Source organism: Oncorhynchus masou, chromosome 13, assembly GCF_036934945.1.
Source record: "Oncorhynchus masou masou isolate Uvic2021 chromosome 13, UVic_Omas_1.1, whole genome shotgun sequence".
NCBI classification, from domain to species: Eukaryota; Metazoa; Chordata; class Actinopteri; order Salmoniformes; family Salmonidae; genus Oncorhynchus; species Oncorhynchus masou.
This window is the reverse complement of record NC_088224.1, coordinates 14670577-14914588: the sequence shown is the minus strand read 5'-3', so window position 1 is coordinate 14914588 and position 244012 is coordinate 14670577. Positions and strand designations below refer to the sequence as shown.

Below are 244012 nucleotides of genomic sequence, written 5' to 3'. Positions count from 1 at the left end.
AGCAATGGACATTAGACCGGTGGAAATCTGTCCTTTATTCTGATGAGTCCAAATTTGTGATTTTTGTTTCCAATGGCCATGTCTTTGTGAGACGCAGAGTAGGTGAACGGATGATCTCCGCATGTGTGGTTCCCACCGTGAAGCATGGAGGGGGAGGTGTGATGGTGCTTTGCTGGTAACACTGTCTGTGATATTTAGAATTCAAGGCACACTTAACAAGCATGGCTACCACAGCATTCTGCGCGATATGCCATCCCATCTGGTTTGCGCTTATGGGATTATCATTTGTTTTTCAACAGGACAATGACCCAACACACCTCCAGGCTGTGTAAGGGCTATTTGACCAAGAAGGAGAGTGATGGAGTGCTGCATCAGATGACCTGGCCTCCACAATTTTCAACCTCAGCCCAATGATGGTTTGGGATGAGTTAGAACGCAGAGTGAAGGAAAAACAGCCAACAAGTGCTCAGCATATGTGGGAACTCCTTCAAGACTGTTGGAGAGAATGCCAAAAGTGTGCAAAGCTGTAATCAAGGCAAAGGGTGTCTACTTTGAAGAAACTAAAATATATTTTGTTTTAACAAACACAGTTTTGGTTACTACATGATTCCATATGAGTTATTTCATAGTTTTGACGTCTTTACTATTATTCTACAATGTAGAAAATAGTAAAAACAAAGAAAAACCCTTGAATGAGTAGGTGTGTCCAAACATTTGACTGGTACTGTATATAAAAATAAACATCATTCTGTTAATGTTTTTGTCAATTTAACATGTGGTATTCCATACACACATTGTAGAATTTAAGTTCAATTTAATAACCTTATGTTAAATGCAAAACATAACATGTATGAGAAGGGCAATAACTTGTTTTATTATTCCAGAAACATAGAGAAATATATATACCAATCTTTATGTTCTAAACCTAGATTTTTCATAAGAAACCTTGATGTTCACAATGGCCACGATGATACTTGGAACTCATTGGAAACGTTGTTTTTTATTTACAGTATCTGTAACTATGGTATGTACAGTTGAGATAGATATGAAAACGTGTATGAAATAAGTATCACACTGGAATACAATAACATTTTGGAACCATATCGGTTGTTATGGGGCGTTTTGAACAGAATTCTTCTTTAAAATGTCTGAATGTCATTGGACAGCCTTTACTTTTCACATCATCGTCAAATAAAGTGAGACTGAAAATAACTCTATAAAAGCTTTGTTTGGGTCAATTCAAAAAGCCTAATAGGGTAAAGACATCCAGATTGTTTCAGTCTGCCCATATTCAGAGGCTAATTTATGTACTGTTGTCTACCCTTAGGCTAGTGCTCTTTACATAGAGTTTTTAAAGAAATAGGAAGTCAAGTAAAGCACAGTTCATGTTTTTGTTATTGTGATCTCAGTTATGTTCATTATAACGGCAATTATAAAACAACTGTTTTATCCACAAGGCAAGGTTGTCGAAGACCTCGATTCAATGTTATGCTGTGTTGGGCGACATCCGCATGTTTTTGCGGTATGAACTGTAAAATCGGTGAGCGGCTGCTCTTCCGTGTCACCAATCACGCCCTTACTATACCTACCATGTTAGAAGTTCATAACGCCGATAGAAAGTGTAGACTCTAGACTCTATTGATGATAGAAATAATGACATGTTTTTATGTTCATTTGGAGCGGAGGAATATTTGGAGCGGAGCCTAATTGAGGTGTAGATAACGGAACATTACGCATTAGAGTTTTTGAACTTCTAACGCAGCTGCGTGGGCTTTGAATATCGGGTGTGGTTTCGTTGCGTCCAATGGCAGTGTCCGCGATAAAGTGACGCAAGCAGCGGCTTGTGGATTTGACAGCTCCAACACAGTTCCACCTCCAAAACAACCGCTATAGGGATGTCAGCTCGCGCAGATCTGATATAATCTTGCCCTGATCATTCATGAGCTGCTTTGCTTTATCACCTCAGAACCCTTCTAGAAGGAGTACAAATGAATGCATTACCACAACGAATGGAGTGCAATTATTTGCTGTCGAAAGGCATTGTGGGGGAAATGGCAGTCATCATGATTCTACAGTAGTCTGGATCTTTGCAAACAGGGCATTTCAAATGTTTATGTTTCTCATACATACATAAAATCACAGAAAAAAATGTTGATTTCCTTTTCTTGCAGTATTTTCTTTCAGATGCATGGGATTAGCAGATTTTTCAATAAAACAATTGCAAAAAATCTGTTGCTTAATAAATTGCTACAGTGATTACATTTTTATTTCCATCACTGATCATCATAAAGAAGAAAAAGAAATTGAAGAAAAACTAAAAAAAAACTAAAATTGGCCGAAAGTGTAAGGCCGAAAGCATACTAAACTATAGCCAACTATGATGTACGGGGTAAAATGGAATCAGGCATAAACAGACCGGGTAGCAGCACATGAGCTCAGCTGTCTACAATCCATACACATTACAGAGAGAGAGAGAGCCAGGAAGGCCAATACATTAGGAATGAATAGATCCATGTGCAGAAGTTGATAAATAATACAACTGTCAAGGCACAATGGCAAACAGGATGTGGAATGTGTGTGGAGTCCTGTGAGTGAGTGTTTGAGAGACAGTGACACAGAGAGAGAGAGAGGCCTTTCCATCGTGCTGTCAAATATTGACCATGTAAGTGCTAGACAGAGGGCTCAGAGGCCCAGAACAATCCTCTATGAGAGGTAGGACTGAGGCTACAGCAAGACAACCTCAAGGCCTACTGTTCTGTACACCTATGGACCTCTGTACACTTCAAGCCAATATGGCATTATGTAGTAATCCGTTTTCTGTTCAGAGGCTCTGCGTTTACATAGCCAGCTCAAGTCTGATCATGTTTTCACTAATTGTTTTTTGACCAATCAGATCAGCTCTGAAAAATATCTGATGTGATTGGTCAATCAGTGAGAAAAAAAAATCTGAATTGAGCTGCCTGTGTAAACACAGCCAAAGTGATCCACTGATTCAAAGGATACTGTATACATAATGCAAATCAACTGTGGGAAAGGGTTTCTGAGCCCAGCTGGCATTGCCCAGTTCTACCACTACTACTGGTATTGTGGAAGAAATAACTTTTAGGTTACTGTATATGACTGGTGTAGAGGGGAAGGGGGTGTTACTGTGCTCTGGAGACATGTGTTTAACCTGAACAGCCTCTGTAAAGGTCACACTGTATAAAGGGAAGATTGCGGGCTAATTAAGTTGACCTGAGTGAGAATACAATGATAGCAGGCATGTACACGTGATAGGCCTTCACATGGTTTTTCAGGTATGGTTGTCCCAATCTGGAAAACAATTGTGGTTATCCAATATGCTGCTGTGTGCTAGTCAAGGTACTACCTACAATAGGAGGTAGAGTGTTGTGAAATTATAATAAAAAAATGTGTAGTGTTACTTCCACATCTTTCCATCATGAATCAATTGTGGCAATATGATTAAAATAATTCGAGTAATTTGTATGGGATATGGCGGTGTTAAAAATCTTTATTTTTTATATATATATTTAACCTTTATTTAAACTAGGAAAGTCAGTTTAGAACAAATTCTTACTTACAATGACCGAACCTGGACGACGCTGGGCAAATTGTGCGCTGACCTATGGGACTCCCAATCACGGCTGGATGTGATGCAGCCTGGATTCGAAACAGGTACTACAGTGATGCCTCTTGCACTGAGATGCAGTGCCTTAGACCGCTGCGCTACTGGTCAAAGTTTTAGAACACCTACTCATTCAAGGGTTTTTCTTTATTTTTACTATTTTCTACATTGTAGAATAATAGTGAAGATGTCAAAACTATGAAATAACACGTTTGAAATCATGTAGTAACCAAAAAAGTGTTAAACAAACAAAACATATTTTATATTTGAGATTCTTAAAATAGCAACCCTTTGCCTTGACAGCTTTGCATTCTCTCAACCAGCTTCACCTGGAATGCTTTTCCAACAGTCTTAAAGGAGTTCCCACATACGCTGGACATGTTGGCTGCTTTTCCTTCACTCCGCAATCCGACACATCCCAAACCATCTCAATTTGGTTAAGGTCAGGGATTGTGGAGGCCAGGTCATCTTTATTTATTTATTTTCATTCATTAAAAATAAATTCATTAAAAATCCTACAATGTGATTTTCTGGGGGTTTTTCTTCTCATTTTGTCTGTCATAGTTGAAGTGTACCTATGATGAAAATTACAGGCCTCATCTTTTGAAGTGGGAGAACTTGCACAATTGGTGGCTGACTAAATACTTTTTTGCCCCACTGTACACATGCAGAGATAATCCGTTCACCCACACCGCATCTCACAATAACACGGCGGTTGGAACCAAAAATCTCAAATTTGGACTCATCAGACCAAAGAACAAATTTCCACCGGTCTAATGTCCATTGCTTGTGTTTCTTGGCCCAAGCAAGTCTCTTCTTATTGGTGTCCTTAATAGTGGTTTATTTGCAGCAATTCGACCATGAAGGCCTGATTCACAGTCTCCTATGAACAGCTAATGTTGAGATGTGTCTGTTACTTGAACACTGTGAAGCATTTATTTGGGCTACAATTTCTGAGGCTGGTAACTAATGAACTTATCCTCTGCAGCAGAGGTAACTCTGGGTCGTCCTTTCCTGTAGCAGTCCTCATGAGAGCCAGTTTCATCAGTGCGACAGCCCATGAAGTAACGTTCAAAGTTCTTGAAATTTACCGGATTGACTGACCTTCATGTCTTAAAGTAATAATGGACTGTTGTTTCTCTTTGCTTATTTGAGCTGTTCTTGCCATAATATGGACTTGGTATTTGACCAAATAGGGCTATCTTCTGTATAGCAACCCTACCTTGTCACAACACAACTGATTGGCTCAAACGCATTGAGGAAAGAAATTCCACAAATGAACTTTTAAGAAGGCACACCTGTTAATTGAAATGCATTCCACTTCATGACTACCTCATGAAGCTGGTTGAGAGAATTCCAAGAGTATGTCAAGCTGTCATCAAGGCAAAGGGTGGCTATTTGAAGGATGTCAAAAAGTATATATATTTAGATTTGTTAAAACATTTTTGGTAACTACATGATTCCATGTGTTATTTCATAGTTTTGATGTCTTCACTATTATTCTACAATGTAGAAAATAGTCAAAATAAAGAAAAACCCTAGAATGAGTAGGTGTTCTAAAACTTTTTACCCGTAGTGTATATTATTAGACAAGGGGCCCCAGATTGAATAATGTCTCCATATACATGCTCTGCCATTAGAGAGAGAGTGAGTTATGGCCTACACTTGCACACTACCGTGAGTATGTTGATGTCCAACACGTAACCATGGCTCCCTCTACGGCATGTACAGTACATCCTAACTGTAGGCAATGATCCTAATGGCAACCTGTTCCCTATATAGTGCACTACTTTTGAACAGAGCCTAATGTGCTCTGCTCAAAAGTAGTGCACTATGTAAGGGAATTGGGAGGTATTTAAGATGCAAATATGGATTTCCTCTGGCTCTCTCCTTGAGAATGATAAATTGTACCCTATTCTACCCTAGTACTCCACTGTATCAAGCATAAGAGAAGGGAATCTACTGCTAAGTTGTGGTCTATATTAAGTTAATTGTATGGTATATCAACAAATGTATACATGTTATATATATATATATATATATATACACACAGTGCCTTGCGAAAGTATTCGGCCCCCTTGAACTTTGCAACCTTTTGCCACATTTCAGGCTTCAAACAAAGATATAAAACTGTAATTTTTTTGTGAAGAATCAACAACAAGTGGGACACAATCATGAAGTGGAACGACATTTATTGGATATTTCAAACTTTTTTAACAAATCAAAAACTGAAAAATTGGACGTGCAAAATTATTCAGCCCACTTAAGTTAATACTTTGCAGCGCCACCTTTTGCTGCGATTACAGCTGTAAGTCGCTTGGGGTATGTCTGGATCTGGATATGTTTTTATTTTTTTTATGTTTATTTTTGAACCATTCCATTGTAGAGTTTTCCATTTATGTTTTGGATCATTGTCTTGTTGGAAGACAAATCTCCGTCCCAGTCTCAGGTCTTTTGCAGACTCCATCAGGTTTTCTTCTAGAATGGTCCTGTATTTGGCTCCATCCATCTTCCCATCAATTTGAACCATCTTCCCTGTCCCTGCTGAAGAAAAGCAGGCCCAAACCATGATGCTGCCACCACCATGTTTGACAGTGGGTATGGTGTATTCAGGGTGATGAGCTGTGTTGCTTTTACGCCAAACATAACATTTTGCATTGTTGCCAAAAAGTTCAATTTTGGTTTCATCTGACCAGAGCACCTTCTTCCACATGTTTGGTGTGTCTCCCAGGTGGCTTGTGGCAAACTTTAAACAACACTTTTTATGGATATCTTTAAGAAATGGCTTTCTTCTTGCCACTCTTCCATAAAGGCCAGATTTGTGCAATATACGACTGATTGTTGTCCTATGGACAGAGTCTCCCACCTCAGCTGTAGATCTCTGCAGTTCATCCAGAGTGATCATGGGCCTCTTGGCTGCATCTCTGATCAGTCTTCTCCTTGTATGAGCTGAAAGTTTAGAGGGACGGCCAGGTCTTGGTAGATTTGCAGTGGTCTGATACGCCTTCCATTTCAATATTATCGCTTGCACAGTGCTCCTTGGGATGTTTAAAGCTTGGGAAATCTTTCTGTATCCAAATCCGGCTTTAAACTTCTTCACAACAGTATCTCTGACCTGCCTGGTGTGTTCCTTGTTCTTCATGATGCTCTCTGCGCTTTTAATGGACCTCTGAGACTATCACAGTGCAGGTGCATTTATACGGAGACTTGATTACACACAGGTGGATTGTATTTATCATCATTAGTCATTTAGGTCAACATTGGATCATTCAGAGATCCTCACTGAACTTCTGGAGAGAGTTTGCTGCACTGAAAGTAAAGGGGCTGAATAATTTTGCACGCTCAATTTTTCAGTTTTTGATTTGTTAAAAAAGTTTGAAATATCCAATAAATGTCGTTCCACTTCATGATTGTGTCCCACTTGTTGTTGATTCTTCACAAAAAAATACAGTTTTATATCTTTATGTTTGAAGCCTGAAATGTGGCAAAAGGTCGCAAAGTTCAAGGGGGCCGAATACTTTCGCAAGGCACTGTATATTGTTTAGGCAAGTCAGTTAAGAACAACTTCTTATTTACAATGACGACCTACCCTGGCCAAACCCGGATGACTCTGCGCCACCCTATTGGACTCCCAATCAAGGCTGGATGTATGCTATTACATTTTTGCTACAGTGGGATGGAAAATGCCAAAGTCATGCAGTCATCATTGCCATTGGGGTCAACTGGTTTTGGTACTAACTCACAGGAATCAATCTATGTATACAAAAAGAGCTTTATTCAGAAATGTATCTTATTTTACATTAAAAGTATCAGCAGTACTGCGTCCTTTTTTTCCAAGGACATTTCAAGCCATCAGAACATGAAGAGACCGCAATACACCACAAAGAAAGAAGATATGGTAATCAAGAAACCAGGGGACTTTCAAACATGACTTGACAGTTACTGAACCCTAACAAATGAATACATTAACATAAAAGTATGTTGAAACGGTGAGCCTAATATCCCTCGTCTCAGACCTTAATAAGAGCATAAATACGGAAGATAAAGACCAGGGCTGCATCGAGAGAGAGAGAAGTCCTGGGCTCGGGGCATCCTGAAAGCAGCCTGGACCCCAGATCACCAGACCTGGCCGTGTGACTATCTTGTCTGAGCTAGCTGGCTGGTTGTCACACAGGGTGAATGGAATGACCCAGTGAACAGCCAGCCCAAGGTCTGATCCACTGGTCTCCAGACAGCCCTGTAGTCTCAGTCAGCAGTGTCAGGACACCACGATGTGATGATGTCAGTGTCTCCGGCCCAACGCTAGCTACACAGCCAGTCTGTTGATGTTGAAGATTTTGACAGAGTGGTCTGCCCCTGCACTGGCTAGCTGTACCCAGGAGCTGCCTGCTGCTGTGATGCTGCCCTCGCCTTCCTCCTCACCCCCCTGGCCGGCTCGGCCCACCCTCGGCCTCCAGCGCAGCCTCTTCACCGTCAGCGAGTGACTCTGACTGGAGGGGGGAAGAGTTGTCAAGGAAACAACAGAGTGGTGAAATACTGTACTACAATCATAGTGTATGATTGTGTTGTGTCTCCATACTGTACTACAATCATAGTGTATGATTGTGTTATGTCTCCATACTGTACTATAGTCAGTGTATCATTGTGTTGTGTCTCCATACTGTACTACAGTCAGTGTATCATTGTGTTGTGTCTCTATACCGTACTACAGTCAGTGTATCATTGTGTTGTGTCTCCATACTGTACTTCAGTCATAGTATCACTGTGTTGTGTCTCCATACTGTACTTCAGTCATAGTGTATCATTGAGTTGTGTCTCCATACTGTACTACAGTCAGTGTATCATTGTGTTGTGTCTCCATACTGTACTATAGTCAGTGTATCATTGTGTTGTGTCTCCATACTGTACTACAGTCAGTGTATCATTGTGTTGTGTCTCTATACCGTACTACAGTCAGTGTATCATTGTGTTGTGTCTCCATACTGTACTAGTCAGTGTATCATTGTGTTGTGTCTCCATACTGTACTAGTCAGTGTATCATTGTGTTGTGTCTCCATACTGTACTAGTCAGTATCAGTGTATTGTGTCTACATACTGTACTACAGTCAGTGTATCATTGTGTTGTGTCATCATACTGTACTTGTCATAGTGTATCACTGTGTTGTGTCTCCATACTGTACTAGTCAGTGTATCATTGTGTTGTGTCTCCATACTGTACTACAGTCAGTGTATCAGTGTTGTGTCTCCATACTGTACTACAGTCAGTGTATCATTGTGTTGTGTCTCCATACTGTACTACAGTCAGTGTATCATTGTGTTGTGTCTCCATACTGTACTACAGTCAGTGTATCATTGTGTTGTGTCTCCATACTGTACTTGTCGTAGTGTATCACTGTGTTGTGTCTCCATACTGTACTAGTCAGTGTATCAGTGTTGTGTCTCCATACTGTACTACAGTCAGTGTATCATTGTGTTGTGTCTCCATACTGTACTACAGTCATAGTGTATCATTGTGTTGTGTCTCCATACTGTACTACAGTCATAGTGTATCATTGTGTTGTGTCTCCATACTGTACTAGTCAGTGTATCATTGTGTTGTGTCTCCATACTGTACTACAGTCATAGTGTATCATTGTGTTGTGTCTCCATACTGTACTACAGTCATAGTGTATCATTGTGTTGTGTCTCCATACTGTACTTGTCATAGTGTATCACTGTGTTGTGTCTCCCTACTGTACTATAGTCAATATCACAGTGTTTTGTCTCCATACTGTACTACAGTCAGTGTATCACTGTGTTGTGTCTCCATACTGTACTTGTCGTAGTGTATCACTGTGTTGTGTCTCCATACTGTACTAGTCAGTGTATCATTGTGTTGTGTCTCCATACTGTACTACAGTCATAGTGTATCATTGTGTTGTGTCTCCATACTGTACTACAGTCATAGTGTATCATTGTGTTGTGTCTCCATACTGTACTTGTCGTAGTGTATCATTGAGTTGTGTCTCCATACTGTACTTGTCGTAGTGTATCACTGTGTTGTGTCTCCATACTGGACTTGTCGTAGTGTATCACTGTGTTGTGTCTCCATACTGTACTACAGTCATAGTATCATTGTGTTGTGTCTCCATACTGTACTACAGTCATAGTGTATCGTTGTGTTGTGTCTCCATATTGTACTACAGTCATAGTATCATTGTGTTGTGTCTCCATACTGTACTTCAGTCATAGTGTATCATTGTGTTGTGTCTCCATACTGTACTACAGTCAGTGTATCATTGAGTTGTGTCTCCATACTGTACTTGTCGTAGTGTATCACTGTGTTGTGTCTCCATACTGTACTTGTCGTAGTGTATCACTGTGTTGTGTCTCCATACTGTACTTGTCGTAGTGTATCACTGTGTTGTGTCTCCATACTGTACTACAGTCATAGTATCATTGTGTTGTGTCTCCATACTGTACTACAGTCATAGTGTATCGTTGTGTTGTGTCTCCATACTGTACTACAGTCAGTGTATCATTGTGTTGTGTCTCCATACTGTACTACAGTCATAGTGTATCATTGTGTTGTGTCTCCATACTGTACTACAGTCAGTGTATCATTGTGTTGTGTCTCCATACTGTACTACAGTCAGTGTATCATTGTGTTGTGTCTCCATACTGTACTACAGTCATAGTGTATCATTGTGTTGTGTCTCCATACTGTACTACAGTCAGTGTATCATTGTGTTGTGTCTCCATACTGTACTACAGTCAGTGTATCATTGTGTTGTGTCTCCATACTGTACTTGTCATAGTGTATCACTGTGTTGTGTCTCCCTACTGTACTATAGTCAATATCACAGTGTTGTGTCTCCATACTGTACTACAGTCAGTGTATCACTGTGTTGTGTCTCCATACTGTACTTGTCGTAGTGTATCACTGTGTTGTGTCTCCATACTGTACTAGTCAGTGTATCATTGTGTTGTGTCTCCATACTGTACTTGTCATAGTGTATCACTGTGTTGTGTCTCCATACTGTACTTGTCATAGTGTATCACTGTGTTGTGTCTCCATACTGTACTACAGTCAGTGTATCATTGTGTTGTGTCTCCATACTGTACTTGTCGTAGTGTATCATTGAGTTGTGTCTCCATACTGTACTTGTCGTAGTGTATCACTGTGTTGTGTCTCCATACTGGACTTGTCGTAGTGTATCACTGTGTTGTGTCTCCATACTGTACTACAGTCATAGTATCATTGTGTTGTGTCTCCATACTGTACTACAGTCATAGTGTATCATTGTGTTGTGTCTCCATACTGTACTACAGTCAGTGTATCACTGTGTTGTGTCTCCATACTGGACTTGTCGTAGTGTATCGTTGTGTTGTGTCTCCATATTGTACTACAGTCATAGTATCATTGTGTTGTGTCTCCATACTGTACTTCAGTCATAGTGTATCATTGTGTTGTGTCTCCATACTGTACTACAGTCAGTGTATCACTGTGTTGTGTCTCCATACTGTACTTGTCGTAGTGTATCATTGAGTTGTGTCTCCATACTGTACTTGTCATAGTGTATCACTGTGTTGTGTCTCCATACTGTACTAGTCAGTGTATCATTGTGTTGTGTCTCCATACTGTACTACAGTCATAGTGTATCATTGTGTTGTGTCTCCATACTGTACTTGTCAGAGTGTATCACTGTGTTGTGTCTCCATACTGTACTACAGTCAGTGTATCATTGTGTTGTGTCTCCATACTGTACTTGTCATAGTGTATCACTGTGTTGTGTCTCCATACTGTACTAGTCAGTGTATCATTGTGTTGTGTCTCCATACTGTACTACAGTCAGTGTATCATTGTGTTGTGTCTCCATACTGTACATTGTGTTGTGTCTCCATCACTAGTGTGTATCATTGTGTTGTGTCTCCATACTGTACTACAGTCAGTGTATCATTGTGTTGTGTCTCCATACTGTACTACAGTCAGTGTATCATTGTGTTGTGTCTCCATACTGTACTTGTCATAGTGTATCATGTGTTGTGTCTCCAGTGTATCAGTGTATCATGTGTTGTGTCTCCATACTGTACTAGTCAGTGTATCATTGTGTTGTGTCTCCATACTGTACTTGTCAGTGTATCATTGTGTTGTGTCTCCATACTGTACTTGTCAGTAGTGTATCATTGTGTTGTGTCTCCATACTGTACTAGTCAGTGTATCATTGTGTTGTGTCTCCATACTGTACTAGTCAGTGTATCATTGTGTTGTGTCTCCATACTCCATACTGTACTACAGTCAGTGTATCATTGTGTTGTGTCTCCATACTGTACTTGTCGTAGTGTATCACTGTGTTGTGTCTCCATACTGTACTAGTCAGTGTATCATTGTGTTGTGTCTCCATACTGTACTTGTCATAGTGTATCACTGTGTTGTGTCTCCATACTGTACTACAGTCAGTGTATCATTGTGTTGTGTCTCCATACTGTACTACAGTCAGTGTATCATTGTGTTGTGTCTCCATACTGTACTACAGTCATAGTGTATCATTGTGTTGTGTCTCCATACTGTACTACAGTCAGTGTATCACTGTGTTGTGTCTCCATACTGTACTATAGTCAATATCACAGTGTTTTGTCTCCATACTGTACTTGTCATAGTGTATCACTGTGTTGTGTCTCCCTACTGTACTAGTCAGTGTATCATTGTGTTGTGTCTCCATACTGTACTACAGTCAGTGTATCGTTGTGTCTCCATACTGTACTAGTCAGTGTATCATTGTGTTGTGTCTCCATACTGTACTACAGTCAGTGTATCACTGTGTTGTGTCTCCATACTGTACTTGTCATAGTGTATCATTGTACTCCATGTGTACTATCAGTGTATCACTGTGTTGTGTCTCCATACTGTACACTGTCAGTCTCCATACTCATCAGTGTATCATTGTGTTGTGTCTCCATACTGTACTACAGTCAGTGTATCATTGTGTTGTGTCTCCATACTGTACTAGTCAGTGTATCATTGTGTTGTGTCTCCATACTGTACTAGTCAGTGTATCATTGTGTTGTGTCTCCATACTGTACTAGTCAGTATCATTGTATTGTGTCTCCATACTGTACTACAGTCAGTATCATTGTGTTGTGTCTCATACTGTACTTGTCGTAGTGTATCACTGTGTTGTGTCTCCATACTGTACTAGTCAGTGTATCATTGTGTTGTGTCTCCATACTGTACTACAGTCAGTGTATCATTGTGTTGTGTCTCCATACTGTACTACAGTCATAGTGTATCACTGTGTTGTGTCTCCATACTGTACTACAGTCATAGTGTATCATTGTGTTGTGTCTCCATACTGTACTACAGTCAGTGTATCATTGTGTTGTGTCTCCATACTGTACTACAGTCATAGTGTATCATTGTGTTGTGTCTCCATACTGTACTACAGTCAGTGTATCATTGTGTTGTGTCTCCATACTGTACTACAGTCATAGTGTATCATTGTGTTGTGTCTCCATACTGTACTACAGTCAGTGTATCATTGTGTTGTGTCTCCATACTGTATTACAGTCATAGTGTATCATTGTGTTGTGTCTCCATACTGTACTACAGTCAGTGTATCATTGTGTTGTGTCTCCTGTATACAGTCATAGTGTATCATTGTGTTGTGTCTCCATACTGTACTACAGTCAGTGTATCATTGTGTTGTGTCTCCATACTGTACTACAGTCATAGTGTATCATTGTGTTGTGTCTCCATACTGTACTACAGTCAGTGTATCATTGTGTTGTGTCTCCATACTGTACTACAGTCATAGTGTATCATTGTGTTGTGTCTCCATACTGTACTACAGTCATAGTGTATCATTGTGTTGTGTCTCCATACTGTACTTGTCATAGTGTATCACTGTGTTGTGTCTCCCTACTGTACTATAGTCAATATCACAGTGTTTTGTCTCCATACTGTACTACAGTCAGTGTATCACTGTGTTGTGTCTTTATACTGTACTTGTCGTAGTGTATCACTGTGTTGTGTCTCCATACTGTACTAGTCAGTGTATCATTGTGTTGTGTCTCCATACTGTACTACAGTCATAGTGTATCATTGTGTTGTGTCTCCATACTGTACTTGTCATAGTGTATCACTGTGTTGTGTCTCCATACTGTACTACAGTCAGTGTATCATTGTGTTGTGTCTCCATACTGTACTTGTCGTAGTGTATCATTGAGTTGTGTCTCCATACTGTACTTGTCGTAGTGTATCACTGTGTTGTGTCTCCATACTGTACTTGTCGTAGTGTATCACTGTGTTGTGTCTCCATACTGTACTACAGTCATAGTATCATTGTGTTGTGTCTCCATACTGTACTACAGTCATAGTATCATTGTGTTGTGTCTCCATACTGTACTACAGTCAGTGTATCATTGAGTTGTGTCTCCATACTGTACTTGTCGTAGTGTATCACTGTGTTGTGTCTCCATACTGTACTACAGTCATAGTATCATTGTGTTGTGTCTCCATACTGTACTACAGTCATAGTGTATCGTTGTGTTGTGTCTCCATACTGTACTACAGTCAGTGTATCATTGTGTTGTGTCTCCATACTGTACTACAGTCATAGTGTATCATTGTGTTGTGTCTCCATACTGTACTTGTCATAGTGTATCACTGTGTTGTGTCTCCCTACTGTACTATAGTCAATATCACAGTGTTTTGTCTCCATACTGTACTACAGTCAGTGTATCAGTGTTGTGTCTCCATACTGTACTACAGTCAGTGTATCAGTGTTGTGTCTCCATACTGTACTAGTCAGTGTATCATTGTGTTGTGTCTCCATACTGTATACTACAGTCATAGTGTATCATTGTGTTGTGTCTCCATACTGTACTACAGTCATAGTGTATCATTGTGTTGTGTCTCCATACTGTACTACAGTCATAGTGTATCATTGTGTTGTGTCTCCATACTGTACTTGTCATAGTGTATCACTGTGTTGTGTCTCCATACTGTACTACAGTCAGTGTATCATTGTGTTGTGTCTCCATACTGTACTTGTCATAGTGTATCATTGTGTTGTGTCTCCATACTGTACTTGTCGTAGTGTATCACTGTGTTGTGTCTCCATACTGTACTACAGTCAGTGTATCACTGTGTTGTGTCATCATACTGTACTTGTCGTAGTGTATCACTGTGTTGTGTCTCCATACTGTACTACAGTCAGTGTATCATTGTGTTGTGTCTCCATACTGTACTACAGTCAGTGTATCATTGTGTTGTGTCTCCATACTGTACTACAGTCAGTGTATCATTGTGTTGTGTCTCCATACTGTACTACAGTCATAGTGTATCATTGTGTTGTGTCTCCATACTGTACTACAGTCAGTGTATCATTGTTGTTGTGTCTCCATACTGTACTTGTCAGTGTATCACTGTGTTGTGTCTCCATACTGTACTACAGTCATAGTATCATTGTGTTGTGTCTCCATACTGTACTACAGTCATAGTGTATCACTGTGTTGTGTCTCCATACTGTACTTGTCAGTGTATCATTGTGTTGTGTCTCCATACTGTACTACAGTCAGTGTATCATTGTGTTGTGTCTCCATACTGTACTACAGTCAGTGTATCATTGTGTTGTGTCTCCATACTGTACTACAGTATGTAAAATAGGTTGTTCCATACTGTACTAGTCAGTGTATCATTGTGTTGTGTCTCCATACTGTACTACAGTCAGTGTATCACTGTGTTGTGTCTCCATACTGTACTTGTCATAGTGTATCACTGTGTTGTGTCTCCATACTGTACTAGTCAGTGTATCATTGTGTTGTGTCTCCATACTGTACTAGTCAGTGTATCATTGTGTTGTGTCTCCATACTGTACTACAGTCAGTATCATTGTGTTGTGTCTCCATACTACTAGTCAGTGTATCATTGTGTTGTGTCTCCATACTGTACTAGTCAGTGTATCATTGTGTTGTGTCTCCATACTGTACTAGTCAGTATCATTGTGTCATACTGTACTACAGTCAGTATCATTGTGTTGTGTCTACATAAATAAAGTGTACATTGTGTTGTGTCATCTACTGTAGTCATAGTGTATCACTGTGTTGTGTCTCCATACTGTACTAGTCAGTGTATCATTGTGTTGTGTCTCCATACTGTACTACAGTCAGTGTATCATTGTGTTGTGTCTCCATACTGTACTACAGTCATAGTGTATCATTGTGTTGTGTCTCCATACTGTACTACAGTCATAGTGTATCATTGTGTTGTGTCTCCGTACTGTACTACAGTCAGTGTATCATTGTGTTGTGTCTCCATACTGTACTACAGTCAGTGTATCATTGTGTTGTGTCTCCATACTGTACTACAGTCAGTGTATCTGTGTCCCATACACTAGTCAGTGTATCATTGTTTGTGTCTCCATACTGTACTACAGTCAGTGTATCACTGTGTTGTGTCTCCATACTGTACTTGTCATAGTGTATCACTGTGTTGTGTCTCCATACTTCAGTCAGTGTATCATTGTGTTGTGTCTCCATACTGAATAATCATTGTGTTGTGTCTCATACTGTACTACAGTCAGTGTATCATTGTGTTGTGTCTCCATACTGTATTACATTGTGTTGTGTCTCCATACATAGTCAGTGTATCATTGTGTTGTGTCTCCATACTGTACTAGTCAGTATCATTGTATTGTGTCTCCATACTGTACTACAGTCAGTCATTGTGTTGTGTCTACATACTGTACTACAGTCAGTGTATCATTGTGTTGTGTCATCATACTGTACTTGTCGTAGTGTATCACTGTGTTGTGTCTCCATACTGTACAGTCAGTTATCATTGTGTTGTGTCTCCATACTGTACTACAGTCAGTGTATCATTGTGTTGTGTCTCCATACTGTACTACAGTCATAGTGTATCATTGTGTTGTGTCTCCATACTGTACTACAGTCATAGTGTATCATTGTGTTGTGTCTCCATACTGTACTACAGTCAGTGTATCATTGTGTTGTGTCTCCATACTGTACTACAGTCATAGTGTATCATTGTGTTGTGTCTCCATACTGTACTACAGTCATAGTGTATCATTGTGTTGTGTCTCCATACTGTACTTGTCATAGTGTATCACTGTGTTGTGTCTCCCTACTGTACTATAGTCAATATCACAGTGTTTTGTCTCCATACTGTACTACAGTCAGTGTATCACTGTGTTGTGTCTCCATACTGTACTTGTCGTAGTGTATCACTGTGTTGTGTCTCCATACTGTACTAGTCAGTGTATCATTGTGTTGTGTCTCCATACTGTACTACAGTCATAGTGTATCATTGTGTTGTGTCTCCATACTGTACTACAGTCATAGTGTATCATTGTGTTGTGTCTCCATACTGTACTTCAGTCATTGAGTATCACTGTGTTGTGTCTCCATACTGTACTACAGTCATAGTGTATCGTTGTGTTGTGTCTCCATACTGTACTACAGTCATAGTGTATCATTGTGTTGTGTCTCCATACTGTACTTGTCGTAGTGTATCACTGTGTTGTGTCTCCATACTGTACTACAGTCATAGTGTATCGTTGTGTTGTGTCTCCATACTGTACTACAGTCATAGTATCATTGTGTTGTGTCTCCATACTGTACTTCAGTCATAGTGTATCATTGTGTTGTGTCTCCATACTGTACTACAGTCAGTGTATCATTGTGTTATGTCTCCATACTGTACTACAGTCATAGTGTATCATTGTCTTGTGTCTCCATACTGTACTACAGTCATAGTGTATCATTGTGTTGTGTCTCCATACTGTACTTGTCATAGTGTATCACTGTGTTGTGTCTCCCTACTGTACTATAGTCAATATCACAGTGTTTTGTCTCCATACTGTACTACAGTCAGTGTATCACTGTGTTGAGTCTCCATACTGTACTTGTCGTAGTGTATCACTGTGTTGTGTCTCCATACTGTACTAGTCAGTGTATCATTGTGTTGTGTCTCCATACTGTACTACAGTCATAGTGTATCATTGTGTTGTGTCTCCATACTGTACTACAGTCATAGTGTATCATTGTGTTGTGTCTCCATACTGTACTACAGTCATAGTGTATCATTGTGTTGTGTCTCCATACTGTACTTGTCATAGTGTATCACTGTGTTGTGTCTCCATACTGTACTACAGTCAGTGTATCATTGTGTTGTGTCTCCATACTGTACTTGTCGTAGTGTATCATTGAGTTGTGTCTCCATACTGTACTTGTCGTAGTGTATCACTGTGTTGTGTCTCCATACTGGACTTGTCGTAGTGTATCACTGTGTTGTGTCTCCATACTGTACTACAGTCAGTGTATCATTGTGTTGTGTCTCCATACTGTACTACAGTCAGTGTATCACTGTGTTGTGTCTCCATACTGTACTACAGTCATAGTGTATCACTGTGTTGTGTCTCCATACTGTACTACAGTCATAGTATCATTGTGTTGTGTCTCCATACTGTACTACAGTCATAGTGTATCGTTGTGTTGTGTCTCCATACTGTACTACAGTCATGTGTATCATTGTGTTGTGTCTCCATACTGTACTACAGTCATAGTGTATCACAGTGTTTTGTCTCCATACTGTACTACAGTCAGTGTATCATTGTGTTGTGTCTCCATACTGTACTACAGTCAGTGTATCATTGTGTTGTGTCTCCATACTGTACTTGTCGTAGTGTATCACTGTGTTGTGTCTCCATACTGTACTAGTCAGTGTATCATTGTGTTGTGTCTCCATACTGTACTACAGTCATAGTGTATCATTGTGTTGTGTCTCCATACTGTACTACAGTCATAGTGTATCACTGTGTTGTGTCTCCATACTGTACTTGTCGTAGTGTATCACTGTGTTGTGTCTCCATACTGTACTAGTCAGTGTATCATTGTGTTGTGTCTCCCTACTGTACTATAGTCAATATCACAGTGTTGTGTCTCCATACTGTACTACAGTCATAGTGTATCATTGTGTTGTGTCTCCATACTGTACTACAGTCATAGTGTATCATTGTGTTGTGTCTCCATACTGTACTTGTCGTAGTGTATCATTGTGTTGTGTCTCCATACTGTACTTGTCGTAGTGTATCACTGTGTTGTGTCTCCATACTGGACTTGTCGTAGTGTATCACTGTGTTGTGTCTCCATACTGTACTACAGTCATAGTGTATCGTTGTGTTGTGTCTCCATACTGTACTACAGTCAGTGTATCATTGTGTTGTGTCTCCATACTGTACTACAGTCATAGTGTATCATTGTGTTGTGTCTCCATACTGTACTACAGTCATAGTGTATCATTGTCTTGTGTCTCCATACTGTACTACAGTCAGTGTATCATTGTGTTGTGTCTCCATACTGTACTACAGTCAGTGTATCATTGTGTTATGTCTCCATACTGTACTACAGTCAGTGTATCATTGTGTTGTGTCTCCATACTGTACTACAGTCAGTGTATCACTGTGTTGTGTCTCCATACTGTACTACAGTCATAGTGTATCATTGTGTTGTGTCTCCATACTGTACTACAGTCATAGTGTATCATTGTGTTGTGTCTCCATACTGTACTACAGTCATAGTGTATCATTGTCTTGTGTCTCCATACTGTACTTCAGTCATAGTGTATCATTGTGTTGTGTCTCCATACTGTACTACAGTCAGTGTATCATTGTGTTGTGTCTCCCACAAGCAGACTATGTAAAATAGGTTGTTAGGCGCATGGTACTATATAAGAATGAATTATATTTCTAGGGTTAGGTCAACCACGGTTCCATGATGAGTATTGTAATATGCCTGAGACCTAAAGACTTGCGTTAGCTCCCTGAGTGTGTCACATACAAATATAACGCACAAAAATAAAACCTGATGAAGGCATAGACGTTCTCATATGAAATTTCCAAAGGTGCTGAATCTGCTAAATGTAGTTTTACACAGTAGTATGTATTTGTTGGCGCCGAATCAGATGCCACTCTGTCCTCAGCTGTTGTTGGCACGTCCATGGTGATACCTCACTTCGTTATCGTTTGTCTTATTCATGTTAATTGTGGTCCATGAATAAACCAAACGTTCACAGATCAGGTAACATTACATTGTTAGAACATTCCTTCAGGCCAGAGATTTCCCTTCCTTCTCTTCATGACTCAGTCGGTGGGGCCTTCACAAAAAGAGCCTGTTGATTGCAATTTCCTCTTCAATAACCCTCCGTTCAATACACAGCCATTCAAACTCACTTGAGGATGTTCTTTCTCTGGCCACCTTCCAGATGCCACCCTATTCCCTATATAGCGCACTACTTTTTTTTCTCCCTATATAGTGCACTACAGGACCCTTAGGGTAGGGAATAGGGTCCACTATGGACGTACTCTAAAAACTCTGGGCAGAGTCATAAAAACTCCTGCCTAAAGAGTCAGAGTACCTTTTGGGGTATTTATCCATTGAGATATGTTATCTTGAGGAGGCTTCAGCGTAGAATAATGGACCTAGTGCTTATAGGACAGCTGGACTAAAGGCCTGTAGTTAGTCAGTGCCAAAAGGTGTGTGCGCAGGGGGGATGGGGGGGGGGGTATTTTAGAAACTGAAATGTGTGATGAAAGCTTGGGATTGTGTGTTTGTGGGGCGTGCATGCATGCATACCGGTGTGTGTGTGTCTAAAGGATACGAGAAGTCTGTTTCTCCATATCTGGTCCAGTCTGATGCTCCAGCAGGCTCCTCACTGAGTTCCCACTTATACAGCAGGACCTGGCCACTCTCCAGCCCCACCGACAGCAGATAGCTGGAGGAACATACATCAATCAATCAAACTTTATTGTCCCAGATGGACATGTGTTTATTGTCAGATGGACAGGCTTACAGCTTACAGACATGTATAATAGTTCAACACATCACACAAAAGGCTAAATAACGCAGAAAAGTCATCAACTTTAGAAGCCAGCTGGGGAAAAAAGTGCATGTGTAATATGGAGTAAAGAGTGGATAAAGCGCACGTGGAGCGCATGTGGAGATAAAGCTGCACGTGGAGATAAAGAGCACGTGGAGATAAAGCGCACGTGGAGCGCCCTACAAATAAAGCGCACGTGGAGATAAAGCGCACAGATAAAGCCTCAGGAGATAAAGCGCACGTGGAAATAAAGCGCACGTGGAGATAATAAAGCGCATGTAAAGCGCAAAATAAGCAGCGTTTTGTCACGTGGAAATAAAGCGAGGAGATAAAGGAAATTAAAGCGCACGTGGAAATAAAGCACGTGGAGATAAAGCGCACGCGCATGTGGAGATAAAGTGCATGTAAAGCTTAGAGATAAAGCGCATTGGAAATAAAGTACATGTGGAGATAAAGTGGAAATAAAGTACATGTGGAAATAAAGAGCATGTGGAAATAAAGTGCATGGAGATAAAGCGAATAAAGTGCATGTGGAAATAAAGTGGAGATAAAGTACATGTGCGAATAAGGTGCATGTGGAAATAAAGTGCATGTGGAAATAAAGTGCATGTGGAAATAAAGTGCATGTGGAAATTCTATGTGTTCTCGCACACCCCGAGAGCTTCTGGTCACACCGTGATCCTCATGTCTCCCAAGTGGTCATTCTCTCTTTCTCCCCTTACCCATCTGTCTATCTGAATTCCATGCTGTCACAGTTACCAGCCCTTTCAAGCTTAACATCCTTATTATTTATCGCCCTCCAGGTTCCCTCGGAGAGTTCATCAATGAGCTTGATGCCTTGATAAGCTGAGGACGGCTCACCTCTCACATCCTGGGCGACTTTAACCTCCTCTCGTCTACCTTTGACTCATTCCTCTCTGCCTTGTTCTTTCCACTTTCCTCTTTTGACCTCACCCTCTCACCTTCCCCCCTACTCACAAGGCAGGCAATTTGTCATCTTTACAGATGCTGTTCTTCCACTACCTCATTGCAACTCCCCTCCAAGTCTCCGATACTGTATCCTTTTCCAGCTCATCAACACTGTCCCACACTGCCCCTACTCGGATGGTATCGCGCCATCCCAACCTTCGTTCTCTCCCCGCTACTCTCTCCTCTTCCATCCTATCATCTCTTCCCATCTGCTCATACCTTCTCCAACCTATCTCCTGATTCTGCCTCCTCAACCCTCCTCTCTTCCCTTTCTGCATCCTTTGACTCTCTCTGTCCCCTATCCTCCAGGCCGGCTCGGTCCTCCCTCCCGCTTGTCCGTGGCTCGACGACTCATTGCGAGCTCACAGAACAGTGCTCCGGGCAGCCGAGCGGAAATGGAGGAAAACTGTGCCTCCCTGCGGACCTGGCATCCTTTCACTCCCTCCTCTCTACATTTTCATCCTCTGTCTCTGCTGCTAAAGCCACTTTCTTCCACTCTAAATTCCAAGCATCTGCCTCTAACCCTAGGAAGCCTTTGCCACCTTCTCCTCCCTCCTGAATCCTCCTCCCCCCCTCCTCCCTCTCTGCAGATGACTTCTTCCATTTTGAAAAGAAGGTCACAAATCCGATCCTAAAGACGTGTCAAACGACACCGCTGGTTCTGATCACACTGCCCTACCCTGTGCTCTGACCTCTTTCTCCCCTCTTTCTCCAGATGAAATCTTTGCCGTCTAGCCCAACAACCTGCCCTCTTGACCCTATCTCCTTCTCTTTCTCCAGACCATTTCAGACCTTCTCCCCTACCTCACCTCGCTCATCAACTCATCCCTGACCGCTGGCTACGTCCCTTCCGTCTTCAAGAGAGCGAGAGTTGCACCCTTCTGAAAAAACCTACACTCGATCCCTCCGATGTCAACAACTACAGACCAGTATCCCTTCTTTCTTTTCTAAGCTCTCCCGCTCTCTCTGAATGACCTTCTTGATCCAAATCAGTCAGGTTTCAAGAATAGATTGCTCTTCTTGTATCACTTGGAGGCGCTCCGCACTGCTAAAGCTAACTCTCTCTCTGCTCTCATCCTTCTAGACCTTGTTGTTTCGACACTGTGAACCATCAGTCCTCCTCTCCATGTTGGGCATCTCCGGTACGCTGATTGCGTCCTACCTGTAGGTCGCTCCTACCAGGTGGCGTGGCGAGAATCTGTCTCCTTCCTGCGCTCACCACTGGTGTCCCCCAGGGCTCTGTTCTAGGCCCCCTCCTAGCTATACACCAAGTCACTTGGCTCTGTCATAACCTCACATGGTCTCTCCTATCATTGCTATGCAGACGACACACAATTAATCTTCTCCTTTCCCCCTTCTGATGACCAGGTGGCACATGTCTGGCAGACAATCAGTGTGGATGACTCACCACCTCAAGCTGAACCTCGGCAAGACGGAGCTGCTCTTCCTCCCAGGGAAGGACTGCCCGTTCCATGATCTCGCCATCACGGTTGACAACTCCATTGTTCCTCCTCCAGAACAGCTAAGACATGGACAACACTGTCGTTCTCAACTAACATCAAGGCGGTGGTCCGTTCCTGTAGGTTCATGCTCTACAACATCCGAGAGTACGCCCCCTGCCTCACACAGGAAGCGGCTCCTAATCCAGGCACTTGTCATCTCCCGTCTGGATTACTGTGTTCTAACTCGCTGTTGGCTGGGTCCCTGCCTGTGCCATTAAACCCCTACAACTCATCCAGAACGCCGCAGCCCGTCTGGTGTTCAACCTTCCCAAGTTCTCTCACGTCACCCCGTATCCGCTCTCTCCACTGGCTTCCAGTTGAAGCTCGCATCCGCAAGACCATGGTGCTTGCCTACGGAGCTGTGAGGGGAACGGCACCGCAGTACCTCCAGGCTCTGATCAGGCCCTACACCCAAACAAGGGGAGACTGCCCACCTCTGGCCTGCTAAGCCTCCCTACCACTGAGGAAGTACAGTTCCCGCTCAGCCCAGTCAAAATTGTTCGCTGTTCTGGCCCCCCACAACAAACTCCCTCACGACTGGACAGCGGAGTCAATCACCACCCGGAGACACCTGAAACCCCATTTCAAGTACCTAGGATAGTTAAAGCAATCCTTCTCACCCCCCTTAAATGATTTAGATGCACTATTGTAAAGTGGCTGTTCCACTGATGTCAGAAGGTGAATTCACCCCATAAGAGAGACTGCTAAATGACTGTAAATGTAATGTAAATGAAATCTGCATGTGTTCCCCTAGGAACTCTTGTTGATCTGAAACGATTGGATAGGATAACGGCTAAAGCTTCCCTCTGCCTTCTGATAGGCTGCGTATACATTTCAACCATGTTGTAATACCTATCCAATTGCAGGCCTACAGCAGTGTCTAGGGTGAAGGGAGCAGTGGTTCAATTGGTATTCAGAAAATAAGCGCTGCCTCAGTATGGTACCTGTTGCCGGGGCACAGGATGGGGCAGAAGGAGACAGCAGTGGCAGTCTCCTACATCTAATATGGAGGAACATTGACTGTTCATCAGGGGTCACAATGGCCTCAGAACTACTGCAGTCACCCCACACTATCACCTGTAGAGACATTAAATTATTCTGGAAAGTCACACTAACATAGAATGTGTGTAGGTCCCAGGTGGTATCCTATAGCCTATGTAGTTCTATGGGTCCTGGTCAAAAGTAGTGCACTGTAAAGGGAAAAGGTTGCATTTGGGATGTAGCCTATGATGAACAGTATTTTACTGTTTCCTTACCATTGTGACCTTTACTTACTGAGGAGCTCATTTGTAGGAACATTTGAAGGCTGATGCTGGTTTGAGATTAGCACATCATTATGTTTCATACCAGTCTTGCATTGACATCAAAGGACTCTTAAGCTGTGGACCAGGGCCTGTTTCAAAAAGGTTCTCAGAGTAGAAGTTCTGCTCTAGGATCGGACCCCACCCACCCTCTTCTTCATCACCATTTAAACGACAAAACTGATCCTTGATCAGTGCTCCTTCTCTGAGAAACTTTGTGAACACACGCTCAGACCGAAGTGAATAGACGTTGAAGTCCGGAGAATACAAGCTACCTCTTACTAGCAACACTAAGGTCTTGCTGGTGTAGAATAATTACCTTCTTGTCTCGACTTGACGTCACAAAGTACTTGTTGTCGGCGCTCCAGTCACATGACCATATGATGCGCGTGTGTACGGCCGTGTCCTTCCTGGTACATGTGTACAGGGAGAAATGGGGCTCTGGATGGGGGAGACACACACAGGCACAATAAATACCCATCTACCTTGCATTAGTATTGAACCACAAAACGTTCTAAAACAGTACATAACTGCTCAGTGGTAACAATGAATCTCTCCACTGACACAAAAATAAACCCAAAGCCTCAGTTCCTCCTCTCTATGATGTCTGTCATTAATGTTGGTTGTGATGCACTGTTCTGTGTCATTCCAGCAGCCTCTAGAGACACACTGCTGTCTGTGTAGTTCCAGCAGCCCCAAGAGAGACATTGATGTCTGTGTAGTTCCAGCAGCCTCTAGAGAGACATTGATGTCTGTGTAGTTCCAGCAGCCCCTAGAGAGACATTGATGTCTGTGTAGTTCCAGCAGCCTCTAGAGAGACATTGATGTCTGTGTAGTTCCACATTGATGTCTGTGTAGTTCCAGCAGCCCCTAGAGAGACATTGATGTCTGTGTAGTTCCAGCAGCCTCTAGAGAGACATTGATGTCTGTGTAGTTCCAGCAGCCTCTAGAGAGACATTGATGTCTGTGTAGTTCCAGCAGCCTCTAGAGAGACATTGATGTCTGTGTAGTTCCAGCAGCCCCTAGAGAGACATTGATGTCTGTGTAGTTCCAGCAGCCCCAAGAGAGACATTGATGTCTGTGTAGTTCCAGCAGCCCCTAGAGAGACATTGATGTCTGTGTAGTTCCAGCAGCCCCAAGAGAGACATTGATGTCTGTGTAGTTCCAGCAGCCCTAGAGAGACATTGATGTCTGTGTAGTTCCAGAGACATTGATGTCAGCCCAGCCCCTAGAGAGACATAGAGACACACTGCTGTCTGTGTAGTTCCAGCAGCCCCTAGAGACACACTGCTGTCTGTGTAGTTCCAGCAGCCCCAAGAGACACACTGCTGTCTGTATAGTTCCAGCAGCCTCTAGAGAGACACTGTTGTTTCACACATGTGTCTAGTCCCACAGTTTGTATAGGCATGTTTCTAGTCCCACAGTTTGTATAGGCATGTTTCTAGTCCCACAGTTTGTATAGGCATGTTTCTAGTCCCACAGTTTGTATAGGCATGTTTCTAGTCCCACAGTTTGTATAGGCATGTTTCTAGTCTCTCAGTTTGTATAGGCATGTTTCTAGTCCCACAGTTTGTATAGGCATGTTTCTAGTCCCACAGTTTGTATAGGCATGTTTCTAGTCCCACAGTTTGTATAGGCATGTTTCTAGTCCCACAGTTTGTATAGGCATGTTTCTAGTCCCACAGTTTGTATAGGCATGTTTCTAGTCCCACAGTTTGTATAGGCATGTTTCTAGTCCCACAGTTTGTATAGGCATGTTTCTAGTCTCAGTTTGTATAGGCATGTTTCTAGTCTCAGTTTGTATAGGCATGTTTCTAGTCTCAGTTTGTATAGGCATGTTTCTAGTCTCAGTTTGTATAGGCATGTTTCTAGTCTCAGTTTGTATAGGCATGTTTCTAGTCTCAGTTTGTATAGGCATGTTTCTAGTCCCAGTTTGTAAAGGCATGTTTCTAGTCCCACAGTTTGTATAGGCATGTTTCTAGTCTCACAGTTTGTATCGGCATGTTTCTAGTCTCAGAGTTTGTATAGGCATGTTTCTAGTCCCACAGTTTGTATAGGCATGTTTCTAGTCCCACAGTTTGTATAGGCATGTTTCTAGTCTCTCAGTTTGTATAGGCATGTTTCTAGTCTCTCAGTTTGTATAGGCATGTTTCTAGTCCCACAGTTTGTATAGGCATGTTTCTAGTCTCACAGTTTGTATAGGCATGTTTCTAGTCCCACAGTTTGTATAGGCATGTTTCTAGTCTCAGTTTGTATAGGCATGTTTCTAGTCCCACAGTTTGTATAGGCATGTTTCTAGTCTCAGTTTGTATAGGCATGTTTCTAGTCCCACAGTTTGTATAGGCATGTTTCTAGTCCCACAGTTTGTATAGGCATGTTTCTAGTCTCAGTTTGTATAGGCATGTTTCTAGTCCCACAGTTTGTATAGGCATGTTTCTAGTCTCTCAGTTTGTTTAGGCATGTTTCTAGTCCCACAGTTTGTATAGGCATGTTTCTAGTCCCACAGTTTGTATAGGCATGTTTCTAGTCTCACAGTTTGTATAGGCATGTTTCTAGTCCCACAGTTTGTATAGGCATGTTTCTAGTCTCAGTTTGTATAGGCATGTTTCTAGTCTCAGTTTGTATAGGCATGTTTCTAGTCCCACAGTTTGTATAGGCATGTTTCTAGTCTCTCAGTTTGTATAGGCATGTTTCTAGTCTCACAGTTTGTATAGGCATGTTTCTAGTCTCACAGTTTGTATAGGCATGTTTCTAGTCCCACAGTTTGTATAGGCATGTTTCTAGTCCCACAGTTTGTATAGGCATGTTTCTAGTCCCACAGTTTGTATAGGCATGTTTCTAGTCTCAGTTTGTATAGGCATGTTTCTAGTCCCAGTTTGTATAGGCATGTTTCTAGTCCCACAGTTTGTATAGGCATGTTTCTAGTCCCACAGTTTGTATAGGCATGTTTCTAGTCTCAGTTTGTATAGGCATGTTTCTAGTCCCACAGTTTGTATAGGCATGTTTCTAGTCCCACAGGTTGTATAGGCATGTTTCTAGTCTCAGTTTGTATAGGCATGTTTCTAGTCTCAGTTTGTATAGGCATGTTTCTAGTCTCACAGTTTGTATAGGCATATTTCTAGTCTCACAGTTTGTATAGGCATGTTTCTAGTCTCACAGTTTGTATAGGCATGTTTCTAGTCCCACAGGTTGTATAGGCATGTTTCTAGTCTCAGTTTGTATAGGCATGTTTCTAGTCTCAGTTTGTATAGGCATGTTTCTAGTCTCAGTTTGTATAGGCATGTTTCTAGTCTCACAGTTTGTATAGGCATGTTTCTAGTCTCAGTTTGTATAGGCATGTTTCTAGTCTCACAGTTTGTATAGGCATGTTTCTAGTCTCAGTTTGTATAGGCATGTTTCTAGTCTCACAGTTTGTATAGGCATGTTTCTAGTCCCACAGGTTGTATAGGCATGTTTCTAGTCCCACAGTTTGTATAGGCATGTTTCTAGTCTCTCAGTTTGTATAGGCATGTTTCTAGTCTCACAGTTTGTATAGGCATGTTTCTAGTCTCAGTTTGTATAGGCATGTTTCTAGTCTCAGTTTGTATAGGCATGTTTCTAGTCTCAGTTTGTATAGGCATGTTTCTAGTCTCACAGTTTGTATAGGCATGTTTCTAGTCTCACAGTTTGTATAGGCATGTTTCTAGTCTCAGTTTGTATAGGCATGTTTCTAGTCTCACAGTTTGTATAGGCATGTTTCTAGTCCCACAGTTTGTATAGGCATGTTTCTAGTCTCACAGTTTGTATAGGCGTGTTTCTAGTCCCACAGTTTGTATAGGCGTGTTTCTAGTCCCACAGTTTGTATAGGCGTGTTTCTAGTCTCACAGTTTGTATAGGCATGTTTCTAGTCTCAGTTTGTATAGGCATGTTTCTAGTCCCACAGTTTGTATAGGCATGTTTCTAGTCTCACAGTTTGTATAGGCATGTTTCTAGTCTCAGTTTGTATAGGCATGTTTCTAGTCTCAGTTTGTATAGGCATGTTTCTAGTCTCACAGTTTGTATAGGCATGTTTCTAGTCCCACAGGTTGTATAGGCATGTTTCTAGTCTCAGTTTGTATAGGCTTGTTTCTAGTCTCACAGTTTGTATAGGCATGTTTCTAGTCTCAGTTTGTATAGGCATGTTTCTAGTCTCAGTTTGTATAGGCATGTTTCTAGTCTCAGTTTGTATAGGCATGTTTCTAGTCTCACAGTTTGTATAGGCATGTTTCTAGTCTCACAGTTTGTATAGGCATGTTTCTAGTCTCAGTTTGTATAGGCATGTTTCTAGTCTCACAGTTTGTATAGGCATGTTTCTAGTCCCACAGTTTGTATAGGCATGTTTCTAGTCTCAGTTTGTATAGGCATGTTTCTAGTCTCACAGTTTGTATAGGCATGTTTCTAGTCTCAGTTTGTATAGGCATGTTTCTAGTCCCACAGTTTGTATAGGCATGTTTCTAGTCTCTCAGTTTGTATAGGCATGTTTCTAGTCTCACAGTTTGTATAGGCATGTTTCTAGTCTCACAGTTTGTATAGGCATGTTTCTAGTCTCACAGTTTGTATAGGCATGTTTCTAGTCTCACAGTTTGTATAGGCATGTTTCTAGTCCCACAGTTTGTATAGGCATGTTTCTAGTCTCTCAGTTTGTTTAGGCATGTTTCTAGTCCCACAGTTTGTTTAGGCATGTTTCTAGTCCCACAGTTTGTATAGGCATGTTTCTAGTCTCAGTTTGTATAGGCATGTTTCTAGTCCCACAGTTTGTATAGGCATGTTTCTAGTCTCTCAGTTTGTATAGGCATGTTTCTAGTCTCACAGTTTGTATAGGCATGTTTCTAGTCTCACAGTTTGTATAGGCATGTTTCTAGTCTCACAGTTTGTATAGGCATGTTTCTAGTCCCACAGTTTGTATAGGCATGTTTCTAGTCTCAGTTTGTATAGGCATGTTTCTAGTCTCAGTTTGTATAGGCATGTTTCTAGTCTCAGTTTGTATAGGCATGTTTCTAGTCTCAGTTTGTATAGGCATGTTTCTAGTCTCACAGTTTGTATAGGCATGTTTCTAGTCTCACAGTTTGTATAGGCATGTTTCTAGTCCCACAGGTTGTATAGGCATGTTTCTAGTCTCAGTTTGTATAGGCATGTTTCTAGTCTCAGTTTGTATAGGCATGTTTCTAGTCTCAGTTTGTATAGGCATGTTTCTAGTCTCAGTTTGTATAGGCATGTTTCTAGTCTCAGTTTGTATAGGCATGTTTCTAGTCTCACAGTTTGTATAGGCATGTTTCTAGTCTCACAGTTTGTATAGGCATGTTTCTAGTCTCAGTTTGTATAGGCATGTTTCTAGTCCCACAGTTTGTATAGGCATGTTTCTAGTCTCACAGTTTGTATAGGCATGTTTCTAGTCTCAGTTTGTATAGGCATGTTTCTAGTCTCAGTTTGTATAGGCATGTTTCTAGTCTCAGTTTGTATAGGCATGTTTCTAGTCCCACAGTTTGTATAGGCATGTTTCTAGTCTCTCAGTTTGTATAGGCATGTTTCTAGTCTCACAGTTTGTATAGGCATGTTTCTAGTCTCACAGTTTGTATAGGCATGTTTCTAGTCTCTCAGTTTGTATAGGCATGTTTCTAGTCTCACAGTTTGTATAGGCATGTTTCTAGTCCCACAGTTTGTATAGGCATGTTTCTAGTCTCTCAGTTTGTATAGGCATGTTTCTAGTCCCACAGTTTGTATAGGCATGTTTCTAGTCCCACAGTTTGTATAGGCATGTTTCTAGTCTCAGTTTGTATAGGCATGTTTCTAGTCTCAGTTTGTATAGGCATGTTTCTAGTCTCTCAGTTTGTATAGGCATGTTTCTAGTCTCACAGTTTGTATAGGCATGTTTCTAGTCTCACAGTTTGTATAGGCATGTTTCTAGTCTCACAGTTTGTATAGGCATGTTTCTAGTCTCACAGTTTGTATAGGCATGTTTCTAGTCCCACAGTTTGTATAGGCATGTTTCTAGTCTCTCAGTTTGTATAGGCATGTTTCTAGTCCCACAGTTTGTATAGGCATGTTTCTAGTCCCACAGTTTGTATAGGCATGTTTCTAGTCCCACAGTTTGTATAGGCATGTTTCTAGTCTCACAGTTTGTATAGGCATGTTTCTAGTCCCACAGTTTGTATAGGCATGTTTCTAGTCCCACAGTTTGTATAGGCATGTTTCTAGTCTCTCAGTTTGTATAGGCATGTTTCTAGTCTCACAGTTTGTATAGGCATGTTTCTAGTCCCACAGTTTGTATAGGCATGTTTCTAGTCTCTCAGTTTGTATAGGCATGTTTCTAGTCTCTCAGTTTGTATAGGCATGTTTCTAGTCCCACAGTTTGTATAGGCATGTTTCTAGTCCCACAGTTTGTATAGGCATGTTTCTAGTCTCTCAGTTTGTATAGGCATGTTTCTAGTCTCACAGTTTGTATAGGCATGTTTCTAGTCTCACAGTTTGTATAGGCATGTTTCTAGTCCCACAGTTTGTATAGGCATGTTTCTAGTCCCACAGTTTGTATAGGCATGTTTCTAGTCCCACAGTTTGTATAGGCATGTTTCTAGTCCCACAGTTTGTATAGGCATGTTTCTAGTCTCACAGTTTGTATAGGCATGTTTCTAGTCCCACAGTTTGTATAGGCATGTTTCTAGTCTCTCAGTTTGTATAGGCATGTTTCTAGTCTCTCAGTTTGTATAGGCATGTTTCTAGTCTCACAGTTTGTATAGGCATGTTTCTAGTCTCAGTTTGTATAGGCATGTTTCTAGTCTCAGTTTGTATAGGCATGTTTCTAGTCTCACAGTTTGTATAGGCATGTTTCTAGTCACAGTTTGTATAGGCATGTTTCTAGTCTCACAGTTTGTATAGGCATGTTTCTAGTCCCACAGTTTGTATAGGCATGTTTCTAGTCTCAGTTTGTATAGGCATGTTTCTAGTCTCACAGTTTGTATAGGCATGTTTCTAGTCCCACAGTTTGTATAGGCATGTTTCTTGTGTGCGAACTCAGCATGTGTGTGTGTGTGTGTGTGTGTGTGTGTGTGTGTAGGGGGGGGGTCAAAACACAATTAAGTGAAACTCTGAGGGGAATTGGACTTTAGGGAGAAGAACTGTGTGATGCTTGGCATGGTTTCTTTCTGTGTTATACCACGCAAATTAGCATTTACAAATGGAACACTAGTGTCAAAACAAATAATAAATACAAAAATTGTGACAAGCCACAAAGCACATTCCACTCAATAGTTGTCACAGTATTTGGGGGAAACAAATGTGATCTATGGTTAAAGAAAGAGTTTTGACTTCCATTTGATTACTAATAACTATTCTGCCTGTATCAGCCGTTCTCCAGATAGACCCATGCTAGTAGCAGTGTACACACACACACACACTCACACACACACAAGGTAAAAAATAAATATATAATAATAAAAATCTGTCTTTCTGACCCTGAGCAAGGCAGTTAACCCACTGTTCCCCAGGTGCAGATGACGTGGATGTCGATTTAGGCATCTCCTCACACCTCTCTGATTCAGAGGGGGTTAAATGTGGAAGACACATTTCAGTTGAATGCATTCAGTTGTACAACTGACTAGATATCCCCCTTTCCCTTCCCTACACGCACACACGTGCTGTCGGAGCTTAGGGAGGCCTGTCTTCTCTCTACCTACAGCTACAGCCACTCTCCATCCCTGTCTTTACTGGCCGGCTGGGCCGTCCTGTACTGTGATTCCAGCCCCTCGATTGGCATGTCTAGACTGGTTAAGGGAGAGAGAGAGAGTGTGTCTGCACGTGTGCGGGCATGTGTGAGACCGTGAGTAATTCAGGGCTCAACTGGAACAGACTGCCAGTTCGCCGGGGAACCCACCAAGGAACCCGCCACAGGAAATAGGAAAAGAAAAACAGTTGCTTCACCGATTAGGGCTGTGTCACTGGTGATTTACCTGACTGGGTTTAAATGGGGATTTGAGACATTGGTTTTATGGCTCCAAACTATCCCTAGGCTAGTAAAACAGGACTAAACTCAAACTAAACTAGCTCTTGGCTGCTTAAAACACCTGACATAAAACCAAACTAACTTCAAAAGCAGGAAGAAAATACTATTAAAAGAAAAAGCATAATACCAGTAAAGCAGACAGACAGGAACCCTCAGCTCACCTGTGTTTGTAGTCGTAGCGGCGGGGTCGTCCCGTTTCCATAGCGACCAGGTCCTGTCCCGGGACACGGCCAATAGGAACAGTCCATTGGGAGAGAAGGCCATCTGGGTGACAGTGAGGCTGTGGCAGGGCAGCGCCTGTAGCTGGCGCCAGGAAGTGGAGCTCCAGAGCAGCACGGCCGCATGCTCAGCCTTAGAGGCCTAGAACCAGAGAAGAGAAGCAGCTGGAGGACCATAGTGAACTAGCTCAGCCTAAGAGGCCTAGAACCAGAGAAGAGAAGCAGCTGGAGGACCATAGTGAACTAGCTTAGCCTAAGAGGCCTAGAACCAGAGAAGAATAGAGGTTGGAGGACCATACTGAACTAGCTTAGCCTATGAGGCCTAGAACCAGAGAAGAGAAGCAGCTGGAGGACCATAGTGAACTAGCTCAGCCTAAGAGGCCTAGAACCAGAGAAGAATAGAGGTTGGAGGACCATACTGAACTAGCTCAGCCTAAGAGGCCTAGAACCAGAGAAGAATAGAGGTTGGAGGACCATACTGAACTAGCTCAGCCTAAGAGGCCTAGAACCAGAGAAGAATAGCGGTTGGAGGACCATACTGAACTAGCTCAGCCTAAGAGGCCTAGAGCCAGAGAAGAGAAGCAGCTGGAGGACCATAGTGAACTAGCTTAGACTAAGAGGCCTAGAACCAGAGAAGAGAAGCAGCTGGAGGACCATAGTGAACTAGCTCAGCCTAAGAGGCCTAGAACCAGAGAAGAATAGAGGTTGGAGGACCATACTGAACTAGCTCAACCTAAGAGGCCTAGAACCAGAGAAGAATAGCGGTTGGAGGACCATACTGAACTAGCTCAGCCTAAGAGGCCTAGAACCAGAGAAGAATAGCGGTTGGAGGACCATACTGAACTAGCTCAGCCTAAGAGGCCTAGAACCAGAGAAGAATAGAGGTTGGAGGACCATACTGCACTAGCTCAGCCTAAGAGGCCTAGAACCAGAGAAGAATAGCGGTTGGAAGACCCCACACACAGCTGACAAGATAATCATAGGACCCTATACCATTCATGCTATGTTAGATACCATACCATTCCAGCCATTAATGCGAGCTTGTCCAAGTGCTGTATAGATTAGCTAATACTATCTCCATTCCTCACCAGGGGGCAAACAGTATACAATTCTCCTCCCTCTGTGTTCGGTAAAGACTAATTTTAAACTTTGACTCAAAGATGTACTAGCAATCCTGGTCTAGTCTATTGAAGTGACTTAAAAAATAGAGGCCTATGTTTGTATTGGCTAAAGGCGAGACAGCAGGAAAGATAGTGGGCCAATTTGGAACCCACAGCAAATATGTCCTGTAGGTGACAGCATAGACTGCGGGACCACCCAGGTCAGGTGACTGCCATCAAATCACATCATTCCAGTTGTGATAGGAATCTGAATGATCCTGATGGCTGCTAATGGACTTCACCTGACAGATAACAGGTTATTTCCCTGAAAAATAGACACTTTCAGATTGATTTTGCTCCGATTAAAAAGCTGACTGTCCACCCACACTGACACGGACCTTTACCAAGTCCAGCACTGTGCTAACGTGTGCATGTCAATCTGTCTGTCTGCGTTTAGTGAGTCTGCCAGATCAGAGGCAGTAGGGGTGACCAGGGATGTTCTCTGTTTAGTGAGTCTGCCAGATCAGAGGCAGTAGGGGTGACCAGGGATGTTCTCTGTTTAGTGAGTCTGCCAGATCAGAAGCAGTAGGGGTGACCAGGGATGTTCTCTTGATAAGTGTGTGAATTGGACCATTCTCCTGTCCTGCTATGCATTTTAAATGTAACGAGTACTTTTGGATGTCAGGGAAAATGTATGGAGTAAAAAGTACATCATTTTCTTTAGGAATGTAGAGAAGTTGAAGTAGTCAAAAATATAAATAGTAAAGTACAGATTGGTTTTTGCCCTAGCACTACACAGCCGATTCAAATAACTAATCAAACTTTGATAATTTGAATCAGCTGTATAGTGTTAGGGTATAGGCTAGTGTATAGTGTTAGGGTATAGTGTATAGTGTTAGGGTATAGGTTAGTGTATAGTGTTAGGGTATAGGCTAGTGTATAGTGTTAGGGACCCCTAACCAAAATGTGCACTGAGTTTGGGAAACCCTGTTGTAACCAGTAAATTACATATTTAACGAGGAGGATCTACAACACATATTTACAAATAAGTTATCATGCAATGTCAACATGATCAAACACAAGATAAACTTTGGTATAAACTCTTCAACTGATATATCACTGTCAAATAACAAGAAATCAAAAAGATCGTTGTGCGCTCAGTTGAGAACAGGGATACTGTCTCTGGCAATTGAAGTAGGTAGATTCAATACCATAGATGAAGAAGAGAGGATAACTCTGTGATTTCAGGGGTTGGCTTAACATTGGTTGGACCAGAGCTAGCTAGTGTGTGTAGAGCAGCACCAATTTTTAATAAAAACACATCTTACGTTTTTGTATACTATCCTAATTAGCATTGATAAAGTTAATCCAGTCATCTCAAAAACAAAAAAAATCCCCCCAATTTCTGAATCATGATCACAACGTCAGTAGCCTACGGTAGACTCGCAACGTCAGTAGCCAACAGGAGACTTGCAACGTTCAGTAACCAACAGGAGACTCGCAACGTCAGTAGCCAACAGGAGACTCGCAACGTCAGTAGCCAACAGGAGACTCGCAACGTTCAGTAGCCTACGGTAGACGCCAGTCGCCAACAGGAGACTCGCACTCAGTAGCCAACATCAGTAGCCTACAGTAGACCCCGCAACGTCAGTAGCCTACAGTAGACTCGCAACGCGTAACCAACAGGAGACTCGCAACGCCAGTAGCCAACAGGAGACTCGCAACATCAGTAGCCTACGGTAGACCCCGCAACGTCAGTAGCCTACGGTAGACTCGCAACGTCAGTAGCCAACAGGAGACTCGCAACGTTCAGTAGCCTACGGTAGACTCGCAACGTCAGTAGCCAACAGGAGACTCGCAACCAACAGGAGACTCGCAACGTCAGTAGCCTACGGTAGACTCGCAACGTCAGTAGCCAACAGGAGACTCGCAGTAGCCAACGGTAGACTCGCAACGCCAGTAGCCAACAGGAGACTCGCAACATCAGTAGCCTACGGTAGACCCCGCAACGTCAGTAGCCTACGGTAGACTCGCAACGTCAGTAGCCAACAGGAGACTAGCCTACGGTAGACTCGCAACGTCAGTAGCCAACAGGAGACTCGCAACGTTCGTAACCAACAGGAGACTAGCCTAGCCAACAGGAGACTCGCAACGTCAGTAGCCAACAGGAGACTCGCAACATTCAGTAGCCTACAGGAGACTCGCAACGTCAGTAGCCAACAGGAGATTCGCAACGTCAGTAGCCTACAGGAGACTCGCAACATCAGTAGCCTACAGGAGACTCGCAACGTCAGTAGCCAACAGGAGACTCGCAACATCAGTAGCCTACAGGAGACTCGCAACGTCAGTAGCCAACAGGAGACTCGTAACGTCAGTAGCCTACAGGAGACTCGCAACATCAGTAGCCTACAGGAGACTCGCAACGTCAGTAGCCTACAGGAGACTCGCAACGTCAGTAGCCAACAGGAGACTCGCAACGTCAGTAGCCAACAGGAGACTCGCAACGTTCAGTAGCCAACAGGAGACTCGCAACATCAGTAGCCTACAGGAGACTCGCAACGTTCAGTAGCCTACAGGAGACTCGCAACGTCAGTAGCCTAACAGGAGACTCGCAACGTCAGTAGCCAACAGGAGACTCGCAACATCAGTAGCCTACAGGAGACTCGCAACGTCAGTAGCCTACAGGAGACTCGCAACGTCAGTAGCCTACAGGAGACTCGCAACGTCAGTAGCCAACAGGAGACTCGCAACATCAGTAGCCTACAAGAGACTCGCAACGTCAGTAGCCAACAGGAGACTCGCAACGTCAGTAGCCAACAGGAGACTCGCAACGTCAGTAGCCAACAGGAGACTCGCAACGTCAGTAGCCAACAGGAGACTCGCAACGTCAGTAGCCAACAGGAGACTCGCAACGTCAGTAGCCTACAGTAGACCCCGCAACGTCAGTAGCCAACAGGAGACTCGCAACGTCAGTAGCCTACAGTAGACCCGCAACGTCAGTAGCCAACGGAGACTCGCAACGTCCAGTAGCCTACAGTAGACCCCAGGAGACTCGCAACGTCAGTAGCCTACAGGTAGACCCCGCAACGTCAGTAGCCTACGGTAGACCCCGCAACGTCAGTAGCCAACAGGAGACTCAACGTCAGTAGCCTACGGTAGACCCCGCAACGTCAGTAGCCAACAGGAGACTCGCAACGTTCAGTAGCCAACAGGAGACTCGCAACGTCAGTAGCCTACGGTAGACTCGCAACGTCAGTAGCCAACAGGAGACTCGCAACGTTCAGTAACCAACAGGAGACTCGCAACGCCAGTAGCCAACAGGAGACTCGCAACATCAGTAGCCTACGGTAGACCCCGCAACGTCAGTAGCCTACGGTAGACTCGCAACGTCAGTAGCCAACAGGAGACTCGCAACGTTCAGTAGCCTACGGTAGACTCGCAACGTCAGTAGCCAACAGGAGACTCGCAACGTTCAGTAACCAACAGGAGACTCGCAACGTTCAGTAACCAACAGGAGACTCGCAACGTCAGTAGCCTACAGTAGACCAACGCTCGCAACGTCAGTAGCCTACAGGAGACCCCGCAGTAGCCAACAGGAGACGTCAGTAGCCTACAGTAGACCAACAGGAGACTCGCAACATCAGTAGCCTACAGTAGACCCCGCAACGTCAGTAGCCTACAGGAGACTCGCAACGTCAGTAGCCAACAGGAGACTCGCAACGTCAGTAGCCAACAGTAGACCCCGCAACGTCAGTAGCCTACAGGAGACCCCGCAACGTCTGTAGCCTACAGGAGACTCGCAACGTCAGTAGCCAACAGGAGACTGGCAACATCAGTAGCCTACAGGAGACTCGCAACGTAGACCAACAGGAGACTCGCAACGTCAGTAGCCTACAGGAGACTAGACCCAGGAGACTCGCAACGTCAGTAGCCTACAGGAGACTCGCAACGTCAGTAGCCTACAGTCAGTAGCCTACAGGAGACTCGCACGTCCGTAGCCAACAGGAGACTCGCGACATCAGTAGCCTACAAGAGTAGACCAGCAGCGGAGACTCTGTAGCCTACAGGAGACTCACAACGTCAGTAGCCTACAGTAGCCAACAGGACCCCGCAGTAGCCAACAGTCAGTAGCCAACAGGAGACTCCGCAACGTCAGTAGCCAACAGGAGACTCGCAACATCAGTAGCCAACAGGAGACTCCTCAGTAGCGGAGACTCAGTAGCCTACAGGAGACTAGACCCCTACAGGAGACGTCAGTAGCCTAGAGGAGACCCCGCAACGTCAGTAGCCAACAGGAGACTCGTCAGACCAACAGGAGACTCAACGTTCAGTAACCAACAGTAGCCTACAGTAGACCCCGCAACGTCAGTAGCCTACAGGAGACTAGTAGCCAACAGGAGGTCAGTAGCCAACAGTAGACCCCGCAACGTCAGTAGCCTACAGGAGACCCCGCAACGCTGTAGCCTACAGGAGACTAGTAGCCTACAGGAGACTCGCAACGTCAGTAGCCTACAGGAGACTCGCAACGCCAGTAGCCAACAGGAGACTGGCAACATCAGTAGCCTACAGGAGACTCACAACGTCAGTAGCCTACAGTAGACCCGCAACGTCAGTAGCCTACAGGAGACTCGCAACGTCAGTAGCCTACAGATCAGTAGCCCAGGAGACTCGCAACGTCAGTAGCCTACAGGAGACCCGTCAGTAGCCTACAGGAGACTCGCAACGTCAGTAGCCAACAGGAGACCCGACATCAGTAGCGTCGTCAGTAGCCTACAGGAGACTCGCAACGTCAGTAGCCAACAGGAGACTCGCAACGTCAGTAGCCAGGAGACCAACGTCAGTAGCCAACAGGAGACACGCAGTAGCCAACAGGAGACTCGCAACGTCAGTAGCCAACAGGAGACTCGCAACGTCAGTAGCCAACAGGAGACTCGCAACGTCAGTAGCCAACAGGAGACTCGCAACGTCAGTAGCCAACAGGAGACTCGCAACGTCAGTAGCCTACAGGAGACGTCAGTAGCCTACGGTAGACCAACAGGAGACGCAACATCAGTAGCCAACAGGAGACTCGCAAGTAACCAACAGTCAGTAGCCTACAGTAGACCCCGCAACGTCAGTAGCCTACAGGAGACTCACAACGTCAGTAGCCAACAGTAGACCCAACGTCAGTAGCGTCAGTAGCCTACAGTAGACCCCCGCAACGTCTGTAGCCTACAGTAGACCCCGCAACGTCAGTAGCCTACAGGAGACTCGCAACGTCAGTAGCCTACAGTAGACCCCGCAACGTCAGTAGCCTACAGGAGACCCCGCAACGTCTGTAGCCTACAGTAGACCCCGCAACGTCAGTAGCCAACAGGAGACTCACAACGTCAGTAGCCTACAGTAGACCCCGCAACGTCAGTAGCCTACAGGAGACCCCGCAACGTCAGTAGCCAACAGGAGACTCCGCAACGTCAGTAGCCTACAGTAGACCCCGCAACGTCAGTAGCCTACAGGAGACTCACAACGTCAGTAGCCTACAGTAGACCCCGCATCAGTAGCCTTAGACCCCGCAACATTAAAAAAGCCTACAGTATTAACGGCTCCCAGCTTTTAAATTAAATGTTCCGGTACAGTATAGATGACTTTCGTTCCCGGTTCTGATTCCTTTATTTGTTAAAACAATTTAGCCTACAGTACCGCAGGTTTAGCCAACAGGAGACTCACATTAGCCTACAGTTCCCGGAACCAGTTCCAACCCCTGCTAATAAAGTACCCCGCAACGTCAAGCGGAGACTGCTCAGTTGCTACAGTCACAGAGTAGCCAGAGGAGACTCTTGGCATTCTGACATCCAACTTGTCAGCCTACTACCTTAGACCCCGCATGTAGCCTACAGTAGACCCCGCAGCGTCAGTAGCCACCCCGCAGCGTCAGTAGCCAACAGTCTCACACTGTCAGTAGACCCCGCCGTCAGTAGCCTAGGAGACATCTCAAGAGAGCCATGTCAGTAGCCTGGAGAGAGGGAGAGAGAGAGAGACCCCGAGCGTCAGTAGAGAGGAGAGAGAGAGAGAGACCCCGAAGTCAGAGCCAACAGGAGAGAGAGCCTAAGTAGAGAGTCAGTAGCCTAGGAGACTCGAGTCAGAGCCTAAGGAGACCCCGCAGAGACAGTAGACCCCGCAACGTCAGTAGCCAACAGGAGACTCACAACGTCAGTAGACAGAGAGAGTCAGTAGAAGGAGAGCCTAGTAGACCCCTAACGAGTAGCCTAGAGACCCCGGAGAGTAGCCTACAGGAGACCCCGAGAGAGAGCCAAGGAGAGAAGGAGAGAGAGAGAGGAGAGCCTACAGAGACCCCGCAACGTCAGTAGCCTAGAGAAGGAGAGCCAGAGGAGACTCACAACGAGAGCCTATAGTAGACCCCGCAGGTCAGTAGAGAGAGAGAGTAGAGGAGAGCCTACAGAGACCCCGGAGTAGAGAGACCCCGCAGGAGAGCCTACAGAGACCCCAAGGAGAGCCTACAGTAGACCCCGCAACGAGAGAACAGAGACCCCGAGAAGGAGAGAGAGACCCCGCAGGTCAGAGAGTAGACCCCGCAGGAGTAGCCTAGAGAAGGAGAGTAGCCTAGACCCAGGAGAGTAGCCTACAGTAGACCCCGAGTAGCCTACGGAGAGAGAGACGGTAGAGAACGTCAGTAGAGAGAGAGAAGGAGAGAGAGTTGCAGAGAGAAAAAACCTACACTCAATCCCTCCGATGTCAGACCAGTAGAAGGAGAAGCTCTCCCGATCTCTCTCAGAATGAGAGAGGTTTCAAGACTAGTCATTCAACTGAGAGAGGAGGGCTCCGCAGGAACTCTCTCTCCCTCTGCTCTCATCCTTCTAGAGGAGAACCATCAGAGAGATCTCCGGACGCTTGATTGAGAGGAGGTGGCGTGGCGAGAATCTGTCTCCTCGGCGACCACTGGAGTCCCCCAGAGATTCTCGCTAGGAGAAGTCACTTGGCTCTGTCACATGGTCTCTCCTATCATTGCTATGCAGACGAGAGAGAGGTGGCGAAGGAGAGAGGATGACGGATCACCACCTCAAGCTGAACCTCGGCAAGAGGAGCTGCTCTTCCTCCCGGGAAGGAGCCCGTTCCAGATCTCGCCATCACGGGAGAGAGAAGAAGGAGGAGACCCTGGAACTAACATCAGAGGTTCAAGGAGGAAGAGGTCCTAGAGACTTGTCATCTCCCGTCTGGAGAGAGCCAGAACTCATCCAGAGAGCCCGTCTGGTGTTCCAACCTTCCCAAGAGAGAGGCTTCCAGAAGAAGAGAGACCATGAGAGCTGTGAGGGGAAGAGAGAGAGAAGGAGGGCACTGATCCACCTCTGGCCTGCTCGCCTCCCTACCACTGAGAAGGAAGAGAGAGAAAACTGGAAGGAGAGAGGAAGGAGTCAGGAGACACCTGAAGGAGAGAGATTTAGAGACTATTGTAAAGTGGCTGTTCCACTGATGAGAAGGTGAATTCACCAATTTGAAGATAAGAGAAATGACTTAAATGAAATGAGAAATGTCTGAGACAGTAGACCCCGCAACGTCAGAGAAGGAGGAGAGAAGGAGAGAGAGAAGGAGAGAGGGAGAGAAGGAGAGCCTAGAGACCCGCAGAAAGAGAGGATGAGAGAGAGAAATTAAATGAGTATAGATGAGAGAAAACAATTTATGGAGTTAGAACCAGAACCCCTGAAGGAGAGAGAGAAGGAGAGAGACACTACCTTACATGAAGGACTGTCAGACGCCAGACAGAGAGTCCATACCTGGAGAGAGAGGGAAGGAGAGAGAGGAGAGAGAGAAGGAGAGAGAGAAGGAGAGAGAGAAGGAGAGAGAGAAGGAGAGAGAGAAGGAGAGAAGATGAAAAAGAGAGAGAGCAGAGGGGAGGGAGTGAAGAGGAGTGATGAGAGCTTAGTCACCAGATAAGACTGTGATAAAGGACAAGTGGTCAAACTTGAAGTACAAACAATCCTCCTGAAAGCTTTAAAATGGCGCATCTTAGAATCACGCTTCCGGTGTCAGAGCTGCCAGGCTGTAAACAGGGAAGTTTACATACACCTTAGCCAAAGTCATTTAAACTCTGTTTTTTTTATACAATTCCTGACATTTAATCCTAGTAAAAATTCCTTGTCTTAGGTCAGTTAGGATCACCACTTTATTTTAAGAATGTGAAATGTCTGAATAATAGCAGAGAGAATGATTTACTTCAGCTTTTATTTTTTTCATCACATTCCTAGTGGGTCAGAAGTTTACATACACTCAATTAGTATTTCAGTATTTGGTAGCATTGCTTAAAAATTGTTTAACTTTGGTCAAACGTTTCGGGTGGCCCTCCACAAGCTTCCCACAATAAGTTGGGTGAATTTTGGCCCATTCTTCCTGACAGAGCTGGTGTAACTGAGTAAGGTTTGTTGGCCTCCTTGCTTGCACACGTTTTTTCAGTTCTGCCCACAACTTTGGAAGTATGCTTGGTGTCATTGTCCATTTGGAAGACCCATTTGCGACCAAGCTTTAACTTCCTGACTGATGTCTTGAGATATTGCTTCAATATATCCACATAATTTTCCAGCCTCATGATGCCATCTATTTTATGAAGTGCACCAGTCCCTCCTGCAGCAAAACACCCCCACAACTTGATGCTGCCACCCGTGCTTCACGGTTGGGATGGTGTTCTCCGGCTTGCAAGCCTCCCCCTTTTTCCACCAAACATAACGATGGTCATTATGGTCAAACAGTTCTATTTTTGTTTCATCAGACCAGAGGACATTTCTCCAACAAGTATGATCTTTGTCCCCATGTGCAGTTTCAAACTGTAGTCTGGCTTTTTAATGGCAGTTTTGGAGCAGTGGCTTCTTCCTTACTGAGCGGCATTTAGGACTTGTTTTACCGTGGATATAGATACTTTTGTACCCGTTTCCTTCAGCATCTTCACAAGGTCCTTTGCTGTTGTTCTGGGATTGATTTGTACTTTTCGCACCAAAGTACGTTAATCTCTAGAAGACAGAACACGTCTCCTTCCTGAACGGTATGACGGCTGCGTGGTCCCATGGTGTTTATACTTGCGTACTGTTGTTTGTACAGATGAATGTGGTACCTTCAGGCATTTGGAAATTGATGCCAAGGATGAACCAGACTTGTGGAGGTCTACAATTTTCTTCTCAGGTCTTGGCTGATTTCTTTTGATGTTCCCATGATGTCAAGAGGCACTGAGTTTGAAGGTAGGCCTTGAAATACATACACAGGTATACCTCCAATTGACTCAAATTATCAGAAGCTTCTGAAGCCATGACACCATTTTCTGGAATTTTCCAAGCTGTTTAAAGGCAGTCAACTTAGTGTATGTAAACTTCTGACCCACTGGAATTGTGATACAGTGAATTATAAGTGAAATAATCTGACTGTAAACAATTGTTGGAAAAATGACTTGTGTCATGCACAAAGTAGATGTCCCAACTGACTTGCCAAAACTATAGGTTGTTAACAAGAAATTTGTGGAGTTGTTGAAAAACGAGTTTTAATGACTCCCACCTAAGTGTATGTAAACTTCCGACTTCAACTGTAGGGACTAGGGTGCCATTTGGGACTCAGCCAGAGAGCGGAAGGTTTTCTAGCTGGAATTATGTAGATTCTACTCACACAGGCTGCAAAGGTTAAGAAGACACAGATGATACCTTACTGGTAAAGCACGCTAGAGCTAGACTGTGGAATTAAACAGTGACGTACGGTACTCCAGAACAGCAGACTGCAGGGCACACAAGAGCGCAGAAACATCTCATCCTCTCAACCTACCAAACCTTCTAAACATTTCATATTCAGAAATATACTCAGAATAGAAACCCTACCACAGAATCAAAAATATGACGGCACATGAATTTTAATGTTGCTATTACGCGTTCAATTATACAATGCATTCCTTGTCAAATGGGAGTAAGAAAAGTGCTATTCAAAAACACAATGGCAGTACTTGCAGTAAATGTCACAGCTGTATGTCATGTTAATGCAGGACTGACTGGTAAATAGATTTAACATTGGCAACAAATGGAGGCGATATATTTTCTTGGGCAGAGAAGAGGCTCATGGGGAAATCTGCATTCTGATTGGTGGGGAGGTCTTTGGCTGGCTCTGAACGGGGTTTAGAAATATTTTCAGACCCATTAATCCTCACAGGAGGCGAAACAAACCATAACCTGTTATTTGTCTATAAATATGCAAAATGCGTTGGAATCGTGTCGCATGGAAAATGGATGCTGCACACTAAAGGTTGAAATCATAGATGCCTTGTGTGCATTCCTAGAAAGCAGGAAACAGTGCTGAAACGTTTTCTGACAAGTCTGATTCTGTAGTTGATGAAGTGTGTGCAAAAGTGGTACTCTAACATTAGCTGCCTTTACACATGCAGCCCAATTCTGATATTTGGCAAAACAGCTGATCCGATTGGTCAAAATACCAATTAGTGGAAAAAGATCAGAATTGGGATGCCTGTGTAAATATAGCCATTGAGACCGAAAGTGTGTTCGTGCGTGTATGTGTGAAGATGGCATGAAAGGACTGTTGAATGATCATGGGACACTAACAGTTTTTGGACCTCAGGCCATAGTGTGTTTTGAAGGAGGTGGTCCTCTGGCGGTGGCTCTGTGGACACACACACATACAAAATTACAAAGAAAGTCAATTTCAAAATAATTACATAACTACTGTATTTAACGTATTCAACATTCACCCTAATGGGAACCATTTTCCAATTGACTAAAATGAAGATTGTATCTATGTAGAGATTGTATCTACGTCGCTGGCATTTATGATTTTCTTGTGTAACAACCTTAATGTTAAGCAGGGAGGGAGAGAGGGAGGGAGAGCGAGAGGGAGAGAGGGAGAGAGAGAGAGTGGGAGGGAGGGAGAAAGAGAGAAAGCGAGAAAGAAAGAAAGAGAGAGAGGGAGGGAGTGAGTGACGAGAGGGAGAGAATTAAAGAAGAGACACTGGAGACATGAAACAGAATGGAGAACAGAATTGACCGCCTCAAGACAATGTTCTCTCTCGGATTCTTCACAGCGCTCATCGTTAGCATTTAGCTCCAATACCTAAGCCTCAGTTTGCTATTTCTGAAAAGCCATTTTGTAACAACGCCTCTTTATCTCCCAATTTTCAACGGCTGTTAGCTTTGAGGGGTGCTGCGAAATGAGAATCAAATGTACCCCTTCTCTCATTCTCCACCCATGCCAAGACAACTTCACTATCTACTCCTGCAGACACAGTGTGTATCCCAAATGGCACCCTATTCCCTATGGGCCTTGGTCAAAAGTAGTGCACTATGTAAGGGATAGGGTGTCATTTGGGACGCGTAAACTTACACAACCCTTAGTCTCCTTCATTACACATGACATGTAAAGCCTCGTTCCCTCTCGTTGTTATTTGTCCCAGGCTTCCTGTTTCTCCCAAATGGTTCCTTCCCTTAATCCTCTCTAGTAGTTAATCAGAGACATGGCATTACTCTGTTAACTGATTATTCTGTTGACAACACACTATTGTGTTGACAACTCATTATTGTGTTGACAACTCATTATTGTGTAAACTCATTATTGTGTTAACGACTCATTATTCCGTCCACCTCATTTCCCTCTCCACGTAGAACTGTACATGCAGACACACATAGCCCTGTAGCCTAGTCATCGATATTATAACTTCGCTCTGCGCACACACACACAAACGAGTCATTAATATCCTAACTCTGTAATCCTATAAGACGTCATTGTAATGATGATCTCAAGACTATAAGGAGATTTTTACAATCACAATGAATGACAACGCATGACAGTGTTTGACTAGAGGCAAGGCACCCAAAGCTCCCCATCCCTTGATTCTCTTTCATTGTGGATTTATTCCTCCTGTTATTTTTTCCTCTTATTTTCCTTCTTTCTTTTCTCTGCATTGTTGGGAAGGGTCCGTAAGTAAGCACTTCACTGTTAGTCTACACCTGTTGTTTACAAATCATGTGACAAATACAATTAGATCTGTCTCTCATCTTCCTCTCGCTAACCCTCCGTCCGTCTTTACACTCTCGCTCTCTCCCCCAGTCTCACCACCCTCCCCCAGTCTCACCCCCCTCCCTCAGCCTCACCCCCCCCCGTATCGCCCTCCATCTCTTTCTCACTCCCCTCGCCCTCATCCCACCACCCTTCTCTTCCTGCGCTGCTTCTCATCCTTATTTAGTAATTACATGTCTCCAGGTGCTCCGATTCATTCCGCTCTTCTAAAATGCAGGCATGGAGAACAGAGCATAGCAGAGCAGAATAGTGCAGAGTAGAAAAGAGCAGAACATAGCAGAACAGAGCATTAAAGAACAGAGCATTAAAGAACAGAGCAGAAGAGCAGAGCAGAACAGAACATTAAAGAGCAGAGCAGAGCATTAAAGAAGAGCAGAACAGAGCAGAGCATTAAATAATAGAGCAGAACAGAGCATTAAAGAACAGAGCAGAACAGAGCATTAAAAAAGAGCAGAACAGAACAGAGCATTAAAGAAGAGCAGAACAGAGCAGAGCATTAAAGAATAGAGCAGAATAGAGCAGAATAGAGCAGAGCATTAAAGAATAGAGCAGAATAGAGCAGAGCATTAAAGAACAGAGCAGAGCATTAAAGAACAGAGCAGAGCACTAAAGAACAGAGCAGAGCATTAAAGAACAGAGCAGAGCATTAAAGACCAGTGCAGAGCATTAAAGAACAGAGCAGAGGCATCTAGTAAATAGTCAGTCACGAAGGCTGGATATCATTGTCCCTTAAAGGAATAAACAGAAATATGGAGAGTGAAGGAGAGATGGGCTGCACTGACTGAGGCCATGTAGAAAGTAGGTTTATCCCATCCCAATAAAAAACAGTATTAAGGTTTATGTAGGTATTATGTATTGTGGGAGCCATGCCTCAGACAGATTGCGGCTGTTAAATGGGTCTAATATTGTAATAGGGATGTTAAGTTTTCAGTATACAATACCATTAAGGGTGAGCGGGTGGAAGTAGGACTCTTGGTATCGGTCAGAAACACTGTTGAACCCGGTTCCCTCCTCTTCATTGGTCTTGGGAGTAAGATCACCTGTCAATCAAAAGAAGAAACTATCAGAATCAGCCAGATGTAACGAGACATTGATGGTTATGTGCAGATAGACCAAGTTTAGGATGGACTTGGAGCCGTACCTTGAAACACAGCCTTGTTGGAGAGACCTAGGGCAGGGGTACTGGCCCCTTCTGGTTGATCTACAGTGTCCTGGAAAGAGAAACAGACATACCCACACACATACAGGGGAGAGGGGTCAAAGGGGAATTTCAAAGCTCTAGGCTCTTTCCCAGTTCATTACACCTCGAGTCCTCACATCCTTTTCCCTTGCCTACTTCTCAAAACGCAATGGAGAAGAAGGCCCGAGGGGAGGGATCTTCTCCAATATGGTTGATGGGGAGGCATAGACATAGGATGCGAGGAATCATGGAAGGACGAATTGAGATTGAGGCCAACAGTAGCCATTGGGGGTGATGTAGGAAGCAACTGGCGTTGATTGACACACTGCTCAAACAATAACAAAACAGAATGTTGGTACTTCGACCAACAGCAAAGCAGGATTTAGGAACTACTACTCACACTGGAGGCCAGCAGTTTCACCAGAGGCGTGCCAGAGATATTTGCAAAGTTCTCCACAAAGTTGCGGGGGGCGCGGAACACCCGGAGGACCTTCTCGTCGGCCCCGGAGACGTACTGGAAGCGGCCCACCATGGCCAGACACTGCATGTCATAGCCGTGGATCTGGGGGCGAGAGATCTCGTGCCAGGTAGGCTGTAGTTAAGACACAGGGGACAGAGGGGAAAGGCTACTGAAGACATACTGAGATACAGTTAGCGATCTCGTTCCAGGTGGGCTGTGGGAAGGGGAAAGAGATACACTACATGACCAAAAGTATGTGGACACCTGCTCGTCTAACATCTTATTCCAAAATCATGGAGTTGGTTCCCCCTTTGCTGCTATAACAGCCTCCACTCTTCTTGGAAGGCTTTCCACTAGATGTTGGAACATTGCTGCGGGTACTTGCTTCCATTCAGTCACAAGTGTATAAGTGAGGTCGGGCACTGATGTTGGGCGATTAGTCCTGGCTCGTAGTCGGCGTTCCAATTAATCCCAAAGGTGTTCGATGGGGTTGAGATCAGGGCTCTGTGGAGGCCAGTCAAGTTCTGATCTCGACAAACCATTTCCCTATGGACCTCACTTTGTGAACAGGGACATTGTCATGCTGAAACAGGAAAGAGCTTTCCCCAAACTGTTTCCGCAAAGTTGGAAGGACAGAATCGTCTAAAATATGTCATTGTATGCTGTAGCGTTAAGATGTATCCTTCACTAGAACTAAGTGGCCAAGCCATAAGACTCCTGAACATCTAATCAAATGGTTACCCAGACTATTTGCATTGCCCCCCCCCTCTTTTACACCGCTGGTAATCTGTTATTATCTATGCAGAGTCACTTTAATAACTCCACATGTCCATATTCCCTCAATTACCTCGACTAACCGATGCCCCCTGTACATTGACTCTGTACTGGTACCCCCTTTATATAGTCTCGCTATTGTTATTTTACTGCTGCTGTTTAATTACTTGTTACTTTAAACTGCATTGTTCTTTAGGGCTTGTCAGTAAGCATGTCACAGTAAGTTCTACTACACCTGTTGTATTCGGCGCATGTGACTAATACAATTTGATTTGAAAACCATGAAAAACAGCTCCAGAACATTATTCCTCCTCTACAAAACTTTACAGTTGGCACTATGCATTGGGGCAGGTAGCGTTCTCCTGGCATTCGCTCAACCCAGATACGTCCTTCATCCAGATCGTGAAGCATGAATCATAATTCATCATTCTACTGCCAATGTTTGTCTATGGAGATTGTAGGACTGTGTGCGTGATTTTATGTGGCTGAAATAGCCAAATGCACTAATTTGAAGGGGTGTTCACATATTTTTTTTGTATATACAGTGCCTTCGGAAAGCGTTAAGATCCCTTGACCTTTTCCACATTTTGTAACGTTACAGCCTTATTCTAAAATTGATTAAATATATTTAAAAGATCCTCAGGAAACTGACAGGTTCTGAGTTCTAAAACTTGAAAATATGAAATATCCTTAACTATATCAGATGGAGAGAGGGGAATGTAGAACGTTTACATTCTGTCGGAATATGTTATCGTTGGACATCAGGAATCCTATGGGGAGGAGTGAGGGATTTGGGCCAAGGTCAGGTCAGATGAAGTGAGGAAGAACAGAAATCACTAAGGTTCTGGATAGCAATATAGGTGTATTGGCTGATGTGTAAGGAGGGGCTCAGCATAGGAGAAAGGGTTCAATATCAGTGCTTGTGTGAATATCAAATCAAATGCATTTATAAAGCCCTTCTTACATCAGCTGATATATCAAAGTGCTGTACAGAAACCAAGCCTAAAACCCCAAACAGCAAGCAATGCAGGTGTAGAAGCAGGCCCCCTAGAAAGGCCAAAACCTAGGAAGAAACCTAGAGAGGAACCAGGATATGAGGGTGGCCAGTCCTCTTCTGGCTGTGCCGGGTGGAGATTATAATAGAACATAGCCAAGATGTTCGTCTTATGCAGCTGTATGACCTAGCGGGTGAATAAACTTGGTTTGAGCTTTACTAAGAGTTTTTTCCTCTGTTTATTTAGAACTTAACAGACCTAAACACAATACCTCATAATGACTAAGTGAAAACTTTTATTTTTTTTATTTAAAAAATGTATTAAAAACAAAAAATACCGTATTTACATAAGAACCTTCGCTATGAGACTTGAAATTGAGCTCAGGTGCATCCTGTTTCTATTGATCGTCCTTGAGATGTTTCTACAACTTGATTGAGTCCACCTGTGGTAAATTAAATTGATTGGATATGATTTGGAAAGGCACACACATATCTATAAGGTCAAAGCAAAAACCAAGCCTTGAGGTCAAAAGGAATTGTCCTTCGAGCTCCTAGACAGGATTGTGTGAAGGCACAGATCTGGGGAAAGGCACCAAAACATTTCCGAAGCATTGAAGGTCCCCAAGATCGCATTGGCCTCCATCATTCTTAACTGGAAGAAGTTTGGAACCACCAAGACCCTTCCTAGAGCTGGCCGCCCGACCAAACTGAGCAATCGGGGAAGAAGGGCCTTGGTCCGGGGGGTGACCAAGATCCTACTTTTTGAATGCCTAGCTCAGAATGACCTTTCCAAAAGTTGTTTATATAGAGATCAGTCCTTTCGGGAGCCAAGATAATTTATTTAGAAATCCCATCATTGGATGTTTTGGTAGTTGGGTTTCCAAAGGGACACCATAGGCCAGCATAGATGACCTAAGTTGAAAATATCAAAAAAAGGAGTTGCCTGTTGTAATAATATTTGGAAGATAAAATGCACAACGCAGGGGACGAGAGGGCTAGGATTAATGATCAATAGGAGTTGGTTTTCAGTTCAACATCTGTTTAGGATCTGTGGGATGTCAGTCATGAACTCAGAGCTACGTGTTCTACGTGGGCCACGTTTTCATTGGTCTGTACATTGAGTCTGGAGTGGGATACTTGTTATTTGGCCAGTGGCCAAGTTGTCTGGCAAGGACCTCTGATTTGTCAACCCCAGGCGCGGGTGGGGGGTTATAAGTGGCACCCTGTCCTTTATTCAGTGTGGAAAAGCTGAGAACAGAGGAGACTGAACATCTGACTCCAAGCATAACATCTTGATTTGTCCTCTCTGAATAAACCTATTTTTCTCTCCCTGATTTTCTTTAGAGTTTGTGTTACTGAAAATAACAGAGATTATTATTATTATCTCGATAACAGCATTTTCGGCAGTTAAATGCAACAAAACATTATTTGTAAAAAGCAATCTATTAATATGATTTTTAAACTATAATTTGTTTACAAGCATGATAGCTATACTTTTAGTTTGTTTGACCCAGCTTGTTTGCCTTAAGCAAATCAGCGTTAATCACTGGTAATGAGTATGCATCTTTCAAATCTTGGAAAGTTCTCAAACTATTTCTGTCCATGATATCGGTAGGGTTACGTATTCCACATCTGGACTATTGGATGCAAAAGGCCGCCCTCCAGATGGCAAGGTATTATTGTGAAATATTGGAGTATGGGTATGCCATTTTGATTCCCAGTTAATGTTTTTCAATTTGCAGTAAACAGAAATTGTGTGAGCAATAATAGGACCAAAGCGTAATTTACATTGTTTAAGGGATATACTGTATCAGTGAAGACCACCTCTTCCAGGGCAATAGGAGACACCATCTTTCTCTCTATACTCAGCCAGGGGGCAGAAGAATCATGTCAATGTAGGATTGGGTGACATGCTAGAATCTGGAAATACAATTTAAAGTCCTCCTACGTCTTTCCCTCTTTGTGAATGTATACATTTTATCCAGGATGCTTTACCTTGCCATATACATTTGAAACCACACTATGATCACAACAGGCAGAAGATACGGTACATTGTCTAGATATAGTCAAATATCATCTGTGTATAATGAGATGAAGTGATCAATAGATTTGAGAGAAATTGGTGTTATTTCCTTCGATTGACGAATGAACTGGGCCAGAGCTTCCATGGATAATAAGAATAGCAGAGGCGAAATTGGATCGCCTTGTCTGCTGCTTCTAGTGATTCTGAACAGAGCAGAGCAGATATTGTCTGTTATAACTATGGCTGAAGGATTGGCATGTAGGGATGGCTGAGGGATTGTCATATTAATGAAATTGGAGCCGATTCCCATACGTTCCAAGCCAGATCAGAAATATGACCATTCTAGTCTTTCAAAAGCTTTTTCTGCACGGAGAGATAATATAGCCCAAGGAGCTGTTGTTTCTGATGAAGCATCTACGGCATGGGCTTTATAACCATTACCCAACGAGGTCCGGAGCCTACTGCTTTTCTGTTCTACCTGATAATTAACCCACCTGGTGTTCCAGGTCTAAATCAGTCCCCGATTAGAGTGGAACAATTAAAAAGAAAGCTGTGTAACTGGCTTCGAGGTCCAGAGTTGAGTTTGATGGATCTAAGGCATGTAATGGCCAACTGAGGTTATCCAAGGATAAATGCTTTTTAACAAACCCACGTTGGTCCGTGTGGATCAATTTGGGTAAGTAAGTCTCGAGACATGACAACAACTTTGTGGAAAATAATAATATACGTGTTCATCAAAGATCGTGGCGATAGTGAGAACACTGGGTAGCATCCTTACCTTTAAAAAAATATATATATAAAAGCAAAATTAGTGATGTGTTCACAGTTCTCCCAATGTAACGCTTGTGAACAGCTGTAGTAATCATTTCAAGCAATAGCGTTCTCCCAGCAAGGTGGCTTCCTCTGTTGAGAGAATATTTTAGAAAGGCCTGAGTGTGGCTTAGTGTGGATTTACAATCAGAGGTGTACAGTTATTTATAGAAGTGGGATAATCTTTGATTGATTAATTTGGATTCTGATAGTAATTCCCCTGTTTCAGATTCAATAGTTGCTATATCAGCTAATTGATCATAACTGTAGCTTTTTGGCAAGTAAACGACTGCGACGATTAACATGGAAGTAATGGTTGAGGGTTACTCGAAGGGGGGTGATACTGAAGAGATCGTGAGGTAACATTGTAGAGTTTGAGATCTCATGCCAGGTGGGCTGTGGGGAGGAAAGGAGGGAAGAAATAGTGGAGGTGGAGGATATGTCGGAGGAGATCTATGGCTGCAGCCCAAATAACGCTCTATTCCCTATAGTATTAGTGTACTATATAGTCATTACTGGGGATGCGGTGCCATTTGGGATGCTGCCTATAGCTTTCATGTGTCTTGTTTGTTATTTTCATTTAATACACCTGAATGTATTCCTGGTGTACGATGTGATGTTGCGATGAGTTCAGATCAGGGGTTAGGAAATATGATGGCAACATTTAAAACATATGCATAACTTTGAGAGAACTATTCATTTCAGAGTAAAAGGGTTTATGTGATCCTTTGAAATGGATTCCCACAATAGGTATTCTGGGAATTATTCTAAAAATGCACTATTCTCTTCAAAAATTACCTCAGAAAGAAATAAGCAATTTGAAGAGTGTGGTTACGTGCATGAATACGAGACATAGAGAAACACATTTGCCACTCTTAACAAGGTTTTCCTGCCAGACAGACACATTACAGTGTAAACCTAAACAACAAATTGTTGACTCCTTCGTCTTCCATTAGAAAATGAAGGAATAGTAAAACTAATTAATCTTCACAAACTGTTAAAATGACTCTGTAAATGTCAAATGAAACACAATAGAACACGGTCTTACTAAAAAAAATGCAAAACCGGTAGATGATATTTGGTCATTACAAAGGGGAAAAACAAAAAATATACTTTTGAGTTTTAGGGCCACAGTATGTAGCCTGACGTTTGGGTAAAGACCATAGTAAAGAGGCGGCAGGGATCCTAGTGGTTAGAGCGTTGGGCCAGTAACCAAAAGGTTGCTGCATCAAATCCCCGAGCTGACAAGGTAAAAATCTGTTGTTCTGCCCCTGAAGAACTCACTGTTCCCCGGTAGGCCTTCATTGAAAATAAGATTTTGTTCTTAACTGACTGGCCTAGTTAAATAAATAAAAATTTTTTAAATGTAGTACTGCATACAAAAGTATATTTTCTCTAGAATTGCATTATGGTTCCATTATTGGAGCTCTTTGGGGGCATCAACATGATGTCTATGTGGTATTTAGGTGTCTTCAGTGCATACTTGAGTCTGTCTATAGGAGTGAAAGGGGTTTCTAGGTTACATCAGGGACAGAGACACTCCAACCCTAATCTAGCACACCAGATTTTAATAATTAGCTGGTTGCTAAGCTGAATCAGGAGCAAAAACCTACAGGAGGGTAGCTCTGCAGGAAGAGGATTGGAGAGCCCTAGGTTACATGTACCTGTGTTTGGTCCATCCTCTTCCAGGGTGTTAGTAGCCTGGTGGTCTGGTCTGACCCCACACTGAGGATGAATTCCCCCTCAGGGTCCCAGCTCAGGTCCTGAACTGCGTTGAAGTGACCAGATATCACCACTCCTGGTCTCCACTCTCCCTGGGACATAACAAACAGACAGAAACAGGGAGTCAGTGACCAGATATCACCACTCCTGGTCTCCACTCTCCCTGGGACATAACAAACAGACAGAAACAGGGAGTCAGTGACCAGATATCACCACTCCTGGTCTCCACTCTCACTGGGACATAACAAACAGACAGATACAGAGTCAGTGACCAGATATCACCACTCCTGGTCTCCACTCTCCCTGGGACATAACAAACAGACAGAAACAGAGTCAGTGACCAGATATCACCACTCCTGGTCTCCACTCTCCCTGGGACATAACAAACAGATACAGAGTCAGTGACCAGATATCACCACTTATGGTCTCCACTCTCCCTGGGACATAACAAACAGACAGAAACAGAGTCAGTGACCAGATATCACCACTCCTGGTCTCCACTCTCCCTGGGACATAACAAACAGACAGAAACAGAGAGTCAGTGACCAGATATCACCACTCCTGGTCTCCACTCTCCCTGGGACATAACAAACAGATACAGAGTCAGTGACCAGATATCACCACTCCTGGTCTCCACTCTCCCTGGGACATAACAAACAGATACAGAGTCAGTGACCAGATATCACCACTTATGGTCTCCACTCTCCCTGGGACATAACAAACAGACAGAAACAGAGAGTCAGTGACCAGATATCACCACTCCTGGTCTCCACTCTCCCTGGGACATAACAAACAGACAGAAACAGAGAGTCAGTGACCAGATATCACCACTCCTGGTCTCCACTCTCCCTGGGACATAACAAACAGACAGAAACAGAGAGTCAGTGACCAGATATCACCACTCCTGGTCTCCACTCTCCCTGGGACATAACAAACAGATACAGAGTCAGTGACCAGATATCACCACTCCTGGTCTCCACTCTCCCTGGGACATAACAAACAGACAGAAACAGAGTCAGTGACCAGATATCACCACTCCTGGTCTCCACTCTCCCTGGGACATAACAAACAGACAGAAACAGAGAGTCAGTGACCAGATATCACCACTCCTGGACTCCACTCTCCCTGGGACATAACAAACAGACAGAAACAGGGAGTCAGTGACCAGATATCACCACTCCTGGTCTCCACTCTCCCTGGGACATAACAAACAGATACAGAGTCAGTGACCAGATATCACCACTACTGGTCTCCACTCTCCCTGGGACATAACAAACAGACAGAAACAGAGAGTCAGTGACCAGATATCACCACTCCTGGTCTCCACTCTCCCTGGGACATAACAAACAGATACAGAGTCAGTGACCAGATATCACCACTCCTGGTCTCCACTCTCACTGGGACATAACAAACAGATACAGAGTCAGTGACCAGATATCACCACTCCTGGTCTCCACTCTCCCTGGGACATAACAAACAGACAGAAACAGGGAGTCAGTGACCAGATATCACCACTCCTGGTCTCCACTCTCCCTGGGACATAACAAACAGACAGAAACAGAGAGTCAGTGACCAGATATCACCACTACTGGTCTCCACTCTCCCTGGGACATAACAAACAGACAGAAACAGAGAGTCAGTGACCAGATATCACCACTCCTGGTCTCCACTCTCCCTGGGACATAACAAACAGACAGAAACAGAGAGTCAGTGACCAGATATCACCACTACTGGTCTCCACTCTCCCTGGGACATAACAGACAGAAACAGAGAGTCAGTGACCAGATATCACCACTCCTGGTCTCCACTCTCCCTGGGACATAACAAACAGACAGAAACAGGGAGTCAGTGACCAGATATCACCACTCCTGGTCTCCACTCTCCCTGGGACATAACAAACAGACAGAAACAGGGAGTCAGTGACCAGATATCACCACTCCTGGTCTCCACTCTCCCTGGGACATAACAAACAGACAGAAACAGGGAGTCAGTGACCAGATATCACCACTCCTGGTCTCCACTCTCCCTGGGACATAACAAACAGACAGAAACAGAGAGTCAGTGACCAGATATCACCACTCCTGGTCTCCACTCTCCCTGGGACATAACAAACAGACAGAAACAGAGAGTCAGTGACCACAGGTATCTGCCAAAATAAAGGAAACACCAACATAAAGTGTCTTAATAGAGTATTGGGCCACCGCGAGCCACCAGAACAGCTTCAATGTGCATTGGCATAGATTCTACAAGTGTCTGGACCTCTATTGGAGGGATGTGACACCATTCTTCCACAATAAATTGCATAATTTGGTGTTTTGTTGATATTGGTGGAAAACGACCTCTCAGGCACTACTTCAGTCTCTCCTATAAGTGTTGAATTGGGTGACAGACACACACCCTTTATACCCCCGATGCTCCTTTGAGACCCCTTTTTCAAAGTCACTGAGATCTCTTCCAGTCATGGTAGACAAAATAATGACCCTAAGCATGATGGGATGTTAATTGCTTCATTAATCCAGACAGAAACAGATTGAGTCAGTGACCAGATACCACCACCACTGTTCTCCCCTCTCCCTGGGACACCACACACACATGCCCTTTTCACACTGCTGAGCCAGGTAACTGGGAATCAGACCCGATACCTTCTCCACACTATCCTGGCGACCCAAACCACACAGTGTTGACTCAGATGTGTTTCTTTCATGTTGAACCAGGCCAGAACAGATCAGCTCAGTTAGACTCAGATCAGTGTGAAACAACAAAGGTATAATAGAGTAGTCAGCCACTCAGTCAGTTCTGGTTCCCAGGGTAACAGAGTAGTCAGCCACTCAGTCAGTTCTGGTTCCCAGGGTAACAGAGTAGTCAGCCACTCAGTCAGTTCTGGTTCCCAGGGTAACAGAGTAGTCAGCCACTCAGTCAGTTCTGGTTCCCAGGGTAACAGAGTAGTCAGCCACTCAGTCAGTTCTGGTTCCCAGGGTAACAGAGTAGTCAGCCACTCAGTCAGTTCTGGTTCTCAGGGTAACAGAGTAGTCAGCCACTCAGTCAGTTCTGGTTCCCAGGGTAACAGAGTAGTCAGCCACTCAGTCAGTTCTGGTTCTCAGGGTAACAGAGTAGTCAGCCACTCAGTCAGTTCTGGTTCCCAGGGTAACAGAGTAGTCAGCCACTCAGTCAGTTCTGGTTCCCAGGGTAACAGAGTAGTCAGCCACTCAGTCAGTTCTGGTTCCCAGGGTAACAGAGTAGTCAGCCACTCAGAGTCAGGTCTGATTCCCAGTCATACACTCCAGCAGTCTGGGTCTTTAGTCAGTTTAATTACACGTAGCACAGTCTCTCTCACTCCCTCCCTCGCTCATTTGGGATAGACCCACTACTGTGCAGATGAATCATTAGTCTTTCTTCACAAGCAGGGCATGCTATGTGAAGTGTCGTTGGCACTGCACTGCTGTACTGTCCCATAATTCTCACCTCTTTGTCGTGGTTCTGGTGCCAGAAATGTAGAAAAATGAAATAGAATAGAAGTCTCACCTCTTTGCCGTGGCTCTGGGTCCAGAGATGCAGCGCTCCGTGGAAGGCATGGGCCAGGATCATGGATCCGTCTGGACTCATCTGACAACCGTAGAAACCCAGTGTGTTTCCCCCCACCTCCCCTACACGCACCTGGAGAGAGCGAGAGAGAGGGAGGGGAGCAAGAGAGGGAGGGGACGAGCGGAGGTTAAATGACATTAGGACGAGCGGAGGTTAAATGACATTAGGACGAGCGGAGGTTAAATGACATTAGGACGAGCGGAGGTTAAATGACATTAGGACGAGCGGAGGTTAAATGACATAATCCCAGTGTGCCATCACAGCAGCAAGATTTGTGACCTGTTGCCACAAGAAAAGGGCAACCAGTGAAGAACAAACACCATTGGAAATACAACCCATATTTATTTTCCCTTTTGTAATTTAACTATTTATTTATTTATTTTTTCACCCTTATTTAACCAGGTAGGCTAGTTGAGAACAAGTTCTCATTTGCAACTGCGACCTGACCAAGATAAAGCATAGCAGTGTGAACAGACAACACAGAGTTACACATGGAGTAAACAATAAACAAGTCAATAACACAGTAGAAAAAAAGGGTCTATATACATTGTGTGCAAAAGGCATGAGGAGGTAGGCAAATTATTACAATTCTGCAGATTAACACTGGAGTGATAAATGATCAGATAGTCATGTAGAAAAGTAAATAAATAAAAACAGTATGGAGATGAGGTAGGTATAATTGGGTGGGCTATTTACCGATAAGACTATGTACAGCTGCAGCGATCGGTTAGCTGCTCAGATAGCAGATGTTTGAAATTGGTGAGGGAGATAAAAGTCTCCAACTTCAGCGATTTCTGCAATTCGTTCCAGTCACAGGCAGCAGAAAACTGGAACGAAAGGCGGCCAAATGAGGTGTTGGCATTAGGGATGATCAGTGAGATATACCTGCTGGAGCGCGTGCTACGGGTGGGTGTTGCCACCGTGACCAGTGAACTGAGATAAGGCGGAGCTTTACCTAGCGTGGACTTGTAGATGACCTGGAACCAGTGGGTCTGGCGACGAATATGGAGCGAGGGCCAGCCGACTAGAGCATACAAGTCGCAGTGGTGGGTGGTATAAGGTGCTTTAGTGACAAAACGGATGGCACTGTGATAAACTACATCCAGTTTGCTGAGTAGAGTGTTAGAAGCTATTTTGTAGATGACGTTGCCGAAGTCGAGGATCGGTAGGATAGGCAGTTTTACCAGTGTTTACTATTTGCACATCGTTACAACACATAATGACATTTGTAATGTCTTGATTGTTTTGGAATTTTTGTGAGTGTAATGTTTACTGTTCATTTTTATTGTTTATTTCACTTTTGTATATTACCTACTTAACATAGGTTTCCATGCCAATAAAGACCCTTGAATTGAGTGAGTGAGAAGGGGCTAAAGAGAGAGGGAAGGGATAAAGATAGAGAGTAGTAGTAGTGGTATTAGTAGCAGAAGCAGTAGTAGTAGTGGTAGCAGCAGCAGTAGGTATACTCTTAGTCCTATTCAAGTTGGATTTGGGGTTGAAATTTGAATAACATTCATCAAACATTAGGCCTACAAATTTCCTCTCCTTGTAGCATAATGATACATGTAACCTGGGGGCCTTAGCAGCAGCTCGGCAGGGAGGTTTTTAGTGCCAAATTCATTATTCTCCCTCCTAGAGGCCCAGCCATCAATGACCTTCAAAGACAAATTTCTGTTGATCCTAAGGCTGCGAGAAGGCGGAACTAACGACTGCTATACATCTGTCCGCTTTCACTTGAGTGGCACCAATCTACCCCAGCCATTCAGGGGATAGACGACCAGGAGAGATCAATCTACCCCAGCCATTCAGGGGTTAGACGACCAGGAGAGATCAATCTACCCCAGCCATTCAGGGGATAGACGACCAGGAGAGATCCATCTACCCCAGCCATTCAGGGGATAGACGACCAGGAGAGACCAATCTACCCCAGCCATTCAGGGGATAGACGACCAGGAGAGATCAATCTACCCCAGCCATTCAGGGGATAGACAACCAGGAGAGATCAATCTACCCCAGCCATTCAGGGGATAGACGACCAGGAGAGATCCATCTACCCCAGCCATTCAGGGGATAGACGACCAGGAGAGATCCATCTACCCCAGCCATTCAGGGGATAGACGACCAGGAGAGATCAATCTACCCCAGCCATTCAGGGGATAGACAACGAGGATAGACAACCAATCCACTGCTTGCCCCGGCCCTCCGCTAAATTTCACCAATTACTCTAATCATCATGGAGGGGTAAGGTGTTAATTAAGACGTAGCCCAGGTTGGTCATGTACTGCCTGGCTAAGCTCAGTGGGCTTTTAAGTCCTGGGGTGTGTTCAGTAGGGAACGCCATAGCAAAACGTTTCATAACGGAAAATGAAAACAAGCGATTCTTATTAGACAAGTTCTGGTTGTTCCTCCCCCATTTCACTTCCCCTTTAAAACCTTTTCTCCTCACTGAACATGAACCTGATCTCCACTGAATAAAAAAATAGAACGCAACATGCAACAATTTCAACGATTTTACTGAGTTAGTTAATATAATGAAATCAGTCAATTGAAAAAAATTAATTAGTCCCTAATCTATGGATTTCACATGACTGGACAGGAGCGCAGCCATGGATGGGCCTTGGAGGGCATAGGATCACCCACTTGGGAGCCAGGCCCACCCACTTGGGAGCCAGGCCCACCCACTAGGGAGCCAGGCCCACCCACTAGGGAGCCAGGCCCACCCACTAGGGAGCCAGGCCCACCCACTCAGAATTAATTTTTCCCCACAAAAGGGCATTATTACAGACAGAAATACTCCTCAGTTCCATCAGCTGTCTGGGGGCTGGTCTCAGACGATCCCACAGGTGAAGCAGTCGGATGTGGAGGTCCTGGGCTGGCTTGGTTACACATGGTCTACGGTTATGGACATACTGCCAAATTATCTTAAACGGCTTATGAACGAGAAGCTGCTGCTCTTTCCTTCGATTGACAACCTTGTTCTAATCAACGTCAAGAGTAGGAGCCTGGAACATTTTTTTTACTTTGTTGCAGATCCTTATCAGTTTCCTGGTGTCAGAGTGGAGGAACTGAATTTCTGCCACTGTACACGCAAACGCCAAGATCGATTGATCACCTGTAGACTGTTATCCTTCCATCATGTCATCTTCCTCTCCGAGAGTGCCACTCAAAGCCCTGTTCAGGTTGGATTCTGGTGAGGGCCTGGCCCTATATTCAAAGTGTCTTAGCCTGAGTGCTGATCTAGGATCAGCATTTTTGATTACAATGAATGAGATTACAAGGACAAGGTGGACCTGATCGTAGATCAGCACTCCTAACATGAGATACTTTATGAATATGGGCCAAGGCCTGCTTTTAGGCTGATAGCCAGTGAGGGGGGTCATCACTATCTAGTCATACTACAAAGCCGAGCACTACGCTGACTTGTTTTTTTACAAGGAGCACATGTGCACGCCTAAGTTGAAAAATGTAGGCACACACACAAAAGAATTTGGGAACACAATACAAAATATTAGAGGTAATAAAGCTAGAATCCTTCATTATTCTAGGTGCTCTTAATGGAAACGGTGGTCGCACAGCTAAAATGGTCGCACAGCTAAATATTTAGGCACATACGCAAGTCAAATAGTCGTACAGTAGAGCTCTGCAAAGTTCTCTCTAACATTGGGATTTAAGCATGATTCTGGTGATAAAGTCAACTATGTCCTTTGTAGTAGTATAGTCATCTATTGATTTGGGGAGGAACTTACAGAGAACGCAACATTACAGAGAGAGAGAGAGAGAGAGAGAGAGAGGAGTGTGTGTGTGTATGTGTGTGGGGGGGGGGGTGTGACCTTTACCAGAGGTCTCTGTCCTGAACGCCACCCTATTAAGACCAGAGACCAAAGTAGTGCCCTATAGGGAACAGGGTGCTATTTGGGACCCACCCAGAAGTAGACACTGACCTGCTCCACCCACACCCCTGAGCCTTCCTCCTGAGCCCACAGGATCATGGTCTTGTCCATGGAAGCAGAGAGCAGGCTCAGAGACTGGTGCTGGTTGCCACCTGTAGGGAAGACAAAGAGCTTCACAATGAAGGAACACAGTAGTGAAATCGCCCCTAGATGCTGAACTGTACCTAGGAGAAAAGTCTTCCTCAAAGCCACAATACAGCAACGCAGGTTGGATGGATAAAAACATCATGAAAGTACCGCAGCGGACAGACAGTGAGTGATGTGAACTATTAAAAGAGTTCAGGGTTCACCCTTTCTGATGTCATGGGCGTGTGGAACAAATCACTCTCCCTCCATCCACATGAAATCATTTAGTATAACACCTCCACATCACAGTGAAATAAGTCAAGTATGATCTGGGGAACAAATGGCATATAGGTTGACAGTAAAGTACCTTTGATGACAGGGGGCTGCCAGTGGACTCCATAGACCTTGTTCTCGTGGCCGGCAAGGACTGACTCTAGCGTCACTGCAAATGCTGAGGAGGCATCTGGGGCAAAAAGACAACATGCATGAATCTAAAGTCGAACGGTATGACTGTACAATCACAAACTCCATCCACATCTGTGTGATAACTTATTCAGTTAAAAGGCATGTTTTAGAATTGTACGGTTGTTGCCAGGGATCGAACAATCCAAATTTCCCCCGCTTAAAATACTACGACATTTAAAATACATTTAAATAAAAAGGCATCAATTCAATGAACATCGACAATGATGACATTCACATTAATGATCACGTGATTCTTGATTATTCTTGCTAGACAGACATTGAAACAGACTGTGAAAGTGACTCAAACCTGACGTTTTGATTTAATCATTCATTTTAATAATTCTAATCAACAAATTTTTCTAATGAAACCTGAAGCTGTCTGCTCACCGTTCTGTGTCAGTGTAAAGACATCTTCAGACATCCTAATGGTGCGTTCTTCCTGCGCGTTTCTCTTCGTCCTAGACTTGGCAACCAGCCTCCAAACCCGGATCAGACAGTCCTGAGCACAGCTGGCCAGTAATAGATCCCCGTCTGCCAGCATGGAGGTAGACATTAGTTGATTTTAATTTAACCTTTATTTATTAACCTTTATTTATTAACCTTTAACCTATATTTATTAACCTTTAACCTATATTTATTAACCTTTAACCTATATTTATTAACCTTTAACCTATATGTATTAACCTTGAACCTTTATTTATTTATTCTTTATTTATTAACGTTTAACCTCTATTTATTAACTTTTATTAATTGAACCTTTATTTATTCCGGGGGTGGCAGGTAGCCTAGTCGTTAGAGCGTTGGACTAGTAACCGAATGGTTGCAAGATCGAATCCCTGAGCTGACAAGGTAAACATCTGTCTTTCTGCCCCTGAACAAGGCAGTTAACCCAATGTTCCTAGGCCGTTATTGAAAATAAGAATGTGTTCCTAACTGACTTGCCTAGTTAAAAAGGTAAAATATATATTATTATTATTTTTTAATCAGGATATCCTGTTGAAGTCAGAAGACATCTTTGACAAGTAAGACTCGATGTAGACTCATTATTGTCACTTAATGTGATCTATTCCCTATATCCTCTGAGCAAAATGAGGGCACTACAGTGGGAACAGGGTGCCATTTCAGATGCACTCTAGGTAAGACAGCTGAGAAGAGAGAACAGTCCAACTACGACTACCTGGGGAAGAGAGCGAGGAGATTGGTTGAAAGAAACGGGGTGATTCGATGGCCATGGCAGTATGAGGGGGCCAGGACACCAGGGCTAATTCCCTTACTCCTGTGACGAGAGGGGACCTTTAGTCACCACAGTGTCAGAACATTGGCTGAACCATGTCCCAACAAGGGCAGGAATGAAAAAGACTGATCTCAAAAGACAGGGCTGTGGAAATAGCTGCTTGAAGGATACAGTGTATCTGAGAGACGGGGGGAAGAAATAAAGCATTGACTGGGCTCTGCTGCAGCCGTTTCATGCATTATGGAAAGAAGTCCGTCTACAAAAGTGAAATCTAATTAAACAGACGTCCCAGTCATAAAAGGACACATTTTCATTTTCTTTTACCCTTTATGGTGGAGAGCAATTTTACCCTGCCTGTGGGGCTGGTGCATATAAATTAATCTCTGATAGCATCCCAAATGGCACCCTATTCCCTATATAGTGCACTACTTTCGATCAGAGTCTCTGGTTAAAAATAGTGCACTAAGTTGGGAATATGGTGCCATTTGGGACACACTGTGTTTCTGCCAATACTGGCCGACCAGCTTGGAGTAAGTCATCAACTGAGTGGGATGAGTCGAGTGATGAGGGTCGGTGAAGGAGATGAAATAGCTTTTACAAACCCTGGGGTACATCCCAAATGGCACCCTATGCCCTGAATAGTGCACTACTTTTGACCAGAACCAATAGTGGCACAGCGGTCTAAGGCACTGCACCTCAATGCTAGAGGCGTCACTACAAACCCTGGTTCGATTATAGTCTGTATCGCAACTGGCCGTGATCGGGAGTCCCATTGGGCGGCACAAAATTTCCCAGAGTCGTCCGTGGCAGGAGAAGGTTTGGCCGGGGTACGCCACCATTGTAAAATAAGAATTTGTTCTTGACTGGCCTAGTTAAATAAAGGTGAAATAAAATAATGAATAAATAGGACTCTGATCAAAAGTAACACACTATATAAAGGGCATACAGTGATACATGCAGTGATACATGCAGTGATACATACAGTGATACATACAGTGATACATACAGTGATACATGCAGTGATACATGCAGTGATACATGCAGTGATACATGCAGTGATACATACAGTGATACATACAGTGAAACATGCAGCCATTTATGATGTAGCCCTGAACAGAGCGCTGCTGGAGTACCTCTGGAGGGGTTACACAACCACCTGTACCTAACTAGTCAGCAGGGTTACACAACCACCTGTACCTAACTAGTCAGCAGGGTTACACAACCACCTGTACCTAACTAGTCAGCAGGGTTACACAACCACCTGTACCTACCTAGTCAGCAGGGTTACACAACCACCTGTACCTAACTAGTCAGCAGGGTTACACAACCACCTGTACCTACCTAGTCAGCAGGGTTACACAACCACCTGTACCTAACTAGTCAGCAGGGTTACACAACCACCTGTACCTAACTAGTCAGCAGGGTTACACAACCACCTGTACCTACCTAGTCAGCAGGGTTACACAACCACCTGTACCTAACTAGTCAGCAGGGTTACACAACCACCTGTACCTACCTAGTCAGCAGGGTTACACAACCACCTGTACCTAACTAGTCAGCAGGGTTACACAACCACCTGTACCTAACTAGTCAACAGGGTTACACAACCACCTGTACCTAACTAGTCAACAGGGTTACACAACCACCTGTACCTAACTAGTCAGCAGGGTTACACAACCACCTGTACCTAACTAGTCAGCAGGGTTACACAACCACCTGTACCTAACTAGTCAGCAGGGTTACACAACCACCTGTACCTAACTAGTCAGCAGGGTTACACAACCACCTGTACCTAACTAGTCAACAGGGTTACACAACCACCTGTACCTAACTAGTCAGCAGGGTTACACAACCACCTGTACCTACCTAGTCAGCAGGGTTACACAACCACCTGTACCTAACTAGTCAGCAGGGTTACACAACCACCTGTACCTAACTAGTCAGCAGGGTTACACAACCACCTGTACCTAACTAGTCAGCAGGGTTACACAACCACCTGTACCTAACTAGTCAGCAGGGTTACACAACCACCTGTACCTAACTAGTCAGCAGGGTTACACAACCACCTGTACCTAACTAGTCAGCAGGGTTACACAACCACCTGTACCTACCTAGTCAACAGGGTTACACAACCACCTGTACCTAACTAGTCAACAGGGTTACACAACCACCTGTACCTACCTAGTCAACAGGGTTACACAACCACCTGTACCTAACTAGTCAGCAGGGTTACACAACCACCTGTACCTAACTAGTCAGCAGGGTTACACAACCACCTGTACCTACCTAGTCAGCAGGGTTACACAACCACCTGTACCTAACTAGTCAACAGGGTTACACAACCACCTGTACCTAACTAGTCAGCAGGGTTACACAACCACCTGTACCTACCTAGTCAACAGGGTTACACAACCACCTGTACCTAACTAGTCAACAGGGTTACACAACCACCTGTACCTAACTAGTCAGCAGGGTTACACAACCACCTGTACCTAACTAGTCAACAGGGTTACACAACCACCTGTACCTAACTAGTCAGCAGAGTTACACAACCACCTGTACCTAACTAGTCAACAGGGTTACACAACCACCTGTACCTAACTAGTCAACAGGGTTACACAACCACCTGTACCTAACTAGTCAGCAGGGTTACACAACCACCTGTACCTAACTAGTCAACAGGGTTACACAACCACCTGTACCTAACTAGTCAACAGGGTTACACAACCACCTGTACCTACCTAGTCAACAGGGTTACACAACCACCTGTACCTAACTAGTCAGCAGGGTTACACAACCACCTGTACCTACCTAGTCAACAGGGTTACACAACCACCTGTACCTAACTAGTCAACAGGGTTACACAACCACCTGTACCTAACTAGTCAACAGGGTTACACAACCACCTGTACCTAACTAGTCAACAGGGTTACACAACCACCTGTACCTAACTAGTCAACAGGGTTACACAACCACTAGTCAGCAGGGTGACACAGCCACCTGTACCTAACTAGTCAGCAGAGTTACACAACCACCTGTACCTAACTAGTCAGCAGGGTTACACAACCACCTGTACCTAACTAGTCAGCAGGGTTACACAACCACCTGTACCTAACTAGTCAACAGGGTTACACAACCACTAGTCAACAGGGTTACACAACCACCTGTACCTAACTAGTCAGCAGAGTTACACAACCACCTGTACCTAACTAGTCAACAGGGTTACACAACCACCTGTACCTAACTAGTCAGCAGAGTTACACAACCACCTGTACCTAACTAGTCAGCAGAGTTACACAACCACCTGTACCTAACTAGTCAGCAGAGTTACACAACCACCTGTACCTAACTAGTCAGCAGAGTTACACAACCACCTGTACCTAACTAGTCAACAGGGTTACACAACCACCTGTACCTAACTAGTCAGCAGGGTTACACAACCACCTGTACCTAACTAGTCAGCAGGGTTACACAACCACCTGTACCTAACTAGTCAGCAGAGTTACACAACCACCTGTATCTAACTAGTCAGCAGGGTGACACAACCACTAGTCAACAGGGTTACACAACCACCTGTACCTAACTAGTCAGCAGGGTTACACAACCACCTGTACCTAACTAGTCAGCAGGGTTACACAACCACTAGTCAACAGGGTTACACAACCACCTGTACCTAACTAGTCAGCAGGGTTACACAACCACCTGTACCTAACTAGTCAGCAGGGTTACACAACCACCTGTACCTAACTAGTCAGCAGAGTTACACAACCACCTGTATCTAACTAGTCAGCAGGGTGACACAACCACTAGTCAACAGGGTTACACAACCACCTGTACCTAACTAGTCAGCAGGGTTACACAACCACCTGTACCTAACTAGTCAGCAGGGTTACACAACCACTAGTCAACAGGGTTACACAACCACCTGTACCTAACTAGTCAGCAGGGTTACACAACCACCTGTACCTAACTAGTCAGCAGGGTTACACAACCACCTGTACCTAACTAGTCAGCAGGGTTACACAACCACCTGTACATAACTAGCCAGCAGGACATACAGATTATACCACAAATCCATTTTGTCAAACTATCTGATTATTTGTCAGATTAATGTTAGTCACACCAGATAAAACAAGGCAATGAAGAAACAGATTTTTAAAACAGTGGTGTGGTCCTCACCTACACAGGCCCACTCCACACCACGAATCCAATCCTCATGCCCTTGCAAGGAGAGGACTTTCCTGAACTGTCAGAGACACAGGGAAAGAAGAAGGTCAGCATCAATGTCAATACATATGTTTAAACATCGTTAACCCAACATACTAAATGTATTCATGTTAACATGACCTTTATTTGTTGGCCCATATAGTCAGCTACTTGAGCTTACCTGTCCATTGCACTGTGCATACAAATGGATTCTGCAATCGTCGCCCCCGCAGGCAAGTATGGGAACTGCAATGAGTATTGTGTTAGTCTTTCCACGCTTGCTCAAGTCAGACCGCATAATAACACATTTGCATGTGCCTCATGTTTTTAAGACAGATTGAGTGGAGGGGAGGAGGGGGGGGGGCGGACAAAGCATCAAAAGGAACAGGCATGTGAAAGGCAGTCGAGATGACATGCGGAACACTTCAAGATGATCTGAGGTGTGGAGGGTTCACTGCTGCTGTGGAAACAGCTTACCTCTGCTGCCTGGCAACCACGCTAGCGAGACATCCATCATAAACCCGCTCCCAAAGGATATGGTATGGGTGCACTCCGCTTCATAGAAAGAGGAAAAATAAATACTGAAAAATTAGCCTTAATGATAGGGCATGAAAATGATGAAAAATCATTGGGTTCCATAAATCAACTGTTCCGAGATGATTTCATTAACTTATCCTAGAGAGGTGAGATGGCTAATAGCCAGGATCGTTCCATTGATGCTAGCTGCAGAGACATTTGTCAAAGGGTGACATATTGAACTTCTCTCCTTTCCCCAGAAACCTCGGGGTCTTCCAGGTACCAGCTAGCACTAGCAACACATACTTGTAGCAGAGCTCCGGCTGGGCTACATCAGACAACATGTCTTGAGGACAGACCCAGCCAGTGTCCCAAATATCACCCTATTCCCTATATAGTGCACTACTTTTGACTGGGACCCAAAACAATCTGGTCAAAGTCATGCACTCTGTAGGGAAAAAGAGTACCATTTGGCTACACGGCCATCTCCATGACTGTCACGTAACATCAGCTTTCGCTCCCCCCACACCCACTTACACCCAGAGAGGGAAAAAAACAACCAACGCTACAAAGGAAACAACACGTCGCCAGCAGGGACAGATCTCAAATTAAAACAGCACTGATACTGGGATACATGGAAATGACTTTAACTTTGACCTGACAAGAAACTCACATCAAAATAAATAGGGCCTGATTTTTTTATGAAATATCATCAAAGAAGAGGAAGATGATAGCAGCTAATTTACAGTAACCCCCTCCCACTATTCTCTTCCTCCTCTCCTCTCTCATATAACTTATAAGGATGAGAAGAGAACAGTCCAGTGAATATAATGACATCCCAGCATCCCAAATGGCACCCTAGGGCTCTGGTCAAATGTAGTGCACTATATAGGGAACAGGGTACCATTTGGGACGCAGACAACAGAGTGATCCCGGGTCGTATTCAATAGACACCATGTCTTGTGCACTAATGAATACGACCCGGCATAATATCCTTGATACCAAACCATGTCCTGATACAATCCTGGTGTCATGATACCGGTGTGGTTTCCACTCTAACAATAGATCAGTACAATATCAGTCCTGATAAGTGATGACTCATTAAACGCTGTGATTCAAATGACCAGACTGTTCTGTCCGTGCTACCACAGCATAGCAGCAGATGTCAGGCTAGCTGGAAAATTCAGCACAGATTAACTCACAGATGTCTGTCTTGCTTCGTGGTGAAGATTCCCCTAGGTACAGGTCTAGGATCATCTCTCCTCATCCAATCCTAACCTTATCCATTATTGGGGAAAATGCATCTACATTGGTGATTGGGGAGAGGATCTGGATTCTTCTCTCCTTTTTTTTTCAAGTTCCTTGGTGTCCATCACTGAGAAATGAATATGGTCCACAGACGCCTACATGTACACAGTCGTGAAGAGGCCATGACAATGCCTCTTCCTCTTCCCCCCCATATTTGGCATGGGCCCTCAGATCCTCAAAAGGTCCCACAGCTGCCCCATTGACAGCATCTTGACTGGTTGTATCACCGTTGGTTACAGCAACTGCAAGGCACCCGACCGCAAGGCGCTACAGAGAGTGGTGAGTACGGTCCAGCACATCACTGGGCATGAGCTCCCTGCCATCCAGGAGTTACAGAGGGTTGTGAGTACGGTCCAGCACATCACTGGGCCCGAGCTCCCTGCCATCCAGGAGTTCTGGACCAGGCGATGTCAGAGGAAGGCCTTAAAAATTGTCAGACTGAGAACAGTGTATGGTTTGGGTGGCTGGAGTCCATGACAATTTTTAAGGCCTTCCTCTGACATCGCCTGGAACAGAAGTGGTACCGATGCACCAAGTCTGGAACCAACAGGACCCTGAACAGCTTCTACCCCCAAGCCATAAGACTGATAAATACCTAACCAAATAGTTACCTGGACTACCTGCATTGAACCTTTATTTTTTTATTAACTGACTTGCACTTGACTATGTACACACACTGGACTCTACCCCCACACACACATCACTCGCACACATGCATACTCACGCCACACACACACTTTCACCACATACACTACTGCTCCACATACATAATAGACTGAGCTGTATCAGCAGTGTATCCTGTTGCCGAGTCACTTCACCCCTATATATACACGTATATAGAAACCTCATAACATGCACATCGACTCAGTACTGGTACTCCCTGTATTTAGCCATGTTATTATCTACTCCCTGTATATAGCCATGTTATTGTTCTACTCCCTGTATATAGCCATGTTATTATCTACTCCCTGTATTTAGCCATGTTATTATCTACTCCCTGTATTTAGCCATGTTATTATCTACTCCCTGTATTTAGCCATGTTATTATCTACTCCCTGTACATAGCCATGTTATTATCTACTCCCTGTACATAGCCATGTTATTATCTACTCCCTGTACATAGCCATGTTATTATCTACTCCCTGTACTTAGCCATGTTATTATCTACTCCCTGTATTTAGCCATGTTATTATCTACTCCCTGTATTTAGCCATGTTATTATCTACTCCCTGTATTTAGCCATGTTATTATCTACTCCCTGTATTTAGCCATGTTATTATCTACTCCCTGTATTTAGCCATGTTATTATCTACTCCCTGTATTTAGCCATGTTATTATCTACTCCCTGTATTTAGCCATGTTATTATCTACTCACTGTACTTAGCCATGTTATTATCTACTCCCTGTACACAGCCATGTTATTATCTACTTCCTGTACTTAGCCATGTTATTATCTACTCCCTGTACTTAGCCATGTTATTATCTACTCCCTGTATTTAGCCATGTTATTATCTACTCCCTGTATTTAGCCATGTTATTATCTACTCCCTGTATTTAGCCATGTTATTATCTACTCCCTGTACTTAGCCATGTTATTATCTACTCCCTGTACTTAGCCATGTTATTATCTACTCCCTGTACTTAGCCATGTTATTATCTACTCCCTGTACTTAGCCATGTTATTATCTACTCCCTGTACACAGCCATGTTATTATCTACTCCCTGTACACAGCCATGTTATTATCTACTCCCTGTACTTAGCCATGTTATTATCTACTCCCTGTACTTAGCCATGTTATTATCTACTCCCTGTATTTAGCCATGTTATTATCTACTCCCTGTATATAGCCATATTATTATCTACTCCCTGTATTTAGCCATGTTATTATCTACTCCCTGTATTTAGCCATGTTATTATCTACTCCCTGTATTTAGCCATGTTATTATCTACTCCCTGTATTTAGCCATGTTATTATCTACTCCCTGTATTTAGCCATGTTATTATCTACTCCCTGTATTTAGCCATGTTATTATCTACTCCCTGTATTTAGCCATGTTATTATCTACTCCCTGTATTTAGCCATGTTATTATCTACTCCCTGTATTTAGCCATGTTATTATCTACTCACTGTTATTTTTACTCGTTATTGTTATTCACCATGTATTTATTCCTCATGTCACTATTTAAATGTTTGTAATATTTATCTTCAACTCTGCATTGTTGGAAAGGGACCTGTAAGCATGTCACTGTTAATCTACACCTGTTGTTTACGAAGCATGTGACAAAACCATTTTTATTTTAAAACTGAGCCACGATCAGCGTCTTGGGGCAACTTCACCCTACACCACCTCACGTCACTCTGTCTCAAATAAAATAAGATGACTTTTGGCTAACATTGTGGGTATTTATAACCTAATCATGTTGAGACAGGGTACTTTTAAATGTATGTTTAACTTTATTTAACTAGGCAAGTCAGTTAAGAACAAATTCTTATTTTCAATGATGGCCTAGGAACAGTGGGTTAACTGCCTGTTCAGGGGCAGAACGACAGATTTGTACCGTGTCAGCTCAGGGGTTTGAACTCGCAACCTTCCGGTTACAAGTCCAACACTCTAACCACTAGGCTACCCTGCCGCCCCATCAGCACTTGAGAGTACTATTGAGGTGACCTATGAGCCCTGGTCAAAAGTAGTGCATTACATAGGTAATAGGGTGTTTGGGATGCAGGCCCATGAATCCAATATCACTGATCTGATTGCCTTACCTAATCTGACTGTCCTAAAGAGTTCCTTTACCTGTTCCGTGTCACACAAAAAAAAACTAACTAAAGAAGCCTTGCCGAGTTAGTTTCCATCTCCTCTTCCTGTAGTGAGGCAACTTGATGTACAAGTACACCAGCTGGACAGGACACTTGTCTACCGCTGAGACAAAAAAAGCTTCCCTTACCTTTACTCCCAGTGTAGAGCCATAGTTTGACAGTGGAGTCGGAGGCTGTGGAGGCGATGAGTAGCTTATTGTTGTCCATGTGGATGGCATCCACAGCACACACTGGTCCAGTATGCCCAACACACTCAACATACTGTTTAAACTGGGGCAGGGGGCACAAACACAAAACATATGCCTTAGAAAGGACCAATATTAGTTAAACTATTGTTGTGTTTAGATAACGTGTCAAATGTACACAGAAGTGTCAATACAGATCATTGACATATGGTTTGAGGACTATTCCTACTTCTAATGGCTTTAAAACACACCTTTCCATCTTGGGCCTCCCACACAATCAGTAGACTGTCAGACCCTCCTGACACCAGGTGAGTTTCTCTACCTTTAACAGCCATCAGGGAAGAACAACCAATTGACAGAAACAGTCTATCAAAGCATTTGATGAACATTATAAAGCACATTATCAGCATACCAAAGCATTGGATGAACATTATAAAACACATTATCAGCATACCAAAGCATTGGATGAACATTATAAAGCACATTATCAGCATACCAAAGCATTGGATGAACATTATAAAGCACATTATCAGCATACCAAAGCATTTGATGAACATTATAAAACACATTATCAGCATACCAAAGCATTGGATGAACATTATAAAACATTATCAGCATACCAAAGCATTTGATGAACATTATAAAGCCCATTATCAGCATACCAAAGCATTGGATGAACATTATAAAACACATTATCAGCATTCCAAAGCATTGGATGAACATTATAAAACACATTATCAGCATACCAAAGCAATGGATGAACATTATAAAGCACATTATCAGCATACCAAAGCATTGGATGAACATTATAAAGCACATTATCAGCAAAGCAATGGATGAAGCATGCAGGTAGCTCCTCACCACAGTCCTCTCTGTGGACCCACTGGACTGTGTTCACCCTCCCGGTATGTCCATTGAGAACAGCAACAACACACGTCTCCTGTGTAATGGTATGTAAAAGAGTACAGCTGACTGTCACAGCAAAAATAACAACATAAGGACACCTAGCACAATACAAAATAAAGCTGATTAACGTGAACTGTCAAAAATGACGAGACTGATGATGTTGCTAGCTATAGCTAGCCTATGCTGCCACTGCAACGACACGAATAATTCAAATTGTGAAAGAAATATATAACCTGTGGGTCATAGAGAGCGACAGAATTGCATGTTCCATATGCAATGAGCCCCCCACGACCCCATGAAAGAACATTTGGGGTTCGATTTGCACAACATGCGACATGACATGTTTCTATTATGGGAGCCGCCATCTTGTATGCTAGCCGGTAGAGTTACCGTAAATATGGGTATACGCGCCGCACAAGATTCTACGAACGTTCCGCTCCCATACGGCGATGGATAAAATTATCTGGAACTCACTCTGGGCTAACTGTATACTTTTGTTTCGCTGAGGGGACAGCCGCTACAGTATTACTGGCAAACATAACCCCCGGTTTATCATGCAAATAAATTGTGTCTAAATGAGAGGGGACATTCTAGCTTCTGAACTCTTCTGCTCATTATTCGGTAGAATCCAGTAGGTGGTGCAATATACTCATTGAATAAAGTAATTGATATGATAACAAACTAATGGCAAGTTAAAATATTTAAATTGGGCTGGAGAAGGTATATACATATATTATAGTGGATTCATTAAAAGATTTGTATTTGAAAAGGGATGGGCATACACACTACTACCAGAGATAATGACGTTGTGTAGCCTACCCTAGCTGGTTTGTGTATTTGATGTGTCACAAGTGAGCATTGAGGTTTTTAAAAGTATTTGTGCTTTGTGTACTGAGTGGATTGAAATGTCCCCCATTTAAATTTTAAAACCATGGAATTAAACCAACGTTAAGCTCACTAAATGCATTCCAACTCATGTTGCAATTACCATAGCATACCATGGGTTTTAAGTTTTAGAATTTATATAATTAAAGTTGTCAGGCTGACCCCTTTTGAAACACAGCTGTGTACTAGTGTTGTACCATGGGCTTAGAATAGTCCAAAATGACCTTGTGTGACTAAAGGCAGTTTTACAGGGGCCCCCAAAATAGTTTGACCTGTCATGTCTGGTTGCTCAAGTCATAAACCACGGCAATGGGAAATACATAACTGGACTGTTTCTCTGGGAATGGTCTGGGCTTTGGGAATCATTTAGTTAAAATAGAAGCTATATTGGATGTTAACATTTACACTGTTATTAGGCCTACATTAAGATGTGGTCTACCGCTGTGGATGAGGGTTGTATAATTGCATTTAGCTTTGTTTCTGTGAAATACATAAGCCAGTGCTTTGAACACTGACAACGGAATTAATGTGACAAGAAGAGTGTTGCAGCCTTTTGTTCCATTATGTCATGTGTCTCCACCGTATCCTCTGTACTGTCAGCCTTGCTGATTTGCATGTCAGGAGATATAACATGCAAAGAAAGCAAGACGAATCCATCTTCAAACAGCCCAACATATACAGGGTCGTGACAGAGCTGCCAGTGGCATATGATCACAGGCACACTGTATGAAAGGTTACTCTGTCAGTAGGCTACACACTGAAGTGATGTGGTTGACCTGAGCTGGTCTGTCCGTTCTGGGCTGGAAGGAACTGCTCCTCCAAACAAGGTATATAGCAAAGGTCTCAGACGACAGTTTTGTCAGAAGCAGTTTAAAAACGACCTATTGACTTGATCACAAGGAAGAAAATGTGTTGTCATCTCGGAACCCTCTGAGACGACATGATTCATGACAAATAAATCAAGAATAAGAGCCGATGGGCAAGAGAGAGAGAGAAGGCAGGCCCTGGAGGGTTGGTATTTGGACTCATCATTATCAACATTTCAGGAAAGAATGTCACTTGTGGACCCTGGTCAAAAGTAGTGCACATTATAGGGAATAGGGGGCCAATTTAGGATGCACACAAAGACACTCCAAGTGACTTATCTCAGTGAAAGCAACCTCTTGGGTGTGAAAACCATAACAGATGTCATCTCAGGGGTGGCTGAGAGAACTGATGGGGTACGCAACACCATGAAAATCTATCTATCAAAGAGACTCGCATTTTCTATTATCTCACACTTCCTCCTTGACAAGACAATGCTCCTTACTAGCCTATACTTTATGTTCTGCAGTAGGCCCGTTCACTACACCGTAGTCTGGTACACTTGGTCTAGATTGGATACTGGGACTATAATTCAATTGGAGTTATGCTGGATTTCAAAAGTGCCCCTATACAATAAAGTGGCAAAATACCTTTAGAGTAGAGTGGGATAAACACTTTCTCTGTCCAGGGGACACATTCCTGTTCCCAGGCTATATCACATCCGGCTGTGATTGGGAGTCCCATAGGGTTGACCCAGTGTCGCCCTGTTTGGCCGGAGTAGGCCATCATTGTAAATAAGAATTTGTTCTTAACTGACTTACCTAGTTGATTAAATATAGGTTAAATAAAAAATAACAACAAATATTTTAAAATCACCCTAAGAATCATACAACATCTACAATACAGGTTGCATCGCAAATGGCTCCCTATTCTCTATATAGTACACTGGCCAAAAGTAGCATTATACAAAGGAAATAGGGTGCAATTTGGGGCACAGGCAGTAACTCCCCCTGCTATTTCCCACAGCCACTAAGTATGGCACCAGCCATGCTGAAGGCTTTGTTGTGCCGGCTCTCTGATGTAAGCCACAGACACATTCTGCATCAGAAATTATCACTTTATTATCTCGCCCAGCACCGGACAGATTGGGGGAGCAGGTACAGCTAATCACTAAGGCCAGCAGAGGTCAAACCCGTGTCATTCACAAGGGAGACACAACCCCCTAAGTGTGTGTGTGTGTGTGTGTGTGTGTGTGTGTGTGTGTGTGTGTGTGTGTGTGTGTGTGTGTGTGTGTGTGTGTGTGTGTGTGTGTGTGTGTGTGTAATGTTATCCCTACCTGCACACATCAGCTTGCAGAGTGGACAGACGGTCTGTAGTTTAGCGTTCAGGATAGAGAGAGAGGCTCGGAGAGTATTAATTAAGCTTGTGCGGGATTTAACACGAGCGGAAATACCCAAACAAAACACAGCAGCCAGATTACTATGTCACTTTCTGCAGCCTGCTTTTGTTTACAGGTAATTCAATGAGCCTAGCCCATAAGGGCCTCCCTCTGGCAGACTGGGCAGCAGTGGCATGGGCATATTGGGAATATAGCATTGGCAGGCTGGGTGGCAAAATCACCAGCTTGCACCTGTGGTCTCAAATGCCAGTGCAAGGGGGTTTAATAGTAGAGGCATGGGAATATTTCCGTCATTGCCCTTTCTGCAAGGAGCCACTCTCTGGAAGCAGAAAAACAACTTTGTTTCTATGGTTCATGGTTGTATCAGTGTCAATGCAGTGTCGTTACCCTAAAACCTACATACCTTTGGAGCAAAAAAAGACATGCTACAGGAAATTATATATGAAAGCTGTTGTACATTTTTAGAACTTACATTCCATAACTCTATTTCAGACAAGATTTTGCAGCATTTTGCAGTGAAAACTACCACTCAAACTTAGTTCATGGATTATTTGAATAATCATATGCCTGCCCATGAACCCAATATTCCTGAGAAAATAGTTAAAAATCCTTAATCTGCATATCCTAGGAAACTTACTGACTATGCAGCTGATTCCACATTTCACTGTGCACAAAATCACCCTCCTTTCATGATCTTTACATTCAGCTCAGCAGTTCTGTTCCCAAGAGCCGCACAGCCAAGAAGAAAGATACAGAGAGTGAAATAGCAGTCAGCGGTTCTGAAGAGCATAATAACTTCAGCGGCAGCTGTTAGTAAGACAATCACACAATGCCGACACATCTTATATTTAACGGCTAATAGCAGTGCTTGATTTGGGATGAAAGAAGTGAAGAAGCTGTCTTTTTACAAGTCCAGACTTGGACATACTTGTAAAAAGACAGCTTCTTCACTTCTTTCATCCCAGATCAAGCATGGTCTATTATGGAATACAAAGGGAAGCACAGCCGCGAGCTGCCCAGTGACACAAGCCTACCAGATGAGCTAAATAACTATTATGCTCGCTTCGAGGCTAGCAACACTGAACAATGCGTGAGAGTACTAACTGTTCCGGACGACTGTGGGATCACACTCTCCGTAGCTGGTGTGAGTAAGACCTTTAAACAGGTCAACATTCAGAAGGTCGCAGGGCCAGACGGATTACCAGGACGTGTACTCCGAGCATGTGCTGACCAACTGGCAAGTGTCTTCACTGACATTTTCAACCTGTCCAAGTCTGTAATACTAACATGTTTCAAGCAGAACACCATAGTCCCTGTGCCCCTAGAACACCATGGTAACCTGCCCAAATGACTACCGACACGTAGCACTCAAGTCTGTAGAAATGAAGTGCATTGAAAGGCATGGCTCACATCAACACCATCGTCCCAGAAACCCTAGACCCACTCCAATTTGCATACCGCCCCAACAGATCCATAGATGATGCAATCTCTATTGCACTCCACACAGCCCTTTCTCACCTGGACAAAAGGAGCACCTACGTGAGAATGCTATTCATTGACTACAGCTCAGTGTTCAACACCATAGTGCCCTCAAAGCTCATCCCTAAGCTAAGGACCCTGGGACTTAACACCTCCTTCTGCAACTGGGTTCTGGACTTCCTGACGGGCCTCCCCCAAGTGGTAAGGGTAGGTAACAATACATCTGCCACGCTGATCCTCAGCACAGGGGCCCCTCAGGGGTGCGTGCTCAGTCCCTTCCTGTACTCCCTTTTCACCCATGACTGCATGGCCAGGCACGACTCCAACACCATCATTAAGTTTGCTGACGAAACAACAGTGGTAGGCCCAATCACTGACAACGATGAGACAGCCTATAGGGAGGAGGTCAGAGACCTGACAGTGTGGTGCCAGGGTAACAACCTCTACCTCCATGTTATCAAGACAAAGCAGATAATTGTGGAATACAGAAAAGGGAGGACTGAGTACGCCCCCATTCTCATCGACGGGGCTGTACTGGAGCAGGTTGAGAGCTTCAAGTTCCTTGGTGTCCACATCACCAACAAACAATCATGTTCCAAACACACCAAGGCAGTGATGAAGAGGGCACGACAACACCTATTCCCCTCAGGAGACTGAAAAGATTTGGCATGGGTCCTCAGATCCTCAAAAAGTTCTACAGCTGCACCATCGAGATCATCCTGACCGGTTGCATCACTGCCTTGGATGGCAACTGCTCAGCCTCCGACCGCAAGGCACTACAGAGGGTAGTGCGTACGGCCCAGTACATCACTGGGGCTAAGCTTCCTGCCATCCAGGACCTTTATACCAGGCGGTGACAGAGGAAGGCCCAAAAAATTGCTAAGGACTCCAGCCACCCTAGTTAGAGACCGCTCTTTCTGCTACCGCATTGCAATCTGTACAGGGGCGCCAAGTCTAGGTCAAAAAGGCTTCTTAACAGCTTCTACCCCCAAGCCGTAAGACTCTTGAACAGTTAATCAAATGGCTACCCGGACTATTTGCATTGTCCCCACCACCTTCTCTGTTTATTATCCATGAATAGTCACTTTACCTCTACCTACATGTACATATTACCTCAATTACCTCGACTAATCGGTGCCCCCGCACATTGACTCTGTACCGGTACCCTCTGTACCGGAACCCCCTGTTTATAGCCTCACTACTGGTATTTTATTGTTACTCCTTAATTATTTGTTTTTATTTCTATTTTTATGTGTTTTTCTTAAAACTGCATTGTTTAAGGATTTCACTGTAGGGTCTACTACACCTGTTGTATTCAGCGAATGTGACAAATACATTTTTATTTGATTCGATTGTATTCACCGAAATTCACAAATGGTATGCTATAGAGACCTCTGCTATTTTTTTTCATATGCATTTTTCATTACACCCCACACACACAAAGTTGTCAACATGTGGTCAACCCTCCATCTGGAGAGCTCCTGGGTGTGCAGGTTTCTGATCCAGGCCTGAAACTCCCAAATCTGCTTATCAAAGTACTGTTGTGCAGCTGATATTTAGGCTACAATGTGGTTTGACCAGGGCTTGAACAAAGGCCTGCACCCCCAGTAACTATGCTGGAGGATGGTTGCCACCCTTGACATAACATTTTGCAACATTACAACCAAATACTTGTTTTTATCTAATTATTCCCTCATTCAATGAATCAGGAATCAAATAGACAAGGTATGCTACTTCAAAGCAAGGTATCTTACTAGACATGTTTATATATAAGGCTCAAATATTAATGTTTCAGGGAAGATCTATGCACAACAAGTCATTTGTCAATTATTTTTTAACGTTGTCGCAAGTACATGGCTACTGTTTAATGGAGTGGAATCCCCATTTTTCAACGGTGCAGATTAATGTAGTGCCGGTAGAAATAAGGCGACGACGAGATGAATGCTTAGTTAGGTATAGTTAACTATCGAGTTAACTGCTACAAGTTATGTTTTCAATTGGCTATCTACTTAGTCTGTCTGTCATTTTAGCCTACCTGCTGCTGAAATGTCGCACTCGCACTGGCACACACGCAGCACACTAAGACACGCACTGGCACTGGCACTGATACACACACAGACAGCACTGGCACTGGCACTGATACACACACAGACACGCACTGGCACTGGCACTGGCACTGGCACTGATACACACACAGACACGCACTGGCACTGGCACTGGCACTGATACACACACAGACACGCACTGACACTGGCACTGATACACACACTGACACTGGCACACACGCAGCACACTAAGACACGCACTGGCACTGGCACTGGCACTGATACACACACTGACACTGGCACACACGCACTGGCACTGGCACTGGCACACACGCAGCACACTAAGACACGCACTGGCACTGGCACTGATACACACACAGACACGCACTGACACTGGCACACACGCAGCACACTAAGACACGCACTGGCACTGGCACTGATACACACACAGACACGCACTGACACTGGCACACACGCAGCACACTAAGACACGCACTGGCACTGGCACTGATACACACACTGACACTGGCACACACTGACACTGGCACACACGCAGACACGCACTGGCACTGGCACTGGCACACACGCAGCCACAGACACGCACTGGCACTGGCACACACGCAGCACACACAGACACGCACTGACACTGGCACACACGCAGCACACTAAGACACGCACTGGCACTGGCACTGATACACACACTGACACTGGCACACACTGACACTGGCACACACGCAGCACACACAGACACGCACTGAAGGGTCATTCCGATGATGGCTGATATGTCGAGTTTTCAGTGATTGATAGGCTAATATTTAAGTGTGCCTTCATTAATTACATTAACAAAAAGTATGGAAAACATTTCCATTCCTTTTCATGGCCGGTGATAGGCTACTTTGTTTTATAGAGGAGCTGGTACTCAATTCCCCCAACATGAACAACTCTATCTCCCATTAGAAGTGCTGGTACCGCGCTCTGGAAAGATCCGGTCCAAGTCAAACACTGCTAATATGCCTACACTAGGACAATGCGGATATGCTTAAACAAAAAAAAAATGTTTCTCAGACAAAAACAGAACAGTCAATTTGTCTGGGAGATTAGAAAAAAAAGACATTGAAATACAGTATGGCAATAAATGAAAAAGACTGCTCTGAATATCTAGTGTTCTATTCGTCTGGGAGGATGCCTCTTGGTATTGACAAAATGAATCAGCGAGTCAATGTAACAATGTTTGGCAATTTCCCTATTGCAGACCAACACAACTGTATACTCCGTAGAGGACAACTCTACATGGACTACATTGTAATGGCAGTGCTTCTGAACTTGTTAGTCTCCTGTTTTTGATCACTTGTAAATGTAGGAGATGTTGTTCTTGATAAATGTAAAGCATAAGATAACTCTGAACTTTATGATAACCCCTAAATTGTAGAATAGACTAATAAGCAAAAGCCCTGTACATCGTCAAAATTTAACACACAATCCAGTGTTCAAGCATCCAATCTCACTCGAATTCCATTCAGCGTAATGATGTGGCCCAGTAGATTCTATGACGGCTGATCTGAGAGCTGTGGTTGTTCTGCAACCTCTAAAAAACATGTTGGGTAGAACCAAAGCACTACGAGATGTGGTTGTTCTGTATCCACTTCTGGCGCCGACAGAGATGGCCGCCGCGCTTCGCGTTCCTAGGAAACTCTGCAGTTTTTTGCTTTTTTTACGTGTTATTTCTTACATTGGTACCCCAGGTCATCTTAGGTTTCATTACATACAGTCGAGAAGAACTACTGAATATAAGAGCAGCGTCAACTCACCATCAGTACGACCAAGAATATGACTTTCCCGGAGCGGATCCTGTGTTCTGCCTTCCACCCAGGACAACGGAATGGATCCCAGCCGGCGACCCAAAACAACGACATCGTAAAAGAGGCAAATGGAGCGGTCTTCTGGTCAGGCTCCGGAGACGGGCACATCGTGCACCACTCCCTAGCATTCTACTCGCCAATGTCCAGTCTCTTGACAACAAGGTTGATGAAATACGAGCAAGGGTAGCATTCCAGAGGGACATCAGGGACTGTAACGTTCTTTGCTTCACGGAAACATGGCTCACTGGAGAGACGCTATCGGAGTCGGTGCAGCCAGCTGGTTTCTCCACGCATCGCGCCGACAGAAACAAACATCTTTCTGGTAAGAAGAGGGGCGGGGGCGTATGCTTTAGGGTTAACGAGACGTGGTGTGGTCACAACAACATACAGGAACTCAAGTCCTTCTGTTCACCTGATTTAGAATTCCTCACAATCAAATGTCGACCGCATTATCTACCAAGGGAATTCTCTTCGATTATAATCACAGCCGTATATTTTCCCCCCAAGCAGACACATCGATGGCTCTGAACGAACTTTATTTGACACTTTGCAAACTGGAATCCACATATCCTGAGGCTGCATTCATTGTAGCTGGGGATTTTAACAAGGCTAATCTGAAAACAAGACTCCCTAAATTGTATCAGCATATCGATTGCGCAACCAGGGCTGGTAAAACCCTGGATCATTGTTATTCTAACTTCCGCGATGCATATAAGGCCCTGCCCCGCCCTCCTTTCGGAAAAGCTGACCACGACTCCATTTTGTTGCTCCCTGCCTACAGACAAAAGCTAAAACAAGAAGCTCCCACGCTGAGGTCTGTTCAAAGCTGGTCCGACCAATCTGATTCTACGCTCCAAGACTGCTTCCATCACGTGGACTGGGATATGTTTCGTATTGCGTCAAACAACAACATTGATGAATACGCTGATAAGGTGAGCGAGTTCATTGGAACGTGCGTTGAAGATGTCGTTCCCATAGCAACGATTAAAACATTCTCAAACTAGAAACCGTGGATTGATGGCAGCATTCACGTGAAACTGAAAGTGCGAACCACTGCTTTTAAATCAGGGCAAGGTGACCGGAAACATGACCGAATACAAACCTTGTAGGTATTCCCTCCGCAAGGCAATCAAACAAGCTAAGCGTCAGTATAGAGACAAAGTAGAATTGCAATTCAACGGCTCAGACACAAGAGGTATGTGGCAGGGTCTACAGTCAATCACGGATTACAAAAAGAAAACCAGCCCAGTCACGGACCAGGATGCCTTGCTCCCAGGAAGACAAAATAACTTTTTTGCCCGCTTTGAGGACAATACAGTGCCACTGACACGGCCCGCAACCAAAACATGCGGACTCTCCTTCACTGCAGCCGAGGTGAGTAAAATATTTAAAAGTGTTAACCCTCGCAAGGCTGCAGGCCCAGACGGCATCCCCAGCCGCGCCCTCAGAGCATGCGCAGACCAGCTGGCTGGTGTGTTTAAGGACATATTCAATCAATCCCTATCCCAGTCTGCTGTTCCCACATGCTTCAAGAGGGCCACCATTGTTCCTGTTCCCAAGAAACCTAAGGTAACTGAGCTAAACGACTACCGCCCCGTAGCACTCACTTCCGTCATCATGAAGTGCTTTGAGAGACTAGTCAAGGACCATATCACCTCCACCCTACCTGACACCCTAGACCCACTCCAATTTGCTTACCGCCCAAATAGGTCCACAGACGATGCAATCTCAACCACACTGCACACTGCCCTAACCCATCTGGACAAGAGGAATACCTATGTGAGAATGCTGTTCATCGACGACAGCTCAGCATTTAACACCATAGTACCCTCCAAGCTCGTCATCAAGCTCGAAACCCTGGGTCTCGACCCCGCCCTGTGCAACTGGGTACTGGACTTCCTGACGGGCCGCCCCCAGGTGGTGAGGGTAGGTAACAACATCTCCACCCCGCTGATCCTCAACACTGGGGCCCCACAAGGGTTTGTTCTGAGCCCTCTCCTGTACTCCCTGTTCACCCACGACTGTGTGGCCACGCATGCCTCCAACTCAATCATCAAGCTTGCGGACGACACAACAGTGGTAGGCTTGATTACCAACAACGACGAGACAGCCTACAGGGAGGAGGTGAGGGCCCTCGGAGTGTGGTGTCAGGAAAATAACCTCACACTCAACGTCAACAAAACTAAGGAGATGATTGTGGACTTCAGGAAACAGCAGAGGGAACACCCCCCTATCCACATCGATGGAACAGTTGTGGAGAGGGTAGTAAGTTTTAAGTTCCTCGGCGTACACATCACAGACAAACTGAATTGGTCCACCCACACAGACAGCATCGTGAAGAAGGTGCAGCAGCGCCTCTTCAACCTCAGGAGGCTGAAGAAATTTGGCTTGTCACCAAAAGCACTCACAAACTTCTACAGATGCACAATCGAGAGCATCCTGTCAGGCTGTATCCCCGCCTGGTACGGCAACTGCTCCGCCCACAACCGTAAGGCTCTCCAGGGGGTAGTGAGGTCTGCACAACACATCACCGGGGGCAAACTACCTGCCCTCCAGGACACCTACACCACCCGATGTCACAGGAAGGCCATAAAGATCATCAAGGACAACAACCACCCGAGCCACTGCCTGTTCACCCCGCTATCGTCCAGAAGGCGAGGTCAATACAGGTGCATCAAAGCTGGGACCGAGAGACTGAAAAACAACTTCTATCTCAAGGCCATCAGACTGTTAAACAGACACCACGAACATTGAGTGGCTGCTGCCAACACACTGACTCAACTCCAGCCACTTTAATAATGGGAATTGATGTAAAATATATCACTAGCCACTTTAAACAATGCTACTTAATATAATGTTTACATACCCCACGTATATACTGTACTCTATATCATCTACTGCATCTTTATGTAATACATGTATCACTATCCACTTTAAACTATGCCACTTTGTTTACACACTCATCTCATATGTATATACTGTACTCGATACCATCTACTGCATCTTGCCTATGCCGCTCTGTACCATCACTCATTCATATATCTTTATGTACATATTCTTTATCCCTTTACACTTATGTGTATAAGGTAGTAGTTTTGGAATTGTTAGTTAGATTACTCATTGGTTATTACTGCATTGTCGGAACTCAGAGCACAAACATTTCGCTACACTCGCATTAACATCTGCTAACCATGTGTATGTGACAAATAAAATTTGATTTGACTACATAAACATGATGGTTAGTAGGGAGTTCTAGGATTTGAAGATATTGTGGTTTATGGCAAAAATCAGTAGGAGGGTTCAGGGGCATTCTCCCCTAGCATAAAAATGGAATTTCAACAGTTAAATGCATGAATTTAGTGCACTTTGAGATAAACATTGGGTGATTAGATATTTTTCAGGTAACTTTCACCTTCCCACCTGCCACAGCAGTATTCAATTACAGTAGCTACTATGGGTCTCTCTACTCTGGAACACATACATCTACAATGTATTGCCAAAAACCAATCAACAACTTCAAACATGGATTCTTACCTGTCCAATGAGCCAAACTGATTCAAGAATCCCACAGTACCCAAACACTCTTTCTCTCACACACGGCACGCGTGCGCGCGCGCACACGCGCACACACACACACACACACACACACACACACACACACACACACACACACACACACACACAGTGCAGTAATTAGAATCCATAGAGCAGCTTTAAGTGAGTGTGTCCTCACACTTTCTCATCTGTTGCAGTCTCTTGTCTACCCTCCTCTCTTGTCCTTTCCTGGTTTTAAAAAGTCTAAAAGTAAACACTTGTTTTAATAGTAATAGTAATTTCACAGGCATTTTTCCCTCCCCTGAAAATATTTTGTCAACCATGTTTTACTTTTCCAATGTCTGTATTTCACCTGTTATAATCTGTGTAAATAAATACAAATAATTTGAATCTATAGAATAGCTTGAAGTGATACAGTCTACTGCTGGTCTACTGTGTGCTCAACCCACCTCTGTTCTCTCTCCATCTGCCTTCTTCTGTCACTTTCTCTGTATCTTGTCTGTTGCTGTCTGTGTCTTGTCTGATGCTGTCAAAATCCGACAAATCTACTTTAATTTGTCGGGTACACATATTTTGCAGATGTTGTCGCAGGTAAAGCGAAATGCTTGTTTCTAGCTCCCAACAGTGCAGTATACCTAACAAAACAATATACACAAATCACCAAAAGTTTAAAGAAAGAAATCAATAAATATCTGAAATGGTGTGTAAAGACAGTATGGACAGTATATGAATAAGAAAAGTGTGTGAAGCAGTAGTTATATAGGATGAGCCTTGACTAGAATACAGCATATACATATGAAGTGGGTAAAACAGTAGTTATATAGGATGAGCCTTGACTAGAATACAGCATATACATATGAAGTGGGTAAAACAGTAGTTATATAGGATGAGCCTTGACTAGAATACAGCATATACATATGAAGTGGGTAAAACAGTAGTTATATAGGATGAGCCTTGACTAGAATACAGCATATACATATGAAGTGGGTAAAACAGTAGTTATATAGGATGAGCCTTGACTAGAATACAGCATATACATATGAAGTGGGTAAAACAGTAGTTATATAGGATGAGCCTTGACTAGAATACAGCATATACATATGAAGTGGGTAAAACAGTAGTTATATAGGATGAGCCTTGACTAGAATACAGCATATACATATGAAGTGGGTAAAACAGTAGTTATATAGGATGAGCCTTGACTAGAATACAGCATATACATATGAAGTGGGTAAAACAGTAGTTATATAGGATGAGCCTTGACTAGAATACAGCATATACATATGAAGTGGGTAAAACAGTAGTTATATAGGATGAGCCTTGACTAGAATACAGCATATACATATGAAGTGGGTAAAACAGTAGTTATATAGGATGAGCCTTGACTAGAATACAGCATATACATATGAAGTGGGTAAAACAGTAGTTATATAGGATGAGCCTTGACTAGAATACAGCATATACATATGAAGTGGGTAAAACAGTAGTTATATAGGATGAGCCTTGACTAGAATACAGCATATACATATGAAGTGGGTAAAACAGTAGTTATATAGGATGAGCCTTGACTAGAATACAGCATATACATATGAAGTGGGTAAAACAGTAGTTATATAGGATGAGCCTTGACTAGAATACAGCACATACATATGAAGTGGGTAAAACAGTAGTTATATAGGATGAGCCTTGACTAGAATACAGCATATACATATGAAGTGGGTAAAACAGTAGTTATATAGGATGAGCCTTGACTAGAATACAGCATATACATATGAAGTGGGTAAAACAGTAGTTATATAGGATGAGCCTTGACTAGAATACAGCATATACATATGAAGTGGGTAAAACAGTAGTTATATAGGATGAGCCTTGACTAGAATACAGCATATACATATGAAGTGGGTAAAACAGTAGTTATATAGGATGAGCCTTGACTAGAATACAGCATATACATATGAAGTGGATAAAACAGTAGTTATATAGGATGAGCCTTGACTAGAATACAGCATATACATATGAAGTGGGTAAAACAGTAGTTATATAGGATGAGCCTTGACTAGAATACAGCATATACATATGAAGTGGGTAAAACAGTAGTTATATAGGATGAGCCTTGACTAGAATACAGCATATACATATGAAGTGGGTAAAACAGTAGTTATATAGGATGAGCCTTGACTAGAATACAGCATATACATATGAAGTGGGTAAAACAGTAGTTATATAGGATGAGCCTTGACTAGAATACAGCATATACATATGAAGTGGGTAAAACAGTAGTTATATAGGATGAGCCTTGACTAGAATACAGCATATACATATGAAGTGGGTAAAACAGTAGTTATATAGGATGAGCCTTGACTAGAATACAGCATATACATATGAAGTGGGTAAAACAGTAGTTATATAGGATGAGCCTTGACTAGAATACAGCATATACATATGAAGTGGGTAAAACAGTAGTTATATAGGATGAGCCTTGACTAGAATACAGCATATACATATGAAGTGGGTAAAACAGTAGTTATATAGGATGAGCCTTGACTAGAATACAGCATATACATATGAAGTGGGTAAAACAGTAGTTATATAGGATGAGCCTTGACTAGAATACAGCACATACATATGAAGTGGGTAAAACAGTAGTTATATAGGATGAGCCTTGACTAGAATACAGCATATACATATGAAGTGGGTAAAACAGTAGTTATATAGGATGAGCCTTGACTAGAATACAGCATATACATATGAAGTGGGTAAAACAGTAGTTATATAGGATGAGCCTTGACTAGAATACAGCATATACATATGAAGTGGGTAAAACAGTAGTTATATAGGATGAGCCTTGACTAGAATACAGCATATACATATGAAGTGGGTAAAACAGTAGTTATATAGGATGAGCCTTGACTAGAATACAGCATATACATATGAAGTGGATAAAACAGTAGTTATATAGGATGAGCCTTGACTAGAATACAGCATATACATATGAAGTGGGTAAAACAGTAGTTATATAGGATGAGCCTTGACTAGAATACAGCATATACATATGAAGTGGGTAAAACAGTAGTTATATAGGATGAGCCTTGACTAGAATACAGCATATACATATGAAGTGGGTAAAACAGTAGTTATATAGGATGAGCCTTGACTAGAATACAGCATATACATATGAAGTGGGTAAAACAGTAGTTATATAGGATGAGCCTTGACTAGAATACAGCATATACATATGAAGTGGGTAAAACAGTATGCAAATATGATGAAACATTATTGTCTCAGGTTCTTGTTTGTTACTGTCTCCTTTGTCTATCCTCTTCTATTATGGCCTGTTATGTTCTTCTGGTGTCTCTTCATCATCTTCTTCAGTTTTCCAATCCAAAACGGTCAAGGGGATACTGGGGTAACTTGTTTGAGCCTGTATTTGGGGTCATCTAAATCATCCTCTTCCCTACCATGCTGCTGTTCTAAATGCTCCACTGGCCTGCTGTTCTCATCTGTCCTCCTCCATGGCACATCTGGAAGGAAGCAAGGTAGAGATGCAACATGTTATTAGATCGTTTTTAAAGGGCGACTGTACTTCCTGATTTGGCCTCATGTTACATTTGGTTAATTGAGAAATGCTAGCGGCCATGACTGAATTCAAAGGTGAGTTGGTTTCAGGGTGTGGTTTGATGTAGGTGTCTTTTGTGTGTTTTCACAGGTATGAAGAGTTAGCCCAAAATTATTTAGTTGGCTGGTGTGCAACCTAACTCTCCAGGGCTAGTTAGGGACCGACAAGAATTTACACAATGTAAATGAGACATTATTTTCATGTTGCACACCTTTTAGTCTTCTCATTAAATGCTTTCCATATTTGTATATGAATTTCTACAATTCATAGTAGGTTTGAGGTTTTAAAGTCATTGTAATTTGGAGCTATTGGAATTGTAACATATTGTCCCATGTGCATTGTGTGTAATTTACTGACAATCCCCAATTAACCCCATAGGGCTATCCAAAGTCAACCCAAATTTACCACAGGCATTACAATCAGGTGGTGTGATGCAGTCACTACCATAAGTCTCACAAAACTCAGACTGACTTTACAACCAAAATTATCCTATTTACACTTTGTGGTCAATTTTGACAGTAGAATAAATGTTTCCGCCTCATACCGATGCTACATAGGCTGTTTTCTAAATGTGAAGTTGTTTTTTAGGGGAAGTTGCTCTTTTAAAGTTACTGTATACTGACACGACCTGGGAAACTGAAATGTGAAGAAAAAGTCAAGTGTCCAAATATCAGCTCAACACAACTCCAAACATGACATAAAAAGCTGCATAGCCCCTTGGTTATATGACTATAAAGAAAGATGATCCAAAAAAAGACCTGTAGAATGAAATAATAAGACCTCTATGATACATTTGATTTCATCAGTTCTATCAGCAAATGCAAGATTTTTGGATTAAATAACATTTGAGGACACATAACTTAAGTGCCTATGTATTTTCAATGTTGTGTTCACATACAACCTAACCACAAAGGTGGCCATCTTTTCCCCCTCTATTTCTGTCTTTCCTTCCCTTCTAAGTTCAAGTTAGTTTATTTGTCATATACACGTGATAAACAGGTAGTACTCAGTGCAATGAAACGCTTACTTGTAGGTTAACGTCTCGACAAGGAACTGTACACAATTCCTGGAAGTTGAAAATGTCCCTGTTTTTCCCCATGGTCTGCATACTCACCTGAAATGTAAACCCATTCAGTATCTTTGGGATGCTCTGGATCAACGTGCACAACCACATGTTCCAGTTCCGCCAATATATAGCAACATCACACAGCCATTGAAGAGGAGTGGGACAACATTCCACTGGCCACAATCAACAGCCTGATCAACTCTATGCAAAGAAGGAGATGTGTCGCACTGCATGAGGCAAATGGTGGTCACACCAGATACTGACTGGTTTTCTGATCCATGCCTCTACCTTTTGTTTTAGGTACCTGTGACCAACAAATGCATATCTGTATTCCCAGTCATGTGAAATCCATAGATAGGGCCTAATTTATTTATATTGACTGATTTCCTATATAATCTGTAACTCAGTAAAATCAGAGAAATGTTTGCATGTTGTTTTTATATTTTTGTTCAGTGTAGAAATGCTTTCCATGCTGTCCAAGAGTCATGGAATATATAATCACATAGTGGTTTTGTTATCCATGTCAATGGATAACTATGTCATAATTTAACACTGTTAGGGTAGGCTATAGGCTATGAGGAAAATATACCACTTTTGTACGAGTTTAAGACAAACTGAAATTATTTATGTAAATTAGAGGGTAAAACTGCCCCACGTCCTCAGTGTGCTCTCTCATGTGTCGGTCAGTTCCTGTCCATACGGCTATGGTCCTGGATAGCAAACCCACTCTCTTGTTGCTGCCGTCCCCTTTCGGTCTGGCGTAGTTGAGTAGCCTAACTACAAGGACATTAGCGGACGCACGGAACGCAGCACAGTCGAACACGAGTGGATTACAACGGCATGTTTTTTTAGAGGGGCAGTCAGTCGATCGTGTAACTAGAGGAAGAAAACCCAAACATTTAGACATTGCCCAAATTTATTGAAACGTTACGCCAGGTAGCGGTAACTCAATAGTGAATCGTGCAATAAAAAGGTCGGCGGGAATGGCTTCATCTCCTTGCGGCAGTGGGAACTTTGATTCCGGACTGGAAATCAAAACTCGGTCTGTGGAACAAACACTTGTCCCATTGGTCTCGCAGGTGAGTTTTTGCGCGAGAACGAGCTACTTCAAACTTTGTTGTTAATACTATAAAAGGACGAATTGTTATGTTTAATTTACCAGGCTACGCTATTGTCAATTGAAGGAAAGATTGCATTGCTCTCCAGTTGTCGGTTTTAAAACCAGCCTATTCAGACATGGAAGTTTGATAGAGCCGGTTGAATTAGCCTATATTGATACAACTGCGTTTTATGTTGTTGAAATGGTTTGAAATCTGATAGCAAAATATTAAACCCAAGCCGTAAAGTGTTGCTGTTAAACAGTTCAAATGTGTCTAATTTCAGTCTGTCAAAAGTTTAAAAACTGATTTCGTTGCATGGGGACCAACTACGGAAAGAATGTGTGGACACAAGGAAGTTTCAAAAGGTAGCCTTCCAAAAAGAGGAAACAATGTATCACTTGCCCTGAATGGTGTTTTTGAAACAGTTTCATTTAAGTTAGGCCTACATTTGATTACAGTGTAGTTAGCCTTCGTTGCAGTTAGATGTAGTTTATCAAATGGTCTGTGACCATTTCTCCCTGCATATCCTAACTTTACTAATTAGTGCACAGGAGGACTGACCCAAACATCTAAAAAGTTATAATTATTCTCTGAACTAAAAATGTTACTTTTCTCCACCTATTGGAACAATGCTAAGAGCCGATGCACATGTAGGATTGTACAGAAAGTTACTCTGAATATCATGGAAATAGTTTTTCCCAGTGAGCTGACTTCCAGAACCGTATTGACCCCACCCACTAATTACTATTAGGCTAATTTGACACATGTTTTGGTTTTCAATCAACGTCTCTAATTTTTGCCATACCTACCATTCTCCGAAGTCTCAGATAATTCAGTGTTCATCAGGTAAACAAAAAGCACCTGCTCTTTTGCAGGTTAAAAGCATATGGTCTAGGACTTCTCAGCCGGTTCTTAAGCTATTGTACTTCTCTAGAGAAAGCTATAAGCAAATTATGTCTACATTTCTCAGATTGCACAAAGAGTAATATCCCCATTTGAAGAATAGGATTTGATCAGATCAATAACATCATCAGATTCTCCGAAATAGCTTGTTTCAATCTAAAACTGGCCTGTTATTCCCTGATGTGACCTCCGGGCTGATTTCCAATTCTAGCTAGTCACATGGTCAGCTTGCAATGGGGGGAATGAGAGAGGGAGAAAGATAATAGATACCACCTCAGCAGATCCATAGATGACAAAATCTCAATTGCACTCCACACTGCCCACACCCACCTACAGTTGAAGTCAGAAGTTTACATACACTTAGGTTGGAGTCATTAAAACTCGTTTTTCAACCACTCCACAAATTTCTTGATAACAAACTATAGTTTTGGCAAGTCTGTTAGGACATCTACTTTGTGCATGACACAAGTCATTTTTCCAACAATTGTTTACAGACAGATTATTTCACTTATAATTCCAGATAATGTCATGGCTTTAGAAGCTTCTGATAGGCTAATTGACATCATTTGAGTCAATTTGAGGTGTACCTGTGGATGTATTTCAAGGCCTACCTTCAAACGTAGTGCCTCTTTGCTTGACATCATTTGAAAATCAAAAGAAATCAGCCAAGACCTCAGAAAAAAGACCTCCACAAGTCTGGTTAATCCTTGGGAGTAATTTCCAAACGCCTGAAGGTACCATGTTCATCTGTACAAACAACAGAATGCAAGTATAAACACCATGGGAACATGCAGCCGTCATACCACTCAGGAAGGAGATGCGTTCTGTCTCCTAGAACGTACTTTGGTGCGAAAAGTGCAAATCAATCTTAGAACAACAACTTAAAACCCTGTGAAGATGCTGGAGGAAACGAGTATAAAAGTATTGTCATGACGTTGGCCTGGGGGATAGGTTTATGACAGTCATAAATGCCTCTTTCCCCCCTTTTTCCTCTCTCTACCCTACTGAGGTTACATTTGCAAAACCCTTGGTGAACATAGATATTCTGGGAACATCAGTAGATGGGGGGGGAGAAATGACCTATGTTCTGGTAATCCGAACAATTGAACATATGTGGTGGTACTTAATGAATATGATGTCAATTCGGTTGTCATCTGAGACATTCTCATCATTGATAAGATGACATGAACTCTTCAGTGGAAAGTCTACACATCAGAGTTATCTGAATCACATGGAATTGTTGTTCAATTGAAATGTTTGAATATGAAATTATTCGTGAGGGGATGAAATGTGATTTTAGCTTCTAAAATGTGAGAATTGGGTTTTCATAAGACAGGGCTCTGCTCAATCAGTGGCCCGCCCCTGTGAAGGGACATGGGCTATAAAACTTTTCAAACACGCCCTCCTCTCCCTTCCGATATAGGCCCTTGACTACAATATAACCTCATGTTCCGAGGATGTAGGACGACTGTCCTATGTCAGAATGGTTCAGATAATAACTACAGAACGAAGCCAACATCAGCGTGAGCTTTGGTTGCGAATGGTATGAACATTGAACTCTTATTCACTACAGAAGTGTTACCTCCAAGCCGTTGAATTAGCAACAGCAGATGCAAACGAGGAAAAAACAGACAGAATATCCCATCTACCACACAATGACGTTACTACAACGTATCCAATTTACCACCAGAGACATTCTTCAAAGGACAAAGGACTCGGTAGGGCAACACGGCCTTCCATCTACCACCAACCTACCGAAGCGCAGCTCAGAGTAAATATTTATTGCATTTTCCTTTTCCAAATGGGTGGTAATTTAGAATGCATCAGATACTGTATTTACAATAGCACAGCTTTGCTTCTCCCTGTGTGCCTCAGTCTTCCCGCTCTTTCACTCAAACCCAGCCCCTTTCCTTTGTGTAACAAGCTGTCATATCTGTTCCGCCCGCTAGGATGAAAAACAGATGACATAATATACCAAGTTTATTACAAATTTTTGGAGTGTTAAAGCCAAGCATTATTGGGTGTGTTTGTGCTGAGGATTCCCCACCTCCGTGTTGTTCGCTGACGTAGTCAGTGGGTACCGTAAGCGAATACATTTCTGTATGAGAAGGCTAATTATAGAAATCTGAGAAATAGAGCGTTTGGCCAAACGCAGGGCTATTTCTGCCTAGCGCGTTTCAGACGCAGGTATGCTCGGTCATACTTAATTTCTCAAGCAAGGACAAAGAGCCAGCCGTTTGAAATTCAGGAGAGATATGCTTGACCAGAGATATATATCTCTGTGTCTCTCACGAGTAGACCAAGGCGCATTTCGTTGTTGCCGCGTGTTCCGGTTAAAACATAGTAAAATCTGAACCATTAAAAGTAATTGCAAATACTTAAGATGATGAACGAGCAGAAACTCTTCCACAAAATTGTCGTCTCCAGGAACAACTCGATTTAGCCAAAACCTAATACAATGTTGTCCATTCCAAACTAGATAACTCAACAGATTTATTGACAAACAGGAGCGCGCAATTTGACAACATGCAGGCAGTTTTGTTGAACGTTACTCAGAGTAACACTGTTCTACTCAAAATTCTGCAATACAAAGACAATCAATTGATGAACACAATGACTAAGTTGGATGACAAATCAGCAGAACTCATTGAAATCGCTGACCAAATGAATGATGAGAGAACTCTGGTGATAAAGATGGAAATCCTGATTTCTAAGCAACCGCAAGAAATCTCATCACTGAATCTCTCGCTTCATACTCAAGACTTCTATCTGCAAACCATGACAGATAAGTTTGAGACCGAAAGGAGCAAGTGTGACACTCACGTGTCCAAAATCAGTACTCTAAGCGCTCAAGTGGACTCTGCAATGCAGCAGAATACCACCCGTAGATACCATCTGGAGGAAGTCCAGAATGGTCACGCTCTACAGCGTGACTATCCATCCAAGCAACCGGAGCCCTGTACTCAAAGGAGTGAAGATGATTGCCTCCGTCTTCTCCTCTCGGCCATTCGGCACTGAGTAATATGGCGCCTCTTGGCCAACAAAGCCAAAGCTTGGCTTCTCCTCTTGGCCTTTCGGCCCCACTTTCCCCACAGGATGAAGCCAACCCTCTCCGCCCGCTTGACGCGGAATACCTTGACAAACTCGTCAAGAATTTCCCCACCTTTGACCCCGTTCCAGGTCAGCCAAACGATACTGAGACGTTCCTAGCTGACATAGAGGACGTGTTGGATGGCTACCAAACGCCACGGGTTCTGACAGGGTTTACCTGTTGAAGCGAACGTTGAATAGACACGTGACGAGGTTCATTCGTCTACAACAGCAACACGCGCTAAATGACTATGCTAAACTTGCCAAAGCTTTGAAATTCGAATTCAGTGGTTCTGCGACTCGCAAACACGATGGCTCGCTGGCTAACACGGTCAAACAAGCTCAGAATGAACACCCACAAGCTTACTATCATAGGCTTCGTTCAGCTTACTTTGGCCTACTCACTGAAACGGGCATGGAAGACCTGTTACCGTTTAAACAAATGTTCCGGTCGAACCTGTATCCCACCTTCATTACCTACTTGGGCCCTGCAGCCCACATTGGCTTGCCAATCTTACAACTCAGAGAGCTTGCAAGCACAGCTTTTGAGGCATCAAAAGTTCACAACGCTAAGAGCCCTGACCACTTGGTTTTGAAGTTTGACCAGGAGCACTCACTCCAGTTAGAGGGTGCATTAACAGTTATTGGAGCATTAAGAGATGACGCACAACAACAGTTTCTACCACGAAACCATGATTCCAATAACCTCCGCGGTCAAAATAACTAAAGTACGTCGCCATCAAAACGACTACCGCGACAATCGATCTGTTCACTATGTTCCTGCACCCAACCCACAGTGTCAGAGCACAAGTGTAACAAAGGGTTGAAGGAAGATCAAAACGTAGACCAATGTTCTCCAGAAGTTCCACAACGTGATGAACGAAAGAGAAACATTTGAGAAAAGAGTAAAAAATAAGTCAGAAGGACTAAATGGGGAATTACCAGACACCAGGTCCACAGGCAATAACACCCATAGCAAGGAAGTTAAAGTTCAAATCTCTCCTGCTCTCACTCGAGACCCTATCCAGGGCCCACTTGATCAACAAACAAGCCCACGGGCTTTGTCTACAGACTCAGATACAAAGGTTGTGATGAAGAAGGTCAAACTCTTAGTTAAAGCCAAGCCCACCCAAAATCTGAAAAGTCGATCTGCTTCCACCCTGAGCAGAATTGACACATTACGTCGTTGCGAATGACCAATCCACTAAACACGATTTGTCCACTAAACACGATTTGAAATGCCCATACCTGGAAACAGTCCTGGAGGACTGCTTAACATGTCATGCGCTAATTGATTTGGGTGTGACAATATTGATAAAATTACCAGTCAATCAATGGTTCTGCCTTTCTGAAGGAATGCTATAAGATTCAAGGACTTCTCTAGCTTAACTTTTTCATACCAACTCATTTCAAAAACTAGCAGAGTTATTGTTGTTAATGTACATTGCACAGCCACTGAACGTAATCATGTTTGTTTCAAGGTCTCTCCGGTTGTGAGGATGGATGATTGTGTGTGAGTGCACTATAATGACATTCACAATCTGTTTTTAGATTTTACAAAGCGTCTAGGACAAAATGTTTGTACAACAATCTCTTAAAAAAAAAAGTTTCCTGTGGAACAATCCCCATAGCAACCATTTGCAACACAGAAATTCTGGGTTAAATGTTTTTTCCATATGGATCAATGTTTGCTTGTTGATGATGCCATCGGGGATAATCATGCCGCTAGGCTGCCAGAGAGTGTAGTTGATACACTTGTTTCCCTGCAGTGAGAGGTTTCTGTTGTGTGGAGGACAGAAGTAGAAGGGGAGGTCCAGCTGCGTTGCATTGTCTCTCCTTTGGGAGTGGGGTTGTGAGGAGGGGGGATGATTATCTGTGAGGAAATGAAAGGCCAGTATCACTGAGAAATGTCCTGGGATTGTTATTATGATGCTCGTTCCACCCTGTCTGTAGGTTGTGACGTTGAACTTCTCACAGCCTCTGTTCTGTTATCAGCTCCACTCCCACCAGCATGTGATCAGAGGGCTTGTTAGTAGCCGGGAGGGAGACGTACTCATGGGCCTACTCACGACCGCACACGACTATAACCACAGAATAAAATAGAATACTTTTATACATTCTCAGAACGAAATAATATAGAACACTCCTGTATTGTATCTCTATGGCTACAATGTTGTATCTCTATGGCCCTGCATCATGCATGCGCACACACACGGCTACGACAACCTGCCTGTCTGTCTGCATCCTCCGTCACTGTGGCACCTCTCAGGACCAGGTCAAAACTAAGACCCTTTTATTTGTCTTTCAACAGTTCTCTCTCATCTATGCAATGGTGCATTTTGACTTTGTTTTGAAGGCGACCCTTTTTAAAATTCCAATGGCATATTGAATGCATGGTGATGAAGAGCCTACCTCTGATCGTGGGGCAGAATTCACCTGTCATCATACACACGGCACAGGGAATGCAAAGTGAATGAGTCTCAAGCAGCCCTTTGTAGAGCCTTACCTGTGATGTGGTCCACACAGTAGGCTGGTGGGTAATTAGGGATTTTTAAATCTAGCTTTTCTGCTTCCTTTTCACATCCGATTACTGTTTTGAAGCCATGATTAGTCAAATAATAGTTCTGGTCTTTGGCTATACAATTGAGGTGTGCGTTTGGTTTAACAAAAGTTCCTGTGATACAGTATAGACATAACATGGTGGTCTTTGTGTTAACTGGATGTATGGGTGGTGGTGGTATGAGTCTTGTGGGAAGAAAGGGAAAAAATTACACAAAATTACAAATTACACCTGAGTCTTTGATCTCATCTGGGAACATTTTAAACGCCTCGGGCATTTCCATGGAAAAGGACCCATTAGCACTGACATGGGAAGTTCATAGGAGCATATGAAATTGGGTGTCAGATGAAAGCTAATAGTCTGTATTTGTGGGAAATTAAGGCATAGATACATTTTCCAACCATGTTCCATCTTATAAATCAGGCATAAGTAAAGGCTTTGTGATTTCTGAATAAACAGATGGAAAAGGGGTCTTTAGAAAACATCTACCCAGAAAAAGTCTTAAAAGGTATCAGAAAATACATCAAACACTAATGTTGATGTAATGACACCTGCCAACTAATTTCAATACTTTTATATTTAATTTTGGAGTTCAATAAGTTCTTTAAGTTCAAGAAATATTGCTCTGTGGTTTTTAATTCCATTAGCAAAAACCGGCATATTTTCTAATTACCTTCCCTGATGAGGACTATGTAGGATATTTGGTGCATGCAGTTAAGTCCTAAAGTTCAGGTTTATGCAGTAATAGCAGAAGAAAAACCTCATTGTAGCCGATTATAAATTCCACAATAATTCTACATTTTGTTGAGGTGTTTCTCTTTATTCCACCTGCCCTTCAGCCGCTGCCTTGTCAGGAAGTAATAAACCCCAGGAAGAGTAGCCGCTGCCTTGTCAGGAAGTAATAAACCCCAGGAAGAGTAGCCGCTGCCTTGTCAGGAAGTAATAAACCCCAGGAAGAGTAGCCGCTGCCTTGTCAGGAAGTAATAAACCCCAGGAAGAGTAGCCGCTGCCTTGTCAGGAAGTAATAAACATTTACATTACATTTACATTTAAGTCATTTAGCAGACGCTCTTATCCAGAGCGACTTACAAATTGGTGAATTCACCTTATGACATCCAGTGGAACAGCCACTTTACAATAGTGCATCTAAATCATTTAAGGGGGGTGAGAAGGATTACTTTATCCTATCCTAGGTATTCCTTAAAGAGGTGGGGTTTCAGGTGTCTCCGGAAGGTGGTGATTGACTCCGCTGTCCTGGCGTCGTGAGGGAGTTTGTTCCACCATTGGGGGGCCAGAGCAGCGAACAGTTTTGACTGGGCTGAGCGGGAACTGTACTTCCTCAGTGGTAGGGAGGCGAGCAGGCCAGAGGTGGATGAACGCAGTGCCCTTGTTTGGGTGTAGGGCCTGATCAGAGCCTGGAGGTACTGCGGTGCCGTTCCCCTCACAGCTCCGTAGGCAAGCACCATGGTCTTGTAGCGGATGCGAGCTTCAACTGGAAGCCAGTGGAGAGAGCGGAGGAGCGGGGTGACGTGAGAGAACTTGGGAAGGTTGAACACCAGACGGGCTGCGGCGTTCTGGATGAGTTGTAGGGGTTTAATGGCACAGGCAGGGAGCCCAGCCAACAGCGAGTTGCAGTAATCCAGACGGGAGATGACAAGTGCCTGGATTAGGACCTGCGCCGCTTCCTGTGTGAGGCAGGGTCGTACTCTGCGGATGTTGTAGAGCATGAACCTACAGGAACGGGCCACCGCCTTGATGTTAGTTGAGAACGACAGGGTGTTGTCCAGGATCACGCCAAGGTTCTTAGCGCTCTGGGAGGAGGACACAATGGAGTTGTCAACCGTGATGGCGAGATCATGGAACGGGCAGTCCTTCCCCGGGAGGAAGAGCAGCTCCGTCTTGCCGAGGTTCAGCTTGAGGTGGTGATCCGTCATCCACACTGATATGTCTGCCAGACATGCAGAGATGCGATTCGCCACCTGGTCATCAGAAGGGGGAAAGGAGAAGATTAATTGTGTGTCGTCTGCATAGCAATGATAGGAGAGACCATGTGAGGTTATGACAGAGCCAAGTGACTTGGTGTATAGCGAGAATAGGAGAGGGCCTAAAACAGAGCCCTGGGGACACCAGTGGTGAGAGCGCGTGGTGAGGAGACAGATTCTCGCCACGCCACCTGGTAGGAGCGACCTGTCAGGTAGGACGCAATCCAAGCGTGGGCCGCGCCGGAGATGCCCAACTCGGAGAGGGTGGAGAGGAGGATCTGATGGTTCACAGTATCGAAGGCAGCCGATAGGTCTAGAAGGATGAGAGCAGAGGAGAGAGAGTTAGCTTTAGCAGTGCGGAGCGCCTCCGTGATACAGAGAAGAGCAGTCTCAGTTGAATGACTAGTCTTGAAACCTGACTGATTTGGATCAAGAAGGTCATTCTGAGAGAGATAGCGGGAGAGCTGGCCAAGGACGGCACGTTCAAGAGTTTTGGAGAGAAAAGAAAGAAGGGATACTGGTCTGTAGTTGTTGACATCGGAGGGATCGAGTGTAGGTTTTTTCAGAAGGGGTGCAACTCTCGCTCTCTTGAAGACGGAAGGGACGTAGCCAGCGGTCAGGGATGAGTTGATGGGCGAGGTGAGGTAAGGGAGAAGGTCTCCGGAAATGGTCTGGAGAAGAGAGGAGGGGATAGGGTCAAGCGGGCAGGTTGTTGGGCGGCCGGCCGTCACAAGAAGCGAGATTTCATCTGGAGAGAGAGGGGAGAAAGAGGTCAGAGCACAGGGTAGGGCAGTGTGAGCAGAACCAGCGGTGTCGTTTGACTTAGCAAACGAGGATCGGATGTCGTCGACCTTCTTTTCAAAATGGTTGACGAAGTCATCTGCAGAGAGGGAGGAGGGGGGGAGGGGGAGGAGGATTCAGGAGGGAGGAGAAGGTGGCAAAGAGCTTCCTAGGGTTAGAGGCAGATGCTTGGAATTTAGAGTGGTAGAAAGTGGCTTTAGCAGCAGAGACAGAGGAGGAAAATGTAGAGAGGAGGGAGTGAAAGGATGCCAGGTCCGCAGGGAGGCGAGTTTTCCTCCATTTCCGCTCGGCTGCCCCAGGAAGAGTAGCCGCTGCCTTGTCAGGAAGTAATCAACCCCAGGAAGAGTAGCCGCTGCATTGTCAGGAAGTAATAAACCCCAGGAAGAGTAGCCGCTGCCTTGTCAGGAAGTAATAAACCCCAGGAAGAGTAGCCGCTGCCTTGTCAGGAAGTAATAAACCCCAGGAAGAGTAGCCGCTGCCTTGTCAGGAAGTAATAAACCCCAGGAAGAGTAGCCGCTGCCTTGTCAGGAAGTAATAAACCCCAGGAAGAGTAGCCGCTGCCTTGTCAGGAAGTAATAAACCCCAGGAAGAGTAGCCGCTGCCTTGTCAGGAAGTAATAAACCCCAGGAAGAGTAGCCGCTGCCTTGTCAGGAAGTAATAAACCCCAGGAAGAGTAGCCGCTGCCTTGTCAGGAAGTAATAAACCCCAGGAAGAGTAGCCGCTGCCTTGTCAGGAAGTAATAAACCCCAGGAAGAGTAGCCGCTGCCTTGTCAGGAAGTAATAAACCCCAGGAAGAGTAGCCGCTGCCTTGTCAGGAAGTAATAAACCCCAGGAAGAGTAGCCGCTGCCTTGTCAGGAAGTAATAAACCCCAGGAAGAGTAGCCGCTGCCTTGTCAGGAAGTAATAAACCCCTGGAAGAGTAGCCGCTGCCTTGTCAGGAACGAATGGAGATCCATAATAAATACAAAATAGGGTCAAAAGGTTTGAGAAGAAATTTAGCTTTTCTTTTGTTTATATATGATCTGGAATAACATTTAAGATGTATTACCTAAACAAATCCTTAGTGGCAGCCTTCATTGATTTCAGTATTTCATTTTTTTATACTTTTAAATGTTTTATTATCACATACACCGGATAGGTGCAGTGAAATGTGTGCTCATCGACAGATTTTTCACTTTGCAGTATTGGGTATTTGAACCAGCGACCTTTCGGTAACTAGCGCAACGCTTTTACCACTTTTTAAAATCTACTTTGTCAAATAACTCTTCTAACATCTCAGAATAAAGAGGTAAAATGCTACAAAGCTGCATTGTCACGAAAAACCTATTCTGAAAAATTCTCCATCTTTTCATCTAATTCATCTCTGGTACCCGCATGCTCCAGTCCAGACCATCTATCCCGTAATGTTTCATGTGAAAATGGAAATTGTGAGTTTTATGGTGGCATTAACCACCCTGTGCAGTAATGTACTAACCTAGAATCCAGATGAATATGCTCTGTTTAACCAGCATATCAGTTATGCTAGTAATGTCCCCATCCCAGCAGTGGACTGATACACAGGTGATGCAGTAGACAGACAGCAGAGGCATCAACCTATAGAGAACTTAACAGATTTGCTTCTTCTAGCTATGACTGTAATAAAGATGAATGACTCCATGGCTTTAAGGCAAACCACAAACAATTACCATACGATACACCTCCTCAGAGACAAAGGTGTGTGTGTGTGTGTGTGTGGTCGTGCGCGCTTGTGTGTGGTAATCGGGTCCCTCATCATGACGTTTGTTTAGCTTTTGTGAAACAAATGTGGTTAATACAATATCTGATTAATTATTTCACAGTTGACTTCAGGCTGGCTATGTCAGTTCAGGCCTTCGTCTGTTGGTTGGTTCTCTCATAATAGGCTTCTGTGTGAGGCTGAAGCCAGAGAGCTTTTTTTCTCTGCAATTTCCTCCCCTCCCACCCAGTTGCTATAACCACAGTCCCCCCTCTCCTCCCTCGATCACTCTTCCCTCTCTTCCCACTCTGGCTATTAAGGGAGTCATTACCACTCCCAGATGTTCATCAGTTGACTTCTTGGGCACTGCATCTGTGTGCAAGATGTGTCACTGGTTCGATTTCAGGCTGTATCACATCTGGCCGTGATTGGGAGTCCCGTAGGGCGGCGCACAATTGGTCCAGCGTCGTCCGGGGTAGGCCATCATTGTAAATAAGAATTTGTTCTTAACTGACTTGCCTAGTTAATTAAAGGTAAAATAAGTATTAAGATGTAATAATATACTGCATGATGAGAGTCCAGTGCCTCTCGAGGAATGGTGTTGTGGAGGGCAGCCCATCCATGCTGTGTGTGGGGTGCCATTTTACCCCCCTCCTCCTCATTGGTTTTAGTTTAGTCATTAGCCAGAAGGGATCTCTCACCTGAGATAATGGGGAGGTAAGTGGAGTTTCTCTCGTCTGTCGGCCAGTGACTGGTGGCTGATAGCCAGACTCATTATCTGTAGTGGAGCGAACTGCCTGCCTGCTGCCTCAGACCAATCTGGGAGAGGAGACCCCAGCCTGGGGGCCTGGGTAGGGAGTGCTGACCTAGGATCAGTTTTCCCTTTCTAAATCATCATTTATACAATCCTATGGACAGGGAGAACCTGATCAGCACTCCTACTCTTGAGTCTCTTAAGATTATTTTCGGGGGTCTGACTTGAGGGGAGGTCCCCTGTCCCTCCCTGGTCTTACCAGGGCTGGTCTGCTGTGGCTTTCTTCACCAGGATCAGGTCTTGGCCCGCTTCCAGCAGGCCGTGTTTATGCCATGACATGATATCTGTCAGCATGCTGGGGGCAGGAAGGGATCTCTATCACTGGTGGTGGTGTTGTTTTTGGTTGATCCCCCTGTTTCACTGTAACTGACCACCCCCAGCTTTAGACCCAGCATAGGGAAGAAAGAGGAGCCCTTTTATTTGGAAAGAGAATACAAAACATCCACTGTCTGTCACTGATGTTGCTTCTGCTCTCTGGGCTTTGGTTAACTACAGTATTGAGTCGCAGCGTGTTGCAGTTCTGTCTCGGTCTCTCTGTCTCATGATAAGATGGTTCACTCCAAGCTGATTATTCATTTGTGTTGGCCTACCACACCGTTGTTTGGTGGTTGTGTTGGAGTCAGACATGCAGATAGTCAGTGCTATGCTGCAGTTGCTCCCAGTATGGAATGTAAAGGGCTTGTGACAAATACCCACCGCTTACAGTAATTACACAAACACACACACTCTGCCAGCCTGTGAAGTGTAGAGAGGAATAAACGATCAGTTCTGCTGCCTGGACAACAGCAAACAAACAGCCAGCGATGGACTGCGTGTATCAGTGTCATATTACGCTTCTATAATGGGCCCATTCATCTCCGTCTTAGCTGACTGGGCCACAGAGTCAATCACATCAGACTATTAATTCTATGTGTTAATTGCCTCCATGTGAGCAGCTTTGAAGCCCCCCCCCCCCCCTGATAATGTGTTCTTTAAAGACCTGAAAGTTGTCATAACAGAACAGAGCCAGGACCTTTTAAGAAGCAAGACAGCCATGACCTTTAAGAAGCAGGATAGTCATGACCTTTAAGAAGCAGGACAGCCAGGACAGGAACATTTGGGATTTTTGGGGGGCCAGGCCTCATAGGTGGAGACGCTGGAGCGATGGTGGGGACGCTGGAGCGATGGTGGGGACGCCGGAGCGATGGTGGGGACGCCGGAGCGATGGTGGGGACGCCGGAGCGATGGTGGGGACGCCGGAGCGATGGTGGGGACGCCGGAGCGATGGTGGGGACGCCGGAGCGATGGTGGGGACGCCGGAGCGATGGTGGGGACGCCGGAGCGATGGTGGGAGCGCCGGAGCGATGGTGGGAGCGCCGGAGCGATGGTGGGAGCGCCGGAGCGATGGTGGGAGCGCCCGGAGCGATGGTGGGGACGCCGGAGCGATGGTGGGGACGCCGGAGCGATGGTGGGGACGCCGGAGCGATGGTGGGGACGCCGGAGCGATGGTGGGGACGCCGGAGCGATGGTGGGAGCGATGGTGGGGACGCCGGAGCGATGGTGGGAGCGATGGTGGGGACGCCCCCGGAGCGATGGTGGGAGCGATGGTGGGGACGCCCCCGGAGCGATGGTGGGAGCGATGGTGGGGACGCCCCCGGAGCGATGGTGGGGACGCCCCCGGAGCGATGGTGGGGACGCCCCCGGAGCGATGGTGGGAGCGATGGTGGGGACGCCCCCGGAGCGATGGTGGGGACGCCCCCGGAGCGATGGTGGGGACGCCCCCGGAGCGATGGTGGGGACGCCCCCGGAGCGATGCCTGATATTGGAAATGCAAAAGTGCAAAAAAAGTTGTTGCCTCCTAAGTTTTATGCCCCCATGTGTGTTACAGGTACATTCAAGGTTTACTGTGTTGAGTTTCCGCCCCAAAGTCTTCGAGATCTGATTTCCTCTGGCAGGTGTTCACAGCTCTCTGCCAACCCACCCAAGGTAGGAAATCACCCCTGTCTGAACCAGGTGTGGGACCTGCTGCGGGGGTTGCTTGTCAGGCTGAATTGCACCATAGGTATGGATGGGTCAAGAGACCGTCTCCATCCAGGCCGGTGGAGTTGGCAGCTGTTCCTGTGATTTGCAGGGTGCTGGTGAGTGTCACTTGATACCCGTGTGACGTCAGAACTCATTGTTAGGGTGTTTTAGTTCTCTCTCACTCGCTCTCTCTCTCCTGAGAACCCAGTGTCCCAGACTCAAAACTTCATGAATTATACAGGCTATTGAAAGCCCCCAGGCTACAGGTAACTGAGGTAAAACCGACCTGTCGTCTCCACAATGACCCAGCTCCTACTTCTACTCTCTGTGAGTCAAAGGTATAAACTGAGACGTGATAATACCCACCCATCTCTGCTCTTTAAAGAACAGAGCTGGCCTGGAACAGTCTGTAAAGAAGTCCCAATTGGCACCTTATTCCCTATAGGGGTGCACTATTTTTTTCCCCCAGAGACATGGGCTCTGGTCCACAGTAGTACACTATATATAGGGAATAGGGTGCCATTTGGGATACAACCGGCCACATTCAACACCCCTCTCACTGGGATTGAGTATTCTACATCGAACCAATGAGATGCTGGGAGTATTCTGTGTGTGTAATATGCAGGTTTAATTTATTTTTTATTTAACTAGGAAAGTCCGTTAAGAACAAATTCTTATTTACAATGATGGGCTACCCCGGCCAAGCTCTCCCCTAATCCGGATGACGCTGGGCCAATTGTCCGCCGCCCTATGAGACTCCCAATCACCATGTCCAGTTGTGATACAGCTTGGAATCGAACCAGTATCTGTAGTGATGCCTCTAGCACTGAGATGCAGTGCCTTAGACCACTGCGCCACTCGTCATGAATCTTGTTCTGGAGGCAGCTAGCTGGCACAGCCACAGTCATAATATCATATTTTAAATTTTAAACCAAACCTTAACCCTAACTACACTGCTAACCCTAATGCCTAACCATAAATACATTTTTACAATATGGACAATTGACTTTGCAGCTGGCCCATCTAGAGGAAATCACTTTGTTCTGCCTCAAGGACAAGACTTATCCCAATAAACGTCAACCTTTGTGCAATGTGGTTGTCATGTGGCCAGTCAGAAAAGGGTTTACTTTACACAGACCTAATTTTAATAGGAAAGGGACAGATTTGTAATTTTGATAGATGAGAAGGTCCTCGCCAAACAAAAGATCAACGTTCAATGCTAATGAGTTTTCATTGGAAATTATTGTCGTATGACAGTAATGAGATTGAGGAGTCTGGCATATTTGTTTGAGTTTTGGCTACACTCTGTCGCTTTTAAAATAACTTTTCTCACTTTAATTTTAGATAACACCAAAACATTTATTTTCAGAAAGCGACCGACCTCCAAAGGTAAAAACCAGAGCTCACGTTAAAGCCAGCCGTCCAAAGAAGAGAAGGCACACCAATGTGAATCCTCCTTTGATTGTCCCAGTGTGTAGATTCTAGAACCTGGTGTCAATGCTTCCTTCCTGCAGAGTTGGGTTCAAAGAGCAGCTTCTCAGGGTAATTAGTTCCATCAATCATGTCCCTGGTCTGGACCACATGGATTAGCCCTCAGTGCCTGTCCGTTATCCAGATAAGCAGAGATGAGGCTAACGCTAATGGAGGCTACCCACTAAAACATTAGCCTCGGGAATGGACTGTGCGTTATAGGGGATCCAAGTCTCTCTCTCTAGAATGTTTTTTTAAGGGCACTGCTCCATCAAAATGGATAGCATATCCAGGTTGGTTGGAGGGTAAGACAACATTCTCAACCTTCCTGTACTCACTTTTTTTTTAAACAGCAAAATAGGGGGGAGCAAGGAAGAAACACAACAATCTCAGCAGTGACAATAAGGAAGTTCCATCGCTGTGTGAAAGTCTCCTATTAATAAGTGACCAGTGGTCACTATCTATAAAAGGTCTGGTTCCAAGAGGAAAGATCACGTCCCTTATTGAAATGGCTTCATATGTAACGTAGTGTGAGTGATATACTGTGGTAGATAGAGAAGTTTAACTGGAACTATGTCTTTGAGTGTAGACTGGTTTGAATAACATACACAGGATATGGGACTGCAGCCCGACTTCATAAATATGTGGTTGGTTTTGGTTTCTGCACATATAGTGGATTTAGTGACAGGCTTGGGTTACAGATTGACTTCTGAATGCTGTGGCTTGAAATATGTGTACTTTAAAAACTAAAGAACATGGTTGTTTGTCATGTAGTGAAAACAGGTGTGTGTATGTGAAAGGACACATTCCTTTGTCCAGACAAAGGGCAAGGGGCCAGCATTCCACCCTCCATCGAAAGTGTGTGTGTGTGGTGACAGGAGGGGTGTCTCCAGTGAGGTCAAAGGGCAGAGTCACAGTGCGAGACCTGGATACACACAGGCCTCTCCGGTCTGCATGAGAACTGCAAACCCTACACCCCAGCCCGAGCAATCCGTTCTGCCACCTCTGATCTCTTAGAGATCCTATGGGAAGGCAGATCCCGCTTAGCCCAGTCCAGCTCAACTCTGTCCTGCAGATTCGCTATTATGCCGGAAATGCCAAATGTAAATATACCCCCATGGGCTCGAACTTTATCAATGAATCATTCAACTAGCCCCAAGCTTCTGCTTTTTTAAATGTTTGGCATGATATCCCTTTTAAAAGTAATTTATTGAGGCAATCATTTACTTTGTATTTTAAAATATATATATACATTTTCAAATGTCTCTGACAACACCGCAGTCCTGGGGGAAAATACACGAGGGATTTTTCTTGCCCTCAAGATAGAACATGTAGTCGTGTTGACTTTTTATCACATCTGACATTATCTTCCATCTATTAGTTTGAATTTGAGTGATTGTGACTCAGGCGAAAGCTCTGCCACAGCTCACTCCCTCACGAGCGTAAATCAGTTGACTGTCATGCCGACCCCCGGTGATAGTCGAGACTAACTCTTTCATGTGACATTTTCGCTTTTATTTGATTTCACCTCAACGGTTTCTCTCTCTGACCGAAAACAGTGTTTTCCCCTTAACTTTGCCTTCCATTCAGCAGTCACACAGACCCTTTTATTAGACTACTATCTGAATGTAGGTTTTGACTGTAGCCGTGCAGCGTTCGGTGGAACACCTCGACTGAGGGCCGTGGTCATTAGCCCCTGTTAGCACTGTGGGAAGCTGTGAAGCTGTCACAGCGAGTTAAGCCACTTTCACACACTGTTCCCTAGCTCTATATTATTTGTAATTACTGGTAATGAAGACTGAAGGAATTTCTGTGCCTGATGTGGGATTATCCTCCTGTCAGGGTTGTAATTACCAAGGCATTACACATAGCTATGGGTGAAAAAAACATTAAGGCAAAGGGTGATATCACCAGAGGATAAGACCACTTTAGGAACCCAGTGTGGTTTAGTAACCAACTGATTTGTCTTTTTTGGATGCAGAACATCTAGGCTAGTAAATAATTTCTGGAAGTTATTCTCCTGAACAGGATGGTTCCTCATACCAAGCCTGGGTTCCTGTCTTGCTGATGCTCCAGTGTGGTCATGTAGAGCGAAGACATGTATTGGTCCCAGGCGAAGTCAGCTGACTTACATCCACTACATCTGGTCACTGTGACCTAGCTCTTCTTCTGGGGCCTAATGTATCAAGTGTCTCAGAGTGCTGATCTAGGATCAGGTTCCCCTGTCCATGTAATCTCATTGTGAACTAAAAGACAAAACGGTTCCTACATCAGCACTCCTACTTTGAAACCCTTGATACATATGGTCCCTGGTTCAATTCTGTCAGCCGTTGCAGTGAGCCTCAATAACAACTCGAGCAATATTCCTAGAGGAACGTTTCTGGGGCCAAAACACAACAGGAGTTTAAACAGGCAGTTTCTTATCCGAGCCATTATTGTGAGGCGACAGTCAGATGACTCTAAGATAATGATGATGACAAGACGCAGAGCTGCTAATTACAGTGATTGCTTTCCTCTCCTCTCACATTAGGGTCCCAACAAAACCCTGTGTGATGATAATGGTTCCGAGGTAGATTTACCTCATCTGGATTGATTTACACTCTCAGCGATGGGCCTAGTGTGTGTGTACGCGTGATCTCAGCCGAGAGGGAGGGCAGGTTGGTTTCCATCAATCGTCTGCTCCACTCGTTCACCACCAAAAGATCCTTCTCTCTGGGATAAATGGAGAGGTACAGTAAAGCCTCATCAGGCAGGGGAGGGAGTCTTTAATATCTTGTTTCCTCTTCAAAAGGGAATCAAGGAAGGGAATAATCAGAGTTTGGGCTCAGGCTAGTCAATAAAGAGTTAGCCCGGGCCTCTTGTTACACCCTATGTACATTCAGGACAGTTTTCTGGGATGCATGATCTCACCAGCTGTATAGAACCGATTTAGGCAGATTTACATTTCAACTCTGAGGGAAAGTATTTTGCCAAGAATGATCTTATTTCCCCTCATCTCCAACAAGAGACCATGTACTTTTGAATAATGTAGTTATTCAATCAGAGGTAGGCCTTGGCTTGAACATGTGCCCCAGGAACCTTGAAAATTCTCTGTGAAATATCTGAAAGTGTATCTGAAATGAACGCTGCATTCATTTTAAACATATTTCAGTAAACTGTTGCAGTCATTTGACACACTTAGACTGCCCCAAACTGCTGAATTCCTGCTCAACATAATGCCAACAGAGGCTATATGGAGACCTTACACCTAGATGTTATGTGTCCTGCTGTTTGGCTGCACTGTTTGGCTCTCCAGGTTGGGTTTCCTAGCCAGGTTAAACAACTGCCATCTCCCTCTAAAATAATAGTTCATCTGGGCGGGAAAGAATGAACCAGAATGACAACCTATAGGATGGTATCTCTCCAGGAACAGGGTTTGAGAGACAACCTACAGGACGGTATCTCTCCGGGAACAGGGTTGGAGAGACAACCTACAGGACGGTAGCTCTCCGGGAACAGGGTTGGAGAGACAACCTACAGGACGGTAGCTCTCCGGGAACAGGGTTGGAGAGACAACCTACAGGACGGTAGCTCTCCGGGAACAGGGATGGAGAGACAACCTACAGGACGGTAGCTCTCCGGGAACAGGGATGGAGAGACAACCTACAGGACGGTAGCTCTCCGGGAACAGGGTTGGAGAGACAACCTACAGGACGGTAGCTCTCCGGGAACAGGGTTGGAGAGACAACCTACAGGACGGTAGCTCTCCGGGAACAGGGTTGGAGAGACAACCTACAGGACGGTAGCTCTCCGGGAACAGGGTTGGAGAGACAACCTACAGGACGGTAGCTCTCCGGGAACAGGGTTGGAGAGACAACCTACAGGACGGTAGCTCTCCGGGAACAGGGTTGGAGAGCCCTTGTCTTATGAAATACTGACCCTGTCTGAAGTAGAAGACCGAGGCAGTGTGTTACAGTATATACATACAGTGTACAAGTCTGTGGGATGTAGCTCTTCTTGTCTATCTTTGATATAATGTATTCTCTGTCAACGTCTGTATTATTGTGTTCTACTGACTTAGGACATTTTTTTTTTAAATTTGGTCATTTAGCAGACACTCCTATTGAGAGTTACTTTGTGATAGATTAATGCAATAACTGTCATAGTAAGTACATTTCTCATCAATAAAGCAGCTATCAGTAAAGTCAAAGCTAGTAAGAAAAGACAAGCGTGATTGTGGCTCTAGACCACTAGGGTGTTGGTGACGGACTGGTTGTCTAACTGTCAGACCACTAGGATTTCTTCTGCTCGCATACTCTAAAGCTTTAATATTGGGAGAGGAAATGCTGGTGACTGCGTCCCAAATGGCACCCGATTCCCTATTTTTATTTTTATTTTTTTTATTTTACTAGGCAAGTCAGTTAAGAACAAATTCTTATTTTCAATGACGGCCTAGGAACAGTGGGTTAACTGCCTGTTCAGGAGCAGAACGACAGATTTGTACCTTGTCAGCTCGTGGGTTTGAACTTGCAACCTTTCTCTAACCACTAGGCTACCCTAGTGCACTAGATTTGACCAGACCCCAGTGGGCGAACACGGTGCCATTTCGGACACATAATGTGTTTCTGTAAAAGGTTTCTGCTGTCTCCTCAACAATGGAAGCAGGGCAACCAGTAGGTACTGGGAGCAAAGATGGGAAGGCACTAATGGCCTACCACTATTTTAGAGAGTGGACAATGTATACATTTTTTTTGTGTGTTTTTCCCTCTTCGGCCTTTTAAAGGAAATATGTCTCTGAAATGGTCAATGTACTTGTTTGTGACTCATTCCCACACGTTGGCACGAGCACATATACATATACACACACACACACACACTCTCTCTCTCACACAAACACCCACATATGAGACGTATAACACTTGAGGTGCATCATCTGCATTCGTAGGCACAAGTCAAACTCTGCTCCATAATTTATACACCACATTAAATATGAATGTAAAGCCAGCTATATAAGTACCTATCAATAAATGACTAGCTTTGCAGCAGGGCTTTCCCCCTCTATTTACTAACCTCTTCTAGAAAACCCTGGCTTGAAACCTTTGACTTGTATGACCTTGATGCTAAGAGAATGCAGGAGATCTCTGATGGTATAAGAGAATGCAGGAGATCTCTGATGGTATAAGAGAATGCAGGAGATCTCTGATGGTATAAGAGAATGCAGGAGATCTCTGATGGTATAAGAGAATGCAGGAGATCTCTGATGGTATAAGAGAATGCAGGAGATCTGATGGAATAAGAGAATGCAGGAGATCTGATGGAATAAGAGAATGCAGGAGATCTGATGGAATAAGAGAATGCAGGAGATCTGATGGAATAAGAGAATGCAGGAGATCTCTGATTGGTATAAGAGAATGCAGGAGATCTCTGATTGGAATAAGAGAATGCAGGAGATCTCTGATGGAATAAGAGAATGCAGGAGATCTCTGATGGAATAAGAGAATGCAGGAGATCTCTGATGGAATAAGAGAATGCAGGAGATCTCTGATGGAATAAGAGAATGCAGGAGATCTCTGATGGAATAAGAGAATGCAGGAGATCTCTGATGGAATAAGAGAATGCAGGAGATCTCTGATGGAATAAGAGAATGCAGGAGATCTCTGGAATAAGAGAATGCAGGAGATCTCTGATGGAATAAGAGAATGCAGGAGATCTCTGATGGAATAAGAGAATGCAGGAGATCTCTGATGGAATAAGAGAATGCAGGAGATCTCTGATGGAATAAGAGAATGCAGGAGATCTCTGATGGAATAAGAGAATGCAGGAGATCTCTGATGGAATAAGAGAATGCAGGAGATCTCCGATGGAATAAGAGAATGCAGGAGATCTCCGATGGTATAAGAGAATGCAGGAGATCTCCGATGGTATAAGAGAATGCAGGAGATCTCCGATGGTATAAGAGAATGCAGGAGATCTCCGATGGTATAAGAGAATGCAGGAGATCTCCGATGGTATAAGAGAATGCAGGAGATCTCCGATGGTATAAGAGAATGCAGGAGATCTCCGATGGTATAAGAGAATGCAGGAGATCTCCGATGGAATAAGAGAATGCAGGAGATCTCCGATGGAATAAGAGAATGCAGGAGATCTCCGATGGAATAAGAGAATGCAGGAGATCTCTGATTGGTATAAGAGAATGCAGGAGATCTCTGATTGGTATAAGAGAATGCAGGAGATCTCTGATGGAATAAGAGAATGCAGGAGATCTCTGATGGTATAAGAGAATGCAGGAGATCTCTGATGGTATAAGAGAATGCAGGAGATCTCTGATTGGTATAAGAGAATGCAGGAGATCTCTGATTGGTATAAGAGAATGCAGGAGATCTCTGATGGAATAAGAGAATGCAGGAGATCTCTGATGGAATAAGAGAATGCAGGAGATCTCTGATGGAATAAGAGAATGCAGGAGATCTCTGATGGAATAAGAGAATGCAGGAGATCTCTGATGGAATAAGAGAATGCAGGAGATCTCTGATGGAATAAGAGAATGCAGGAGATCTCTGATGGAATAAGAGAATGCAGGAGATCTCTGATGGTATAAGAGAATGCAGGAGATCTCTGATGGTATAAGAGAATGCAGGAGATCTCTGATGGTATAAGAGAATGCAGGAGATCTCTGATGGTATAAGAGAATGCAGGAGATCTCTGATGGTATAAGAGAATGCAGGAGATCTCTGATGGAATAAGAGATTGCAGGAGATCTCTGATGGAATAAGAGAATGCAGGAGATCTCTGATGGAATAAGAGAATGCAGGAGATCTCTGATGGAATAAGAGAATGCAGGAGATCTCTGATGGAATAAGAGAATGCAGGAGATCTCTGATGGAATAAGAGAATGCAGAAGCATCTGTGGCATCTTTTTCCCCCCAATGATGACGACACCTGTTTACACAAGCCTGGCCTAGATAAATCAATTGGCCCACTTCCAAGTCAATGAAAACATCATAGTCCAGATAATTTAATGTACTGCTGTCGATTTTGTTGATGGGGGAGATTTTTATGTTTCGTGAATATGATTTGAATATGATAACATGGTTATAAACAATCTTATGTACTTGATGATATTAAGATATTTACATAGATTTCCGTACAATGAATTCAATAAAGAGGACCTCCCATGCTTCCCCCAATAGCCACTGAGACAAGACAGGAAAGTCAGAATCAGATTCTGTATTTTGGCAGACCACTCTGAGAGACGGGGAGCAGAGACCACTGAGATCTGTTCTCATCCTGCGGGCCACCACTTACAGAAACTGTATATCACAAGGCTTTTGTCTTTATCTCGCTCTATTGTTCTCTCTCTCATACACACTCTCTCTCTCATACACACTCTCTCTCTCATACACACTCTCTCTCTTATACACACAGTATCTATCAGCCCCCCTCTTTCTCTGCTCCCCTTTTTCCTGTTTCCCCTCATCTCTTCTGACAGTATCTCTTCATCCACCTGACTCACCCTCTGCTCTTCCCTTGTTTTTCACCCAGTCTCGACATGTGCTGTATGTTGTGCAGTTATCACCCAGTCTCATAATGTGCTGTATGTTGTGCAACAATATACAATAACAAAATGTGGAAAAAGTCAATGGCTCTGAATATTTTCCGAATGCACTGTATGCAAAACAAAAAAACAGGATTTCTTAAAAAAAAAATATATATATATATATATATATACACACACACACACACACACACACACAGACAGTGTGTTTATAATCGTCATCATTCGCTAGGCCCTATGGACCCTGGTCAAAAGTAGTGCACTACATATGGAATAGGGTGCAACTTGGGATGCAGTCTATGCTTGCTGCTTGGGTCAAAGTGACTCATGAAGTGTGCTTGCTGCTCAGCCATGCTCCACAGGCTCCACTTAATACCTGATAGATTTCCCATTACGGCTCAGAGAGCAGAGACGGAGTGCCAGGTTAAGCAGACTTTTTTTTTCTTCTCTCTCACTACTTTCATGAGAGGGAGAACTCACCACCACTCAAGTGGATGAACAACAAGACTTCTACCACCCAGAAGATAAATTAGGAGTTTCATGTGGAACACTATGACAGGCCATATATGCCATTTAGCAGAAGCTTTTATCCAAAGCGACTTACATCAGTGCGTACATTTTCATATGGGCGGCCCCAGCTGGAATCGAACCCACGATGCTGGTGTGGCAAGTGCCATGGTCAACCAACTTACATTTTTCTTTGAAGAGTTACCAGAAGGATGGTTTTTCCTTCTTTCCTCACTTTCATCATCATTTTGAATCAGTCCTCCATTAATGTCTCTAGACATTTGAACTGTGGCATAGAGCACCATGCAGGATGACCGAGCATAACGCTGGGCTATGTTTCAAGTTGATTTGACACTGAATGGTGCTATAGTTCATTGGTTGGTTTACACTGTGTCTGGCTGTCAGTCTGGTTGTGTTTGGCATGGTCTTCTTTCTGTGTCCTGGCATGTTCAGGCATAGTGTATTGAGTGAGGCCTCAAGTAATCAACAGCAGTTGCAGATTGCCTATGAGAAGCCTAATTGCAGAGACTGAGGTGCTTGGGGATTTTCACTGGTTAAAGAGACAATCTGAGATGAGGAAAAAACAAGTGGTAACTCATCCATTTTGTTTTGGTCAACTAAAGCGAAGGGATGTGGCCTTTTTTAAGTGCACTGAACACCTGTGGAGCAACAACAGAAGTCTTGCCTAACAGCCTACATATATTTAATCATATTTTGATTCAGAGTGAGTCCTTCGGTGAAAGAAGGAAGTTGATTCAGCTGGAATTCCACCCGTGCCTGAGACAGCGGTGACACCATAGCTCAGACTGTCCTGTCACGAATCACAATGTATCACGATGTGTGGAACAGATGATGATGGTGACATTGTTTGACGGGGGACCACTTTGCTCGGCCAGCCAAGAACATATAGGTGTGACTGAACGCATTGATTCCGCATGTGTTTTTCAGTTGCTTTTTAAGGGGGGGAAAAAGGTCTTGGGGGTGTGGTTCGATGTGGCAGTTACTGACGTTTGTCCCCCATGAGACACCATAGTAACAAAGCCGATAACATTTCCTCAAAATAGTCCGAATGAATGTAAGATAATTCCCGAAATCTGCAATTAATTTTTACGCTTATGCGCAGGAGGTTTTAGTTGTGCAATTTTACATCTAGTTAAAGTGTTTTGGTGTCATATTTGTCAAGTAAAACAATGTGTGATGTGTTGTCTGATTTGCTGCGCTGCTGTTTTCAACGAGAGAAGTTCATTCTGGAGTTCGGTTCTGCTTTAAGGTTGTAACTGTCATCTGTCCACGGTGATAGAGGCAGACGACCTCCTTGTGGGAGAAGCATGTTCATCACTCAACCTCACACTCTGGGTTCAGCGACTGGAGTCTGAAAGGATGACTTCTCAGCTCGGTCTGTCCTCCTGTGGGACAAAGACATTGATTTAGAAGTAGAGGATTCAGTCTGGTCCAGAAAAACGATACTGTCATCTTCTGTCAGAGCAAAGAAGTTATTGGGGATATGGAAAGAGGACACAGAATCCCACTAGATTTGACCCTGTCAGTCCATAGATTCCAAGGGTGAGTCCATAGGTGTGCACACCTTCAACCTCAAGGTTAGCGCCGCCTCCAGAAGTGAGAGTGCCGGCTAAATTGGGGACATGGAGTGAGAAGAGAGTCAGTACAGCGGAGTGCTCAGTTTGAAATGGAGGCACAGCAGCAAGGGGAGTCAGACACAGACGTGTTACATCTACACACCAGGTTCAGAAAGCTTCCCTTATATAACCCAAGTCTCCCAGGACAAGTGGATTACATTCCTGCCTCGGTACCCTCTCTCTCACATGGTAATCTCTGATGGATCTACATCTATGGTATTCTCTGGCTATGCAGGTGAGAGTGTGAGTTTCACTGGATACAGTAGATTTTGGGGCTCCCGAGTGGTGCAGTGGTATAAGGCCAGAACCAGGAACTGTAGTGATGCCTCTTGTACTGAGATGCAGTTCTCAGTACATGAGGCGTCACTAAAGTTCCTGGTACCATTCCAGGCTGTATGACATCCGGCCTTCATTGGGTGTCCCATAGGGCGGAGCACAATTGTCCCTGCGTCGTCCGGGTTTGGCCGGGGTCGGCCGTTATTGTAAATAAGAATTTGTTCTTAACTGACTTGCCTTGTTAAATAAAGGATAATAAAAGATAGTTAGTCAGGTTCTATTCTAGGCACTAGAGTTCTGTTGGCTCCACCCCTCCACCTCCCTTAGTACTCACACACACACTGGGCAGAATGAAAGAAGGGTTTTGTGCTCTGCTGAATGTGTGTGTGTGTGTGTGTGTGTGTGTGCGCTCAGGCGCTTTGGGGTCACGGCCATCAGATGCCTCTCTTTCCCTTCAGCTGTCACCTGAGAGGAGCGAAACGTTAAACAGGCTTATGTTTCCTGTTTCCATGAGGCAGATCACATGAAAGTATGTATGCTTATGCATTTCAGGGATTATGTATGTTTTTATTAAGGTTTTAGGCCATTCCCCCATTCAAGAGTATTGTAGTAGAATAGATACTTTGATCTGATCCTCACACACACACACACATGGGCGGCAGGTAGCCTAGCTGTCAGAGCATTGGGCCAGTAATCAAAAGGTCGCTAGTTCGAATACTTGAGCCGTCAAGGTGTAACATCTAATGTGCCCTTGAGCAAGGAATTAACCCTAATTTGCCACTCCGGTTCGCCGTCCTGTCTGTTTTCATTTGACATCCATCAGTCGTTGTGCATAGCCAGTCAGTCAATGATTCCTTAGTGCTCTCAAAGCTCACCCAATCAATTGGCATGATTTGCCCTTGCATCTCGCTGGGTATTATATGGGCACCGCACAGCTTTGAGTCATCTGTCCTCTCCGGAGCCATCCGTCTTGCAGCCGTCCTGTACTGGAGCCCAGAACCTTCTGTATTAAAGCATCAGCTGCAGGATCAGCTCTGCTCTTTGGATCTGGAAGCAGGAAGAACAGTGTGAAAAGTAAGTTGTGTGTGTGAGATAAGCAATAGTTCTACAGTCCTCCAGCCTCTACCAGGCTCACCAGCCAAGGACCAGTCTGCCCATTCTGATGAGACCGACTCGCTCAGCCCATCTTATCTTGTGCCCAGTACCCTGCTCCTTCATAATGGTGATGTTTTACTCTCAACGTGCCACTGTTTCATGACCTGGTGTACCACCACCAGAGGAAGCAGACTAGTGTCTGTGAATTAACAGGTGTAACATTTCCAGTTTTTGAAGATGAAATGTTTTATGTTTACTTCCAGGGTGTTTAAAGTTTACTGAAGTGCTAGGAGGTTTTTCTCAAATTCTTTCTCTAAATTAATATAGGCGAAATGAAAAAGCTTAATATTTTGGAAGCGATGCGTTAACTGCGTGCTTGGCTTGTAGCTTTTAGGAGCTGTGAAAAGAGGTTAAATTCACAGTGCCTCCCGAGGATGGAAAAATAAAATATAGCGAGGCTTGAATGAAAGCTAGGCCTGTATGTTCATGGTAATTCTTCAGAATGCATGGACAGAGAGCACGTCACACCTCTCCGTTCAGCCGTTAAGCACAGGAAGAAACTGCCATGTGGAGTGAGCCGGGGCTTGTTGTTGTAATAGGCAGAAACCCTATTCTTTTCCCATCAGCCAACTCCATGACTCCTTCTTTGTCTCTGTAGCCAGTTCAATAAGCGTGAAACGACTCAAGTCTGTTTCTTGGATAAGGCTTGTGATTCATGCGTTGGGATGGGGTTTGTATGCCTGGCTGGCAGCCTGGTATGATTCACTCACTGATGCTTTGTGTCAGTAATGACCGTCCTGGTGTCCTTCAGCCATGCTTTTGTCTCAAACAGAAACCACCCTCATGGTTCTTCTTAGCACTGCTCTGAACAGGGCCGGGCCCCCGGGTTTGGTTCAGCTGCGGTCTGCATGTTAAATGACCGTGACCAGAGATGTTTTGCGGGAAACATGAGACACACACTCGTGACACACACGCACGCACACATATACATACTCACTGCTTGAGCTGTGCGAAGAAGAACTGTGAAATGCTCCCCAAGGGCTCATTGACAGTGAGAGAGAGGTGGTATTGGATCTAGGTGTTGTTATTAAGGTGTGTAGTGCTATGCTCCAGAGGGATGTAGATTTAGTGCCGGAGCACAGACTGTAGAACACTTTCCCAGGGACTCAACCCACCTTTATCAACCCTCCAGAGATAGGAGCTCTCTCTCATAGATAGATAGATATATATCTTACCCATAGACAATAAGCAGGCCAGTGGCCTTTGTGTAAAGTGTGTCTTACACACCGTCCCCATTCCATTCTTTGATCTGAATTATCTGCCCTCCCTCTCTCTAGCTCTCTCGCCCTCTGTCTGGCTTTCTGGCTTGCCGTGCTGAGCTAGCTGAGCCTCATCCACTCACAGCCAATTTGGAAGGAATTTATTCTTCCATTAAAGTGCATATTCAGCATGACTTTCATCTTTTTCCCCCATCCCCCTGCATTACACAGCAGAAAAAAAGTGTTTCACCTCGGTTCAGGTTCCTGAAAAAAAAGTCCAACCCTGTGGGAAACATGATATTGTAGAAGAGAAGAAAAGCTTTCAGTCGGTTGCCAGTTAGAGAGCAATGTTCTCGATGTTCCGTGACAAAATGATAGTCCTGTGATAGTAGGGGACTGTGTCCTTTTAGTGACCGGAGAGCTTTACAGCAGAGAGCAGTGCAGAGATGCTGCATAGCCCTTTCAGTGTCTGTGTCACTGGCTCACTTTTAATGGCCCTTGTTTCAGTAGGAGGGTGTTGCCAAGGTTTCAGCATCTTTTAATGACTGTGTTGATTAGTGCTTCTGTTTTTTTAAATACCTTATCCCCAATTAGACGGAACCACACAATCCTTTTTTCAGTTGATGTCCATCTGCTCAACTGGAAGGGAGGTTTGCTGTACTACCTGGGGGTGGCTCGTCAGGAAATCCAGGATCCAGTTGCAGAGGGAGGTGTTTCGTCCCAGTACACAGTCTGCAGATCATCCCTATAGTCATTGCATGACCGACTGGGATTCGAACCCAAGACCACTGCCATCAGAAGACTTTACAATATGTTACAAATATGCTTAGTGTACTATATGTTACGAATTTGCTAAATGTATGACATGTTACGAATTCTGGCTACGTGGCTAGCGTTAGCTAGGCTAGGGGTTAGGGATTAAGGTTAGTTTTAGGGAAAGCGAACATGCTAAGTGTTTGCAAAGTAGTTGAAAAGATGCTAATTACCAACATTTTTAATGTTGTCTGTGATAAGTTTTGAACTTGCAACCTTTTGAGTTGCTAGACCTTTGAGTTCTACGCCTGACCAACCACCGTACTTTGATTTTTGCCTTAAGTTACCACCTGTCTTTTAACCTAACATATCATACTAATTTGAGTGTCCTGGATTCACATTTACTATGGTACATCCATAGTAAATGAGACCAGCCTGAATTAAGAGATTGAAAATGAAATAGCGGGGCCAAAGTAATCTTTTCATGAAAAAAAGCAGATGTGTGTTAAATAAAGCTTCCAAGTTACTCTTGTTCAAACTCGCTGGGTATTACACAGGTTGCGTCCTAAATGGTGCCATATTCCCTATGAAGTAAACTTCTTTTGACCACGGCTCTGGTTAAAAGTAGTGCACTACATAGGGATTAGGGTGCAATCTTGACAGAGCCATAGTGTTTGCCATTACTGCTAAGAAGAATTGACTGGATTTTCCCTATGGGATTTAGTAATAACTGGAAAGCCTCTAGATCACTTCTCAGAAAAAAGTCTGATTTTGAAGTCCTTTGTGTAAATTAGAAAAACACATGCGATCACCCACACACTTGGAGGCACGTGCACAAACATATACAGGAGGCGGCCACAGGGGGCGGCCACAGGGGGCGGCCACAGGGGGCGGCCACAGGGGGCGGCCACGGCCACAGGAGGCGGCCACAGGGGGCGGCCACAGGGGGCGGCCACAGGGGGCGGCCACAGGGGGCGGCCACAGGGGGCGGCCACAGGAGGCAGGAGGCGGCCACAGGGGGCGGCCACAGGGGGCGGCCACAGGGGGCGGCCACAGGAGGCGGCCACAGGAGGCGGCCACAGGAGGCGGCCACAGGAGGCGGCCACAGGAGGCGGCCACAGGAGGCAGGAGGTGGCCACAGGAGGCAGGAGGCGGCCACAGGAGGCGGCCACAGGAGGCGGCCGCAGGAGGCGGCCACAGGGGCGGCCACAGGAGGCAGGAGGCGGCCACAGGAGGCAGGAGGCGGCCACAGGAGGCGGCCACAGGAGGCGGCCACAGGAGGCGGCCACAGGTGTTTCAAGATTTTCTGAAAAGTCTGATTGGGTGACTGGATTCTTTGACAATTTTTTTGGGCTTTCCTCTGACACCGCCTAGTATATAAGTCCTGGATGGCAGGAAGCTTGGCCCCAGTGATGTACTGGGCCATATGCACTACCCTCTGTAAGCGCCTTACGGTCAGATGCCGAGCAGTTGCCATACCAGGCAGTGATACAACCCGTTAGGATGCTCTCGATGGTGCAGCTGTAGAACTTTAAGGATCTGGGGACCCTTGCCAAATCTTTCCAGTCTTCTGAGGGTGAATAGGTGTTGTCGTGCCCTCTTCACGACTGTCTTGGTGCGTTTGGACCATGATAGTTCGTTGGTGGACACCAAGGAACTTAACTCTTGACCCGGTCCACTACAGCTCTGTCGATGTTAATGGGGTCCTGTTCGGCCTGCCTTTTCCTGTAGTCCACAATCAACTCCTTTTTGTCTTGCTCACATTGAGGGAGTGGTTGTTGTCCTGGCAACCACATTGCCAGGTCTCTGACCTCCCTATAGGCTGTCTCATCGTTGTCTTTGATCACTGTTGTGTCGTCAGCAAACTTAATGGAAAGGAGGGGGGGGATACCCAGTTGTACAACTGAATGCATTCAACTGAAATGTGTCTTCTGCATTTAACCCAACCCCTCTGAATCAGAGAGGTGTGGGGGGCTGACTTAATCGACATCCACGTCTTCGGGACGGGGACAGTGGGTTAACTGCCTTGCTCAGGGGCAGAACAACAGATTTTTACCTTGTCAGCTCAGGGATTCGATCCAGCAACCTTTCGGTTACTGGCCCAATGCTCTAACAACTAGGATCCCTGCCGCCTCAATGGTGTTGGAGTCGTGTTTGTCCACGCAGTTGTGGGTGAACAGGGAGTATAGGAGGGGAATAAGCACACACCTCTGAGGGGTCCCAGTGTTGAGGATCAGCGTGGCAGACGTGTTGTTGCCTACCCTTACTTACGTGGTGGCCCGTCAGGAAGTCCAGGATCCAGTTGCAGAGGGAGGTGTTTAGTCCCAGGGTCCTTAGCTTATTGATGAGCTTTGAGGGCACTATGGTGTTGAACGCTGAGCTGTAGTCAATGAATAGCATTCTCACATAGGTGTTCCTTCTGTCTAGGTGGGTAAGGGCACTGCGGTGTGCAATAGACTGCATCACCTGTTGGCGCGGTATGCAAATTGGAGTGGGTCTAGGGTTTCTGGGATGATGGTGTTGATGTGAGCCATGACCAGCCTTTCAAAGCATTTCATGGCTACAGACGTGAGTGCTACGTGTCGGTAGTCATTTAGGCAGGTTACCTTATTTTTTACGAGGATTAAATGTCAGGAATTATGAAACTGAGTTTAAATGTATTTGGCTAAGGTGTATGTAAACTTCTGACTTCAACTGTATATACTCAGATCATGTAACACACAGGTGGCCTTTATTTAACTAATTATGTGACTTCTGAAGGTAATTGGTTGCACCAGATCTTATTTCGGGGCTTCATAGCAAAGGGGGTAAATACATACGCATGCAGTACTTTTCTTGTTTTTTAGCAAGTAATTTATTTTCATTTCAGTTCACCAATTTGGACTATTTCGTTTATGTCCATTTCATGAAATCCAAATAAAAATCAATTTAAATTACAGGTTGTAATGCAACAAAATAGGAAAAATGCTAAGGGCGATGAATACTTTTGCAAGGCACTGTAACTTACTGACTTTATTGTCCCCATGGGGAAATTTTGTTGCAGTGTCATGTACACGTTTAAAGTGGTGTTTAAATACAAAACAAGATTGACAATACTAGTTTCATACCAATAAAATGTTTTTTTTTTAAAGACTAGCCTGCTGGCCTTACTGAGTCGATAGGAACAATAGCCCGAGCTATTTAGGAGGGATATCACACCTGGCACAAGTGATTGTCTAGTTGTATTTTCCCTGCTGAAGGGTGCCCTATACCTGCGCCCAGAAGGTAGTAGGTCAAAGTCCGGGTACAGGGGCTGGCTTGGGTCTAAAATTATTTTGTGAGCCTTGCAGAGGGCCCTGACTTTAAAGATCTCATCCAGGCCTGTCTGTTTGACTCCAAGTACATTGCTTGCTGTGGTGATAATCCTTCTCAGCATAGTATTAGACTGTCAGGGAGAGGTGTGCGTAATTGCGTGTGTGCGTCTGTGTGTATTTGCGTACCTCTATGAACAGGTAATGTATGTGCTTGTTCCGATAAAGAACTTTTGGTTTTGTTCTTTGAAGTTTTCCTCTGAATCCTTGACAGGTATTAGTTTAATCCTCTTGGTGCTCTGAGGCTGTTCTGTTCTCATTGGGATGCATGTGGGATGTGTCAGGTGTGTGTGTTTGTGTGTGCGCTCTGCCACTTTTCACACTCATCTGTTTGCTCACAGCTATGAATAACACTCTGCAGTGTTTTTGCCTGACAACCACAGACACTGATGCTGTTGAACAAGAACAACATCCACTGAGTGGCTTGCGTAATTAGATTGTGCCCAATGATTGCACAGGTTCCCTATTTAGTGCACTGCTTTTGACCAGGGCACATATAGCTCTGGTCAAAAGTAGTGCACTACTTTGGGAATAGGGTGCAATTATGTTCCTTGCATTACTGTTTGGATGGACACAGACTTGATATTGATACAGGGGCTTGTTACTGATGATAATAATAAAGATGGCACTTTTATTGTTGGTCTGAACAGGGCCACATGGACAGTAATGTAAGAGAGAGGACTCTTTGAAATTGAAATTATTTTTTAGTTTCAATTATTTATTATTATATATTTTTATCAACCTGACCACCACCCTCCTCTTCAGAGGACAAATATCTGTTTTTTTTACAGCTTTTCTGCTACATATACATACATTTGACATACATGGTACTTTAATATAAAGCAGTCACATAAAAATAATACATTACCAAAGATAATCTCTTTGAACCCTCAGCCACTCTCAGCCCACCCACCTATCACCATAGACCTCAGCTCTTTAATCCCGCCCCTCAGCCCACCCCGCCAATCACTATAGACCTCAGCTCTTTAATCCCAACCCTCAGCCACTCTCAGCCCACCCACCTATCACCATAGACCTCAGCTCTTTAATCCCGCCCCTCAGCCCACCCCGCCAATCACTATAGACCTCAGCTCTTTAATCCCAACCCTCAGCCACTCTCAGCCCACCCTGCCAATCACCATAGACCTCAGCTCTTTAATCCCAATCCTCAGCCACTCTCAGCCCACCCCGCCAATCACCATAGACCTCAGCTCTTTAATCCCGCCCCTCAGCCCACCCCGCCAATCACTATAGACCTCAGCTCTTTAATCCCAACCCTCAGCCACTCTCAGCCCACCCCGCCAATCACCATAGACCTCAGCTCTTTAATCCCAACCCTCAGCCACTCTCAGCCCACCCTGCCAATCACCATAGACCTCAGCTCTTTAATCCCAACCCTCAGCCACTCTCAGCCCACCCCGCCAATCACCATAGACCTCAGCTCTTTAATCCCAACCCTCAGCCACTCTCAGCCCACCCTGCCAATCACCATAGACCTCAGCTCTTTAATCCCAACCCTCAGCCACTCTCAGCCCACCCCGCCAATCACTATAGACCTCAGCTCTTTAATCCCAATCCTCAGCCACTCTCAGCCCACCCCGCCAATCACCATAGACCACCCTCGTTTGGCTTCCATGTGACATATATTTCTCAATTGTGCTGTTTTACATACATTTTAACCTTTCTAATCATATTGTTTTCCACAGATTGTGAGCTAAAGATGAAAACCTTTCATATGAGTATTATTATATTGTTTATTGACTCACTATGCTTTTCCAAATTGCTCAACACTGCTATTTGTAAGGTTAATTTTAAGTGTATGTTGTGATTTTTTTTTTAACCATTCCTGAACCTGTGACCAGAAACAAGCTACATAGGGGCAATACCAGAATTCATTATCTATTGTTTCTGTCTCTTTGCAGCAAAATCTACAGAGCTGAGATTGTTGTATGCCCCATATATATAGCATTCTGTTGGTGGCAAGAATTCTGTTTAATAATATATAATTCACTCAAGTGTTGAGTCAAGTGTATTTTTTTGTACCAGTTCATATACCATGTGTCATGGAATTGGTACATTGAAAATCTCTTCCCATTTATTTTGCAACCTGTAATCTGCCAATTTTTGTCCTCAAATGAAACTGGTATATTTTTCTATTTGTGCCAGTTCCTTTCCGCCAATTGGTATCTGTAATATATGGCAGGCAAACAAGTTCCCTTCCCATAAATGTTTTTTTTTATTAATCCGTATATTTGAGTTTAACCATGACATTTGTTGTCATATTTGTTCTATCTTTTCTGGAGGATAAAACTGAAATTGTAACCAGCTTTGTATGGCTTGTTTAAGAAAGGACGATACTTCAAACAAAATGTAATTTTCAATTAGTCGGAAATGAGCAGTTGTAATCTGTATAAAGGCAATTTTTGAACAAAGGACGAGCCGTTCTTATTAATCTACTGGAGAACCATTTTGGGTTTAAGTATAATTTATGTATGAGTGAAGCTTTTAGGGAGAAGTTTCAAGCTTTAGTATTTTATCATTTTAGCCCCCCAAACTCATTTTCATTATAGAAATAAGCATGTTTCATTTTGTCTGGCTTACCATTCCAAATACAATTTTAATATTTTTTGAGATATGAATACCAAGTATGTCTACTTCACCATCCGCCCATTTTATTGGTAAACTACAAGGTAGTGTGTAAACTCTTTTAACGAGCCAATACATATGGTACACTTGTCATATTTAGATTTTAATCCAGTGAGGCTAGAAAAGGGACTAAGATCTTCAATGAGACTGTGCAGGTATCCAGATTGCGGACTTAAGAAAAAAAAACTAGAATCATCGACATACATTGACACTTTGTTTTCATCCCCTGGATTTCTAACCCCTTGATGTTCTTGTTGAGTCTAATTTTAATAGCTAGCATTCTTAATGGCCATAATAAATAGATATGGAGACAACGGACAGCCTTGTTTTAACTCCTCTTAAAAGCTCAATACTTTCTGAAGTAACCATTATTTACTATTTTACATCTGGGGTTGTTATATGAAACTTTAACCCATTATGTAAGAGTTACCAAAATTAAAGTAATCCAGGCATTTATATATTAATTATAGTCGTAATTTATCAAATGCCGTTTTCAAAATCTGCTATGAAGACCGGGCCTGGTATCTTTGTTTCATAATGTTCAATTGTTTCAAATAATTGTCATATATTATCTCCAATATATCGTCCATGTAAAAAACCTGTCTGATCAGGATGAACAATATCTGGTAAAACCTTTTTTTAAATTCTATGTGTTATGCATTTTGCTAGGATTTTTCGCATCACAACATTGTAGTGTTAGAGGCCTCCAGTTTTTTAAATGGACTGGATCTTTATACTTACCACCCACCTGGGTACTGTTTTATTAGTAATGAAATCAGATCTTCTTGTTGAGTACCTGAAAGTCTACTGTTTGTATAGGAGTAATTAAAACATGCCAATAATGAATCTTTGAATACATAAAAAAAGATCTGATATACCTCTACTGCTATACCTTCAAGCCCTGGTGTTTTTCAAGACTGAACAAATTAAAATGTCCTCTGCTTTAAGTTGGCCTTCACACAGGTCTTTCTGTACATTTGTTAATTTATTATTATTATTATTATTATTATTGTTAGGAAATAAATCCTTACAGTTAACATCATTCAGTGGAAATGGAGGAGACCGAAAAGAAAACATATGCTTCCACTTTCAAAATAGAATTTGGTGAATCATGGATGACTCCATTTGTAATTCTGTAAATTATTTTTGTTATAATTTTGATTTTGAAGATTCAAGAACAATTTTGTGCATTTTTCACAATTTTCCATCCAATTTGCTTTATTTTTGTAATACATTACACTTGGAACAGTGACTAAGTACCCCCATTTCTTTTAGATTTTCCTCTAACCTATTTTGTGCCTCTATAGTACAATTACCATTACCATCTACCTGCTCGGTTACTTCCTCTTTCCTTTATTAGTCTAATCTCTTTTGACCTAAACTGCTTTTGTATTAATGATGAGTATTGTATTGAATGGTTTCTGAAAGTACATTTAAGTGTCCTATACAATAAGGGGATCTGCTGTACCCATGTTGTGCAAACAAAGTCAATTATGAATTATTTTGTCTTAGTTAAGATCAAATTGTCATCTAATAGGCTTTGATTAAATTTCCAATCTCCCCGTCCACTTGGAAATTCTGTAATAGTTATATGGAGGCCAATTAGATGGTGGTCCGATTACATTCGGTCTCCTATTAATACAGTTTTTTACTTTTGATGCCAGCAAGAATGAGACTTGGAAGTAATCAAGACGGCTAGCTTGATTAAGCCTCCTCCATGTATATCTCACTAGGTCAGGGTTTTTCAGCTTCCATATACTCTAGTTCTAATGTATCCATGATCTTCATGATTTCCTTTAGTGCTTGAGGGTGATTAACTTTACGATCCATTGAGGTACTTAAAACAGTATTATAATTTCCCACCATAATAATGGATGAACTCGTTGCTCGTGAGCTCAATAGATTATTACAGTTGAAGTCGGAAGTTTGCATTTTAGCCAAATACATTTAAACTCAGTTTTTCACAATTCCTGACATTTAATTCTAGTAAAACAATCCCTGTTTCTTTCATCACATTCCCAGTGGGTCACGAGTTTACAAACACTGAATTAGTATTTGGTAGCATTGCCTTTCAATTGTTTAACCTGGGTAAAATGTTTTGGGTAGCCTTCCACAAGCTTCCCACAATAAGTTTGGTGAAATTTGTCCCATTCCTCCTGACAGATCTGGTGTACCTGAGTCAGGTTTGTAGGCCTCCTTGCTCGCACACACCTTTTTCAGTTCTGCCCACACATTTTCTATAGGATTGAGGTCAGGGCTTTGTGATGGCCACTCCAATACCTTGACTTTGTTGTCCTTAAGCCATTTTGCCACAACTTTGGAAGTATGCTTGGGGTCATTGTCTATTTGGAAGACCCATTTGCGACCAAGCTTTAACTTCCTGACTGATGTCCTGAGATGTTGCTTCAATATATCTACTTAATTTTCCTACCTCAAGATGCCATCTATTTTGTGAAGTGCACCAGTCCCTCCTGCAGCAAAGCACCTCCACAACATGATGCTGCCCACCCTTGTGCTTCACGGTTGGGATGTTGTTCTTCGGCTTGCAAGCCTCCCGTTTTTTCCTCCAAAAATAACGATGGTCATTATGGCCAAACAGTTCTATTTTTGTTTCATCAGACCAGAGGACATTTCTCCAAAAAGTACGATCTTTGTCCCCATGTGCAGTTGCAACCCGTAGTCTGGCTTTTTTTATGGTGGTTTTGGAGCAGTGTCTTCTTCCCTGCTGAGTGGCCTTTCAGGTTATGTCGATACAGAACTTGATTTACTGTGGATAAAGATACTTTGTACCTGTTTCTTCCAGCATCTTCACAAGGTCCTGTTGCTGCTGTTCTGGGATTGATTTGCACTTTTTGCACCAAAGTACGTTCATCTCTAGGAGACAGAACGTGTCCCGTTCCTGAGCGGTATGACGGCTGCATGGTCCCATGGTGTTTATACTTGCATACTATTGTACAGATTAACGTGGTACATTCAGGCATTTGGAAATTGCTCCAAATGATGAACCAGACTTGTGGAGTTCCACATTTTCTGAGGTCTTGGCTGATTTCTTTTGATTTTCCCAAGATGTCAAGGAAAGAGGAACGCAGTTTGAAGGTAGGTCTTGAAATACATCCACAGGTACACCTCCAATTGACTCAAATGATGTCAATTAGCCTATCAGAAGCTTCTAAAGCCATGACATCAGTTTCTGGGATTTTCCAAGCTGTTTCAAGGCACAGTCAACTCAGTGTATCTAAACTTCTGACCCACTGGAATTGTGATACAGTGAATAAGTGAAATAATCTGTCTGTAAACAATTGTTGGAGAAATTACTTGTCATGCACAAAGTAGAGGTAATCACCGACTTGCCAAAACTATAGTTTGTTAACAAGAAATGTGTGGAGTGGTTGAAAAACAAGTTTTAATGACTCCAACCGAAGTGTATGTACAGTGTTTAGAGTTAGGCTATGGTGTGTTGGACAATTGTCCTCCTCTCTGTTAGATAATTAGACAGCTCTCTCTAGCACTTTTTAAATTTTAGACCCATATAGCAGCTCTCTCTTCCTCTTTTGGTTTTAGACCCATATAGCAGCTCTCTGTTCCTCTTTTGGTTTTAGACCCATATAGCAGCTCTCTCTTCCTCTTTTGGTTTTAGACCCATATAGCAGCTCTCTCTCTCCCTCTTTTGGTTTTAGACCCATATAGCAGCTCTCTCTCTCCCTCTTTTGGTTTTAGAATCATATAGCAGCTCTCTCTCTCCCTCTTTTGGTTTTAGACCCATATAGCAGCTCTCTCTCTGTCTTTTGGTTTTAGACCCATATAGCAGCTCTCTCTCTCCCTCTTTTGGTTTTAGACCCATATAGCAGCTCTCTCTCCCTCTTTTGGTTTTAGACCTATAGCAGCTCTCTCCCTCTTTTGGTTTTACACCTATAGCGGCTCTCTCTCTCTCTCTCTCCCTCTTTTGGTTTTAGACCTATAGCGGCTCTCTCTCTCCCCTCTTTTGGTTTTAGACCTATAGCGGCTCTCTCTCTCCCTCTTTTGGTTTTAGACCCATATAGCAGCTCTCTCTCTCCTCTTTGGTTTTAGACCCATATAGCAGCTCTCTCTCTCTCTCTTGGTTTTAGACCCATATAGCAGCTCTCTCTCTCCCTCTTTTGGTTTTAGAGCCATATAGCAGCTCTCTCTCCCTCTTTTGGTTTTACACCTATAGCGTCTCTCTCTCTCTCTCTCTCCCTCTTTTGGTTTTAGACCTATAGCAGCTCTCTCTCTCTCCCTCTTTTGGTTTTAGACCCATATAGCAGCTCTCTCTCTCCCTCTTTTGGTTTTAGACCCATATAGCAGCTCTCTCTCTCCCTCTTTTGGTTTTAGACCCATATAGCAGCTCTCTCTCTCCCTCTTTTGGTTTTAGAGCCATATAGCAGCTCTCTCTCCCTCTTTTGGTTTTACACCTATAGCGTCTCTCTCTCTCTCTCTCCCTCTTTTGGTTTTAGACCTATAGCAGCTCTCTCTCTCTCCCTCTTTTGGTTTTAGACCTATAGCAGCTCTCTCTCTCTCCCTCTTTTGGTTTTAGACCCATATAGCAGCTCTCTCTCTCCCTCTTTTGGTTTTAGACCCATATAGCAGCTCTCTCCCTCTTTTGGTTTTAGACCCATATAGCAGCTCTCTCTCTCCCTCTTTTGGTTTTAGAGCCATATAACAGCTCTCTCTCCCTCTTTGGTTTTAGACCTATAGCGCAGCTCTCTCTCTCTCTCCCTTTTTGGTTTTAGACCCATAGCGGCTCTCTCTCTCCCCCTCTTTTGGTTTTAGACCTATAGCAGCTCACTCTCTCTCTCTCCCTCTTTTGGTTTTAGACCTATAGCGGCTCTCTCTCTCTCTCCCCTCTTTTGGTTTTAGACCTATAGTGGCTCTCTGTTCCTCTTTTGGTTTTAGACCCATATAGCAGCTCTCTCTCCCTCTTTTGGTTTTAGACCTATAGCGGCTCTCTCTCTCTCCCTCTTTTGGTTTTAGACCCATATAGCAGCTCTCTCTCTCCCTCTTTTGGTTTTAGACCCATATAGCAGCTCTCTCTCTCCCTCTTTTGGTTTTAGACCCATATAGCAGCTCTCTCTCTCCCTCTTTTGGTTTTAGACCCATATAGCAGCTCTCTCTCTCCCTCTTGGTTTTAGACCCATATAGCAGCTCTCTCTCTCCTCTTTTGGTTTTAGACCCATATAGCAGCTCTCTCTCTCCCTCTTTTGGTTTTAGACCCATATAGCAGCTCTCTCTCTCTCTCTTTTGGTTTTAGACCCATATAGCAGCTCTCTCTCTCCCTCTTTTGGTTTTAGACCCATATAGCAGCTCTCTCTCCCTCTTTTGCTTTTAGACCTATAGCAGCTCTCTCCCTCTTTTGGTTTTACACCTATAGCGGCTCTCTCTCTCTCTCTCCCTCTTTTGGTTTTAGACCTATAGCGGCTCTCTCTCTCTCCCTCTTTTGGTTTTAGACCCATATAGCAGCTCTCTCTCCCTCTTTTGGTTTTAGACCCATATAGCAGCTCTCTCTCTCTCTTTTGGTTTTAGACCCATATAGCAGCTCTCTCTCTCCCTCTTTTGGTTTTAGACCTATAGCGGCTCTATCTCTCCCTCTTTTGGTTTTAGACCCATATAGCAGCTCTCTCTCTCTTTTGATTTTAGACCCATATAGCAGCTCTCTCTCCCTTTTTGGTTTTAGAGCCATATAGCAGCTCTCTCCCCTCTTTTGGTTTTAGACCTATAGCGGCTCTCTCTCCCTCTTTTGGTTTTAGACCCATATAGCAGCTCTCTCTCTCTCTTTTGGTTTTAGACCCATATAGCAGCTCTCTCTCTCCCTCTTTTGGTTTTAGAGCCATATAGCAGCTCTCTCTCCCTCTTTTGGTTTTAGACCTATAGCGGCTCTCTCTCTCCCTCTTTTGGTTTTAGACCTATAGCGGCTCTCTCTCTCTCTCCCTCTTTTGGTTTTAGACCTATAGCGGCTCTCTCTCTCTCCCTCTTTTGGTTTTAGACCTATAGCGGCTCTCTCTCTCTCTCTCCCTCTTTTGGTTTTAGACCTATAGCGGCTCTCTCTCTCTCTCCCTCTTTTGGTTTTAGACCTATAGCGGCTCTCTCTCTCTCTCTCTTCCTCTTTTGGTTTTAGACCCATATAGCAGCTCTCTGTTCCTCTTTTGGTTTTAGACCCATATAGCAGCTCTCTCTCCCTCTTTTGGTTTTAGACCTATAGCGGCTCTCTCTCTCCCTCTTTTGGTTTTAGACCTATAGCGGCTCTCTCTCTCTCTTCCTCTTTTGGTTTTAGACCCATATAGCAGCTCTCTCTCCCTCTTTTGGTTTTAGACCTATAGCGGCTCTCTCTCTCTCCCTCTTTTGGTTTTAGACCCATATAGCAGCTCTCTCTCTCCCTCTTTTGGTTTTAGACCCATATAGCAGCTCTCTCTCTCCCTCTTTTGGTTTTAGACCCATATAGCAGCTCTCTCTCTCTCTCTCTTTTGGTTTTAGACCCATATAGCAGCTCTCTCTCTCCCTCTTTTGGTTTTAGACCCATATAGCAGCTCTCTTTCCCTCTTTTGGTTTTAGACCTATAGCAGCTCTCTCCCTCTTTTGGTTTTACACCTATAGCGGCTCTCTCTCTCTCTCCTCTCTTTTGGTTTTAGACCTATAGCGGCTCTCTCTCTCCCTCTTTTGGTTTTAGACCCATATAGCAGCTCTCTCTCTCTCTCTTGGTTTTAGACCCATATAGCAGATCTCTCTCTCCCTCTTTTGGTTTTAGACCTATAGCAGCTCTCGCTCTCCCTCTTTTGGTTTTAGAGCCATATAGCAGCTCTCTCTCCCTCTTTTGGTTTTACACCTATAGCGTCTCTCTCTCTCTCTCCCTCTTTTGGTTTTAGACCTATAGCAGCTCTCTCTCTCTCTCCCTCTTTTGGTTTTAGACCTATAGCGGCTCTCTCTCTCCCTCCCTCTTTTGGTTTTAGACCTATAGCGGCTCTCTCTCCCTCTTTTGGTTTTAGACCTATAGCGGCTCTCTCTCTCTCTCCCTCTTTTGGTTTTAGACCTATAGACTCTCTCTCTCCCTCTTTTTGGTTTTAGACCTATAGCGCTCTCTCTCTCCCTCCCTCTTTTGGTTTTAGACCTATAGCGGCTCTCTCTCCCTCCCTCTTTTGGTTTTAGACCTATAGCGGCTCTCTCTCTCCTCTCCCTCTCTTTTTTGGTTTTAGACCTATAGCGGCTCTCTCTCTCTCCCTCTTTTGGTTTTAGACCTATAGCGGCTCTCTCTCTCCCCTCTTTTGGTTTTAGACCTATAGCGGCTCTCTCTCTCTCTCCCTCTTTGGTTTTAGACCTATAGCGGCTCTCTCTCTCCTCTTTTTGGTTTTAGACCTATAGCGGCTCTCTCTCTCTCTTTTGGTTTTAGACCTATAGCGGCTCTCTTTTGGTTTTAGACCTATAGCGGCTCTCTCTCTCTCTCTCCCTCTTTTGGTTTTAGACCTATAGCGGCTCTCTCTCTCCCTCTTTTGGTTTTAGACCTATAGCGGCTCTCTCTCTCTCTCCCTCTTTTGGTTTTAGACCTATAGCGGCTCTCTCTCTCTCTCCCTCTTTTGGTTTTAGACCTATAGCGGCTCTCTCTCCCTCTTTTGGTTTTAGACCTATAGCGGTTCTCTCTCCCTCTTTTGGTTTTAGACCTATAGCGGCTCTCTCTCTCTCTCCCTCTTTTGGGTTTAGACCTATAGCGGCTTTCTCTCTCTCTCTCTCCCTCTTTTGGTTTTAGACCTATAGCGGCTCTCTCTCTCTCTCTCTCTCTCTCCCCCTCTTTTGGTTTTAGACCTATAGCGGCTCTCTCTCTCCCTCTTTTGGTTTTAGACCTATAGCGGCTCTCTCTCTCTCTCTCTCTCTCTCCCCTCTTTTGGTTTTAGACCTATAGCGGCTCTCTCTCTCTCTCTCTCCCTCTTTTGGTTTTAGACCTATAGCGGCTCTCTCTCTCCCTCTTTTGGTTTTAGACCTATAGCGGCTCTCTCTCTCTCCCTCTTTTGGTTTTAGACCTATAGCGGCTCTCTCTCTCTCTCTCTTTGGTTTTAGACCTATAGCGGCTCTCTCTCTCTCTCTCTCCCTCTTTTGGTTTTAGACCTATAGCGGCTCTCTCTCCCTCTTTTGGTTTTAGACCTATAGCGGCTCTCTCTCCCTCTTTTGGTTGTTCGACCTATAGCGGCTCTCTCTCTCTCTCTCTCCCTCTTTTGGTTTTAGACCTATAGCGTCTCTCTCTCTCTCCCTCTTTTGGTTTTAGACCTATAGCGGCTCTCTCCCTCTTTTGGTTTTAGACCTATAGCGGCTCTCTCTCTCTTTGGTTTTAGACCTATAGCGGCTCTCTCTCTCTCTCTTTTGGTTTTAGATCTATAGCAGCTCTCTCTCTTTTGGTTTTAGATCTATAGCAGCTCTCTCTCTTTTGGTTTTAGACCCATATAGCAGCTCTCTCTCTCTTTCTCTCTTTTCCTCCTTGTTTTTCTCAAGAGTAAATGGAGGGACTTCTCACGGAGGGAGCTATTATCAGGTTTCCACAGTTGTTCAAAAAGCTGCTAAAAGGCAGAGGGTGTTTCCCAAATGGCACCCTATTTCCCTGGGCCTAGCCAAAAGTAGTGCTCTATATAGGGAACAGTGTTTCATTTGGAACACAAGCAGATGCACTAGTCAGGTTCCTGAGGTTCTGTCGCATCCCTTCTTTTCTGGGTGAGTGCCAGCGCGAGAGGGCATTTGAGTGTCATGAATACCAGATGCCCCGTGATTCAGGCCCGTTATGACCTGCACGCCAAATATGCACGCCATGCACACACACACATAGAGCATCTCTCTCTCTCCCTCCTTGGTTTCATGCCTTATGGCTAACGAGACGTGGTGTGATCACAGAAACATACAGGAACTCAAATCCTTCTGTTCACCTGATTTAGAATTCCTCACAATCAAATGTAGACCGCATTATCTACCAAGAGAATTCTCTTCGATTATAATCACAGCCGTATATATTCCCCCCCAAGCAGACACATCGATGGCTCTGAACGAACTTTATTTGACTCTTTGCAAACTGGAATCCATACATCCTGAGGCTGCATTCATTGTAGCTGGGGATTTTAACAAGGCTTATCTGAAAACAAGTATCAGCATATCGATTGCGCCACCAGGGCTGGCAAAACCTTGGATCACTGTTATTCTAACTTCCGCGACGCATATAAGGCCCTGCCCCGCCCCCCTTTCGGAAAAGCTGACCACGACTCCATTTTGCTGATCCCTGCCTACAGACAGAAAACTAAAACAAGAAGCTCCCACGCTGAGGTCTGTCCAACGCTGGTCCGACCAAGCTGATTCCACACTCCAAGACTGCTTCCATCACGTGGACTGGGAAATGTTTCGTATTGCGTCAGGCAACAACATTGACGAATACGCTGATTCGGTGTGCGAGTTCATTAGAACGTGCGTTGAAGATGTCGTTCCCATAGCAACAATTAAAACATTCCCTAACCAGAAACCGTGGATTGATGGCAGCATTCGCGTGAAACTGAAAGCGCAAACCACTGCTTTTAATCAGGGCAAGGTGACTGGTAACATGACCGAATACAAACAGTGCAGCTATTCCTTCCGTAAGGCTATCAAACAAGCTAAGCGCCAGTATAGAGACAAAGTAGAATCTCAATTCAACGGCTCAGACACGAGCTATGTGGCAGGGTCTACAGTCAATCACGGACTACAAGATGAAATCCAGCTCAGTCACGGACCAGGATGTCTTGCTCCCAGGCAGACTAAATAACTTTTTTGCCCGCTTTGAGGACAATACAATGCCACTGACACGGCCTGCAACGGAAACATGTGGTCTCTCCTTCACTGTAGCCGAGGTGAGTAAAACATTTAAACGTGTTAACCCTCGTAAAGCTGCAGGCCCAGACGGCATCCCCAGCCGCGCCCTCAGAGCATGCGCAGACCAGCTGGCTGGTGTGTTTACGGACATATTCAATCAATCCCTATCCCAGTCTGCTGTTCCCACATGCTTCAAGAGGGCCACCATTGTTCCTGTTCCCAAGAAAGCTAAGGTAACTGAGCTAAACGACTACCGCCCCGTAGCACTCACTTCCGTCATCATGAAGTGCTTTGAGAGACTAGTCAAGGACCATATGACCTCCACCCTACCTGACACCCTAGACCCACTCCAATTTGCTTACAGCCCAAATAGGTCCACAGACGACGCAATCTCAACCACACTGCACACTGCCCTAACCCATCTGGACAAGAGGAATACCTATGTGAGAATGCTGTTCATCGACTACAGCTCGGCATTTAACACCATAGTACCCTCCAAGCTCGTCATCAAGCTCGAGACCCTGGGTCTCGACCCCGCCCTGTGCAACTGGGTACTGGACTTCCTGACGGGCCGCCCCCAGGTGGTGAGGGTAGGCAACAACACCTCCACCCCGCTGATCCTCAACACTGGGGCCCCACAAGGGTGCGTTCTGAGCCCTCTCCTGTACTCCTTGTTCACCCACGACTGCGTGGCCACGCACGCCTCCAACTCAATCATCAAGTTTGCGGACGACACAACAGTGGTAGGCTTGATTACCAACAACGACGAGACGGCCTACAGGGAGGAGGTGAGGGCCCTCGGAGTGTGTTGTCAGGAAAATAACCTCACACTCAACGTCAACAAAACTAAGGAGATGATTGTGGACTTCAGGAAACAGCAGAGGGAACACCCCCCTATCCACATCGATGGAACAGTAGTGGAGAGGGTAGTAAGTTTTAAGTTCCTCGGCATACACATCACAGACAAACTGAATTGGTCCTCTCACACAGACAGCATCGTGAAGAAGGCGCAGCAGCGCCTCTTCAACCTCAGGAGGCTGAAGAAATTCGGCTTGTCACCAAAAACACTCACAAACTTCTACAGATGCACAATTGAGAGCATCCTGTCGGGCTGTATCACCGCCTGGTACGGCAACTGCTCCGCCCACAACCATAAGGCTCTCCAGAGGGTAGTGAGGTCTGCACAACGTATCACCGGGGGCAAACTACCTGCCCTCCAGGACACCTACACCACCCGATGTTACAGGGAGGCCATAAAGATCATCAAGGACAACACCCACCCGAGCCACTGCCTGTTCACCCTGCTATCATCCAGAAGGCGAGGTCAGTACAGGTGCATCAAAGCTGGGACCGAGAGACTGAAAAACAGCTTCTATCTCAAGGCCATCAGACTGTTAAACAGCAACCACTAACATTGAGTGGCTGCTGCCAACACACTGACTCAACTCCAGCCACTTCAATAATGGGAATTGATGGGAAAGGATGTAAAATATATCACTAGCCACTTTAAACAATGCTACCTAATATAATGTTTACATACCCTACATTATTCATCTCATATGTATATGTATATACTGTACTCTATATCATCTACTGCATCCTTATGTAATACATGTATCACTAGCCACTTTAACTATGCCACTTTGTTTACATACTCATCTCATATGTATATACTGTACTCGATACCATCTACTGTATCTTGCCTATGCTGTTCTGCACCATCACTCATTCATATCTTTATGTACATATTCTTTATCCCCTTACACTGTGTATAAGATATTAGTTTTGGAATTGTTAGTTAGATTACTTGTTGGTTATTACTGCATTGTCGGAACTGGAAGCACAAGCATTTCGCTACACTCGCATTAACATCTGCTAACCATGTGTATGTGACAAATAAAATTTGATTTGATTTAATATAGCAGCTCTCTCTCTCTCTCTCTCCCTCTTGGTTGCAGATTAATAGAGCAGCTCTCTCTCTCCCTCTTGGTTTCAGATTAATAGAGCAGCTCTCTCTCTCCCTCTTGGTTTCAGATTAATAGAGCAGCTCTCTCTCTCTCCCTCTTGGTTTCAGATTAATAGAGCAGCTCTCTCTCTCTCCCTCTTGGTTTCAGATTAATAGAGCAGCTCTCTCCCTCTTGGTTTTAGATTAATATAGCAGCTCTCTCTCTCTCCTCTTGGTTTCAGATTAATAGAGCAGCTCTCTCTCTCTCCCTCTTGGTTTCAGATTAATAGAGCAGCTCTCTCCCTCTTGGTTTTAGATTAATATAGCAGCTCTCTCTCTCTCCCTCTTGGTTTCAGATTAATAGAGCAGCGCTCTCCCTCTTGGTTTTAGATTAATATAGCAGCGCTCTCCCTCTTGGTTTCAGATTAATAGAGCAGCTCTCTCCCTCTTGGTTTTAGATTAATATAGCAGCGCTCTCCCTCTTGGTTTTAGATTAATATAACAGCGCTCTCCCTCTTGGTTTTAGATTAATATAGCAGCGCTCTCCCTCTTGGTTTTAGATTAATATAACAGCGCTCTCCCTCTTGGTTTTAGATTAATATAGCAGCGCTCTCCCTCTTGGTTTTAGATTAATATAACAGCGCTCTCCCTCTTGGTTTTAGATTAATATAGCAGTGCTCTCCCTCTTGGTTTTAGATTAATATAGCAGCTCTCTCTCTCTCCCTCTTGGTTTCAGATTAATATAGCAGCGCTCTCTCTCTCCCTCATGGTTTCAGATTAATATAGCAGCGCTCTCTCCCGCTTGGTTTTAGATTAATATAGCAGCTCTCCCCACCTTCTTGGTTTTAGATTAATATAGCAGCCCCTCCCCCCTTTTTGGTTTTAGATTAATATAACAGCTCTCACAATCTCTCTTTTGGCTTTAGACCCATATAGCAGCTCACTCTCCTCTCCCTCCCTTTTGGTTTTAAATTAATATAGCATCTGTCTGTCTGTCTCTCTCTCTCTCTGATTTAATATTATGTTTCTCCACCCTGTTTCATTCCTATTTACACAGGCAGCCCCATGTAGTCATGTGTTCCGTTGATACCGCAGGAGAAAGTTAAAGACACTTTCTCTCCTCTCTATAATACACACCTACACACACACTGATGGTCAATACACTCTCACATTTCCAAGTATACCCTATCTTTCGCTTCCGTTCAATCAAATGTTTTAAGAGACTCCTGCCCTCATTTCCTCCTTGTTTTTCTCAAGAGTAAATTGAGGGATTTCTCACGGAGGGAGCTATTATCAGGTTTCCACAGTCGTTCAACAAGCTGCTAAAAGGCAGAGGGTGTTTCCCAAATCTCCCTGGGCCTAGCCAAAAGTAGTGCTCTATATAGGGAACAGTGTTTCATTTGGAACACAAGCAGATGCACTAGTCAGGTTCCTGAGGTTCTGTCGCATCCCTTCTTTTCTGGGTGAGTGCCAGCGCGAGAGGGCATTTCAGTGTCATGAATACCAGATGCCCTGTGATTCAGGCCCTTTTATGACCTGCACGCCAAATATGCACGCCATGCACACACACACACACACACACACATCCGTTATCCTCATCTACTGGGTAGTGAAGACATATGGGGCAGCAGGATAGCCTAGTGGTTAGAGTGTTGGGCTAGTAACCGGAAGGTTGCAAGTTCAAATCCCCGAGCTGATAAGGTACAAATCTGTCATTCTGCCCCTGAACCCACTGTTCCTAGGCCGTCATTGAAAATAAGAATTTGTTCTTAACTGACTTGCCTAGTTACATAAAGGTAAAATAAAATAAAAATATGACTCAAATGATTAGATTAGAAAAATGGATTGCATAATATTCTGCACTAATGTGATGTTGATTTGAATTCAGGCCAAACATTCAAACCTTCTGCAGAGGTTCTGTACAGGTTTAGTGACGTGTGTCCCTGAAGAGGAGGATAATGGTGGTAACATATGGTAACTCGATCACTGAGTCACCATGGTCCCATACAGTAGTAGAACAGTAGTAGAACTCATCCAGTATTCAGGCTCTGGGACAGAAATGGAATTCCCCTTTTCCTATAGAATGCCTCTTTTTGTGTGTGTGAGTTAGCGAACGCTCCTTGGTTTGGAGGCATCATACGTAGTGGCTATCTAATCCTTGCCAGGCAGTGCTGTTGTGATGCATTGAAGGAGAGAGAGAGGAGAGTGGCAGATAAGTGGGGAGAGTGAGAGATATGCTCTGTTACATTTTCTCTCATTGTCTGATTATCCTCCTCTTCAGGGACACACGTCACTAAACCAACCATCGCGTTCCACTCGGCTACACTGTGACTTCAAGTAGTCACGCACTCACTCCAAACCCACCTGCCGCCCCCTTCCAATTAATGTGTCTCAGGTATTTTCTGTTTTGCTTGGAAAGTGGGCTGTGGTTCTGTTACATTTGAGTAATTTAGCAGATGCTCTTAACCCTAATTGCTCCTGTACGTTGCTTTGGATAAGTGCCTTGTTCAAGGACATATCAACACATTTTTCACCTAGTCTACTTGGGAATTCGAACTAGCGGACTTTCGGTTACTTTACGTTCCAGCGCCCTAGGGCGTCCTTTTTGCGTTCCAGCGCCCTAGGGCGTCCTTTTTGCGTTCCAGCGCCCTAGGGCGTCCTCTTTGCGTTCCAGGGCACCTAGGGCGTCCTTTTTGCGTTCCAGCGCCCTAGGGCGTCCTTTTTGCGTTCCAGCGCCCTAGGGCGTCCTCTTTGCGTTCCAGGGCACCTAGGGCGTCCTCTTTGCGTTCCAGCGCCCTAGGGCGTCCTCTTTGCGTTCTCTCGCTCTCTCTCTGCCTCTGTTTCTCCCTCTGATCCACTTTCCCAATTCACCTACAGTTGAAGTTGGAAGTTTACATACACTTAAGTTGGAGTCATTAATACATGTTTTTCAACCACTCCACAAATTTCTTGTTAACAAACTATAGTTTTGGCAAGTCGGTTAGGACATCTACTTTGTGCATGACACAAGTAATTTTTCCAACAATTGTTTACGGACAGATTATTTCATGTATAATTCACTGTATCACAATTCCAGTGGGTCATAAGTTTACATAGACTAAGTTGACTATGCCTTTAAATGGCTTGGAAAATTCTACAAAAGGATGTCATGGCTTTAGAAGCTCCTGATAGGCTAATTGACATAATTTGAGTCAGTTGGAGATGTACCTGTGGATGTATGTCAAGGCCTACCTTCAAACTCAATGCCTCTTTGCTTGACATCTTGGGAAAATCAAAAGAAATCAGCCAAGACCTCAGAAAAAAATTGTAGACCTCCAAATGCCTGAAGGTACCACGTCCATCTGACAAACAATAGTACCCACGTATAAACACCATGGGACCACGCAGCCGTCATACCGCTCAGGAAGGAGACCCGTTCTGTCTCCTAGAGATGAAAGTACTTTAGTGCGAAAAGTGCAAATCAATCCCAGAACAACAGCAAAGGACCTTGTGAAGATGCTGGAGGAAACAGATAAAGTATTTTTATCCACAGTAAATCTAGTCCTATATCGACATAACCTGAAAGGCGGCTCAGCATGAAAGAAGCCACTGCTACAATTTTTTTGGGAGAAATGTCCTATGGTCTGATAAAACATAAATAGAACTGTTTGGCCATAATGACCATTGTTATGTTTGGAGGAAAAAGGGGGAGGCTTGCAATCTGAAGAACACCATCGCAAACGTGAAGCACGGTGGTGGTAGCATCGTGTTGTGGGGGTGCTTTGCTGCAGGAGGGACTGGTACACTTCACAAAATAGATGGCTTCACGAGGGAGGAAAATTATGTAGATGTATTGAAGCAACGTCTCAAGACATCAGTCAGGAAGTTAAAGCTTGGTGGCAAATGGGACCCCAAGCATACTTCCAAGGTTGTGGCAAAATGGCTTAAGGACAATAAAGTCAAGGTATTGGAGTGGCCATTACAAAGCCTTGACCTCAATCTTATAGAACATTTGTGGGCAGAACTGAAAAAGCATGTCCGAGCAAGGAGGCCTACAAACCTTACTCCGTTGCACCAGCTCTGTCAGGAGGAATGGGCCAAAATTCACCCAACTTATTGTGGGAAGCTTGTGGAAGCTTGTGACTACCCAAAACGTCTGACCCAAGTTAAACAATTTAAAGGCAATGCTACCAAATACCAATTGAGTGCATGTAAACTTCTGACCCACTGGGAATGTGACGAAAGAAATAAAAGCTGAAATAAATCACTCTCTACCATTATTCTGACATTTCATATTCTTAAAATAAAGTGGTGATCATAACTGACCTAAGACAGAGAATTTTTGCAAGTATTAAATGTCAGGAATTGTGAAAAAAACTGAGTTTAAATGTATTTGGCTAAGGTGTATGTAAACTTCTGACTTCAACTGTATATAGGAAATGGACAAACCTATTATCTGTTCCAGCACCTTCTATTCTAAAGTCAGTTCTGAGGTATTTGAATTTGTTTTCCAAATCCAAAAATAATGATTTGAGCCACAGATTGGATGAAATCTTGTTTCAAAAAAACCTACCACAGATTTTCTGAAGGAATCGATAGCTGTGTTTTGCGGGCCCAAGTTTAGACAGTTTTACACATGTTTTATACTTGCTTATAATCACCATGGTTTGTACAGTAAACCTACTACATTACAGATACCTGACCACAGGTTTGTGTCCCAAATGGCACCCTTCTCTCTTTATGGTGGGCCCTGGTCAAAAGTAGTGCTACAAAGGAAATAGGGGGCCATTTGGGACACGCACCAGGAGTTAGTGGAGCTTGAGAATGCCAGTGGTGTACCAGTTTCAATTCCCCCCGACTGAGCTCTCACCAACTGCGCACTGTTATGGTCTGGAAGGGATTGTTTCCATTCAGGTATCTAAGGCAATCAGTGAATAATTTATAGTAATAGGTCCAAACGTATACATAATAGATGACTCTGATCGTAGCTAACAGGCCCCACCTGAGTTGTGTGTGTGTGTGTCCAATACATAACAAATTATTCTGATCGTCGCTAACAGGCCCCATCTGAGTTGTGTGTGTGTGTGTGTCCGATACATAACAAATTATTCTGATCGTCGCTAATAGGCCCCACCTGAGTTGCCTGTGTGTGTGAGTGCATGTGTAGATGCTGCGCTACGGGAGACACCTCCTGCTGTCTCACTGCCGGCTCTCTCCACCTGTTAGGCTGCTCCATAGGAAATCAGCAATCAGCTCTCTGTCTCTCTCCGGGAAAAGGAAATTATTGTACTTTTTTTCTGGTTCCTCACTTGGGCAAAGTGGTGGACACATGGCCTGCGCTGTACCCTGGATGGTGTAGACGGTTAATTGTTTTGGAGAAACATGCTGTCCCACAGTGAAATGGGTTGGTATGCTGATTCAGGTTGAGCACAGCAGCACACTGTGCCATGGAAAGTGTGCCTCTGTAGTCTGTATCACCACACTGACCAGCCTGTGTCTCTGTATCACCACACTGACCAGCCTGTGTCTCTGTATCACCACACTGACCAGCCTGTGTCTCTGTATCACCACACTGACCAGCCTGTGTCTCTGTATCACCACACTGACCAGCCTGTGTCTCTGTATCACCACACTGACTAGCCTGTGTCTCTGTATCACCACACTGACCAGCCTTTGTATTACAACACTGACCAGTCTCTGTATCCTCCTAGATCACCACACTGATCAACCACAAAGACAAGCCAAAGAAGTCAGAGCGGACCCAGCAGGCCATCCAGAGAGTGGGCCAGGCCGTCAGCGTTGCTGTGGGCCGCTTTGTTGGTGTAGGCGAGGCCATCGCCGTGGAGAACGAGGAGCTGAAGGAAGAGATGGGCATGGCTTGTTTCGAGGCGCGCAGAGCAGGTAACTGGGGCTGTGTCTGAAAGTGCGTCCTTTCCCTGTGTAGTAGTGATGGGGGAATAAATTGATACGAATCCCCAAGCTGACAAGGTAAAAATCTGTCGTTCTGCCCCTGAGCAAGGCAGTTAACCCACTGTTCCCCAGTAGGCTGTCTTTGTAAATAAGAATTTGTCTTAACTGACTTGCCTAGTTAAAAACATTTTAAAAAATGGCAATACTTATCGTATTGGCACCTAAGTATCATGATAATATTGTATTGTGAGGTCCCTGGCAATTCTCAGCCATACTGTTTACTACACTACTTTTGACCAAAACCCCATGTGAGCCCTGGTCAAACGTAGTGCACTATATAGGGAATAGGATGCCATTTGGGATGCTGACTAGCAGTCCAACTGACCGTGTTTTTGGGGTTGTTTTCATCATAAATAAATTATTTAAAAGTTGGTCTCTGCCTAGACATAACTCTGCTATCAAACACAACTCCACTGGAGGCATCCAGAAGTAGAAGGCTTTGTTGTATTTGTTCCTTTATGAGTGAAGTTGAGCTGAAGGCTAAAGTGAAGTGAACAGAGTTACTGCTGCTCTTGCCTGAGGGGGGAAAAACAGAGACCGTGAAAAAAAACAGTGTGAGTCAGGTTTGGAGAAGTACAGAGCTGGGATGGGAGGAGGAGGGAGATAAACCACTTCTCCAATCTTTTTGGCTCTACAACCAAGAACAAACAGCAAAAACATATACATGATCAAATACAAATCTTAGAATCAACTATTAAAGACTTCCAGAACCCACTGGATTCTCCAATTACATTGAATGAACTACAGGACAAAATAAAAACCCTCCAACCCAAAAAGGACTATTGTGTGATGGTATCCTCAATGAAATGATCAAACATACAGACAATAAATTCCAATTGTCTATATTGTCTATACTAAAACTCTAACATCATTCTTAGCTCTGGCATCTTCCCCAATATTTGGAACCAAGGACTGATCAACCCAATCCATAAAAGTGGAGCCAAATTTGAGCCCAATAACTACAATGGGATAGGTTTCCCCAGCAACTTTGGTAATATCCTCTGCATTAACAGCAGACTCATACATTTACTCAGTGAAAACAATGTACGGAAATGTCAAATTGGCTTTCTGTCAATTTTCTTTTTTTTTACCTTAATTTTACTAGGCAAGTCAGTTAAGAACAAATTTTTATTTTCAATGACGGCCTACGAACAGTGGGTTAACTGCCTGTTCAGGGGCAGAACGACAGATTTGTACCTTGTCAGCTCGGGGATTCAAACTTGCAACCTTTCGGTTACTAGTCCAACGCTCTAACCACTAGGCTACCCTGCCGCCAAACAACATTACCAAACAACAGACCACATACAGTTGAAGTCGGAAGTTTACAAACACTTAAGATTGGAGTCATTAAAACTCGTTTTTCAACCACTCCACACATTTCTTGTTAACAAACTATAGTTTTGGCAAGTCAGTTAGTACATCTACTTTGTGCATAACACAAGTAATTTTTCCAACAATTGTTTACAGACAGATTATTTCACGTATAATTCACTGTATCACAATTCCAGTGGGTCAGAAGTTTACATGCACTAAGTTGACTGTGCCTTGAAACAGCTTGGAAAATTCCAGAACATTATGTCATGGCTTTAGGAGCTTCTGATAGGCTAATTGACACCATTTGAATCAATTGAATGTGTACTTGTGGATGTTATTCAAGGCCTACCTTCAAACTCAGTGTCTCTTTGCTTGACATCATGGGGAAATATAAAGAAATCTGCCAAGACCTCAGAAACAAATTGTAGACCTCCACAAATCTGGTTCATCCTTGGGCGCAATTTCCGAAAGCCCGACGGTACCACGTTCATCTGTACAAACAATAGTACACACGTATAAACACCATGGGACCACGCAGCCATCGTTCCGCTCAAGCAGGACATGCGTTCTGTCTCCTAGAACGTACGTTGTAGTGAAAAGTGCAAATCAATCCCAGAACAAAAGCAAAGGACCTTGTGCAGATGCTGGAGGAAACCGGTACAAAAGTATTTATATCCACAGTAAAACAAGTCCTATATCGACATAACCTGAAAGGCCGCTCAGCAAGGAAGAAACCACTGCTCCAAAACCGCCATTAAAAAAAGCCAGACTACGGTTTGCAACTGCTCATTGGGACAAAGATCGTACTTTTTGGAGAAATGCCCTCTGGTCTGATGAAACAAAAATAGAACTGTTTGGTCATAATGACCATCGTTATGTTTGGAGGAAAAAGGGGGAGGCTTACAAGCTGAAGAACTCCATCCCAACCGTGAAGCACGGGGGTGGCAGCATCATGTGGTGGGGGGTGCTTTGTTGCAGGAGGGACTGGTGCGCTTCACAAAATAGATTGCATCATGAGGCAGGAAAATTATATATGGATATATTGAAGCAACATCTCAAGACATCAGCCAGGAAGTTAAAGCTTGGTCGCAAATGGGTCTTCCAAATGCACAATGACCCCAAGCATACTTCCAAAGTTGTCAAAATGGCTTAAGAACAACAAAGTCAAGGTATTGGAGTGGCCATCACAAAGCCCTGACTTCAATCCTATACAAAATTTGTGGGCAGAACTGAAAAAGTGTGTGTAGTCAAAGAGGCCTACAAACCTGACTCAGTTACACCAGCTCTGTCAGGAGGAATGGGCCAAAATTCACCCAACTTATTATGGGAAAGCTAGCCAAAACATCTGACCCAATTAAACAATTTAAAGGCAATGCTACCAAATACTAATTGAGTGTATGTGAACTTCTGACCCACTGGGAATGTGATGAAAATTATAAACTCAAATAAATCATTCTCTCTACTATTATTCTGAAATGTCCAATTCTTAAAATAAAGTGGTGATCCTAACTGACCTACTTCAGGGAGTTTTTACTAGGATTAAAATACAATTTTGAAAAACTGAGTTTAAATGTATTTGCCTAAGGTGTATGTAAATTTCCGACTTAATTTGTATTCAACCTGCGAACCCTAATTAACAAACAAACCAAAACAAAGTCTTCTCAAGCCTTTGACTCAATTTGGCATGAGGGTCTGCTATACAAATTCATGGAAAGTGGGGTTGACAGAAAAACATACAACATTATAAAATCCATGTACACAAACAACAAGTGTGCAGTTAAAATTACCAAAAGAAAACAACATTTATTTCCACAGGGCTGTGGGGTGAGACAGGGATGCAGCTTAGGTACCTCTCCGGTACCTCATGCGGTAGCACAGAGAACAGTCTATGACTAGGGTGGCTGGAGTCTTGGACATTTTTTAGGGCCTTCCTCTGACATCTCCGTGTATAGAGGTCCTGGATGGCAGGAAGCTTGGCCCCGGTGATGTACTGGGCCATACGCACTACCCTCTATAATGCCTTGCGGTCCGGGACCGAGCAGTTGCCATACCAGGCAGTGATGCAAACCATCAGGATGCTCTCGATGGTGCAGCTGTAAAACCTTTTGAGGATCCGAGTACCCGTGCAAAATCTTTTCAGTCTCTAGAGGGGGAATAGGTTTTTTTGTGCCCTTTTCATGACTTGGTGTGCTTGGACCATGTTAGTTTGTTGGTGATATGGACACCAAGGAACTTGAAGCTCTCAACTTGCTCCACTACAGCCCCGTCGATGAGAATGGGGGCGTGCTTGGTCCTCCTTTTCCTGTAATCCGTATCAACTCCTTTGTCTTGATCACATTGAGGGAGATGTTGTTGTCCTTGCACCACATGGTCAGGTCTTTGACCTCCCTATAGGCGTCTCATCGTTGTTAGTTATCAGGCCTACCACTGTTGTCATAGGCAATCTTAATGATGGTGTTGGAGTCGTGCCTGGCCGTGCAGTCATGAGTGAACAGGGAGTACAGGAGGGGACTGAGCATGCACCCCAGAGGGGCCCCCGTGTTGCGTATCAGCGTGGCGGATGCGTTGTTACCTACCCTTACCACCTGGGGATGGCCCGTCAGGAAGTCCAGGATCCATTTGCTGAGGGAGGTGTTTAGTTCCAAGGTCCTTAGTTTAGTGAGTTTTGAGGGCACTATGGTGTTGAATGTTGAGCTGTAGTCCATGAATAGCATTCTCGCATTGGTGTTCCTTTACCCCAGGTTGGAAAGGGCAGTGTGGAGTGAATTAGAGATTGCATCATCAGTGGATCTGTTGGGGCAGTATGCAAATTTGAGTGGGTCTAGGGTTTCTGGGATAATGGTGTTGATGTGAGCCATAACCAGCCTTTCAAAGCACTTCATGGCTACAGGCGTGAGTGCTACGGGTCGGGTGTCATTTAGGCAGGTTACCTTAGTCCCTGTGCCAAAGAACACTATGATGGTCCGTACTTGAAACATGTTGGTATTACAGACTCACAGGGAGTGGTTGAAAATTTCAGTGAAGATACTTGCCAGTTGGTCAGCGCATGCTCGTTGTACACGTTGTGGTAATTCGTCTGGCCCTGCGGCCTTGTGATTGTTGGCCTGTTTAAAGGTCTTATTCACATCGGCTGCGGAGAGCGTGATCAGTCATCCGGAACAGTTGATGCTCTCATGCATGTTTCAGTGTTACTTGCCTCGAAGCGAGCATAGACGTTATTTAGGACATAGCAGGAATTCATAAGCTTTCAGGTTAGAGTCCCGCTCCTTGAAGGCTGCAGCTCTTCCCTTTAGCTCAGCGCGAATGCTGCCTGTAATCTATGGCTTCTGGTTGGGGTATGTACCTACAGTCACTGTGGGGATGACATCATTGATGAAGCCAGTGACTGATGTGGTGTAATCCTCAATGTCATCGGAAGAATCCTGGAACATATTCCAGTCTGTGCTAGAAAAACAGTCCTGTAGTCTAGCATCTGCTTCATCTGGCCACTGTTTAATTGACCAAGTCACTGATGCATCCTGCTTTAATTTTTGCTTTTGAAGCATGTAAGGATAGAATTATGGTCAGATTTGCCAAATGGAGGGCGAGGGAGAGCTTTGTATGCGTCTCTGTGTGTGGTCTCTGTGTGTTTCCCTACATTAGAGTCCCTGGCCACTAGGAGCTCCCCCTCTGGATTAGCCTTTTCCTGTTTGCTTATGGCGGTATACAGCTCCATGAGTGTGGTTTTAGTGCCAGCATCAGTCTGTGGTGGTATGTAGACAGCTACGAAAAATACAGATGAAAACTCTCTAGGTAGTGTGGTCTACAGCTTATCATGAGATACTCTACCTCAGGTGAGACTTCCTTAGCTATCGTGCACTAGTTGTTGTTTACAAATATACATAGGATGCAGCCCCATGTCCTGCCGATGAAGTGTATAACCCGCCAGCTGTATGTTATTAATGTCGTTGTTCAGCCACGACTCAGTGAAACATATTATATTACAGTTTTCAAGGTCCCATTGGTAGGATATACGTACTCTTAGTTTGTCCCATTTATTTTCCATCGATTGAATGTTGGCTAGCACTACGGATGGCAAAGGCGGATTAGCCATCTGTTGTCTGATCCTCACTAGGCTCCCCGATCTCCTTCCATGAAATCTCTGTTTCTTCTTCCTGCGAATGACGTGGATGAGGGCCTTTTCAGGTGTTCAAGTATATTCTTCCTGTCCGACTCATTAAAGAAAAATGATTTGTCCAATTCAAGGTGAGTAATCGCTGTTCTGATGTCCAGAAGCTCTTTTCGGTCATAAGAGACGGCAGCAGCAACATAATGCACAAAATAGGTTACTAACAAAATAGCACGGTTGGTTAAAACGGCATCCATCTTCTCTGGCGCCGTCATACATATACAACGCTGTGTATATGACACAATTTGTAATGTCTTTATTCTTTTGGAACTTTTGTGAGTGTAATGTTTACTGTTAATTTATATTGTTTATTTCACTTTTGTTTATTATCTACTTCACTTGCTTTGGCAATGTTAACACGTTTCCCATGCCAATAAAGCCCTTGGAGAGGGAGGGAGAGAGCCGTTTCCCCCTCTTTTAACACTTTTCGTGGGAGGAGGATATCTACACCACGGCTATCAACACCCTTTCAACCGAACAGTGTAATGTATTTTTGAGCCGGCTTTGCTATTTAAAAATAGCAAGATAAATATGGGGACGAAGCCTAAGGCCTGAAGCCCAATCACAGTCTTATCATGTTGATAAGTCCAAAACAAAATTTCACAGGGTAAGTATTTAGACCCCCAACACAGGGGATAATAGGTTTGTTTGGGAGAAGCGGCATGTGTAACAATGTCTTTAATCCCCCAGTGTGCTGATTTGAAAAGGGCTAAACCCAGACAAAAGAGAGCTGGTGGGAATCGTCAGCCAGAGTGGTCTACTGGCCAATTGATTCCTTCTACTCCTATCTGCCATGTTCTTACCTTCTATACTCTATTGAGAATCTGAAAAAGAGTGTACTTTTCCCTCTGCTGTTTTGGAACGGAATGAAGTTGTCTTCTCTGTGATGAAAAGAGAAAGGGATGGGAGGTAAAGCTTTAAATCTGCAGGAAAGGATTGATGGATTGATGGCCTCTTAACGTGTAGCCAGAGGGAGGGAGAGACTAAGCGGGCCTCCTCCAGCGCAGGCAGGCAATGGAGGCAAGCAGGGAGGCAGACAGACAGCCATGCAGGCAGCATAATTAAATAAATAAGGTGATTACATTACTTTAATTTGGTGATCTCCATCATGGTACGACATTGTAGATAGGGGCCACTGAGGCGGAGTTGTTGGTTTCAGTCCGTTCTGCTGGACCAACCCAAACAAATTAATGTCGCTAGCTGAGGTTTTAGGAGGCAACTACTGTATTAAGAGTTTTGGATAGTGAGTGTTTAAAGGGGTCCTGGCCCTGTATCTCTAACTGTCCAAGTCAGTGCAACCTGCAGGCTGTAGACTGCATAGCATCACAATCACCCTGTTATAAGACTACCCTTATGGTAAGGACTTGTTACAAGACTCCACAGGTTTTAATGAAGTCAAGTGTTCACCCCTTTCAAATACCAAGCAGCAGAAAATAATTGCCAATGAAAGAGAGCTTGGTGATAAAGAGACATGGTGAATAAATGGGGGAACTAACACACCATCAGCATCAGGCCTAGAACAAGAATACAACACTGTTGTGAAGCAACACTGTAGGGGAACACTTATGCATACAAAGCCCTCCCTTTGGCAAATCCTACTGTCTTATAGGCAGAAACTCAAACAGGATGTACCAGTGACTAGAACCATTCAACACTGGTCTGACCAAGCGGAATCCACGCTTCAAGATTGTTATTATCACACGGACTGGGATATGTTCCGGTCCGCCTCAGAGAACAACATTGATCTATACGCTGACTCGGTGAGTGAGTTTATTAGGAGGTGCATTGGAGATGTTGTACCCACTGTGACTATGCCTTAAAACCTGCCCTAACCAGAAACCATGGATGGATGGTGGCATTCGCGCAAAACTGAAAGCGTGAACCACCACATTTAGCCATGGAAAGAGGTCTGGGAGTATGGCTGAGCGTAAACAGTGTAGTTATTCCCTCCGCAAGGCCATCAAAGAAGTGAAATGCCGGTACAGGAACAAAGTGGAGTCATAATTCAACAGCTCAGATACAAGGCGTATGTGGCAGGGTCTATAGGAAATCAAGGACTACAAAAACAAAACCAGCCACGTCACATACACCGTCAGGCTTCCAGACAAACTAAACACCTTCTTTGTCCGCTTTGAGGATAATACAGTGCCACCGTCCAGCCCGCTAACAAGGACTGCGTCCACAGACGATGCAATCGCCATCACACTGCATACTGCCCTATCCCATCTGGACAAGAGGAATACCTATGTAAGAATGCTGTTCATTGACTACAGCTCAGCATTCAACACCATAGGACCCTCCAAGCTCACCATCAAGCTGGAGGCCCTGGATCTCAACCCTGCCCTGTGCAATTGGGTCATGGAATTTGACGGGTCGCCCCAGGTGGTGAAGGTAGGAAACAACATCTCCACTTTGCTGACGCTCAACACTGGGGCACCACAAGGGTGCATTCTCAGCCCCCTCCTGTATTCCCTATTCACCTACGACTGTGTGGCCATGCACGCCTCAATCATCAAGTTTGCAGACAACAGTAGTGGGCTTGATTACCAACAATGACGAGACAGCCTACAGGGAGGAGGTGAGGGCACTCAGTGTGGTGTCAGGAAAACAACCTCTCACGTCAACAAAACAAAGGAGATGATTGTGGATTTCAGGAAACATCAAAGGGACAGTAGTGGAGAAGGTGGAAAGTTCCTCGGCGTACACATCACAGACCAATTGAAATAGTCCACCCATACATAGTGTGGCGAAGAAGGTGCAACAGCACCTCTTCAAGCTCAGGACGCTGAAGAAATTTGGCTTGTCACCTAAAACACAGACTTTTACAGATGCACTATCGAGAGCATCCTGTTGGGCTGTATCACAGCTTGTTAAGGCAACTGCACCGCCCACAATCGCAAGGCTCTCCACAACGCATCACTGGGGGCAAACTATCTGCCCTCCATGACACCTACAGCACCCGATGTCACAGGAAGGCCAAAAAGATCATCAAGGACAACAACCACCCGAGCCACTGCCTGTTCACACCGCGATCATCCATACCATCCAGAAGGCGAGGTCAGCACAGGTGCATGAACGCTGGGACCGAGAGACTGAAAAACACCTATCTCAAGGCCATCAGACTGCTCAACAGCCATCACTAACTCAGAGGCGGATGCCTACACTGAGACCCAATCACTGGACACTTTAATAAATGGATCACTAGTCACTTTAAACAATGCCACTTTAAACAATGTCACTTTAATAATGTTTACGTATCTTGCATTACTCATATGTATATACTGTATTTTATACTATCTATTGCACCTTGCCTATTCCTGCTCGGCCATCGCTCATCCATATATTTATGCGTATATATTCTCATTCATCATTTAGATTTGTGTGTATTAAATTGTTGTTGGGAATTGTTAGATTACTTGTTAGATATTACTGCACTGTAGGAACTAGAAGGACAAGCGTTTTGCTTTGCTACTCTCACATTAATATCTGCTAACCATGTGTATGTGACCAATAAAAAAATTGATGGTGGGGGATTCTGGCATAGCATCACCATGCTCCATGCTTATTCCAGAGCCTATTCTGGGGTTCAGTAGCATTCTTTGTGAGCCAGGCTGAATGTTTCAGCTGGTTTGGGGCATTCTGGCATCGACAAAGGGCTGTCGGATGCAATCAGTACACTTCCTATTGGAATGCAAGCCAACCCAAATAAGGAGGCCAACCATGTATCCAACATAATTCACGTCTCTCTCTCTTCGCCCTCCTCCCTCTCTCTCTACACTGCCTGAGACTGTTATGGTGTTTAAATATTTGTGTGTTCATTTTCCTTTTAAAGCCTTTTTCCTTCGCCCACCTAGGGTTGTTTTGGAATTTCATGAACAAACTACGACCATCCAGTGTACCAGCGACTTAGATTGAAATGGCCTGGTCATGCATCTCAGAGGGCCTGTAAATTGGCCCCTGGCATTGGCTGGCATCACATTGCTGCAGTGCCACCGGGCTGAATATAATCCCTGTGTGCCAGCCTCCCTGTCCAGGATGAGATGTTCCTACTGGGATTCATGGTGCTGCTGTTGACTGACAGGAGAGGGGGCACCAACCATGGGAAGGGAACCAAAGGGGCTTTAGCTCGCTAAACATCTCAAATAAACCAAAGCTGAATTCTGGATGTCAGTTTTTTTAACACAATTTTGGATAATGCACGAAACACTAAATGAAGAGCTCTCCGGCAGGGTTGTTTGAAAACACAATTACCACTGTGAAGCAGTTTGACCAAGTATTAGAACATGGAGATACAGTGATAATTTACATGGTACCTCTGAAAATGTTGTATGGTGTTTGTATGCTGAAAATTCCTATAGATTTGATCCTCCTCCTCATCATCATCATCACCTCCACCATTATCACCATCATTCTCTACCTCCTTTTGTCCTTTTTGTCCTAGGGGATGCCATAGCCAAACTGACAGATGTTGGGATGCCGGTGGCCCCCCTTGTGGACGGACGCAAGACGGTGTTCAGTAACAGGACAGGCATGGTGAAGGCCGCCCGCATGCTCCTCTCCTCCGTCACTAAAGTCCTGGTCCTCGCAGACCGCATCGTCATCAAACAGATCATCACCTCACGCAACAAAGTAGGTATCGATTCCGACCACACAGTGGGATGCATGCACACCATAAACATAATATACATTTCGATATAGGGCCATAGATACACACAGAACAAAGTAGAGAAACACATGCAAGCAGCTGTGCACACACACACACACACACACACACACACACACACACACACACCAGTGGCAGTCTGCCATTTTAAGATGAGGCAGGACAATTTATGATTTTGTTTGAGCATGGCTCAAAGTCATCCAATATGCTGTAATGGAAATTGTCATTCATATTCCATTCACCCAGCTTAATGTAAGGTCAATAGGTTTAGGCTACTACATGAGTCACATGCTCCCTATATCCATCACGAGGTTGCTACAATCTAGCCTATGAATGAAATTTTACAACGTAGGTGCACAGGTCGAGAGAAATTTGAGTAATCAAGGTGACAGACATTGACACATTCAATACCTCCATGTACAATATTGCCTGCATCTAGCTGATCGACGGTGTAATCATTAGTCGACAGTTGCAAACAAAACTTTCTATTGGACAACTTCAGGTATGTTTACCCCCCCCCGTTACGTTTTCTTCCGTTAAAGAAAAGTGTTTCAACAGAATCGGTAGAATAAATACAACCCTGATCGCGCTCAAACACTGTTCACTTTCATACCAGCCACATACAAACAGCATGATCCCTTTGATTGTTGGATAATTCCTTCTCGCATCTACGCGTTCTCACCTTTTCCATTCACTTGTGGACTTAAATGCACAACACATCAGCTGTCTGTGACCTTTCTAAGCCAAACCTTCATATCATAACCGCAACACACAGCTTACATCATTGTCACCATATTAGCTAACATCAAGTCAACATAGCTACTAGAACTAAAAACATTAGTAACCCTGCTACAATCATGCAGTAAATTGTACAGTTAGCAAGCAGTTTAGCAGTTACACCCAAGGGCCCCGGGGCCAAAAAATGTATAAAACCAAAAGTTTACCAGAGTTCCAGTATTGGATAGCCATAGCCAGCTAGGTAACATAGCTTCCATCCCTGTTTGAGCCAGGTAAACAGGCTAAACTCGCTGCATTTGCTAGCTAAGTGAAAAAAATAAGAAATATATAGCTTTCTCCTTGTTTCTTTCTCTCTCTTTGAGTCAACTACTCACCACATGTTATGGACTGCAGTTCTAGCTAACTGTAGCTTGTGCTTTGATTGGGTGAACAGCATGTCAGTCCATGCTGCAAGAGCTCCGATAGGTTGGAGGACGTCCTCCAGAAGTTGTCATAATTACTGTGTAAGTCTATGGAAAGGGGTGATAACCACATTTAGGTTTTATATTGAAATCAATGTACCCAGTGGAGGGCGGAAACTAGCTGTCCTCCGGCTACGCCATGGTGCTACCCTACAGAGTGCTGTTGAGGCTACTGTAGACCTTCATTGCAAAATGGTGTGTTTTAATCAAGTATTTGTTGACGTGAAAATATATTTAGTATAGTGTCTATAAATATACTTTTTTTGTTTCACTATTTTTATGAAATGAACTGAGGAGGATTGTCCTTCCCTTCCTCCTCTAAGGAGCCTTCACTGACATAATACACACACAAAGACACTAATACCCAGCACTGGCAACTCCATCTAGTCTTTCAGATCTTATCAGAGCTCCATGATATAGTACAGGAGAACTCCATCCTCTGCTGCTCTGGGAATAATGGAAGAAGCACATTTACCGTTTCTCTACCTGGTGCTTTCAGGAAGAGGATGTACTCACACACAGGGTCCTGGGGGGGTAAGGGCCTAATCCAGTCTAGTCTAGTAAGGCCTGTTTGGACAGACGGGCGACGGGGCTGCTCCCATTACTGGCAAACACAATTTAATTTTGAACCCTGTCTCTGTCTGATAACAGCATAGCTCTTCTGCCTGGCCGGCAGGATGTCACTACTGTTTACCCTTCGAGAGACAGACCAAGCCTCTGACGCACACATGTGCACGCGCACACACACACACCATCACACTCACAACATCTCTCTCTCACACACACACACACATACACACTGCTCCAGATGGATGGATCACAGCGTTATATAATGGAGGATATTTTTGGGGGGTCTGAGGTGTGACAAGTTTGATGCATTATGCATCGGCTGACTTTGTTGGGTGATGCATGTCAGATCAAACCATGTATATTTGTTGGGTGATATATCTATCCTACCCTGCCTGTCTAAGGTCTTCGAAAGCCAAGTTAACAAACAGATCACCGACCATTTCGAATCCCACCGTACCTTCTCCGCTATGCAATCTGGTTTCCAAGCTGGTCATGGGTGCATCTCAGCCACGCTCAAGGTCCTAAACGATATCATAACCACCATCGATAAGAGACAATACTGTGCAACTGTATTGATTGACCTGGCCAAGGCTTTTGACTTTGTCCATCACCACATTCTTATTGGCAGACTCAACAGCCTTGGTTTCTCAAATGATTGCCTCGCCTGGTTTACCAACTACTTCTCTGATAGAGTTCATTGTGTCAAATTGGAGGGCCTGTTGTCCAGACCTCTGGCAGTCTCTATGGGGGTGCCACAGGGTTCAATTCTCGGGCCGACTCTCTTCTCTGTATACATCAATGATGTCGCTCTTGCTGCTGGTGATTCACTGTTCCACCTTTACGAAGACGACACCATTCTGTATACTTCTGGCCCTTCTTTGGACACTGTCCTAACCTCCAGACGAGCTTCAATGCCATACAACTCTCCTACCATGGCCTCCAATTGCTTTTAAATGCAAGTAAAACTAAATGCATGCTCTTCAACCGATCGCTGCCCACACCTGCCCGCCCGTCCAGCATCGCTACCCTGGACGGTTCTGACTTAGAATATGTGGACAACTACAAATACATAGGTGTCTGGTTAGACTGTAAACTCTCCTTCCAGACTCACATTAAGCATCTCCAATCCAAAATTAAATCTAGAATCGGCTTACTATTTCTCAACAAAGCATCCTTCACTCATGCTGCCAAACATACCCTCGTAAAACTGACTATCCTACCGATCCCTGACTTCGGCCATGTAATTTACAAAATAGCCTCCAACACTACTCAGCAAATTGGATGTAGGTGAAATAAATAAAATAAAAAGGTCAAACCATGCATCTTTGTTGGGTGATTCATGTGTCAGGTCAGAGCAAGTTGTATCTAAATGCAATACAGAGATTGCTGGTAGCATATTATCAAGGTATGTACAGTGGCTTGCGAAAGTATTCATCCCCCTTGGCATTTTTCATATTTTGTTGCCTTACAACCTTGAATTAAAATAGATTTGTTGAGGGTTTGTACCATTTTTGATTTACACAACATGCCTACTACTTTGAAGATGCAAGAAATAAGAAAAAAAAAACGGACAACTTGAGCGTGCGTAACTATTCTCCCCCCCCCCCCCCCAAAAAAAAGTAAATTCTTTGTAGAGACACCTTTTGCAGCAATTACAGCTGCAAGTCTCTTGGGGTAAGTCTCTAAGCATGGCACATCTAGCTACTGGGATTTTTGCCCATTCTTCAAGACAAAACTGCTCCAGCTCCTTCAAGTTGGATGGGTTTTAAGTCATACCACAGATTTTCAATTGGATTGAGGTCTGGGCTTTGCCTTCCAAGATGGATTTCCCCTTAAACCACTCGAGTGTTGCTTTAGCAGTATGTTTAGGGTCATTGTCCTGCTGGAAGGTGACCCTCCGTCCCAGTCTCAAATCTCTGGAAGGTTGAAACAGGTTTCCCTCAAGAATTTCCCTGTATTTAGCGCCATTCATCATTCCTTCAATTCTGACCAGTTTCCCAGTCCCTACCAATGAAAAACATCCCCACAGCATGATGCTGCCACCACCATGCTTCACTGTGGGGATGGTGCTCTTTGCGCCAGACATTGCGTTTTCCTTGATGGCCAAAAAGCTCAATTTTAATCTCATCTCAGCAGAGTACCTTCTTCCATATGTTGGTGGAGTCTCCCACATGCCTTTTGGTGAACACAAAACGTTTGCTTATTTTTTTCTTTAAACAACAATTTTTCTGGCCACTCTTCCATAAAGCCCAGCTCTGTGGCGTGTACGGCTTAAATTGGTTCTATGGACAGATACTCCAATCTCCTCTGTGGAGTTTTGCAGCTCCTGGGTTATCTTTGGTCTCTTTGTTGCCTCTCTGATTAGTCCCGTCCTTGCCTAGTCTGAATTTTGGTGGGCGGCCCTCTCTTGGCAAATTTGTTGTGGTGCCATATTCTTTGCATTTTTTAATAATGGAATTAACAGTGCTATGTGGGATGTTCAGTTTTTTTATATTTTTTTATAACCCAACCCTGAGCTGTACTTCTCCACAACTTTGTCCCTGACCTGTTTGGAGAGCTCCTTGGTCTTCATAGTGCTGCTTGCTTGGTGGGGGCCCTTGCGTAGTGGTGTTGCAGACTCTGCAACCTTTCAGAACAGGTGTATATATACTGAAATCATGTGACAGATCATGTGACATTTCGATTGCACACAGGTGGACTTTATTTAACTAATTGTGACTTCTGAAGGTAAATAGTTGAACCAGATCTTATTTAGGGGCTTCATAGTAAAGGGGGTGAATACATATGCACGCAACACTTTTTTTTAATTTTTTTAATTTTTTGAAACAGGTTATTTTTTAAATTTCACTTCACCATGCACTATTTTGTGTATGTCCATTACATGAAATCCAAATAAAAATCCATTTAAATTACAGGTTGTAATGCAACAAAATAGGAAAAACGCCAAGGAAGATGAATTATTTTGCAAGGCACTGTATTTAGCTAAGACGGTATACCGTATACCGGGTTATTTGGAAATAGCCACAGGATGGTTATTCAAATACAGTGGGGAGAACAAGTATTTGATACACTGCCAATTTTGCAGGTTTTCCTTCTTACAAATCATGTAGAGGTCTGTCATTGTTATCATAGGTACACTTCAACTGTGAGAGACGGAATCTAAAACAAAAATCCAGAAAATCACATTGTATGATTTTTAAGTAATTAATTTGCATTTTTTTGCATGACATAATATTTGATACATCAGAAAAGCAGAACTTAATATTTGGTACAGAAACCTTTGTTTGCAATTACAGAGATCATACGTTTGCTGTAGTTCTTGACCAGGTTTGCACACACTGCAGCAGGGATTTTGGCCCACTCCTCCATACAGACCTTCTCCAGATCCTTCAGGTTTCGGAGCTGTCGTTGGGCAATACGGACTTTCAGCTCCCTCCAAAAATGTTCTATTGGGTTCAGGTCTGGAGACTGGCTAGGCCACTCCAGGACCTTGAGATGCTTCTTACGGAGCCACTCCTTAGTTGCCCTGGCTGTGTGTTTCGGGTCGTTGTCATGCTGGAAGACCCAGCCACGACCCATCTTCAATGCTGTTACTGAGGGAAGGAGGTTGTTGGCCAAGATCTCACAATACATGGCCGCATCCATCCTCCCCTCAATACGGTGCAGTCGTCCTGTCCCCTTTGCAGAAAAGCATCCCCAAAGAATGTTTCCACCTTCATGCTTCACGGTTGGGATGGTGTTCTTGGGGTTGACCAAAAAGCTCTATTTTTGTCTCATCAGACCACATGACCTCCTCCCATTCCTCCTCTGGATCATCCAGATGGTTATTGGCAAATTTCAGATGGGTCTGGACATGTGCTGGCTTGAGCAGGGGGACCTTGCTTGCGCAGCAGGATTTTAATCCATGATGGCGTAGTGTGTTACTAATGGTTTTCTTTGAGACACTGGTCCCAGCTCTCTTCAGGCCATTGACCAGGTCCTGCTGTGTCGTTCTGGGCTGATCCCTCACCTTCCTGATCATTGATGCCCCACAGGTGAGATCTTACATGGAGCCCCAGACCGAGGGTGATTGACCATCATCTTGAACTTCTTCCATTTTCTAATAATTGCGCCAACAGTTGTTGCCTTCTCACCAAGCTGCTTGCCCATCCCAGCCTTGTGCAGGTCTACAATTTTATCCCTGATGTCCTTACACAGCTTTCTGGTCTTGGCCATTGTGGAGAGGTTGGAGTCTGTTTGATTGATTGAGTGTGTGGACAGGTGTCTTTTAAACAGGTAACGAGTTCAAACAGGTGCAGTTAATACAGGTAATGAGTGGAGAACAGGAGGGATTCTTAAGGAAAAACTAACAGGTCTGTGAGAGCCAGAATTCTTACTGGTTGGTCGGTGATCATATACTTATGTCATGCAATAAAATGCAAATTAATTACTTAAAAATCATACAATATGATTTTCTGGATTTTTGTTTTAGATTCAGTCTCTCACAGTTGAAGTGTACCTATGATATAAATTACAGAACTCTACATGCTTTGTAAGTAAGAAAACCTGCAAAATCAGCAGTGTATCAAATACTTGTTCCCCACTGTATAAACGCAACATGTAACGTGTTGGTCCCATGTTTCATGAGCAGAAATAAAAGATGCCAGAAATGTTCTGTACGCACAAGAAGCTTATTTCTCTCAAATTCTGGGCAGACATTTTTTTTTCTATCCTGTTAGTGAGCACTTCTCCTTTGCCAAGATAATCCATCCACCTGACAGGTGTGGCATATCAAGAAGCTGATTAAACTCCACGATAATTCACAGGTGCACCTTGTCCTGAGGACAATAAAAGGCCACTCTAAAATGTGCAGTTTTATCACCCAACACAATGCCACAGAATTCTCAAGTTTTGAGGTAGTGTGCAATTGGCATGCTGACTGCAGTAATGTCCACCAGAGCTGTTGCCATAGAATGTAATGTTCATTTCTCTAGCCGCCTCCAATATCGTTTTAGAGAATTTGGCAGTATGTGCAGCCGGCCTCACAACCGCAGACCACATGTAACCACGCCAGCCCAGGAACTCCACACCCGACTTCTTCACCTGTGGGATCGTCTGAGACCAGCTACCCGGACAGCTGATGAAACTGAGATGTATTTCTATCTGTAATAATGCACTTTTGTGGGGAAAAACCCATTCTGATTGGCTGGGGCTGGCTCCCCAGTGGGTGGGCCTGGCTGCACCCCGCCCAGTCGTAAAATCCATAGATTAGGGGCTAATGAATTAATTTAAATTGACTGATTTCCTTATATGAACTGTAACTCAGTCAAATCGTTGACATTTTCGCTTTTATATTTTTGTTACCTGTTGTTCCCCATAACAGATTATCCAGTCACGTGTTTGTTAGTAAGTAGCACAACGTGAGAAAGCGGGAGCAGGTGAGTCCGGCTGTGTATTGACAGGGGTAGTGTTTTATATTGAAAGTGTTTTTTTTCTTCAACAGCGTGATAGAGGGTCTCTCCCCATTCGCCATCCTCCTATTGTAATGGGCCACCGAAAACATCTCTTGGGAAATTCCCCTCCTTATCCTGATGTGGCCCAGCCTGCACTAACTTATCTTGTAAAGATCCAGCCTGCACTAACTTATCTTGTAAAGATCCAGCCTGCACTAACTTATCTTGTAAAGATCCAGCCTGCACTAACTTATCTTGTAAAGATCCAGCCTGCACTAACTTATCTTGTAAAGATCCAGCCTGCACTAACTTATCTTGTAAAGATCCAGCCTGCACTAACTTATCTTGTAAAGATCCAGCCTGCACTAACTTATCTTGTAAAGATCCAGCCTGCACTAACTTATCTTGTAAAGATCCAGCCTGCACTAACTAATCTTGTAAAGATCCAGCCTGCACTAACTAATCTTGTAAAGATCCAGCCTGCACTAACTAATCTTGTAAAGATCCAGCCTGCACTAACTTATCTTGTAAAGATCCAGCCTGCACTAACTTATCTTGTAAAGATCCAGCCTGCACTAACTTATCTTGTAAAGATCCAGCCTGCACTAACTTATCTTGTAAAGATCCAACTGGGCGGGACGGGAACTGCAGCAACTCTATGATCTGGTGGCTTGGGTCCCGCGGGCGTAGTTGTAACCGATCACGGGCACGGGGTGCGGCAGCCAATTGTCAAAATGCCGCCTCATTCAAGTGCTGCCATAGGCGACGGCCTAATCTTGCTTATTGGGAGGGCCACAGAAAATACATTCTTGCAATACCAAAATAGATTAATTTTCATGAACAGTAGTGGAACTCTATTAGTTTTTGTTGTTCTTGCAAAAACAGTGCATGGCCATCATATTTCTATTTATCATGGAAATAATGTAGCTAGCTACATTTCCTAATGTTTTGCTTAAAGTTAATCTGGAATTTTACCGGAGAAAAGTCTGCTGGCTAGTGGCTACACATTGAGAAAAACCTACACATCAGCCAGAGCGCTGTCTGCTGATGGAATGCCTGTTCGTGAATTGTGCAACTGAAGCACAAAGTTAGTATGATGCCAAGCAGAAATGACAATAAGCATTTTAGATATGCGTTTACAAAACGCAGCATGAGATGTATTACGTGTATTATGTTTTTCCTGCATTAAATGAATGATGCTTTAACGCGACCCCTAAGTAAGTTACTGAACTAATAAGGTGACGGGGCATAATATTATGTAAGCTTTGTACCGTGTTTAAGAACTCAACGCCCTTTGGATGAGTTATCTGTACAGCTGCCACTGCTATATTTTGATTTCCTTGCATTTTTCTCCTCTCCCCCGTTCTCTGCCTGCTCCTCCCCCATCTTCTCCGAGCAGAGCAGGCAGGCCCGTTGCCCTAGTGACTCCAGACCCACAGCGTGTGCACATGCTGCTTCAGAGCAGACAAGCATGCGTCAAAACTTTGTTAATTTGCACAATGTCTGCCGTTCACACTCGATTGTAAATGTTCAGACTCACCAAAAATGACACAGTAGCTCCTACCTTCGTGTTATGTAAAACAACAAGCTGATGTTTGTCATCGAGTAGCATCTCAAAATTACAACGGAAATAGAACCACTAAATCACCTAGTCATTTCCGATAAAAAATATATCAACAAAATAGACTGGCCAATCAATGACACGAATCATGGATGCTATACTGGGCAATCAGTTTGCTTTGTTTGCATATTTAGCTAGCAGCCTCCATAGAAATTTGCTATTACTTGTGTTAATTTTGTTAGCATTCTTGTAACAGATGCCCAATGTGTTTTTTGTTGTTTTTTGGCGTCCCTGTCTGTACTAAGTCGGTAATACCGCAAATCCCGGAATGAGAGGCCGATATGACAATACAAAAATCATGTGTCGTTAAGTAACACATACAACATTTACTCCATCCCTTTTTCAGAGAAATCACAGGTCACCCCTTACCCCACATTGTGTGTTCCAGTGTGAACATTAAAGGGGATTGGGGTAAATCACTGTGATTTGATTGGTATCTCAAGTGCCACCCAGCCTCAGGCCCATAGTGATAACTCCTGAGACATGGAGGCATGACCATCCATCCTCCTTCCCTTCCCTCGCTCCATCTCTCACCCCGTTCACCAAACGAATGGGACACAATTCCACTTGCTGTCACAATGACCTTTTCCTGTTTCTACAGACAGGTCCTCTATGTTGTTGAAGTCAGTCAGTCATGACAAGCTGGTCTACTGAACACTTTGGCTTGAAAGTGAATGTGATGGCCATCAGTTGTATGACGAGGCCCACATTGAGTCTGGGTAATAATTTGCTTTGCTGCCTCGTTCAGTATCTAGAACCCCATTGACACACACATCAATGTAGTATCTCTCACAGCACCTTTAGTCCATCTCTCAAGACCTGGTTCGGACAGAAAGTTGTTGCCATTTTTGAATTCTGTGTATAATATTTGATATTTAAGTAAGAGTGGTAATGTGTGGTAGTTACTGTAATAGTGTTCCTGATCTTCCCATCTAGTTACTGTAATAGTGTTCCTGATCTTCCCATCTAGTTACTGTAATAGTGTTCCTGAGCTTCCCATCTAGTTACTTTAATAGTGTTCCTGAGCTTCCCAGCTGAAGTTACTGTAATAGTGTTCCTGAGCTTCCCATCTAGTTACTGTAATAGTGTTCCTGATCTTCCCATTTAGTTACTGTAATAGTGTTCCTGAGCTTCCCATCTAGTTACTGTAATAGTGTTCCTGAGCTTCCCATCTAGTTACTTTAATAGTGTTCCTGAGCTTCCCAGCTGAAGTTACTGTAATAGTGTTCCTGAGCTTCCCAGCTGAAGTTACTGTAATAGTGTTCCTGAGCTTCCCATCTAGTTACTGTAATAGTGTTCCTGAGCTTCCCATCTAGTTACTTTAATAGTGTTCCTGAGCTTCCCAGCTGAAGTTACTGTAATAGTGTTCCTGAGCTTCCCATCTAGTTACTGTAATAGTGTTCCTGAGCTTCCCATTTAGTTACTGTAATAGTGTTCCTGAGCTTCCCATCTAGTTACTGTAATAGTGTTCCTGAGCTTCCCATCTAGTTACTGTAATAGTGTTCCTGAGCTTCCCATCTAGTTACTGTAATAGTGTTCCTGAGCTTCCCAGCTGAAGTTACTGTAATAGTGTTCCTGAGCTTCCCAGCTGTAGTTACTTTAATAGTGATCCTGAGCTTCCCAGCTGAAGTTACTGTAATAGTGTTCCTGAGCTTCCCAGCTGTAGTTACTGTAATAGTGTTCCTGATTTTCCCAGGTGCTAGTAACCCTGGAGCAGCTGGAGAGAGTGAGCACCTTCCAGGAGTTTGTCCAGATCTTCAGCCAGTTTGGGAACCAGATGGTAGAGTTCGCCCACCTGACCGGGGACAGACAGAATGTGAGTACCGTCCCTCTCTGAAAGGGTATTGGTCAAGCCACTCTTCTTTCCCCTCCAGCTCTCACATTGTTAGAGAGAGCACTAGAACAGTCTGCTGCACCCAGCCTCACCCAACTAGAATCTGAAGTCAAATTGTTTGCTGATTAACTGGTGCTTCTGTCCACAACCATGGAGTGTCTACAGCAGCACCTAGATCTTCTGCACAGATTCCAAAAAAAGGTCCAGTTGCCAGAACCACAAATACAAATTCCAGGGACCATCTATGCCATCAAAAGGAACATAGCATTTGACATACCAATTAGGATCTGGCTAAAAATACTTGAATCAGTTATAGAACACATTGCCCGTTTATGGTTGTGAGGTCTGGTGTCCGTTCACCAACCAAGAATTCACAAACTGGGACAAACACCAAATTGAGACTCTGCATGCAGAATTCTGCAAAATATCCTTTGTGTACAACGTGTACGACGTAAAACACCAAATAATGCATGCAGAGCAGAATTATGCCCGATACCCGCTAATGACCACTTAAAAGGAAGCAATTCTCAAACCTTCCATAAAAAAGCCATCACCTACAGAGAGATGAACCTGGAGAAGAGTCCCCTAAGCAAGCTGATCCTGTGGCTCTGTTCACAAACACAAACAGACCCCACAAAGCCCCAGGACAGCAACACAATTAGACCCAACCAAATCATGAGAAAACAAAAAGATCATTACTTAACACATTGGAAAGAATTAACAAAAAAACTGAGCAAACTAGAATGCTATTTGGCCCTAAACAGAGAGTACACAGTGGCAGAACACCTGACCACTGTGACTGACCCAAAATGAAAGAATGTTTTGACTATGTACACTCAGTGAGCATAGCCTTGCTATTGAGAGAGGCCGCCGTAGGCAACCCTGGCTCTCGAGAGATGGCAGGCTATGTGCACACTGCCCACAAAATGACCATATTAGAGAGACACATTTCCCTCAGATTACACAGACCCACAAAGAACTCAAAAACAAATCCAATTTTAATAAACTCTCATTTCCATACCACAGTGTGCCGTCACAGCAGCCAGATGTATGACATGTTGCCACAAGAAAAAGGCAATCAGTGAAGAACAAACATCATTGTAAATACAACCAATACAACCTATTTTTATCCCTTTTGTACTTGAACTATTTGCACATCTTTACAACACTGTACATGACATTTTGAAATGTCTTTATTCTTTTGGAACTTGTGTGAGTGTAATATTAACTGTTCACTTTGATTGCTTATTTCACTTTTGTTTATTCATTTCACTTGCTTTGACAATGTAAATGTATGTTTCCCATGCCAGTAAAGCCCCTTGAATTAAATCGAGAGAGAGACTTTAAAGATCAAAAAGCCATGTGCTTTCCAGCTTGTAAAAAGAGGCTCCTGTCTTAATGAATCAAGTGAGTGTCTGTGCGTGTGGGAGAGAGAACCGTACAGAGCCGTGAGCCATGTTGGCTCCACATCCACTCAGAGTACGAGATGACACAGATAGCAGAGTATGTATGACGAGCCCCTGCTGCCCTCACACACGTGCATATACACACACTCCAGGGCCTCTGCACCAGCAGGGATAGTGTAGGTGTGTTTAGACAGACGGCAGCACCAATGCGTGGGTCAAATCTGACTCACATCTCACTGGAGTGATTACGTCATCAAAACAAAATGTGCCTCAAACAAACCCTCTGGAGGCCAAATTAAGTTGTAAAACTGTACATACATCTTTGTATCATACGTTTTCAAGAAATAATGATGCCAGAAAGTTATTACTCTGTTCCCTGTAGTGCCAGAGTCTGCTCATCCTGCTTTTTTTTTTGAGTCATACACAGTCTCTATGTACGTGTTCAAATTGGCACCCTATTCCTTATATAGTGCACTACTTTTGACCAGGGCCCATAAGGTCAAAAGTTGTGCACTACACAGGGAATAGGTTGTTATTCTGGATACAGCTAGCTAGCTGATGAAAAGTGAATCGTTATGATATAGAGATGAAAATATTAAAATACTTTGTTTTCTGTCTGGAAATCTACTGAGACTAACCGAGTAAAGAGCAGGGGAATATAGACTGAACAAAAATATAAAACGCAACATGTAACAATTTCATAGATTTTACTGAGTTACAGTTCATATACAGTGCCTTGCGAAAGTATTTGGCCCCCTTGAACTTTGCGACCTTTTGCCACATTTCAGGCTTCAAACATAAAGATATAAAACTGTATTTTTTTGTGAAGAATCAACAACAAGTGGGACACAATCATGAAGTGGAACGACATTTATTGGATATTTCAAACTTTTTTAACAAATCAAACACTGAAAAATTGGGCGTGCAAAATTATTCAGCCCCTTTACTTTCAGTGCAGCAAACTCTCTCCAGAAGTTCAGTGAGGATCTCTGAATGATCCAATGTTGACCTAAATGACTAATGATGATAAATACAATCCACCTGTGTGAAATCAAGTCTCCGTATAACTGCACCTGCACTGTGATAGTCTGAGGTCCGTTAAAAGCGCAGAGAGCATCATGAAGAACAAGGAACACACCAGGCAGGTCCGAGATACTGTTGTGAAGAAGTTTAAAGCCGGATTTGGATACAAAAAGATTTCCCAAGCTTTAAACATCCCAAGGAGCACTGTGCAAGCGATAATATTGAAATGGAAGGAGTATCAGACCACTGCAAATCTACCAAGACCTGGCCGTCCCTCTAAACTTTCAGCTCACACAAGGAGAAGACTGATCAGAGATGCAGCCGAGGCCCATGATCACTCTGGATGAACTGCAGAGATCTACAGCTGAGGTGGGAGACTCTGTCCATAGGACAACAATCAGTCGTATATTGCACAAATCTGGCTTTTATGGAAGAGTGGCAAGAAGAAAGCCATTTCTTAAAGATATCCATAAAAAGTGTTGTTTAAAGTTTGCCACAAGCCACCTGGGAGACACACCAAACATGTGGAAGAAGGTGCTCTGGTCAGATGAAACCAAAATTGAACTTTTTGGCAACAATGTAAAACGTTATGTTTGGCGTAAAAGCAACACAGCTCATCACTCTGAACACACCGTCCCCACTGTCAAACATGGTGGTGGCAGCATCATGGTTTGGGCCTGCTTTTCTTCAGCAGGGACAGGGAAGATGGTTAAAATTGATGGGAAGATGGATGGAGCCAAATACAGGACCATTCTGGAAGAAAACCTGATGGGGTCTGCAAAAGACCTGAGACTGGGACGGAGATTTGTCTTCCAACAAGACAGTGATCCAAAACATAAAACAAAATCTACAATGAATGGTTCAAAAATAATTGTAAGTCGCTCTGGATAAGAGCGTCTGCCAAATGACTTAAATGTAAAAATAAACATATCCAGGTGTTAGAATGGCCAAGTCAAGGTCCAGACCTGAATCCAATTGAGAATCTGTGGAAAGAACTGAAAACTGCTGTTCACAAATGCTCTCCATCCAACCTCACTGAGCTCGAGCTGTTTTGCATGGAGGAATGGGAAAAAAATTCAGTCTCTTGATGTGCAAAACTGATAGAGACATACCCCAAGCGACTTACAGCTGTAATCGCAGCAAAAGGTGGCGCTACAAAGTATTAACTTAAGGGGGCTGAATAATTTTGCACGCCCAATTTTTCAGTTTTTGATTTGTTAAAAAAGTTTGAAATATCCAATAAATGTCGTTCCACTTCATGATTGTGTCCCACTTGTTGTTGATTCTTCACAAAAAATACAGTTTTATATCTTTATGTTTGAAGCCTGAAATGTGGCAAAAGGTCGCAAAGTTCAAGGGGGCCGAATACTTTCGCAAGGCACTGTAAGTAAATTCATTAGGCCTTAATCTAATAATAATAATTTCACATGACTGGAAATAAAGATATGCATCTGTTGGTCACAGATACCTTAAAAAATATTAGGGGCATGAATCAGAAAACCAGTCATAGTCTGGTGTGAGCACCATTTGACTCATGCAGCGCCACACATGTTCTTCGCATAGAGTTGATCAGGCTGTTGAGTGTCAAACAAACCCTCTCGCGACCAAATTAAGTTGTAAAAACATCATACTGTACATACATCTTTGTACAGTCGTGGCCAAAAGTTTTGAGAATGACACAAATATACATTTTCACAAAGTTTGCTGCTTCAGTGTCTTCAGTGTTCAATATTTTTGTCAGGTGTTACTATGGAATACTGAAGTACAATTACAAGCATTTCATAAGTGTCAAAGGCTTTTATTGACAATTACATGAAGTTAATGCAAAGAGTCAATATTTGCAGTGTTGACCCTTCTTTTTCAAGACCTCTGCAATCCGCCCTGTCATGCTGTCATGGGTCACATCCTAACTTATGGCAGCTCATTCTTGCATAATCAATGCTTGAAGTTTGTCAGAATTTGTGGGTTTTTGTTTGTCCATCCGCCTCTTGAGGATTGACCACAGGTTCTCAATGGGATTAAGGTCTGGGGAGTTTCCTGGCCATGGACCCAAAATATCAATGTTTTGTTCCCCGAGCCATTTAGGTATTACTTTTGCCTTATGGCAAGTTTCTCCATCATGCTGGAAAAGGCATTGTTTGTCACCAAACTGTTCCTGGATGTGTTGGTACCATTCTTTATTCATGGCTGTGTTCTTCGGCAATATTGTGAGTGAGCCCACTCCCTTGGCTGAGAAGCAACCCCACACATGAATGGTCTCAGGAGACTTTACTGTTGGCATGACACAGGACTGATGGTAGCGCTCACCTTGTCTTCTCCGGACAAGCTTTTTTCTGGATGCCCCAAACAATCGGAAATGGGATTCATCAGAGAAAATGACTTTAGCCCAGTCCTCAGCAGTCCAATTTCTGTACCTTTTGCAGAATATCAGTCTGTCCCTGATGTTTTTCCCGGAGAGAAGTGCCGCCTTTGCTGCTCTTCTAGACAGCAGGCCATCCTCCAAAAGTCTTTGCCTCACTGTGCGTGCAGATGCACTCACACCTGCCTGCTGCTCTGTACTGGTGGTGCCCCTATCCTGCAGGTGAATCAACTTTAGGAGACAGTCCTGGCGCTTGCTGGACTTTCTTGGTTGCCCTTAACCTCTAGCGTCGAGCAATCCCGTATCCGGGAGCGTAATCATAGCCTCAAGCTCATTACCATAACGCAAAGTTTCCTATTCATGAAAATCGCAAATTAAATGAAATAAATATATTCAAACACAAGCTTAGCCTTTTGTTAACAACACTGTCATCTCAGATTTTCAAAATATGCTTTTCAACCAAAGCTACACAAGCATTTGTGTAAGAGTATTGATAGCCTAGCATAGCATTAAGCCTAGCTTAGGCAACATTTTCACAAAAACAAGAAAAGCATTCAAATAAAATAATTTACCTTTGAAGAACTTTGGTTGTTTTCAATGACGAGACTCTTAGTTAGATAGCAAATGCTCATTTTTTTCCAAAAATATTATTTGTGTAGACGAAATAGCTCCGTTTTGTTCATCACGTTTGGCTAAGAAAAAGACCAGAAAATGCAGACACTTACATCGCCAAACCTTTTTCCAAATTCGCTCCATAATATCGACAGAAACATGGCAAACATTAAGAATCAATCCTCAAGGTGTTTTTCACATATCTATTCAATAATCTATCAGTGGTGGCAGTTGGCTTCTCATCAGAAGCAAACTGAAAAATACTGCAGCTGGAGATTATGCAATAATTGCGACGGAGGATCCCAAGCGACCACCTGGTAGATGTAGTCTCTTATGGTCAATCTTCCAATGATATGCCTACAAATACGTCACAATGCTGCAGACACCTTGGGGAAAACGTAAGCTGACTCCTAGCTCCTTCACAGCCATATAAGGAGTCATTGGCATGAGGCGATTTTATAAAATGCCGCACTTCCTGATTGGATTTTTATCTAGGTTGTTTCTGTAACATCAGTTCTGTGGCACTCACAGGCAATACCTTTGCAGTTTTGGAAACGTCAGTGTTTTCTTTCCAAAGCTGTCAATTATATGCATAATCGAGCATTTTTTTGTGACAAAACATCTTGTTTAAGGAACGTTTTTCATCCAAAAATTAAAATAGCGCCCCCTATATCCAAGAAGTTAAGCCTTCTTCACAACAATTGAACCACTCTCCTTGAAGTTCTTGATGATCCGATAAATGGTTGATTTAGGTGCAAGCTTACTGGCAGCAATATTCTTACCTGTGAAGCCCTTTTTGTGCAAAGCAATGGTGATTGCACGTGTTTCCTTGCAGGTAATCATGGTTGACAGAGGAAGAACAATGATTCCAAGCACCACCCTCCTTTTGAAGCTTCCAGTCTGTTATTCGAACTCAATCAGCCTGATTGTGATTACCAGCCTTGTCCCCGTCAACACTCACACCTGTATTAACAAGAGAATCACTGACATGATGTCAGCTGGTCCTTTTGTGGGAGGGCTGAAGTGCAGTGGAAATGTTTTTGGGGGATTCAGTTCATTTGCATGGCAAAGAGGGACTTTGCAATTAATCCGATCACTCTTCATAACATTCTGGAGTATATGCAAATTGCCATCATACAAACTGAGGCAGCAGACTGAAAATTAATATTTGTCATTCTAAAAAAAAAATGGCCATGACTGTATGTACACGTTTTCAAGAAATAATGATGCCAGAAAGTTATAACTTCCCTGTGGAATGTTGTCCACCCCTCTTCAATGGCTGTGCGAAGTTGCCGGATATTGGCTGAAACTGGAAAACGCTGTCGTATGCATCCAAAACATGCTCAGTGGGTGGTACCATGTCTGGTGAGCAGTGGCAATTTTAGCATGTCAATTTTGATGGGACAAAAATAAATAAAAAGGTAGGATGCTTGCCAGCAAAGCCACAACACTAGACAATACATTTAATTGCACTATAACAGTGACAAATGGTGGCCACATAAAGCTGTCCCAACATCTTACCACTGCTATACTTGTCTATCAGCGGAGCCTTATTTGGCAGAAAGAGTTAATTCAACCTCATTTACTGTCTTTAAAAAAACATAGCTGATATGGCTGACTTGCTTAAACAAATGTGGTTTCTAATGACAATTGAGATGAACAAACTATGGCATAAGGGGACGACAAGCTGATAAGAGGCAATCCATAATTTCAATTAAAACAACGAGTGAGTTAGGATGGACGTAGTGCGACACAAATCATGCTTCATTAACAGCATGGCCAGTGTTGAATGTTTATCACTTAAACTGGGAAAACAGCCTTCCAAACCACTCATTGTTGAATTTGCGATTTCCAACTTGGGTAATGTTTATGACCGATGAGCACCAATACGTTTAAGATTTCTGGCTCTCACAGACCTGTAACTTCTTCTTTAAGAGACTCCTCTGTCCGCCACTCGTTACCTGTATTAATGGCACCTGTTTGAACTTGTTATCAGTATAAAAGACATGGCTCTGTGCCTGGAGAGAAGTTGATTCCACCTCCTGGAACACACACTAAATGCTTAGTCTTTGAAACACATGGATGAGCGAGTCAGTGGATGTTACTGAGGTATCTACTGCATTGAGTCGTGCTTCACCAGGTTAATCTATGAGTAATAACGCTGATGGCCGGAGGACTAAACCTTAACTAAACTTAGCTTGAGAACTCTGACGGTTCTTCCACATGGTACAGATATGCTCTGTGTGCGTTTAAAGTGTGGGGGGTGCTTTTTTTAAATGACTGTCCACTAGTCCAGACCAGAGCCATGTATTTATTGTGTTCTTCATTCATGGCTCTGGTCCAGATCCCTGGTAGGTTAAAGCCAGTTCTTCTTAGCAAGACTAAGTTGTGGCTTAAAATGGTTCTGTCTATTTGGTGTCTCACAACTGGCCCACACTCACAAATCAGAGAAGTTTGGGAACCAGCCGAGACTGCTTCGTAACTGTCCAGTGTTGGTCTCTGTCCATTAGGACCTGAAGGATGAGACTGCTTCGTAACTGTCCAGTGTTGGTCTCTGTCCATTAGGACCTGAAGGATGAGACTGCTTCTGTAACTGTCCAGTGTTGGTCTCTGTCCATTAGGACCTGAAGGATGAGACTGCTTCGTAACTGTCCAGTGTTGGTCTCTGTCCATTAGGACCTGAAGGATGAGACTGCTTCGTAACTGTCCAGTGTTGGTCTCTGTCCATTAGGACCTGAAGGATGAGACTGCTTCTGTAACTGTCCAGTGTTGGTCTCTGTCCATTAGGACCTGAAGGATGAGACTGCTTCTGTAACTGTCCAGTGTTGGTCTCTGTCCATTAGGACCTGAAGGATGAGACTGCTTCTGTAACTGTCCAGTGTTGGTCTCTGTCCATTAGGACCTGAAGGATGAGACTGCTTCTGTAACTGTCCAGTGTTGGTCTCTGTCCATTAGGACCTGAAGGATGAGACTGCTTCTGTAACTGTCCAGTGTTGGTCTTTGTCCATTAGGACCTGAAGGATGAGACTGCTTCTGTAACTGTCCAGTGTTGGTCTCTGTCCATTAGGACCTGAAGGATGAGACTGCTTCTGTAACTGTCCAGTGTTGGTCTCTGTCCATTAAGACCTGAAGGATGAGACTGCTTCTGTAACTGTCCAGTGTTGGTCTCTGTCCATTAGGACCTGAAGGATGAGACTGCTTCTGTAACTGTCCAGTGTTGGTCTCTGTCCATTAGGACCTGAAGGATGAGACTGCTTCTGTAACTGTCCAGTGTTGGTCTCTGTCCATTAGGACCTGAAGGATGAGACTGCTTCTGTAACTGTCCAGTGTTGGTCTCTGTCCATTAGGACCTGAAGGATGAGACTGCTTCTGTAACTGTCCAGTGTTGGTCTCTGTCCATTAGGACCTGAAGGATGAGACTGCTTCTGTAACTGTCCAGTGTTGGTCTCTGTCCATTAGGACCTGAAGGATGAGACTGCTTCTGTAACTGTCCAGTGTTGGTCTCTGTCCATTAAGACCTGAAGGATGAGACTGCTTCTGTAACTGTCCAGTGTTGGTCTCTGTCCATTAGGACCTGAAGGATGAGACTGCTTCTGTAACTGTCCAGTGTTGGTCTCTGTCCATTAGGACCTGAAGGATGAGACTGCTTCTGTAACTGTCCAGTGTTGGTCTCTGTCCATTAAGACCTGAAGGATGAGACTGCTTCTGTAACTGTCCAGTGTTGGTCTCTGTCCATTAGGACCTGAAGGATGAGACTGCTTCTGTAACTGTCCAGTGTTGGTCTCTGTCCATTAGGACCTGAAGGATGAGACTGCTTCTGTAACTGTCCAGTGTTGGTCTCTGTCCATTAAGACCTGAAGGATGAGACTGCTTCTGTAACTGTCCAGTGTTGGTCTCTGTCCATTAGGACCTGAAGGATGAGACTGCTTCTGTAACTGTCCAGTGTTGGTCTCTGTCCATTAGGACCTGAAGGATGAGACTGCTTCTGTAACTGTCCAGTGTTGGTCTCTGTCCATTAGGACCTGAAGGATGAGACTGCTTCTGTAACTGTCCAGTGTTGGTCTCTGTCCATTAGGACCTGAAGGATGAGACTGCTTCCGTAACTGTCCAGTGTTGGTCTCTGTCCATTAGGACCTGAAGGATGAGACTGCTTCTGTAACTGTCCAGTGTTGGTCTCTGTCCATTAGGACCTGAAGGATGAGACTGCTTCTGTAACTGTCCAGTGTTGGTCTCTGTCCATTAGGACCTGAAGGATGAGACTGCTTCTGTAACTGTCCAGTGTTGGTCTCTGTCCATTAGGACCTGAAGGATGAGAATAAGAAGGCCAGGATGGCAGCAGCCAGAGCAGTGCTGGAGAAATGCACCATGATGCTGCTCACTGCATCCAAGGTGTGTACATACTGCTGCTAATGTAGTAGATTAAACCTGTGGACTGGAAAAACTTGCTACGGAATAGGTAAAATTAGTCCTTCTGGTGCTCGTGAATTTCCATAGGCTGTTTTGAAGCAAAAAACTAACTTCCCATTTAAAACATTGTTTTTGTGTTTAGTAGATGTGAGGCATAGAGACTGTATTACTACAATTGACTCTGAACAGGGACTGCCACACAAGCAGGCTAATTCTGATACTTTTCCAAATTATTAGCAAAAGAGTTGTAATGATTGGTAAAAAGATCAGAATTGGGCTGCCTGTGTAAATGCAGCCTCAGTTGTAATGATTGGTAAAAAGATCAGAATTGGGCTGCCTGTGTAAATGCAGCCTCAGTTGTAATGATTGGTAAAAAGATCAGAATTGGGCTGCCTGTGTAAATGCAGCCTCAGTTGTAATGATTGGTAAAAAAGATCAGAATTGGGCTGCCTGTGTAAATGCAGCCTCAGTTGTAATGATTGGTAAAAAGATCAGAATTGGGCTGCCTGTGTAAATGCAGCCTCAGTTGTAATGATTGGTAAAAAGATCAGAATTGGGCTGCCTGTGTAAATGCAGCCTCAGTTGTAATGATTGGTAAAAAGATCAGAATTGGGCTGCCTGTGTAAATGCAGCCTCAGTTGTAATGATTGGTAAAACCATGTCTCTCTACCTGTAGACGTGTCTCAGACACCCGGCCTGCGAGTCGGCGCGTATCAACAAAGATGCCGTGTTCCACCGCATGCGATTCGCCCTGGAGCAGGTCATGGAGATCGTGACGGACGCCCGGCCCTGCGGGGAGACCAAGGTCCTACCCCTCAGCATTTACACCGGCATCAAGGACTTCAAGGTGGGACAACAGGGAAGGACTTCCTTATAGATTACATATGTTTTTGTTTTTTTCTCCACTTTGCATATAATATAGTTGTAATATAGTAACTACAGTATGATGGTTTAGGCCTGGACTAATCTAGGTTAGCCCCGAACTACAATCTAGCATAATGTTCACGTAGTCTATCCACAAGATATTTATACAATTTTTATTTAGCCTTTATTTAACTAGGCAAGTCAGTTAATTAAGAACACATTTTTATTTACAATGACGGCCTAGCAAAAGGCCAAACACCTCCTGCGACGATGGTGGCAGGGATTAAAAATGTAAAATATAGAACAAAAAACACCTCACCACAAGAGAGACACCACAGCACTACATAAAGAGAGACATAAGACAACAACACAGCATGGCAGCAACACATGGCAACAACATGGTAGCAACACAAAATGGCAGCACAACATGGTAACTGCACCAAACATGAAACAAACATTATTGGGCACAGACAACAGGCCTGGACATACAAACAGGAAGCACGCCAGGTGTTCTGCACCAGTTCTTTACAATAAGTCAATTATCCCTAGTCAACCTGAATTACCAGTAGCATGTCATAGAGCTTTTGAATGTTATTCTCTGTCACTCTGTGTCAATTCAATTGAAATGCTTTATTGGCATGACAAATAATTTGTTGTATTCATTACTGTGTCTCTGTCTGATCCCAGTCCAATGTGGAAGGTCTGCATGAGGGTCTGTACTCACTGCCCCAGCAGGCTCTGTCTGACCAGCTGGAGGCGGTGGTGGAGAGGACAGAGGACTTCACTGACTCGGCCTACACCAGCCACGAGCACCGAGAGGGCATCCTGCAGCTCTGCCAGCTCGCCCGCCAGGACACTGACCAGCTCATCGCAGCCTGGAGGGAGGCGGTATGTTGCCATGAACTGGGCATACACACACATGTAAATACTTGTACACTCGCGTGTATACATGTACTCACACATGTAGATATGAACTCGTACGTCTACATGATTAAGAACACGGGTACAGTAGGTCATGATTTAGCATGCATGAAAATGTACATTGCATTCACGTGTGTAGATGGCCACAGACACGCACACTCCTTCACTTCCTTTCTGTTGCTTAGCTACATGACCTTGTGTACTGTTGCTAGGTTTATAGATAATGTGAAGGAGAACAATATAATATCCAGCCTTTTCACACCACCCTCTCCCATACAGTGCTATTTTCCTTTATTCTTTCTAGGTCTAAAACCAGTCCAGGGCCCATCAATGCGTCTCAGAGTAGGAGTGCTGATCTAGGATCAGTTTTGATTATATGGACAGATCCTAGATCAGGACTCTTACTCTGAGATGCTTTGTGGATACGGCCCTAAAGTCAGCCTGATCGTGTGATGGCCATTCACTTGACTCCATTGATTACACAGAGCACATTGTTCTCTCTCTCTCTCGACACCTCACTGAAAGGAGGCTCCTTGGACTCCATAGCGTGTGGCTTTCACACAATGTGTTTTTCCATCAAGGTTGTATATATGTGTGAAAATAGAGGCCACAGTTCCATTGACAAATTGAATGGAATCAGAGCTACGGCACGTTGAATGATTGGCTCCCGAGTGAGACCCATTTCTACAGCGTGTGTCACTAGCTAGATCCCAGGGCCTGTTCATTTTCCTCCACTTATTTCAGAAGAAACAGAGCAGTGAGATGAGGTGTTTTCCTCCACTTATTTCAGTAGAAACAAAGAGGGTGATGAGAGGGTCAGAGACAAATCATCAGGGCCCCGTTTTTCAAAAGTGTTCTATCTGGATTTCAGGATTAAATGTATAGAAATACAATGGGAGTCCAATGATTCATCCATTCTATTCATTCATTGTATTTCTTTGCTTTAATCCTTTCCGATAGCTGAAATCCAGATAGAACACTTTTGAAAAACTGGACCCTTGAATTCTGCTTGCTTGACAGTTTTTTTGACATTGTTTTGACACATTGCTGTAATCCTGTCTGACTACAGTACCTTCCACCCGTCTCCTTGCCCTTAGAACGTGTGTCTGAAACTTGTGTTTTACAGGATATTGGTGCAGAAGGGATCTCTCTCTTTCACTCACTCACACACACACAAACAGGGTGTGAGCAGGGCTGTGTAATCTCGTATTCTTCTCCTGCTAAGACAGGCCACATCCCAGGCACCAGTCATCATGTGCATGATTTATGTGACGACTTATCTTTTTCCCCTCACTTATTTATTTGAATATTTTCCTCATCCCAGCTGTCTCTCAATGCCAAAGAGGCCACGGAGGAGATGGAGCTGTCTATACTGAAGACCTGCCAAAGTGTTCACGAACTCCGCAGAGAGGTGAGTCCTTTAACCCTGCGGTCTTAACTAGAATGCATCACTGTCTGGCATGCCAAGTGGTTCAGTCCTAGATCAGATCTGTCTGGGGTTTTCTGTACTCTCCAACTGGGTTGGGATGCAACCGATTTACATATCATCTGATTACAAAAACCTGTAACTGTAATCGGTTATGTTACCAGCAAAAATGTTGTAATCAATGTAGATACATTTGAAAAAATGTATGACTTTTTTTTTGATTACTTTTCAAATCAAAAAGGATGTTTTTGAAAAAATACATTGACACCTTTCTTTTTTTCTCATTCAATTCAGTATTGAAAAAAATAGCAAGTCTAAGTTTGTCCCACCTGAGCGAGTCTGACCACAAGTCAGAAACCACTATGACGACACACCGGATGCGTTTGAGGGATCCTTTTTGTCTTCTTCTAATGCCTCTTAAGGGGAAAATAACTGAAAGTAGTCAGATTACATTACTGAGTTTGGATAATCCAAAAGTTACGTTACTGATTACAATTTTGGACAGGTAACTGTAACAGATTACATTTAGATAGTAAATGACCCAACCCTGCTCTCATCACAATTTGTTCAGATCTCTTGCTCTTCTTTCTCTTTAATATGGCCTAAGCACTCTCCTACTTTTACATATTCTCCTTATCCTACCTCTGTTGGCACTCCCCCCTCACGCTTCTTCTCTCTACCCTGCCCTTTCTTTCTCCTCCTTGTTCTCTTTCTGACTTACTATTGTTTTCTCTTCCTGTTACAAGCCAGATGCACAAAAGATACCACATATGTATACCCATTTTCATCTCCCCTCTTCCCCTCTCCCGCCGTCCAGCTCCATAAGGTGGCGGTGGGGCGGGCGGCGGACCTGCTGAAGCTGCATGCAGAACACCTGCCTCTGCGGGCCTTGAAGGCCTCAGGGGGCGAGGGAAACCTGGAGGCCGTGGCAGAGTACGCCCGCACGCTCGGCGAGCAGAAGGAACAGCTGATGGAGGTGAGTGAGGCTCGCTGGCTGGGGAGGTTAACTTAAGTCTGTTGAATCTCCCTGATCAAATCACCTTTGTTTAATTTATATAATTTAATTTAATCACAAAGTTTATTTAATTACATTTTTAAAAGTCCATCATATCCATCTCTATGGCTGAGGTGTATGGACATGGTACTTGTGATATGAGCTACTGGCTTTGGAGACCTGTATTTATTTTCCAGTTGAATATCTGGAAAATATATCTTGATCTGTCTGCTGCTCATATCCAGTCATATTGATGTTAGACGCTGATGTTGTCTGTTCTGTTCCAGACGTGTCGTCTGCTGTGTCACGTCTCAGGGACAGAGCCTCTGGAGATCACCTGTATGCACGCTGAGGAGACCTTCCACGTCACTGTCCCCCAGGTAACAGACACTCTGACGGGTGACAGACACTCTGACGGGTGACAGACACTCTGACGGGTGACAGACACTCTGACGGGTAACAGACACTCTGACGGGTAAACAGACACTCTGACGGGTAAACAGACACTCTGACGGGTAAACAGACACTCTGACGGGTAAACAGACACTCTGACGGGTGACAGACACTCTGACGGGTGACAGACACTCTGACGGGTGACAGACACTCTGACGGGTGACAGACACTCTGACGGGTGACAGACACTCTGACGGGTGACAGACACTCTGACGGGTGACAGACACTCTGACGGGTAAACAGACACTCTGACGGGTAACAGACACTGACGGGTAAACAGACACTGACGGGTAAACAGACACTGACGGGTAAACAGACACTGACGGGTAAACAGACACTGACGGGTAAACAGACACTCTGACGGGTAAACAGACACTCTGACGGGTAAACAGACACACTGACGGGTAAACAGACACACTGACGGGTAAACAGACACACTGACGGGTAAACAGACACACTGACGGGTAAACAGACACACTGACGGGTAAACAGACACACTGACGGGTAAACAGACACTCTGACGGGTAAACAGACACTCTGACGGGTAAACAGACACACTGACGGGTAAACAGACACTCTGACGGGTAAACAGACACTCTGACGGGTAAACAGACACTCTGACGGTGAAAGACACTCTGACGGGTAAACAGACACTCTGACGGGTAAACAGACACTCTGACGGGTAAACAGACACTCTGACGGGTAAACAGACACTCTGACGGTGAAAGACACTCTGACGGGTAAACAGACACTCTGACGGGTAAACAGACACTCTGACGGGTAAACAGACACTCTGACGGGGTAACAGACACTCTGACGGGGACAGACACTCTGACGGGGAACAGACACTCTGACGGGTAAACAGACACTCTGACGGGTAAACAGACACTCTGACGGGTAACAGACACTCTGACGGGTAGGTAAACAGACACTCTGACGGGTGACAGACACTCTGACGGGTGACAGACACTCTGACGGGTAAACAGACACTCTGACGGGTAAACAGACACTCTGACGGGTAAACAGACACTCTGACGGGTAAACAGACACTCTGACGGGTAAACAGACACTCTGACGGGTAACAGACACTCTGACGGGTAAACAGACACTCTGACGGGTAAACAGACACACTGACGGGTAAACAGACACTCTGACGGGTAAACAGACACTCTGACGGGTAAACAGACACTCTGACGGGTAAACAGACACACTGACGGGTAAACAGACACACTGACGGGTAAACAGACACACTGACGGGTAAACAGACACACTGACGGGTAAACAGACACACTGACGGGTAAACAGACACACTGACGGGTAAACAGACACTCTGACGGGGAACAGACACTCTGACGGGTAAACAGACACTCTGACGGGTAAACAGACACTCTGACGGGTAAACAGACACTCTGACGGGTAAACAGACACTCTGACGGGTAAACAGACACTCTGACGGGTAAACAGACACTCTGACGGGTAAACAGACACTCTGACGGGTAAACAGACACTCTGACGGGTAAACAGACACTCTGACGGGTAACGCACCCAGACACTCTGACGGGTAGGTAAACAGACACTCTGACGGGTGACAGACACTCTGACGGGTAAACAGACACTCTGACGGGTAAACAGACACTCTGACGGGTAAACAGACACTCTGACGGTGAAAGACACTCTGACGGGTAAACAGACACTCTGACGGGTAACGCACCCAGACACTCTGACGGGTAACGTAGCACACTCTGACGGGTAACGCACCCAGACACTCTGACGGGTAACGTAGCACACTCTGACGGGTAACGTAGCACACTCTGACGGGTAATGTAGCACAATACACGTTGTGCTGGAAACTCCACCTTGATGATGTTGTTAAGCTGTACAACTTCTCCATTATCAAGGTTTGTCAGCACATTCTCTGCCATCTTGTCCTCTATAGCTTCACCCCCATCCATTTAAACACAGCCAACTATTACAGAAACCGACAGTAAGATGACTTCATCTGATACGGGGAGAAATAACTCAGAAAACCACACGCACACAAGTCAGAGTGCATCACCTCCGGCGTGTTGCATTTAATTGGTAATTACCCACAGGTGTCTCTTTATTCCATTGAAAGACATACACACACACACACATCAGTATTAACCCTCCCTGGGCGGAGGCTCCCCCTCTGTGACCTTATTGATTGACCTATGAACCTATTAGCTCAGTCATTACAGCTGGGTCATGCAGGGTCTGACATTACTGTGGGCGGGTCTTCAAATTTTCCACAACACTCCCCCAGCAGCAGATAATGAAGCATCTGTCCCAACGGCCTGGAAGACCAAACATAATTAGAAAACTGGGAGACAAAACGGATTCCATGCCCCCTGCTCTGCTTGCTGAAGATTGGTTCCATTTCACACAATCAGCCCCCACACTGAGAGGAAATGATCATGTGTCTCTGCTCATAGACTAGTTCAACATTCTATGAGAATGAGGCCTGATTCCATTCTGTATTGGGGGTGTTGGAGAGATTGTATGGGGGTGGGGCTGTCTAATAATTTTCTTGGATCCTTTGTTAGTTTTCCCTCAAAGAACCAACTGGTCTGGATAGCTACTGGTGTGAGTAACACTGTAATAGCTCCACTTAAGGTGTGTACTGTGCACCTTATCAAAACAGGTCACCACTCCAATACAAATTTAAAACATATCTACTTCCCCCATCTCTCGCTCCCTCCCTCCTCCATCCTCTCAGATCATCTCTGCAGCCCAGACGCTGGCCCTGCACCCATCCAGTAAGATTGCCAAGGAGAACCTGGATGTGTTCTGTGAGGCCTGGGAGTCCCAGCTCTGTGACATGGGCGTGCTGCTCCGGGAGATCAATGACGTGTTCGAGGGCCGCCGAGGTGTGTGTGTGTGTGTGTGTGTGTGTGTGTGTGTGTGTGTGTGTGTAATGGCCATCCAAGGTGGGCCTCCTGGTTGTAGGAGAGGGGAGGGAGAATAAGAGGTGAGAGGAGTTTGGATGGGTTGGGACAGGCCTCCTGTTGGGAGGAGAGGGGGGGGGGTTGTTGGACTTGGATGGTCCCCCTTGTGGGAGGGGGGTGCTGTGGAGGGATTGGGTGGGGCAGTCCCCCTGGTAGGATGATTGGCAAGGGGTGTTGGTGGGGTGGGGTGGGGCCAACCCCCAGGTGGGATGAGAGGGGGGGGTTATTGGCCTGGGACGGTCCCCCTGGTGGGAGGGACGTATTGGAGAGATTGAGTGGGGCATTATATATATATTTTGTTACCCTTAGCAGGTAAGTTGACTGAGAACACATTATCATTTACAGTAATGCCCTGGAGAATAGTTACAGGGGGGAGGAGGGGGATGAATGAGCCAATTGTAAACTGGGGATGATTAGGTGGCCATGATGGTATGAGGGCCAGAATGGGAAGTGGTATTGAAGAACTGTAAGACCAGGATTGGATCTCACTCAGACAAGGGATGTTACCATGCAACCAACCCCTGGCAAGGGGATGATGTTTCTGTCCCTCATGGTTATTGATAGCAAAGGTTAATAAGACTGTGAAGGAATGGATTATTCATTCAGTTATGTCAAATCTGATGGACTCCCACCACTATTATATCGACACCACACTGAAATAACATTAATACCCGTATTCACTAGTCACCACACAGATTTCTCCCCACCCTCTCGCTCTATTCTCTTTATCTCTATTCTCTCTCTTGCTATTCTATTCTCTATATTGCTCTCTATTCTCTCCCTCTATTCTGTCTTGCTATTCTATTCTCTATATTGCTCTCTATTCTCTCCCTCTATTCTGTCTCTTGCTATTCTATTCTCTATATTCTCTTTCTCTCTATTCTCTCCCTCTATTCTCTCTTGCTATTCTATTCTCTATATTCTCTTGATCTCTATTCTCTCCCTCTATTCTCTCTCTTGCTATTCTATTCTCTCTCTTCTCTTGCTCTCAAGCTCTCTATTCTCTTGCTCTCTCTCACTCTCTTGTGGTCTTGCTCTCTCTATTCTCTCGCTCTCTATGCTCTTGCTCTCTCCCACTCTCTTGTACTCTTGCTCTCTATTCTCTTGCTCTCGCTCTCTCTATTCTATTCTCTCACTATTCTATTCTCTATATTCTCTTGCTCTCTATTCTCTTATCTCTTGCTATTATATTCTCTTGATCTCTATTCTATTCTCTCTATTCTATTGCTCTCTATCTTAATCTCTATCATTTTCATGGGCAGTTAGTCTCTCTACAAGCCATGGTTGTTTGTACTCAGTCTCTGTCTAAGCTGTGGTAGTCTAAAATGTATTGATCCTATTCATAGACAGATCAATCTCTATAACCGTGGTTGTTTGTATTCTCTGACACAACGCAGCGATTAAAGCACCATCAGCACGATACCTCTCACCGAGCCACAGACACAAACCGTTCTGTTACAGGCACATGCACACGCACACAGGCCTGTATCTCAACATTGGGTTATACCAACCGTTTCACAGCGCTCTCTCCCACTCCGCAGCGTAATTCCTATAATCCGTAACGTTTGTGGCGTGTCACGGTATTCGTATTTATGGGCCACGATCCAAATGCCATGCAACGAGAGCGACGATGTCCCCCTGCTGAAACCATTAAATAGAGAAGTGTGTGTGGAGGGGTGCGGTGCTGGTGCGGCGTCGACAGTTAAACCTTTATGTGAAGTAATACTCCTTTTACGGCAGCGCCTCATCAGTCGTTAAACACATCAGTGATGTTTATCACACCCTGACCACCCCTGTAAATTCTACTGAACTGTGCCTTTACCGGGACTTAAAGATCTCAGCTACAGACAAGAACTTTGGTTGCACTCCATTTGAAGTATGATAGAGGATGTGTTAGAGATAATCAACTGTAGTATGATAGAGGACGTGTTAGAGATAATCAACTGTAGTATGATAGAGGATGTGTTAGATATAATCAACTGTAATATGATAGAGGATGGATGTGTTAGGGCTGGGCGATATGGCCTAAAACTCATATCTCAATTTCTTTCAAAATTACAGGTTTTGGTTGTATGGTAACATCCCTTGTCTGAGTGAGATCCAATCCTGGTCTTAAAGTTCTTCAATACCACTTCCCATTCTGGCCCTCATACCATCATGGCCACTTAATCATCCCCAGTTTACAATTGGCTCATTCACCCCCCCCCCCATATATTTATTATTGTTATTTATTTATTTTTGAATTAATGTTCTCTAAATAAGCTTTGTTGTACAATTAAAGGTAAAATACACTGCATTTAAATCAGTCAGCAATAATCTAATGAATTCAGAGCTTGTGAAATTATATCTAGGCTGAATATTTTCCTTCCACAACCATAAGACCCACTAATAATTGAATTATTTTATCAAAATATTTGTACCTGCTTTTTTTTGTTGCAATAATCACTGATCTGGCCTTCCGGTCGGTCTATAAAAAAAAATATTAAGTTACAAATTTAACCAGAACTATGCATAATGCACATTCACTAATAATGTAGCACACATATGCATAATGCACATTCACTAATAATGTAGCACACATATGCATAATGCACATTCACTAATAATGTAGCACACATATGCATAATGCACATTCACTAATAATGTAGCACACATATGCATAATGCACATTCACTAATAATGTAGCACACATGCTGAGCACTTGTTGGCTGCTGTTCCTTCACTCTGAGGTCCAACTCATCCCAAACCATCTCAATAGGGGCGGCAGGTAGCCTAGTGGTTAGAGCGTTGGGCCAGTAACCAGCAGGTAGCCTAGTGGTTAGAGCGTTGGGCCAGTAACCAGCAGGTAGCCTAGTGGTTAGAGCGTTGGGCCAGTAACCAGCAGGTAGCCTAGTGGTTAGAGCGTTGGGCCAGTAACCAGCAGGTAGCCTAGTGGTTAGAGCGTTGGGCCAGTAACCAGGAGGTAGGCTAGTGGTTAGAGCGTTGGGCCAGTAACCAGCAGGTAGCCTAGTGGTTAGAGCGTTGGGCCAGTAACCAGCAGGTAGCCTAGTGGTTAGAGCGTTGGGCCAGTAACCAGCAGGTAGCCTAGTGGTTAGAGCGTTGGGCCAGTAACCAGCAGGTAGCCTAGTGGTTAGAGCGTTGGGTCAGTAACCAGCAGGTAGCCTAGTGGTTAGAGCGTTGGGTCAGTAACCAGCAGGTAGCCTAGTGGTTAGAGCGTTGGGCCAGTAACTGAAATCCCTGAGTTGACGAGGTAAAAATCTGTCGTTCTGCCCCTGAACAAGGCAGTTAACCCACTGTTCCTTGGCCGTCATTGTAAATAAGAATTTGTTCTTAACTGACTTGCCTAGTTAAATTAAAAAATGTAAAATAGTAGAAAATTAACACCGGTCTCATATACAATCTCTCAAGCACAAGACCACATGTTAGTGAGTAGCCAGCAAATATGAATATTTGAAGTTTTAGCAACTTGGACCTAGGTATAATTTCACAAGCTCTGAATTCAGCTAACAAAACAGTTAATGTTATGAACAGAACCTTATGTCCGTCTCCAACTGTTTGAACAGCCTGTTAGCCTGTCCACTTTGTTCAGATGTTGAAATCAAGTGGTTCTACCTTGTTTCTCAGAATGAGAACGAGTTGCCAATTCCTTATATAATTGTTATACTAGCTCCTTAGTATAAAACAATCTTTATTTGACTAGCGATACGTGATACCATTATGCACTTGCAACTAACTGAGCATTCATTTTCCAGAATGAATGTTCATTGGTACATCAATTTTAGTAGTGTCTGCTCTGCTCGAAATTTGAGGAGTTGAAACATAACCTTTCTAACCATAGCCTGTTTAACTTCTCTATTACGGTAAAACAATACTGATTTTGTTGGACCAGGCCTCAACTGCGAATAGCGAGTTGAAACCGTTGGTCAGAGAAGAAGATGTGATCTCTCATCTTTGTTTTTGTGAGTGGTAGGGGGAGGGGCTTGGGAGAAAAAGGCAAAGTGAGAGGTTTGACTCTCGCCAAAATCTGTCCAAAATAAACCCAATGTGTTTCTAGGTGCTTATTTTGAACCTTGGCGCCTGCCTTCCCACCTTGGGGACAACTACTCCCATTGTTAGAGTGGAGACATGAGCATCTCGTCATTACATACAGATCTCAGGTGTAAATGGGAAAGTGCACAGCACAGAAAGAGCGAATGAGACGAGACCAAAAGTACAACATGAGAATGCTCATAAAAACAAAAAAATACAAAAAGTCTAGATTCTGCGATATGGAATATCGCGCTAAAACATAAATTCAAAATAATCTACTTCATTCGATATACCACACCGCCCTAGGATGTGTAAGGGACTATCAACTGTAGTATGCTAGAAGATGTGTTGGGGATGATCAACTGTAGTATGCTAGAAGATGTGTTTGGGATAATCAAGTGTAGTATGATAGAAGATGTGTTGGGGATAATCAAGTGTAGTATGATAGATGTCTTGGAGATAATCAACTGTAGTATGATAGAAGATGTGTTTGAGATGATCAATTGTAGTATGCTAGAAGATGTTGGAGATGATCAACTAGTATCATAGAAGATGTGTTGGGGATAATCAACTGAATCCCTCCCTTTTTAGTATTATTTCATTTGTTGGAATTAATAGCTGAAGACCATTTGAGATGCAGTATAAAAAGGAGTGTAGGGATTTAAAAAGGCATACAATCATTTTGCTGGGAAATGATGTGACCAAACTGACCATTATTTCACCTTAAACCATGGCATTGTTGAATACGCATGGTATAGCTGCTAGTATTCAATAGCTATAGTTCATTCTTACATGTTCTATGTTTGAACTGCTTTTGAAAGCAAAAGTCGAATTGAAAATATTGAAATTGTTGATTTCGATTTTCATAATTGCAAACTAGGACAGATGGTTTGATAAGCTAAACTAGCACGTTTGTTTGGTTACCACAGCAACTACTGAGCTATCTATCTGGTAAACTTGTTAGCTACTTCAGAGGATATTGAACACATTTCTGCCGGCAAATGAAAATATTTATAGTGGGAACTGTGTTAAATTATAGCCATGGAGGGCCTCCCGGGTGGCGCAGTGGTCTAGGACACTGCATCGCAGCGCTAGCTGTGACTCTGGGTTCGCGCCCAGGCTCTGTCGCAGCCGGCCACGACCGGGAGGTCCGGCACAATTGGCCTAGCATCATCCGGGTTAGGGAGGGTTTGGCCGGTAGGGATATCCTTGTCTCATCGCGCACCAGTGACTCCTGTTGCGGGCCGGGCGCAGTGCGCGCTAACCAAGGTAGCCAGGTGCACTGTGTTTTCTCCGACACATTGGTGCGGCTGGCTTCCGGGTTGGCGGCATGCTGTGTTAAGAAGCAGTGTGGCTTGGTTGGGTTTTGTTTCGGAGGACTCACGGCTTTCGCCCTTTGTCTCTCCCGAGCCCGTAAGGGAGTTGTAGCGATGAGACAAGATAGTAATTACTAACAATTGGATACCACGAAATTGGGGAGAAAAGGGCGTAAATTATTATATTATTATTAAATTATTATAGCCATAATCAACTCAGGGTTCTATGCATTCTCTGGAAAATAATGCAACTCTGGGGAAGGTCAGTTACACTTCTTCATGGAACACACCTTACACGTCATTCATTATTTTCCATATAACTCATAGCCTCCCATTAATTATCCCAAACTTATGATCCAATGGCCAAAATGTGACTTTAAAAAAATATTTTTCCTCAAAATAGTCTTTCTTTCTGATTTAATAACAGGTGATAAAAGAGCTTACTTGTCGCTTCCCAGACCAGGGGTGAGTATCAGAATAAACAATACTATGATTGGTGGGTATTTCCAATGTCATTCTGTTTAAATGATTTTCCCTCACTTTCTCCTTTAATATCACTCATCCTGTCATCCTTTTTCTTCTCTCCAGAAACATTCAGCCAACCTGAAGATGGCGAAAGCTGTTAAGCTAGATACGGAGGTATAACTAGACTCCTCAATTACACAATACACCTCACATATGGCACAACTTTTGACCATACCCTATATATGGAATACAGTGGCATTTGGGCTGCATCTACTACCTCATCCTGACAGGTGCATTTATTCTGCAGGAAATGAATACCTGTTCAAACGGGAATAATGGCGATTATTGCAGGGACCTTGCATGGTCTGATACAGTTGAAGTCGGAAGTTTACATACACTTCAACCACTCCACAAATTTCTTGTTAACAACCTATAGTTTTGGCAAGTCGGTTAGGACATCTACTTTGTGCATGACACAAGTAATTTTTCCAACAATTGTTTAAAGACAGATTATTTCACTTATAACTCACTGTTTTAGATTTTTAGTAGGTCAGAAGTTTACATACACTAAGTTGACTGTGCCTTTAAACAGCTTGGAAAATTCCAGAAAATGATGTCATAGCTTTAGAAGCTTCTGATAGGCTAATGGACATCATTTGAGTCAATTGGAGGTGTACCTGTGGATGTATTTCAAGTGCTACCTTCAAACTCAATGACTCTTTGCTTGACAACATGGGGAAATCAGCCAACGCCTGAAGGTACCATGTTCATCTGTACAAACAATAGTACGCAAGTAGAACAACCATGGCACCATGCAGCCGTCATAACGCTCAGGAAGGAGACGTGTTCTGTCTCCTAGAGATGAACGTACTTTGGTGTGAAAAGAGCAAATCAATCTCAGAACAACAGCAAAAGGACCTTCTGAAGATGCTGGAGGAAATGGATACAAAAGTATCTATATCCACAGTAAAATGAGTCCTATATCGACATAACCTGAAAGGCCGCTCAGCAAGGAAGAAGGCACTGCTCCAAAACCGCCATAAAAAAGCCAGACTACGGATTGCAACTGCACATGGGGACAAAGATCGTACTTTTTGGAGAAATGTTCTCTGGTCTGATGACACAAATATAGAACTGTTTGGCCATAATGACCATCGTTATGTTTAGAGGAAAAAGGGTGAGGCTCGCAAGCAGAAGAACACCATCCCAACCGTGAAGCATGGGGAGAGTGGAAGCATCATGTTGTGGGGGTGCTTTGCTGCAGGAGGGACTGGTGTACTTCACAAATAGATGGCATCATGAGGTATGAAAATTATATATGTAGATATATTGAAGCAACATCTCAAAACATCAGTCAGGAAGTTAAAGGTTGGTTACAAATGGGTCTTCCAAATGGACAATGACCCCAAGCATACTTCACAAGTTGTGGCAAAATGGCTTAAGCACAACAAAGTAAAGGTATTGGAGTGGCCATAACAAAGCCCTGACCTCAATCTTATCGAAAATGTGTGGGCAGAAATGAAAAGGCGTGTGCGAGCAAGGAGGCCTACAAACCTGACTCAGTTACACCAGCTCTGTCAGGAGGAATGGGCCAAACTTCACCCAACTTATTGTGGAAAGCTTGTGGAAGGCTCCCTGAAACGTTTGACTTAAGTTCAACAATTTAAAGGCAATGCTACCAAATACTAATTGAGTGTATGTAAACCTCTGACCCACTGGGAATGTGATGAAAGAAATAAAAGCTGAAAAAAATCACTCTTCTCTTATTCTGACATTTCACATTCTTAAAATAAAGTGGTGATCCTAACTTACCTAATACTACTTTTTACTGGGATTAAATGTCATGAATTGTGTAAAACTGAGTTTAAATGTATTATCCTAAGGTGTACGTAAACTTCCGGAGTGTCACTCCGTCATGAATGGGCATGCATACACACAATTATAATCAATAATTGGAAATTATTAGGAATGTTTGATGTCTTTTAAGAGAGGTGAAGAGTGAAATTGTTGACTTTCTCAAGCGGCAATGAGTTTTATCTTTAAACTGATAATATAATGACTTAAATTATTTACATCCTTTGAATTTTTCCACATTTTGTTGTGTTATAGCATAATTTAAAATGGTTTAAATTAATATTTTGTGTCACTGGCCTACAAACGATACCCCATAATGTCAATGTGGAATTATGTTTTTAGAAATGTTTAACATCAAAATGTCTGCCTTTTCAAAGATCAACAACCAACTTGACAGAGTTTAAAGAATAAAACAAAAAAGTGCAAATATAATACATTCCAGATGTGCAAAGCTCTTAGACTCACTCAGAAAGACTCTCAGCTGTAATCGCTGCCAACAGTGACTAATTGACTCAGGGGGTTGAATAGTTATGTAAAGATATATTAGTGTTTTATTTTTCATATTTTTGACAAATGTTACAATTTTTCTTCCACTTTGTCATTAGAGAATTTTGTGTAGATCTTTGACAAAAAAAATACTATTCAATTTTTTTTTAACCCACCTTGTAACCCAACAAAAAGGGAAGGGGTACGAATACTTTCTGAAGACAATGTATATGGGTATGAATGATCATGAATCAGTAATGGTTATGATAATGAAGGCAATGTATATGGTTATGAATGATCATGAATCAATAATGATGATGATAATGAAGGCAATGTATATGGTTATGAATGATCATGAATCAGTAATGATGATGGTAATGAAGGCAATGTATATGGTTATGAATGATCATGAATCAGTAATGATTATGATAATGAAGGCAATGTATATGGTTATGAATGATCATGAATCAGTAATGATGATGATAATGAAGGCAATGTATATGGTTATGAATGATCATGAATCAATAATGATGATGATAATGAAGGCAATGTATATGGTTATGAATGATCATGAATCAGTAATGATGATGATAATGAAGGCAATGTATATGGTTATGAATGATCATGAATCGGTAATGATGATGATAATGACTGCAATATAGATAAAAAAGTAATGTGGTTATGGGCTCATCATGCACTGACCTTACGGAAACCACAGAATATGGTGGAATCTCAGAAGGGTCTGGGCTAGTAGTCTTGGATGGGAGACCATCCTTAACTAATGGCGGACCCACGATCTCTCCGGCCCAGGAGCAGAGCACCATAGCCAAGCTGGGTCTAGAGCTGCGTCTGCTGACCTCCGACGTGGACACGGAGGTGGAGAAGTGGGAGGACCAGGAGCAGGACATCGTCCGCCAGGGCCAGAGCATGTCCAGCATGGCCTACTCCATGTACCTCTTCACCAGGTAGACACCAGCTGTCTGTCTGTCCTCACCAGGTAGACACCAGCTGTCTGTCTGTCCTCACCAGGTAGACACCAGCTGTCTGTCTGTCCTCACCAGGTAGACACCAGATGTCTGTCTGTCCTCAGCAGGTAGACACCAGATGTCTGTCTGTCCTCACCAGGTAGACACCAGATGTCTGTCTGTCCTCACCAGGTAGACACCAGCTGTCTGTCTGTCCTCACCAGGTAGACACCAGCTGTCTGTCTGTCCTCACCAGGTAGACACCAGCTGTCTGTCTGTCCTCACCAGGTAGACACCAGCTGTCTGTCTGTCCTCACCAGGTAGACACCAGCTGTCTGTCTGTCCTCACCAGGTAGACACCAGCTGTCTGTCTGTCTTCACCAGGTAGACACCAGCTGTCTGTCTGTAGACACCAGCTGTCTGTCTGTCACCAGGTAGACACCAGCTGTCTGTCTGTCCTCACCAGGTAGACACCAGCTGTCTGTCTGTCCTCACCAGGTAGACACCAGATGTCTGTCTGTCCTCACCAGGTAGACACCAGATGTCTGTCTGTCCTCACCAGGTAGACACCAGATGTCTGTCTGTCCTCACCAGGTAGACACCAGATGTCTGTCTGTCCTCACCAGGTAGACACCAGATGTCTGTCTGTCCTCACCAGGTAGACACCAGCTGTCTGTCTTCACCAGGTAGACACCAGCTGTCTGTCCTCACCAGGTAGACACCAGCTGTCTGTCTGTCTTCAGCTGTCTGTCTGTCTTCACCAGGTAGACACCAGCTGTCTGTCTGTCTTCACCAGGTAGACACCAGCTGTCTGTCTGTGTCCTCACCAGGTAGACACCAGCTGTCTGTCTGTCCTCACCAGGTAGACACCAGCTGTCTGTCTGTCTTCACCAGGTAGACACCAGCTGTCTGTCTGTCTTCACCAGGTAGACACCAGCTGTCTGTCTGTCTGTCTGTCTGTCTTAGCCAGGTAGCTTATCTATCAATCATTAGACTGTCACTCAATAATAATAATAATAATAACTTTATTTATACAGTATAGTAAAAGTGCTTACCATCATAAAATAATAAAAGTACTAACAATGAAAGGAGGAAGCAGAATGAAAACATATAGATACATTGAAATCATACATTAAACGCATCTTTATAAAAGTGTCTTCAGCAAGCCTGCAGCATAAATGTCAAGCATACTTTGCACCAGCCAGGTATTGACCACCAGCCAGGTATTGACCACCATTGACCATCTGTATGGATATAGAAAAAAACGCAGATGCCGTCACGCATCTTGTTGATATGATGTTCATAGTCAATATACTTAATCAGTTGTTATCATCAGGTAATATTTCATTTGTTTCCTGTATCGATTGTGCAGGGGGGAGGGCCTACTGAAGACAACCATGGATCTCTTCCACCAGGCTGAGGTAAAGTACTGTACACGCGCCCCATCCTCCACTCCACTCATCCATCTCCTGTCCTTCATCCTCCTCTACTTCATACAGGGCTTTAATTGAATCTGTCCCAGGTGCCATTAAACACAACCACGTCCCAGGGAGAAGACAGAATCAATACAGTATTAAAAGGCCCAAGACAATAATTTGTCTGTGGTAAGTAGAGGATGGGAGCAGGGAGCAGAGTGCCCTGGCCCTGTACTTAATGTAGAGAGCGAGGGAGAGTGATGTGATGATGATGATCTGCACTCGCTGTCGGAGAAAAGGGGAAAGAATGAGGAAGAGAGACAGAAGAAGTGCTGGTGAGGCCACCTGTCGTTCAATCAGCAGGGCCTTCACAATGCCACACACACAGAAACAGTCTAACCTTCCACTGTGGAGCTCCCACTGAGCGATAATAACCTCTGCTAATTCACTGAGGTGGAAAAGGGCAGCTGTCTTCTATGACACAAACACTACAATTTGTCAGGTCCTTTAGAGATTGGTTATTTATTTATGTTTGGTTCATCCTTTTATACATTAACAATACAAGGAATATGGGTTTTTAGTTCTACCATATACTGCTGGTGTTCCACATATCTCCTTTTAGGATTTTTCTACTAATCCTAAAGTAGTGGACATTATACAATGGGGTGGGTCTAATCCTGAATGCTGATTGGATAAAACCGCATTCCAGCCGGTGTCTATTCCACAAGTTACCACCTGCTAATAAGTCTATGATGTTAAAATGCCAATTTACTCTGTTCAATCTGACTGAGCAATCCACTGTCTCATCAGCCCAGCCAGGCAATTTATAAACTTGATCTCCACTATAAAAAGCATCTAGACATTCTCACATTTATTTTAGACTAACATTTAGTTTCAACAGCGGAGATTTGTATAAACCTTGCTGCATGTCTCTCCGACATTTGCAACGTTGTTTCAATATTCAAATCAGATCTCCTGCTGTTCCATAGTAATGCACATGTCAGGACGAGACGGAAATGCAGGCAGTGTTTCTCAGCCGGTAGAAATCATGATGTTTTGTTGGCTAGCTCCTCTGAGCAACGAGAGAGAGCACATTTTATATTCCAGGTGAAATCACGCCTCATTAGCTCATTGTTAAGGATGTATCCAAATAAATGTCATTAGAAAACAGCTTAAACAAATGAAAATGCACCTACTGTTGTTTTTCTGGCTGCACTGTTTGACGTGACTGCAAGGGATAACAACATTGCCAGCCAGTATGGCAATGGAACATTTAGAACAAACGACTGGGTCACGTCCATAGACAGAACAAAAAGACTGAACGACTGGGTCGCGTCTCTGGCAACCGAACCGATAGAAGGAGCGACGAGCCGGATTGGGTAGCAACCCTAGTTATGGGACTATATCTTGTGGAAGAACGAAATAGTATGAATAAATTCATCAAAATAACGTTTTGAAAGATAATGTCAATCATTATTTGAATATGTTGGTAACCCGTTATGGAGGATACCCAGTGTTTGGAGGATATATTGGTACTTTGTCTCAGGCCAAACAAAACCTGTGCCAATATATCCAACAAACACCGGCTTCTCTGGCATTATCACTTAAATAGAATATGGAATAGAGTAGAAAACTTACAATGTCCCCTGAAGTTTCAGGATGCAGCTATACTTTCAATAACTCTACCCTTTTTCACACAGCAACATCTAACTTGCAATTATTCTAATTAGCTGCTCACCAATTGGCTAATTTTAAATACATTTGAATTTGAAAACCTTACAGTACAGTGTACCAGTCTTGTTCACATCATCCCAGCTACTTACAATACAGCCATTGAGTGGAATTGACAATACTTGGCTGGTAGATTTGCCAGACCAGGGTTCAGAATGTTCTGCCAGACCAGGGTTCAGAATGTTCTGCCAGACCAGGGTTCAGAATGTTCTGCCAGACCAGGGTTCAGAATGTTCTGCCAGTAAAGTGAGCCATGCTTTGTTTTTTTTCTGTCTCTCTGTCTGTCTCGCTCTCATTTAAATATATATATATACACATTTCTCTCTCTCCTTCTGCAGGTGCTTTCTGAGGAAGGACTCCAGCTGTGTTCTTCAGTACACACTTTGTCCACCCTGGTACACGCGCACGCAACCACACCCACGCACGTTCTTCACCCACGCTATGCAGGAAATTAATCCTGCACCCAGTTTCAGTTTCCTCTGTACTCAAAAATCAAAGAAGCAGGGAAGTATGCCTCCCTCTTTCCAAAGTGCCCAGGTCCTGGAGTTTAATTAAACGTCCCTCTTTGACAGCCATTCATGACTGCCATCCGTCTCTGGGTAAAGTGAAAATGTGGTTATCAACACTGGCTAACCCTACTCTCCGGAGAGTGCACCCAAACACTAATACACGCACATACACACTCACACATACTACTAATACATAATCAACACATCCAGCACTTCAGCTCAGCAGCGTGCGTTTGATTAATTACTTCAAACAAACATTGGCTAATGGAGCTCCCCCCCACTGGAATGAAGCAGGCTTGTGGTGCAGCTGCACTGCCCTCTTGTAAATGATCATGTTCTTTATGCTAATCAGCCTGAACATTTTCAACTGAGGCTGAAAATGTTACTAAATATGTTTACCAGAGATTGTGAATGGTACGACACGACATATTCTAATGTAGTAGGATAGTATCAATATACTGTGCCTTCAGATGTATTCAGACCCCTTGACTTTTTCATCATTTTTTTTTACGTTACAGCTTTATTCTAAATTGGATTAAATTATTTTATTTTTCCTCAGCAATCTACACACAATACCCCATAATGGCAAAGCAAAAACTGGTTTCACATTTTTGCGAATTTATAAAAAAAAAAAAAACAACAACACTTTGCTATGAGAATCAAAATTGAGCTCAGGTGCATCCTGTTTCCATTGATCATCCTTGATGTTTCGACAACTTGATGGGAGTCCACTTGTGATAAATTAAATTGATTGGATATGCTGCAGAGATGATTTGGAAAGGAACACACCTGTCTATATAAGGTCCCACAGTTGGCAGTGCATGTCACAGCAAAAAACAAGCCATGAGGTTGAAGGAATTGTCCGTGGAGCTCCGAGACAGGATTGAGTCGAGGCACAGATCTGGGGAAGTGTACCAAAAAATGTCTGCAGCATTGACAGTCTCCAAGAACACAGTGGCCTCCATCATTCAAAAATGGAAGAAGTTAGGGACCACCAAGACTCTACCTAGAGTTGGCCGCCCGACCGAACTGAGCAATCGAGGGAGAAGGGCCTTGGTCAGGGAGGTGACAAAGAACCTGATGCTCTCTCTGACAGAGCTCCAGAGTTCCTCTGTGGAGATGGTTGTCCTTCTGAAAGGTTCTCTCATCTCTGCAGCACTCCACCAATCAGGCCTTTTATGGTAGAGAGGCCAGACGAAAGCCACTCCTCAGTAAAAGGCACATGACAGCCAGCTTGGAGTTTGCCAAAGGCACTGAAAGACTCTCAGACCATGAGAAACAAGATTCTCTGGATTGAACTCTTTGGCCTGAATGCCAAGCGTCATGTCTGGAGGAAACCTGGCACCGTCCCTATGGTGAAGCACGGTGGTGGAAGGATCATACTGTGGGGATGTTTTTCAGCGGCAGGGGCTGGCAGACTAGTCAGGATCGAGGCAAAGATGAACGGAGCAAAGTACAGAGAAATCCTTGATGAAAACCTGCTCCAGAGCGCTCAGGACCTCAGACTGGGGCGAAGATTCAACATCCAACAGGACAACAACCCTAAGCACACAACCAAGATAATGCAGGAGTGGCTTTGGGACAAGTCCAGAGTCCATCTCTGGAGAGACCTGAAAATAGCTGTGCAGCAACGCTCCCCATCCAATCTGACAGAGCTTGAGATGATCTGCAGACAAGAATGGGAGAAACTTTCCAAATGCAGGTGTGCCAAGCTTTTAGCATCATACCCAAGAGGAATCAAGGCTGCCAAAGGTCCAACAATGTAAAGGGTCTGAATACTTATGTAAATGTGATATTTCAGTTTATTTTATTTGATGAATTTGCTATAATTTCTAAAAACCTGTTTTTGTGTGTAGATTGATGGGGGAAAAAGTATTACAGACATTTTAGAACAAGGCTGTAACTTAGAAACAATTGCATATGGCATACAGTTGAAGTCAGAAGTTTACATACACCTTAGCCACTCAATTAATATTTGGTAGCATTGCCTTTACATTGTTTAACTTGGGTCAAACGTTTTGGGTAGCCTTCCACAAGCTTCCCACTCCTTTGACTTTGTTGTCCTTAAGCCATTTTGCCACAACTTTGGAAGTATGCTTGGGGTCATTGTCCATTTGGAAGGCCCATTTGCAACCAAGCTTTAACTTCCTGACTGATGTCTTGAGATGTTGCTTCAATATATCTACGAAATTTTCCTACCTCATGATGCCATCTATTTTGTGAAGTGCACCAGTCCCTCCTGCAGCAAAGCACCCCCACAACATGATGCTGCCACCCTCGTGCTTCACGGTTGGGATGGTGTTCTTCTGTTTCCAAGCCTCCCCCTTTTTCCTCCAAACATAACGATGGTCATTATGGCAAACAGTTCTATTTTTGTTTCATCAGACCAGAGGACACTTCTCCAAAAAGTATGATCTTTGTCCCCATGTGCAGTTGCAAACCCTAGTCTGGGTTTTTATGGTGGTTTTTGAGCAGTGGCTTCTTCCTTGCTGAGCAGCCTTTCAGGTTATGTCGATATAGAACTTGTTTTACTGTGGATATAGATACTTTTGTATCTGTTTCCTCCAGCATCTTCACAAGGTCCTTTGCTGTTGTTCTGGGATTGATTTGCACTTTTCGCACCAAAGTACGTTAATCTCTAGGAGACAGAACGCGTCTCCTTCCTGAGCAGTATGACGGCTGCGTAGTCCCATGGTCTTTATATTCGCATACTATTGATTTAACGTGGTATCTTCAGGTGTTTGGAAATTGCTCTCAAGAATGGACCAGACTTGTGGAGGTCTACTGACCTTGGCTGATTTCTTTTGATTTTCCCATGCTGTGAAGCAAAGAGTCACTGAGTTTGAAGGTAGGCATTGAAATACATCCACAGGTACACCTCCAATTTACTCAAACGATGTCAAATTAGCCTTTCAGAAGCTCCTAAAGCCATTTTCTGGAATTTTCCAAGCTGTTTAAAGGCACAGTCAACTTAGTGTATGTAAACTTCTGACCCACTGGAATTGTGATACAGTGAAATAATCTGTCTGTAAACAATTGTTGTAAAAATTACTTGTGTCATGCACAAAGTAGATGTCCTTACTGACTTACCAAAACAATAGTTTGTTAACAAGAAACTTGTGGAGTGGTTGAAAAATGAGTTTTAATGACACCAACCTAAGTGTGTGTAAACTTTCGACTTCAACTGTACATGAGAGACTCCAAGCACAGTGAGATTTTAATGTATAAACTACATTCTAACCTAAATAGGTTTGCAAAATTCCGGTAACTTTCTCAAAATTACCTGGTTTTCCAGAGATCCTGGTTGGATGATTCATGGAATTATTAGGGAATAAGTAGGGAATAAGTAGGATATGCGGAATCCTCCAAACCAGAAATTTACTGGAATTTTGCAACCCTACTCCTAAACCTTAACTTTGTTTTTATAGAGCAACTTTTTTAATGATCACATTTTGACATAACTCTCTCTCCTTTTCCCTCTCACAGCTGATGGATGAAGAGATGGTGGTAGTGCTTTCGGAGATGGAGAAGCTTATGGGCTTATGTCAGCAGCTGCAGATGGGAGTGAGGACGCCAGTACAGGGCAAGACTGCCACCTTCCAGAAGGTGCTGTTACTGATACACCAGCCTTATAGTGACATATGTGGAACTATGCTGTTGTCGTCAATAGTGCAGTCCCCGACCTAAACAAAATCTTGGTTGTCCGAAAGTCTTCTATTCTTTCGACCAATCAATTGTCCAAAACCCTATGTGTTTTAATAATGCATATAGTTGGTTTTGAGTTTACGGTTTTATGAAATAAGACAAATGCTCCAAGAGGGCGCCAGACATCTAGATATCCAGAAGGAAAAAGGTTTTTACGTGACCCAACTATTTGCCTCCCGTTGCTGCTGGCTTTCGCAGATTCTGCCATTTATCGAACCCACACATGCTGATGCTCAAGATACTCAACTAGTCTAAAGAAGGCCTGTTTTATTGCTTCTTTAATCAGGACAACAGTTTTCAGCTGTGCTAACATAATTGCAAAAGGGTTTTCTAATGATCAATTAGCATTTTTAAAATGATAAACTTGGATTAGCTAACACAACGTGCCATTGCAACACAGGAGTGATGGTTGCTGATAACAGGCCTCTGTACGCCTATGTAGATATTCCATTTATTTATTATTTTTTTATCTGCCAATTCCAGCTACAGTCAACATTAACAATGTCTACACTGTATTTCTGATCACAAACAGCCTAACGACTAAACAATCGACCAGTCAACTAATTGGGATCAGCCTTAGTTGTCAATGACTGGATTTGTTTGTGTGATAAAATCCACTTTTATTTGAAAATCTTAGACTCATTATTTTGCTGACATTTTGAACTATCAGTCATACAGATATTAACTGTAGCGTTCATGTTAATATAAATACAGTTCTATCATAAGACAAAAGACGTGGTTGGAGAGAATAGTGAGACAATGCACAGAAAAGAAACTGACGTGGAGTATTGATTAACTGCACTGAAAAAGAACAAAGTCAACCCATTCATCAGCATTGGGCAAACATTTGTTACTGCTTTACAGAGAGGTCAATCATGAAAACATGATCGTAAAATTAAACACTTTAATGACACTGAGCTTAATTAACCTCCATTAAAATCAGTTGGACAGTGATGAACTGGCATGGGTTTGGAGTCTGGTCGAAAGTAGTGCACTATATACGGAATATGGTGCCATTTGGGATGCAACCCATGAGCTTCTATGATTAATGTGGATCGGTTATATAGGCATTGGCTTTCTCCTCAAGTTGTCATTAACCAGACAGATCAGTCTTCTGTTAGTCTGTCAGGTTGGTTTGATCAAACAAAGGTCATTGCTGAAAGGCCTTTTTTAACGGAGCAGGAAATTGAGGCTCTGGTGGTTGTCAAGAGCTGGTTTTAACCTAGCCAATCAGCTTTCCCATGTGGTTTGCCAACATTTCCCCACAGGGATAAACGTCGTTATCTTTATGTTGTTAGGATGAATATTACATTCTATAAAGACCACCAACCATCCTTGATATATTTTTCTGTCTGTCTCTAGGTGGATTCATCCATTCAGAACATTAGAGCCATCATGACTGTGGTAATCTACCTCCTGCCAGTCTGTAATAAACTTGTCAGAAAGGTAAGAAGTCACAGTTGACATCAGCTGATCTACCAAGTTCTCCAAGTAACCAATGTTTACTGGGGTTTGAGTAGACCGATGAAAGTCAATGGTGGTCATTTTCTCCAATGTTTTTACATTGGTTAGATTAAAAAAAAAAAAAAATAAACTACCATATCGTATGTCTGTGTCTCCAGTATAAGTCAGAGAGAAGCAGTCTGGACTCTCCACAGAGCTGGAGGGACAGGCAGTCGTCCACACCCATCAAAGACGGCGCGCTCAACGGCAAGAACAGCAACGGCTTCGGGGTCAAGTCCCTGGAGAAGCATACGGCCAACCTCACCTTCCTGGAGAGCAAGTAGTCCAGTCTAGTGACCTTTGACCCCTAACCTGTATCACCTATCACAGAGCTGGAGCATACCATTGTCAACCACGGGGGGGGGTGATAGACGCCTCACTCACTTTGACAATTTTGTCAAAAAAAACACTCACTTATGTGCCTGTCAGCCCATTCACTTTGTCGTGTAACTAACCTGTAGCACATCTCAGCCAAATGTATCACATGTATAAAGAAAATATCTGAAATTTACTGAAATGAAAGCCGTGGCCAGAGCATGACGCCATCATCACCATGTCTTTTAATCTTACCCAGTGATTTGGGCTGTTACCCCAGCTTTCTGATCACCTGGTCCCAGCTCAGTTTTGAGCTGTCTTGTCGATACCTATGGCCATTGTCAGGAGGAGTTGGCAAGACCGACCAAACAGATCTGGGACCAGGACAAAGCTGATATTGCTCTCACTATTGTACACCAACCAAAACGCATCATGGCTTAGCAATTATTGAGTGTAATTAATGCAATCTCACTTTGATGCCAAATAAGAGAGTACATTGAAGGTTTAATCACTGAATTATGCCACTTAGTTTATAACAAGCTGACTGACACAAACGGTTCTTATTATGCCTCTATTTCAGCAGAGACAATTTTATCCGACTGACTTTCTACTCTGTAATGTATTGAATCATTTTCTGTGTATATGTTGTATACTGTTTTATCCATGTTTTCAGAAGACCTATCTAAAAGATTGTTGATCCAGCGCATGAGTCAAATGAACTGTGGTTTTGAAGCTGTTCGTTATGAAATGTACTTGAAAGTAAATGTACGTCCCAAATGGCAACCTATTCCACATACTGCACCCGTTCTGCCAGTCACATTCTGTTAAAGGTCTCTGAAGCACACACCTCCCTGGGTCGCTTGTCCTTTCAGTTCGCTGCAGCTAGCGATTGGAAGGAGCTGCAAAACACTCAAACTGGACAGTTTTATCTCCATCTCTTGATTCAAACTCAATCATGGACACTCTTACTGACAGTTGTGGCTGCTTCGCGTGATGTATTGTTGCCTCTGCCTTCTTGACCATTGTGCTGTTGTTTCTGCCCAATAATGTTTGTACCATGTTTTGTGCTGCTGCCATGTTTTGTTGCTGCCATGTTGTGTTGCTACCATGTTGTCATGTTGTGTTGTTACCATGCTGTCATGTTGTGTTGTTATGTGTTGCTACCATGTTGTGTTGCTACCATGTTGTTGTCATGTTGTGTTGCTACCATGCTGTGTTGTCATGAGTTGCTACCATGTTATGTCGCTACCATGTTGTTACAATGCTATGTTGTCTTAGGTCTCTCTTTATGTAGCGCTGTCTCTTGTCGTGATGTGTGTTTTGTCCTATATTTGTAAAAAAAAAAAAATATCCCAGTCCGTGCAGGTGGCGTTCTGGTAGTCCGTCATTGTAAATAATAATAATTATTATATTATTTACCCCTTTTGTTTCCTCCCCAATTTTGTGGTATCCAAATGGTAGTTTCAGCCCTGTCTCGTCGATGCAACTCCCGTACGGACTTGGGAGAGGCGAAGGTCTAGAGCCGTGGGTCCCAACCAAGTGGTATTGCTTCTTGACACAATGTCCACTTAACCCGGAAGTCAGCCCCACCAATGTGTCGGAGGAACACACACTGGCGACCATGTCAGCGTGCACTGCACCTGGCCCGGCCCATAAGAATTTGTTCTTAACTGACTTGCCTAGTTAAATTAAATACAAAAATAGTGCACTACTTTTAGTTTCTCTGGTCAAAAGTAGTGGTCTATATATAGCAAATAGGGTATCATTTGGGATGCAGTCTATTGTGTATCACGCTTTTGTTATTATGGTACTTGAAGCAGAGATATCTGTATCCGCAGAGATGAGTCTGGTCCTACTAAACCTGAATGGTTCGTTAGACTAAACCACCATATTAAGCTTCAGATATAGTTGTGAATTAGTGCAGGTGAAGTTGGCTGCTGTTGAGTAAAGCCCCAGATGTGAAGAAATAGATTTAGTTTTGGACCATTATTCTTTTGACAGTTAAATGATTATAAATAGAACACAAATTTAAATAAAACATTTTTCTTAAAACAGGGTGGATTGGGTAATTTATTAAGGTACATTGTCAATGACCGATGTAATGAAAATATCTTACGAATTTCCTCCTTTAGAAAATTAAATCTCACATTCCATCAATCATCAAGAGCTTAAACAGGTAACTGGCTCAATTTCTTCCATGTTACAACAAAACAAACAAAAGTATTTGCACAGGACTACCTACTCCTGGTAGAGGCTAGAAAACCTCCATCACCCCACTGTCATCCACCACGGGCATAAGTCCATATCTGGACAGGGGTATGCTTTATGCAGGTACCGAGGTCTGGCTGGGTCTGAAGGAGAAGAGTGACCCCTCCAACAAAGCTGCCCCAGGAAAAGTCACTCCAGCTGAGGTGAGTGTGACGAGTCCCTGTGAACTCTTCATTCCTCAGCATGGCTCAGGCTGGGTGCTGCTGGTCCGTTTAGGGATGACGCTCTCGTACTCCTCTCTGCTCAGGAGACCGTTAGTGACCGTCTTGCTCTCTATTTTAAGGAGGATGACAGCAATGTATCCCTCTGGAAGGCTGGTCAGATACACACAGGTAGGAGTTAGCCGTGCTAATGTAATTTACCTTCTCAATGGGGTACATGTAAATGAAGCACTAGAAAAAATGTGTTTTAACTGGAATTAAGCTTCTTGAAATGTTCCTCACCTTTCCCAGTAAAGGTTTTGGCCTTTCAAGAATAACCTCATTGACCTCCAGTAGCCGACTCCATATGCAGCTGAAAAGAGACACTAGGATTCCATTTGAGGATCGTCACAAAAGACCTACGAGTAATAAAGGGCACTAAGCATAAACGGTGGATTATCTGCCGAGGTGCGTCTTAATACGAGAGGAAAGGTTGTAATCACCTGTAAGTGGTGTCCTCCTCCCCACCTGTACCTGTTGCCCTCCCTGGGAAAAGTCCAACTCCGAGGATGACAATACCATAGCATATAGCAGTAGTATAACATACCAGATAATAATATCATATTTATCTATGGAAGATAATATACCAGATTATATACAATTATTTTTTAAATGTAGTAGCACATCTCTTCAACTTCTCAGACACTCTGTTCTGCAGGCGACTGCAGCCAGCGCTTATTTGATAGTTGATAACTCTTGATTGTCCTGCCATTCTGAAGAATAGGGTGAGCCAGGGTGATCACACAGATTCTGCAAAAAAAAACTGGTAGCGAAGAAACGCGTTGATCTGCTGTGCTCTCGTTGATAATATGGTCTAATTTGAAGTGGAGCAAGTGCATTACTCATCTCAATAGCAGGAAATGAACAATGATGTTCTTACCTATTTGAATGCTGAAGAATGCACTGGTCTTCACAAGCCGCACCCTTGATATCTAAGCACAACAAATACACAACTTTATGGTTTCATAACAATGTCAATAAACCAGTAGTAACGAACCATGGACGTTAAGGGTTAATAAGGGTTTTTGGACCAGCCCAACACTAACACATTAGTCAACTGCACATTCTATAAAATTACTGTAACGTAAACTCACCACATTCCGTACAAATGTGAGCAACCGCAACATTCAAACGAGGCTACAAAGAAAACTAATGGGACTGTAGCGACTGTGTTGATGTCAAAATCGGGGGTGTGAACTAGGTTTCTATTCAAACGTTGATCGACATGGTAATGGCTCTATAGTATTGGAGAAAAGTTTAAAAAACGGACCCTCCGTTACATCGGGACGTGTCATGTCTTAACGTACAGCAAGCATAAAGCAACTATTCCTGTCTTACAATCTCTCTCCACCAGGTGTAGCACGACTCTCATCCTTTAGAAACAAGAACTGGACAGAGACAGGGGTAAGGGGGGGATACCTAGTCATTTTTTTCGTCATCATTGCATGCGATCATCATTCTCAAAGCCGCTGTTTACTTCTAAGATCACTTTAGCACCGATTCAAATTCGACACAAACCTTCAAATAGGTATGTAATGACACATTATATAAACTCTTTATAGTGTTTTATTTACATTTTAAAGATGATAAGGTGATAAGTTTGACAGATCAAGTGAAAAAAAGCAATTTTCCCACACGACATCTGTCCTTCTCACTATCACGCATTAGTTTCGCTTCCCCACCCGCCAGTTTTAAAAAGACCCGACGGGGCTCATTGCCTGCTTGAATTATGCAGAAATGGGCAGTGTTTAGGTCATGTAATTGATTCTGTTGGAAAGGGGAGAAATTGTGCTTTACAATGGTATTGACATTACAGTTGATCTGGAAGTATTACGTTTTTGGGTTGCTAAAATAAGGGCAATTGTACGGACCAAGGCGATGTACGAGTTTACGTGAGTTTATGTTAAATGACATAAAGGCTGCCATAACCAAAACACGTGTTTGTATCATGTTGACGCCCAAGCTCAGTGGTCAACATTGGTAGCTAAAAGACCTGTTTTATATCATCGAGTGTAATACCGATCGCTGACAGAGGGTGCCTTATTGTGTTGTTTTTTTGTCTTCCGTTGACAGACCTCGCTAGTACCAAAGGGCATCAAATAATAATCAAATATTTGACCGATTATTTTACAAATGCTTCGATTTCGTAACGGAGTGTAAATGCTGTTGCACTTCTTCTTCGATGAGTTTTTACTGCGGTTGGCATCCAATAAATGTTGCATTACCGCCACCTACTAGACTGGAGCACACCCTTAGACTTAACAAACACCCTACCATCTAACACTACACTCACTAAAAAAAGAACAAATATATATATTTTATTAATAATAATAAAAAAGAACACCACCCTACTCCACTATTTAAATCTATTTAGTCCAACTACCTGAAAGGATGTAACGCCACCACTTAACACACCTTGCAACTCTTCTGATGTCAAGTCTCTGACACCCAAATACCTCTCTGCAGCTGCTACCACAAACTCAATTTTCTGGGACATCCCTGCAGTACAGTTGATCACCATTGCTAAAAATCCAATCCTACTGAAACATATCACTTGTTTGTTTATCCCTCTGTAATGGTATAGATCTACTACTCACACCACTTCTCTCAGGATCTCTCCCCTTCACCCATCTTCCTCTACTTTATTCACTGCCTCAGCATATGACAAGTTCTGCACTGCTCTACCCCTGGAAACTTCAACCTGCCTCTTTCCCAGAGGACATTTCTGCTCCCCAGCCACATGGCCACCCCTACAATTAACACAACTCATTTCCCCAATGCTACACATTCCTTTGTCTCATGCGTTTCTAAACACTTCTCACACCTTGGACCCTCCCTCCTACACACTGCTGCCACATGCACATAAGCTCAACACCTTTAACAACGTAATGTGTTTGGCACAAAAGCTTGCACAGGATAACTTATAGTATATCCTAACATGACTTGTAGGGCAAAGACTCAACATCAAAGCTCAAAAGAACAGACAATGACTCCTTCTGTTTCACCACTCACGCCACACTGTCTGCGTCGCAACAAACGACGAGCATCACAAACACCGGGAATCTTCCCCTTCAGTCGGTCAACTTTCACATTTACCACTACCCCAGTAATCACTCCTTTCAATGGTGCCCTTTTCTTGAGAGCAAAACAATTCTCATCTCTTGCCCCCATTTGTTTAACGTGGAGCACCTGCTCCTCCCTCTTACCAGCAGAAACACAATTATCACAACATCAATTCTGGTTACCCTCACCGATTACACAGCACCCAACTCTGGGCTGTTTTCGCCCAACCTGAAACCACAAATGGATCAGCCGAAAGGCAAGGGTCCATTTTTTCAAACAACTTCACTCCTACTGTCACAGACTCATCTTTATCCTGACCCTCGGTGCAGGCCTCAGACTCCGAGAGCTTCACCACACCTACCACCTCCGACACTTCACCCTCATTCACTTCCATTTCTCCTCCTGTCTTCAGCTCCCTCTGCTTCCACTTTCTACCATTCTTCTTTAACAAAACATGTCTCTTTTTTCCAGCCTTTTTTAACCACCAAGCTTGCCCTCTTCCTCCCTCTCTCTTAGACCTCCTCTGCCTCTCTTTTTCCCTCCATTCCTCCTCCATATTCCAAGTATACGTCTAATTATGATAATACTGCACTTCTCCGGACATACATCTTGTTCTTTCCTTCTCAAGGGATGCCATTTAACGGGCTCTCACAATCTCCATACAATCAGCAGGAACCCCTCGGGATGGGAAGTAGCTCTCAACAGTACATTCCACTTATAATGCAGCTGCTTCGTCTTGATGTTCTTCTTTATCAATAGCTACCCCAACTCTTTTCCATTTCAAACAAGCGCACTTTCTCGACCTTGGCTGCCTCCCTGATGTTTTAGCGCTGTTGCACATTTCTGGTCCGTCCATTTCAAACATCCGGAAGACTTCTAGTTGATATTTCGAAAATGTTCCAGGAACCTTTTAATCCAATATGAAATGACCTGATGTCAACAGCTGTTATCTTAATGTTTTGTACTGTACTATACTGTACCCTTAAATGTTGCCTTTTCTTGTAGATGCAAGGATATACACTGTTAGAAAGGCAATATTTCTCTATCAAAGGTGCTTGACAGTGACCTTACCATTTTGTTTCGGTCTTGCTGCATACAGTGCAGTAGGCTGTCAATTTCTCATGCCCTTCAAACCCCACTTCAAGTGATTCCTAAAAAATCCAACCCCTAAAACTGGGATGAATACAAGATCTAAACAGGTGTTTCATCAATAAGTAATTCCCTTCATAATCAATACTTTTCATATCAATGGCCATTACATAATATATTTCAACTACATGACCAAAAGTATGTGGACACCTGTTCGTCGAACATCTCATTCCAAAATCACGACATTAATATGGAGTTGGTTCCCCCTTTGCTGCTATAACAGCTTCCACTTTTCTGGGAAGGCTTTCCACTAGATGTTGGAACATTGCTGCAGGGACTTTGTTCCATTTAGCCCAAGAGCATTAGTGAGGTTGGGCAATTAGGCCTTGATGGGGTTGAGGTCAGGGCTATATGCAGGACAGTCAAGTTCTTCCACAGTGATCTTGACAAACTATTGTATGAAACTTGCTTTGTGCATGGGGGAATTGTCATGCTGAGAGAGGAAAGAGCCGTCCCTAAACTGTTGTCATAACGTTGGAAGCACAGAATCGTCTAGAATGTCATAATATGCTGTAGCATTAAGATTTCCCTTCACTGGAATTAAGGGGCCTAGCCCAAGATATGACAACCAGCCCCGGACCATTATTCTTCCTGCACCAAACTTTACAGTTGGCACTAGGCATTCGGGCAGGTAGCGTTCTCCTGGCATCCGCCAAACCCGTGCTTCAACTTTCCAGAGAATGCGTTTCCACTGCTCCAGAGTCCAATGGCGGCAAGCTTTACACCACTAGAGCCGACGAATGTCATTGCACATGGTGATCTTAGGCTTGTGTGCGGCTGCTCGATCATGGAAACCCATTTCTTGATGCTCCCAACGAGCAGTTATCATGCTGACGTTCCTTCCTGAGGCAGTTTGGGACTCGGTAGTGAGTGTTGTAACCGAGGACAGGCGATTTTTACGCACTTCAGCACTCGGCTGTTCCATCCTGTGAGCTTCGTGGCTGAGCCATTGTTGCTCCTAGATGTATCCACTTCAAAATAACAGCACTTACAGTTGACCGGGGCAGCTCTTGCAACGTAAAAATCTGACAATCTGACTTGTTGGAAAGGTGGCATCCTGCGTCACTGAGCTCTTCAGTAAGGCCATTCTACTGCCGATGTTTGTCTATGGAGATTGCATGACTGTGGGCTCGATTTTATACACCTGTCAGTAATTGGTGTGGCTGAAATAGCCGAATCCACTTATTTGAAGAGGTGTCCACATACTTTTGTATATATAGTGTATATTTAGAACTTTTTCTTCTCTTCTCCCCTCGGGAAGTCTGATGCAGAGGATAGAGCTGCTGACATAGCCCTACTTCTCCATCTGTTTTCTCCTGAGAAGATAAAGTACAGACTTTCGTATAACCTTAAAGCTCCATACATTTTATATTATGATAAATGAGGATGCCAGATCCTCCATGGACAGGTCCACCCCCCCCCCCTCTTTACAATGACTATACTGAAATATGACTCACTTTTCTAACTTTGTTGCAAGTTTTCTGTATATTCAGCTGTTTTTTTTTGTAGAGTAGACCTAAAAGCTCACATAGCCACACACACAGCAGTTTGATCGATGTGTGCCGAGATGCTTATAGCTTTCAACTTACAACGCCTGACCTCTCTCCTCCAGCAAAGTGTGCTTGGCTCATTAGTGTGCCTTTTACGCTCTGTTGCCACTAGATGTCACTGCTATACAAGTTTGGAGAGGTTAGTGCGTGGTAAATTCATGAGGTAACACAAGCCAATGCCATACCCATATGCCACTTATCCACAGTCTATGTGTTTTAATGGATGATTCATCGTGGCAGATCTTTAAAACTTACCACATAGCCCCTACTGATAGATATGTTTTGTTCTGATTCTGTTTTGGATTCAGAACAAATATTGTGTTGGTGCTAATGGGACTTAAATATGTTCTTTCAATATCAATATTACTTTTTTATACTCAGCTTTAATGTTTCTCCCAGGCCTAAATAAATGTTTGTTCTCTTGAATTTGTGTCACTGAAAATTCCGTAATAATTTCTAAGGGGTAGGGGTGGGACAGAGGGACCATGGGAATGTAATTCCCTTCCTGAGTTTGAGAAATCGAGACTCGATACTGACCGGTCAGATTCCAAGCATATCTGACGTGGCTGTTTGGCTATGTGGACAATTTGTAGGGAACAGTTTTTTTTTCTTGCACAAGGCAGCTTAGGTGAAATGACCTCATGTTGACCACATAATTGGTAGAGAGGAGAAGGGGAGAGAGAGAGAGAGAGAGAGCAAAGGAGAGAGAGAGAGAGAGAAAGAGAGAGAGCAAGGAGAGAGAGAGAGAGAGAGAGAAAGAGAGAGAGAGATAGAGCAAAAGAGAGAGAGAGAGAGAGAGAGAGCAAAAGAGAGAGGGGGAGGGGAGCGAGAGAGGTACACAGAGTTTTTCCATGTATCGGCTAACTTTTGCCAAGCTTTTGGAAACTGTGGCTGAGTACTGCCTAAGAAATGTGTTTTTCCGTTACTCTTCTCTGTGGTAGTGTAGTCTGCAATTGATTCTGGGGAAAAAAAGACAAAACTGCAGCTGAGACAGTGGAAATAAATATAAATAATTAATTGGATATGGTAAAAATAAAAAACAGTTATACAATACTTATACAAAAACAGAAATACAATACTTCTTGCAAGTCTGGGTTGGTGACAGAAATAGTAGTGTATTTAGTCTCTCGGAGTGGAGGATAATGCTCATCTCTCAACTGGCTGCAGTAAGTCAAGTGCTCAACAAGTTGTGTTACAATCTGTCACCACTGGAACAAAGAATGGTTTCACAGTGAGCCTGTATTAAGACAGCATAGTTCAGTCACCTCTTACACTCACACTTTCTAGGGGGACGACAAGGATGAACCCCACAGCCTTGACAACACTTCCTCAAGGGATTGAGTAGCTTTGTTTTTACACAACTTAAACACAATGTGAAGAGTGAGTTTGTTACCACGTCAGACCACCTGCCAGTTAGGTTATCTCAGCACATGCATTGTAGGGCTCATTCAGACACACACACACACACTGTATATACACACACCACTCCAATGTGTTACTCTGACTGATGATGATTATGAGCGGACTGAGACCTCCAATTGGTGCAGCTACAGACCGACATCAGCTGGCGAGGCTCCTGCCTCTAGCTCCACGTCAGCTAATGTTGCAACGTGGTTGTTTGTCTCCTTGTTTGCCTCGATCCCTAGATGGAGTGACATTCTCTGGCTCCCTATAAACCAGTCAGCACTCTAGTCGTCTACATACCTCATCCACCCAGCCAAACATTTGCCTGATAAGGGATCAGCAGAACTTTATCATTAGGGCAACAAAGCACATTTGTGTCGTGGCTCCAGGATGTTCATGTGGTTGTCTGGTTTTTAACAGCTGGATGAGTCTTTTCCAGGTCTGCTTCATTCAATAAAGCTGCATACGGGAAAATGAGCCTTTTCTGATCTTACAGACAAGAATCATCTGAAATATGGTTTAGACCACAAGCCTCTGAAGAGTTATCTACGAGCATGGAAGACCTGTCGCCCGGTCATCAGGCACTGATGTGATCATTTCCCCATTCTTTACCAGGCAAAGGAACTGAGAACTGTTGGAACAGACAGTCAATTGTTGGACTCTTCTAAGTGTTTGATATGGCTGGTCTGTCCCTTCTTACTCAACTGTACATCAATAACCATCATTATCTTGAAAGTTCAACATTCTGAAGTGCACAGCTGTCTCTGAAGCTCAACACATTCTTTTGCAATTGCTTCATTTAAAGCTGGAATCTTTAACAGCCACGTCTGTTTGCGATATTACAAAAACAAAGAAGTTACTGCAAACAACCAATACAGTTTTTCCTCTCTGAGATCATTGCAGAACTGACAGAAGAGAACAATATGTACTGCAATTTGTTTTTACATTCTGCGCAGCTCGGCAACAAAATCAATACCAGCAGTGGTGGAGCGGCCAGTGGCGCTGTTTCCCCCTCCTGCAGATTCAATCTTTAAGACCAGAAAACTGAGAGAAGATTGAGTAAAGGGATGTTGTGTCCTTCCAGACTGAAAAAATTGGTTACTTACTAGCTTTTCTTGTTTGAAAGAAAAGAGAGACACCTGCATTTGATGTTATCAGAAGGACAATATACTGTAGTTATGATGCCAAAAGTTAAGAGAAACTTTATTCACTTCAATATTAGTTTCAGTTTTGGCTTTTGGAATTTTTCATGTTGGAACCTGCGTACATCTCAGTGGATGTGTGAGCTAGTAATGCCTATTCTCCATGTAGAGTTATGGGAGGACAGCGTCTGATCCCAGAAGTTTGGTTATTCCTTGATGGAAAATCCACTCTTGATAGAATCCTGGATTATCGTTTCAAAGTCACAGACAATTTCATTTAGTTCTTCCCTCTTGACTATTTCTACTATTAAATGCTCAAGTTGATGTGGTGCCGGTATCATAAGGTGATAATACTGGTTTAGGCAGGTCAAGCACCACGCTCTCTTATGGGCCTTGTTTCTGGCTCCTCTCCAAAGGACTCCTGAAATGAGTTGCTACCAAACATGGTTGCCTGATGCGCTGAGAACCACCATGGGAATAATTTATCATATTGTATTTGGGCTGATAGCACCTTTTTTTCTAAGAGTGTATCTATGACCTAAAATAGTAATTTGGCTGTCCTCATAGGAGAACCCTTTGAAAAAACATTTATGGATCCAGGTAGATCCTTTTTGGTCCCAGGTAGAACCATTTTCAGTTCCATGTAGCACCCTTTCCACAGAGGGTCCTGCATGGAACTCAAAAGGGTTCTACCTGGAACCAAAAAGCATCCTACCTGGAAGTAAAAAGGGTTCTCCTATGCGGACAGTTGAAGAACCCTTTTGGAACCTTTGTTTTCTAAGAGTGTAGAAGTGAACACACTAGACATGAGAATGAGACTGTGGATGAGTAAGTACAGATGAAGTCGGAAGTGTACATACACCTTAGCCAAACACATTTAAACTCAGTTTTTCATAATTCCTGACATTTAATCTTAGTAAACATGCCCTGTTTTAGGCCAGTTAGGATCACCACTATATTTTAAGAATGTGAAATGTCAGAATAATAATAGAGAGAATGATTTATTTCAGCTTTTATCTATTTCATCACATTCCCAGTGGGTCAGAAATGTACATACACTCCATTAGTATTTGGTAGCATTGCCTTTAAATTGTTTAACCTGGGTCAAACGTTTCGGGTAACCTTCCACAAGCTTCCCACAATAGGTTGGGTGAATTTTGGCCCATTCTTCCTGACAGAGCTGGTGTAACGGAGTAAGGTTTGTAGGCCTCCTTGTAGGCCTCATTTTCAGTTCTGCCCACAAATTTTCTATAGGATTGAGGTCAGGGCTTTGTGATGGCCACTCCAATACCTTGACTTTGTTGTCCTTAAGCCATTTTGCCACAACTTTGGAAGTATGTTTGGGGTCATTGTCCATTTGGAAGACCCATTTGCGACCAAGCTTTAACTTCCTGACTGATGTCTTGAGATGTTGCTTCAATATATCCACATAATTTTCCTACCTCATGATGCCATCTATTTTGTGAAGTGCACCAGTCCCTCCTGCAGCAAAGACTCCCACAACATGATGCTGCCACCCCCGTGCTTCATGGTTGGGATGGTGTTCTTCGGCTTGCAAGCCTCCCCTTTTTCCTCCAAACATAACAATTATCATTATGGCCAAACAGTTCTATTTTTGTTTCATCAGACCAGAGGACATTTCTCCAAAAATGTACGATCTTTGTCCCCATGTGCAGTTGCAAACCGTAGTCTGGATTTTTTATGGCGGTTTTTGAGCAGTGCCTTCTTCCTTGCTGAGCGGACTTTGAGGTTATGTCGATATAGGACTGGTTTTACAATGGATATAGATACTTTGTACCTGTTTCCTCCAGCATCTTCACAAGGTCCTTTGCTCCCAAATATGAACCAGACTTGTTGAGGTCCACAATATTTTGTCTTGGCTGATTTCTTTTGATTTTCCCATGTCAAGCAAGTTACCCACTGGAATTGTGATACAGTGAATGATAAGTGAAATAATCTGACTGTAAACAATTGTTGGAAAAATTCCTTGTGTCATGCACAACGTAGGAGTCCTAACCGACTTGCCAAAACTAGTTTGTTAACAAGAAAAAAAAACGAGTTTTAACTTTTTAGGGCTGAGATCCCGCTGATGGGATCGATATGACAACAGCCAGTGAAAGTACAGGGCGCCAAATTCAAAACAACAGAAATCCCATAATTAATATTCCTCAAACATAGAAGTATTATACACCATTTTAAAGATACACTTCTTGTTAATCACACCACAGTGTCTGATTTCAAATAGGGTTTATGGCAAAAGCACCACAAACGATTATGTTAGGTCAGAGCCCAGTCACAGAAAAACACAGCCGTTTTTCCAGCCAAAGAGAGGAGTCACAAAAATCCGAAATAGAGAGAGAATGAATCACTGACCTTTGATGATCTTCATCAGATGACACTCATAGAACTTCATGTTACACAATACATGTACGGTGGGGCAAAAAACTATTTAGTCAGCCACCAATTGTGTAAGTTCTCCCACTTAAAAAGATGAGAGAGGCCTGTAATTTTCATCATAGGTACACTTCAACTATGACAGACAAAATTAGAAAAACAAATCCAGAAAATCACATTGTAGGATTTTTATGAATTTATTTGCATATTATGGTGGAAAATAAGTATTTGGTCACCTACAAACAAGCAAGATTTCTGGCTCTCACTGACCTGTAACTACTTTTTTGCCCCACTGTATGTTTTGTTCGATTAAGTTCATATAAAAAAATCTCAGTATACATTGGCGCATTATGTTCAGTAGTTCCAAAAACATCCATTGATTTTGCAGAGAGCCACATCAATTTACAGAAATTGAAAATACAAGTGTTATGCATGGAACTTTAGATTCACTTCTCCTTAATGCAACCACTGTGACAGATTTCAAAAAAGCTTTACGGAAAAAGCAAACCATGCACTAATCTGAGTACGGCGCTCAGAGACCAAAAAGCCAAAAAGATATCCGCCATATTGTGCAGTCAACAGAAGTCAGAAATAACATTATAAATATTCACTTACCTTTGATGATCTTCATCAGAATGCACTCCCAGGAATCCCAGTTCCACAATAAATGTTTGTTTTGTTCGATAATGTCCATCATTTATGTCCAACTAGCTACTTTTGTTAGCACGTTTTGTTAACAAATCCAAACTCCCGAAGCGCGTTCACTAGGAGCAGACGAAATGTCAAAATTTTCCTTTACAGTCCGTAGAAACATATCAAGCAATGTATAGAATCAATCTTTAGGCTGTTTTTAACATAAATCTTCAAAAATGTTCCAACCGGAGAATTCCTTTGTCTGTAGAAAAGCAATGGAACGCGAGCTACCTCTCACTTGAATGAGCCTCACGAGCTTGTCGCACTCTGCCAGACCACTGACTCAAAGAGCCCTTATGAGCCCCTCCTTTACAGTAGAAGCCTCAATCAAGGTTCTGGAGACTGTTGACATCTAGTGGAAGCCTTAGGAAGTGCAACATGACCAATATCCCACTGTATCTTCAATAGCGAATGAGTTGAAAAACAACCAACCTCAGACTTCCCACTTCCTGGTTGGATTTTTGTCTGTTATACTCACAGGCGTCATTCAAACAGTTTTAGAAACTTCGGAGTGTTTTCTATCCAAATATACTAATAATATGCATATGTTAGCAACTGGGACTGAAAACCAGGAAGTTTACTCTGGGCACCTCTGGGCACCTTATTCATCCAAGCTACTCAATACTGCCCCCAGCCATAAGAAGTTTTAATGACTCCAACCTAAGTGTATGTTAACTTCCGACTTTTGCCTCTCCCAAGTTCTTTACGGGAGTTGCAGCAATGGGATAAGACTGTACCTACCAATTTGGATATCACGAAAAAGGGGTAAAAAGTACAAAAAAATACATAAAATAAGTGTCTCCTCCCACATAAAAAAATACTATAGTATACTTTAGTATTTGCTTTAGTATTTACTATTAACTACATTATAAATACTGTAGTAAAAGACAACTGTAGTGTATCCTATAGTACATTCTGGCCTACTGGCCATTTACTCTTACATTCTCCACCCGGCACAGCCAGAAGAGGACTGGCCACCCGTCAGAGCCTGGTTCCTCTCTAGGTTTATATTCTCCACCCGGCACAGCCAGAAGAGGACTGGCCACCCGTCAGAGCCTGGTTCCTCTCTAGGTTTCTTTCTTGGCCCCTGACTTTCTTGGGAGTTTTTCCTAGAAACCGTGCTTCTACATCTGCATTGCTTGCTGTTTGGGTTTTTAGGCTGGGTTTCTGTACAGCACTTTGTGACATCTACTGATGTAAGAATGACTTTATGAATGCATTTGATAGTAATTATTGTAGTGTTTTTGTGGATTGTAGTATACTGTATTATTTACTGTAGTATTTTTGCTGACTTTACTTTAGTATTTACTATACAGTTTTTGTGGACTGTACTTTACTCTAGTATTTACTGTAGTGTTTTTGCTGACTGCTTTACTGTAGTATTTACTGTAGTGTTTTTACAGACTGGTACTATAATGTAGTATTTACTGCAGTGTTTTTGCAGACTGTACTATAATGTAGTATTTACTCTAGTGTTTTTGCGAACATCACTGTAGTATTTACTGTAGTGTTTTTGTTTTTGACATAGAAGTGGAGGCTTTCTCCTTCAGGAAACCTACTGGAGGAATACTAAAAGAGTTAACCTTCCATAACCTGTAGGTAGGTGTCCCGGCTTTCGTCTGTAGAAGGAGAGGTGGACCAAAATGCAGCGTGGTTGTTATTCATTTTACTTTAATAAAGAAACTGTACACGAATAAACTAACAAAACAAGAAACGTGCGAAAACCTAAAACAGTCCTATCTGGTGCAAAACACAGAGACAGGAACAATCACCCACAAACACACAGTGAAACCCAGGCTACCTAAATATGGTTCCCAATCAGAGACAATGACTAACACCTGCCTCTGATTGAGAACCATATCAGGCCAGACATAGAAATAGACAAACAAGACATCCAACATAGAATGCCCACTCAGATCACACCCTGACCAACCAAAACATAGAAACATACAAAGTAAACTTTGGTCAGAGTGTGACAGTACCCCCCCCCCAAGATGCGGACTCCGGCCGCAAAACCTGAACCTATCGGGGAGGGTCTGGGTGGGCATCTGTCCGCGGTGGCGGCTTTGGTGCTGGACGTGGCCCCCACTTCACCGTAGTCTTCCCCCACCTTGTCCACTTCCGTGACCTCCTAGCCACGGCAACCCTACTTAATAACACGGGACAGAGGGGCAGCTCGGGACAGAGGGGCAGCTCGGGACAGAGGGGCTCTTCAGACTCCGGCAGCAGTGCCGGACAGGCGGGAGACTCCGGCAGCAGCGCCGGACAGGCGGGAGACTCCGGCAGCACAGGAGAGGAGGACAGCTCTGGCAGATCCTCGCTGACTGGCGGATCTGGAAGAGTCTGGCTGACTGGCGGATCTGGAAGAGTCTGGCTGACTGGCGGATCTGGAAGAGTCTGGCTGACTGGCGGATCTGGAAGAGTCTGGCTGACTGGCGGATCTGGAAGAGTCTGGCTGACTGGCGGATCTGGAAGAGTCTGGCTGACTGGCGGATCTGGAAGAGTCTGGCTGACTGGCGGATCTGGAAGAGCCTGGCTGATTGGCGGATCCTGGCAGACTGACGCTTCTGGCTGCTCTATGCTGACTGGCGGCTCTGGCTGCTCCATGCAGACTGGCAGCTCTGGCGGCTTCTTGCAGACTGGCAACTCTGGCTGCTCCATGCAGAGTGGCAGCTCTGGCAGCTCTTTGCAGACTGGCAGCTCCTTGCAGACTGGCAGCTCCATGCAGACTGGCAGCTCTGGCTGTTCCATGAAGACTGACAGCTCTGGCTGCTCCATGCAGACTGGCAGCTCTGGCTGCTCCATGCAGACTGGCAGCTCTGGCTGCTCCATGCAGACTGGCAGCTCTGGCTGCTCCATGCAGACTGGCAGCTCTGGCTGCTCCATGCAGGCTGGCAGCTCTGGCTGCTCCATGCAGGCTGGCAGCTCTGGCTGCGCTAAAAAGGCAAGAGACTCCAGCAGCGCAGGAGAGGAAGGCTCTGGCTGCGCTGAACAGGCGGGAGACTCTGGCAGCGCTGTAGAGGAGGAAGGCTCGGGCAGCGCTGAACAGGCGGGAGACTCCGGCAGCGCAGGAGAGGAGGAAGGCTCCAGCAGCGCTGGAAAGGCCAGGCGCACTGTAGGCCTGATGCGTGGTGCTGGCACTGGTGGTACTGGGTCGATGACAAGCACAGGAAGCCTGGTGCGGGGAGCTGTCACCGGAGGGCTGGTGTGTGGAGGTGGTACTGGGTAGACCGGACCGTGCAGGCGCACTGGAGCTCTTGAGCACCGAGCCTGCCCAACCTTACCTGGTTGAATACTCCCAGTCGCTCTGCCAGTGTGGCAAGGTGGAATAGCCCCCACTGGGCTATGCAGGCGAACCGGGGACACCGTGCATGGCTGGTGCCATGTAAGCCGGCCCAAGGAGACTCACTGGGGACCAGATGCGTAGAGCCGGCTTCATGGCATTTGGCTCGACGCTCAATCTAGCCCGGCCGATACGCGGAGCTGGAATATACCGCACCGGGCTATGCACCCGCACTGGAGACACAGTGCGCACCACAGCATAACACGGTGCCTGCCCGGTCTCTCTAGCCCCCCGGTAACCACACGAAGTTGGCGTAGGTCTCCTACCTAGCGTTCCAATACTCCCTGTGAGCCCCCCCCAAGAAATCTTTGGGGCTGACTCTCAGGCTTTTATCCGCGTCGCCGCGCTGCTTCCTCATACCAGCGCCTCTCAGCTCTCTCCGCCTCCAGTTCTTCTTTGGGGCGGCGATATTCTCCAGGCTGATCCCAGGGTCCTTCTCCGAATAATTCGTCCTCCCATGTCCATTCCTCTTTTTGTTGATCCTGCTGTTGCTTTCGCCTGTTACCACGCCGCTTGGTCCTGTTGTGGTGGGTGATTCTGTCACGGCTTTCGTCTGTAGAAGGAGAGGCGGACCAAAATGCAGCGTGGTTGTTATTCATTTTACTTTAATAAAGAATCTGTACACGAATAAACTAACAAAACAACAAACGTGCGAAAACCTAAAACAGTCCTATCTTGTGCAAAACACAGAGACAGGAACAATCACCCACAAACACACAGTGAAACCCAGGCTACCTAAATATGACTAACACCTGCCTCTGATTGAGAACCATATCAGGCCAGACATAGAAATAGACAAACAAGACATCCAACATAGAATGCCCACTCAGATCACACCCTGATCAACCAAAACATAGACACATACAAAGTAAACTATGGTCAGGGTGTGACAGTAGGTAGGACTGAGTTCTGAATGGATAATTCAGAGCTTTTACTCTTTTCTATAACCTGTCGGGAACAAAATATGTGGTCTCTACTCGGCATGTATTTTTCACTTGGGTATCACAATATGTGAAATAGGGGAGGGGAATGGGCAGGGTATATGCAAATTGAATACTGTCGTATTTACTATAGACTATAGATTTGTTTTTGCAGACATTACTGTAGTATTTACTATAGTATTGTAGTATGTTAAAACATTCTATAGTAAGTACTACACATGATCGAGGGATACTACAGTGTGTAGTATAGTATTCTACAGTTTACAATAGAATTATATAGTAAGTACTATAGTATTCTACAGTGAACTGTAGTATTTGTTCATGTGGGCTATGATTGATGAGAGTGATGGTTGGTGGTTATAGAGATGGGTGGATGTCAGTGTTGTACTGGCTCAGTGCCCACTCTGAACATGAGGTAATGTTATGGAGACATTATGGTTTTTAATCTCTCTGCTGATCACGCTCCAAACAGACCAGCTCACGCATTTCTCTCTCTGATGACATCACAGGAGGAAATGGCTATTGACCAAACAGGACACACTTTGCTCTTGTTCTGACGCAAAACAAGTTCCGCTGTAGAAAGTGATTGTGCCCATTGTTTCTGAACATGACTGAGACACTGGTTCACCAATCAGACAGCAGCATGAGACAGCAGCTCACACATGTCTGATGACCTTACAGCAGATAATCACACATCTGTTGTGACTGAAAAGGCCTAACTTTGTCTTAGTGCTGCTGTATGTGATGCTATAAAAGCTCTATTCATTTCAGTTCTGTTTCTACAACCTACAGGCTCTGTCCTACTTGTCTTGAAAACCTGGTAACCAGTTTCATAGGATGGGGCCTGTAGTCTGATAGTTCAAGACAAACCATAAATGGTGGACTTTTCCTTTGTCCTGCCCTGTATCCCTTCTTTACTCCACTGTTCTGGCCTGTATCACTTCTATCCTCCCCGGTCCTGACCTGTATCCCCTCTATACTCCCCTGTCCTGGCCTGTATCCCCTCTATCCTCCTCTGTCCTGGCCTGTATCCCCTCTATACTCCCCTGTCCTGGCCTGTATCCCCTCTATCCTCCTCAGTCCTGGCCTGTATGCCCTCTATCCTCCTCTGTCCTGACCTGTATCCCCCTCCATCGTCCTCCATACTAGCCTCTCAGGAGAGCTTTAACGTTAGCTGATTTGTAGAGTTTAGATGTGCTGATTCTACTTAAAGGTTTTAATGGTATGTGGTGCTCAACAAAAGGTGATGACATTTCCCAAAAAGAGCACAACAACAACAGCAACAAGACATTGGTTGGAAGGAGCTTTTGTTAGATTTGGTTCTGGGTGATGAGATTACCTTCATACTGATGATGGTGCCCATTGTGTCAAAACAGACTCAACTTACTGTTGGAGGACTTCCTGGCTGCAGGTTGGAGACAGAGGAAGTACTCCTGATTGTCAGAGCAGGGCATGGGCCAAACCACCACTTGATTAATGGAGGACAAACATTTCTCTACTCAGCTTCTTCCATCCTCCCGCCTGGTTTTCATCAAGGAGGAAGATATCAGTCAACATATTTATGTGTCCCTGGCGGCTCACACAGACACCGGCACTAAACCCAGTGCTTTTGAGCTTTCTAGGTCAGGGTTTGAGGAGATTAGAGGAGTGAGGGGGACTGTGATGTGATGTTGACGCATGAACTCTTGGTTTTGATAATGGCTTCACTGATTTTCAGACAGCCTGGCATGAGGTAGCCTTGTTGGTGCAAATCTGTTATCTTAATTTAATCACTGTTGTTGTAGAGAATGTTCCTGAGCAGATGGAAATGCAAACTTGTAGTTTACTAGATGTTTAAAAAGGCTTCTAATGTAATTTCCACTGAAAAATTTCAGGTTTTATTTGCCCTATTGAAAAATGTATCAACCCTTAAAAAAATTGTCCATGAATTATAATTCACAATATAATTCACATTTCCTGTTGCTGTATGATTATTTTCCTGCTGTCAGAAACTGGTCACATTAAGATAGTAGATCTGTAAGCAGGACTAGATCTGTGGTGTGATCCATACTTGTCCACATTGTTTTGTTCACTCTGGTTTGACCTGGCCCCTGTCCTTTCTTTGCCTTACCTGGAAGGTTTAAATTCCTGATGCCCATGACTTTCTAACATATTTTGTAAAGAATGTGTTCAGTATGTATGCATTCATATACAGTACCAGTCAAAAGTTTGGACACACCTACTCATTCAAGGCTTTTTCTTTATTTGTACTATTTTCTACATTATAGAATACTAGTGAAGACATCAGAACTATGAAATAACACATATGGAATCATGTAGTAACCAAAAAAAAAATGAAAAACAAATCTTGAGATTCTTTGAGATTATTCAAAGTAAAACCCATTGCCATGATGACAGATTTGCACACTATTGGCATTCTCTACACCAGCTTCATGAGGAATGCTTTTCCAACTATCTTTAAGGAGTTCCCACATATGCTGAGCACTTGTTGGCTGCTGTTCCTTCACTCTGAGGTCCAACTCATCCCAAACAATCTCAATAAGGGCGGCAGGTAGCCTAGTGGTTAGAGCGTTGGGCCAGTAACCGAAAGGTTAATAGATTGAATCCTCAAGCTGACATGGTAAAAATCTGTTGTTCTGCCCCTGAACAAGTTAGTTAACCCACTGTTCCTAGGCCATCATTGTAAATAAGAATTTGTTTTAACTGACTTGCCTAGTTAAATTTAAAAAATGTAAAATACGGTTGAATTTGGGTGATTGTGGAGGCCAGGTCATCTGATGCAGTACTCCATCACTCTCCTTCTTGGCCAAATAGCCCTTACACCGCCTGGAAGTGTGTTGAGTCATTGTCCTGTTGAAAAACAAATGATAATCCCATGAAGCACAAACCAGATGGGATGGCGTATCACTGCAGAATGCTGTGGTAGCCATGCTGGTTTAGTGTACTTTGAATTCTAAATCAATCACAGACTGGAATGAACGTATCCCTAGCAGCAGAGGTAACTTCCTTTCCTGTGACGGTCCTCATGAGAACCCATTTCATCGTAGCAACTTTATGGTTTTTGCAACTGTACTTGAAGAAACTTTCAATTTTCTTGAAATTGTCCACATTAAATTACCTTCATGTCTTAAAGTAATGATGGACTTTTGTTTCTCTTTGCTTATATGAGCTGTTCTTGCCATAATATGGACTTGCTCTTTTATCAAATAGGGCTATTTTCTGTATACCACCCTTGCCTTGTCACAACACAAACACATTAAGAAGGAAAGAAATTCCACTAATTAACGTTTAATTTAAATGCATTCCAGGTGACTGCCTCATGAAGCTGGTTGAGAGAATGCCAAAAGTGTGCAAAGCTGTCATCAAGGCAAAGGGTGGCTGTTGAGTTTATTTTATGTTTACAGGAACAGTGCACATTAATCAACGTTTCAGTGAAACTGACGGTTTTAGCCAGCCGGCTATTTTTCAACCGCAGTCCGTAGGCTAGTTATTAAAAACAATTACAATATAGACAGTCATTGAGCAGTGAGCACACACAGATAAACATAGGACAAGCAAGACATAGCATACAGACAGAGCAACATAGAACAAAAAGCAGCAAGACAAAATTCATAAAAGCAACAAAGTGTTTCCACACCTCACAAGCTACAGACAACAGACAACATGGAAAGCGGCAACACACAGCTAGGGACCATGTTCACAAATCTGATTGACCTTTAGCCATGTCTTCATGCATTTTGTGAAAGTGTGATATGTGGTGCAGTTATGTGTGTCTGATGGCAGTGTATTCCAGACATGGGAAGCTCTTACAGAGAAAGCGGATTTACTAAAGGTGCTTTTCCTTAAGGGAACTATACAGTCACCTCTCATGGCAGACCTTGTGTATCTGCTGCCATATGTTTGGGTACTGTATGGAGGGGGAGCCAGGCCATTTAGGATCTTGAATACAAGACATGCGTCGGTGTATTGCAGATTTTCCCAACTCAGGAGCTCATGCTTTCTGAGGATGTAACAGTGATGATGGCTATTGGGCTTCCTATCAAGCCCTTTGAGAGCCTGTTTGTAGACAGACTGAAAAGGTCTTAATGTTGTACAGCCAGCTTGGGCCCAACTAGTCAAGCAGTATGTTAAGTGGGGAAGTATCATAGATTTGGAATACAGTTTTTCTACCTCTGTAGTCAAACAATATCGTATAAATCGGAAATGAGCTCGGTTGAATTTGGTTATTTGAATTACCTTTTTCACATGCTTTTTAAAAGAGAGGTTGGAATCAAGTATGATGCCAAGGTACTTAAAATCAGATACCACCTGGAGCTTCTCACCTGACACATAGACATCTGGCTCAGTAGCATCTGTTGCCCTCTTTGTGAAGAACATGCCAACAGTTATTTTCACATTGAGATGCAAACACGAGTCACTGAGTCACTTTGTAACCTGGACCATTATAGTAGTGAGTTCTTGTGCAGCTTGTTGTTTGCTCTTTGCACATATATCACTGTGTCATCTGCATAAATTTCAACTTCAGACCCCGTACAGACAGAAGGCAGATCATTTAATGTACAGGCTGAACAGGAGGGGCCCCCATATTGACCCTTGGGGCACGCCCACATCATAGCTAAGAGTGGGCGACAGCTCATTGCTCACTCTGACACACTGAGTTCTGCCTTCAAGGTATGATTTCATCTCAAGGCATCGGGGGAAAAGTTGAACTTGGACAATTTTGTGATGAGAATCTCATGGTTAACAGTATCAAAAGCCTTCCTTAGGTCCAGAAACACAGCCCCAACAACGCCCCCTTTGTCCATCTTGGACTTCACATTTTCCAGAAGAAAGCAGTTGGCCGTTTCTGTGGACTGTTTCGCTCTGATGCCAAACTGCATGGAGTGTAATGTGAAGAGCTGTTGTTGTGGTGGGCAATCAGTTGTTCTGCTACACACTATTCAACAACCTTTGACACCACAGGTAGTATACTAATGGGCCTGTAGTTACTCACGTCAGCAGGGTCGCCTGATTTAAAGATGGCCGTTATTATGGCCGACTTCCATACCCTTGGAAACACCCCGAGACCAATAGATGTGTTGGTGACCTTAGTAATGGGGCCAATGAGTGACTCTTTGTACTTTTAAGAAAGGTAGAGTCCATCCCAAACACATCTTTGGCTTTAGAGTTCTTTAGTGAGCTAATCACCTTGTTCACCTTTGACTCAGAAACCTCCCTTATGATGAAAACAGGTTGAGCGTCATTCACTATCACTGAGCCCAAGAAACCAGTGGAGGGGTTCTGTGTCAGTACCCTGACAGAGTCAATAAAGTAGGAATTGAAGGCTATTGCTATTTCGACTGCATCCTGTGTTAGTTTGTTATTCAACATGATTTCTAGTCTTTTTGCAGTGTTACTATGGTCTTTCCCTGTTAACTTTTTTAGATTCTTCCAGATCAGTTTAGAATTTCCCTTTGCCTCACCAATTATGTTCATAAAAAGGTTTGCCTTGGCCTGTCTGATTTCCTTCATCACCTTATTTCTCAACATGGTAAACCTACGTCTGTCATGCTCTAATATGGATCTTAGGGCTATTTTTAGAGCATAATCTCGTTCTTTCATCAATTTCCAGATTCCTCCATTTAGCAAAGGAAGAGGGCTCTTTTGGCCAGGTTTGGATTTGATTTTCTTTAGAAAACCATTTATTGTAGTCTGGATTGTGGATAGAAAACCTGACTATCACCTTCCACGTCTGTATAGGACAAGAGATCATTCCAGTTAATTCCCTTAATTGCGTTTTAAAAATAGTTTAATTCACTCTTAGGTATTCTTAGCTGATCCGGCTTTCTAACAGTAGAGAGGTAAAACCTGCTCTTAGACAGCTTTCTGGCTGTAAGTGTCAGATTATGATCACTACTTTGAAGAATATCAAATCTAAAATATATTTTCATTTGTTTAACAATTTTGTAGTTACTACATGATTCCATATGTGTTATTCCATAGTTTTGATGTCTTCACTAGTATTCTATAAAGTAGAAAATAGTAAAAAATAAAGAAAAACCCTTGAATGAGTAGGTGTTGTAAAACTTTTGACTGGGACTGTGAATACAAGTAATTAGCTGCCCACACATTCTGCTCATGTTCATTTATCACGTTCTTATTTCTTCCTGATAGCTTGTAGTCTGCTTGCTGTCTGTAATGTTACAGGTCATAACTTTAATGGCTTTTGAATGATGGTACCATGTACTCTCCGACTCAGCCAGGTTATTCTGGTTCATCGGAATCCAAAATGTCCTGCCTCACTCAGCCATTCCAGGTATATTTTGTATCTTTCCATGTGGAAAAGTATTCCTTATTGGTATGGGGTATTTTTTACATTGTTCCTGTGGTTGTCTGGTTTTTAGCAGCTGGATGCAGAGTCTTTTCCAGGTCTGCTTCATTCAATTACGCTGCACACTGGAAAATGAGCCTTCCCAGATCTTACAGACAAGAATCATCTGAAATATGGTTTAGACCACAAGCCTCTGAAGAGTTATCTACGAGCATGGAAGACCTGTCGCCCGGTCATCAGGCACTGATGTGACCATTTCCCCATTCTTTACCAGGCAAAGGAACTGAGAACTGTTGGAACAGACAGTCAATTGTTGGACTCTTCTAAGTGTTTGATATGGCTGGTCTGTCCCTTCTTACTCAACTGTACATCAATAACCATCATTATCTTGAAAGTTCAACATTCTGAAGTGCACAGCTGTCTCTGAAGCTCAACACATTCTTTTGCAATTGCTTCATTTAAAGCTGGAATCTTTAACAGTGAAACAGCCACGTCTGTTTGCAATATTACAAAAACAAAGAAGTTACTGCAAACAACCAACACAGTTCTTTCCCCTCTGAGATCATTGCACAACCGATAGAAGAGCACAATGTGTACAGCACTTCTTTAATTCTGCCGAGCGATGCTCCTTAGCAACCCAAAAAAAAGATAGCTGGTGGAGTGGCCAGTGGCGCTGTTTCCCCCTCCTGCAGATTCCATCTTTAAGACCTTATTGGCTTTTCTTGTTTGAAAGAAAAGAGAGGCATTGGAAAATATACTGTAGTTAGGATGTGGGTACATTATTTTATTGATATACTTTTTAAATATTTTTTTATTTAACTAAGCAAGTCAGTTAAGAACAAATTCGTATTTACAATGACGGCCAACCCCGGCCAAACCCTAACCTGGACGACACTGGGCCAATTGTTCGCCGCCCTATGGGACTCCCAATCACAGACGATTGTGATACAGCCTGGAATCAAACCAGGGTCTGTTTAGACAACTATAGGACTGAGATGCAGTGCCTTAGACTGCTGTGCCACTCGGGAGCTTCAGTATTAAAAGATCCACTTTATTCACTTGAATATTAGTTTCTTTACTTTCTTTACTGTCGTTTTTTCTGTCGTTTTTGTGCTCTGTACTGTACTGTAGTATTTACTGTAGTGTTTTTGCAGACTGTATTGTAATGTAGTATTCCTGTAGTGTTTTTGATGACTGTATTGTAATGTAGCATTTCCTGTAGTGTTTTTGCAGACTGTATTGTAATGTAGTATTTCCTGTAGTGTTTTTGTTTTTATTGTCTTTGTCTTTGTCATAGAAGTGTAGGCCTTCTCCTAAAAGAGCTCATTTTCATTAACCTGTGGGCTATGATTGATGAGAGTGATGGTTGGTGGTTATAGAGATGGGTGGATGTCAGTGTTGTACTGGCTCAGTGCCCACTCTGAACATGAGGTAACGTTATGGAGACATTACGGTTTTAATCTCTCTGCTGATCACGCTCCAAACAGACCAGCTCACGCATTTCTCTCTCTGATGACATCACAGGAGGAAATGGCTATTGACCAAACAGGACACACTTTGCTCTTGTTCTGACGCAAAACAAGTTCCGCTGTAGAAAGTGATTGTGTCCATTGTTTCTGAACATGACTGAGACACTGGTTCACCAATCAGACAGCAGCATGAGACAGCAGCTCACACATGTCTGATGACCTTACAGCAGATAATCACACATCTGTTGTGACTGAAAAGGCCTAACTGTGTCTTAGTGCTGCTGTATGTGATGCTTTAAAAGCTCTATTCATTTCAGTTCTGTTTCTAGAACCTACAGGCTCTGTCCTACTTGTCTTGAAAACCTGGTAACCAGTTTCATAGGATGGGGCCTGTAGTCTGAGAGTTCAAGAAAAAAAAATTGTTGACTCATGCGCTGTATCCCCTATATCCACCTCTGTCCTGACCTGTATCCCCCCACATCCTCCTCTGGCCTGTATCGCCTCTATCCTCCTCTGTCCTGGCCTGTATCCCCTCTATCCTCCTCTGTCCTGGCCTGCATCCCCCCACATCCTCCTCTGGCCTGTATCCCCTATATCCACCTCTGTCCTGGCCTGTATCCCCCCACATCCTCCTCTGGCCTGTATCGCCTCTATCCTCCTCTGTCCTGGCCTGTATCCCCTCTATCCTCCTCTGTCCTGGCCTGTATCCCCCCCCCCATCCTCCTCTGTCCTGGCCTGTATCCCCCCCCCATCCTCCTCTGGCCTGTATCCCCTATATCCACCTCTGTCCTGGCCTGTATCCCCCCACATCCTCCTCTGGCCTGTATCGCCTCTATCCTCCTCTGTCCTGGCCTGTATCCCCTCTATCCTCCTCTGTCCTGGCCTGTATCGCCTCTATCCTCCTCTGTCCTGGCCTGTATCCCCTCTATCCTCCTCTGTCCTGGCCTGTATCCCCCTCCAACCTCCTCTGGCCTGTATCGCCTCTATCCTCCTCTGTCCTGGCCTGTATCCCCTCTATCTTCCTCTGTCCTGGCCTGTATCCCCTCCGTCCTCCTCTGGCCTGTATCGCCTCTATCCTCCTCTGTCCTGGCCTGTATCCCCTCTATCCTCCTCTGTCCTGGCCTGTATCCCCTCTATACTCCCCTGTCCTGGCCTGTATCCCCCTCTATCCTCCTCTGTCCTGGCCTGTATTGCCTCTATCCTCCTCTGTCCTGGCCTGTATCCCCTCTATCCTCCTCTGTCCTGGCCTGTGTCCCCTCTATCCTCCTCTGTCCTGGCCTGTATCCCCTCTATCCTCCTCTGTCCTGGCCTGTATCCCCTCCATCCTCCTCTGGCCTGGCCTGTATCCCCCTCTATCCTCCTCTGTCCTGGCCTGTATCCCCACCATCCTCCTCTGTCCTGGCCTGTATCTCCCTCCATACTCCTCTGTTCTGGCCTGTATCCCCTCTATCCTCCTCTGTCCTGGCCTGTATCCCCTCTATCCTCCTCTGTCCTGGCCTGTATCCCCTCAATCCTCCTCTGTCCTGGCCTGTATCCCCTCCATCCTCCTCTGGCCTGGCCTGTATCACCTCTATCCTCCTCTGTCCTGGCCTGTATCCCCTCCATCCTCCTCTGTCCTGGCCTGTATCCCCTCTATCCTCCTCTGTCCTGGCCTGTATCGCCTCTATCCTCCTCTGTCCTGGCCTGTATCCCCTCTATCCTCCTCTGTCCTGGCATGTATCCCCTCCATCCGCCTCTGTCCTGGCCTGTATCCCCCTCTATCCTCCTCTGTCCTGGCCTGTATCCCCACCATCCTCCTCTGTCCTGGCCTGTATCCCCTCTATCCTCCTCTGTCCTGGCCTGTATCCCCTCTATCCTTCTTTGTCCTGGCCTGTATCCCCTCTATCTTCCTCTGTCCTGGCCTGTATCCCCTCTATCCTCCTCTGTCCTGGCCTGTATCCCCTCCATCCTTCTCTGTCCTGGCCTGTATCCCCTCTATCCTCCTCTGTCCTGGCCTGTATCCCCTCTATCCTCCTCTGTCCTGGCCTGTATCCCTTCCATCCTTCTCTGTCCTGGCCTGTATCCCCTCTATCCTCCTCTGTCCTGGCCTGTATCCCCTGTATTCTCCTCTGTCCTGGCCTGTATCCCCTGTATTCTCCTCTGTCCTGGCCTGTATCCCCCTCCATCGTCCTCCATACTAGCCTCTCAGGAGAGCTCTAACGTTAGCTGATTTGTAGAGTTTAAATGTGCTGATTCTACTTAAAGTTTCTAATGGTATGTGGTGCTCAACAAAAGGTGATGACATCTCCCAAAAAGAGCACAACAACAACAGCAACAAGACATTGGTTGGAATGAGCTTTTGTTCAATTTGGTTCTGGGTGATGAGATTACCTTCATACTGATGATGGTGCCCATTGTGTCAAAACAGACTCAACTTACTGTTGGAGGACTTCCTGGCTGCAGGTTGGAGACAGAGGATGTACTCCTGATTGTCAGAGCAGGGCATGGGCCAAACCACCACTTGATTAATGGAGGACAAACATTTCTCTACTCAGCTTCTTCCATCCTCCCGCCTGGTTTTCATCAAGGAGGAAGATATCAGTCAACATATTTATGTGTCCCTGGCGGCTCACACAGACACCGGCACTAAACCCAGTGCTTTTGAGCTTTCTAGGTCAGGGTTTGAGGAGATTAGAGGAGTGAGGGGGACTGTGATGTGATGTTGACGCATGAACTCTTGGTTTTGATAATGGCTTCACTGATTTTCAAACAGCCTGGCATGAGGTAGCCTTGCTGGTGCAAATATGTTATCTTAATTTAATCACTGTTGTTGTAGAGAATGTTCTTGAGCAGAAGGAAATGCAAACTTGTAGTTTACTAGATGTTTAAAAAGGCTTCTAATGTAATTTCCACTGAAAATTTTCAGGTTTTATTTGCCCTATTGAAAAATGTATCAACCCTTACAAAAAATGTCCATGAATTATAATTCACAATATAATTCACATTTCCTGTTGCTGCATGATTATTTTCCTGCTGTCAGAAACTGGTCACATTAAGATCGTAGATCTGTAAGCAGGACTAGATCTGTGGTGTGATCCATCCTTGTCCACATTGTTTTGTTCACTCTGGTTTGACCTGGCCCCTGTCCTTTCTTTGCCTTACCTGGAAGGTTTAAACTCATTCCTGATGCCCATGACTTTCTAACATATTGTGTAAAGACAAATGGGCGGTGGGCTATGAAAAATAACAGTTTGTACCAGGTACCATAAGGACTTGAGGCACAAACTACCTGTTAGGACCAGCAGTTATCTTTTTAGAACCTTGACATTTCCTTGGATCCTTCACCAGAGAGTGAAAGTCAAAATGCTAAATCTTAATGTCTGAGCCTTGCGTATCCTTTACATCCAGTGGCTTAGATATGGTGTGCATTCATGTATTTGTGCATTAATATAGGTACAACTAATTAATGTCCACACCTTCTGCTCCTGTTCATTTAACTCTTTCTTTATTTACAACCCATCTAGAGCACGGCTGTTTACAGACTCTTTATGGAATGAGAGAGTGTCTGAACAAGACTATCTTAATAGCTTGTAGTCTGCTTGCTGTCTGGGATGTTAATAGCTTGTAGTCTGCTTGCTGTCTGGGATGTTAATAGCTTGTAGTCTGCTTGCTGTCTGGGATGTTAATAGCTTGTAGTCTGCTTGCTGTCTGAGATGTTAATAGCTTGTCGTCTGCTTGCTGTCTGGGATGTTAATAGCTTGTAGTCTGCTTGCTGTCTGAGATGTTAATAGCTTGTCGTCTGCTTGCTGTCTGGGATGTTAATAGCTTGTAGTCTGCTTGCTGTCTGGGATGTTAATAGCTTGTAGTCTGCTTGCTGTCTGGGATGTTAATAGCTTGTAGTCTGCTTGCTGTCTGGGATGTTAATAGCTTGTCGTCTGCTTGCTGTCTGGGATGTTAATAGCTTGTAGTCTGCTTGCTGTCTGGGATGTTAATAGCTTGTAGTCTGCTTGCTGTCTGGGATGTTAATAGCTTGTAGTCTGCTTGCTGTCTGGGATGTTAATAGCTTGTAGTCTGCTTGCTGTCCGGGATGTTAATAGCTTGTAGTCTGCTTGCTTTCTGGGATGTTAATAGCTTGTAGTCTGCTTGTTGTCTGGGATGTTAATAGCTTGTAGTCTGCTTGCTGTCTGGGATGTTAATAGCTTGTAGTCTGCTTGCTGTCTGAGATGTTAATAGCTTGTCGTCTGCTTGCTTTCTGGGATGTTAATAGCTTGTAGTCTGCTTGCTGTCTGGGATGTTATTAGCTTTTAGTCTGCTTGCTGTCCGGGATGTTAATAGCTTGTCGTCTGCTTGCTGTCTGGGATGTTATTAATAGCTTGTAGTCTGCTTGCTGTCCGGAATGTTAATAGCTTGTCGTCTGCTTGCTGTCTGGGATGTTATTAATAGCTTGTAGTCTGCTTGCTGTCCGGGATGTTAATAGCTTGTCGTCTGCTTGCTGTCTGGGATGTTATTAATAGCTTGTCGTCTGCTTGCTGTCTGGGATGTTATTAATAGCTTGTAGTCTGCTTGCTGTCTGGGATGTTATTAGCTTTTAGTCTGCTTGCTGTCTGGGATGTTAATAGCTTGTAGTCTGCTTGCTGTCCGGGATGTTAATAGCTTGTAGTCTGCTTGCTGTCTGGGATGTTATTAGCTTTTAGTCTGCTTGCTGTCTGGGATGTTAATAGCTTGTAGTCTGCTTGCTGTCTGGGATGTTAATAGCTTGTAGTCTGCTTGCTGTCTGGGATGTTATTAATAGCTTGTAGTCTGCTTGCTGTCTGGGATGCAAAAAATAACGTGTTTTATTGTAGATATGTTATGGTAGAGTAGTGGTTTAATAATGTGTTGTATTCTAGATATGTTATGGTAGAGTAGGGGTTTAATAATGTGTTGTATTGTAGATATGTTATGGTAGAGTAGGGGTTTAATAATGTGTTGTATTGTAGATATGTTATGGTAGAGTAGGGGTTTAATAATGTGTTGTATTGTAGATATGTTATGGTAGAGTAGGGGTTTAATAATGTGTTGTATTGTAGATATGTTATGGTAGAGTAGGGGTTTAATAATGTGTTGTATTGTAGATATGTTATGGTAGAGTAGGGGTTTAATAATGTGTTGTATTGTTATGTTAATAATAATGTGTTGTATTGTAGATATGTTAGATATTTAATAATGTTATTGTAGATATGTTTTGGTAGAGTAGGGGTTTAATAATGTGTTGTATTGTAGATATGGTAGAGTAGGGGTTTAATAATGTGTTGTATTGTAGATATGTTATGGTAGAGTAGGGGATTTAATAAGGTGTTGTATTGTAGATATGTTATGGTATATTTAATAATGTTTGTATTGTAGATATGTTATGGTAGAGTAGGGGTTTAATAATGTGTTGTATTGTAGATATGTTATGGTAGAGTAGGGGTTTAATAATGTGTTGTATTGTAGATATGTTATGGTAGAGTAGGGGTTTAATAATGTGTTGTATTGTAGATATGTTATGGTAGAGTAGGGGTTTAATAATGTGTTGTATTGTAGATATGTTATGGTAGAGTAGGGGTTTAATAATGTGTTGTATTGTAGATATGTTATGGTAGAGTAGGGGTTTAATAATGTGTTGTATTGTAGATATGTTATGGTAGAGTAGGGGTTTAATAATGTGTTGTATTGTAGATATGTTATGGTAGAGTAGGGGTTTAATAATGTGTTGTATTGTAGATATGTTATGGTAGAGTAGGGGTTTAATAATGTGTTGTATTGTAGATATGTTATGGTAGAGTAGGGGTTTAATAATGTGTTGTATGATGTACTGTTTTATTTTGTTGTGTGTTATTTTCTCTTTGCATGGGAAAGTGTGAACTCAGCCGTTTACCGTTGTTGTTGTTGTTGACTTTCTCTCTACATAAATAGAACTGACCTTTTACATAGGGTAGCCTACGCTACAGAGTGATCTGAAGAATGTTCAGCTAGATTGTTAGTGAGAACAGAGAATAACATGTCAGTGGTCCTAGAGAGGTAATAACCAATGCTTTTAAAATAGTTTGTTTCCTATACCACTGCCGTTTTTTAAACTACAGTACTTTAATTTAAAGATATCATTTCCTCCTTACATGTTTAGTGGAATGATGAGAGACAGCCAGGGGTTTAATTTCTAACTCCCCAGACCCTATGTTGCTAAATTACCAAATACTGAAGAAAAAAAAGTTGAGTAAATTGTAATATTCTGTTCTCTATTCACAGTCATAACAGGGCAGGTTATTAACACAGTTGGATCACACATCTCTGAAAGGCTAGATTGCTAAATACTTTGAGTAGAATGTTTGAAATCCAATATATTGGACAATTATTGAACATTATACTCTTTGAACTCACGAGCAGCTGCAAGTTCCAAAAACATACTGTTGATGGATGTAGATTATTTTAAAGTTGCTATGTACAGTATATCTTAGGTCAGCCAACAGTCTATAGCCTTGCACACTGAGAGTTGATTCTGTCCAGTAGTGCTTGTTTTACAGTATTATTCATCTCAATGTCAAGATTTATACAATGGGTACAATACAATGGGTCTAATCCTGAATGCTGATTGGTTAAAAGTGCATTCCAGCGGTCATACATAGGGCCCAGCGTCGTCTGGGTTAGGGGAGGGTTTGGCCGGCAGGGATGTCATTGTCTCATTGTGCTCTTCTCCATAACCCGATTGGATGTTGAGCTGCCAACTCTGGATGAGCTCCCCCTTCCCCCTGTAGATATGGACGATGAGTAATGATTGAAGGTTGTTTTCTTTTAACAAGTTGAGGGTAAGGTCATCTAAACCCTTAATCTGTTTTCCATCATGTGGGACACTGAGCTGATGAGCCAGTTTAGCATAACTGTTAAACAACAGGGCTTTATATTTTGACTTGATGTCCCAGGGACAGTTAGAAAAACATAGGTCAATCCAACCCAATTGTGGTAAGAGATATGGAAAAAAATGGTTAACATTGAGAGATTTATTTACATCTGAAATCTACAGATCCCTTGTGTATGTGTGTGGATTTTTGTACTCCCTCCCATTGGTTATAACCTTTTGATTGTAGATTTTAGCTTTATTATGATTTTATATATTGATGTAGTTAATAAGTATAACCTTTTATTATGATTTATTATAATGATGTAATTTGATAGAACCTCCTTTTGATAGAACCTCCTTTTGATAGAAGCTCAAATCTAAATGCTTTAAAATGTAAAATGTAATTATTATTATCACACAAGTTCTCTTTGTGCATCTTATCTTTGGTGTCATAAACAATCCTTGGTACCTGCTTGTGTCTGGTGAAGAGATGGGGGGGGAGGAACATCTGGCAGAATGCCCAGAATATGTTCTTTAAGTTAAGATAGGAGACAGATCTAGAAACATGTAGGAACCGATCCAATGAATCATGTTTATATAGGTTTAGATAGCAGTATATAAAGCTCTATGCCCTTTTGGAGCTCACTTCAGACTGGTACTTATGCATCTCAGTTTGACAGTGAGTGGCGCAGTGGTCTAAGGCACTGCATCGCTAGCTGTGTCACGAGAGATTCTGGGTTCGTGTCCAGGCTCTGTCGCAGCCGTCCGCGACCGGGAGACCCATGGAGCGGCACACAGTTGGCTCGGCGTCGTCTGGGTTACGGGAGGGTTTGGCCGGCAGGGATGTCCTTGTCCCATCGCACACCAGCAACTCCTGTGGCTGGCTGGGTGCAGTGCATGCGGATTACGGATTGCCTTTTATCCGCTTGTTGTCCCCATATGTCATAGTTTGTTTCTACTCAATTGTCAAAAGAAACCACATTTGTTTAAGAAAGTCAGCCATATCAGCAATGTTTTTTTTAAGGCAGTAAATGAGGCTGAATGAACTTTTTCACTGCCAGACAAGGATCTTCTGATATCCAAAGCTCCGATGATAGCCAGGTGTAGTAGTGTTAAGGTGTTGGACTGCTGTTGGGACAGCTTTATGTAGGCCCTAACAGTTTTTGGGCACCATTTGTCACTGTTATAGTGCAAGTAATTTATTGTTTAGTGTTGTGTTGTGTAATAGCTTTGCTGGAATGCATCACCCAATTTTTAAAATGGTTTTTGCCCCACCAAAATGTACATGCTAAAATCGTCACTGCTAATTTGAAAAGGATAAGTTAAGATTTAGGACTGCAATGCAAACGGCACACTATTCCAGGGTCCATATGGCAGTAGTGCAAAACGTTGAGTGTCAGACGTCGAGTCTCCAGAGAGCATGATGCTGTCAGATGTTGAGCCACCAGAGAGTCTGATGCTGTCAGATGTTGAGCCACCAGAGAGCATGATGCTGTCAGATGTTGAGCCACCAGAGAGCATGATGCTGTCAGATGTTGAGCCACCAGAGAGCATGATGCTGTCAGATGTTGAGCCACCAGAGAGTCTGATGCTGTCAGATGTTGAGCCACCAGAGAGTTTGATGCTGTCAGACATTTGGGCAGCTGGGTCTGTTTGGGTCTGGGCCTTCACAGCTGAGGATGAGGTTAGATTAGGGGGGGGTGTAAAAGATGAAGTACGACTGAATCATTCAGAGAAGAGAAGAGAAGAGGAGAGATGAGAGAAAGGGAGAGAAGGGAAGTGGAGAGGAGAGAAGAGGAGAGGAGAGAAGAGGAGAAATAGAAGGGGAGAGTGTGTAGTTTGTTATAGAATAGTTTTAATCAGAACTGTAGAAGAGGAGAGGAGAGAGAGGAGAGAAGAGGAGAGAAAGGGAGAGAAGTGGAGAGAAGAGGAGAGAAAGGGAGAGTGTGTAGTTTGTTATAGAATAGTTTTAATCAGAACTGTAGAAGAGGAGAGGAGAGAGAGGAGAGAAGAGGAGAGAAAGGGAGAGAAGTGGAGAGTGTGTAGTTTGTTATATTCACAGCATTTCTACTCCCATCTGAAACAGAGTCGGTCTTGAGGTTCTGCTGGGATAGAAGACAACATGTACTATCCTGTGAGGGTGTCCAGTTCTTCAGTTTGTTCATGTTGAATTGATCCTGTCTTCTGCTCTCTTCACCCGTCGTGTTCTATTGTTTTGGTCGACACATCCTCACGTCTGTGTGATCGTTGGCAGAGCATTGAGGTATTCCTTTTTAAACACTTCTGTGATTTCTGGGAAATGTTGTCATTTCTTGTTAGATGTTTGCTTGTGAAAATGTGAAATCCATGGAAAAGGGAAAGGGCTTGTCACATTGAAGGGAAATACACTGAATGGACAAAACATTAGGAACACCGGCTCTTTCCATGACAAAAACTGGCCAGGTGAATCCAGGTGAAAGTATGATCCATTATTCATGTCAGTTGTTAAATCCACTTCAGCCAGTGTAAATGAAGGGGAGGAGACAGGTTAAAGAAAGATTTTTATGTCTTGAGACCAACCTTTTGTCTTGCCCATTCACCCTTTGAATGACATAGATGCTCCATCCATGTCTCTGCCTTTGAACGGGGTTGTGTCAAGCACTGATTTGTGTCAAGAACTGCCATGCTGCTGGGTTTTTCACACTCAACAGTTTCCCGTGTGTATCAAGAATGGTCCACTAACCAGAGGACACCAACCAACTTGACAAGCTGAAATCTACATCACCAGACAGGTGATGCTTTAGCAATGACTTTAACTAATGCTACAAACAGTAATGAAACCAGACTAGCAGAGGCTGTTGTGTTGACACCACAACAGCAGCATCCGTCTGCACTGCTACAATTAAGAGGCAGTTAGGGTAATATCCGTTTAATGGCTTTCCCTGACTGTATAGAAGACTGTGTGATGTGGCTTCAAGCAGCTGTTCAGGCCTCTGCCCTGCTCATAACGCAAAGTACAGCCACCAACTCTTTCACACATGCACAGTGCCTTGCAAAAGCATTCATCCCACTTGGCATTTTTCAATATTATGTTGCATTACAACCTGTCATTTAAATTGATCTGATTTGGATTTCATGTAATGGACACAAAATAATCCAAATTGGTGACGTGAAATTAAAAAATGAACTTTCAAAAAATAAAAACTTAAAAATAAAAACTTTAAATGGAAAAGTGTTACGTGCATATGTATTCACCCCCTATGCTAGGAAGCCCCTAAATAAGATCTGGTGCAACCAATTACCTTCAGAAGTCATATAATTAGTTAAATAAAGTCCACCTGTGTGCATTGTAAGTGTCACGTGATCTCAGTATATATTTGCCTGTTCTGAAAGGCTCCAGAGTCTGCAACACCACCAAGCAAGGGCCACCACTAAGCAAGGGCCACCACCAAGCAAGGGCCACCACCAAGCAAGGGCCACCACCAAGCAAGGGCCACCACCAAGCAAGGGCCACCACCAAGCAAGGGCCACCACCAAGAAAGTGGCACCATGAAGACTAAGGAGCTCTCCAAACAGGTCAGCTGGAGCAGTTTTGCCTTGAAGAATGGGCAAAAATCCCAGTGTCTAGATATATAGACTTGATCTATAGACACTGTCTAGATATATAGACACTATATGCCAAGCATATAGAGACCTATCCCAAGAGACATGCAGCTGTAATTGCTGCGAAAGGTGGCTCTACAAAGTATTGACTTTGTAGAATAGTTATGAATAGTGAATAGTTATGCACGCTCAAGTTTTCAGGTTTTTTTGCGTTATTTCTTGTTTGTCTCACAATAAAAAATATTTTGCATCTTCAATGTGGTAGGCATGTTGTGTAAATCAAATGATACAAACCCCCCCAAAAATCCCATTTAATTCCAGGTTGTAAGGCAACAAAATGGAGGTGAATTCTTTCGCAAGACGCTAGACACAGACTCTCTCTCTCACACATATTCACACACACACACACACACAATCAGCTGTTTTAGTTGGCCTTGCAGATATTTAACGGGGGCATTAAAAGCAGAGAAAACAAATACTTGATCCCGTCGTGAATTCAATAATGAGAAAGTGCTGCGTTTGTATCAAGGAGTCAGCTCTCACTGTGAGGAGTTCCTACAGGTGACTGAGAAATCTCATGAAATCTAATTCATTATATGGCCATGTTGCTGACTTTGTAGCTTCAATGGGTTCCAGACACAACATTTGCAGCCTGCCAAGTTCATGAGTAATACTGCTCTTGCGTCCTTGGTCTTTTCTGGCTTTTACTGGTGATTGTCTTGAGGAAAGTGGAAGAATGGACAGTCATAAGGTTCCTCGTAAACTTCCTCATAACGTTTAAAATATCCTATGTTGGGTTATGCTGGCAAAGTTCACTGTATAAACTTTAGAGTCACTTCTAGAAATCTTATCAGCATGGATAAGGTTTGTCCTTAGAATACTACACGACTACTGTACATGGTTCCCTGCTGCAGCTTGCATTCTCAGACATTGTTATCATTACTGTCACTCAGATGGACAACAGTTACCTACAGAAACAGAGCTATTCAGGAAGTACTTTAGACAAGGGTTAAGCTGTGTTCCCAGGCTTGGATATTGGTGAGTTTGAGGCCTTAAAGAGAGACTTCAGGATTTTGGCAACGAGGCCTTTTATCTACTTCTCCAGAGTCAGATGAAATGGTGGATACCATTTTTATGCCACTATGGCCAGTATGAAGGACATTATAGGTAGTTTTGCAAGTCAATGCTAACTAGCGTGATGTGCAATGACTGGAAGTCTATGGGTATCCGCTAATATGCTAGCAAATACCATAGACTTCCAGTCATTATGCTAATGCTAGGTAGCAATTGCGCAAGTGCTTGTCAGCCACTTCCTTCAAACTGCACACAGAGATATAAAAATGGTATCAACCAATTCATCTGACTGGGGACGTAGATAAAAAGCCTCAAAATCCAGAAGTATCCCTTTAACTGAGAATGCGGAAGTTGTGAAGACAGAGGTATGATAAGTCCATTGTGGTTGTATGTCTTAGTTATGGGACATTGTTGCTTTACTTCCCCACAACACACTTGGAATTGATCTATTGCATTACCATTGCATCAGACAGAGTTGATTAGTTCACATCCTAAGATAAGACACCAGCTTTCACAGTAACAATGAACTAATCAGCATCACATATGGCCGCCATGAGGCCTTGGCGAGACAATCAGCCACAACAACAACAACACACTAGACAATACACTGAGACTCAAACTGAGGTAAATCAGAACCTTTTCACTGTGCTGTTTTCTTGGATGTTTGCTTGGATTCGGGAATGCTATGTTGATTCCTATACAATTTGGTGCAGGCTTGAAGCCCTGGGTTACTTTCAAGAGGACAACTTGTTCTGGGCAGTCATCTTTGTGATGTTTTATCATCTGCATGCAGTTCTAGCTCTTTGGACGTAACTCTCCATAGCCCTTCCAGGAACTATTTGAAACAGTATGTACTCACTAGTCTCTCGTGAGTCGTGACAGAAGAGCTGGCCAGATCACACACAATATTTGGTTCTGGTTTGCCGAGATTATACAATAGCTTACTTTTATTTATATGAACATGTACTCAACAGAAATCACTTTGCAAGGGGTCAGGCTAAAGCTTCTGAAGCTGGTAACCATTGGCATTTACACACATCCACAATAACAACAATTGCTCCCCTGGCATCGATTAAGTCCGCCCCCGCACCTTTCTGATTCAGAGGGGTTGGGTTAAATGTGGAACACACGTTTTCAGTTGAATACATTCAGTTGTGCAGCTGTCTAGGTATTCCCCTTTCCTTCCATGTTTCTTTCCTCAGAATAGTACACATTCACACAAACACCCACAACACAGCATTCAACTATTTTATCGACTGTCATGATGCTAACATGTGTTGTATTTTTGCAGGACACTCGGTCAGTGCTCTGGACTCTGGACGGACTTCAACTTCAATGTTGATTTATCCCACTGAGCTTCCAATTCCTTATCAGTTCAATCCCAAAGGCTCAGATAAGGAGCAGTGTGTGTATTGGAGGAAAACATAGTATCTCGTAACAGAGGTTAACATTTAAATAGGGACTCTGGCCACCGCGCAAGATTTGGTTCTGGGTGTCGAGATCAGAAGAAAAAATGTTAGTTTATCCAGTTCCATGGTTCAAAGTGCTAATTTCTGTGTCAAAGTCTGGATCCTTGAGCCATTGCTCCTCTTAGTCTCATAGTCTTTTTTAAAACTTATTTTCTGTGGGCTTCGTTTCTGTTAATGAGATAGCAAGTCAGAAAGGCAGTGGGTTGGATTCGAACCCATGCCGAATCTGGTAGCCTAGGCCAGTTCTTCTCAAACCTGTCCTCGGGGACCCCGAGACGTTTCACAATTTTGTTATAGCCCTTACTAGATGACGTGATTCACCTAGTCAAGTACATGTTGATTAGTTGACAAGTTGAATCAAGTGTGCTAGCTCTGGAATAGATCAAATACATGGATGTCTGGGGGCCCCCAAAGAGAGGTTTGAGAACCACTGGCCTATGCAGGCCACTACGTATCATAGTCCTCCTCCAGGTCCATATGGCTGAGACTGTGGGATGTGACATAGACAGATTTATTCTTCTTGTGGTTCTTCGGCTGCTGTCTAGGGCCCTGAGCCCCGGCAAGAGAGAGGTAAGAGGCAATGCTGTTCCTGACTCCATAGCTCACCATGGTGTCCCTGTTCTGCTGCCCCTGGGGAGCCCCTGCACTGATCAGATCTTTCCTTTTGATTGAGAGAGAGAGAGCGAAAGAGAGAGAGAGAGTGAGAGGTGATTAAAACATGTTGAGCCAATCATCATCAGGATGCAGAGTCACATCTGTCAAGTGTTCCCGCAAGTCAAGGTTTACCATTGGCCAAGTCAAAAGCAGGACTACAATTTCATTGGATCATTGGAGAGATCTGAGAGCAACAATGATGATAGACTCTAAACTACTGAACTATGAGTCCGTACCTGTCTACTTTCTTCCAGTCAAAGTTATTGCGGCGCATCACTACAGGGGGTGGCTGAGTGGTGGTGTCGAGGAGGTTGGCGGTCCCACACAGACACGGGCCAGTGAGAACACAGCACAGCCCATCTGCAGAGTCTAGGAGATCAGAGATGGACTGTGTTAGACACAGACATATAGACATGCCCCATGTTAGACACAGACATATAGACATCCCCCGTGTTAGACACAGACATATAGACATCCCCCGTGTTAGACATATAGACATGCCCCGTGTTAGACACAGACATATAGACAGTCCCCCATGTTAGACACAGACATATAGACATCCCCCGTGTTAGACACAGACATATAGACATCCCCCGTGTTAGACATATAGACATCCCCCGTGTTAGACACAGACATATAGACATGCCCCGTGTTAGACATATAGACATCCCCCGTGTTAGACACAGACATATAGACATCCCCCGTGTTAGACATATAGACAGTCCTCCATGTTAGACACAGACATATAGACATCCCCCGTGTTAGACACAGACATATAGACATGCCCCGTGTTAGACACAGACATATAGACAGTCCCCCATGTTAGACACAGACATATAGACATCCCCCATGTTAGACACAGACATATAGACATCCCCCGTGTTAGACACAGACATATAGACATCCCCCATGTTAGACACAGACATATAGACATGCCCCGTGTTAGACACAGACATATAGACAGTCCCCCATGTTAGACACAGACATATAGACATCCCCCATGTTAGACACAGACATATAGACATGCCCCGTGTTAGACACAGACATATAGACATCCCCCGTGTTAGACACAGACATATAGACAGTCCCCCATGTTAGACATATAGACATCCCCTGTGTTAGACACAGACATATAGACATTTCCATATGCTATGTACTGAAAAATAAGCATGTGCTCACAAATGCTTGTGCGATGAAAATAACCACACGCGAACGCACACACACGCACACAATCACAAACGTCTGCCTTCGAAAACATTAACGTTACAGTCAATATGAAAGACCTAGCCTCAGTAAAAATATGTTCACATGGTCATCAGCAACAAAACCATCCCTTCCTTTCTTGTTCTTAATGCATCTGATAAGAAGAAATATATTTAAAAATGCTTGAGGTTATTTTCAGTGTGTCTGTCTCTGTTTTCGACTCACCACAGTAGTGGTTGACCATCTCTTCCAGGCACTGGAAGGTCAGGCGAGGAGAGATATAGTACCAGCCGTTGTTTTCCAAGCGATAGATTTTATAGTGCTTGATGGATCTGTGCTTTACAGACATGGAGTAGACACCTGCACGTACAATATACAGATGTAATATCTTATTTTGAGCTAGTTTTTTACAGCAGGAAATAATACTGCAGCAACAGGAAATGGGAATGATTACGTAGGGGTTGGTTGTGCGTTGTGCGTAAGGGAAAATCAAGTCTAAAATGTCAAAGTGGAAATTACAAACTTCAGAAGCCTTTTTAAATCTCAAACACACTACAATGTTTGAACATTCTCCTGCAACAGGGTGATCCTACATCTGTAGGCCTAAATAGATCCTCATAGATACCCATTTACTATCATCCTACTGACCTAACTTGGTAGGGCTTTAAAAAGTAATGGACTCACCTCTCTGCTGTGTGCTCTCTCTGATCATGAAGGATCCCACTCTGTTTACAGGGAGGCGAAGTAGTTCCTCCGCCTTCTGCCTCGCCACTCCCTCAAACAACCATCTTAGAACATACATTTACATACAATATGATATACAGTAGGCATATTATATTATGATGTGATAGTCTTTCTGGTTAGACCTAATTTATTCTTTAATTCTATTGACACTTACGAAACATTTTAGTCTCTATATGAATATTTGTAGACTGAATGTTAAGCAGTGGGAGACAACCATGCTTACCCATGGTAGACTTTGGCAACATAGTTATTAGGGATGTAGTGCTCCCTTCCTGATTGGCCAGACCGGACTCTCCACCAGTTACCTTCCCTAAAGGACGCACACAAATTAAAAAGGGAACTGTGACTGAAAAACATCTGAAATTGTAGTTCCCCTTATTTTATTAAAGCTGCAAGACAATAATGTTATGCATCTAATTTCCCCCAATGTGTTCATTCTCTATTGTGCATGTTATTGCTTGCACAGTTTTGTATTGTATTTTGGTTTGCACCGTGGCTTGCGGGAGTTTTTGTGTGTCGTCCTGTGTCATCTCGATATCTACAGTATGTCTATAACACAGGAGGCTGCTAAGGGGAGGACGGCTCATAATAATGTCCGGAACGGAGCAAATGGAATGGCATCAAACACCTGGAAACCATGGAAACCATGTATGTGATACCAGTCCACCTATTCTACTCCAGTTATTACCACTAGACCATTCTACCCAATTAAGGTGCCACCAAGCTCCCATGGTCTGTAACTGTGCATCTATCAATTTCTGCTCTAGGAAGTGGTTAGTACATACAGTACATCTTTAAAAGTGCTTTCCTCACCATCTTAAATAAGCATGCCCCTTTCAAAAAAAATTAGAACTAAGAACAGATATAGACCTTGATCCACTCCAGACTTGACTGCCCTTGACCAGCACAAAAAACACCCTGTGGAGTACTGCACTAGCATCGAATAGTCCCCGCGATATGCAACTTTTCATGGAAGTCAGGAACCAATACACACAGTCAGTTAGGAAAGCACAGGCTAGCTTTTTCAAACAGAAATTTGCATCCTACAGCACTAATTCCAAAGCCTCCTTCACTCATGCTGACAAACATACCCTCGTAAAACTGACTTTCCTACCGATCCTTGACTTCGTCGATGTCATTTACAAAATAGCCCCCAACACTTTACTCAGCAAATTGGATGCAGTCTATCACAGTGCCATCCAATTTGTCACCAAAGCCCCATATACTACCCACCACTGCGACCTGTATGCTCTCGTTGGCTGGTCGTCTCTACATATTCGTTGCCAAACCCATTGGCTCCAGGTCATCTATAAGTCTTTGCTAGGTATAGCTCCGCCTTATCTCAGGTCACTGGTCACCGTAGCAACACCCACCCAGCAGGTATATTTCACTGGTCATCACCAAAGCCAACACCACCTTTGGCCGCCTTTCCTTCCAGTTTTCTGCTGCCATTGACTGGAACGAATTGCAAAAATCACTGAAGTTGGAGACTTATATCTCCCTCACTAACTTAAAGCGTCAGCTGTCAGAGCAGTTTACCGATCGCTGCAGCTGAACACAGCCCATCTGTAAATAGCCCATCCAACCAACTACCTACCTCATCCCCATAATTGTTTTTGTTTTTCTGCTTTTCTGCACACCGGTACTTCTACTTGCACATCCTCATCTGCACATATATCACTCCAGTGTAAATTGCTAAATTGTAATTACTTCAACTATTGGCCTATTTATTGCCTTACCTCCTTACTTCATTTGCACACACTGTATACAGATTTTTCTATTGTGTTATTGACTGTACATTTGTTTATCCCATGTGTAACGCTGTGTTGTTGTTTTTGCTGCATTGCTTTGCTTTATCTTGGCCAGGTCGCAGTTGTAAGTGAGAACTTGTGCATGTGCAGACCACGTGTTTATACAGTAATTGCTCTCACAGAGAGACAAAGCATTGACTGTACTTACTGAGACAAGACCCTCAGCTTCTCTCCCATCCTGAAGATCGGCTCACTGATGTCTGGAAAAGGATAGTCATGGAGAACGACAAGTGTGTCATCTTCTCCTGCTCAGCAACCACCAATGTTACACAGTTAGATAGACATCAACATTAGCACAGGTGACATATAGTGATGCATTTCCTGACATGAGGGAAACAATTGTATTTTACTTCTAATTGACTTCCAAGTGAACGATATCAACATTTATACACTTTGGTAAAGGTATGTCGACTGAAATCCAAGTACTGTAGTGTAATCATCATATCTGTTGAAGCCTCATCACATTACATTTACAAACTACAGTATGATATAGCAAATAATTACTTTAAATCTTACCCTTTAGTACGCTGTCATGGCAGTTTGTATTTGTTTCGTTGCTATTTTCCCCACCCCTCATCACATTCCCCATGGTGGCACTCCAATGGGGTCAAGCTCTGAGGACACACAGACAGATGACATACAGTAGCTATTCATCAAGTCATATCGACTCGTATACTTCCTACTATTGCTGGCTAGCGAAGCGATTGTGCCTGTGTGTGTGTGTGTGTGTGTGTGTGTGTGTGTGTGTGTGTGTGTGTGTGTGTGTGTGTGTGTGTGTGTGTGTGTGTGTGTGTGTGTGTGTGTTTTGTAACTTCCTACTAACGGCCACAGTGCTATCTCGACCAGGACACACACAGTAAATGGAGAAGTTGAGGACAGACTCTCTATCAAGCACAACTTTCCACCCTACCCTTTCTTTCCTCTTTCTAACTTATGTCACAAAATGTGTTGACTAATTTGAAGGTCCACATGTGTGGCTATACTGTGTAGCTAACATGTTTTTAACTTCACCCATAACCCAATGTGTTGGTGAAATCAGATTAAATTCTTAGCTTCACGTTATGGAGTGGCTTCCGTAGTAAACTGGAGTAGCAGGGATGGACATTTAAGGGCTGCCCTATTGCTTGAGCAGTCACACAAGTTGAGCCTGCTCTAAGGTTGCCCCATTGGAAGGTTTTTCTTTTTACTGATAACATCCAAAATACTAAGAATTCTAGTAGTCTGGTCCCCCCCCCCTCCTTCTGAACTCCCCAAAAGAAATATACGCCCTATTAAATAATAGGCCCTATTAGTAAAACTATAGTAACCAATAGTCCCTGTGTTGAGAAGAGAACATAGGAAACAGAGACACCGTGGAAACAATCGGAAGATAATATACTACATTACCAAAAGTATGTGTACACCTGCCAGTTGAACATGTAAT

The 244012-nt window shown here is 43.6% G+C and overlaps 3 protein-coding genes across 4 annotated transcripts in view; 1 reads left to right on the top strand and 2 right to left on the bottom strand.

Annotated features, from left to right (window-relative positions):
• Positions 1–7379: 7379 nt before the first annotated feature.
• Positions 7380–73217, bottom strand: LOC135553269 (elongator complex protein 2-like). The gene is given in 23 exon segments (XM_064985442.1): positions 7380–8115; positions 20283–20396; positions 23917–23961; positions 23963–23995; positions 23997–24049; positions 24593–24714; positions 32449–32647; positions 44062–44240; positions 46592–46690; positions 46792–46861; positions 47231–47422; positions 53556–53705; positions 57136–57267; positions 61137–61237; positions 61579–61674; positions 62064–62207; positions 67090–67156; positions 67298–67362; positions 67594–67671; positions 71888–72029; positions 72196–72266; positions 72806–72884; positions 73084–73217. Coding segments are annotated over 23 exon segments (2547 nt in total). The 5' UTR covers positions 73216–73217; the 3' UTR covers positions 7380–7931.
• A 17094-nt stretch (positions 73218–90311) lies between these two features.
• On the top strand, positions 90312–199399 carry LOC135551777 (alpha-catulin-like). Its single transcript, XM_064982999.1, has 19 exons — positions 90312–90637; positions 142508–142697; positions 152690–152877; positions 163430–163549; positions 173267–173356; positions 174051–174221; positions 174926–175126; positions 176484–176570; positions 177403–177561; positions 177867–177959; positions 180770–180920; positions 186771–186808; positions 186932–186982; positions 189959–190113; positions 191486–191534; positions 193598–193654; positions 197255–197374; positions 198836–198919; positions 199096–199399. Exons 1-19 carry the CDS (start codon positions 90542–90544, stop codon positions 199258–199260), a joined length of 2265 nt encoding a protein of 754 aa, XP_064839071.1. The 5' UTR covers positions 90312–90541; the 3' UTR covers positions 199261–199399.
• A 38228-nt stretch (positions 199400–237627) lies between these two features.
• LOC135551776 (src-like-adapter) overlaps positions 237628–244012 on the bottom strand; it is a 10647-nt gene continuing 4262 nt past the window's right edge. Inside the window, exons 2-8 of one of the 2 annotated variants that reach the window (XM_064982997.1) lie at positions 243106–243203; positions 242738–242834; positions 241002–241088; positions 240719–240822; positions 240260–240394; positions 239068–239200; positions 237628–238838 (exon numbers count right to left, since the gene is read on the bottom strand). In XM_064982997.1, the coding sequence (XP_064839069.1) occupies positions 238625–238838; positions 239068–239200; positions 240260–240394; positions 240719–240822; positions 241002–241088; positions 242738–242834; positions 243106–243178 (843 nt within the window). In that variant the 5' untranslated portion in view covers positions 243179–243203 and the 3' untranslated portion in view covers positions 237628–238624. The remainder of the gene's footprint in view (positions 238839–239067; positions 239201–240259; positions 240395–240718; positions 240823–241001; positions 241089–242737; positions 242835–243105; positions 243204–244012) is intronic. The other variant, XM_064982998.1, reaches the window with a different exon arrangement.

Coding starts and splice junctions, on each gene's coding strand:
- LOC135551777 (XM_064982999.1), top strand. CDS start 90,542: ATGGCTTCATCTCCTTGCGGCAGTGGGAACTTTGATTCCGGACTGGAA. Junction 163,550..173,266: donor TGACCGGGGACAGACAGAAT/GTGAGTACCGTC, acceptor TCTGTCCATTAG/GACCTGAAGGATGAGAATAA. Junction 191,535..193,597: donor ATCTCTTCCACCAGGCTGAG/GTAAAGTACTGT, acceptor CTCCTTCTGCAG/GTGCTTTCTGAGGAAGGACT.